Raw genomic sequence first — 249,589 nt, 5'->3', positions numbered from 1 at the left:
GAATCAGCTCCCAAAACAGGCAAAAAATCCAATCCTATTCAGTTCAATGGCCCCTGTTCCCATGTGAGCATTTTGACGGCATGAGGAAAACACCCAACGCTCACTGAGAAATAGCACAATGATTAGGGAGTCTGCCTTCCTGCTGTAGGTTTGTAAGTTCGAATCCGGAAGGTGCCCTCTGTATGGGCAACACTTGGATATCTCCAATCCTCCAAATGTTGACATCATTAATTTTGTTCATGTTTGAAAAAGGCATGTGTATCAGCAAACTTTTAATCCAAAGACATGAACAAAATACAAAAGATGCCCCATAAAGTCAATATGTAGCAATATTGTGAGCTAAAGCTCTATTTGTTTGTTGGGCATACTTTGCTAATTAGCCAAGTATAAGGGATATATATATATATACCTTCAGTTAAATGTGTAGTAAAATGGTAACACTTGGCCATACCCATATGGAAGAAAAGGTAGTATTTGCAATATATTTCTAAAAACATTCTTTGGAAACACATAAAATATTGTCAAAATTGTGACATTTCCTTGATATGTGTGAAATGCTAATAATCTTTCTTTGAAATATGTTTTACATCTATTTTTTTTCTATCTGACGACCAATTCCCCAATGTAATATTTTGTGGGTTTTTTCAGAGAATGTGGAGGTTCTATATAAACACTGTAGATTTGACTGCTATGATTTCGGAGTTAGCAGGAAAGGTGTATGGAATGTGATGGTGTTTACTAAAGGATCCCTTGTTGGAAGTGTGCATGTTTTTCCAATTCCGCCGGTTTTTGCCATTTTCTATGGGCGAGACAGCGGATTTGCAAGCGGTATTCAAAAAAAAATTGACCCAAAATCGCGCTGGCGAAATTTTTTGAGCCAATTTGACGTTGCGCATGCGCACATTCGCGAGTTCGCAGCTCGCGGCTGGAGGAGCTGTTTAACCTTTCCACACTTTCGCAGATATCTCTCTTTCTAAGTCAGTTTTTGAGATTTTTTAAACGCAAGTCATCTCCAAATTGACTTCCACACCTTCCACAGTGATTTGGGATTTTTGGGGGTACAGGGGAAAATTTGGCTAAACTTTAGTCGAGCTTTTAGCTGGCGTGGTTTTAAGTCGCGCTCTGACCATATTGCATCTTAATGAATCTCACACTAGGCGCTATTTTCCGCCCGCCGTTCTTTGAATGCCAATTTCAGACTTAAATAATCGCCGCTTCGCAAAATCACGCCGAAACGCCAATTCGCCGTACTATGAATCAGGCCCTTTGGGTCTAATTTGGCCATTTTCACTTAGGGGTGTACTCACTTTTGTTGCCAGCGGTTTAGACATTAATGGCTGTGAGTTGAGTAATTTTGAGGGGACAGCAAATTCACACTGTTATACAAGCTGTACACTCACTACTTTACATTGTAGCAAAGTGTCATTTCTTCAGTGTTGTCACATGAAAAGATAGAATAAAATATTTTCAAAAATGCAAGGAGTGTACTCACTTTTGTCAGATACTGTATATATTTATTTATTTTTTACATACTATCACCAGTCAGTATGCCTGATCACTGCCACACCAGTCATATGATGGCGATGTACTGCACTGATGACAGTATGTAAAAAAAAATATTTTTATTGAGTTTTTGTGACGAAAAATTACAACTTCAAAAAACTTTCCATGCCTTTTACTAAATACCTTGGACTGTCTAATATCAAAAAAAGGGATCATTTGAGGAAATTTTGTCCTGTCCTAGCAGTTTAGGCCTCAAGAATTTAAATAGACCATTAGTATATCAGGATTGATCAATTTTCAAATATACTGTACATACTATAGTTTGTAGATGTGTAGATGTTATACCTAGAGTTGAGCGGACACCTGGATGTTTGGGTTCGACGGGTTTGGCCGAACTTTGCAAAAAAGTTTAACTTAAGTTTAAGGTTAAGTTTAAGTTAACTTAACCCGAACTTGACCCCGAACCCGACCCCCATTGAAGTCAATGGGGACCCGAACTTTTGAGCACTAAAATGGCTCTAAAAAAGTAATGGAAAGGGCTAGAGGGCTGCAAATGGCAGCACAATGTTGTTAAGAGCATGGCAAGTGCTCTGCAAACAAATGTGGATAGGGAAAAAACTTAAAATAACATAAAATACATACAAATAAAAAATAATTCAGACGCTTCCCTGCCTGACCACCACAAGGACTGCCTCGACTCCTTCCCAGCCTGACCTGGAACCCTTTTTGTTTGCCACGATGGCCCTGGCCACTTCCCTTTCACAACTATTTGTGAACCATGTCAATTAAGCTCATGTCCATTAACGCGCGGAGCCTGAACCACCCCGCGAAGCGGAGATCACTCTCGGGGAATGCCAAGAAACATTCTGGATATTGTGGCCATGCAAGAAATCCACTTCCACAAGGACAAGACTCCCTTCTGTTCCCAGAGGGACTTTCCCCATCTTTTTCTTGCCTCCAGGACAGAAAAAAAGGGAGGGGTGTTGTTAACCATCAGTGTTAACGTCACCTTTGAGCTACTGGAATCGCATCTGGACCCCAATGGATGGTATATTATCTTAGTGTGTAAGCTTAACAATGTGTTATATACTATAATTAATGTCTATGCTCCCAACTCTCACCAATCGAGACTTATGAAACATCTTTTTCATCTAATCTCCAGGGTGCGACAGGGTAATGTGATTTTGTGGGGTGACCTAAACATGGTACTTGACCCCGTCCTGGACTTGTCTACTCATGACAGGAGGGAGCCCACAGTACTTCTTCTTGCGGAAGGCCTATACGATGTATGGCGGTGTCAACACGCCGAGGAACGCTCATACACCTTCTACTCCTCGAGGCACAATTCTTATTCTAGAATTGATTATGCACTGGTAGATAGACTATCACTACAAAGGGTAACATACTCCACCATCCATGACATTTCGTGGTCCGACCATGCAGCGATCACGGTGTCCCTCTCCGAGGGTCCCAGAGTTGGCTCCTCTCGCATTTGGAGATGTGACAACTCTGTCCTCCAAGATACGGAATGCAAGAAGAGGTTGACCCAGGAGCTGGAACACTATTTTGAACGAAACCGCCCCTCCGATATGAATCCTTTTAATAACTGGAATGCCCATAAGGCGTTTGTGAGGGGACTGCTGTTGCAGGCTGCAGCTCGCAAGAGGAAATCCCGTACCGCTAAATTTGACTCCCTTCTTGCGGAGATTAGAGAGATTGATAGAGGAAACCAGACCCATCCTACCCCAGCTTTAGCCTCCCAACTGTCCAAGCTACGATGCCGACTCAGGGAACTCTTCTGTATAGACCCCGACCTTTATATGCGACGCCTTAGACTAAAATACTACGCCAATCACAACAAAGCTGGAAAATCCTTAGCGCAGAAACTTAAAACACAAAGGACGAAATCCACCATACCTCATGTATTCCACCATGCCACGAAAGAAAAAGTAGAAAACCCTCAAACTATAGCAGACATGTTTGCGGAATACTAAGGGTCATTATACAACCTCCAAGATGACCCCCAAACCCCACAACCTATGGAAACTCTAATCAAAGAGTTTCTGGACTCTCTCAACCTCCCCCAACTGTTGCCGCAGAACTTAGAATTCCTCAATAGTGACTTCATGCCCGAGGAAATCCTACAGACGATTCAATCACTACCCTCAGACAAGTCCTCCGGTCCTGATGGCCTCACGAATGAATATTATAAATCATTTCACTCCATCCTCCTCCCCCACTTACTTTCCTTATTCACCTCAGCCGCTTCGACTGGAGAATTTCCCTCGGAAATGCTCGCTGCTCATGTAGTAACCTTGCCCAAACCGGGATAGCCCCCTGACTCACCGTCCAATTTCCGCTCATCTCGCTCTTAAATTTGGACATAAAGATATATGCAAAAATTTTAGCTAAACGCCTATTTGAAGTTATCCCCTGTATAGTCAAACCTGACCAGACAGGTTTCACCAAAGGCAGACAGACACCGGACGCCACCAGACGTATACTCAATGTTATCCATCATGTACGAAGCTACAAATCCCAAACCCTTTTACTATCAATCGACGCTGAAAAGGCATTTGATAGGATACATTGGGGATATATGAGAGCCACTCTAGCTAAATTTGGATTCTGAGGACCTATTGTCTCTGCAATATTAGCTCTATACTCTAGACCTGCGGCGAGCGTTTTCACATCTGGGTTTTTGTCTAAAGAGTTTGCTATTCAAAACATAACCAGACAGGGGTGCCCTCTGTCTCCTGCCATCTTTAATTTGACGATGGAACCCCTCGCCGAAGCGGTCAGATCCCACCCCCTCATTAAGGGTACGATGGCTATTCGCATATCCCATGTGATCAATCTATTTGCGGAGGACATTGTCCTAATTGTCAACAATCCCCTGGTTTCTCTCCCCATTATTCACGACCTTCTCACCCGCTTCAGTACGTTATCGTACTACAAAGTAAATTTCGACAAATCCTTGATATTGGACTTAGGACTCAATGCCCACACCAAACTCCACCTGCAGCAGCGGTTCCCTTACACTTGGGCGGCAGAATCGACCCCTTACCTGGGTATACACCTTGCGGCTGACTTGTCTAAAATCATTGACATCAATTTCAAACCCCTTATTGCAAAGATCCGTCAGAACCTACTCTGTATGTCTAAAGTAGAAATGTCATGGATTGGTAGGATCGCGTCATTCAAGATGATGGAACTACCCAAAATCTTATATATATTTAGAACTATCCCCCTCCCCATACACCAAAAGTATTTCAAAGAGCTGAAAACTATCTTCCAACAATATGTATGGCTGGGGAAGAGGCCCAGATGCTCACAGGCTCACAAATCTGTAAGTGGTGCATGCTGGCCAGTGCTGTAAGATTATTACACAGCACCCCTGCTGTCCCAAGCTAAACAGTGGTTCCATGAGTCCCCAGAGGCCCTCTGGGTGAAACTTGAGGCAGCATTGGCATGATCTCCCTCATTGCATTTGCTGATTTTGGCGAACTCATGGAGACCCCTATCTCTCCACTCGCTCCCTCCCACAGCACAAGCTATTCTTCTAGCATGGAGAAAAATTGTAGTACCTTCACCCCATAAACCAAAATCCGCAAGCCTACGCCTACTGTTTCAAACCCTAGAACTATTAATACTTTACCTAAAAACTAACAAGTGGCAAGACTGTGGTATCTATTGGGTAGACAAAATTATATCAGGTCACTCTCTTAAAACCTGGCAAGAATTGGTCGCTTCATACAACTTATCCCCCACTGCCCACCATACATATCTGCAATTTAGTAAGTTCCTCCGCAAATATCCTCCCCCGGATATTCTAGTGGCTTCCAGGGCATGGGATTTCTTCACAGAACCAGTTGCAAAAACGAAGGGTATATCATTGTTCTATAATTTACTGGGCGACAAATCCATGTTCACCAAAACCCCACCCATGCTATGCTGGGAAACTGACCTAGGTAAACCATTCCCACAAGACTCATGGACCAGGGCATTTAGAGCTGTAGCAGTAGCGACACATTGCACTAACCATTGGGATCTCTCCCAAAAAATAGTGGCAAGATGGTACAAAACCCCGGTCATATTGGCAAAATTTATTCCGTCATGCTCACCGTTATGCTGGAGGGGCTGCGGACAACCAGCTAACATCTTTCATGTCTTTTGGCCATGTGTGGGTATTTCTAGCTATTAGAAGAAAATTTTCCACATCATGGCTGAAATATCTGGAATACTGAAAAAGCCCGAAAAAGCCCCGACCCCGCCTTAGCTGTTCTCCATTCAGGTGTGCAGGACTATCCGTGGGAATATCGAACCATTATGGTCCAATTACTACTGGCCGCTAAGTTGTGTATAGCCAGGCATTGGAAGGATAGCTCGGCCCCTGGCCACAGTGAAGTATTAGTTCAAGTTAACCTGACTTACCACTATGAGAGTCTGCTGGCAGCCAGAACCAGGGATACTATTACTCACTTTGACAAACAATGGGCAGCATGGGTTAACTGGTACTCCTCCTCTTAATCTGCCTGTCATATTACTAGATCTGTTGTCAATATATGACTATTATGTAGAGTAGTACCCTGAATGTACCGTGGACAGTTATCACTTTGTTCCTTCTTCTCTGTTTTGATTGCACCTTGGTGATTGTATTCTGTCACTGATTGTATTTTTTCACTGATTACATTGATTACGCTCCGCCTCATCTTGAGCGAGAGCTTGTTTGTTATTTGTTTCTATGTATCTTAAAAATTTTCAATAAAAATTATTTGAAAAAAATAAAAATAAATAAATAAACAAAACAAACCAAAGATGCCAGAATGGTCATTATTTTCACTCTCACACTTGGGTATTCAGCTTAAATGGGCTGAAGATGTCACTGGTAACAATGGCAGACCCACATCAGGCCCAATGCCTGGAAAACCTGCTACAGTCCTATCAAGAAAATACCCTTTAAAATGAAGTCAACTTACCACTTAAAATGTGAACTTACTGAGAACATGCTCTCATGAACTTTAAATAATACTAAAAATGAGTTTAGAATACACCAACAAAATGAGTTTATTATTTTATACAGAATAATCTACATACAATATAAATAAAGTGACCCCGACACTAAAATAATGACATTACAATCAGCTTATAAAAGATCTTTCTGGAAGGTGGTGAGTGAAATCTTCCCTCTCTTCAAGAGTGAAGGGTGGCTCTGGTATCTGACAGTTTAGGATGATTTGAATACTTTGTCCACCTCTGGTCACTGTGGTTCCTCCTCACTAAGTGACTACATTGTTCTGTAGTGATGTATCTGTTGGTAAGAGGAACCACTACACCCAGCAGGGGACAAGATTTCCAACAAACCAAAAGTGTCTGATACCAGCAGTGTCCAGTGCAAAAATGAAACTCACATTCCAAAGGGGAGGTAAGTATTAAATGTCCAAATATAATAATATTAATTTTTAATACACTAGCAAAATATGAAAAATACCTATAATAGAGATAATGGTATACTTATTGATTTTCCACTGCTGCTCTATACATATTAGTGGATAACTATTTTTGTATTTAGGTCAGGTCTGAACAGAATTATGTAACATTTTGGGAAAAATACACAGCCAAGAAGTCCAATACTTGAGGTTATTATTGCAAAAACTTCCACAGCCACCATGTGTTTGCCTCTGGTGCTCAGAAAGGCCGGGATCATGGCAATCCAGACACTGCAGAACACCAGCATGCTGAAGGTGATGTACTTGGCCTCATTAAAACTGTCCGGTAATGTCCTGGCAAAAAAAGCTATAATGAAACTCACAGCTGCCAGAAGCCCCATATATCCCAGGACAGAGTAGAAGCCGATAACTGAACCCTCATTACACTGAATAATGATCTTCCCCTGATAAGAGTGAGTGTCCCGATCTTGGAAGGGGGGGGAAATAGACAACCAAGTGACACAGATTATTACTTGGACCAGTAAGAAGACACAAATGATAAAATTGGGCAGTTTGGCTCCCATCCATTTCCTCCATAGGCTCCCAGGTTTGGTGGCTTTAAAAGCAATACACACCATGATACTTTTGGCAAGTAGAGAAGAGACGGCAACTGAGAAGATGACACCAAAAGTGGTCACACGTAGCATGCAGGTCACATCTACTGGATGGCCGAGGAACAAGAAGACACAGAGAAAGCTCAGCATGATGGAGACCAGGAGAACATAGCTCAGGTGTCGGTTATTAGCTTTAACAATAGGGGTGTCCTGATAATGTATAAATATTCCCAATATTAAACCAGTCAGAAGACAACAGAGGATGGAGACAGATGAAAATGCTGCAACAATGGGATCATCAGTGTAGGAGAGAAATTCCACCAATTTTGGAACACACCGATCCTTCTTCTCATTTGGCCATTCATCATCAGGACATTTCATGCAGTTTTCACTGTCTGCAAGAAAAATACAAACACAATGAGCATCGGAGTCAGAGCTTCTGAGAAAATAAATTGTCTTGTATTGTATCACAGCTAGCAACTGAATTTCCATCAAAGCTGCATGAGAAAGCAAATATAATAAATAAAAAAATACAATATAAATATTATATTTATATATAAAGGGAGCGCGGATCACATACTTCAAAATTTTAGTTGCTTTTAACATCTGATTATGAGAACAGAAACCCCAATTACTGTTCACATTTAGTTTATTTCCATCTTGCTTCTTTGATTTTTTTTAATTGCTACAAACAAATGCAAACATTGATTTGAGCACGTTGATTACTACAACAATAAATTAACATTCTGAAATCTGATTTTTTATTTGTTTTTAACAAAAAAGACATTTGTGGCTCAGTGTTGCTGTTGTCTGTGTTAAAGGACACATTAATCTGGACATTGAAGCGACACACTAAATAGTTTAAGTTCAAAATCACATTTTTTTTAAATATTAAATAGCTAAAGCTTCTTTCAAGTGTCAAATATCAGCCTCTTAACCAAGACTTGGGTGAAACCTATGGGAATCTTGTGTGAAAACATTTCTAAAAAGATTTCTAAGAGACTTTACTCATATCTACTTCTACCATCAAGTAAACATGATTGTGTATTGAATTCAGGTTTAAAATTAAACATTAAAAACATTTTGGAAAACATATACAACTTAGAAGTACAGCACTGGAGGCCAATATGGAAAATATCTCCATAGCCACCATGTATTTCCTTTTAGTGCTCAGACAATCAGCGATCATGGTAATCCAGGTTTGACTGAACATGAGACTTCCTGATGACGCATTCATATGCGAAATGCATTGTGGTCTAAGCCGGAAATTGTGAACCAGCGACGTCACTTCCTGACGGACGGTGGAACGCACGCCGACCGCTGCCACGCTACCAGTTACTACAGGGAAAATGCTTCTGTATCCACAAAGCTCCCACATAGCAAACAAGCAATCTTACCTGTGCCAGGAGGGCACAGTTCCATGTAAGCACCTATTTTAAATATTTTTTCATTTTAAAGAAATAAACAGTATTACACTATATCTGACTTCCTGTCTTCCCATGCTGTATGCTATTGAGACCCATACTCAGTGAATCTATTATGGAGGAGAGAGGCGAAGAATTAACCCCTTGATGTTCCATTGTATGTGTGAATAAGAGAGTGACCCAGGGGATCCCAGTAATGGAGTGAGGCGAAGGAGTGCGCACATCAATTTAATCAGGAATATTATAAAGCGAGTGGGGTCTGTGTGACCCGCTTATCTCTGGTGAGCATATATAAATTACCATTTAGCTCACAAGATCATGAGGTGAAACACCTGGATTGAATATTCTCCTTGGAATTCACTACATGGACTTATATGTTACTGTATTCACAGAACACTTGCACTTGCAATTGCACAAATTATTTTGTATACCAATTCACAAATTGTGGCACCTATATATTGCATTTCACTAATTGTGGCACCTATATATATTGCATTTCACTAATTGTGGCACCTATATATGTTGCATTCCACACGTGTATGTAATATCACGTTTTTGTTTAAAAAATCACTTCAGCACAGTATTTTATACAGATTGGGCACACTGTATAGTACCCAGTTTCCCCGAAAGTAAGACATCCCCAAAAATAAGACCTACTTACAGTTTTGCCTCTCGCTGAAATATAAGACCTCCCCGATAATAAGGCCTCCCCCGAACATAAGGTCTCCCCAATAGCAAAACGCCCCCCAAAGCTACCAAAACTCTGGACCGTAGCGGCAGGCACCGCCACGCAGCTCACTGTTGGCCACAGCGCAGCAGGAGCAGACAGGAAGTGCAAGGTCTCTATTAATCAGAGAGCGGGCGCCGCCGCCAGGACAAGCTGCCACCTGCTGCTCGCTCTGCCCTGACGGAGTCTGGCTGACTCACAATTAGACAGTGAGTCGTGCAGGGCAGGAGTCGGGCACATTGTGTGGACACACAGGGGTGATTGAGGTAGGGGGGAAATGTCTGATAAAGGGGTGGGGTGGATGTCTGGTGAAGGTGTCCACTGGCACAGGGGTGGGGGGGAGTGGGATCAGAAAATGACACAGGAGGATCAGAGGGGGCAATCAAAATGACACAGAAGGATCAGAAAGGGGGGGGATCAAAATGACACAGTAGGATGTAATTTGCTGGTTTGTGATGACAACTACTACCGTACCATATACAGGTAATAAATTTCCTTTTTTTTTTTTTTTGTTCAACAATAAATGTGTACCGTATTGTTATTCATGGGAAAATAAGACATCCCCTGAAAATAAGACCTAGTGCATCTTTGGGAGCAAAAATTTATAAAAGACACTGTCTTATTTTCGGGGAAACAGGGTATATCCAGTACTTGGGCCTTGTCTAAGCACCATTCACAATTATTTGAATATTGATTTATTTTAAACTGTTGGAAATTTTAATATTTGATATACACAAGCACCAGCATCCACTTTACTTTTTTTTTTTTTTTGACCACCAGCATGCGGAAAGTGATGTACTTGGCATCATTAAAACTTGTCTGGTAATGTCCTCATCATGAAAACCAGGACAAAGCTCACCTATTGACTGCCAGAAAACCCATATATCTCTCAACACAGTAGAACCCAATAACTGACCCTTCATTACACTGAATGATGATCTTGTCCTGATAAGAGTGAGTGTCCATTTCCTTAAATGGGTGAGAAGAGGACAACCAAATAAGACATATTATTGTCATATTATTATTGAACAGATAAACATACTGATACCATGAAAGTGCAAAATATAGTGAGTGCACCCAGTAGTAGCAGCTGGCATGCAAGGTGACTGTACAAATGTTTTAAATAACAAAAACTGTATATAGTGCACTGCTTAATATATTAATCAAATATAGAAAATATTATAAAAGTCCAAAAACAACTAATATAGTGCAAAAAATGTGATCACAATATGTGACAAAAAGTCCTTCCAATGTGGATAATCCTAGAGTGCTAGATGCTCACCAGAATGTGAAAACATCTATTAGTGTATGACATCCATTAGAATCCACCAAAAATTGTGAAAGAGATCCAGTGCATGTGAGCCTCCACCCAAACTATGCACTCACAAGAATTCAGATATAAAGCAGCTTCAATCAATATCCCTTAGTAGGCATTTCTCATCATCTCATGGGAACACCGTGATCTCCTTCCAGAATTGAGATATAAACCAGCTCCAAAGAATATCCCTTAGCAGGCACTTCTCATCATTTCAAATGGATACTGTAATCTCCTCCCTCCCTCCCTCCCTCCTCCTCAGCATCATGTGTGTAAAAAGATCACCAAACAGGAGCCCAGAAGCTTTTGTATACTACTTGATGCTTGTAATCTACTTGATGCTGCAACATTAAAACAGAAATGGCCAAACTTACAATGGCGGCCGCCAATTCAAACATGTGGACGCAATGGCGTGATATCAGAACGTAGGCCACTCCCGACGCATTATGTGCCCAGGCATGTTATGAAGGGATACATCTCCTTGCTGACATTAATGTGTGGCCTCCTTAAACATCTAGCTCCACTACACGGATAACCCAGAAATGGCAGATGTGCAGTCTTTATAAGGGAACAGGTAACCAAAAGTACCCATTCTGCTATTTTCAAAAAAGGTAAACTACACCAATAGTCAATAGTCAAACGGAAATGATCAGTGACCAAAAATGTAAATTTTAACGGAGGTAAACTGTGTCAATAATAAAGTTGCTTAGACCATAAATGGACATACCATACTTATCTTGCTCATTTGTTTTAAAGGAAGGTCGGTTACTCTCTGTATTCATGGGTTACCAAAATAAATCCAAATATCAATAAAAAGTCTAGGTAGAGCTAGCTATTTAGAAGGCTAGTGCATAAAATCCAAAGAAATAGCTATGTAGTATCAATAAAAAAATTGATATCCAGATTGACATTCAATCCTAGAGGGACAAAAGTGTCCATTTCATAAATCCAGTGGGTTTCTAATTTGGACATTTCTCTTCTCCGGTTACATCCCCTCCAATGTGGGTTGACTACATCAATGAAACAAACAAAAGTAAAATTCCCAGTTCAATTTGCTAGCCAGTTTGCTTACCAACCAGATTAACCTGTCTAACAGTTTGCGTCAAAACAGGGGTTTGGTTAGCACACATTTGCAAACGCATGCTAACTAAACCCCTGTTTTGACGCAAACTGTTAGACAGGTTAATCTGGTTGGTAAGCAAACTGGCTAACAAATTGAACTGGGAATTTTAATTTTGTTTGTTTCATGTGCGTTGGCCTTCCATGTGTTCTTTGCTATGAAGGCCAGTAATAGGTGGGGGCAGAGGCCATTTTCTTTGACTACATCAATGCCTACAAATTTTAGCAGGCTGGCATCTCTGTGATGACATTTCCTAAAATGGACTGACAGGTTATGCTCCCTAAAGCCCCTTATAATATTGTATACATGTTTGCATAGGAGATCTCTTAGTCGCATAATAGTTCTACCAATATATATATTATTTTGACAAAGATATTCCAAAAGGTATACTACTTATTTAGTGGTACAAGTTATAAATAGTTTAATAGTATAATGCTTTCCTGTGGATCTGGAGAAATGATAGATTTTTACCTTCCATACACCATTCCCACTATAGGCAACACATTTATTGCATGAGAAAAAGCCTTGTAGGTCATTAAACAAGGATATTGTATTTGGAGGGTCAACCACATTTGGGGCTAATTTATCCCATAAATTAGGTGCTCTTCTGAACACCACTTGCAGTTGTCCTTCCTCATAGCATAGGACCAAGAATGGGGTAATCACATGAAATACTCCAGTGTTTTTTAATCACATTTTAATTTAAAAAGTGCTGGATCATAAAAATTGTGATGAAGGGATAACCTACATAGGGGACACTTTAGGTTGAGTATTAAGTAACTGTTTATGTTCCATATTAGCAACTAGAGTTGGGCAAACATTGTCTGTTCACCCTTATGGTGAACACCCGAATTTGCAGGGTGCCCCGCAAGATGTTTGCCCCACAATGCACTGTGCACTGCAACAAAGTTTTCATCTGTCATGAATGAGAGCTGATCTACTAGTGATCTGTGATTGGCTACAGCTAATTTCATGGTACAGGGTGCTGTGATTGGCTCAGGCACCATGTGATAGCTGTGGGCCAATTACAGTATAGGCATTACATCTGTTGTGAATGAATTCATTCATGACAGCTTTGTTGCCATTCTGATCATGTAATCGCATAGCGATAATGTGCATACATTCACTGGTGTTTTTCAGCTCTGGGTACTTGTGGGGAAACCAATTATGCTCATTGTACCATAGCAACCAATAATGCTCTGGGGCAGTAGGCATAGTGTCATTAGTTGCTATGATGTTGGAAGGCAGCCTGCCTGCAAAAATGGCAACTCATGATGCTAATCCAGAGCAGGTGGCATGCATGGCCACCTTATAATTCAGGCAAGGATGGGAATCTGGTTCTTCCAGACCTGCTCCACCTCCCACCTTCTACCACACTGCTGGAGGGCTTTGATGTGAATTGGTGGCTGTGTGACTGGGAGTACTGTGTTACAAGGGGCTGTATGATGGGGGGCTGTGTGATGGGGAGCTCTGTGATTTAAAGGGGCTCTGTGATAAGAAGGTTTGGTGATGGGGGAGAACCTGATATGATGAGAGGACTCTGACATGCTGGGAGATCTTTTATGTGAAGAGGGGCTTTTAATGGGAAGTTAATAAATCAAGGTGATTGAGCACATCATCAAAGATTCAGGTTTGCTATTGATAATAAACATTTACATTTTTTTAATTTTAAAAAGGGTACCTTTGGATTTTGCATACTTTTAAAGGGTCTAGAAAAATGTTGAGAAACACTAGTCTAAATATATTTTTCTGGGGCTATGCTGTTGTCCACCTACAAATGGAGAATCTCCATAGGACCCATAAGGGTAAACTGCATATACCTCCCCTTTCTTTAGTTTAGGTAGATACCTTTGGCTAGGTCACCACATCTGTAAATAGGTAGGTTATCTTGTTATTAATATAATATAACCCCCCCAACCACCCCAATGTGCCTATTTCCCTGACTTCTCTGTCAAGATCAATGTCACAACCATCAAACCATCCCTGAAAGCCAAGGTGCTAGGTGAAATCCTGTACTCTAAACTCTCCCTTTGGTCCCACATCCAATCACTGTCCAAAGCTGTGTTATGAGAACATTTTAGTCCCTGTGAAGTATTCACGCACCACTTTTGCTGAATAAGAAGAGATGAAAATGCTAGACCGGCTTGAGGACAGAGGCAAAAAAATCAAGTATAGGGTATTTAAAAAAAATCCTGAGAGGAACTTTGTTGGGAGGGGAGGGAAGCTACATTTCAACTTTAAAATATATTTTACATGTATGGACTTTACTGAAAGCTATAAATCTCAGTACTAGGATCTTAACCTGATAAGAACTCAATGAACTGTCTGTAGTTTGTCTGAACTCTCTGTATACATGAGGGTTTCCCTCAATAATCCAAAAACATGAAGTCTAGAAGTATATTACACACTCCCTCATGTTATTCCATGCACAACTACAGTATGATATACTCTGCTTTTGCACATCTCCGAATTTCAGTGTAAAGTTAAAAACCATTAATAAAGAAATCTGTATATAAATAAGATATACCTGTCTTATTAGATACATGCCCTTCTGAACATGGGACACAGTCATAGCAGCAAGAGTGGATTGAAGAGTGGTCTGAAGTTCCAGGCTTTTTTCTGTATCCGGGCAAACAGGAGTCCACACACTTAGATTCCAGCTTCTAAAAGAAGTGAAAAAAAAAATGAAGTCTCCTTGTGTGAAATAACATTGGAGATTCAACATTAGTATGTTGCAAAATGTTACTGTATCTCCTTATCCATTGCTTCCATTTCACTTTAAAGTACTGTACATGCAAACCCCAAATCTATTTTTCAGCAGGGCTGCCAACATGGCTTTCTGTGTACAGTCTGGAGATCCTGCAAGGAACAACACTTCTTATTTCAGGCTGACAACACTAAACCACTGCCCCACACTGGAGGAGGACTCATGGCGAGCTGACAATGCTGCTGCTAATATTGAGGCAATTTTTTAGCGTTGTCATCCTGCTACAGAAAGTGCTGCCTCCGGTGTGATCTCTGAGTAACAAACTGCAAAGGATTCATGAAGGATTAATTTTATAACATGGTTCTAAAGTCAGAAGGTTATTTTATCTTAATGCATTCTATGCATTAGGATAAAAACCCTTTGTGTGCAGTAGCCCTCCTCAGCCCCTCTATAGCTTTACCTGAGCCCCATCTTGATCCAGCGATGTTGCACGAGAGTCTCAACTGTCTGGGACTCTCCCTCCTCTTTGGTGCCATTGGCTCCCACTGCTGTCAATCAAAGTCAGTGAACCAATGAGGAGAGAGGGGGCGGGGGCTCTGTGTCTGAATGGAGACACTGAGAAGCCGCTCGGCTGGGGTTCCCCCATAGCAAGCTGCTTGCTGTGAGTATAGATAAATGCAACGCTCTAAGTATTGAAATGATCCCATACACATCAAATAGGCATTACATTTGTATAAATAAAAATAAATAGGAAAGTGAATAATAACAATCAATGATGTAATCAAAAACATCAGTGACATGGTGTTTACAAAAAGAAACTGTCCTTAAAAACATTAACGGATAATAAAGTTTATATGAAATAAAAAAAATGATGATCAATAGTGTGGGAACCTCCACCAAACATATAGAGTGCAAACTCACCAGAACCAATTGCTGTCTAACATATAGAACAGCAAAATCCAGGGGGTGCATGCAGCATTCACTGGAAATTAATATTCTTCCAATGTTGTACATGGACATCAAAAAGAAAACTCACATGTATCCATCCGGACAGTGAATCACCATTTCCAGAGAGAAAAAGGCTTATAGTGTAGTATTTTTTTCCAACAAGAAATTAAAAAATATATAAAAACCTATAAATGTCACAATAGAGATCCCAGTACTTTAAAATTCATAGGTATCTCCAAACTTCAACCACATTGGAGAGGATGTTACCGTATCAGAGAAATCTCAAAACTAGAAATTAAATGGCTATACCAACTAAAATCTTTCTCTCCCATGGGGTTGAACATTGTATGGGATGTCAATTTCTTTATCAATACTAGTTGAATATACAGTATATAGCTGGAGCCTGTACTATACTATATATTTTTTTCTGTATTTATATGCATTCTATGTTAAATATGCAACCCACATTGTATTTCAGATTTCTCCACACATATTTTTAGAAATGTTCATTTATCATATTTATTTTCTATTTTTATTTATATATTTTTTCTATTTCTTTATTTATATTTTTCCTAATTTTTCCTAATTAATAACGATTTTGATATTTTCTATATATATTACAAAAACAAAATAAATTCAAACAATTTCCATCAGCATATCCATTTTACTCTTGATTAAATTTCATTGATCATTACGATTTTCTGTATATTTTATTCATGTTTTTGTTTGTCTTTTCTATCATTGTATTTGCTGTTGTTACTTCCTGGTCTTCTTTAAAATGTCGCCTGCTTAGTTTCTAGCCCTTGGTCTATGGAACCATGGCACTGTCCATTAAACCCATCTTTATTTAATATCAATGACAGCTTGTCATTTATTGTTTTTTCTCTTATGAGTAATATTAATAAGGTTATTTACAGTATATTTCCTCTCAACATCCCTCAACATTTTTTTCACATTTTTATGAATGCTTATTTGAGACACTGCAAATGCAATTTTTTTTCTTCCTGCTCTCCTTTCAAAATAGGGCTGGTACTGTTTCCTGTTTTTGATCTATAAGAAAATGGCGCCGGACCCATTTAGACCACAAAAACATGGCGAAGACACCGGAAATAAATTTAAAAATATTATAGCGTGCACAAAAAAAAGTTGCTTTCAAATCTTGCAAGGCTGCTTAAAAACACCACCTCTTATTAAGTAAATATGGAAATTTAGTCACATCATATGGCTATATTGTGCTTAAGCCCACCACTACGTCAAAATACCCCATTTTCAGTGGGTCCTACACTACGCATAGAATAGTGTAGGACCCACTGGCCTAGGCTATAAGAAGATTACCAAGACCCTGAAACTGAGCTGCAGCATGGTGGACAAGACCATACAGTGGTTTAACAGGACGAGGAGTGGAAGAGGGTTAAGGTGCTTGAAAATAATGGTGGCCACACAAAATATTGACACTTTGGGCCCAATTTGGGCATTTTCGGGGTGTACTCACTTTTGTTGCCAGCGGTTTAAATATTAATGGCTGTGTGTTGAGTTATTTTGAGGGGACAGCAAATTTTCACTGTTATACAAGCTGTACACTCACTACTTTACATTGTAGCAAAGTATTTTTTCTTCAGTGTTGTCACATGAAAAGATAGAATAAAATATTTACAAAAATGTGAGGGAGTACTCACTTTTGTAAAATACAGTATGTTTGGTGGAGGTAAGAACAACAAGGTAGAAGTTCCCACACTGTTGATTATCTATGTTTTCATATGAACTTTACTATTTGTTTATGCTTTAACCATTTGCCGACCGACGCACGATTATTTACTGCGGCAGTCAGCTGCTCCTGGGCAAAGTGACGTAGTATTACGTTGCTCGCCCATGAGCCTGTAGGGGGAGAGCCCCCGCTCGTTCCCTGGGGAGCCAGCGCGTGTGACCGGCGGCTCCGATGTCCACCAGCCAGCTCTCGCAGGAGAGGGAGAAAGACAGACGGCTGATGTAAACACAGCCGTCTGTCATTCTCACTAAAGTAATCACAGAGGCTATGCGATCCTGTTATGTGAGATCGTATGTCTCTGTGATTACATCACAAGCCACGCCCCCCCCACAGTTAGAATCACACCCCTAGGGACATACTTAACCCCTTGATCACCAGTAAAGTTAACCTCTTCCCTGCCAGTGTAATTTTTACAGCAACAGTGCATATTTATAGCACTGATTACTGTAGTAATGTCACTGGTACCCCCAAAAGTGTCATAAATGTCAGTTAGGGGTCCGATCTGTCCGCCGCAATGTCGCAGTCCCGCAAAAAAAAAACGCAATTCGCCACCATTACTAGTTAAAAAAAACAATAAAAATTACATAAATCTTTCCCGTAGTTAGTAAGCGCAATAACTTTTGTGCAAACCAATCAAAATACGCTTATTTCAATTTTTACCAAAAATATGTATCAGAAAACAAATTGGCCTAAAATGTTAAAAAATTTGGAATTTTACATTTTTTTTTGAGAATTACATATAGAAAATAGGGGAAAAAATATTGTGATTTTTTCAAAATTGTCGCTCTTTTTTTCTTTATAGCGCAAAAAATAAATATCGCACAGGTGATCAAATACCACCAAAAGAAAGCTCTTTTTGTGGGAAAAAAAGGACGTCAATTTCATTTGGGTACAGGGTCACACGACCGCGCAATTGTCCGTTAAAGTCACGCAGTGCCGAATCTCGAAATAGGGCCTGGTCTTTGAGCAGCCAAATCCTCCGAGGCTTAGGTGGTTAAAGGACTATTTTTTTGGCACCATGTATGCGGTGTAATTACCACCTTTGATAATCAGCTTTGATTTCAAATGAACTTTATTATCCGCCAATGTTTCAAAGGACATTTTTTTTTGGCACAATATATATACTATATATATATCACATCACGGCAGTTTTTGATCACATTATTTATTGTTATTATTCACTTTATTTACACATTTAATGTTTATTTAATATATGTATGAGATCATTTTAATATTTAGAGCGCTGCATTTATCTACACTTATTTTTTTGTGCCTGTATATCTACACATATTGCACGCTGCCACACACTGACCAATTTAGCGCTGACACACAATCTTTTTGCTTGCTGTGGGGGCACACGGCAGGAGGGAGGGGCCAGGAGCGCTGATGAGGGACCCAAGGAGGATCTGGGCTACTCTGTGCAAAACAAACTGCACAGAGCAGGTAAATATAATGTTAATAATTAAAGGAAAAAAAAAACGAGAATTTAGTATCACTTTTAGAAAACTGAACACAAGATGCCTAACATACTGGAACAAAAAAAATAAGTTTATATGCCCTTTGAAGTGTAATGAAAAATATTTTTGTATCCGAATGGTGTCAGCCTTGGCCTGTTTATTCTGTTTCATTTGGAACAGGTATAACTAAATTATTTCAATTATATATTTAAGAGAGCAAACAGGAGGAATAAGAGAGTTTGGGTTACATACACTTGAAATCATTTTACCTTGAAGGACAGAAGTCATTCCTTATAGAGAACCCCATAGTCCCCCCATAGTAGAGTATGAGTAAGAAATGATCACTAAAAATATTTTACTTTCTTGTTTAATTTTTGTATTATTTATACTTATATGTGAAGGGCAGATAAGGCTAATATAATATTTGAAGCAATAACGTTCATGGGTGATGCTTAGAAATGTCACTGCTTGACTATAATATTTACATATCTGTTGTGAAAACTGTCCAATGGGTGGGCAATGTCATAAAAAGTAAGTGCCACATGTGTTCCTCCTCACCGTATTATTGTCATAATCCCATGTTATATTTTTGGGGTCAATATGAAGTTGGTCTTCTTCTTTAGCCCATGGTGTGTATAAACCAACATCAGTCTCACTTATTGTAGTCCTGCTGTTAGACTTCATCCAATTTAATATTTTGTAGTGGAATGGAAATTCACCATTTTCATCAAAGAAGGTCATTCTGTCTGCCGTCTTATATGGATTTTTTATTTGTTTCACATATTTATGCAACTGGAAGACAGAAAACCTCAAACAAGTTAAAGCTGAAATTGAGTTTCTTTATATCTTGCTTTTCCTTATTTCGTCATCTCCTTTTATCAGCACTTTTTTCAAAATAAAATATTTCTGTTTATATTATTTGCCTTATTTTAAATGCAATAGTGTTTATTTATTTTCTATAAAATATAACAATAACATATATATCTGTATGAAAAAACCCAAACTAAATGGGATAATATAGCGCTTGCTGGTATGAACAGGAGCAAGTAGGGATAAAATTACAATTAAAAAAGGCTAATATCATAAATATCTAAAATCTATACCCTTAAAAAATATGCACAGTGAGAAAATATATAAATATATAGCAATATAAATAATGTGCCAAGTGAAGTCCAAAATAGTTCATAAGTGACTCAGTGATAAATAGTCCAAAAAAGTGCCAGAAAAAGGTGCAAGTGCTTGGTGCTGGATCCTCCAATGGTCCAGAAAATCCAATCTTCAGAAGACGTTATACGCTCTGACGAAACGCGCGTCAGGTGGAATGCACACCATCAACCCGGAAGTCAGCCTGGAACGCAAACCGCTCTCCACGCTACAGACACTTTACCGGCGGGCAGTGAACAGAGTGTCTTATCCTTGTTTGCCTTTTATACTGAATAAAGTAATCTTTAAAACGGTACTGCACCATCCGGAGCCTGTTTATCTTTTTTCCCTAAACCGATCTGGAGGACCTTAAGGACTCTATTCGTTCAGCGTGGGGGATTCCGGTCTAGGGGGATCAGAGCCCAGCAGTCACCATTTCTCTGACCTGGAGGGTCATAAAGCATTATTGGTCTATTTGTCATAAGGCAGTTGAGACCCACCATATCTGGTGAGTTTACACCTTATCTTTTCTTGAAGTCACCTTTATGATTGGATTTCCTGGACCATTGGAGGATCCAGCACCAAGCACTTGCACCTTTTTCTGGCACTTTTTTGGACTATTTATCACTGTGTCACTTATGAACTATTTTGGACTTCACTTGGCACATTATTTATATTGCTATATATTTGCTGTATATATATTTTCTCACTGTGCATATTTTTTAAGGGTATAGATTTTAGATATTTATGATATTAGCCTTTTTTAATTGTAATTTTTTCTCTACTTGCTCCTGTTCATACCAGCAAGCGCTATATTATCCCTTTTAGTTTGGGGTTTTTCATACAATCACTTTGCACTTTATAGAAGCTGCTTTTATACTCATTATTATTTTATTAATATTTTATATTTAGTAGTGTAGCCACCCGTTTAACTAGGCACTCCTAGGCGTGAGGAATATATTCGTTTGAATATATATATTTTCAACATATATATCTGACACAAAACAATGTAATGTATACTCATATGGGACAATGCTCGTTTAATAGAAGCATTAGGTAGATAAGATAAACGTATCTAGTGCAGCACAGCACTATAGAATGTATGTCTACTCAACAATGGTGATGGGCGGAACATCCCTCGATTCAGTTCCCACCAGAACTCCCGAAGAGGGAAAAAGTTCAGCCCCAACCACGAACCCTATTAAAGTCTATGGGACCTGAACATGAAAAATCAAAAGTCCCCCTTTTGAAGGCTTATATGCAAGTTTTGGGCCATAAAAAAGGTATGGGGACCCTTGGTACTGCCCTGGGGGAAATGTATCAATGAATTTTTTTATTAAAAAAAAAAAAAAAGATTTTTTACACTGATTTTAATGATGCCTAAAGTGAAACAATAAAAATGGAAGATTTCTTAAAATATAGTGCCTATGGTCCCCTTCAAATCTGGTATGGATTTTAGGGGAACCTCACACCAAAATTTAAAATAAATAAATAAAAGGAGTGGGGTCCCCTGCAAAATCTATACCAGACTCCTATCCAAGCATGCAGCCTGGTACTACAAAATGAGGAGACTCAAGGTCCCCCTGGAGGAATCAACTATTGACACCAGGGTGGGTGAAAAAAAGAAAATTATCTTTATTATTGCAGGTTGGCTGAAATTCATCAAACATAGTGTGAGTAGGTGTAACAGCAAGCACAATAAAATATGGTTAAAAACAAGGCAACACACAATGGGACAAGGACATCAACCCGGGTTGAATGCTGACAGGGCTGGTTGGATGGAAGATGCAGTAGGGCTGGTATTGGTAGGCCAGTAAGATTGGCTATTAGCAGTATTGCACAGTCCCAACAGTAGCAGTCAGACACAGTATAGCATATGTAAAGGAGAGGGTCCTGGTGGGGACAGTCCCATATACTTTGATATGCATGTATAAGCATGCAGCCTGGCCTGGCAGGCCAGGAAATGGGGAAACAAGTGAGCACCTCCTCCTCCTGAACCATGCTAGGCCACCAGACCCCAACCCAAAGCAGCTTTGCCCCATGTTAATGGGGACAAAGACCTTTTCCTAACAACCCTGGGTGGTGCTTGTTAGGGCCTGTGAGCAGCAGGCTCATCAGAATCTGGAAAAGGGGGGCCCCCAGGTCCCACTCTCTCATGTGAATGAGCATGGGGTACAGGGTACCCCTACTCGATCACCAAAAAAAAGTGTCAATAAGAAAAAACTGTTTTTGACGATTCCTTTATCTAAGAAAATCAACATACAATATCCCCAATGTAGATCCATTATCAATCGCAATGCCCGCCACACCGTTGGACCAGAAAAAAGAAAAAAAATGCTTCACCTGCTAGGAAGGCTAACTGCCGAATGCCTGCTCCTCCGTTCCTAAATAGGTAAGGTGCAGGGCCACCAGGCGATGTCACCTGATGGCCCCGCCCCCTTGTTAGATCACCGACTGGTGCATGCTGGGTTGGTGATGTCACAATGGGACAGGGCCACCAGGTAATATCACCAGGTGGCTTCAAACAAAAGAAATGACCGCACTTCCGATAACTTCAAAGAAAAGGAGTGTCTTTATTCCACATCAATCGAGTTGGCAAATACAAATACACACTGTGAGTGCAGGACAATCGGTGGACGCGTTTCACGACTGGATATGTCGCTTATTCATCACCAAATTCACTCTGGATGTGCATCGGCCATATATACACCCCATACATACAGCTGGCAACAATTGGAGTCATCAAGCTAGTTGTTCCTCCCTTTGGTCAGCTGTTGGGAATCTACGGCTAGATTGCACAGACAGAGTGACCCCAACAAAATCCAAACTTAAAAAAACTTGTGAAAAAACATTTTACATATATATAGATATCAATCAAATGAATATCCTTAGTGGTAAGTGCTAAAGTGAAAAAATAATCAAGAATAAAAACATATATTCAATGTATATAATACATTAATTATATATATAAGAAAGATATATGCATGTATAAAATATAAATAAAAAGAATATGTGTTGAAAAAACCTTTGTGAGTGACTTGAAAATGATATTGATATACTATAAAATATTGATTGGTCATGTGCCATGTCACAAAAAATTCTTGATGTCTAAAAGAGCCGTTTAACCGGCCGCAAAAACGATGTATTGTATTCAGAAAAGGAGCAGTTTAAATATCCAATATGCAAAAATGTGGAAAAAGTAAAAAGCTCTAATCTGTGAATTTCTGCCCAACAATCATGTGCAAAATAATGCGGTGGTATATTTTTGAAAAAATAAGAAGAAAAAGTGAAAAAATAAAAAAATGAAAAATGAATAAAAAATTCACAGTGTATATGAATTACCGCATCGATGTCTCAAGGATATGTTTCCATGAAACATTTACAGATGGTGAAACACTAGTAAAATTATATAAGAGATAGTCACATGTGTGTGAATCGTATGTATAAAAAAATTATTATTATTATCTCCATATATTAATGGATATACCCGATTCAACATAATCAAATGTGACTAATCTAAAAATGCAATGCACAGTGACATAGTTTATATTTATCTTATTTTTCTTAAGTTGTATAAACAGCGATGGGTGCTAATCAATGTGGACACATTGTAGCAACCCATTGCTATATTGAAACATGTTACTAATGTCAGTGTGCAACTCCTTTCTCATGGCTGAATTTCTCATATAGTGTTAAAACCACAAAACCTCTTTTTAGAAGAAAATCCTTACAAAGAAAAGGCCGTCCAAAAAGAGGGGGAGAGGGGATTGTTTGGGAAGAAAAAGAAATACAAAAACAAGGAAGAATCGGGTACAGATCACTATATATTAATAGGGTAAATTTAGCCAAAATTAGCTCACGATTTAAATTAGTTAAACATGCTAATAGGATACCCGATGTGTTAAAATCGGCCAGTCTATGGGTATACATGGAAGTTTATCTTATCTAAATCAATCTAAACAATCTAAGATTTGATTATTGTATTGTTTTATTTTATTATAATCTATTTTATCACTATGAATACTGACTAGTGTTGAGCGAACACGGACTGTATTATTCGTGTTCGTACCGAATAATTGGATTTTTTGTACCCGAACACGGACACGGACACTTTACTGTATGTTCGGGTAAAAATCCGTGTTCGGTCGTTTTATTTCCGGGTTTTGCATGCTTTGGCGCTCTTTTCATGGCGGGCTTTCAACAGCCAATCAACAATCGTTTAACTGGTGTGCCTTAAGCCATCCCAGCCATGCCTGCAAATGTCTCAGTAGCTGTGATTGGCCGTCTGAAGCATGTGACCAAGTCTTTATAAGTTCGAGGCAGCCGCAGCGGCGTCATTATGCTGCTTAGATTCAGGGACAGAGCACACATCAACGTGCTGGCTGCTGATTAGGGAAAGATAGGCAGGAAAAAACCATTTGTGTCCGGATAGAATTGAGGGACAGGTCGGAGTGTTTAGGCAGGGCGAGTTGTAGGCATTTTAGGGATAGAGTCTGCTGAATTATAGGGTCAGTGTCTTCTACAAACTACAATCGATATTGCTGTGTGGGGGGTGGGGTGAATCTGCACTCAATCCTGATCTACGATCTCTTCTCAATCCTGTTAGGGACAGAGTCTGCTGAATTTTAGGGAAACTGTGTTCTACAAACTACAATCGATATTGCTGTGTGGTGTGGGATTGGAGATAGGCAGGTGTCAGTGATCCACATCCATTTTTCTGTGTGTGAGCTGCAGTGAACACAATCTTTTTGGGCTGCAGTGAACACAATCTTTTTGGGCTGCAGTGAACACAATCTTTTTGGGCTGCAGTGAACACAATCTTTTTGGGCTGCAGTGAACACAATCTTTTTGGGCTGCAGTGAACACAATCTTTTTGGGGTGCAGTGAACACAATCCTTTTTGGTGTGCAGTGAACACAATCTTTGTGGGGTGCAGTGAACAAAATCCTTTGTGGGGTGCAGTGAACACAATCTTTTTGGGGTGCAGTGAACAAAATCCTTTTTGGGGTGCAGTGAACAACATCCTTTTTGGGGTGCAGTGAACACAATCTTTTTGGGGTGCAGTGAACAAAATCCTTTGTGGGGTGCAGTGAACACAATCTTTTTGGGGTGGAGTGAACAACATCCTTTTTGGGGTGCAGTGAACAAAATCCTTTTTGGGGTGCAGTGAACAAAATCATTTTTGGGGTGCAGTGAACACAATCTTTTTGGGGTGCAGTGAACACAATCTTTGTGGGGTGCAGTGAACACAATCTTTTTGGGGTGGAGTGAACAACATCCTTTTTGGGGTGCAGTGAACAACATCCTTTTTGGGGTGCAGTGAACACAATCTTTTTGGGGTGCAGTGAACACAATCTTTGTGGGGTACAGTGAACAGAATCTTTGTGGGGTGCAGTGAACACAATCTTTGGGGGGTACAGTGAACACAATCTTTGTGAGGTGCAGTGAACACAATCTTTGTGGGGTGCAGTGAACACAATCATTGTGGGGTGCAGTGAACTCAATCTTTGTGGGGTACAGTGAACACAATCTCATACTTCTGAAGGTTTGAGGGTGCTGCCTGTTCCATACTCCCCCTACTCCTCATCTAGCCTTTTAGGGGTACAAACAATAGTAATTGGGGCCTAGTGTGGTTGTGTACGTGTGATATACATACACTTTTTTGGGATCATATTTTCTATTCCGCTATTTAATCAAAAACCTTTGGGGATCAGTTAAATTGGGGGATAGTCTGTGTTGGTACGTGTGAGAGAGATCCACCTTTCCAAGTTGTTGGGGTTCATCTCATACTTCTGAAGGTTTGAGGGTGCTGCCTGTTCCATACTCCCCCTACTCCTAGCCTTTTAGGGGTACAAACAATAGTAATTGGGGCCTAGTGTGGTTGTGTACGTGTGATATACATACACTTTTTTGGGATCATATTTTCTATTCCGCTATTTAATCAAAAACCTTTGGGGATCAGTTAAATTGGGGGATAGTCTGTGTTGGTACGTGTGAGAGAGATCCACCTTTCCAAGTTGTTGGGGTTCATCTCATACTTCTGAAGGTTTGAGGGTGCTGCCTGTTCCATACTCCCCCTACTCCTAGCCTTTTAGGGGTACAAACAATAGTAATTGGGGCCTAGTGTGGTTGTGTACGTGTGATATACATACACTTTTTTGGGATCATATTTTCTATTCCGCTATTTAATCAAAAACCTTTGGGGATCAGTTAAATTGGGGGATAGTCTGTGTTGGTACGTGTGAGAGAGATCCACCTTTCCAAGTTGTTGGGGTTCATCTCATACTTCTGAAGGTTTGAGGGTGCTGCCTGTTCCATACTCCCCCTACTCCTAGCCTTTTAGGGGTACAAACAATAGTAATTGGGGCCTAGTGTGGTTGTGTACGTGTGATATACATACACTTTTTTGGGATCATATTTTCTATTCCGCTATTTAATCAAAAACCTTTGGGGATCAGTTAAATTGGGGGATAGTCTGTGTTGGTACGTGTGAGAGAGATCCACCTTTCCAAGTTGTTGGGGTTCATCTCATACTTCTGAAGGTTTGAGGGTGCTGCCTGTTCCATACTCCCCCTACTCCTAGCCTTTTAGGGGTACAAACAATAGTAATTGGGGCCTAGTGTGGTTGTGTACGTGTGATATACATACACTTTTTTGGGATCATATTTTCTATTCCGCTATTTAATCAAAAACCTTTGGGGATCAGTTAAATTGGGGGATAGTCTGTGTTGGTACGTGTGAGAGAGATCCACCTTTCCAAGTTGTTGGGGTTCATCTCATACTTCTGAAGGTTTGAGGGTGCTGCCTGTTCCATACTCCCCCCTACTCCTAGCCTTTTAGGGGTACAAACAATAGTAATTGGGGCCTAGTGTGGTTGTGTACGTGTGATATACATACACTTTTTTGGGATCATATTTTCTATTCCGCTATTTAATCAAAAACCTTTGGGGATCAGTTAAATTGGGGGATAGTCTGTGTTGGTACGTGTGAGAGAGATCCACCTTTCCAAGTTGTTGGGGTTCATCTCATACTTCTGAAGGTTTGAGGGTGCTGCCTGTTCCATACTCCCCCTACTCCTAGCCTTTTAGGGGTACAAACAATAGTAATTGGGGCCTAGTGTGGTTGTGTACGTGTGATATACATACACTTTTTTGGGATCATATTTTCTATTCCGCTATTTAATCAAAAACCTTTGGGGATCAGTTAAATTGGGGGATAGTCTGTGTTGGTACGTGTGAGAGAGATCCACCTTTCCAAGTTGTTGGGGTTCATCTCATACTTCTGAAGGTTTGAGGGTGCTGCCTGTTCCATACTCCCCCTACTCCTAGCCTTTTAGGGGTACAAACAATAGTAATTGGGGCCTAGTGTGGTTGTGTACGTGTGATATACATACACTTTTTTGGGATCATATTTTCTATTCCGCTATTTAATCAAAAACCTTTGGGGATCAGTTAAATTGGGGGATAGTCTGTGTTGGTACGTGTGAGAGAGATCCACCTTTCCAAGTTGTTGGGGTTCATCTCATACTTCTGAAGGTTTGAGGGTGCTGCCTGTTCCATACTCCCCCTACTCCTAGCCTTTTAGGGGTACAAACAATAGTAATTGGGGCCTAGTGTGGTTGTGTACGTGTGATATACATACACTTTTTTTGGATCATATTTTCTATTCCGCTATTTAATCAAAAACCTTTGGGGATCAGTTAAATTGGGGGATAGTCTGTGTTGGTACGTGTGAGAGAGATCCACCTTTCCAAGTTGTTGGGGTTCATCTCATACTTCTGAAGGTTTGAGGGTGCTGCCTGTTCCATACTCCCCCTACTCCTCATCTAGCCTTTTAGGGGTACAAACAATAGTAATTGGGGCCCAGTGTGGTTGTGTACGTGTGATATACATACACTTTTTTGGGATCATATTTTCTATTCCGCTATTTAATCAAAAACCTTTGGGGATCAGTTAAATTGGGGGATAGTCTGTGTCGGTACGTGTGAGAGAGATCCACCTTTCCAAGTTGTTGGGGTTTATCTCATACTTCTGAAGGTTTGAGGGTGCTGCCTGTTCCATACCCCCCCTACTCCTCATCTAGCCTTTTAGGGGTACAAACAATAGTAATTGGGGCCTAGTGTGGTTGTGTACGTGCGAGATACATACACTTTTTTTGATCATATTTCCTATTCCGCTATTCAATAAAAACCTTTGAGGATCAATTGAATTGCGGGATAGTCTGTGTCGGTACGTGTGAGAGAGATCCACCTTTCCAAGTTGTTGGGGTTCATCTCATACTTCTGAAGGTTTGAGGGTGCTGCCTGTTCCATACTCCCCCTACTCCTCATCTAGCCTTTTAGGGGTACAAACAATAGTAATTGGGGCCTAGTGTGGTTGTGTACGTGTGATATACATACACTTTTTTTGGATCATATTTTCTATTCCGCTATTTAATCAAAAACCTTTGGGGATCAGTTAAATTGGGGGATAGTCTGTGTTGGTACGTGTGAGAGAGATCCACCTTTCCAAGTTGTTGGGGTTCATCTCATACTTCTGAAGGTTTGAGGGTGCTGCCTGTTCCATACTCCCCCTACTCCTCATCTAGCCTTTTAGGGGTACAAACAATAGTAATTGGGGCCCAGTGTGGTTGTGTACGTGTGATATACATACACTTTTTTGGGATCATATTTTCTATTCCGCTATTTAATCAAAAACCTTTGGGGATCAGTTAAATTGGGGGATAGTCTGTGTCGGTACGTGTGAGAGAGATCCACCTTTCCAAGTTGTTGGGGTTCATCTCATACTTCTGAAGGTTTGAGGGTGCTGCCTGTTCCATACCCCCCCTACTCCTCATCTAGCCTTTTAGGGGTACAAACAATAGTAATTGGGGCCTAGTGTGGTTGTGTACGTGCGAGATACATACACTTTTTTTGATCATATTTCCTATTCCGCTATTCAATAAAAACCTTTGAGGATCAATTGAATTGCGGGATAGTCTGTGTCGGTACGTGTGAGAGAGATCCACCTTTCCAAGTTGTTGGGGTTCATCTCATACTTCTGAAGGTTTGAGGGTGCTGCCTGTTCCATACTCCCCCTACTCCTCATCTAGCCTTTTAGGGGTACAAACAATAGTAATTGGGGCCCAGTGTGGTTGTGTACGTGTGATATACATACACTTTTTTTGGATCATATTTTCTATTCCGCTATTTAATCAAAAACCTTTGGGGATCAGTTAAATTGGGGGATAGTCTGTGTCGGTACGTGTGAGAGAGATCCACCTTTCCAAGTTGTTGGGGTTCATCTCATACTTCTGAAGGTTTGAGGGTGCTGCCTGTTCCATACCCCCCCTACTCCTCATCTAGCCTTTTAGGGGTACAAACAATAGTAATTGGGGCCTAGTGTGGTTGTGTACGTGCGAGATACATACACTTTTTTTGATCATATTTCCTATTCCGCTATTCAATAAAAACCTTTGAGGATCAATTGAATTGCGGGATAGTCTGTGTCGGTACGTGTGAGAGAGATCCACCTTTCCAAGTTGTTGGGGTTCATCTCATACTTCTGAAGGTTTGAGGGTGCTGCCTGTTCCATACTCCCCCTACTCCTCATCTAGCCTTTTAGGGGTACAAACAATAGTAATTGGGGCCTAGTGTGGTTGTGTACGTGTGATATACATACACTTTTTTTGGATCATATTTTCTATTCCGCTATTTAATCAAAAACCTTTGGGGATCAGTTAAATTGGGGGATAGTCTGTGTTGGTACGTGTGAGAGAGATCCACCTTTCCAAGTTGTTGGGGTTCATCTCATACTTCTGAAGGTTTGAGGGTGCTGCCTGTTCCATACTCCCCCTACTCCTCATCTAGCCTTTTAGGGGTACAAACAATAGTAATTGGGGCCCAGTGTGGTTGTGTACGTGTGATATACATACACTTTTTTGGGATCATATTTTCTATTCCGCTATTTAATCAAAAACCTTTGGGGATCAGTTAAATTGGGGGATAGTCTGTGTCGGTACGTGTGAGAGAGATCCACCTTTCCAAGTTGTTGGGGTTCATCTCATACTTCTGAAGGTTTGAGGGTGCTGCCTGTTCCATACCCCCCCTACTCCTCATCTAGCCTTTTAGGGGTACAAACAATAGTAATTGGGGCCTAGTGTGGTTGTGTACGTGCGAGATACATACACTTTTTTTGATCATATTTCCTATTCCGCTATTCAATAAAAACCTTTGAGGATCAATTGAATTGCGGGATAGTCTGTGTCGGTACGTGTGAGAGAGATCCACCTTTCCAAGTTGTTGGGGTTCATCTCATACTTCTGAAGGTTTGAGGGTGCTGCCTGTTCCATACTCCCCCTACTCCTCATCTAGCCTTTTAGGGGTACAAACAATAGTAATTGGGGCCTAGTGTGGTTGTGTACGTGTGATATACATACACTTTTTTTGGATCATATTTTCTATTCCGCTATTTAATCAAAAACCTTTGGGGATCAGTTAAATTGGGGGATAGTCTGTGTTGGTACGTGTGAGAGAGATCCACCTTTCCAAGTTGTTGGGGTTCATCTCATACTTCTGAAGGTTTGAGGGTGCTGCCTGTTCCATACTCCCCCTACTCCTCATCTAGCCTTTTAGGGGTACAAACAATAGTAATTGGGGCCCAGTGTGGTTGTGTACGTGTGATATACATACACTTTTTTGGGATCATATTTTCTATTCCGCTATTTAATCAAAAACCTTTGGGGATCAGTTAAATTGGGGGATAGTCTGTGTCGGTACGTGTGAGAGAGATCCACCTTTCCAAGTTGTTGGGGTTCATCTCATACTTCTGAAGGTTTGAGGGTGCTGCCTGTTCCATACCCCCCCTACTCCTCATCTAGCCTTTTAGGGGTACAAACAATAGTAATTGGGGCCTAGTGTGGTTGTGTACGTGTGATATACATACACTTTTTTTGGATCATATTTTCTATTCCGCTATTTAATCAAAAACCTTTGGGGATCAGTTAAATTGGGGGATAGTCTGTGTCGGTACGTGTGAGAGAGATCCACCTTTCCAAGTTGTTGGGGTTCATCTCATACTTCTGAAGGTTTGAGGGTGCTGCCTGTTCCATACCCCCCCTACTCCTCATCTAGCCTTTTAGGGGTACAAACAATAGTAATTGGGGCCTAGTGTGGTTGTGTACGTGCGAGATACATACACTTTTTTTGATCATATTTCCTATTCCGCTATTCAATAAAAACCTTTGAGGATCAATTGAATTGCGGGATAGTCTGTGTCGGTACGTGTGAGAGAGATCCACCTTTCCAAGTTGTTGGGGTTCATCTCATACTTCTGAAGGTTTGAGGGTGCTGCCTGTTCCATACTCCCCCTACTCCTCATCTAGCCTTTTAGGGGTACAAACAATAGTAATTGGGGCCCAGTGTGGTTGTGTACGTGTGATATACATACACTTTTTTTGGATCATATTTTCTATTCCGCTATTTAATTTAACTGGGCCTCCATGCGAGACCTGTGTGCCTTGTTGCGCTGTTTTGAGTACTCCACCAACATGGCCAGTGGCAATGACGCCGTTCTCAGCTTAACTATCCCACTTCTATGCCTCCTTGAAAAAACAATTCGGGCGATGATGGAAGAGGATGTGGCACAGGATGAGGAGGAGGAGGAGGATGAAGAGGTAACATTTCCAAGGCTTTCAGGGCAGTCATTCGCAAGGGGCTCCGAGGGTGGGTTCCTGCACACGCAAACGCCAGGGACGCAATTGTCCAGCAGGGGCACAGTTCTGGAGGATGAGGAGGATGAGGAGGAGGAGGAGCTGGAGGAGGAGATGGAACCATGTTCACAGCAGGGTGGCACCCAGGCCAGCTCATGGCCATCACTGGTGCGTGGCTGGGGGGATACAGAGGACACGGACGATACACCTCCCACAGAGGACAGCCTTTCGTTGCCTCTGGGCAGCCTGGCACACATGAGCGATTACATGCTGCAGTGTCTCCACAACGACCGCCGAGTTGCCCACATTCTAACTTGTGCTGATTACTGGGTGGCCACGCTGCTGGATCCCCGTTACAAGGACAACGTACCGTCCTTAATTCACTCACTGGAGCGCGATCGCAAGATGCGCGAGTACAAGCGCACGCTGGTAGACGCCATGCTGCTGGCATTCCCATCTGACAGCGGGGCCACAGTGGAAGCACAAGGCAGAGGAGGAGGAGGAGGAGGTCGCCAACGCAACCAGGGCACCGCCAGCACCTCAGAAGGCAGGGTTAGCATGGCCGAAATGTGGAAAAGCTTTGTCAGCACGCCACAACAAACAGCAGCACCAGCAGCTCAGATGGAACGTCTTAGCAGGAGGCAGCATTTTACCAACATGGTGGAGCAGTATGTGTGCACACGCCTACATGTAGTGAATGACGGGTCTGCCCCCTTCAACTTCTGGGTCTCCAAATTGGGCACATGGCTTGAGCTTGCCCTTTACGCCTTGGAGGTGCTGGCGTGCCCTGCAGCCAGTGTATTATCTGAACGGGTATTTAGCACGGCTGGGGGCGTTATAACAGACAAGCGCAGCCGCCTGTCCAGAGACAATGTGGACAAGCTCACGTTCATTAAAATGAACCAGGCATGGATCCCACGGGACTTTTCCGTACCTTATGCAGAATAGCAATGGATACCGACCTTACCCACCCATTGTTCCATTTTTGCTCTTTCTCACTCTTTTGGGGTGTACCCTCATTTAAAATTTTTGAAAAGAAGCAGTGTTGGCTACCTCGTCCTCCTCCTCAGGGCCAGATTAATGTAGGGGCTATTGGAGCTGCAGCTCCAGGCCCCTACCTTTTATATAGGCCCCGGGTTGGCCATATTCACTGTTACCGCTCTTCTGTCACTTGTAAACACAGAAGTCTGGCTTCTATGCTCGCTTCCCCAGGCAGCACCCTCAGAACCTCCCCACACAGCGTGAAGGCCGGACAAGGAGGGACAGTTGGCGATGCATGGATGTGTTTATGGGCTTCAGAGACAGCATCCCATGTTGAATTAGGCATGCATGGCTGCACCCTTCCTCCTCTGGGTGCATGGCAAGGCACGGCCCTTAAGGCCCTTCAAAATCCTCAGCACCAAGCCCATGATGCTGTTAATCCGGCCCTGGTCCTCCTCCACCGCCGCTTCCACCTACACCGCCCATAGGTGTGCGCAGCCTATTGCATTAAGGTGTGCACCCCAAAGTTGAAATACACATGCATGTGTTTGCCAGCAGGGAGAGTAATGTATCGGGCCATGTACCTGTAGGCAAGGAGAAATAGAGCAGAGCAGGTCCCAGGGAGATCTTTCCCATCTCCTCACTGGCAATGCTATGTGCCCTAGGTGATTAGGGTGTGCCCAGGCACACCCAGCACACCCTGTGCGCACGCCTATGTCACCGCCACATCCACCACCACCTCAACCTCCCTCCTACTCCATATGGGCCTCGTCCTTCAGAGATGAAGAAGAACATTGTTTTATTTTTCTGTTTTTTTTTTGTTGTTTTAAGTTATTTCCCTATCCACATTTGTTTGCAGAGCACTTGCCATGCTCTTAATTACGTTTTGCTGCCATTTGCAGCACTCTAGCCCTTTCCTTTGGTGTTTTAGAGCCATTTTAGTGCCTTAAAGTTCGGGTCCCCATTGACTTCAATGGGGTTCGGTGTCCGGGAAAAGTTCGGTAAAAGTCCGGGACACGGACCCGGACTTTTTTTTAAAGTTCGGCCGAACCCGTCGAACACGGACATCTAGGTGTTCGCTCAACCCTAATACTGACATCTTCCATGAATCCCAGAGGCAGGGGAGAAAAAATTGGGAATGAACCTCCAATATGTTGTTATAATTATGTATTTTAATATTGAAAATCTATGGTACTACAGATGACTCCAGGACTCTAACTAGAATGCATCCAATATTTTATCACATATATATGTACATCCTATACGAGCATGTGGAGTCCGGAGTCATCTCTATGATTCTCACAGATCTTGAGAAAAACTTAATAGGTGCCATTAAAGTGCTTATATATATACATTCTAGCTAGGATAAAATGGTCTCAGATATTCCTATATGAAAAATTATCACTGGATATCTTGTATGAATTTTATCAAAGCAGGGGAATGTTGGTAATGATCATTATTCTGGACAGATGTTGAACTGGTATGAATACTAGTGTAACTAGTGGACGTTAGGTATAAAAATGTGTCACGTCCCACTCAAAATTCATACCTTCGGGTATTCTTGTACGGAGTTTGAATATCCAGAAAACTTCACGTTTGCAAAGTATCTGAAAAATATCTCCTCCTCTTTTAGGTTTTGAGATTTTTTCAATGACCTGAACCATGACCAGGGAAATATCACCTTCATGTAGGCCGTTGAAATGACGAGCGACATTAGTTGATTTGAAACAACGAATGTCGCTTAAGTGTTCTCTAAATCTATCCTTGAGTCTCCTCGTTGTTCTGCCCACATATTGGGTTGAACACTTTTTGCAGGTGATCAAATATACGATGTAATCAGAGTTGCAGTTAAAAAACTTGTCTATTTTGTAGGTCCTGCCACTAATAGTGGATTGAAAATGAGGACTTTTTAAAATATGGGGACAAGTGACACAGTCTTGTGCCCCACATCTGTAGTTTCCTCTACAGTGTAGCCATGTTAATGATGGGGGAACCTTCTTAGTTTGATACATACTAGGGGACAATACATTTCCCAAAGTAACCGCCCTTTTTGCCACAATATTTAGTCCCTTTCCCAGAATTTCATTACATGCATGGTCTAGATATAAAATAGGTAGATGTTTATTTATTATAGATTTTATATGGTTAAATTCTAGACTATATGGTAATGCCAACGTGACCAAAGGTGTAGATTTATCTTTTTTAAATTTTCTTTTTTTTCTACTTATATTCTTGTCACTGGAGGGACCCTTTGTCCTTTGTATAACATTGGGGTCAAATTCCTGGTTTGTGGATGCAGTTTGATTGGATGCAGTGAGTTGCAGAAGATCAGTGCGATTTCTCTCAAGGGCTAATCGATAGGCTCTGTCCAACATCCACTTGGGATAGCCTCTCTGGAGAAAGCGTTGGTATAGGGAATATGATTCCTCTTTAAAAGTATCACTGTTACTGCAAATCCTTCTGAGCCTCAAAAACTGCCCCACAGGGATCCCTTTTATTGTGTGGAGAGGGTGTCCCGACTTTGCATGCAATAGGCTATTGCCTGCCTGGGGCTTTCTATATAGGGAGGAAACAACTCTATCTCCTACATGACTCAAGGTTATGTCCAGAAATGCAATTTTATCCAGACTGGAAACGCCCGTAAAGGAGAGGTTTAAGTCGTTATTGTTCAAAAACAAAGTAAATAATTCAAGATCGACAGATTTGTGACAGATAAATAGTAAATCGTCAATATAGCGACGGTACAAAAAAATGTTATCCCTATATGGGTTTCCACCTCCAAAGATGCGGGACCTCTCCCACCAACCCATGTAAAGGTTGGCTAGGGAAGGTGAGAACTTGGCTCCCATCGCTGCCCCGCATCTTTGGAGGTAGAACACACCATCAAAAGCAAAATAGTTATGTGTTAATAAATAATCAAGAATTTCTATCAAAAAAGCCTGTAAGGTAGATGACATCTCTGTATATGTTTCTAAGCTGTAACCAACCGCTTCCAAAGCTAATGTGTGTGGAATGGAGGAGTACAGACTGGACACGTCACACGTGATCCAGCTGTACTCCTCGGACCACACAAACGAATCCATAATTTTTAACAGATGGTTTGAATCTTTCAAATAGCTTGGAAGAACTTGCACTATATATTGGAGTTGTCCATCCAACCATTCTCCTAGTCGTTCGTTCAGGGAGCCAATGCCTGCTACAATTGGGCGTCCATGTACTGGATCCAATCCCTTGTGTATCTTTGGCAGGTGGTGAAAAATTGGTGTTATTGGGAACTCTGGGATCATATTTTCAGATTCCTTGATGGAAAAGGCACCTATGGCTGCCCCTTTCTTAACGAGCTGCTTTAGGACATTTTTGAACTTGTTGGTCGGATCACTTTTTAACGGTTGGTATGTATTTGTGTCAGTCAGTTGTCTCAAAGCTTCAGCTTTATAATGTATTTTATCGAGGACAACCACGGCTCCCCCCTTGTCCGCATTTTTGATGATGATGGAGTCATCTTCCTGTAATAATTTCAACGATTTCCTTTCATTTATGGACAAATTGTCTGCATTGGTATTTACATATGTGGACAGGTTGGAAGCCAGCTCAAAAATGTCATTTTCGACTAGTTTCTGGAACTTATCCATTTCAGCCGATCGGGATTGTATGGGATAAAAAGATGATGGTATATTCAAATTAACCCGTTGTGTTCCCTCATCTCTGTCGGGATATATTGAATGTGATTCATGGATTAGCTCCTCTAGCTCCGACACAGCACATTGTTCACGAAACGATAAAGTCGGAGAATGTATTTGGCTGTTATCAGGAGGATTAGAGTCCAGATCGATTCCCTCAATTATATTGTCCTCAGGGTCCACAAAAAAATGTCTCTTTAGGGTTAAATTTCGTACAAATTTGTTGATATGTAGTGTAGTATCAAAGGGGTCAAAATGAGTGTAGGGACAAAAATTAAGTCCTTTGGATAATAAAGATGTTTCATCTAAAGTGAGACTCCGCTGAGATAAATTTACTACATTGTTGAGCATTACTTGCGATGTGTCCTCAGATTGTATTGACCATTTGATGGATCGCTGGTTCTTCTTTCCTCCTCTCCTTGTTTTGGCCTTCTTGGTGTTTTTTTCTTTTTTGTTACATTTCTGCCCCTTCTTGGCTCGTTTTTTGACTCATTAAAGGAACCAGGATGTGGTCTGGGCGTCTGTGTATAGTCAATAGACGTATCGGACGATGTATATGCTACTGATGTGTCAGTGCCCGTGGCCTCCGGGTCTGAAAAGCTGACTTTTTTCTTTTGATAATGGCGGCTCCAGGTGTTTGTTTTTTTCCAGATATAGACATTGTTTGTTTCATAGTCAACTTTATCTCTTAGTAGCTTCTCTTTTTTGCCGCTAATCGTGTTAGTTTCCAATTTATTTATTTTATCATTTAATTTAAGATCCAAATCCGTAAACAAAGGGTTACTTTTTAATGGAGTAATTTCTTCCTGTAATTTAGAGATTTCATCCTGTAACCTCTTTAGTTCCAATGTTTTCGAGTCTACTATAAGCTTCATGAGTTTGAAGGAACAGGTGGAAAGTGTATCAGTCCACTGCTTTTTTAATTCTTCATTGAAGAGATCAAATGTGGGAAACTTTTTTATACGTAAACCTCTCGGGATACGCTCCAAATCCAGATATTCATTGATGGTAGTTTTTTCCCAATATGCTTTAATTTCTTTCACCATAAGTTTTTCTAATTTGTAGAACAGTGGTTTAATAGAGACTGAAATATCCTCCCTCGTTTGCTTTAAAATTGCATGTGCATTGCTTCTAAAGGGATTTGTATTCAAGTCTCTTAGAGTCCTACTTGTGGATGGTTCTTCCATGTCCATATGTGCAACTCACAGGTGTGGTGATATATCAAATTGCCTTTGTTCAAGTGAACAATGATGTATAGGAATATAAACTCCAAATAAATATATCATGAAAAACTCACCGAGCTGGTCTGAAATCACGGAAGAATAGGCAGAATCCAAACAAGGGAGACCGCTCTAGGTGAGGCTGGGATCAGGTGCTGGTCGGATCCGCAATCCAAGGTAGCTTCAAACAAAAGAAATGACCGCACTTCCGATAACTTCAAAGAAAAGGAGTGTCTTTATTCCACATCAATCGAGTTGGCAAATACAAATACACACTGTGAGTGCAGGACAATCGGTGGACGCGTTTCACGACTGGATATGTCGCTTATTCATCACCAAATTCACTCTGCCTAATTCTGCCTAATATCACCAGGTGGCCCTGCCCCTTACCTATTTAGGAACTGTCAAACAGGGGGGCAGGCATTCGGTGACCAGCCTTCCTCGTGGGTAGAGCACTTTTTTGTTGTTTATTTTTTCCGGTCTGGTTGTGAGGCGGGCATTGTGACTGACAAAGAATCTACATTGGGGGACATTGTTTTTTTATTTTTTTATAATAAAGGAATTGTCAAAAACTGTGTTTGTGTTTTTTTTCTTATTGACACTTTTTTTGGTGAATGAATAGGGGTACAATGCAACCTTACTTATTCACATAGGGGTGGGTGGGATCTAGGGGCCCCCTTGTTAAAGGGAACTTCCAGACTCCGATAAGCCCCCTGCCCGCAGACCCCCGAAACCACAGCCCAGGGTTGTTGAGAAAAAACTGGGGGGGGGGGGGCACACTATTTTATTACCTTTTTGCTATTGCCAGCAATTTCTTTTTCTCATTCAGCTGTCAGCGGGGAAGCCCGCTAACAGCTGATGACTCATCCAATGTTAAGGACATGGCGGCTGGCTTTCTGGCCCCGCTCCTTAACAACCAGCTATTCACTGTGCCCTGATTGTGTAAAGCTTTTTCCCAATCAGGGCTTAGAATGCACTGTGCACTAATAGTTTTATGTATTTAAAACAGTATAGTAATACTAATTGATCAGAATCATTATTGCTACATGTGTGTATGCTAAAAAAAATGGTCACTTCCCCACCTATAACTGATCTTAACAGCAAGGAGCACTGGACGGGCAAACACATGTCAAAAAAGCTGAAGAGTTTCCAGTCACAACTTACCAACCAGCCAACCAGCCTGCGACCAACCAAATTTTTGTATTGTTGTTATATTGGCCAGGCAATGTTCAGTGTGTTCCTGCGCCTTTAAGGAGGATTGACCTCCCTCCAGTCACCTGTCCTCCAGTGGCGGCTGGTGCTCAAAATTTTGGGGGGCGCAAAAAGAAAAATGTAATAGGTATTGTTTTGCGGCAAAAAACGCGGTAAAAAATTGTGTGACTTTGAGGTCATGGTACAGGCATGGCACAGGTGATGGTACAGGCATGGCACAGATGATGGTATAGGCATGGCACAGGTGATGGTACAGGTGATGGTACAGGCATGGCATAGGTGATGGTACAGGCATGTCACAGGTCATGGTACAGGAGATGGTATAGGCATGGCACAGGTCATGGTACAGGCATGGCACAGATGATGGTATAGGCATGGCACAGGTCATGGTATAGGCATGTCACAGGTGATGGTACAGGCATGCCACAGGTGATGGTACAGGCATGGCACAGGTGATGGTACAGGCATGTCACAGGTGATGGTACAGGCATGTCATAGGTCATAGTACAGGCATGTCATAGGTCATAGTACAGGCATGTCACAGGTGATGGTATAGGCAAGTCACAGGTCATGGTATAGGCATGTCACAGGTCATGGTACAGGCATGGCACAGGTGATGGTACAGGCATGGCACAGGTGATGGTACAGGCATGGAACAGGTGATGGTATAGGCATGGCACAGGTGATGGTACAGGCATGTCATAGGTCATGGTATAGGCATGGCACAGATGATGGTACAGGCATGTCACAGGTGATGGTATAGGCATGTCACAGGTCATGGTACAGGCATGGCACAGGTGATGGTATAAGCATGGCACGGGTGATGGTATAGGCATGGCACAGCTGATGGTATAGACATGGCACAGGTGATGGAATAGGCTTGGCACAGGTGATGGTATAGGCATGGCACAGGTGATGGTATAGGCATGGCACAGGTGATGGTATAGGCATGGCACTGGTGATGGAATAGGCATGGCACAGATGATGGTATAGGCATGGCACAGGTTATGGTACAAGCATGGCACAGGTGATGGTATAGGCATGGCACAGGTGATGATACAGGCATGGCACAGGTGATGGTATAGGCATGGCACAGGTGATGGTACAGGCATGGCACAGGTGATGGTATAGGCATGACACAGGTGATGGTACAGGCATGGCACCAGTGATGGTATAGGCATGGCACAGGTGATGGTACAGGCATGACACAGGTGATGGTACAGGCATGGCACAGGTGATGGCATAGGCATGGCACAGGTGATGGAATAGGCATGGCACAGGTGATGGAATAGGCATGGCACAGGTGATGGTATAGGCTTGGCACAGGTGATGGTACAGGCATGGCACAGGTGATGGTACAGGCATGGCACAGGTGATGGAATAGGCATGGCACAGGTGATGGTATAGGCATGGCACAGGTGATGGAATAGGCATGGCACAGGTGATGGTATAAGCATGGCACAGGCGATGGAATAGGCATGGCACAGGTGATGTATAGGCATGGCACAGGTGATGGAATAGGCATTGCACAGATGATGGTATAGGCATGGCACAGGTGATGGTACAGGCATGGCACAGGTGATGGTACAGGCATGGCACAGGTGATGGAATAGGCATGGCACCAATGGTATAGGCATGGCACAGGTTATGGAATAGGCATGGCACAGATGATGGTATAGGCATGGCAAAGGTGATGGTAAGGTCATGGCACAGGTGATGGAATACGCATGGCACAGATGGTACAGGCATGGCACAGGTGATGGAATAGGCATGGCACAGATGGTATAGGCATGGCACAGGTAATGGAATAGGCATGGCACAGATGATGGTATAGGCATGGCACAGGTGATGGTAAGGTCACAGCACAGGTCATTGTACACAGGTACAGGCATGTCACAGGCATGTAACACGGCCCCCCCATCAATGCAGAGAGAGACCAGCGTGCGTGCGTGCCCCCTTCAAAGCACCAGACTGTGACAGTGTGCAGGCCGGCCAGTTCCCCCCCCCATCCCCCCCCGAGGCATCACTCAGTCTCACTGCTGCTGCGGGTCTGTCTGCGGCCTGCGGGAGTAGCGTCTCTGGGCTGGCTCTGCGCCTGCGGAGTCTGCGGACTGAACGTTCTCTCACAGCGGCGTCAGAGTGTCACTCTACTCGTCGAGTCTGTCTGGTCAGGTGGTCACTCCTGTAAACTTCTTCTGCGGACTGCTAACGAGCTTTTCTTCCACGGAGTCGCCTCAGTCAGTAGTCGAGTCCTCACGCGCTCTCGCTCTCCTCTCTCTCAGCCGGGCGGTAGGTTCCGGGAACGGAAGGTGATCATTACATGACGCCGGGGCGGTGCACCGCCCCCACGCGTCACGTCCCGGGATGTCCTCCTGTGATTGGTCCAGGCTGGAGTCTGGACCAATCACAGCCAGGAGTCCAGGAAAGTGGGGAGTGTCGGGGCGCATTGCTCTGCGCCCCGATGACCCCCAGAAGGCCGCCAATCGGCGCCTCTGTCTGCCTCACGTGGGAGGAAAACCCCCCCCCCCCCCATAGCCAGCACTAAGTCCGGCGCCCCTAGTGGACGAAAAATAGACATTTTTTTTAATTTAATCTTTTTTTTTTCTTTTTCGTTTTTCTTGGGGGGGGGGGCGGCGCCCCATGCGCCCCCTATCGGCCAGCTGCCACTGCTGTCCTCCATCTGTCCATCAGAATACATGAGTTCTCACTGTGGAAACTCTTTAGAGGTAGAGTTAGGGTCTGCAGAAATCAGGGTGCCTTGCCGGAGCCTTGCCGGTGCCTGCAGCTTACGCATGTATTTGCAAATGTGCACACCTAAACCCCTGTTTTTAACACATACTGTTAGACAGGATAATTCAGTTGGTCGCAGGCTGGTTGGTAAGTTGTGGCTGGAAATTCTTTGGCTTTTTTGACATACATGTGTGTATGCTCTCTGACAGAGAGCATGTGCTATATCTTGTTTTGTTTTTTGTGATTAATTTTTTGTTTCTATTTTTAGTTCCTTTTTTCTTTTTTAAATACAACATTTATCTTTTTGAGAAACAAATCTTTCGCTGATTGGTATCTAGCTAATTAATATGGTCTAAAAATGAAAAAAGTCTGGTGCGCTAAAAGTGTATCATCTAAAACAGGTGGATGTGATAAAAAAAATACCTATTTTGATATGTCAATAAATACTGTTGACTAAAGACAAAAGTAAGCTTAGGGTTGAAAAATATTATCCCAATTGTGAATGTGCAAAAAGTCCCAAAATCAGCAAACACAAAGTCCAATGATAAATGGTGCAATAAATCACAAAAGTGTCCAACTCGAAATCCAATGGTGCTGAATGTTGTAAATGTGAAAAGTAATAAGTGGACTGGTGTTGAAGAAAACAGCAGTGATCCAACTTCGGTGTGACAGTTTCCCACCACTTCACCAGTTTGCTTCTTACCAGAGAATAGGATATAAAGGGCATATAGAAGGCAGAGAACTATTAGCCTCCCTCTTTCCTTGCTCCACATATATCAATATTGGACATCGAACTGAGCGTGTGCACTAGGAGACCTTCTCTGCACATTATCAACTGCCTTGAGAGAGACTGGAAAATATACCACAAGCTTTAAAATATCTGGGATCTTGTAAGCCCTTAACTCACCCGAACACCGGAAGCTGTGTTGAAGCTGGAAGCCGGAAGCTGTGTGGAGGAGGAGCAGGAGCAGGAGAAGCAAGGGAGCTGTGTGCGGAGGCGCTGCAGGTGACACGTGCGGGGGGAAGCCGCACAAGGAAGCCAGGTCCCGGGTTGCGAAGACCTCTGGGACTGATGACAGAGCAGTGAGAGTGGCAGTAGCGGTGGCGGCGGAGGATGGATAGGAGGACAGAGGGAGAAGCAACAGGGACGGACCGAGGCAGAGAGCAGCGGTGGAGGTCGGAAACCGCCGCACCGTACTTCACCGTACTGAGGAGAGGAGGAGAGTGAGGGTGTCAGGAGGTGGAGAGTGTCCAGGAAACAGATGAGGAGGAGGTGGAGACCATCCGTTCTCTGTGTGTGTGGCAGCAGCTGTGAGTAAGGCAGCAGCTGCAAACAAGGAGAGGGAGAAAGCTGTGTGACTGTGCTCTGTGAATCAATAGCTGTGTGACTGTGCTGTGACTTATTGCTGTGTAACTGTATCTGCGACTGAGTACCTGGGAAGACTGGTAAGTATCCTTGCGACTAGTGAGTATCTTTGCAACTGGTGAGTATCTTTGCGACTGGTGAGGATCTTTGCGACTGGTGAGTATCGTGCGACTGGTGAGTATCCTGCGACTGGTAAGTATCTTTGCGACTGGTGAGTATCTTTGCGACTGGTGAGTATCTTGCGACTGGTAAGTATCTTTGCGACTCCATCCATCACTCTTAAGCTGGTTTGTCACAGAGGTTCTCCCTGGATTGTTCTCTGCCTTCTATATGCCCTTTATATCCTATTCTCTGGTAAGAAGCAAATTGGTGAGGTGGTGGGGAACTGTGACACCGAAGTTGGATCACTGCTGTTTTCTTCAACACCAGTCCACTTATTACTCCACGGTCTCACGAACGTTCCGAGTTCCGGGTTGGTGATACGCAGGAACAGAGGGGCGTCCCGTACACCGAACCCATGCTGCATTTACCCCATGAAGGCATTCTGTTTATGATGTTTGAGTAAGTGCATTTCTATTAATAAACCCCAATATCAGAACATACTACACTATCGGAGTTTCCTTATCTTTTTCCCTATACCACCCTGGAAATACTTGGAGTTCCTTGTGCGAGCTGAGCCATATAAAGGGACCTGAAGGATAGCTTGGAGGCATTTGTGGACCATATATGCTGTTTTAGACCCCCTGTAATTAAGGGGTCCACCAGCTTCGGTAAGAAGTATTTACCCTGAGCACTGGGTGGAGAAAGTCCCTATGGTGGAGGTCCCTCACTTGAAGCTAGAGTGATTTTCAGTCATTGCTGAGAGATCCGTATTGCACTGGGCACTTTAAGGACTGTTGATTTATTTCACTAAGGACTTTTTCACATCATATTTATTTATTTATACATATATATTTACTAGCATATATATATTTATTTATTTATATGTTTATGCACACAAGCACTTTTTTGGTTGTGTTTTAAGTGTTTAAGCGCAATATATTCACTCTTTTTTCACAATTTATCATTGGACTTTGTGTTTGCTGATTATGGGACTTTTTGCACATTCATAATTGGGATAATATTTTCCAACCCTAACTTTACTTTTGTTTTTAGTCAACAGTATTTATTGACATATCAAAATAGGTAAGTTTTTTTATCACATCCATCTGTTTTAGATTGTCAGAATATTTATACTGCTCTGAATATAACAGTGTCTATTTATGTGAATAAGCAAAGATCTGTGAGGTAGGAGAATCTCAACTTATTTCCACAAATCAATATGTAGCGAATTCTTTTTAATTGATTAATTTATTTTTAAAAGCATATACCAATCTTAGTGAAAACAGTCTACAGTATGGAATATATATAAAAAATTTATTCACAAGACATGTATTCACAATAAATGATCAAACAGGAAGTGACACAAAAAGATAACTCTACATAAAATACAAACTTCAAACAATAAATGCAATGTGATATATAGCTCAACGATGAAAGCAAAAATAAAGCAAGATTACCTTTTCTCCAGGTATAGCATAAACCATAGGTAAGTGTTCTAAATAAACAGACCACAATTGTCTGCGAATTGCGTAGCCGAAGTCACTTCACTGCAGATGGAGCGAGAATAAGCTATGTAAAACGGAAGACTAAAATCGCAATAATGCGCTGAATCTGATATTAATAAAAAAGTGTATAAAAACAAAAATCAGCTTTTTAGAGAAAAATCTACTATGGTTTATACGGCTGGGATTGTAATCTTATTACCCTTAAATATGCAATATAAAACATATAAGGAAGGAAATAAACAATATTGAATAAAATCAAATAACACAGCAAGATTATATTTACCACACTTAAGATGGCTGCTAGCTTCAAATGGTCATTACCAGAGTCCTAAGATGGATGCCTTCCCAAGATGGTGGTCAGTGAGGGAGGAGTTTCGTTTGGAGTCCCTCAAAGTTTCAGATAAATGATGGAGTAAGATGGAGTATGTTCAGATGAGTATATAAATGGAGGTAGTAGTGTGTATGTTGCAAGTGTAAACGGTGTTGTCAGTATGTGTAATGTGTCCTATTACATCTGGGTTCTCCTTTTTATATGGTATTGAACAAAGGACTATTAAAATTACCATAAGTTAAACCCAGAGGGATGAAACATTATCCCCATTGGTTGGGACATTCTATCCATTAACTGTTGAGGTCATAGTCATACCTCTCCTAATAATTAACCCAATACTTTGGATAATAAAGTTAAATGATGGTTTCTTTAAATTCAAGATTAACGAGACTTCCGGTTCTGGCGCTGAATGCGGTAGTCGCACTCTCCCTCGGCTCCCGCGGTCGGACTACAAATCAGCATAAAATTCTGCCAGATTGCCTTTCCCGAGTCCATAGCCGGCCCCCACACCTCTGGGTGACCCCCAGGTACCTCTCATTTGCCGCGATGGACAAATTTTTGGAGAAAGGTGGCCCGCGCAATCCGCCGGGTCCGCCACAAATCGAGGCCCTGGTCTCGGCCCTCCCCGTGGCTGCGGCGGACGCCTCTCTAATGGACACGGCGGCTTCTCCACCTTCCACAGTGCCATCCTTGGGGGACCCCCAGTCAGACAGCATTGCCCAGACTATATCTGCAGCAGTGCAAACGGCTGTAGCTGCAGGCATGCAGGACATAAAAAAACAGCTCACAGCTCATTCCCACAGGCTGCTTGAAGTGGGAAATCGTGTGGCCAGCATGGAGGAGGAGATCTACAGTTCCCACAGTTTTGAACAAGCCCAGGACAGGACAAATCAATTTTTACTGCAAAAAGTGGAGGATCTGGAAAATAGAGCGCGCAGGAGTAACCTCCGCTTTATAGGGATAACGGAATCCATGCCACCATCATCCATCCCAGATCTTTGCTCCAAACGGATCCCGGAGGCTTTGGATCTGCAAGGAATTTGCGTCGTCGAAAGGGCTCACCGCATGGGGATTCACTCCTCTGAATGCTCCATGCCGCGTCCGATCATTGCCAAATATTTAAATTATGCCGATAAATCCGCGATCCTTCAAAAATTCAGGCAATCCAAGTCTCTCCAGATCGATGGCGCTAAAGACCTGATTTTTGCGGATTACTCAGTGGAAGTGGCCAAGAAAAGAAAGGCTTTTCAGACTGTATGCTCAAAGCTGCATCAAGCTCAAATCAAATTTACGTTGGCATACCCAGCGACACTTCGGCTGCGTGCACCTTCAGGCGAACAACTTTCCTTTCAGGACCCTTCGGAGGTGGAAGCTTTTGCTCGTTCTCTCCAGGCGGACGGGTCTGATCCCCTTTCATCTAAAGCCACTTCAGCCCAACGCCCCCTGGTCCCGAGGAGTCCACGTAAGGAGTCTCCCAAGAGGCAAAAATACTCTGACGTTGTCAGTGGCAATCGTTTCCTCCCTCATCGCTGAAGAGTCTTGGACCTTTGACTGCGGTTCTCTCCTCTTCCGAGGGTGCTATTGGGATCACGTAACGTATCATTCCCGCACTGTTTCTCTTTATAATTCTCTTTTGACTATTGTTCTCCCCAGGTTATAACTTGGGGGCAGCTCGGAGATCCTGCCCTCTGTTTTACTTTTTTTTGCACTGTTGTGATATAGGGCCGGATTTAAAGAAACTGCAGCTTCAAACATCTATGACGTGTTTCAGTTTCGCCGCGTTCAAATCAATTAACTGGCGCTGCGGCGAATTGGCGAGTAAAACAGCAATAATGAATTCCGCCGTCAGCGGGATTCACTTACGATCGCGGCTTCGCCAATTCGCAAACTTATGTCTTCGTGCTTATAGCAGTTTCACATAGCGATGTCGGCTAGTGGATTAGTGCACACATCACATGTCTGTAATTCATCTCCCTCTGCTGTAGGTTCGAGGCTTACCATCTCCACCTACTTTTTTTATTTTCTTTTTTTGTTTATATTGCTAAAATGTAACGGATTACATCATATATATTGCTAAATAATGTTACACTCAGAAGCGCTTGCAAGCTTACACCATTTTAAGTGTTTTTTTGATCTTGTCTGTGTGTCGAATCGATCTTATGAAGGAAAGTACCAAAGGCAAGTGACCAAACCCCTACCCTACTTCAGGGCAAGATGAAACCTCACAATTTTACCATGGTCTTCTTCCCACATTCCATACAATGTTTAGTTCTTTAGCTATATGTGCTTTTTAGCCTTAACACACTCCTTTTTTTCCACCATACAGCTTTATTCTGCACAATAGCTAAGTGCTTTGCAACTTCACTGCAGTTCACAACGTCATGGGTTCAAATCACATCACTACACTTGGGATCTCTTTTCACTCTCATTTTTTTAAACAGTTTTTTTAAACTATCTTGAATTTGGGGGGGGAGGGGGGTGTCCTACCCAAATTTCAAGCACATCAATGGAAACAACACAATTTTGATTTTATGAGTGTGGTCCTAGTTTTATCGAGATGCAATTCTTTACATATTTACCATGGTTCTTACAATTTCTTGACCAATAAACATAGGTGTCTGATATTGGACTCTCTCCATATTTCAACAACACAGACCCTCATAGTCCAACACTACATTTGCCTCACACCTCAACACAACACTGTCACATCCCTACTCTACATTACAACCCCTCACATCACCAGTACAAGCAGCATAAACAGACCACAAACACGTACATGTGAACGTAGCCCGTTTGGGGGCGTTTGAGGGGGATTTGTCCAGCTCAAGGATCAGCTCCCAAAACAGGCAAAAAATCCAATCCTATTCAGTTCAATGGCCCCTGTTCCCATGTGAGCATTTTGACGGCATGAGGAAAACACCCAACGCTCACTGAGAAATAGCACAATGATTAGGGAGTCTGCCTTCCTGCTGTAGGTTTGTAAGTTTGAATCCGGAAGGTGCCCTCTGTATGGGCAACACTTGGATATCTCCAATCCTCCAAATGTTGACATCATTAATTTTGTTCATGTTTGAAAAAGGCATGTGTATCAGCAAACTTTTAATCTAAAGACATGAACAAAATACAAAAGATGCCACATAAAGTCAATATGTAGCAATATTGTGAGCTAAAGCTCTATTTGTTTGTTGGGCATACTTTGCTAATTAGCCAAGTATAAGGGATATATATATATATACCTTCAGTTAAATGTGTAGTAAAATGGTAACACTTGGCCATACCCATATGGAAGAAAAGGTAGTATTTGCAATATATTTCTAAAAACATTCTTTGGAAACACATAAAATATTGTCAAAATTGTGACATTTCCTTGATATGTGTGAAATGCTAATAATCTTTCTTTGAAATATGTTTTACATCTATTTTTTTTCTATCTGACGACCAATTCCCCAATGTAATATTTTGTGGGTTTTTTCAGAGAATGTGGAGGTTCTATATAAACACTGTAGATTTGCCTGCTATGATTTCGGAGTTAGCAGGAAAGGTGTATGGAATGTGATGGTGTTTACTAAAGGATCCCTTGTTGGAAGTGTGCATATTTTTCCAATTCCGCCGGTTTTTGCCATTTTCTATGGGCGAGACAGCGGATTTGCAAGCGGTATTCAACAAAAAATTGACCCAAAATCGCGCTGGCGAAATTTTTTGAGCCAATTTGGCGTTGCGCATGCGCACATTCGCGAGTTCGCAGCTCGCGGCTGGAGGAGCTGTTTAACCTTTCCACACTTTCGCAGATATCTCTCTTTCTAAGTCAGTTTTTGAGATTTTTTAAACGCAAGTCATCTCCAAATTGACTTCCACACCTTCCACAGTGATTTGGGATTTTTGGGGGTACAGGGGAAAATTTGGCTAAACTTTAGTCGAGCTTTTAGCTGGCGTGGTTTTAAGTCGCGCTCTGACCATATTGCATCTTAATGAATCTCACACTAGGCGCTATTTTCCGCCCGCCGTTCTTTGAATGCCAATTTCAGACTTAAATAATCGCCGCTTCGCAAAATCACGCCGAAACGCCAATTCGCCGTACTATGAATCAGGCCCATACTGTGATATACTGGTGTTTTTTTTCAATGCAGTATGGGTTGAAATTTTATTTTATAACAAATCCAGCCTCATGCTTTGCCACTGTTAATGCTGTACTGTGTCTGCTTGGGCACTCTCTCCATTCCCCATGGGTCAGGTTTTGGGGGCCAGTCACTCCTTCCACCCCCACTCTGGTAAAGGTGATTTGGGATTGGTTGGTCGAAGGTCTGCTTGGGTCCACACCAAGGGACTTGCCGGGGGCCACAGTCACAGCATTCGGAAAAAAGTGAGGTCTCTGAGGTGTTTTTCTCAGTTTACCCTTCAGTTTCTCCTCCCCCTCATACCTAGATCCTTTCCCATTGCTCCTCTCCCTTCACCTTTGCTCAAGATTCCACGATTGGAATCGGCCACTACCAGGTGTAAATTGTCACCTAAATGTCGATGCTTACCTACAGCTTTCAGATTCTCTTCCGCTCATTTCCCTGCTATAACTAATTGTTATGCTATATCTTTTACAGTCCTTTATCCCTCCCCCCTGACCCTCCATGAGGATTCTCTCCTGGAATGTTAGGGGTCTACGATCCCCGAACAAGCGGATGAAGGTTTTAAGACACCTTAAGAGGCTTAAAGCTGACATTGCCCTGTTACAGGAGACCCATCTCTCCTCCGATGACTTCTTCCGGATGAAGAAGTTGTGGGTGGACTAGGTGGTGGGCTCAGCCACCTCAGGTCGTAAAGCAGGCGTGTTGATGTTAACCAGAAGCGACTCTCCTGTGATGTCCTTTCCCTCTCCTCAGACAGCTATGTCTCCGCGCATTTGAAGGTAAATGATAGGGAAATATTGTTGACGAATGTATATGCTCCCAATGTACCAGACCAGTCCTTCTATAGAGATCTTTCCACCCATCTTCTCAAATATCCCCATATCCCACATCTCATAGGTGGTGACTTTAATTCCCTCATGGACCCGCTCCTAGATAAATCTTTGACGAAACCTAAACGCACCCATGCTGCTCCCCATGTCCTAGGACCGTTAACACAAGTTGTGGAATACCTTCATCTTACAGACGTGTGGCGACTTCACATAGAAACATAGAATGTGTCGGTAGATAAGAACCATTTGGCCCATCTAGTCTGCCCAATATATCTGAATCCTATGAATAGTCCCTGGCCCTATCTTATATGAAGGATAGCCTTATGCCTATCCCATGCATGCTTAAACTCCTTCACTGTATTTGCAGCTACCACTTCTGCAGGAAGGTTATTCCATGCATCCACTACTCTCTCAGTAAAGTAATACTTCCTCATATTACTTTTAAACCTTTGCCCCTCTATATTAAAACTGTGTCCTCTTGTGGTAGTTTTTCTTCTTTTAAATATGCTCTCCTCCTTTACCGAGTTGATTCCCTTTATGTATTTAAAAGTTTCTATCATATCCCCTCTGTCTCTTCTTTCTTCCAAGCTATACATGTTAAGGTCCTTTAACCTTTCCTGGTAAGTTTTTTCCTGCAATCCATGTACTAGTTTAGTAGCTCTTCTCTGAACTCTCTCTAGAGTATCTATATCCTTCTGGAGATATGGCCTCCAGTACTGCGCACAATACTCCAAGTGAGGTCTCACCAGTGTTCTGTACAGCGGCATAAGCACTTCTCTCTTTCTACTGCTTATACCTCTCCCTATACATCCAAGCATTCTGCTGGCATTTCGTGCTGCTCTATTACATTGTCTTCCCACCTTTAAGTCTTCTGAAATAATTACTCCTGAATCCCTTTCCTCAGATACTGAGGTCAGGACTGTGTCAAATATTCTATATTCTGCCCTTGGGTTTTTACGCCCCAGGTGCATTATCTTGCACTTATCCACATTAAATTTCAGTTGCCAGAGTTCTGACCATTCTTCTAGTTTTCCTAAATCCTTTTCCATTTGGCGTTTCCCTCCACCATCCCACTGACAGAAAATTTACGTTTTACTCCCATCCGCATAATGTGTTCACCAGGATAGATTATTTATTTTCCTCGGCCAACGCTCTCCATAGAATTGAGGACCCGAACATTCATGAAATCGTTATCTCTGACCATGCCCCTATCTCCCTGACTCTAGATCCCCCTGATAAACAGGCAGACTCTAGTCTGTGGCGATTCTCGGGATACCTACATAACAACTCAGACTTTCAGGTTTACTTGGCTAGGGCATGGGGTGAATACGCAGAGGTCAATGCCTCGCACGTTTCGCAGCCCAATTTGTTCTGGTAAGCAGGCAAGGCATACCTACGAGGCAAGATTATATCCTATGCCTCGGCTTTTAGGAAAAATACTTCTGAAAGTTATCTATGGGCCAGTGAATGGCTCTGGCTGGCTCAACGTATGGTACTGACCACAGATTCTCCCGGGCACCGCCAGGAATGGACCTTAGCCAAGCAGGCCTTTGATACCTGGGCAGATAATTTAGAAAACATTAAATGTGCTCGCTTCTCAGCCATGATGCACAAATTTGGGAATAAGGTGGGTAAACTTTTGGCAAGACTTTGCGGGGCGCCCTACAAACCCACACATATTGCTTCCCTCCGTAACTCCTCGGGCACTACTGTATCCACCCTCCCGGAGGTAAAAAAGACCATGAGAGACTTCTATGCTTCCCTGTACTCCCCAGACCCTTTTGATGACCGACAAGCCCGCTTTTTCCTAGACAATGTCACTCTTCCTAAACTTTCTCCATCACAATTAGACGCATTAAATGCGCCAGTGACCCTTCTGGAGATCCAGGACACGGTAAAACTCCTCGCCCCAAACAAAGCCCCAGGTCCGGATGGACTTACCGGAGAATTTTATAAAAACGCTATAGAGGTTATTGACCCTACCCTACTAGAAGTATACTCAGCCTTGTGGACCGGGGGATTATACCCTCCCACGGGAAATCAAGCTATAATTAAATTATTGGCGATAAAAGGAAAAGACCCTTTGGAACCGGGTTCATACCGGCCGATTTCCTTGCTAAACTTGGATGTCAAAATCCTGTCTAAGATCCTGGCTTCCCGTCTAGCTCTAATCATGCCATCCTTGATACACCCGGCTTGATCCGGATTTACCAAGGGGAGGTCGGCTGCCTCTAATATCCGTAAGGTTCTTCTGGCTTTGGACCAGGCCGGGGTCTCCACGGGGGCGGACCTGGCTATCATCACCCTGGACGCGGAGAAGGCTTTTGACAATGTGAACTTTGATTGGTTATCTATGGTGTTGGCATCGTTTGGTTTTTCGGGACCGTTCACTCACATTGTCAAAGCTATGTATGCCTCTCCTGCGGCCAGGTTATGGGTGGCCGGATCTCTCACCGACGAGTTCCGTTTATTCAAGGGCACGAGACAGGGTTGCCCCCTGTCTCCTCTACTCTTCAATCTGGCTCTGGAACCCCTATCCAGGTTCCTTCTGGAAAAGGCACCACTCCATGGCATTTTAATTGGTTCGCACGAGCTAGGTATATCCCTTTTTGCGGATGACGTGTTAATTTTTACCAGAAACCCCTCCTCCGACATGCGCACCATCATTTCCATTTTTGACAAATTTAAATTATGCTCGGGCTTACGGATAAACTACGCTAAAAGTGGAATCCTCCCCCTGGGCAGCAGGCCCCATCCCGCTTGGGCCTCTACCTCTCACTTCACTGTTGCCCCCTCGCACATAACGTATCTAGGTATCAAAATAGGCAAAATCCCATCTTCTATCTATACTTTGAACTATCCTCCTCTCTTCCAAAAGATTTCTCGTGAGCTAGATAGTTGGATGGATCTGCCTCTTTCACTCTTGGGGAGATGTCACTTAGTGAAAATGGTGAGCTTCGCACGGTTGCTCTACCCGTTGCAAACGCTTCCTTTGCTGCTAAAACATAAAGATATCAAGTTGCTGACCACTAGCATCTCCAGATTTATATGGTGAGGCAAAAGACCCCGCATTTCTTTTGACAAACTCTGTCTTCCCAGGAGCGAGGGTGGTGCTAGTCTTCCTAATATTAGATTATACAATTTGTCATGCCTTCTTAGGATATCTCTGGACTGGATCTCGATGTCTTCTCATTATTTCAATTTTATCTCAAATGGAAAAGTATGCCCCCACAACTCCAACATCCTCTCCTCTTGCGGGACACAGTGATTGCCTGGAGGGAATCCAGGAAACGTTTGAAGCTCCCCCCTTCTATGTCTAAGTACTTGACCATACAGGACAACCCCGCCTTTATCCCAGGAATGCACTCGGACTACTTTACTTTGTGGAAACGGAAAGGCCTGTTAAAGTTCTCTGATCTTTGTGATCACGCCACGGGTAAGCCCCGACTGATACAAGACATTTTGGATACTTATCAATTGCCTGCTACACACATTTTTCCTATCCTGCAATGTCAAAGTTTTCTCCGTTCCTCTGGTGCCTCGTCTGCCAACAGGTTTCTTGATCCCCTGCTGGACCCTCTGCTACAATCAGGGACTTACAGTATATTGGACATTTATAAACCTTTCCAAAAACTCACGTCCACTCACCTCGCTGGTTCCTCGGCGGCCAATTGGGCCAGGGACTTTCCTCTGGAGGATCTGGTCACAAAGTTGTTTCAGGGGTACAAACGTACACTTCGCCTGACACCCAACGAAACGTGGAGGGAAACTCTAACAAGTCTGTGCCCCCACTGTAAAATTAACTGTTCAAACCTTCACCACAGATTTTGGTCATGTTCTTTCATTTCAACTTTCTGGGACCAGGTGCTGGCGCTAATTCAACGAGTCACGCTTCTACAGCTACCTAAGGACCCCCTACTGCTTATCTTTGGATATTGGGACAAGCATCTACAGATATGGACTAGCCACCCCCCACCGCACCCTAGCGATTGGATCCTTACCTGCCTACTAATAGCTCGCAGAGTTATTCTCGCTAATTGGATTACAACTGTGGGCCCCTCTATATCCCAAGTTCATCACAAACTTCTAAGCCTTATGACTAAAGATCGACTCAACACGGACTCCAACCTTCCATCCTCCGCTGAACGCTTCTCATGCAAATGGCAGGACTTTCTAGACTCGCTACCCAAAAATGTTGGTTCCGCCCTGGTAGCGGACACTTTCGTCTATGCTGCTCCTGGGTAGGGAAATCCTTGCTGTAGCTTAGGGGTCTTCTCTTACATTCATCTAACTCACCCTCTCCCTTCTCCACACCCCCCTTCCTTCACCTTGCTCCACCTCGTCCTTCCCTTTTATTACTGTTTACCCCTCTTGGCGCTAAAGCCATTAAAATATATAAGATCCATCCAACTAGGGTTCTAGTGTGATTGTTTTTGTTGATTCTGGATTGTCTCCTATGTTCTCCCCCCCCCCCTTGGTTCAGCTATAAGCTCTTTCCCTTGCTCAGCTTCTGACCCTGATAAATGCTAAAATGTATTGTTCATTGTTATCTCTTGTTTTACCTGTATCGCACATTGGTTTCAATAAAGTTTCTTTAAAAAAAAAAAAAAGAAATTCAAGATTAACCATAAAACACAACATAAAAACTTGTCCATACTCTCAGTACATACATAAATGTCCATCTAATCTCCATCATGTACCCTCGCAAGTAATGCCATTTCAATAATTATATTTTTAATACAATATAATATTTTTATATTGGAAAATACTGAATTACCACAAGACTGCATTTGGTATTATCTCCACAGGAGGCAACATTGTACTGCTCATTAGATTCAGTATTTAAAATAATTAGCCCACACAATAAGACCACTATTCAAAGATAACCTTTGATCTCTTGGCTAGTGAAGATCGATTAATTATTTGAATTCTGCCATTACTGTCAGACATAGTGTCTGGAATATAGTATTTATATCACTTAGTCCAGTCTAAAGCAATTCTTATATAAACACTCCTTCCAAATGCCTTAAAATGAAGTAATTTAAATGGAATTAGTTTACCTAAGTAAGATTTGTTATTTAGCAAGAATATAAACCCAACATATGGTATACAGATCATTTCTAAATATGTATATGCCTTACATAATATAATGACATAATTATTGCTAATATCTTCTCACACATAATAATGTATCTTTAAAAATATATAGTTCAAATGAACCTAATGAATACACTATTGTCCATTGTTGCAATACTTACAGACAGACTAACGTCTGGCACTACCATTATGTCTTATCTGATGAGATGTCAATGTATCACTTATTTATGACAAAAGGAATACAAAGATCTCTGTTGAAATTCTACTCTCTCTTGTAAGAGACATTTTGCAAAAGAACATATATGAACTTTCATTCACCTCCAAACAACATGGAAGCTGCACTGTTCAAGATCCCTATGCATAAAATGGAATATACATGGCTTTTTAAATCCATTTTTTAAAATTATTTAATCACCCCAATACACCTGACAAGATGATACACTTTTAGCGCACCAGACTATTTTAATTTTTACTTTATTCCAATATTTGGATCTTTGGTTGCAGCTCACATACACATATCAGCGCACTTTCTCACATTCACAATTAATATGGTCTGTTTTTTACCTTAACCACTTGCTGACCGCCGCACGACTATTTACTGCGGCAGTCAGCCGCTTACAGGCAAAGTGACGTAGGGGTACGTCGCTCGCCCACGAGCCTGTAGGGGGCCCCCTCCTGCCCCCTCTCGTTCCCTGGAGAGCCAGCGCGTGTGACCGGTGGCTCTGATGGCCGCCGGCCAAACGCAATCTCCCGCAGGAGAGGGAAAAAGACAGACGACTGATGTAAACACAGCCGTCTGTTATTCTCACTAAAGTAATCACAGAGGCTATGTGATCCTGCTATGTAGGATCGTATGTCTCTGTGATTACATCACAAGCCACGCCCCCCCCCCCCACAGTTAGAATCACGCCCCTAGGGACATACTTAACCCCTCGATCACCAGTAAAGTTAACCCCTTCCCTGCCAGTGTCATTATTACAGTAACAGTGCATATTTATAGCACTGAATACTGTAGTAATGTCACTGGTACCCTCAAAAGTGTCAAAAATTGCAGTTAGGGGTCCAATCAGTCTGCCGCAAAGTCGCAGTCCCGCAAAAAAAATTGCAGATCGTCGCCATTACTAGTTAAAAAAAAAAACAATAAAAATGACAAAATCTTTCCCTTAGTTAGTAAACGCAATAACTTTCGCGCAAACCAATCAAAATACGCTTATTGCCATTTTTTACCAAAAATATGTAGCAGAAAACAAATTGGCCTAAATTGTAAAAAAATTTTGATTTTTACATTTTTTTTGAGAATTTCCTATTAAAAAAAATGTGAAAAATATTGTTATTTTTTCAAAATTGTCGCTCTTTTTCTGTTTATAATGCAAAAAATAAAAATTGCACAGGTGATCAAATACCACCAAAAGAAAGCTCTGTTTGTGGGAAAAAAGGACATCAATTTCATTTAGGTATAGCGTCGCACGACCGCGCAATTGTCCATTAAAGTCACGCAGTGCCGATTCGCAAAATAGGGCCTGGTCTTTAAACAGCCAAATCCTCCGGGGCCTAAGTGATTAAATGGGAACACATTTTGGAAGGTTAGATTCAATCACCTATTGAATTAAACCTGTATATTCATGTGAGACCTGCTTAAAGTGCAACAATAAAAATGAAAAATTCCTTTAAATATAGTGCCTGGGGGTCCCCTTAGTCTGCCTGTAAAGTGGAACATCTTTAGCATGCATTAAACATGCCAGACTCCTATCTGGACACGCAGCCTGGTAGGACAGGAAAATGGAGGGGGATAAGCGAGTGCCCCCCTCCTGAACCATGCCAGGCCACATTCCCTCAACATGGGGGATGCTCTGGGGCAGGGGAGCTCCATTTATGCTTCTATTTTTGAATAAAGGACTTGTCAAAAACTGTGTGAGTGTGTTTATTTTTTGGGTGAATGGGCAGGGGTACTATATACCTGATACCCATTTACTTGGAGGGGCGGGATCTTGTTAAAGGGGGCTTTCTGATACCGATAAGCCCCGCACCCACAGACCCCGGCAACCACTGGCCAGGGTTGTTGGGAAAAGGCCCTTGTTACATCAACATGGGGACAAGGTGCTCTGAGACAGGAGGGAAAGAGCACCCCCCCCCTTGTTGAGGGTTACTCGCTCATCGCCCCCCCTTTCCTGACCTGCTAGGCTGTGTGCTCAAATGAGGGCCTGTTTTTTCCTTTAAAGTTTTAATAGCCAGGTGCCGACAATTACAACTGTGAGTCATTTCAAATGTGATTTGAATTGTTTTTCTTTTTTTTTTTAGAAATGTTGTTTTTTTGCTGCAGCATGTTTAATGCATGCTAAAGATGCACCACTCTACAGGCAAACTAAGGGGAGCCCCCAAGGCACTATATTTTAAAGAATTTATTATTTTTTCTTAACTGACACTTTTTTTGTTCAGCAGTCAGTGGGGAAACCCATTGGCGGCTGATTACTCATTGGTTGGTAAGGACGCCACGACCAGCTTCCTGGTCCCACTCCTGAACAACCAGCGTATACTGCGCCCTGATTGGGAAAAGCTTTGCAGGGTGTTCGGCGGGGCGAACACCCAGCAAACACCCTGCAAATTCGGGTGTTTGGCGAACGGCTGAACGGGCAAATGTTCGGCTCAAACTCATGTTTGGGACAAACCGTTCACCCATCCCTTTGTGTCTAGTGGTTGTATCTTGTACTGGTTTTGACAAAGCATCATGTGAAATACATCAATCTATTCCTGCCCTGCCTATATGTCATTGTGCTATGCTTTTATTGATTTTATTGATTTTCCTAATAAATATAATTACATCGTTTTTCTTGGTTCTTAACCACTTCTCGCCCGCCCTATAGGGAATTGACAGAGGGAAGGTGGTTGTATTATCCTGACAACGCCATCATATGACGGAACCAGGATAATGCGCTCTGCGGGCCCCCCTGAGTGGCGATCGTTGTTGAGGCGTGTCACTCTGACACACCGCATCTCTGATCTTGGTACTGGCATAGGCTCTTTACCATGTGACCAGATGTGTCCAATCACAGCTGGTCACATAGTAAATAGGATTGCCATTGATTGGCTTTCCTCAGTTCGTGCCTGACAGGCACGAGTAGAGGAGAGCCGATCTGCGGCTCTCCTGACAGGGGGGGTCTGCACTGGTAATCAGAGCATTGATTACCAGTGCGGACCCTTGGGGGGGGTGCCACTAGAACCACCAGGGATGCCCACCCATGACCCCAGGGATGCCAACCATGGCCACCAGGGATGGCAATCAGATTCAGGGAGCCCCCCAGTGCCCTCCCCATTAGTGCTGCCCGCCAGTGCCCTCCCCATCAGTGCTGTCCACCAGTGCCAATCATTTCCATCTATCAGTGCCGCCCACCAGTGCCCATTATTGCCCACCAGTGCCACCTATCAGTGCCCATCAGTGCCGCCTACCAGTGCCCATCAGTGCTGCCTATCAGTGCCCATCAATGCTGTCTATCAGTGCCCATCAGTGCTGCCTATCAGTGCCCACCAATGCTGCATAGCAGTGCTACTCATCAGTGCCACATATTAGTGCCCATCAGTGCTGCATATCATTGCTGCCTATCAGTGCTGCATATTAGTGCCACCCCATCAGTGCCTCCTCATCAGTGCCTGTCAGTGTGGCTTCATCAGTGCTCATCAGTATCTATTTACAAAATTTTATAACATAAACAAAAAAACTTTTTTTTTTTTCACATTTTTCAGTCTTTTTTTATTTGTTTAGCAAAAAAGAAAAAACCTTGCAGTGATCAAATACCACCAAAAGAAAGCTCTATTTGTGGGAAAAAAATGGCATAAATTTGGTTTAGGTACAGTGTTGCATGACCGCGCAATTGTCATTCAAAATGCAACTTCGCTAGAAATTGGCCTGGGCGGGATGGGGGAAAAGTGCCCGGTATTGAAGTGGTTAATGTACGCTTGATGCCTAAATAACTCAGTTGCGCTAACAAGTGCACTTTTGGATATTAATATATGCCAAGCGCAATCAATCCCATTGTGCTAAAAAGCACAGTTCTCAGCTCTTTTGTATAAGGTAATGGAGTGCGCTAAGCAGTACCCAGTAATACAGACACACAAGCTGTTATCACATTGGATGCTCGATAGAATGTCCTGCCTAAAGCCATGAGCTCTGTTTATTTATGAGACAACACAGGGATAACAGCAGGAAGTGATGGCTATACAACATCAGCCAATCAGTTCCAAATGTACCGTCACATGACATAAGTTACTCACATAGAATTAGCCAATGACACACCTGTATACACTCAAATGTACAATAGAAAGGGGGAGTACATGAACATGAATGAGCAGAACAGCGTGCACGGCTTCCCACTGTTGGTGTGTGGGAATCCGCGCACCACAGTTAACAATGAAACCCACATGTAGCGGAATTCGCGCCTAACACTACACAATGAAACCAAAGTGTAGAACCGTGAACGCTGCTCTGATCAAATTCTTGCATGCACTCCCGCCACTACTACTGGCGTGAATCCCACTCAGCAAGACTTAGAGAGCAATGTTTAATAGAATTATACTACTGTTCCCATAGACATGAGGCTATCTGCAGGGAAAGAGCCATGCTGTTTCCACTATGGTGATCAGGCACAGTAGAATGACATGAGCATGTATCCCTTCATAAAGGCAGATAGATATCAAAATGATATTGACTTCACAGAGCAAACATGTCCCCTTCCGAGTGAAAAAATCTGCACATTATACAGGGCCCCCCGCTGGTTGTCATATCCTTGCTGCTTGATTCTTGAAATCCGCACCGCAATACACATAGATCTCTACCGGCAAACAGACCAGCGCATTGCGCATAGAGTGTCCGCCAGCGGAGATGTCTATGTAGAGCGAATGCATCTACACATCTAAAGGAAGGGTTTTAATGCCAGTAGTCTTTCCTCAATGCCGGTTCACCCGTACATGTTCAAATGAGCGTATTGCAAGCAAATAGATAACAGGAGCCATAATGACAAGCTAATAGTGTTGAGCGAACACGGACTGTATTATTCCTGTTTGTACCGAATAATTGTTTTTTTGTTACCCAAACACGGACCCGAAAACTTTACTGTATGTTCGGGTTTAAAATCCGTGTTCGGTCAATTTATTTCCTGTTTTGTATGTAATGGCGCGCTTTTAATGGTGGGCTTTCAACAGCCAATCAACAAGCGTTTAACTGGTGTGCCATAGAAGCCATCACAGCCATGCCTACTAATGGCATGGCTGTGATTGGCCAGCTGAAGCATGTGAAGCAAGGTCTTTATAAGCTCGAGAGACACAGCGCGGTGTGTCAGTCTGCTGTAGTGTAGGGAGAGAGCACACACAACGGTGCTGGCTGCTGCTGATTAGGGACAGACAGGGAAAAACAACATTGTGCCCGAAAAGAATGCAGGGACAGGTCAGAGTGTAGGCAGGGAAAGATATTTGAGCATTTTAGGGACAGGCTGGAGAGAGTAGGCAGGGACAGATAGGAGACACAGGACAGAACAATCGTCCGTTAGCGATCTACATCAATTTTGCTGTGTGGGGGGTGGTGCAGTGAACAATCTTTTTGCCCTCACTTGAGCCCACTGAGGAGGAGGAGGAGGGAGAAAAAAAATATTTTTATCAGCCTGTTGTGTGCAGCGTTCAGCTATATTTTACTACAGATTGCTGTTCTAATCTGCTATTTAAAAATGACAAAGTTAAAGGGGAATTTATTTTTTCCCCTTCATAGCCTGCTGCTGACCGTGACATAAAACATAAGATACTGCTGTGTTCACATGTGCTATTGAAAAATCACCAATTTTAAATACTTTTTTTCTATTCTGCTATTCAATATACACCCTTTTGGGGTGAAAAAAATTAAATTGCGGCATAGTCTGTATCGGTACGTGTGAGATACACCTTTCAAATTTTTTGGGCGCATCTTCCACCATCCATCTGGTGGAGACGCACAGTTTAAAAAGCCTTATGTCGGTGGCTGTCCCACAGTACGTCGTGCCCAGCCGTCACTACTTTTCCAGGCAAGCCATCCCTTCCCTGCACAACCAAGTGGGGGAAAAAATCAGGTGTGCACTGCGCAACGCCATCTGTGGCAAGGTCCACCTAACTACCGATACATGGACCAGTAAGCATGGTCAGGGGCGTTATATCTCCCTAAAGGCACACTGGGTAAATGCAGTGGCAGCTGGGCCTGAGGCGGATAGCAATTTGGCGCATGTCCTTCCACCACCGAGGATTGCAGGGCACTTCAGTTTGCCTCCTGTTCCTAACTCCTCCTACTACGCTTCCTCATCCTCTACCGCCTCCTCATCCGGTCAGTGTAACACCTTCACCCCCAACTTCAGCACAGCCAGGGGTAAACAACAGCAGGCAGTTTTAAAACTTGCCTGTTTGGGGGAAAACCACACACCGCGCAGGAGTTGTGGAGGAGCATGGAACAGCAGACAAATGAGTGGTTGCTGCCAGCGAGCCTCAAGCCCGGCCTGGTGGTGTGCGATAACGGGCAAAATCTCATAGCAGCTCTGGGCCTAGCCGGTTTGACGCACATCCCTTGCCTGGCGCATGTGCTGAATTTGGTGGTGCAGAGGTTCCTTAAAAATTACCCCAATTTGTCATAGCTGCTGCAGAAAGTGTGGGCCATCTGTGCGCACTTTCCGTGTTCTCACCCTGCTGCTGCTCGCCTGTCAGCGCTGCAGCGTAACTTCGGCCTTCCCGCTCACCGCCTCATATGTGACATGCCCACAAGGTGGAACTCCACCTTGCACATGCTGGAAAGACTGTGCGAGCAGCAGCAGGCCATAGTGGAGTTTCAGCTGCAGCACGCACGCGTGAGTCGCTCTGCGGAACAGCACCACTTCACCACCAATAACTGGGCCTCCATGCGAGACCTGTGTGCCTTGTTGCGCTGTTTTGAGTACTCCACCAACATGGCCAGTGCCGATGACGCCGTTGTCAGCTTAACTATCCCACTTATATGCCTCCTTCAAAAAATGATTCGGGCGATGATGGAAGAGGATGTGGCACAGGAGGAGGAGGAGGAGGAAGAGGGATCATTTCCAAGGCTTTCAGGGCAGTCATTCACAAGTGGCTCCGAGGGTGGGTTCCTGCACCCACAAACGCCAGGTACACAATTGTCAAGCAGGGGCACAGTTCTGGAGGATGAGGAGGAGGAGGAGGAGGAGGAAGAGGAGGAGGAGGAGATGGAGGAGGAGATGGAACCATGTTCACAGCAGGGTGGCACCCAGGCCAACTCATGGCCATCACTGGTGCGTGGCTGGGGGGATACAGAGGACACAGACGATACACCTCCCACAGAGGACAGCCTTTCGTTGCCTCTGGGCAGCCTGGCACACATGAGCGATTACATGCTGCAGTGTCTCCACAACGACTGCCGAGTTGCCCACATTATAACTTGTGCTGATTACTGGGTGGCCACGCTGCTGGATCCCCGTTACAAGGACAACGTCCCGTCCTTAATTCACTCACTGGAACGTGATCGCAAGATGCGGGAGTACAAGCGCACACTGGTGGACGCAATGCTGCTGGCATTCCCACCTGACAGCGGGGCCACATTGGAAGCACAAGGCCAAGGCAGAGGAGGAGGAGAAAGAGGTCGCCAACGCAACCAGGGCACCGCCAGCACCTCAGAAGGCAGGGTTAGCATGGCCGAAATGTGGAAAAGCTTTGTCAGCACGCCACAACAAACAGCAGCACCAGCAGCTTATATGGAACGTCTTAGCAGGAGGCAGCATTTCACCAACATGGTGGAGCAGTATGTGTGCACACGCCTACATGTAGTGAATGACGGGTCTGCCCCCTTCAACTTCTGGGTCTCCAAATTGGGCTCATGGCCTGAGCTTGCCCTTTACGCCTTGGAGGTGCTGGCGTGCCCTGCAGCCAGTGTATTATCTGAACGTGTATTTAGAACGGCTGGGGGCGTTATCACAGACAAGCGCAGCCGCCTGTCCAGAGACAATGTGGACAAGCTCACGTTCATTAAAATGAACCAGGCATGGATCCCACAGGACTTTTCCGTACCTTGTGCAAAATAGAGATGGATACCGACCTTACCCAGCCATTGTTATATTTTTGATCTTTCTCACTGTTTTGGGGTGTATCCATTTAAAATATATATAACATATATCAATCTGTGAAGCCAATTAATAATACAAATCAATTGGTGCATAAACATAAAAGTTCATAAGTGTCCATAAATATTGTGCAGGTGAGTAGAATTGTATTTTATCCAAATAATACGTGTATCCACCACCGAGTGAAATTCATCCTTACGAAACGGAAATAAATAAGTTGCAACTATATTTTCTTGTGCTGAAAAAATATCTAATCTCGTCGCCTCACGTCACACACAACTTGCGGTCCGTGCTGCAGCTGGCCGCAAGCCTTTGCAGGAATTCGTATGCCTATGTTTATGCTGAATACAAGACATCTAATTGTAAGTGCAATATCAACTGTTTTTTGAATAAATCTCAAGGGTAATACACTATTAGTCCTCCTTTTTCCTTTAATACACGGTGGTTTTGTGAGCTTGTGAAGAAGGAGGAGGCTGTGTTTCTTGCTGGTACTCGTTGCCATCTAGTGGAGAAAGAAAGGTAGAGCGGTTCTACATCCCACTTCAGGATTTTAAAGAGGAAGCAAGGCGGTGGTTTCACTGAACAAGTGCATACCTATTACCATCTGGTAAGAGGCTAATTCTTGGTGATTTACACGTGGTGTTTGTTCACAAGGAGATTAGATATTTTTTCAGCACAAGAAAATATAGTTGCACCTTATTTATTTCTGTTTGGTAAGGATGAATTTCACTCGGTGGTGGATACACGTATTATTTGGATAGAATACAATTCTACTCACCTGCACAATATTTATGGACACTTATGAACTTTTATCTTTATGCACCAATTGATTTGTATTATTAATTGGCTTCACAGATTGATATATGTTATATATATTTACGTTTGTTGATTTGGTTCACATATAGATATATGTTATATATTCATTATTTATTTGTTGTTTAGCGCACCCCACACTACATATACATTTATCCATATTCAAAAGCACTGAATACCGGGAGCAGCCTCAACACACTATCAGCGCACCCATCCCCCCTTACAATATCCTCATTTAAAATGACTGAAAAAAAAGCAGTGTTGGTTACCTACACCGCCACATCCACCACCACCTCAACCTCCCTCCTACTCCATATGGGCCTCATCCTTCACAGATGAAGAAAATTGTTTTATTTTTCTGTTTTTTTTTGTTGTTTTAAGTTGTTTCCCTATCCACATTTGTTTGCAGAGCACTTGCCATGCTCTTAACTACGTTTTGCTGCCATTTGCAGCACTCTAGCCCTTTCCATTGGTGTTTTAGAGCCACTTTAGTGCCTGAATGTTCGGGTCCCCATTGACTTCAATGGGTTTCAGTGTCCGGGTAAAGTTCGGAAAAAGTCCGGGACACGGACCCGGACTTTTTTTTCAAGTTCGGCCGAACCTGCCGAACACTGACATCCAGGTGTCCGCTCAACTCTACAAGCTAAATAAAACACAAATGTCCACACTGGTCCTAATAAAATTTCCACAACAGAATGGGGCCATCCATTTTCTTCTTTCAATAAGCTCCCTGCAGCAGTGACAGGTAGTGATGGTCGAACATCTGATGGGACGGTTCGCGATCGAGCAAATTCGTTCAAATGTTCACAAACCACAGGTTCGCGGCGGGTCCCATTCATTTTAATGGCAGGCGAACATGAAAAAACTCCAGGTTATATTTGCAGCCACAAAATACTTGCTAGCTGTGCACACATTGTCCCACAACATGGACACTGACATATCAGAAGTATTGAGCAAATCTGCGATCGACAAGTATTCTTTTTTTATCTGTGAAATTTTGTCAATTCAGAAGTGCATGAAGGCCATGGAAGAGAGGCAACGCCAGGCTATCAAGGGGGTGCAGGAGATGATCCTGCTATTGGAAAAGTTGCCATAAATTATTTTTTTATAAGTTATATTAATCGTTTATACAGTTATAACGTGTAATTTGTTTTTTGTAATATTGCTCGGTTTTAGTGTAATAGCTCTGCCTAAATCAGCCAGAACTGACAGCAGCCGGTAAATACATGTCAAATACATATAGGGTCCATTCACACGTCTGTAAAATGGGTCCACTAAAAACGACAAACAAACACAAGGGAGCACCGGTCTAGTGCATTATCCTTAAAAAGTTAAATTAAAGTAATGGAATAAAAATACTCACAAACGAGTTCTTGATAAAGGCATATCAGACAAAAGCTGTATGGGCTTACGCGTTTTCGAGAAGAAGAGGCAATGCCTCAAAATGCGTAAGCCTATACAGCTTAGTGGGACGATCCAATCTTGATCTCGATGCGGAGGACTTTATATTTTGTCTGATATGCCTTTATCAATAACTCGTTTGTGAGTATTTTTATTCCATTATTTTAATAAACTTTTAGGGATAATGCACTAGACCGGTGCGCCCTTGTGTTTGTTTGTCTTTTTTAGTGGTCCCAGACTACCCTGGTCTTGAAAGGGGCTGCAAGGCAGAAGCTTTCCAGATTTGCCGTGTCAATAGTTCTCAAATATCTGCAAGTTTGTAGCCGAGGTGGATAGAGGATTGCACCACTCCGAGCGCAGGGTACAGGTGCATTGCACCAAAGTTTTACTTGTTTGTAAAATGGGTCTGCATCCGTTCCACAATTTAGCGGAATGTTTACAGACCCATTGATTTTCAATTCCAGTCTGAAAAATTAGGCATTCACAGGATAAAGAAGTAAGTGTCGGCCATTCCAGGCCCCAAAAATTAGCCAACGGGCATTCACCTGACAGCTAAGAACTTTGCTTGACAATGAAGGGAAGGTTGAACCTCCTGTGCATCCACCTTCCTGTGAGGAAACTCTGCAAAAGAAAATACCCCAAAAGATCCACAGAAGGGGTTCCCAGTCTTATCAGCGCTGTTAGCGGCCCAAGAGCAGGGACTGCGCACGGAACCCGGCGGATGCTGCCTAAGGCGGAGGTAGGGACATGCTGCTGCTTTTTTGAATAGTATTTTTTATTGAAGATTCAACAGGGTACAATAAGGACAATATAAACACATCAGTAATCACAGATGAAAGAAAAAAAAAACTTGTAGCAAACAATAGTGTCCAATAAGGGGAGGGGGGCAAGGGGGGAAGGACGGGGAGTGGGGAAGGGGGGGGGGGGAGCTGTTCCAGAACAGTGTAGCCTTGTTTACAAATCACATCACAACAATATCAATACATTATATTATATTAACATGCTGAACAACACATCTCAAATATATCACCAGAGACCAAGAGGTGCATGGGAATGAAGGGTATCAGAGCGAACGGGAAGCGGAAGGGGATAGTGCCCCCCCTACTGTGGCCCCCAATTGGGAACATAGTCGCCACACGAGGGGACTCCATCCCACCCCCGCCCTCCCAAATTCACAATTCAAGGGAGATATTTCCAGTATTGCCAGGCTTCTTCAAATTTAGAGAGTGTGAGGGCATTGACCGCCAATGCCCGTTCACAGAGGTAATTCTCGTTCACTATTTTTACTACTTCAGTGAAACTCGGGATCTCCAGGGACCTCCATTTACGGAGTATCAACGTCCTAGAAGCCAGTAGGATATGTGTGAGCATTTGCCTAAAGCACGTAGGATAGTCATCAATCCCAATATTCAGTAATGCCATAGCTTTCCTAGGAGGGTGGAGAATACCTGTATATTCCGCTATGCAACGGAAAATCCTAGACCAATAACTAGTCAGTGACGGACACTCCCAAAGCACATGTGCTAACGTACCTGCGCTACCATACTCCCTCCAGCACTGGTCAGAGACTCCGGGGAATATTCTCGGGAGCCTGAGGGGAGTATAGTACCACCTATTGGTAATCTTGAGCATTTGTTCCCAATGCGAGGTACAGTGGGAGTATCGGTACGTGGACATGAGGGCACTGGACCACTGTTCAGAAGTATATGTGAAGCCAAGATCTCTCTCCCAACGCAACATGGGGTTTTGTTTTAGGAGGATGGGGTCCCCCCAGCAGGGACTCATAGAAGAGAGAGATGCCTTTGCCCTTTTTGTTAGTGCTGTGCAGGTAGTCCCACGCTCTCTGGGGATAGGATCTAGATGTCATAGGATGTTTTGATAGTAAGCTATGTGCACGAAGTACAGTGAACGTCAAGGAGGGAGGAATCTTAAAGGTCTGTATCAAGGAGATTGGGGAGCGGAGGTTGCCATTCAAATAGAAGTGAGATAGCCTAGTCAGGCCTCTCTGTGTCAGATGGGACAAATTGAGGGATGGTAGGTGTGCTTCTAGGATTTCCAGCGGTAGGGAAGTTCAGTCATAGGAAAAATTCCCTGCCTGATCCCCCTGTGCCACCCCCAGTCTGCGCCACACCAGAAGGGAGGCCTGCATTGGAGGAGAGATTCCGGAGAGATTCCAGGGGATCCAGAGGTCGCCCAGGAGGAGCAGGCGTAGGCTCAGAGTAGGCGACAAATGTCTCTCGATCTGCGTCCAGGGGAAGTCAAAAGAGTCAGAGAACCAGGGCCTGAGTTGGTCCAGTCTGGTAGACCAGTAGTATAGGGAGAGGTCGGGCAGTTTTGCCCCGCCAGGACACTTAGGTTGTGTCAAGACGGAGGTGGCCACCCGAGCCCTCTTTCCGCACCAGATGAACTGACGCATACCCCTTGTCAAAGCGTTCAGGTATTTCATAGTGATAGGCAACGGCACTGCTCTAAAAACGTAAAGGATTTTGGGCAGAACCATCATTTTGTACGCCGCCATCCTACCACTCCAGGATAGTTCAACCTTGGCAATGGAGGCCATTTCCTTGGTGGTTTTTTTGAGGAGAGTATCTATGTTCGCCGAGAGGAGAGACAAGACTCGGGAGGTGATATTAATCCCTAGGTATGGAATGTGGTCATCAGTCCAGGGATATGGGGGTAGGAAGATTGGAGAGACGCCAGTGTACGATTGTCGATACCCAGATTGAGTGCCAGGGACTTGGACGTATTGACTTTGTGGTATGAGACCGCACCAAAGTCCACACGTATATTAGTGAGAATCACCATGATATTGTCTGCGAATAGGCTCACGGTGTGTGACACATCGCCAACCCAAAGACCCACCACCTCCCCGTGTGACCTAATGGCCTCCCACAGGGGCTCAATCATTAAATTGAAGATTGAGGGGGAAAGAGGACACCCCTGGCGGGTGCCATTAGTAATACTAAACGGAACCGAGGTCGTACCGGAGGTAAGTACTTGGGCAAAGGGGCAGGAGTATTACGCTAGTATGGAGGAAAGAGGTGCGCCAGAGAATCCAAACTTCTCCAGCGTCATCCGCATGAACAGCCAGTTAACTCAATCGAACGCCTTCTCCGCATCCAAGGTGAGGAGCAGAGAAGGCGTTCGAGTCGTCTCAACCAAGTGGACAAGGTTGATGATCCTCCTGGTGGCATCAGAGGTCTGACGCCCGGGCATAAATCCCATCTGGTCATGGTGAATCAAGTGAGGAAGGATAGGTTGGAGGCGGGCAGACAGTATCCTAGCATATATTTTAATGTCACTATTGAGGAGGGAGATTGGTCGGTAACTGACAGGCAAGCTGGGGTCCTTGCCCGGCTTAGGGATGGTGGATATATATGCAGACAACATTTCTGGGGGAAAGCGCGCCATCAGTGCCGCCTTGTTAAAGACATCTGCAAGGGTAGGGCTAAGAAGAGAGACATGGAGTCTGTAATATTCATTACAAAGACCATCGGGTCCGGGAGATTTCCCGGTGGGGAGCGTACGGATGGCTTTAGAGATTTCTTCCGACATGAAAGGGGAGGATAAGGAGGATATGTGGGAGTCAGTCAGCGTGGGCAGTTGAAGCTTGTCCAAGAACTGATGGACAAGCTCCGGGGTGGGATGAACAGTGTCGGGGTCTTGGGCCAAATTATATAGAGAGCCGTAAAAATCCGCAAACTCATTTGCTATGTCACGAGGATGTGACAGTCTGGCACCAGTTGACCTGTGGGAAAGGTAAGAAATACGCAAGGTGACCCAGCGTTGTTTAATTCTAAGGGCCAGGGTTTTACCCGCCCTATTGGCGTGGGCGTAAAATTTAAGTTTGAGATTTTTAAGGTGACAGTCATAGCGGGACATTAGATGAGTCTTTAGAGCTTCCCTCTTTTGGGAGAGTCGCGAAAACACAGTCTGCGTGGGTGAGGTCTTGTGTACAGCTGCAAGATTCCTGATGTCCATCAGAAGAGTAGCGAGTGTCCTATTGTAAGCCTTCCTCATCCTTGCAGACTGCTGGATGCAGACACTGTGAATAAATGCCTTGTGTGCACCCCACAGAATCCAAGGATCCGAGACTGAAGGAGTATTCAGATTTTATTTTTATTAATATATTTACCGGACGATGGATCTTGCAGTATCTTGACATCGCACCTCCAAACCGATGTCCGTTCCCTGGGGCCAGTCTCCTCCAACACCATTTCAATCGCTGCGTGATCCGACCAGGTGATGTTCCTAATAACGGAGGAGGAGACTTTACCCAGTAAAGGTTGGTCAGTCAGAAACATATCGATTCGCAAATAGGAACAATGTCTGGGGGAGTAGTAGGAGTAGTCCCTTCCGGAACCGTTTTGGCAACGCCAGACATTATAGAGTTGTTCCCTTAGCAAAAGAGAATGTAGGGAGAGTTGTCGGCCCCGGGCGGGCGCCAAATCATCAAGCCCAGGGTCGACCACCATGTTCATATCACCACATATCACTAGATTACCATAAACACTTGAGTTGACTGTCTGCAGGAGCCTGTGGAGAAAACGCTTTTGGTGGCAGTTTGGAGCGTAGACAGCAACAAGGGTCAGGGGAGTGGAGTTAAAGTCACCTTGCAGGATAAGGAACCGTCCATCGGGGTCCTGGGTGAGGGAGCGAAGCTGGAATGCCACAGTGTCCCTTATCGCAATCATCACTCCCCTCTTCTTCTCAGGAGCACTAGAAAAGAACAGAGTAGGAAAGTTCTTTTGTGAGAAGTTCGGTTGACTTCCAAGTTTGAAATGAGTCTCCTGAATAGAGACAACATCAGCTTTGCTGTTACACAGTTCAGTCCACAAGGAGAACCTCTTGGCCGGATGGTTGAGACCATTAACATTCAGAGACAAAAACTTGATGGTCATGGCGGTTTCTTAAGGCAAACTTGAGGCATCTTGATGTGCGAAATAGGAGACAGAGATGCAGGGAACAGTTGGTCAGCATGACTGGGCGGTAAAAACCCAAAGGGAACTCCGGAGCAACGGGATGGGGGAAAGGACAGGTCAAAAATTGCGCAAAGCGCCGGGTGCAACATAAGAAAGAGTCCAAGGGCGGTGTACAGGACGCCAAGGTTGGGTCCTGGACGGGTGCTATATAGCACCAATTTTTGGGTTATGGTCCCTTTAAGGGAAGTGTGGAGGTACTCAGAGGGTCACCCCAAGATGGGTGAGGAATCCCCGGGAATAGTCTGAAACAGGAGAGGACTGACTCGCAGTTCTCTCTGGTTTATTTGAGGAATATTTGGGACCCGGGATTTCGGAGACCCTGAAGCGATATTTGGGTGGGAAGGGGTCTCCACCTCTGACTGAGGATTCCAGCACACACAGGGTTAAGAACCTCCAGGAAGCAGCTCTTAATAGAAGACAGGAAGTAGTGATAGAGGTGTGGAGAGGAGGAGTTGGTGTATGCACCTGTCTTGGAGAGAGCTGTGAGTTTGGCTGGAGGCTGCAAGAAGCAGGACTTAACAAGGACTGTTAAACCTTGGGGCAAAGACCCAACTACAAACCGTATGTGTTTTCCTTTTACTTTGTGCTGAAGATAAGCGGACTTTATTTTGTATTTTTGTGTGCTGCTGGAAGCTTGATTTTGTGTTACCTGCTGAATAAAAGCCTTTTTGTTTGAAGTTTAACGGTTTTGCACTCGGTCCTGTGCTGCTACAATCCCCCAAACATTACAACTGGTGTTTCGGATGCGGGCAGAGTGCATTTGCAGCCGCAAAAGCCGTTTAAAACTTAAAACTGACATTTAAAGAGACAGTGTACTTATGGCATGTCTTGGGTGAAATCAGCTCAGACACTGCAAACAGCAGGAAAAAGCATGGAGGAGGTCATCAAAGCTTTGGCGCAAGCCACCGTGACCCAGCAGCAAGCCTCAGCAGAGGCAAACCGTCGCCATGAGGAAGCGATGGCCCAGCAGCAGCAAGCCCTGGCACAGGCTATAGCTGCACAACAGGAAAGCACACGGTTGCTAGCTGCTCAGTTTACTACCCAGCAGGAGTCCACTCAAGCACAGGTGGCTGCCTTGCAGGAGGCAGTACAGCGTTTGGCTCAGGGACGAGAGCAAGCGGTCATTGCCGCTAGCAACCCGGTATCCGTGAGAGCCAGCCATTTTTTGCAAAAACTGACACCCAGCGATGATGTGGAGGCTTTTCTCACCACCTTTGAGAGGATAGCAGAGAGAGAGGGGTGGCCCCGTGACCAATGGGCTGGCATTATCTCCCCTTTCCTCACTGGTGACCCGCAAAAGGCCTACTTTGACCTCCCATCAGAGCACATCAGAGACTATGAGCGGCTAAAGGCAGAGATCCTGGCCCGTCTGGGAGTGACCACGGCTGTTCGGGCTCAGCGGGTGCACCGCTGGAGGTACAAACCTAGCCAACCACCCCGTTCCCAAATGCACGAACTGGTACAGCTGGTCAAAAAATGGCTGCAACCAGAAAAGTTAACAGGCCCACAAATGGTAGAACGGGTGGTGATGGACTGGTATCTGCGGTCCCTGCCAGAGGACCTACAGCGCTGGGTAAGCCATGGAGACCCTGCAAGCGCTGACCAGCTGGTAGAGTTGGTCGAAAGGTACACCGTGGTGGAGGACCTGCTCGGACCTGCCAAGCGTCGGGAACCCACGTCAAGGGCAACCAGGTCAGCCACAGCACCCAGGAGAGAAGCCCTGCCAGATGGTGGAACCTACAAACCTGCATCACCTTCTGCAGAACCACGAAAGTTGGTTCCTGTCCCAAGGATGGGGGACATACAGTGTTGGCGATGTCGGTCCTGGGGGCATACCCGGGCCCACTGCCCACTTCAGGAGGAGTTAATGGATTGCGGGACTGGTCGGAGAAGCTCCTTCTATGTGTAAAGGGCATGTGCCACTCATCTGGATCTGGCTGCAGGACGGTTTGAGTGTGAAGTGTGGGTGAACCACCTTCCGGCCAAGGCGCTACTGGATTCCGGTAGCATGGTGACACTGGTACATGCCAGAGTGATTGGGAGACTCGGCCCAGTCAGCAAAACTCTACGGGTAGTATGTATCCATGGGGACACCAGGGAGTACCCACTTGTGCCGGTGACTGTTGCCTATGGCCATACCTCAGTGACACAAGAAGTTGGGGTGGTAAGAAGCCTGATCCATGACATCATTGTGGGGCGGGACTGTCCACTGTTTTTTAAACTGTGGAATCAGGTACAATGTGAGCTGCCTGGACAGCTAAGAGGACTGGGGACACGGGGCCTCGAAAGGACAGAGTCAGAGGGGACTGGGCCTGAAATCCCCTCAACAAACTTCCCTAATGTGGAAATGCCTGTCCCTGACCGGGACTTCATAGAGAATGGTGATAATGCTCCGGGGGGCAACACCGAGCTGGCCTTTGAGGAGGGGGAAGTCTCCCCATTACAGGTTATGTTGGGGGAGGATGACGAGGAACTCTCCCCGTTGCAGTTCCCGGTTGAGGAGGTTGAAGCGGAAACATCCTCAAGGCCGGTGCACCCAGGCCTGGATGTATCCCGGGGTGCGTTTGGCACCGCCCAGTTACGGGACCCTACCTTGGTCAATGCTCGAGAGCAGGTTTCCGTTATTGATGGGGTGCCACAACTGCCAGGTGCAGACCAAAGGTTTCCTCATTTTGCGTTGAAGGGGGACTTGGTTTATCGAGTGGCCGAAAGCCGAGGGGAAACTGTAGAGCAGTTGCTGGTTCCCCAGCCCTATAGGCGGATGCTCCTCGACCTAGCCCACAACGACGCACTGGGAGGACACCTGGGGGCGGAAAAAACAGAAGCCAGGATAACCGATAGGTTCTTCTGGCCAGGGGTGAAGGCTGAGGTTAAAAGATATTGTGCATCTTGTCCCACTTGCCAGTTAACTGCCCCATTATCCCACTACAGAAATCCCCTGGTACCCTTACCAATCATTGAGGTGCCATTTGAGCGGATTGCCATGGATCTCGTAGGTCCCCTGGTGAAGTCAGCAAGGGGGCACCAATATATATTGGTCATCCTAGATTACGCAACTAGGTATCCAGAAGCAGTCCCTTTAAGGAAAACTTCCTCCAAGGCCATTGCTCGAGAATTATTCCAAATGTTTTCACGAACAGGGTTTCCTAAAGAGATATTGACGGACCAGGGCACCCCTTTCATGTCAAAGGTGATGACGGACTTGTGCAAGCTATTTCAAATTAAGCAGTTGCGGACGTCCGTCTATCACCCACAGACTGATGGCCTAGTTGAAAGGTTTAATAAAACTCTAAAGTCAATGTTAAAAAGAGTGGTCCAGAAAGACGGGAGGGATTGGGATATGTTACTCCCTGCCCTGTTATTTGCCATCCGGGAGGTTCCACAAGCATCCACTGGCTTCTCGCCATTTGAGCTAGTGTATGGGCGAAGGCCCCGGGGGTTGCTCGATCTGGTAAAGGAAACCTGGGAAAGTGAATCCTCACCACACAAAACTGTGGTAGAACATATCTCCCAAATGCGGGAGAGGGTGGCTAAGGTGATGCCACTAGTAAGGGAGCACCTGCAGAAGGCTCAGGAGGCCCAAAAAAGGGTATACAACCGGTCGACGAAAGTCAGACAGTTTCAAATAGGGGACCGGGTGGCTGTTCTCATACCCACGGTGGAGAGCAAGTTCTTGGCCAAATGGCAGGGTCCGTATGAGGTAGTAGAAAAAGTGGGGGAGGTGAACTACAAGGTACACCAGCCCGGGAAAAGAAAACCATACCAGATCTACCACATAAACTTGTTAAAACCGTGGAGAGACAGAGAACAGGTATCTGCCATGGTAGGTGTCCAGTCAGGGGACCCTGCAGGGATTGACCTGGTGCAGGGTGCTGCTACCCTGTCGAGGTCCCAATCCCAACAAGCAAAAGAGTTTCTGCAAAGAAATAGGGACATGTTTTCAGGGTTGCCTGGTCTCACCAACGTCATCGAGCAAGACATTGTAACCGAGCCCAAGGTAAAAATCCGGTTAAAACCTTATCGTATTCCAGAAGCTCACAGAGTGGCAGTATCAGAGGAGGTGAAAAGGATGCTTGAACTTGGGGTTTATTGAGGAGTCGCAGAGCGAGTGGTCGAGTCCAATCGTGTTGGTACCTAAACCCAACGGCACGCTTCGCTTCTGTAATGACTTTAGGAAACTTAATGAAGTCTCCAAGTTTGATGCTTATCCCATGCCCCGGGTGGACGAGCTAATTGAGCGATTGGGCCCAGCCAGGTATATTACCACGCTGGACCTCACAAAAGGGTACTGGCAGATTCCCCTAACCAAGGAGGCCAGGGAGAAAACAGCCTTTTCTACCCCAGAAGGCCACTTCCAATACAAGAGGATGCCATTTGGTCTTCACTCAGCCCCCGCTACATTCCAACGGGCTATGGATAAAACTTTGCGCCCACATCTACGATATGCTTCCGTCTATCTAGATGACATAGTCATCTTCAGTACGGATTGGGAGTCTCATCTTCCCCGGGTTCAGGCAGTGGTAGACTCCTTGAGAAGAGCAGGGTTCACCATCAACCCAGAGAAGTGTGCAGTCGGGATGGAGGAAGCCAAGTACCTAGGGTACATTGTGGGGAGAGGGCTGGTGAAGCCTCAAAGGAGCAAGGTAGAAGCCATACAGGACTGGCCCCGTCCCTTAACCAAAAAACAAGTCAGAGCATTTTTGGGCATAGTTGGCTACTACCGGAGGTTTGTGCCCAACTTTGCCACCGTGGCTGCACCGTTGACTGACTTGACCAAAGGCAAAAAGTCAGTCATGATAAAATGGAACTCCGAGGCCGAAGAAGCCTTTCGGAAGCTTAAGACTGCGTTGTGCCAACATCCGGTACTCGTAGCTCCGGACTTTGCTAGGGATTTCATAGTGCAGACAGATGCTTCAAGTGAAGGGTTGGGGGCAGTCCAGTCTCAAGTGATCAATGGGGAAGAGCACCCCGTAGTTTTCCTGAGTAGGAAGCTGACGTCAGCGGAGAAAAACTACGCTGTGGTGGAGCGGGAGTGTCTGGCCATTAAGTGGGCCTTGGACTCTCTAAGGTATTTTCTCCTGGGCAGAAAGTTCCGCTTGGTGTCAGACCATGCTCCGCTAACCTGGATGAGGCAGAACAAACACACCAATGCCAGGGTGACAAGATGGTTTCTTTCTCTCCAGGAGTTCAATTTTGTAGTAGAGCACAGACCCGGGAGACAACATCAAAATGCTGATGCCCTCTCCCGTGTCCATTGCATAGTGTCAAATGGTGCCTCCAACACCTCCGCGTTGAGGCAGAGGGGGGGGATGTGTACAGGACGCCAAGGTTGGGTCCTGGACGGGTGCTATGTAGCACCAATTTTTGGGTTATGGTCCCTTTTAAGGGAAGTGTGGAGGTACCCAGAGGGTCACCCAAGATGGGTGAGGAATCCCCGGGAATAGTCTGAAACAGGAGAGGACTGACTCGCAGTTCTCTCTGGTTTATTTGAGGAATATTTGGGACCCGGGATTTCGGAGACCCTGAAGCGATATTCGGGTGGGAAGGGGTCTCCACCTCTGACTGAGGATTCCAGCACACACAGGGTTAAGAACCTCCAGGAAGCAGCTCTTAATAGAAGACAGGAAGTAGTGATAGAGGTGTGGAGAGGAGGAGTTGGTGTATGCCCCTGTCTTGGAGAGAGCTGTGAGTTTGGCTGGAGGCTGCAAGAAGCAGGACTTAACAAGGACTGTTAAACCTTGGGGCAAAGACCCAACTACAAACCGTATGTGTTTTCCTTTTACTTTGTGCTGAAGATAAGCGGACTTTATTTTGTATTTTTGTGTGCTGCTGGAAGCTTGATTTTGTGTTACCTGCTGAATAAAAGCCTTTTTGTTTGAAGTTTAACGGTTTTGCACTCGGTCCTGTGCTGCTACAATCCCCCAAACATTACAGCAGGTAACGCCTGCAACAAGAAGACAGGGGCCATATAGGTCAGAGACTCTAACTAGGCCTGGGACAGAGGCAATGCAAGCGGGGTTTCTTTCTCACCTCCAGGAGAGAAGTTCCTAGCGTTGGACCTCTTGCGGGATACGACATGCCAGTCCCCAGAGGTTGACGACAGGGGCAAGGGAGCCACAGGAGGGGCATGATGTTCCGGTACAATTCCCCATCTGGTTAGCAGAGACATACCCTCCTCCAATGAAGAGATAGTAACAGTAGAGTTCTGGTGCGTTATGGTGAGCAGGGCTGTATGCTTCCATTTATGGGGTATACGGTGGTTACGCAGAGCTTTGGTGATTGTAGATAGGTTTCTGCGTTTCTGGAGCGTGTGCCGAGACAAATCCGGAAGGATTTGAACGTTGGGGAAGTCACCGGGCATAGCATGCAACTGTTGGGCAGCTTGGAGGACCTTATCCTTCGCCTGAAAAAATGTACCCGGAGGAGGACATCCCTGGGTAGGTCAGGGGCTGTGAAGCCTGGCTTGGGGATCCTATGGATCCGGTCTATCTCCAGGTCAGAAGATGAGAGAGAAGGAACCAGAGCAGAGAAAAGGTCAGTCGCTACTTGCCTCAGTTGTTGTGGCTGGATCGACTCCGGGATCCACCTCAGCTTCAGGTTGTTCCGACGTGACCTATCCTCAAGGTCAGCCTCTTTGTCCTTCAGCCAAGCGATGTCCTCAGAGTGATCGTTATGTGCAGTGACCATAGTATTGAGTGACAGAATACATTTCTCCGTAGAGGATTCAACAACATCCACCCTAGTTTCCAGTTGCTTCACCTCCTGTTTAGTCTGGGTGAGGCCTTGAACCACATCAGAGTGGATGGAGGACCACAGGGAATGGAGCATGTCCTTAAGTAAAGAAACTGATACAGGCTGGTCTCCAGCAGGGTACGCTGCAAAAGGATCCCTTGAGGGCTGTGCAGGGATCCCACTATGCAGGGAAGAGGCCACAGATTGATCCATCCCACAGATATGATCAGAGTCCAGTGGAGGGGAACTCCATCTGGGCTTCTTCTTGGCAGGACTCCTGGCTGAAGGCGAGGGAGGAGTGGAGGAGCCAGAGGAGTTGCCACTGTCCGGATTAGCTACCTGGCGCTGTAGCAGGTTACTGTTCTCCCGTCCATTGGAGGCATAGGATGCCTGCTGCTGCGGCCTTCCGGCGCCATGATGGCGGAGGCCAGCGGCGGAGGAGATGAGGAATCCGTCCATCCTGTTAGCCTGAGAGGAGCCCTTCTTCCCCTTCATGCTTCCTGGAGGCTAGAGGACTGCAGTGAGGGTGAGTAAACCCGCTGTGTGGGCTGTTGAATGCTGGAGTCCCGGGTGAACGAGCGGAGCTGCCGGTCTGAGCGTCCATCTTGCAGCGCCGTTGACATGCTGCTGCTTCGTCTTCACTAATCAGAGGTATGAGGAAAAAAGGAGAATGTTGGGGGAGGCGCTATGTCTTTAATTTAAGCTATTCACTGTTCCTGAGGGAGGAGTCGAGACGGAGCTCTATCATTGGTATGCTGCCATGGAGGCACCAGGAAAGTGTTTTTTTTTTTTTTTTTTTTAAATCATGTTTGAAAAATTGCTGCGCAAATACCCTGTGACAAAAAACATTGCAATGACCGCCATTTTATTCCCTAAGTTTTCTGCTAAAAAAAAAAAAATATATATATATATATATATATATATATATATAAAATGTTTGGGGGTTTCCGAGTATTTTTCTAGCAAAAAAAAAAAAAATTATGATCTTTTACATGTAGGAGAGGAGTGCTAGAATACTGTAGGCCTGGGTTATAAGTGGTTAAAAGAATCAAGGAGATCCCAGATGACAGCGGTTTGCAGAATATGGTCTTCTGGTCTAACATGGAGGCTTTTCTTCTCCAGTTCTGGCAGTTCCACTTCCTTGAAGGACCCTCCAAAATATAAACATTTTTCACATTAAAGCATACACTTAAGAATTTGCACAAGTAACGCATCGTTAATTACAAGAGATGTTAATTTCTTTTAGGATGCAGTCACTGTTCGGCCTACAATTTTCCACCCACTTCCTTTGATTTTTCAGTCAAAGTTTGTTGAGCTGGGTGGTGATAACAGGGCCATCCATACCTCAAATTTCAGCCTATTCCTGCTCTGGCTCTCTTCTACTAAAAATATTTGTTTGGTTGGTGTCCCTCAGTGGAGCTACTATTCAGGATTCGGCTAGAGTGGGACCTGTACTTAGTGACATATGATGAAAATTATACAATTTCCCTGTTCAGACACAAAGTCTAGCAGAGAGAAGTCTCAGAACCAATTCCCTTTGCAGCCCTGAGATATCAAATGCAAAAATCTGCAAAAATGTATATTCCCTTTCCCCATGTCCCCTCCCCTGACTTTTCATTTGAGATAAATAACACGATCATTAATCCATCCCATCAAGTCAGCATGCTAGGTGTAATCCTGGACTCTGACCTCTCCTTTTGACCCCACAACCAATCACTGTCCACATTTTGCTGCCTCAACCTCCCTAAGATCTCCAGAATACACCCCTTCTTACCAATGTCACCACCAAGCTACTAATTCACTTGTTGTTCTTCGCCTCGACTATAGCGACCTCCCCCCTCATTTGCCTACTTCTACACAGGTTATCCCATCTATAGGGCTACTACTAGACTCATCTACCTTACCAATGGCTCAATAAACACCAACTCTCTTTGCCAATTCCTCTACTGGCCTGCGCTCATCCAACAAATAACATTCAAATTGCCTTTACCTGCTTAAATCTGTTAATATTAAAACTATGATTAAGCTTGTTGAAAAAATGCATAGCTTCAGCCATGGCTTGTACTGCAATATACACTCGTACAGATTCTTTGGCAAGCACACTTTTGTCAATTATAGAAACTAAGATTTTAAAAACATTCTCACTAAAAACAGGAACATTTTGGAAATACATGTTTTTTCCATTTTGAGTAGATGTTGTATTGTGAAATGTAATGATCAGATCATCCAGCAGCAGCCCAGCTTGTGAATGTCTTGACGATAGATTGTCATCAAACTGACTTTCGCCTCTATGGATTGGTGGATCAAACAACACTATAGACAAACTTCTTATAAAATCTATGACAATAGTTAATTTCCTGAATTCACTTGAAGTCCAGCTCAAGGGAAGGATAAACATATTGTTTCTATTGATCTTAGTGTATAGTGAAAGAAATATCCGAGCATTGTTTGCAAGGGAACCACAAAGTATTAAAATTTTACAGTTTAGTGTATGAAGTGTGTCCTTCCACTGATCCATTGTAACAGAATCTGCAGTCATTCTTTTTTCAAAAGCAACACAAATCTCCTGGGAAGCCAAATATCTCTTCAGAATTTGTGCTTCATTCTCTCCGGTATCATCGTCTGATAAAAGTATTCCAACCCAATTCCAGCCAAAATATTTCACTAGTTTGGCAATTGCTAAATAATGGACATGATCATTCTGAACAGTCCGGAAAACATGCGGGTAAAGATGTCTGTCAGTTAATGAGTAATCGGTTGCTCCATAGCTGATCTGAAAAGAGGAGGAATAACTATTATTTATGATGTTACTATAGTTTCTGATTATATTCATATCCAGCTGCCAATTAAATTACCATTAGAGACGTGTGCATCAAAACAAAAATGTTCAAAGTCCTACACAGTCTTTCCAGTTACCCCAGTGACAAAGTTTTCTAGGATGAAACATAAGTCGGGAGGTAGTAGTAGAGGTGACATCAGCACACCCAGCCCCCAGGGGCACCAGACTCTGTTAGATACTCTGAATCCCTGTTTTAATCTTCCTTTTGTAAGTATATTTCTTATTAAAAAAAAATTGGATTTTATGGATGTTGCGCAATGAGAAGTTCCTTCCTCATTCTGTGTGCATTATACCTCATTCGTGGAATTGGGGAGTGTATACATGGTGCTGGAGTAGAGATCGACCGATTATCAGCATAGCCGTTATATCGAGGGCCAATATGAACTTTCCCCGATATATCGAAATCGGCTTTTGATTTACCGATATTGCTGATATTTTCGTGACGTCATCGCGTATGTTGCGCCACACGCCTCCGCGCACTGTACAGCTCTTAGGTCGCCTCCCTCTGCCTCCTACAGTGTCTTACCCGCCGCTGCCCCAATGGAGTCTGCATGGTCGGTCGGGAGAGTCGGGACAAGAAGAATTCTGCTACATCTAGTGAGTGCAGTGCCAGTGACCAACAGTCTGACACACATTCTGTATTCTATCTGTTCTGTGATAAATGATAACAGTAACCAACAAACACTCTGACACATTTTCTGTATCTCTCTGTTCTGTTCTGTAACACAGCCGCCGCGGCCACCCACTCACCACCCCCAGCTTCCCAGTGCCAGCCAGCAACCTAGTCTCACACAGTCCAACCAGCCAGCCAGCCTCAAGCCCTGCCTGAGTCCTCCTCCGTCCTGACTGTACCAGCTCTCCAGCCACAGGCTCTGGGCCTGTATGTGCCAGGCCAGCCACCACACAGGGTGCCAGCCAGACAGCCACCACAGGGTGTCAGCCAGCCAGCCACCACATGGTGCCTGCCAGCCAGAGAGCCACCACCACAACAGGGTGCCAGCCACCACAGGGTGCCAGCCAGCCCCCCACCCACCCACCACATGGTGCCTGCCAGCCAGACAGCCACCCACCACAACAGGGTGCCAGCCACCACAGGGTGCCAGGCAGAAAGCCAGCCACCGCAGGGTGCCAGCCAGCCATTTTGTGTAAGTCAAAATAAGTGTCTGACTCTGACTGACTCTTTCTTGTTTCAATGGAGATGGATGGAGATAGAAAAATGAAAAGTGTGGTCTGGGAGTATTTCTCTTCTCCATCGCCAGGAAAATCAGTAGCACTGTGCAAAACATGCAAAAACAATGTGAGCATGGGATCAATAACTGCAAAAACCAAAAATACATCTAATCTTTTGGCCCATCTAAGAGTTCATCATCTTGAATTGTATCATGCAGGGCAGAAAAAAACAAAATTAATCACAAGGTGAATCATCCCTATCCCTGGCAACAATAACAGATATGTTTCAGAAAAAAAAACAGGTGGCAAAAATCTGATGGAGGATCACAACTGCTGGACAGAGTAATCACAGAGATGATGGTCACTGATAACCAGCCATTTACAATAGTGTCTGACTCTGGATTTAAGCGGTTGATGACCATTGTTGAGCCAAGATACACACTGAAGAGTGACACGTTTTATTGAACTGAAATGCTGCAAAAGGTTCACCAAAAGGTCGTTGACAAAGTTAAGATTATGCTGAAACCAGAGAATGCTGGCAACTCTCTCTCATTCACGACGGACTGCTGGTCAGGACAAACAGAATCACTAATGAGTCTTACATGCCACTACATTGACGGTGGATGGACAAGAAGGCATTTGGTGCTGAATAGAAAAGTGATGCAAGGATCCCACACTGGGGAGTACATTAAAGAAATGTTTCTAGGCATGCTAGGAGAATGGTAAATCAGCAAAGACCGAGTGATACTTGTGCTGCGACACAGTGGAGTGAACATGGTTAAAGGTATGAGACTTGCTGAAGTGTCAGACCTCAGTTGCATGGCACACACCCTCCAACTTGTGGTAAATGATGGTCTGTCACACCAGAAAGCTTTGCTGGACATTATTACCATGCTAATGAAGTGTGCAGACCATTTTCACCATTCTGTTCTTGCCAAGCAGTGACTGGAGTGCATTCAGGAAGACCTTGGCCTACCAAAAAACAACCTGATACAGGCTGTTCCAACACGATGGAACTCAACGCTACACATGTTACAGAGGATGCTGGAGCAGAAGCGAGCTCTCACTATATATTCTGGTGAGTATGGACTTGGAGGACATTCTTGCCCTACTGCAGATCAGTGGGACATAGTAGGCAACATTATGGAGACGCTCATACCCATTGAGGAAGTGACACTGGAGGTGAGTCATTACGACTCATCTGTTTCCTCTGTGATCCCATGTGTGAGAGTCTTGAAGATGCTTCTTCAACAGAAGGAAGGACCCAACACGCATGTCATCAAAGCATGTAGGCAGGCCATGAGGGACAGCCTCACCTAAAGTTTTGAGAAGCATGAGGAGAAGAAAACTGTTGTGCTTTAATTTTTTTTTGGATCCTCAATACAAGAACCATCCTTTCTCCTCTGATGATGTATTGGCCAAGGCAAAGCAATGACTGACAGAAGATATTCAACAGAAGCTGCAGGAGATTCCTCTTGACGAAAAGAAAAGTCAAGGACAAGAAGAGAAGGTTTCTAATGTGGAAGAGCAGGATGCAGGAGAAAAATGTCCCAAAAGACAATGGACAGAAGAGAAAATTCATTGTGGTCAAATAGATGCAATGTTCAGCGTTTTATTGGGGCCTCATGCGGAGGATTCATCAGAATTAGCAATAATGCCTGGATGATGAACTTCATCTCTATTTGAAGGAACCAGTAGTTGACAGAAGAAGTGATCCTCTTCAGTGGTGGAAAGAAAATAAGGCATGCTACAAAAGACTTGCTTCTCATGCTAGAAGATACCTTTCTGCTCCTCCTTCCTCAGTACCAAGTAAACGTGTTTTTAGTGAAGTGGCAGAAATTTATGAAAAGAAAAGAAGCCGTTTAACTGGTGAACATGCTGAAATGTTATGCTTTCTGCACTATGATATTGTTCTACTTAACTGGGAGTATTGATTTGAAAGTGTAGCTAGTATATAGTGTAGTGTCTGTCCACCAGTCCACTGAGTCTGTCCAATCCACTATCTAGCTTGTGTCTATCTATTTTTTTCTAACAGTTTTGCACTGACTGCGCTGCGCTGCAGTCAGTGCAAAAGTGATAGAAAGAGAAAATAGACATAGACAGTGGATTGGAGTCAGTGCCAGTGGACTACTGCTGCAGTAGAATGCCACTCACTGCTGCAATAATTTTAAATCACTACTGCAGTAGTGCAGTAGTGATTTAAAATTATTCCAATGAGTGAGTGCCCTACTGCAGCAGTAGTACACACAGTCCAATCCACTGTGTAGCTGTTGCCTTGCTTTTCTTCTAGCAGTATTGCACTGACTGCATTAGTTGCAGTGAGTGCCATACTGCAGTGCAGGATAGTCCTCCACTGACTCCAGTCCAATCCACTGTGACATGTGTAGCTGTTGCCTACTTGCCTTGCTTTTCTTCTAGCAGTATTGCACTGACTGCAGTAGTTGCAGTGAGTGCCATACTGCAGTGCAGATAGTCCTCCACTGACTCAGAGTCCAGTCCAATCCACTGTGACATGTGTAGCTGTTGCCTTGCTCTTTTTATAGCAGTTGTGCAGTGTGTATGTGTATTTTATTGTGTAGCTGTTGTTGCCTAGTTTTTTTCCTAGCAGTTTTGCACTGACTGCACTGCAGTAGTGACTTAAAATTTTTATATTGCAGTGAGTGAGTCCACTACTGTAGCACTTTATTATACATTAATGCACAATCAGATGATGTGAAATGCTAATTAGGGATGATCAAACTTTTCAAAAAGTTCAGTTCGACCAGAACACCCGAATTTTCCAAAAGTTTGGCTCGGATTCCAGAACCCCATTGAAATCAATGGGACCCGAAATTCTGGAATCAAAAAACACCATTTTGAAGCCCTAAAACCCAATAAATGCCCCTAAAAAGTGCCTAGGGTTCTGGGTCATGCCCCAGGGACTATGAATCAGGCAAAAAAAAAGTTCTTAAAAATTGTCGTTTTTGATATATATATATATATATATATAACCCAGAATCTGCATAGTGGGGTGACCCTGACATGGCAGAGTTCGGTCACCCGGACATGGCAGAGTCAGTTCACCCTAAACTACACTACGGTCACCCTGACAAGGCAGAGTCAGGTCACCTAAACTACACTACGGTCACCCTGACACTTAAAGCTATCCCTACAAAAACTAGATTTTTGAATCTAACTACAGTGGTATATAGTACCCTAACTACACTAGATATCCCTTTCCTCACACTAATAATTGCAAAATGACACTGGAGCTTTACAAGCAGCAGGAGAAACACAAATGCTTCCACTCTCTTCCACAGCCTCTGTATTACAGTGCTAGAGTTTTGACGGGGCTATGTTATATACTGGGGGGCGTATTCACTCCTGATTGGGCTCTCGACCCAGTAGTCACTCCAATCACATTTTACTGATGTTTCTGGGCCAATCATGGGCTTTTAAAGCCCAGTTCCTGTCCCATTGCATTTTGGGCGGTTGTGTTGGCCGAATTCCGAACTTTTACCGCAAAAAGTTCGGAATTCGGCAGCATTTTGAACACCAAATGTTCGGGTCGAACCGATGGTCGACCCGAACTGTTTGATCATCCCTAATGCTAATGTCCATCTCCTTGCAATTGAAGTTTTCCTATCAGTTTTTATGCAGTTAAGGTGTGAAGAACAAGCACTTAATGTTAAAAATGTTAATAAATAAAGATTAACATGTTTGTTAAGAGATTTGTGTCAAAATGTGTGTTTTTTTGGGTAATTTTTACATGTGTGAAAATATCGGCCAATATCGGCCAATACCGATATGCGATCGGCAAAATATCGGTATCGGCAACAAAAAAACTATATTGACCGATCACTATTGAGGAGACGGGGAAAGTACATCCATACTAGTGCTTAGAACTGCCAGTGAAGTGTCATCTTTTGCCCATGGGAGGCTTGCTTGCTAAAATGCTTGTAAGGGTCAAACCTTCTGGTAGGAGGTGAACCCCCTTTGTTTGAAGTGGAGCACATTGTGGTGACCATTCACAATACAATCCAGTTTGGAATACATCTGTAGAATAGACATGGGTTCTAGCCTGAATGGTGAACCACACTGAAGTCTATGGGAGCCGAACAGGAAAAATCAAAAATGCCCATTTTGAAGGCTTATATGTAAGTAATTGGCCATACAAGAGGTATGGGGGTCTGGGTACTACCCTGGGTGACATATATCAATCCAATTTAAAAAAAAAAAATGTTTTTTCAGGAACAGTCATTTTATTTATGCTTAAAGTGCAACAATAAAAATGAAAAATTCCTTTAAATATAGTGCCTGAGGGTCCCCTTTGTGAGCCTGAAAAGTGACACATCTGCAGCATTCATAAGACATGCTACAGCAAAAATACAATTTTCTAAAGAAAAAAAACAAAAACAAGTCAAATGAATCCAGCTTTTGAGAAAATAAAGTCTGGTATGGATTTTGGATGGGCCCCATGCCAAAATAAAAACAAAATGGTGTGGGGTCCCTCAAAAATATATACCAGACCCTTATCTGAGCATGCATCTTGGCAGGTCAGGAAAGAGGTGGATGAGCGAGAGCCCCCCCTCCTGTACCATACCAGGCCACGTGCCCTCCACATGGGGGGTGGGTCCTTTGGGGCAGAGGGGCTCTGCCCCTCCCACCCCAAAGCACCTTTACCCCATGTTGATGGGGACAAGAGCCTTATCCCCACAACCGTTTGGCCGGTGGTTGGGGGAGTCTGCAGGTGGGGGGTTTTTCGGAATCTGGAGCCCCCCTTTAAGAAGGGGGCCCAAAGATCCTGCCCCCATGTGAATGAATATCCCTTACGTAGTACCCCTACCCCAATTAAGTGTACAAAACTTAATGAAAAAAAAGAGACAAGTTTTTGACAAATCCTTTATTAAAAAAAGTGTCCCCCAATGTAAATCCATTGTCCATTATGCTGCCCAGACCTAAAGGGCCTGATATGGATTGGGGGGACCCCCACTCTGGTTTTTTTTTTTGTTTGTTTTTTTGTTTCTATTAGGGATGGGCTGAACACACAAACAAATGGGGCGCTCGGCAGGAAGTTCGCCCACTGATGAGGACCCCATATTGCACTGCACTGGTGAAGTGAATAAATTACTGATGACTGGCCTAAGCATGCACATGACCAGTATGCTTTGGCCAATCACAGCACAGTGTCCTGTCAGAGCCATGATTGGTCAAAGGCAGGCTGCCTTTAGCTAATCATAGCTCAGGGGCTAAGTCCACACCCCACACTATATAAGGCTGCTGCTTACACGGCAGCCGTGTATAGTGTTTGATAATAGAGGTTAGGCAGGTAGTAGTGGATAGTGTGTTGAGTTAGTTAGTGCAGTCAGTGTAGTGAACAGGCATACCCCACTTTTATAATGTATAGATATGTTGTAGTCCTGGGTCCCCCTCTCAGTGCTCCCCACGTTTTGTATCCCTGTCACTTATAGTTTGTGAGCAGTGCCATGCCAAGCAGACCGAGATTTCCCATAGACACCAATGTAAAGACAGCGAGCAGTACCATGTCAAGCTGACCGAGATTGCCTATAGACACCTATGAGCACTGAAAGCTGAAAATTGGTCTAGGCAGGAAGGGGGTGAAAGTGCCCTATATTTAAGTTGTTACGTGAATCCCTATGATTGAATTGATTGAATTGATTGATTGATTGAATTGAAAAAAAATGGCATGCCTCCCCCCCCAATCTATACCAGGCCCTTTGGGTCGGGTACAGATTTTAAGGGGTACCCCACGCCAAAATTTAAAGAAAAAGCGCTGTGGGCTACCCCCCAAATCCATATCAGACCCTTATCCGAGCAAGAAGCCTGGCTGGCCAGGTTGAGGGGGTTGAGCAAGCGCCCCCCCCCCTGAACATACCAGAACGCTTGCCCTCAACATGGGGAAGGGTGCTTTGGGGTGCCCCCAAAGCACCTTGTCCCCATGTTGATGAGGACAAGGTCCTCTTCTGGACAACCCTAGGCTGTGGTTGTCGGGGTCTGTGGGTGGGGGGCTTATCGGAATCTGGAAGCTCCCTTTAACAAGGGGGCCTCCAGATCCCGCCCCCCCCCCATGTGAATGGATAATGGGTACATCTTACCCCTAACATTCACCAAAAAAGTGTACAAAAAAAAAAAAAAACATAAAAGCCAGTTTTTGACATGTCCAAAAATAAAATAAATAAATAGTGTCCATGTAAATCCATCATCAATCACGCTGCCCGCGCACCCAAAAAATAGAAAAAAAAAAGTCGATCCCGCATCTTCACATGCCTCCCGGCTAATGAGCCGCCTGAGCCATGACAGCTCTTTTATAGGAAAGGGGTGGGGACTCCCGGTTACATCACTCGGTGGCACAGCCCCTTCTGAAGTCACGTCCTATAAAAGAGCTGCCCCACACCGTTTTTTTTTTTTTATCATTTTTTTATCTGTATTGCCAGGACCCGACAATACATTACAGCAGGGGTGGGGAACCTTTTTTCTGCCGAGGGCCATTTGGGTATTTATAAATTCAGGGGAAGTACAACATTATCAACTTAAAAATGTGCCTGTTATATTTGGTCAAACATTTAATTAACTCACCACTAATGTGATGGCTGCAACTGCTTCTCTTTGGTGAGGTGTGTGATGTTAGCTGGTATTGATGATGTTGCTACTGGCAACTAGTTTTCCAGGTTTGCCCCCCTTAATGCAGAGTGATTAGTGCCCCCATCAATGCAGATTGATTAGTGCCTCCATCAATGCAGAGTGATTAGTGCCCCCCTTAGTGCAGAGTCATTAGTGCCCCCATAAATGCAGAGTGATTAGTGCCCCCCTTAATGCAGAGTGATAAGTGTCCCAATCAATGCAGAGTAATTAGTGCCCCCTTTAATTCAGAGTGATTAGTGTCCCAATCAATGCAGAGTGATTAGTGTCCTAATCAATGCAGAGTGATTAGTGCCCCCATCAATGCAGAGTGATTAGTGCCCCCATCAATGCAGACTGATTAGTGCCCCAATCAATACAGAGTGATTAGTGCCCCAATCAATTTGGAGTGATTAGTGCCCCCCTTAATGCAGAGTGATTAGTGCCCCCCTTAATGCAGAGTGATTAGTGCCCCTCCTTAATGCAGATTGATTAGTGCCCCCAATCAATGCAGAGTGATTAGCGCCCCCAATCAATGCAGAGTGATTAGCACCCCCAATCAATGCAGAGTGATTAGTGCCCCCCCTTAATGCAGATTGATTAGTGCCCCCAATCAATGCAGAGTGATTAGCACCCCCAATCAATGCAGAGTGATTAGTGCCCCCATCAATGCAGAGTGATTAGTGCCCCCATCAATGCAGACTGATTAGTGCCCCAATCAATACAGAGTGATTAGTGCCCCAATCAATTTGGAGTGATTAGTGCCCCCCTTAATGCAGAGTGATTAGTGCCCCCCTTAATGCAGAGTGATTAGTGCCCCTCCTTAATGCAGATTGATTAGTGCCCCCAATCAATGCAGAGTGATTAGCGCCCCCAATCAATGCAGAGTGATTAGCACCCCCAATCAATGCAGAGTGATTAGTGCCCCCCCTTAATGCAGATTGATTAGTGCCCCCAATCAATGCAGAGTGATTAGCACCCCCAATCAATGCAGAGTGATTAGTGCCCCATCAATGCAGAGTGATTAGTGTCCCCATCAATCCAGAGTGATTAGTGCCCCCATCAATGCAGAGTGATTAGCGCCCCCAATCAATACAGAGTGATTAGTGCCCCCCTTAATGCAGAGTGATTAGTGTCCCAATCAATGCAGAGTGATTAGTGCCCTGATCAATGCAGAGTGATTAGCACCCCCAATCAATGCAGAGTGATTAGTGCCCCCCTTAATGCAGAGTGTTTAGCGCCCCCCATCAATGCAGAGTGATTAGTGCCCCCCTTAATGCAGAGTGATTTGCGCCCCCAATCAATGCAGAGTGATTAGCGCCTCCAATCAATGCAGAGCGAATAGGGATAAGAGCGCCTCCTTATTACACACAAAGCGGGTTCTTCTACATACCCTGCGTGGGCGCTCTCATATGAAGTCACGCCTCCTGGACCGACTCCTATGATAGACATCACCACTATGCTGTCTATCATAGGTAGGAGGCGTGACTTCGTACAACAGCGGCCGCGCAGGGTAAGCAGAGGAACCCGCTTTGTGTGTAATCAGGAGGCGCTCCCCCTCCCCTATCCCTCTGGAGGCAGCCCAATGGCAGGGCTGGATCAGATGGCTTCGCGGGCGGCATACGGCCCGCAGGCCGTAGGTTCCCCACCCCTGCATTACAGCAAGTTTAAATTACATTTTCTCCTTTAGAAATGTCAGTATTGCTGCAGCAGGCTACATACATCGCACAAATGCGCCACTTTACATGCACATTAAGGAGACCCCCCAGGCATGGTATTTAAAGGAATTTTTCATTTTTATTGTTTCACTTTAAGCATTGTTAAAATTACTGCTCCTGTAACAACACTCGTTTCAAAATGTCCCCCAGGGCAGTATCCGGGTCCCCATACGCTTGTTATGGCAATAACTTGCATATAAGCTTTTAAAATGAGGACTTTTGATTTTTCATATTCGTGTCCCACAGACTTTAATAGAGTCTGCATGTTCACTAGAACTTTTTCCCTGTCCAAGGTGTTCTGGTGCGAACCGAACAAAAGGGTGTTCGGCCCATCACTAGTTTCTATTGCCAGCAATTTTTTTTTTTTTTGCAGCCAGAAAATGTAATTTAAATGTCAATTTTTTTCTTTATAAATGTTAGTTTTGCTGCAGCAGGTTCTATACATGGTACAGATGGGCCCCTTTACAGGCAGATTAAGGGGACCCCCCAAGCACTAAATTTAAAGGAGTGTTTCATTTTTTCACTTGAAGCTTCATTGAAATCACTGCTTCTTTAAAAACAAATTGCATTGATACATGTCCCCCAAGGCAGTGTCCGGCCCCCCATAATCTTTTTCTTGCCAATAACTTGCATATAAGCATTCAAAATGGGAACTTTTGATTTTTCATGTTCAGGTCCCCTAGACTTTAACCTCTTCCCATCTGTGCTATAGCCAAAAGGCGACTACAGTGCAAACCTTAATTGCCAGGAGGGCTTTCATTTATGTTCTCCCGTGTAAGAGCTGCCTGCGCACTCCCTGCACGCAGTCCATGAGACTTGGCTGATCACAGATCAGAGTAAAGGCCGGTCCAGCCATTTACCACGTGATCAGCTGTCAGCCAATGACAGCTGATTACATGATGTAAACATGTCTCGAAGAGTAGAGGAGCATCTGTGCCCACCAGTGCCACCTTCCAGTGCCCACCAGCGCCACCTATCAGTGCCTGCCAGTGCCACCTATTAGTGCCCACCAGTGCCACCTATTAGTGCCCACCAGAGCCACCTATCAATGCCCATCAATGCCACCTATCAGTGCCAATCAGTGCCCCATCATCAGTGCTCCAGTGTCACCTGTAGTGTATATAAATATAACCGCGCTGATAACCCAAAAACAAAGCTGCAGCTTAAAGTGGGATCACACCTAAAACCAAAATAAATAAAGTAAAGCTGCGCTATATGTGACCAAATATAAATAAATATATAAAAACATATAATCAACTGATGTATAAATTTGCACACTGGTAATAAAACCATTATAAGTGACAAAGAAAAATAAATAAATAAACATAAACCCACAAAATCAAAAGGTAGTTAAGTCCCAAAAGCAATTGGTGCAACAAAAAATGTATACAGTAATCCCCCGCTACATCGCGGTTCAGTTTTTGCGGTCCCGGTAATTCGCGTTTTTTTTTTTTTTTTTTGTAATGTTATTTTACTATATAAATCATTAAAAATGAAAGATTTTTGTGTTTTTCATAGCTCTTGCTCTGTCTCTAAGTATCTTTTATGTGTTTAAATGAGTTTCTATTGTTTTAAAAGTGTGTTTAAAGACCTTAAAATGCTTCTACATGTACAGTGACAGTAAAAAAATCATGCCTACAATGCATTTTAATAGGGTTTTTCTATTTCGCGGAATTTCACTTTTCGCGGCTGGGTCCGGAACGTAACCCCCGCAATGGAGGGGGGTTTACTGTAAAGGAATATGCAGTCCTCCACCACAACATAAAATTGTTCTCCTCCATGGTGCATCTGTCAATATGGCATGCCTGTGAGCTTACCAGATAATGGTAATCAATAAGCCAACCAAATCAATCCCTGATGGATCCAGATGGAGATGCCGACAGTGGATGTGGGTTACAAGAGACCGTCAGTATGGTAGATGTCCCACTGTATAGCAGACTCAGAGCACATAAGTCATATGCGGCATCCGTCCAGAGATCACCATAAAGAAAATACAGAGAGCTCCATAGTGTAATATGTTAAAAACTCAACACTTTATTATAAAGAAAGGAACTCACATTTGGTGGAAAAGTACAGTATAGCGTTAAAAATCAATGCAGCCAGCCGGCTACACTATCGTCCATCCTGTCAGCTGTGACGAAACGCGCCAGGACCGGCGTGCTGACATCACCATGCAAACCCAGAAGGATGGGCGACAGTGTAGCCAGCAGGCTGTATTGATTTTTAACGCTATACTTTTCTACCAAATGTGGGTTCCTTTCTTTATAATAAAGTGTTGAGTTTTTAACCACTTTAGCCCCGGAGGATTTGGCTGCTCAATGACCAGGCCCTATTTTGCGATTCGGCACTGCGTGACTTTAACGGACAATTGAACGGTCGTGCCACGCTGTACCCAAACAAAATCGATGTCCTTTTTTTCCCACAAATAGAGTTTTCTTTTGGTGATAATTGATCACCTGTGCAATTTTTATTTTTTGCGCTATAAACAAAAAAGAGCAGCAATTTTGAAAAAAATAACAATATTTTTCACATTCTTTTATATGAAATTTTTTTTTAAAAAAGTAAAAATCTAATTTATTTTAACATTTTAGGCCAATTTATTTCTGCTACATATTTTTGGTAAAAAACAATAGCGATAAGTGTATTTTGATTGGTTTTTGCAAAAGTTATTGCGTTTACTAACTACAGGAAAGATTTATGTCATTTTTATTGTTTTTTTTTTTTTTTTACTAGTTATGGCGGCAATATGCGATTTCTTGCGGGACTGTGACATTACGGCGTACAGGTCAGACTCCTAACTGACATTTTTAAAACTTTTGGGGGTACCAGTGACATTACTACAGTAATCAATGCTAAAAATATGCACTGTTACTGTAAAAATGACATTGGCAGGGAAGGGGTTAACAGTATGGGTGATCAAAGGGATAAATGTGTCACTAGGGGCGTGATTCTAACTGTTGGGGGGGGGGCGTGGCTTGTGAAGTCATCACAGAGACATGCAATCCTATATAGCAGGATCACATAGCCTCTGTGATCACTTCAGGGAGAATGGCAGACGGCTGTGTGTACCATCGGAGCCACCTGTCACATGCACTGGCTCACTGGCTGACAAACGGGGGCAGGAGAGCGCTGCCGGCCCCACTTTCCATCATTTGTAATGATGGAAAGTGGGGCAAAATCCTTAGTGATGGCACCAGGTGTGTTTTCATTTGTTTGACTGACTTTGTATTTACAAACACTTCACACTACTTTTTACCGCGACTTTACCACGACTTTACCGCGATTTCAGTGCAACTTGTGAATTATTTAAAGCGAATTATATGATTGACGACTTTGTATTTGGGCAATCAGAATATGATGTGTTGTGACCTAATTCCCCTTTTCTGTTTTTTTTTACTCATTTACTCATTGCCCACCAGTGCCTCGTATCAGTATCCACCAGTGCCACGTATGTGTTCACCAGTGCCACTGCCCACCAGTGCCACGTATCAGTGTCCACCAGTGCCACTGCCCACCAGTGCCACATACTTGTCCACCAGTGCCACTGCCCACCAGTGCCACGTATCAGTGTCCACCAGTGCCACTGCCCACCAGTGACACCTATGTGTCCACCAGTGCCACTGCCCACCAGTGCCACGTATCAGTGTCCACCAGTGCCAATGCCCACCAGTGCCACGTATCAGTGCCACGAATCAGTGTCCACCAGTGCCACGAATCAGTGTCCACCAGTGCCACGTATCAGTGCCACGTAAAAGTGCCACAAATCAGTGTCTACCAGTGCCACATATCAGTGCCACAAATCAGTGTCCACCAGTGCCACATATCAGTTCTATGTATCAGTGCCACGAATCAGTGTCCACCAGTGCCACGTATCAGTGTCCACCAGTGCCACGTATCAGTGCCATGTATCAGTGTCCACCAGTGCCACCTATCAGTGCCACATATCAGTGTCCACCATTGCAACTGCCCACCAGTGCCACTTATCTGTGTCCACCAGTGCCACAGACCAGGCAGAGATAATGGTATATAGGAACTATAGGCATGGCTGCAATGTGGGGAATGCCTGGCTGATCTCTTTCTTCTTCCTGGAAAGTCTGATAACAAGTCGCTTAACAAAAGATAAGGATCCGACTTGGAGGCGACTCCCATTGAAGTCTATTGGCACAAGTCGGATACAAGTCGCCTTGAAGTAGTACAGGACACTTTTCTGAAGTCGGAGTGACTTCCGTAGTGCATGTTAAGACGGCTCTCATTCATTTACTTTGCATTTGTTATGACAAGCGATTTGGGGCGACTTGAGGGCACACAAGTCGCCTGACAAGTCGTACTAGTGTGAATGGAGCCTTAGAGTTTATATACACATAAATTTCTCAGACTGGAATGTTTTTGTAAAATGTATATTGTTGTCTCTTTTGACTTAGAATAGTATATATATAAAGTAGTTTTCACTCACCTGTGTGTATCTGTACAGTGAGAGGATTTGGGCGATTGGGAATGTAGTGGATGAAAAATGATCTCCAATAACACCAGCCAGCTTGCCTTGTCCTTTACAGGAATAATTAGGAACTGTCCCATTTGGTCCAGATAAGATCTGCAGAACACTCTGTACAGCCTTCCTGGGTTCCAGCCATGAGTCATATAGATGGAAACCGAGAGTGATATTGGGTAATATGTCTGGATCCTGGTTAATATTATCAATTGCGGAAAGGAAAGCCAGGAGGTTCATGTAATAACGTAAAGATGGGCTACAAAAGTTTTTTTTTTTTTTCAAAACAGTAAGTTAACGATTTCTATATATCTGTAAAATATTTTTTTTAAATATTCATCATTGTGATCAGCTTAACATTAACCACCTCAGCCCCGGAAGGTTTTACCCCCTTAATGACCGGCCATTTTTTGAGATTCGGCACTGCGTTGCTTTAACTGACAATCGCGCTGTCGTACGATGCTGTACCCAAATACAATTGATGTCCTTTTTTTCCCACAAATAGAGCTTTCTTTTGGTGGTATTCGATCACCTCTGCGGTTTAAACAAAAAAAGAGCGTCAATTTTGAAAAAACACCAATATTTTTTACTTTCTGCTATAAAACATTCCCAATAAAAAAAAAAAAAAAAAATCTATTTTTCTTTATCAGTTTAGGCCAATTTGCATTCTGCTACAAATTTTTGTACAAAAAATCCTAAAAAGCGCATAATAATTGGTTTGCGCAAAAGTTATAGTGTTTACAAACTACTTAACACCTGTGGCAAGGTTAATGGCGCTAGTCATCTTATTTTCAAATAGTATAGAACCCTCAAAAGGAATTCTGCACCTTGCCTGTTTAAAGGCGGGGTCGGCCAACCAGGGGCGCAGCCACAGGGCACGCTTGGCCGCTACTGATGACAGCATGACCCTAGCCACTAGGCGGATTATATCAAAGGACGCCTCGCCCAGAAAAGCCGAAGCCAGTCTCAGTTCCTGAATCGTGAAACCTCTGCCCACTTCTTCGGAAATGCTTCTCAACATAGCATCCACATTGTCTGTCCATGCCCCCATGGCTTTGGACATTGCTTCTAGGGCCAAAGCAGGTTTACAGGTCATACAGGCCGACATGTAAATCTTCTTAAGGTCCATGTCGATTCGCCTATCCAGGCTGTCTTTAAATGATATGGAGTCTTCCAGCGGAAAGGTGACGTGCTTAACTAGTCTCATCAAGGCCGCATCAACCATAGTAGCCGACTCAAGATGCTTAACCTTCTCGCTCTTGAAGGAATACATCCTAGAGATTTTGGACGAAAGGGAGTTCTTTCTTTCCACTCCGCCCCATTTGTCTGTGATTATTTCCTCCAATTGCATCAAGAACGGGAAGTATGGACGCTCCTTTTTCAGGTGCTTGAAATATTTCCTCTGCTTTGCCGGCGATTCTACTGGGTCCTCCCATTTCAACACCTCCTTCACCACTTTGACTAGCGGAGGCACCATGGCAAGGTCAAAACCTGTGCCTTGATCATCAGAATTATCCTCGCTATCTGAGGAGTCCTCTGAATAGCGGCTCAGTTGGGAAGAACCTGCCTGCGATTCTTCCCTTGGAAGGGTGCCTGGAGCCTCGGGCAATTTGCCAGACACACGACTAAGGTCCCAGTCCCTGAGGGACTCCTGGACTATCCGCCTGACCATGGTCTTCGCATCGTCTCTCTTTGACAGCCCGGGAATAGCAGATGTCGCACAGAGACCTGCCATCTGTAACACGGGACCCACAGCCCCAGCAGGAATTTTCCCTGGCATGGTCGGAGTGTCTGGCTGGTTGAGGTCCACGTGACGCCTGGACCTTGATCTGGATCTATGGCATTGGTACCTTGAGGAGTGACTATGTTTAGGTGGTGACTGATAGGGATGGCCTTGCGGTTCATCCAGTGGTCGGTTCACAGCGAACTTTGCTCGTTCGCAGACCACGGATTTTGCAAACATATGGCGTTGGCCATATTAGTTTACATTGGGGAGAACTTTGACCCATGACACAGCCATCAGGTGGAACAGGACAGCCAACTGAGACATTTCAGCACATGGACATACCCCCTACCTTATAAATAGACCTGACCTGGCGGCCATTTCACATTCTGCTTTTTGTCAGTGTATGGAGAGGTTTGCTGTGTGCACCAGGGACAGATTGTCAGTGACACAAATCGCTCTGTTAAGGTCCACAAAAGTCCTTTTAAGGGCTGGTAATTGGTATAGGTGTACTGTCTCTTTTGTCAGTGAAGGGAGAGGTTTGCTGTGTGCACTAGGGACAGATTGTCAGTGACACAAATAGCTCTGTTAAGGACTGGTATTTGGTATAGGTGTACTATTCTTTGGTGTGCAGTGCACTATATAGGGGTGTAATACACTTATAATATTCTTTCTAATATAGAAAGCATATTATAATGGATTTGTATTGTGCACTGTGCAGCATTGTGACTGGTGTGGTGAGCGTTTCTGCAGCAATACTACAAACAGTGATAAAAGCACTTTTAAAAAAGTATTATAACTGGTGTGATAGACCAGTGCCCCCCCCCCCCCCCTAGATGACAGATTGAAGCGGTTGTTATCTAAGAGTATACTTTTATCAGTGTATTTTTTTCCTGTAAAAATATTGCCTCTTTTGCTGCGTTAACTCTGCTACACACAGTGCCAAACTTACTGGCCAATTGTTTGTACAACTGGTGTGATAGACCAGTGGCCCCCCAATACCGCAGATTGAAGCGGCATGTTATATACCTTGTTCCACATATACTGCGCTTCTCTAGAGACTTTTTTCACAGGGTGATTTAAAAAAATTACAGGCAGAGGAAGAGGCAGGCCCTTACACAGGGGTGGTAGGGGTAGGGCAGGAGCAGTAGGCCGGAGCCAAAGTGTGAAGTTTCAGAAGGTGCATTCGATTATGTCAAAGGAAGTACCAGACTTGGTTGAGTGGCTCACTCAGCCTGCCTCTTCTTCACCTTCCTCATCCTCTCTATCTTCACCCTCTTCACTCTCTGTTGTGTACACCCCCAAAGACACCAACACCAACACCACCACCATATACCCTCCGCTTGAGTCACTGGAATTATTTTCCTATCCATCACAAGACATTTGCAATGCGCAGCCATTCTTGGCATCGGATCAGGAAGAGGAGGTAGCAACATCCGCCACTCTGGAGTCTGACGACAGTACTCAGATCAGCCCAAGGAGGTTGGTCCCCGCTGTTGCTGCCTACTCCGAGATCTCTAATGTTAGTGGTGGGGAAGGTGAAGTCGATGATGACGTGTCTATGGACATCATGGGGTGGCCACAAGAGAGGAAGAGGAGGGGAGTTCAGAGGGAGACACGGACCAGCAGATAGGGAGGAGAAGCAGGCGGAAGTTACATTGCACAGGAGGGACAAAGCAGACTGCTAATGTATCAGGAGCGAGCCATCAACCATGTACGTGGCTCCGCAGTGTGGGCTTTTTTTAATATGTCTGCTGCTGACAATAGTGTTGCTATCTGCAGCCATTGCAGTCAACGCATAAGTCGCAATAAGCCCAACACTCACCTAGGGACGACCGCCTTAAGAAGGCACCTGGACTCCCATCACTGAGCCCAGTGGGAGCAACGCTGTCAGAACCCACAAAGCCACATTCCAGGCTCTCACCATCCAGCCTCTTCTCCTTCTCCTCTCTCCTCACAATTGTCCTCCACTCCACCTTCCATCATGCCGTCCTCACGTTGTTCTGGAAAAAAGGCAGGCTTCCGTGGCCCAAATATTGGAGCGTAAAAAAAATTATGACGCCGGATATAACCATCTTGCCCAACGGTTGACTGCTGGCTTGTCGGAACTGATAGCCCGCCAACTACTGCCATATCAACTGGTGGACTCGGAGGCCTTTCGGAAATTTGTGGCCATTCGAACACCACAATGGAAGGTCCCAGGCAGGAAATATTATTACGGCTCATTTATAATAAATTTTAATATTTTTATAGCATTGTTAGTGTATGTATTACCTTTTGTGTGTGTAATATTGAGGTTTGGAGTATCTCTGCCACCTAGTGGCTGCTTTTCAGATGACTGGGTTCATTGTTGGCTAATTATTTATCCATATTATCATAGATATAGGATAATTCAATATAATATTTTTATATAGACAGCTCTTTTGGTCATGTTGATCTATTTTATAAACAACTTTATTAGGTCTTTATATGCTGTCATTTAAGCGTTAAATGTATGTGAACCTTCCCAGTGAGTGTAGAGTTTTTCCCATATATTTATCGTAGAATCGCCTTTTCATCTGTGCTAACTCCCCTGTGGGAGGAGGAGAGCTGTCTCAAGCAACCGGGGATGCTGTCCTAGCATGGTGGGCGGAGTAGAGGCGCATAAAGCCGGGTCCGTGTTATGCTTCCCTATCCCCGCTGACAAAGTTCCGCCTACTGCAAGGACGTAACGGGTACGGGGGAAGTCACGTGACACATTCCGGAAGGCAGAGAGAGGTGGCAGGGAGACACCGACCTCATCGCTTGTACCACTATGCTGTTGTTTTTACCTTATAATATGTAAGTGCAATACTTTTTATTCAAATAAATGCCCAGTTTAAACAGAGAGCACTTAGATCCTGTCCTTCCTTTTATATATAATACTGCGGAGGAAGTTCAGGTGGAACACTTTGGGAAAGAAGGAGGATTCAGTACTAGTGTCTATATACATGCTTGGGTTTTGCTTGGAGATCTTGCCCTTCCTTGTATGTTATTGTGGAGGAAGTTTGTGTGGAACGCTCTGAGAGAGGAGGAGGATCTAGGCCTGGTGTCTATATACATGCTGGGTGACCCTGTGGGGTCTCTTTTTGGAGGTGAGAGGCAGAGAGAGCTGTGGTGGGGGGAGATGAGCACTTGGAATTGATTTGCATGCTACTACTACCAGCACTTGGGTTTCTTATCAAGATAAGAGAGACTGTCCACACTGTTTTGCACCCTGCTATTCATTTATTTAACATATTTATGTGAAATTATACTGGACTCATGTGAAGTGTTTTTGCACTACTATTTTTATCTCTAGATTATTAAGATTGCGCTGCACTGTGTTTTATATTGTCTTATTTGTGACTGCCCGACGCAATGGAACTCAACGTTGCATATGCTTGATAGGCTGCTCCAGCAGAAACGTGCAGTTAACGACTACCTGTACGAACTCTGCGGCAGCACAGGTTCTGGGGAGCTAGGATTTTTTTCACCTCGCAAGTGGCTGCTAATGCTCGACACATGCAGACTTCTGCGACCATTTGATGAGGTCACCAAACTGGTCAGTCACGGCCAGGGCGCCATCAGTGACTTTGTACCTTACGCCTTCTTTCTGGAGCGTGCATTGCGTCGTGTCATTGATCAAGCCGTCGAGGAGCAGGAGTAGGAAGATGAGGAAGTCGCAATGTTGGATGAATTCCAAGTGGGTGCTACTCCATCTTAGACAAGTCAACAACAGGAGTCTGAAGAGGAGTCAGAGGATGGTGCCGGGGTGGATGAGGAGGAGCAAGAAGAGCATGCTTTAAACTTTTCTGGTATCCCTGGTGTTGTCCGTGGTTGGGGGGAGGAGAACGAGGATGACATTATCCTGGATGATGATCTGGAGCCAGGCCACTACACTGCTTCCAGTTTAGTGCGAATGGGGGCCTTCATGCTACAGTGATTTAAGGGGGACCCCCGTATAAAAAGCATAAAGGACAAGGACCAGTACTGGGTGGCAACGTACTTAGATCCCCGGTACAAACAAAAAATGGCGGAAATGTTACCACCATCACAGAGGGCGGTCAGAATTCAGCACTTGCAGGCCTTGCTTCGAGAAATGCTGCATTCTGCTTTTGCGTGCGCTGGCAGAGGATTTTCCATTCACAGAGAAACAGTTGTGGGTAGCAATCCAACAGCGCCTGCAAGAAGAGGGTGGTTTGAAGATATGCTGGTCACTTCAGATATGAAATCATTCTTTCAGCCGACCCATCGACAGCTGTACTCCAGATCCAGCATCAGGTAACGCCTAGACCGTCAGGTGTCCGACTACATCGGGTTAACGGCCGATGTGGATGCTCTGAGGAGTGATGAACCCCTGGACTACTGGGTGGGCTGGCTTGACCACAATTTGCAATGGAAATGTTGGCTTGCCCCCCGTCCAGTGTCCTGTCGAAAGGATGTTCAGTGCAGCAGGGGGGATTGTGACCTAAGCGCACTCGCCTAGCTCATGACAGTGTTGACTACCTCACATTTATAAAAATAAATGAGGCATGGATCTCTGAGGAATTCAACACATGTGACCAGTAGACCATGTTTGATTACAATTTCTCATGATAGGCCACAAATATCCGCCAGACCGCCAGACCGCCAGACCGCCAGACCGCCATCCACCCACAACAATTCATGGTCCTTGTCTTCAGTAAATACAGCGGCATAAAAGGCATTTCATGTCCATTGAATGCCTACATTTTGGGACCTTTCATGGCCGACAATTATTTTTCCTGTCAAAGCCTAATGTACCTTAAGCCACAGAATACCACTTTCATAGCTGTCAGGTAAACCCATGTGGGCTAATTTTTGGGGCCTGTACTGGCCGACACTTACTTCTGTATCCTGTGAATGTCTAATGTTCCTTCAGCCACAGAATGCAACGTTCTTAGCTGTCAGGTAAACCCATGTGGGCTAATTTTTGGGACTGTTACTGGCCGACACTTATTTCTGTATCCTGTGAATGGCTAATGTACCTTCAGCCACAAAATACTAAGTTCTTAGCTGTCAGGTAAACCCATGTGGGCTACTTTTTGGGGCCTGTACTGGCCGACATTTACTTCTGTATCCTGTGAATGCCTAATGTACCTTCAGCCACAGAATACAACCTTCTTAGCTGTCAGGTAAACCAATAAGGGCTAATTTTCGGGGCCTGGAATGGCCAACACTTACTTATTTATCCTGTGAATGCCTAATGTACCTTCAGCCACAGAATACAATGTTTTTAGCTGTCAGGTAAACGCATGTGGGCTAATTTTTTGGGCCTGTACTGGCTGACACTAACTTCTTTATCCTGTGAATTCCTAATTTTTTAGACTGGAATTGAAAATCAATGGGTCTGTAAACATTCCGCCAAATTGTGGAAGGGATGTGGACCCATTTTACAGACGTGTGAATGGACCCTATATATATTTGACATGTATTTACCGGCTGCTGTCAGTTCTGGCTGATTTAGGGGAAAAAAAATACATTTTTTTGCTGTAAAAAAAATTATAGGGCAACTTTTCCAATAGCAATACTTCTGTTATGACAGTGTCCATGTGGTGGGACTATGTGTGCACAGCTAGTAAGTATTTTGTGGCTGCAAATATGACCTAAAGGTTTTTAATACTTCCCATCAAAGTCATTGGGGCCCGCCGCGAACTTGCGGTTCGCGAACATCTGAGAAAGTTTGCGGCTAACGTTCTCAAACCGCCACGGCCGATGTTCGTCCATCACTAGTGACTGATCCCTGCCTCCATGTGCCGAAGAACGACATCCAGACCTAGAAAGGCTTTTTGGGAAAAAAGACAGGGAAAGGAAAAAAAACACATTCAAGAAAAAATACAGTCAGGGCTAAGGTAGACCATTCAGCAGACAGGCAAGGGTTAAAATAAACAATCTTACTGGCCACCAGAGGGTGGTGAAGGATCCATTGTGGCTTCAGTGAACAGCCTGCAATGGGGAGAGAGTGAGACCTGATAAATACAGTTCACCCCCCCTCTCCTCTTCACTGCCCCCTCCCCCCCTCCACCTATAGTAAGGTGATGAGGACTTACTGATCCATCCGCTTAGCAGAGCATGGGGTAGCCACTGCTGAGCCTGCAGACATCCCAGTGTTATACAGCTTGACAGCTGTTTAAATTTCCCAGGAATTGTGCTGGCTACACCCCCCCCCCTCCCCACGAGCAGCCTGTCGTACGGATCGCCCATGTGTGAACCACTATGCGCTCCAAGCTTAATTCTCGTCCACCATTTGGAAACAGTCAGACAAGCGGAGGGAGGATCCCAGAGCGGCGGTCTGGAACGCAGGAGTGTTCTAGCCACCAATAAGGATCCAGACAGCGGGGAAAAAATAAGGTAAAACAAAGCACAATATACATAAAGGGCACAGTGAAAGAAACCAGATACATTACCACTTCCTGTAGATGCGACCTGAGCTCTCCCCACCACTAGGGAATCGGCGTGCGGGCTGGGCAACAGCCCACCTCTATTTCAGGTTTTACAGCTTCTTCTTTGCACCAAAAATACTGCCCGTGTCCCCCCGCTCAATAGCTGGGATTCCTGGACTGCGATCATTCTGCAACACTGTCACATCCTCACGCTGACACGCCATCAGGCTGACAGGAATTTGTCCCATAGGGAAAAGCATGTAAACTTGTAGGAGGAGGATAAAAAAGGAAGACGTCTCCTGTCTTAGAGCAAAGATTTATGGGAGTGGGGTCCTATGGGGTAGGAGAGGAAGCGGAGCTACCCAAACGTATGCTGCCATGGAGTCTGTTAGGAAAATATTTTTTCATGTAAACAATAAGTCACAGAAAAGGCTTGGTCTTCAAGTGGTTAGAAGAGTAGGTGATGTGTGGCTAAGATTGAGCATAACATGCCAGGACAGTTCAAACATCCCCCAAATGACCCTTTTTGGAAAGTAGACACTCCAAGCTATTTGCTGAGAGGCATGTTGAGTCCATGGAGTATTTTTAAGTTTTTGGAAAATGACATTTTGTTTTTTGTTTTTTTACACAAAGTTTGTCACTAAATGATATATTGCTCACACATTCCATGAATATATTTGAAATGACACCCCAAAATACATTCTGCTGCTTCTTCACATGTGTGAGACTTTTTGGCAGTCAGCCACATATAGGACCCCCAAAACCAATCACTGCCTTCTGGCTTTCTAAGGGCGTAAATTGTTGAATTCACTCCTCACCTACCTATCACAGTTTTGGAGGCCATGAAATGCCAAGAAAGAACCCCCCCCCCCCCCATAACCCCTTTTCGAAAAGTAGACAGCCCAAGGTATTTGCTAAGATGCATGGGGAGTATTTTGCAGCTCTCATTTATTTTGGAAAATGAAGGGAAAAAAAGGAAAATGCATTTTTTTTTCTCTTTTTTCAATATTCAAAACTTTGTGACAAAAAGTGAGATCTGCAAAACACTCAACATGCCTCTCAGCAAATAGCTTAGGGTGTCTACTTTCTGAAAAGGGGTCATTTGGGGGGGGGGGGGGGCTTGTGCTGTCTTGGCATTTCATGGCCCCCGAAACTGTGATAGGTAGTGAAGAGTGAAATCAACAACTTATGCCCTTGGAAAGTCTGAAAGCGGTGATTGGTTTTGGGGGTCCTGTACATGGCTAGACTGCCAAAAAGTCTCACACAGAATGTATTTTGGGGTGTCATCTCACATATATTCATGGCATGTGTGAAACTTGTGGCAAAATATAAAATATTCCATGGACTCCCCATGCCTCTCAGAAAATATACTTTGCAAAATGGGGTCATTTGGGGGGGGGGAGTGCTATCTTGGAATTTCAGGGCCTCTGAAACTGTGATAGGTAGTGAGGAAGTAAAATAAGCAATTTACGCCCTTAGAAAACCTGAAGGTGATGATTGGTTTTTGGGGTCCCGTACAAAAGTCTCACACATGTGGTATCCCTGTACTCAGGAGAAGCAGCAGAATCTATTTTGGGTTGTAATTAAACATACATCCATGGCATTCGTGAGAAATTTATCATTTCAATGACAACTTTGTTTAATTAAAAAAAAATGTAGTCATTTTTCAAACACCTGTGACAAAAAAAATGTTCTTGGGATTTGGGAAATTTCTTGGGATGTCTACTTTCCAAAAAGAGGCAATTTTGTGGGGGGGGTTGTACTGCCCTGACATTTTAGCACTTCAATAAATGAAATAGGAAGTCAGAAAGTAAAAGCTGCGTAAATTGCAGTATATACACCATAGTTTATAGACGCTATAACTTTTGCACAAACCAATAAAAATACACTTATTGAGATTTTTTTTGTCAAAGACATGTAGCTAAATACATTTTGGCCTAAATGTATGAAAATAATTGAGTTTATTGGATATTTTTATAAGAAAAATTAGAAAATGTAATTTTTTCTAAAAAATGGCACTATTTTTTTATTAATACTGCAAAAAACGAAAAGCACAGAGGTGATCAAATACCACCAAAGAAAGCTCTATTTGTGGGGAAAAAAAGAAAATACATTTTGTTTGGGTACAGCATTGCATGACCACGCAATTGTCCGTTAAAATCAATCAGTGCAAATTGAAAAAAAAAATGGCTTGGTCATTAGGGGGCTAATCCTTCCGGTCCAGAAGTGGTTAAAGAGGACCTGCCCTGCTTATTTCTATTACAAGGGATGTTTACATTCCTTGTAATAGGAATAAAAGTAATAAAACTTTTTTCTTAAAGAGACAATGTAAAAAAAAAAAAAAGGTAAAAAAAAACTTAAAGCACCCCGTCTCTCCAAGGTTGCGCACAGAAGCGAACGCATACGCAAGTCGCGCCCACATATGTAAATGGTGTTCAAACCACACTCCTCTGTCTCTTTAAACTGGTAACCTGTAGAAATTTTTAAAGCGCCGCCTATGGAGATTTTTAAGTACCAGTGTTTGTCACCATTCCATGAGCGTGCGGAATTTTACTTTCAATACATTTTTATTAGTTTTAAGACATATCAGTATTAGGGATGATCGAACGGTTCGGGTCCACCATCGGTTCGGCCCGAACATTGGGTGTTCGAGGTTCGGCCGAATTTAGAACTTTTTGCCCAAAAAGTTCGGAATTCGGCAACCAGAACCGCCCAAAATGCAATTCTTCAGGAAATGGGCTTTAAAAGCCCGTGATTGGACCAGAACCATTAGCAAAAGCCAATTGAGGGGGCAGAAGAATGCTAGGAATGTGATTGGAGTGACTAGGGGGTCCCTAGACCAATCATTAGTGAATACGCCCCCCAGTATATAAGATCGCCCCCGCCATATTCCCAGCATTGTTATACTGGACATGGAAGAGAGTGGAAGCAGTTCTGTTAATTTTACTTTAAAAGTGTCATTTAGCTATTTTTAGTGTGAGGAAAGGGATATCTAGTGTAGTTAGAGTGCTCCTTTACACTTAAGTTAGCTTCAAAAATTTAGTTTCTGTAGGGAAAGTGTTAAGTGTCAGGGGACCGTAGTGTAGTGTAGGGTTAACTGACAGTGACTGCTATGGCAGGGTGACAAAACCCTTCCATAGCAGGGTGACCGCTATAGAGAAATTATCATTTCTCTGCTTCGGGACAGGTATGTGGCTTCTCACCAGCAAGCATTTTTTAATGCTGCAGGGGCTGCCACTGCCAGTGCTTTTTTGAGGACATGTTTGATGTCAGACATGACATCTGAATATGTGTATAGGGGGAATATATAGACATATATGTCTGAATATATACCCCTAGACATATATAGGTGTGATAGTAGCAGAAATAAATGCTTGCGCTAATAAAATCATTTACAGTAATATATTTCTGCTACTATCACACCTATATATGTCTAGGGGTATATATTCAGACATATATGCCTATATATACCCCCTATACACATGTTCAGATGTTTTGCCTGCCTCAAAAGAACCCCAAAAAATGCCAAAAAAACGCTAGTGTCAAAAAAAAAAATGCCCAGGTGTGTTTTTGCTGGCATTTTTTGGGGGGTTTTGGAGGCAGGCAAAACATCAGAACTTGTGCACAGTACCACTATACACAAGTTCAGATGTTTTGCCTGCCTCAAAAGAACCCCAAAAAATGCCAAAAAAAACGCTAGCGTCAAAAAAAAAAATGCCCAGGTGTGTTTTTGCTGGCATTTTTTGGGGGGTTTTGGAGGCAGGCAAAACATCAGAACTTGTGCACAGTACCACTATACACAAGTTCAGATGTTTTGCCTGCCTCAAAAGAACCCCAAAAAATGCCAAAAAAAACGCTAGCGTCAAAAAAAAAATGCCCAGGTGTGTTTTTGCTGGCATTTTTTGGGGGGTTTTGGAGGCAGGCAAAACATCAGAACTTGTGCACAGTACCACTATACACAAGTTCAGATGTTTTTCCTGACTGCAAAGAACCCAAAAAAATGCCTGCTATTAAACCGGCAAGGTGTTACAGCAGAGAAGCCATATTCCTGTGCTTAAAGTTTTCTAATACAAACGATCTTTTTTTTTTATGGTTCTGGACATGCTACAGAGCTGAAACTTCACAGGTACACCTTTTAGACCCCCCAGACACAAAATCACACAAAAAAAAGTTCTTAAAAATTGTCATTTTTGATAAAAAAGCCAATTATTGAAAAATTAAAAAAAAAAAAGAGATTTTTTGATTTTTACTTTGGATTTAGTATCTGGGGGGTCTAAAAAGTGTATATGTGAAGTTTCAGCTCTGTAGCATGTCCAGAACCCCCCAAAAATTAGCATTTTCTTATAATTTTTATTAGAACAGGAATACGGCTTCTCTACGGCGCTTTTTCTTGCATTTATCGGGCATTTTTGGAGGCAGGCATGACTTTTTTTGGATTTAGTGTCTGGGGGGTCTAAAAAGTGTACCTGTGAAGTTTCAGCTCTGTAGCATGTCCAGAACCAGAAAAAAAGATAATTTTTCAGTAGAGCAGGGATGGTGGGACCCCTCTTTTACAGTTATATGATCTTTTTTTGGGGTTCTGGACATGCTACAGAGCTGAAACTTCACAGGTACACCTTTTAGACCCCCCAGACACAAAATCACACAAAAAAAAGTAGTTCTTAAAAATTGTCATTTTTGATAAAAAAGCCAATTATTGAAAAATTAAAAAAAAAAAAAAAAAAAAAAAAAAAAGAGATTTTTTGATTTTTACTTTGGATTTAGTATCTGGGGGGTCTAAAAGGTGTGCATGTGAAGTTTCAGGTCTGTAGCATGTATATATTCAGACATATATGTCTATATATCCCCCCTATACACATGTTCAGATGTTTTGCCTGCCTCAAAAGAACCCCAAAAAATGCCAAAAAAAACCGCTAGCGTCAAAAAAAAAAATGCCCAGGTGTGTTTTTGCTGGCATTTTTTGGGGAATTTTGGAGGCAGGCAAAACATCAGAACTTGTGCACAGTACTACTATACACAAGTTCAGATGTTTTTCCTGACTGCAAAGAACCCAAAAAAATGCCTTCTATTAAACCGGCAAGGTGTTACAGCAGAGAAGCCATATTCCTGTGCTTAAAGTTTTCTAATACAAACGATCTTTTTTTTTCTGGTTCTGGACATGCTACAGACCTGAAACTTCACATGTACACCTTTTAGACCCCCCAGATACTAAATCCAAAGTAAAAATCAAAAAATCTTTTTTTTTTTTTTTTTTTTAATTTTTCAATAATTGGCTTTTTTATCAAAAATGACAATTTTTAAGAACTTTTTTTGTGTGATTTTGTGTCTGGGGGGTCTAAAAGGTGTACCTGTGAAGTTTCAGCTCTGTAGCATGTCCAGAACCAGAAAAAAAGATCATATAAGTGTTAAAGTTAAAGGAGGCTCCCGAACCACATCCCTGTTCTACTGAAAAATTATCTTTTTTTTTTTCATGGTTCTGGACATGCTACAGAGCTGAAACTTCACATGCACACCTTTTAGACCCCCCCAGATACTATTCTCTTTTTTTTTTTTTTTAATTTTTCAATAATTGGCTTTTTTATCAAAAATGACAATTTTTAAGAACTTTTTTTTGTGTGATTAATAGTTAATGGGGCATGACCCAGAACCCTAGGCACTTTTTAGGGGCATTTATTGGGTTTTAGGGCTTAAAAATGGTGTTTTTTGATTACAGAAGTTCGGGTCCCATTGATTTCAATGGGGTTCTGAAATCCGGGCCGAACTTTCGTGAAGTTCGGGTGTTCTGGTCGAACCGAACTTTTCAAAAGTTCGATCATCCCTAATCAGTATAAGAAATTACAGGAAACAAAATCAAGGAACGTTGCAAGTGACATGTCAGATAACAAATGCAAAGCATGAACAGGTAATGTAATACTCATTTTCAGAAGAATTAGTTATAAACAACAACATTTCCAGATATCAAGCGGTGCTGGACATGGCATAACATTAACAGGACAGAAGGAACGCGGAAACACATGGGTATTTAGACCGAGATAATCTGCGTGCACGTAATCATCAGGTAGTAGAAGTGATAGTGGCTTTGAGTCCAGATGAACCAGTCTTTGTGGAACCTGACTCCGCGGGAAACAGAGTAAGCTTAGGCTCTTTCCAGGGAGTATTGGAGGTTAACCAGCCGTACCACCTCCAGGTGGAATGGTGCTACTGGTTATTTCCAGTGTTTCGCTATCAATGTTCTGGCAGCTATTAACACATGACAGTAGACTGTTCTCATATTGGGGGGTATGTTTTCCAATCCCAGTGAGAGAAGAGCCATGGCTGGATTGAGTTTAATCAGTACACCGGTAATGTTAGAAAGAATTTCAAATACTCTCCTCCAAAAACGAATCAATCCCATACAGGTCCAGAAAATGTATGAAATTGTGCCTGGTTGGTCGCAGTTGCGCCAGCAATGAGGGCTGTGAGTAGAGTAAATTTTAGAGAGGCGGTACGGCATGAGGTACCATCGAGTAATGATCTTTTGCGTCTGTTCCCAGTGATTTACGCATTGGGTGGTGCTATAGGATGAACGAATAGCTAGTTTCCATTGTAGTTCAGAGAATGATAGTTGAAACTCTCCCTCCCATTTGATCATGTGTGAGGTTTTCACAAACTGAGTTTTCTGTCCAAAGAGGTTGTAAAAGAGAGATATTCCCTTAATCGAGGAAGAAGGATTGGTAAGGAACTTCCACATTGACTCAGGGAGGTGAATTTCGGGTGAGGTCTGGCAGAGGAGAGTAGGCCCAAGTGGTGCTGGGTGGACTACTGGTATTGCTCACCTCCATGGAAGACATTGCGGGTATCTGAGGACCATCCTCCCTCTTAGGGGGCGATGACTAATACTGTTTCTTACAATATATTATAGATAATAAAGGACCTTCTCTACTATAATCTGCCCCTGAAGAAGCATATAGCGAAACATGTCGGGCATGGTTCTAGGTGCTCGCCCAAATGGCCCACCTAGTACTATGTATTTATGAGAAGTTCCAACCTTTGTCAATTTTGTTATCTGTCATTTTCTTTTTTCTTGACGGCCTGGAATGAAGCCTACCTGGTCCTTGTGAACATATAGAGAGATGAAGGAGGCAATGCGGTTGGACAAGATTTTGGTTAAAAGTTTAAGGTCATTGTTAATCAAGGAGATGGGTATGTAGTTATTCACTATACTGGGATCCTTGCCAGGCTTGGGGAGGACTGTTATAAAAGCTGAGTTCATAGACACCTCAAGGGGCTTACCGTGCTGCAGCGCATTAAAGAAACGGGTCAGGAAAGGGGAAAGGATCGCAGAGAAGGTCTTATAATAGATGGCCGAGAAGCCATCGGGGCCAGGAGCCTAACGAGTCTTGGCCGTTTTGAGAACTTCTTCTTCCGAGATTGCTTGCTCCCTAAGGGAGTGGTGTTTAGTCGATAGGGCAGGGAGGGGGATGGAATCGAGAAATTTCCCTAGTTCGTGTGGGGAGGAGGAGGGTGAGGGCTGGTATAGTTTAGAGTAAAATTTGTGGAATACTTCCAGGATTCTAGTTGGATTTTGAGAAAGTGTCCCCCCGGAGAATTTAATCTTAGGGAGGGTATGTTGTCTAGGTCTAGGGGAAATCCTATGTGCAAGCATGGTTCCCTGTTTATCAGATTGAGTGCAAAAGTGCGCATTCGTCCAGCGTAGTTGCTTTTCAGCCGTAGGAGCTAGAGCCAAGTTCAACTCGAGCCTAGCTTTATCTAAAGCAGCCATAAAGTCCCTGGTGGGGTTACACTTATGAGATTTGCTCAAGGCCTGGAATGCAGATTCCAGGCGTGCCCTTTCGGAAACCGTGACCTTCTTTAGCCTTGAATCAATTTGAATAAGTTTACCTTGTATGGTAGCTTTATGCACTGCCCATAAGGTTTCAGCAGAGATCTCTGGGGAGTCATTAGTGGAGAAGTACTTTTGCATAGCCAATTTGAGTTCCCAGATGTGGCACGGGTTATACAATACAGTTTTGTTCAACTTCCATCTAAATTCCCCCGGTCTACCACCTAAGTTAAGTAAAGTCAAAAACAAGGCTGAGTAATCAGACCAGACAGAGTCTCGGATGTAGGATTTATGGGCAGAGGGGACATGGGGAGAGGAAATCAAAATGTGATCAATTCTGGAGAAGGATTGATGCGGGCTGGAGAAATTGGTATAATCCCGTAAGGAGGGATTATTCTCTCTCCAGATGTACACCAGGCTCTGTTGGGACAACAGTCGAGCAACCTGGAAACTCTGTCTGGTGGGTCGAGTCAATTGCCTACCTGGATGACATTTTTTGTCTAGTTCCTGATCAAGTGCTACATTTGAGTCACCGCCAAATATAATAAATCCCTCAAGGAGGGGGTATACAGTAATTGTGATCAATTCTGGAGAAATTGTGGAGTTTCTGGAGAAATTGTGGAGTTTCTGGAGAAATTGTGGAGAAATTCTGGAGTAATTGTGATCAATTCTGGAGAAGGATTGTTGCGGGCTGGAGAAATTGGTATAATCCCGTAAGGAGGGATTATTCTCTCTCCAGATGTCCACCAGTCCCTGTTGGGACAACAAACAAGCAACCTGGAAACTCTGTCTGGTGGGTCGAGTCAATTGCCTACCTGGAGGACGTTTTTTGTCTAGTTCCTGATCAAATGCCACATTTGAGTCACCGCCAAATATAATAAATCCCTCAAGGAGGGGGTTTAGAGAAAGGAACATAGCTTGGAAGAAGGATTTTTGTTTGTGATTAGGGGCATAATAGGAGACGAACAAGAACAAGGTTCCATCTATCGTACCTTTAAGTATTAGATACCTACTGAGAGGGTCCCTGTATTCGGATACAAATGAAAAATGACATCTAAGAGAGAATAGTATGGCAACACCCTTGGTCTTATTATCAGCGTTAGATAAATAGTGAATAGGATACTTGGAGTGAAGGAAGTTGGGTCTATAGGAGGAGGTGAAATGGGTCTCCTGCAGAAAAATCACATCTGCTTTATGAGAGTGGAAATAGTTAAGGATTTTCCTTTGTTTCACCAGTGAGTTGAAACCCTGGACATTCTGGCTAACTAGCCACAACGGCGGCCTGGGTTCAGGAGATGCCATAAGGAGAGGGAGGGCAGCTAACCAACTCAAATGCTTACCTGGCAGCAGATCAGTCCACCACCAAACGAGAGCCTGGAACAGTGGGTAACCATCTGGTCAACAATAAGAGCCTCTGTAAAAAGTGTAAGAGAGTAGAACATTAGAAAAAAAGAAGAAAAGAAAGAGAGAGAGAGGTGAGGGAGAGGGAGAGAGAGTTGTCTTCTCGCAGACATGCCAAAAGGCACAAAGTGGGATGGAGACTAAGCCATCCAAAAAGCAAAAGACAGCCTTCCCAATACATGAGAAGGTGGGTCCAGTCGGAAGAGAGTACAATGACATATCTCCAGAGCGGAAGGAGGGGCAAGAGTACTGCCCCGGTCATGGTGGCCCCAAAAAGATTCAGCAATAACAGTATATGAATTCCAGAAAAAGGAGGGATGAACCCTTAAATGCAGGAAGAGCAGTAGTAACAATATTAAAAGCCAAAGGAGGGGGACCAAAAAAAAAAGGGGGGGGGGGTTTGCAAGGTATCACCAGAGCGTCCAATGAAATTGAAAAAAAAAATAGCGATATATCACCAGAGCGTCTAATGAAAGTGAAGACTACCGTCTACATGGGAAAAAAGAGGTACCAGGCAGTAATGATCAAAATAAATGAGTTGCAAGGAACATAGTTGGACTTGACTGAAATCTGAATCCAAAGAGTTGAAATCACAAGGTTCTTGATAGGAGGTCATCGGGGGTTTCCCCAATCATCAGGAAAGACTTCCAAAGAGAAGTAAGTGGAGGCCAAGCATTCTTGGAGCCGGATCATCAAGTGGTCGGGTCATTCCTGGATTTGACTTTGTGTCAGAGAGAAGATAGAGGACTGGCAGGATGAGCTCATTGAGAAGAGGTGGAAGCTGCTTCCGGAGGAGAGGGAGAAATATCCTGGGAAATAAGATGACATTTCAGCAAGAGGCGTTTACCCTCCTGGAAGGAGGAAAAGGAGTAGAATTTTTGTTGAAGTTCAAATTTCAGCCCAAAGGGGAATAGCCACCAATATTTGATAGCTTTGCCCGAAAGAATGTTGAGCAATGGTTTGAGAGCCCTGCGTTTTTGTATTGTAGCAGGGGAGAGATCAGTGAAGATTTGTATAGGCGTACCCTGAAAACTAATCTGATTAACAGCTCTGGCCCTTCTCATGATTTCCTCTTTAATGCTGTAATAGTGAGGCTTAACAATAACATCCCTGGGTAGGCCATCCTTCCTGGGGGGTTGCAGAGCTCTATGAGCACGATCCAGTTCCAATTTGTCTTGTGGAATGTCAGGATTAAATCCTTAATCAAGTGTTGGACTCTGATATTGGTGACTGATTCTGGAATGCCTCTAATCCTGAAGTTATATTGGCGACTGCGATTTTCCAAATCATCAATTTTATTGAGAGCAGCTTCCAATTGGGTGTGAAGTTCCTGAAGCCTGTCAATATTTAGATTAGTTCTAGTTATTGTGAGATCAAGCTTCTGCTCAATGGCCTCAATGCATGATCCTATGTTAACCAGATCCGCCTTGATGTCCCCTGTAATCATAGCAGCAGTCACTGTAAGACCTCTGTCTCATAAATCTGCAAACTTAGCAAATAAAGCATCAACTTGTGAGGCTGGGGATGAGGAAAGTCCATCTAAATGAGATATGGCATGTAAATGGTGGGGGGAGGCTTCCTGCGGCATAGTTGTGGCCTGGTCCAGCAGGGATTCTGTGGAAGCTGGGGAAAACGGATTAAAAGCCAGGGATTCTGAGCCAAGTAGGGGGGATATGCCCCACACATTGATGTGGTTTGTATGGTGTAGTGGCGTGGCCGCGAGAGGTGCGGGAGAGGAGAGCTGAGAGCCGTCCGCTATCATGGCACGTCCGGGCCTATCTGGCTCAGCTGCGAAGGAGTCTGCAAGATGCCAAGAGACCATCCCCGAGGACATGGAGGGGTGCTGTTGGGGTTCCCCTGTTGATAGAGGCTCTTCCTGGCATTAGTGATAGCTGGATGCAGGCGATGGGGCCGGATTCTGGCCGGAGCGGGACGGAGCTCCCGAGCTAGGCGTCCATCTCAGGGAGACTGAGAATCTTGTGATCTGTGGTCTTCTCTCGGTTCTTGGTCTTAGAGGCAGTGGGGGAAAGATGAAGCATTCAACCAATGCTGCATCCACCTATGTAAGTTTATATTTTATTTCCCATGCTTTTCTTTTAAGTGTATTTTTTACTGAGTATATAGGTTTGATAAAAAGTTGCACAAATATGGTGCAAAACAATATAAAACAAAATGCAGCGCTCCAAGCAAGATTCAGTAAATTACAAATGAGAAAACATTCCCAAAGATAAAATTCATGCCAGATTCCTCCACCACAGTGTATGATTCATATAAGGTGCCAAACATAATCCTTCACTGTCACCGATGAACACACTGACTCTTACCGCGTGGTGTGGATCACTTTTTCCATAATGGTCTAATGCACATTGGGTGGCTTAATGAGGATCACACAGCCTCAGATCCAGATAGATCCAGATCACCAACCGTTCATTCACATCCACAGATGAAGCATATGAGAGTCAGGGAAAAACAGTAGAAGAGTCTCATGGTGTAGTAAGTTTGACTCCAAGCTTATTAAAATAAAAAAATAACACTTACCAAACAGAAGATAAAATAGAGCCTGTATCTGCGGTATGGTGACTATGTTTCAAACCAGCAAAATCGCCGACCTCCGTATGTAACAATGTTTGTGCGGAACCGGACTCCACCAAATACGTCATATAGATGTCATCAGGGGCGTTGATGCCCTGATGATGTCTATATGTCACCCCTGATGATGTCTATATATGACACCACTGATGACGTCTATATGTTACGATGTTTGCATGGAACCGACTCTTCCTAACGCGTTTCATCTAATAGACGTCATCAGGGGCGTTTAAACTCCTGATGACGTCTATATGACAAAACGCGTTGGGAGGAGTCGGTTCCGCGCAAATGTTTTTACATTACTGAGGTTGACCATTTTGCTGATTTGAAACATAGTCACCATACTGCAGTTAAAGGCTATTTATCTTCTGTTTGGTGAATGTTATTTTTATTTAAATAAACTTGGAGTCAAACTTACTACACCATGACGCTCTTCTGATGTTTTTCCCCCGACTCTTATATGCTTTATCTATGGATGTGAATGATCAGTTGGCGATCTGGATCTATCTAGATCTGAGGCTGCGTGATCCTCATTAAATCACCAAATGTGCAATAGACCATTATGGAAATAGTGCTCCAGACCATGCGGTAAGATTCAGTGTGTTCATCGTTGATGGTGAAGGATTATGTTTGGCACCTTATATGAATCATACACTGTGGTTGAAGAATCTGGCATGAATTTTATCTTTTTGAATTGTTTTCTCATTTGTTATTTACTGAATCTTGTTGGAGCGCTGCATTTTGTTTTATATTTTTTTTACCTAACCAGTGTATTGTGCTAGCTGCTGTCCTTATTTACCTAGAAGCTCGGGTTATTGGAGTTTTTTACAAATATGGTGCAACATAAAGATTAACAATTTCCATCATTTTTTTTTCTACCGGTTCTCTGCTTTCAGAAATATATTGTATATTGTTTGGGGAGCTAAAATAATTTTAGGGAATAAAATGTGCAATTTAACATATGTGCAAAAACTGGTAAAAAAAACCTGCTATGGCAGAGAAAGTGTTAAAGTTGAATTCCAAGCAAATAATAAAATACACAATTGAAAAGCATACATCTGCCAAAGGATTTGTATTCCCATCCATGCAGTTCTGATATTTGTACAGCTCTGCCACACCACTCTGTCTGACAGGACAGCAGACCTGATTTTTCTCTGCTGCAGTTCAGGAAAAATGTATAGGTCTTACCCCTCTCCCAGTCTGTGGGGGAACAAAAATCATTATAATATGACAATGGAGAGTCCTGCTGCCAGAATACAATGTGTGGCAGTATTCCTGGGGGGTATTCCTCTATCTACCGGGCTGGATAAAAAAAAAATTGTCTATGAACAGATTTAAAGTGATCACTTTTACAACAAAAAGTAACAGATCGCTCCAACGACACAAACAGAGCGGATTGAGGAATCCCCCCACTTTTCAGAAAAAAATTTTTGCAGCAACTTCACCAACTCCCTTAGGGTCCTTTCACACGGGCGCTCCGTATGTCCGTATTTCATCCCATCCGTTTGCAGATGATAAACGGAGATAATGTATGTCAATGGGATTGCAGATGTCAGCGGATGGTCATCCGCTGACATTCGATTTGCGTCCTTTCTGATCAGTTCAGTTTTTTTGAACGGAAGAGAACCCTATTTTTCTCGTTTAACCACTTGCTGACCGCCGCCCGGCTATATACGGCGGCGGTCAGCCCCTCCCAGGCAAAGTGACGTACCGGTACGTCACTAGCCTGGGGGCGAATAGAGGGCGAGCGCATGCCGCCGGTGGCGTGCTCCTGTGCTCGTACCTGAAGAAGCCGGGGCGTGTGACTGGCGGACCCAATGTCCGCCGGTCACTTGCGATCGTAGGGTAGAGAAGGAGAAAGGCAGGCGGCTAATGTAAACAAAGCCGCCTGTCATTCTCCCCTGTGTAAAAGCCCAGATCACTCGGTCCTGATATGTAGGACTGTTAATCTGTGCTGTTACACACACACAGCAACATCCAATGACAGCTAGAAACACACCCCTAGGGACACACTTAAAGCCTCCCCTCCCAGTGTCATTTTTACAGTAACAATGCATATGTATAGCACTGATTACTGTAGTAATGTCACTGGTACCCCCAAAAGTGTAAAAAATGTCAGTCAAGGGTCCGATCTGTCTGCCGCAATGTCGTAGTCCCACAAAAAAAATTGTAGATCGCCGCCATTACTCGTTAAAAAAAAAAAAACAATAAAATGGCAAAAATCTTTCCTTTAGTTAGTAAACGCAATAACTTTTGCGCAGACCAATCAAAATACGCTTTTTGCAATTTTTTTACCAAATATATGTAACGGAAAACAAATTGGCCTAAAATGTTAAAAAATTTGATTTTTTAATTTTTTTGGGGTTAATTTCATATAAAAAAATGTGAAAAATATTGTTATTTTTGCAAAATTGTCTTTTTTTTTGTTTATAGCGCATGATCAAATCGCACAAGGATATCAAATACCACCAAGAGAAATCTCTGTTTGTGGGAAAAAAAGGACGTCAAATTCGTTTAGGTACAGCATTGCACGACCGCGCAATTGTCCGTTAAAGTCACGCAGTGCCAAATCGTAAAATAGGCCCTGGTCGGGAAGGGGGTAAAATCTTCCGGGGCTTAAGTGGTTAAAAAAACGGAAAGGACGCAAAAACGGATGTCAGCGGTGTCATCCGCTGACATCCACAATCCCATTGACATGCATTATCTCCGTTTATCATCCGCAAACGGATGGCATGATAAACAGACATGCGGACCGATTGACACAGGTGTCATCCGTGTCCGTAAAAAAAAAAGTGCTGGAGCGAATCAAAAAAACGCTCCATGTGAAAGGACCCTTACACTGTTATAGTTTGTGTTGTGTCACCATCACCCACCCCCTGCCACTTTCTGGACAGCTTGGTTTGCATGGAATAGAGGAGACATTTTATATCCATTCTATACATTCGTATAATATTTCCATCACATGGATTTATTCCAAACATTTTGCAAAGTCCTATTTGTTTTTCTTTGTCATCCTGATCACTTTTTTTTCTCTTCCTGTTAAGTAAGTTACATACATGTATATCTTTTTTTCAGGTGAATCTATATATTCTTCTTTTGACCTCACAGTGAACACTCCTCCAATGATCAGATCTCCATCCTGAAAATATTGGAATTCATCAAATACATCAGTAACATGAAGGGTACAGGCCGGACTCTGAATTCCTGATCTCCAGAGTGTCGTACATTGCAGGATCACACAGAACTGGAAGATGTAGGCAAATGATAGAACCATGGCTCCGATCACTGGATTCTTCTGTAATTAGCGTGAAGGCTATTGTGACACAGACCCCCACAGCATGTGTATCACAATGACGATACAAAGAGCTGGCTCCTCTCCTCTCTTTTTATACAGTTTGGTGCCATACATCTCTCATTGTTCTCAATATACTGACATATCTATATACTTTTAGTTGTTTGTGCAGGTAGTTTCTTTGTGCGTGGTTAAGCTTAGTCTTCTAATATTGATTTTATTTTAACAACTCTAAACCAAGACAATTAATTTCTTTAAAACAACTCTATTCTGCAAGGATCAGTGCTAAATATTCTTTATGCCAAATAAATCATACAATTGAAATACACAGATAGTACCAGATAATATTATGATGATTCTTCCACTTACAATAACAATGCACATAACTGTTCTATGTGACTGTTTTATTAAAAAAAGTGACCCTGTAAACTAAGCTCGGCCTGCAAAAGAAGCACATTGTTACTTCCCTTCTTGTTGGCCATCGCCTTCAAACGTGTCAAAGTGTGTGAATACTAGTGATAGTAGAGATGGCCTTGCGGTTGGCCCGGCAGTCGGTTCGCGGCAAATTTTGCTTGTTCGCTACCCACCAATTTTACGGCGTTGTTCATGGAGGCCATATTAGTTTACATTGGGGAGAACTTTGACCCACGACACAGCCGTCAGGTGGAATGGGACAGCCAAATGAAACATTTCAGCACATGGACATGCCCCCTACCTTATAAATAGACCTGATCTGTCGGCCATTTCACATTCTGCTTTTTGTCAGCGTAGGGAAAGGTCTGCTGTATGCATCAGGGAGAGATTGCCAGACACAAATAGCTCTGTTAAGATCAACAAAAGTCCTTTTCAGGGCTGGTATTTCGGTATAGGTGTACTACAGTCTCTTTTCAGTTTAGGGACAGGCATCCAGTCTGTGCTTTAGGGACAGATAGAGATTAGCAGTGACACAAATCGCTCTGTTGATGTCCACAAAAGTCATTTAAAGGGCCGCTATTTATTTGGTATAGGTGTGCAGTGCACTATATAGGGGTGTAATCCACGGTATAATATACTTTGCAATATAGAAATCATATTATAGTGGATTTGTATTGTGCACTGTGCAGCATTGTGACTGGTGTGGTGAGCGTTGTTGCAGCAATACTACAAACCGTGACAAAAGCACTTTTAATGTATTATAACTGGTGTGATAGACCAGTGGCCCCCCAATACCACATATTGAAGTGGGGTGTTATCTGAGTATACTTTTACAAGTGTATTTGTGTGCAACAATATTGTCTCTTTTGCTTTGTTAAGTCTGATACACACAGTGCCAAACTCCCTGGCCAATTTTTTGAACAACTGGTTTGATAGACCATTGGCCCCCCAATACCACATATTGAAGTGGGTGTTATTTAACAGTATACTTTTCTAAAAGTGTATTTTAGTCATGCAAAAATTTGGCCTCTTTTGCTGTGTTAACTGTGCTACACACAGTGACAACAGTTACTGGCCAATTATTTATACAACTGGTGTAATAAACGTGTGGCTCCCATATTCCACAGATTGAAGTGGGGTGTTATCTGAGTATACTTTTACAAGTGTATTTGTGTCCTGCATCAATCTTGCCTTTTTTGCTGTGTTAAGTCTGGTACACACAGTGCCAAACTCCCTGGCCAATTTTTTGAAAAACTGGTGTGATACACCAGTGGCCCCCCAATACCACATATTGAAGTGGGGTGTTATTTAACAGTATACTTTTCTAAAAGTGTATTGTAGTCCTGCAAAAATGTGGCCTCTTTTGCTGTGTTAACTGTGCTACACACAGTGACAAGAGTTACTGGCCAATTTTTTGTAGAACTGGTGTAATAAACCTGTGGCTCCCCAATACCACAGATTGAAGCGGGGTGTTATCTGAGTATACTTTTATAAGTGTATTTGTGTCCTGCAACAATATTGCCTCTTTTGCTGTGTTAACTCTGATACACACAGCGCCAAACTCACTGGCCAATTTTTTGAACAACTGGTGTGATAAACCAGTGGCCCCACAACACCACATATTGAAGTGGGGTGTTATTTAACATTATAAATTTCTAAGAGTTTATTATAGTCCTGCAAAAAATTGGCATTTTTTGCTGTGTTAACTGTGCTACACACAGTGACAACAGTTACTGGGCAATTATTTGTAGAACTGGTGTGATAAAACTGTGGCCCCCCCAATATCACATATTGGAATGGGGTGATATTTAACAGTATACTTTGCTAAGATTGTATTTTAGTCCTGCAAAAATGTGGCCTCTTTTGCTGTGTTAACTGTGCTACACACAGTGACAACAGTTACTGGCCAATTATTTGTAGAACTGGTGTGATAAACATGTGGCCCCCCAATACCATAGATTGAAGCGGGGTGTTATATACCTTTTTCCAGATATTCTGCGATTCTCTAGAGACTTTTGTCACAGGGTAATTTAAAAACATGACAGGCAGAGGAAGAGGCAGACACTTACACAGGGGTGGTAGGGGTAGGGCAGGAGCAGTAGGCCGGAGCCAAAGTGTGAAGTTTCAGATGGCGCGTTCGATTACGTCAAAGGACGCACCAGACTTGGTTGAGTGGCTCACTCAGCCTTCCTCTTCTGCACCCTCCTCATCCTCTCTATCTGCACCCTCTTCACTCTCTGCTGTGTGCACCTCCAAAGACACCACCAAAAACACCACCACATACCCTCCGCTGGAGGCACTGGAATTATTTTCCGATCCATCACAAGACATTTGCAATGCGCAGCCATTGTTGGCATCGGATCTGTAAGAGGAGGTAGCAACAGCCGCCACTCAGCAGTCCGGCGACAGTACCCAGATCAGCTCAAGGAGGTTGGTCCCCGCTGTTGCTCCCTACTCCGAGATCTCGAAATGTTAGTGGTGGGGAAGGTGACGTGGATGATGACGTGTCTATGGATGTCACATGGGTGCCCACAAGAGAGGAAGAGGAGGTGAGTTCAGAGGGTGAGACAGACCGGCAGATAGGGAGGAGAGGCAGGCAGAACTTGCATTGCACAAGAGATACAAAGCAGACTGCAAATGTATCAGGAGCGAGCCATCAACCATGTACAGTCATATCTGGCGCTTCCAGGACGCCGGCACATGGCTCCGCAGTGTGGGTTTTTTTTAATGTGTCCGTTGCTGACAACAGTGTTGCCATCTGCAGCCTTTGCAGTCAACACATAAGTCGCGGTAAGCCCAACACTCACCTAGGGACAACCGCCTTAAGAAGCCACCTGAACTCCCATCACCAAGCCCAGTGGGAGCATCACCATCGGAACACACAAAGCCACACTCCAGGCTCACCGTCCAGCCTCTTCTCCTTCTCCTCTCTCCTCACATTTGTCCTCCACTCCACCTTCCATGATGTCGTCGTCACGTTGTTCTGGAAAAAGGCAGACTTCTGTGGCCCAAATGTTGGAGCGGAAAAAAATGATGACGCCGGATAACCCTCTTGCCCAATTGTTGACTGCTGGCTTGTCGGAACTGATAGCCCGCCAACTACTGCCATATCAACTGGTGGACTCGGAGGCCTTTCGGAAATTTGTGGCCATTGGAACACCACAATGGAAGGTCCCAGGCAGGAAATATTTCTCACAGAAGGGCATTCCAGAGCTGTATGGCAATGTTCAGTGGCAAGCGAATATATCTCTGGCACATAGTGTTGGTGCCAAGATCCATGTGACCACAGACACATGGTCTAGCAAACATGGGCAGGGAAGGTATATCACTTTTACTGCCCACTGGGTGAACCTTCTGACGGCCATCAAGAATGTAACCCGTGGCACCTGTGTAGATTTGGTTGTACCGCCATGGATTGCATGCAGGCCTGCCTCTTCTTCTCCTCCTCCTCCTCCTTCATCCTCCCTCTCCTCCTCGGCTGACTCCTCCTTTTCCTCTGCTACCCTCTCTTCCACTGCGCCGCCCAAGATGAGACGTTGCCATGCTGTGCTGCGTCTGTTGTGCCTCAAAGTCAAGAGCCACACTGGTCCTGCACTCCTTTCAGCTTTGCATTCACAGGCAGATCAGTGGCTGACACCGCTCAAATTGACAGTTGGTAAAGTGGTGTGCGACAACGGCGCTGAAACAGGGCAAAATAACACACGTGCCTTGCATGGCACACGTCCTGAACTTGGTGGTGCAGCGATTCATTGCCAAATACCCTGGGGACCAGGACGTCTTGCGGCAGGCCAGGAAAATCTCGGGCCATTTCAGAAGATCTTACACAGCCATGGCTCGCCTTGCTGACATTCAGCGGCGACACAACCTGCCCATCAGGCGTCTTATTTGTGACTGCCCAACACGAAGGAACTCAATGTTGCATATGCTATATAGGCTGCTCCAGCAGAAACGTGCAGTTAACGACTACCCGTATGAACTCTGCGGCAGGACAGGTTCTGGGGAGCTTGGGTTTTTTTCACCTCGCCAGTGGCTGCTCATGCGGGATGCATGCAGACTTCTGAGGCCATTCGATGAGATCACCAAACTGGTCAGTCACGTCCAGGGCGCCATCAGTGACATCGTACCTTACGCCTTCTTTCTGGAGCGTGCATTGCGTCGTGTCATTGATCAAGCCATCGATGACAAGGAGCAGGAAGATGAGGAATTCGCAATGTTGGATGAATTCCCAGTGGGTGCTACTCCATCTGAGACAAGTCAACAGCAGGAGTCTGAAGAGGAGTCAGAGGAGGATGATGCTGGGGGTGATGAGGATGAGCAAGAAGAGCATGCTTTAAACCTGTCTGGGATCCCTGATGTTATCCGTGAATGGGGGGAGGAGAACGAGGACGACATTATCCTGGATGATGAGCTGGAAGCAGGCCACTACATTGCTTCCAGTTTAGAGCGAATGGGGGTCTTCATGCTCCAGTGTTTTAAGGGGGACCCCCGTGTAAAAAGCATAAAGGCCAAGGACCAGTACTGGGTGGCAACGTACTTAGACCCCCGGTACAAACAAAAAATGGTGGAAATGTTACCACAATCACAGAGGGCGGTAAGAATGCAGCACTTCCAGGCCTTGCTGCAGGAAATGCTGCATTCTGCTTTTGCGTGCACTGGTAGAGGAATTTCCAGTCACAGAGAGACAGTTGCGGGTAGAAATCCAACAGCGCCTGCAAGAAGAGGGCGGTTTGAAGATGTCTTGGTCACTTCAGATATGAGATCCTTCTTTCAGCCAAACCATCGACAGCTGTACTTCGGATCCAGCATCAGGGAACGCCTAGACAGACAGGTGTCCGACTACATCAGGTTAACGGTCGATGTGGATGCTCTGAGGAGTGATGAACCCCTGGACTACTGGGTGGGCAGGCTTGACGTCTGGCCAGAGCTTGCACAATTTGCAATGGAAATGTTGGCTTGCCCCCCATCCAGTGTCCTGTCCGAAAGGACGTTCAGCACATCAGAGTGGATCGTGGCTGATAAGCGCACTCACCTAGCTCATGCTCACATTTATAAAAATGAATGAGGCATGGATCTCTGAGGAATTCAACACATGTGACCAGTAGACCATGTTTCATTAAAATTCTTCATGCCAGGCCACAAATATCTGCCAGACCGCCATCAACCCACAACAATTCCTGGTACTTGTCTTCGCTAAATACAGCGGCATAAAAGGCATTTCATGTCCATGGAATGCCAAATTTTTGGGGCCTTTCAGGGTCGACAATTCTTTTTTCTGTAAATGCCTAATGCACTTCCAGCAACATAATACAACTTTCTTTGCTGTCAGGTAAACCAATGTGGGCTAATTTTTGGGGCCTATACTGGCCGACACTTTTCTTCTGTTACCTGTAAATGCCTAATGTACCTCCAGCCATCAAATACTACATTCTTAGCTGTCAGGTAAACCCATGTGGGCTAATTTTTGGGGCCAATAATGGCCGACACTTACTTCTGTATCCTGTGAATGCCTAATGTACCTTCAGCCACAGAATACAACATTCTTAGCTGTCAGGTAAACCCATGTGGGCTAATTTTTGGGGCCTATACTGGCCGACACTTACTTCTGTATCCTGTGAATGCCTAATGTACCTTCAGCCACAGAATACAACATTCTTAGCTGTCAGGTAAACCCATGTGGGCTAATTTTTGGGGCCTTTCATGGCCGACACTTACTTCTCTATCCTGTGAATGCCTAATGTACCTTCAGCCACAGAATACAACATTTTTAGCTGTCAGGTAAACCCATGTGGGCTAATTTTTGGGGCCTATACTGGCCGACACTTACTTCTGTATCCTGTGAATGCCTAATGTACCTTCAGCCACAGAATACAACATTCTTAGCTGTCAGGTAAACCCATGTGGGCTAATTTTTGGGGCCTTTCATGGCCGACACTTACTTCTCTATCCTGTGAATGCCTTATGTACCTTCAGCCACAGAATACAACATTCTTAGCTGTCAGGTAAACTCATGTGGGCTAATTTTTGGGGCCTACACTGGCCGACACTTACTTCTGTTTTCTGTGAATGCCTAATGTACCTTCAGCCACAGAATACAACGTTCTTAGCTGTCAGGTAAACCCATGTGGGCTAATTTTTGGGGCCAGGAATGGCCGACACTTACTTCTGTATCCTGTGAATGCCTATTTTTTCAGACTGGAATTAAAAATCAATGGGTCTGTAAAGGTTCCGCCAAATTGATGAATGGATGCGGACCCATTTTACAGATGTGTGAATGGACCCTATATGTATTTGACATGTATTTTCTGGCTGCTGTCAGTTCTGGCTGATTTATGCAAAAAAAAAATGTTTGCTGTAAAAAAAATAAAATAAAGTTAGGGCAACTTTTCCAAATGCAATACTTCTGTTATGACGTTGTCCATGTGCTGGGACTATTTGTGCACGGCTAGTACGTCTTTTGTGGCTGCAAATATGACCTAAAGGTTTTTAAAGTTCGCCTCCCATTAAAGTCAATGGGGTCCGCCGCGAACTTGCGGTTCGCGGACTTTTGAGAAAATTTGCCAAATACCCCCCAGTTCGGTTCGTACCAGAACACCGCGAACAGAGGAAAAGTTTGTTCAAATAAACAAACCCCATTGAAGTCTATGGGTCTCGAACCTCAAAAATCAAACAGCCTCATTTTTAAGGCTTAAATGCAAGTAATTGCCCCAAAAAAGTGCATGGGGGTCCGGGTCCTGACCTGGGGAACATGTAGCAATGAAAAAAAAAGGTTTTTAAAAACAATCCTTTTTAAAGGAGCACCGATTTACTGATTTTAATGAGGCTTAAAGTGAAAGTATAAAAATGAAAAATTCCTTTAAATATTGTGCCTGGGGGGTCCCCTGAATGTGCCTGTAAAGTAGTGCATCTCTATGATGTATGTAGCCTGCTGCGGCAATACTGACATTTCTAAAGCAAAAAATGTCATATACAAATATACATACAAATTTCAAATCACATGTGCTTGCCATTACACCTGCGGAATATAATCGCGGAATCGATGCATTGCGATGCGACCCTTCGTGATTCTGCATCGATTTGGGGTGACTGCAAAATCGATTTCTAATGACGTCAGTTCCAGGGGTGGGGCTTGATGAGAGTGGCGGCGGCGGCGGCTGGCTTGTGGAACATGGAGCTCCTTGCGGGAGAGGAGGAGAGCAGAGCTATCAGCGCTCTGTCCCCGGGAGGGTTTGGAGCGGCCACGGCCTTCCCAGCCGGAGATGGGACGGTGGAGGATGAGGAGGCCTCGTCCGAGGAGAAGCGGCAGAGCCAGGTGAGGGGGCGGACAGGGGGAGCCGGACTATCCGGCATGGTCACAGCACAATGTCACTGTATAGTATACATATCCTCAATATACTGTGATACATATATATTCCTCTGCATTTACCCTTCACTGTATACATATCTTCTAATCTCCTCAGTATACTAATCTATATACATTTTCTCCATATACACTGATCTATAAACATATCCTCTATATACTGTTCTGTATATACCCTTCACTGTATACATATACTCCCATATACCGTCACCTCCTGTATCCACCACCATACCTGTCCCCATCCCTGTATACTGTACCCCGCCACCATACCTGTCCCCATCCCTGTATACTGTACCCCGCCACCATACCTGTCCCCATCCCTGTATACTGTACCCCGCCACCATACCTGTCCCCATCCCTGTATACTGTACCTCCCTGTCTATACTCCATCCCGTTTTACTGTACCCCTTCCATATCCTTTCTCATCACTGTTGTGTACTGTACAGGGAAAGCACAAAGACTCAATAAAAGTACGCTGGATTCCCTTTAAAAGCACACAATACTTCTTACAAAAAAAATGCATTATTTTTAATTTCTTGTGCTTTCCTTGCAAACGGATAAACAGTAAAATATTAGTACTAGACCAAATGTAACCAATAAAGATGATTTCTAGGAATAATCTTCCTGCTTCCCAGCACAATGTGTACAAGGAGAATTTATCAAGAAAATATTGTGACTGTGTCTAGAGTTAGAACACATAAAAGTGCCATGTATGACAATTTTCAGAGTTTTATGGATCCATAATCCCTATTTGAAGGAGCCTCATCAGTCTATCCCTGAGGAGACCCCCATCCAAAGCCATGTATATAATATATATAACATCCCTGATATCCCTGAGGAGACCTCCATACACCAGTGGTGAAGCGAGGTCTCCTCAGGGATATCCAGGATGTGATATATAAATGGGGGTCTCCTCAGGGATGTGATATATATATATATATATATATATATATTTATAGATATATAAATATATATATGGCGGTGTATGGGGGGTCTCCTCAGGGATGTGATATATACATGGCGGTGTATGGGGGTCTCCTCAGGGATGTGATATAATACATGGTGGTGTTACACCACCATGTATTATATCACATGCCTGAGGAGACCCCCATATACCGCGATGTATATATCACATCCTGGATATCCCTGAGGAGACCTCCATATACCGCCATGTACCGTATTTATCGGCGTATAACACACACTTTTTCCTCCTAAAAATGGAGGAAAAAGCAGCAGTGCGTGTTATACGCCGATATGAAAAAAAAAAGTCCAGGAAGCAGCGCCGTGAGGTAGAAGGGGGCGGGCGGGGCCGAGGAGAAGGAAGGACGCACTGTCATCGGAAGTCCCGCCTCCTATGCCGACGTCTATCATAGGCGCCGGGACTTCCGATGAACGCGCGTGCGTCCTTCCGTCTCCTCGGCCCCGCCCGCCCCTTCTACCTCACAGCGCTGCTTCCTGGACTTTCAAAAAAGTGATTCACATAGTGTAATTGGCGCTGGCGAGGATGCAATTACGGGCATAGCGCTGGCGGGGCTGCAATTATGGGCATAGCGCTGGCGAGGCTGCAACTATGGGCATAGCGCTGGCGAGGCTGCAATTACGGGCATAGCGCTGGCGAGGCTGCAACTATGGGCATAGCGCTGGCGAGGCTGCAACTATGGGCACAGCGATGGCGAGGCTGCAAGTATGGGCACAGCTATGGCGAGGTTGCAAGTATGGGCACAGCGCTGGCGAGGCTGCACGTATGGGCACTGCGCTGGTGAGGCTGCAAGAATGGGCACTGCGCTGGCAAGGCTACAATGATGGATACTGCGCTGGCGAGGCTGCAATGATGGACACTGCGCTGGCAAGGCTGCATTTGTGGGCACTGCGCTGATGAGAAGGCTGAATTCGTGGGCACTGCACTGATGAGGAGGCTGCATTTGTGGGCACTGTGCTGATGAGAAGGCTGAATTTGTGGGCACTGGTGAGACTGCATTTGATTTAAAAAAATGTTCTGAGTTCAAAGCTGTTTATTTTAAATTTCAGCTTTTTTCCTGAAAGTTCTCTCCTAAAATTTAGGTGCGTGTTATACGCGGATAAATACGGTATTTATCACATCCCTGAGGAGACCTCCTATAAGTTTGCAGTGCACTGTGCAGGGCTTGCAGGCCATGCCAGGGTCCAAGGAAGTGTCTTTTAAAAGCAAATGAAAATAAAAATGATTCTCTAATTTGTGACTGCTTGATTGTTTTTTTTTTTTTTTTTATAAAGTTTTGAAAACCATTGGGCAGTGGGCTGGGCATGGGCAGTGGGCAGTAATTATGATGCATCGTGATGCATCGCAGAATCGAATCGTATCGAATCGTGACCCTAATAATCGTAATCGAATTGAATTGTGAGGTAGGTGAAGATGCACAGCCCTATTTGCCATACAGGTGCAGAAAAATTGGGCCTTGCTTGTTGGTGGTGCCTGAACACCGCAACCCATCACAGTTACTCTTGCTGGGCGCAGGAATGGGACCTGCTGGTAAGAATTCCATACAAATTTGAAATCGTATGTATTTGTCACTTGTCATAGAGGTGCAGAAAAATTGGGCCTTGGGTGTTGGTGGAGTCTGAACAATGCAACTCCTCGCAGTTACTCTTGCTGGGCGAAGGAACAGGCCCTGCTGGTAAAAACTCCATACTAATTTAAAATTGGCAAAGATCAAGTGTTGTATGTGTTCTTATCAGTGATCTAGTGGGGGCACTGTGCTGTCACCTGACCTGGCCAATGTTGGGTGGCGGCTTTCCAAACTGGTTGGAATGATGGGGACCTGGAAGATTAGTATCGTCAGGAACTGAAACTGAAATTCGGCCTAGGTTGTTGGTGGTGCCTGAGCACCTCAACCCCTCACAGTTACTCTTGCTGGGTGCAGGAACGGGACCTGCTGGTAAGAATTACATACAAATTTGAAATCGCATGTACTTGTCATTCAGGTGTCAAAAATTGGGCCTTTGCTGTTGGTGGTGCCTGAACACCGTAACCAAGCCCTCGCAGTTAATCTTGCTGGGTGCAGGAATGGGACCTGCTGGTAAGAATTCCATGCAAATTTGAAATTGCATGTGCTATACAGGTGCCAAAAATTGGGCCTTTGCTGTTGGCGGTGCCTGAACACCATAACCAAGCCCTCGCAGTTACTCTTGCTTGGTGCAGGAATGGGATTTGCTGGTAAGAATTCCATACAAACTTGCAATTGCATGAGCTATACAGGTGCCAAAAATTGGGCTTTTGCTGCTGGTGGTGCCTGAACACCGTAACCAAGGCCTCGCAGTTACTCTTGCTGGGTGCAGGAACGGGACCTGCTGGTAAGAATTCCATACAAATTTGAAATTGCATGAGCTATACAGGTGCCAAAAATTGGGTCTTTGCTGTAGGTGGTCCCTGAACCAAATCCTCGCAGATACTCTTGCTCAAGACCGGATCGCTTATATCCCCTGAGGGGAACTGCTAGTTCTGACCTGCTGGTAACACAGGCGTCAGAGTGGGAGGTGAGTGGCCATTTCTTCAGGTGGAGGAGAGCACCAGCACTTTATTCATTCAGCACTGAATGTCATTTTTTCACTTTTCTGCACTTTAACCACTTAAGCCCCGGAGGATTTGGCTGCTAAACGACCAAGGGGTATTTTGCGATTCGGCACTGCGTGACTTTAACAGACAATTGCGCGGTCATGCGACACTGTACCTAAACGAATTTGACGTCCTTTTTTCCCCACAAATAGAGCTTTCTTTTGGTGGTATTTGATCACCTGTGCAATTTTTTGATCACGCGCTATAAACAAAAAAAGAGCGTAAATTTTGCAAAAATAACAATATTTTTCACATTTTTTATATGAATTTCCCCAAAAAAAAAAGTAAAAATCAAAATTTTTTAAAATTTTTGGCCAATTTGTTTTATGCTACCTATGTTTGGTAAAAAAAAAAAATCGCAAAAAGCGTATTTTGATTTGATTGCGCAAAAGTTATTGCGTTTACTAACAAAGGGAAAGATTTTTGTCATTTTTGTTGTTTTTTTTTTAACGCGTAATGGCGGCGATCTGCAATTTTTTTTTTGCGGTACTGCGACATTGCGGCGGACAGATCGGACCCTTGACTGACATTTTTGACACTTTTGGGGTTACCAGTGACATTTCTACAGTAATTAGTGCTATATATATGCACTGTTACTGTGAAAATACACTGGCAGTGAAGGGGTTAACTTTATTTGAGAGGGAGGGGCTGTGTGTGTCCCTAGGGGCGTGATTCTAACTGTGATTGGCTGTCTGTTGAGCTGTAGTTACACTGATCAACGGTCCTACATAGTAGAACCGTATGATCGGTGTCTCTACACAGGGGAGAATGACAGGCAGCTTGTTTACACAAGCTGCCTGACTTTCTCCCTCTCCCCCGCCGATCGCAGAGTGAGCGGCGGACATCGGGTCCGCCGGTCACACGCGCGGGGGGGCCCGTGACCGCGGGGGGGCCCGTGACCGCGCGGGAGCGGGAGCGCGCCGGCGGCGGCGCGCGCTCGCTCCCCAGAGCCTCGCAGTCTAGTGATGTTTATTTACGTCACTTTGCCTGTGAGGGGCTGACCACCGCAGTAAATCTACTTGCGGCGGTCGGCAAGTGGTTAAGGACATTTTAAACAGTTTTTATCGCAATGTTATTTTAGTTGATTTTTATGGTATTTGCACCTCGTAATATTAGCACAATTATATTTATCAACTTTTTTACAATATATATATATATATATATATATATATATATATATATATATATATATATATATATACTGTATATATATATATATATATTTTTTTTTTTATTATTATCAGTGATTTCATTGTTTGCACTAGATTCACTTTGGCATAGTATTGTTGTGGTATTATTTAATTTTTACACGTATTTATTTTTATTCATGCATTAGTTTCACTTTGGCGCAGCAATGTTGTATTATCTCTGTTGATTTATTTATGCAGTGGAACCTTTAGGCCCGTTGCCATAGCAGCGACGCTACTTCCCGGGGCGACCTCGGAGCGGCCGGCACGGACTTCATAACATTGAAGTCTATGACGGTTGCTCCGGGTCGCCCCAAAGAAGCTCCGGACCCTTTTTCTAAGTTGGAGCGACTTGTGTCGCTCCGACTTAGAACGGGTCCGCAGCTTCCCTATGGAAGGCGACCTACGGCAACCTGTGAGGCGACCAGGTCGCCTCACAGGTCGCCCCAGTGTGAACGGGGACTTATTAGTGGTTGCAGCCTCAGTTTTCCCTCAGGAGATTTTTACTTCGTGTTCTTTCAGGATTTTATTTCTATTTAACTGTTGGTTACACTGATTTTTTACAGTTTGAGATTGTTTAACCACTTAAGCCGCGGAGGATTTAGCTGCTGAAAGACCTATTTTGTGATTCGGCATTGCGTGACTTTAACGGACAATTGCACGGTCGTGCGACACTGTACACAAATGAAATTGAAGTTCTTTTTTTCCCACAAACAGAGCTTTCTTTTGATGGTATTTGATCACCTATGCGATTTTTACTTTTTGCGCTATAAACAAAAAAAGAGCGACAATTTTGAAAAAATAACAATATTTTTCACATTTTTTATATGAAATCCCCCCCCCCCCCCAAAAAAAAAATGTAAACATCAAAACTTTTTAAAATTTTAGGCCAATTTGTTTTCTGCTACATATTTTTGGTAAAAAAAAAAATTGCAATTAGCATATTTTGATTGGTTTGCGCAAACGTTTTTGCGTTTCCTAACTAGGGAAAGATTTATGTCATTTTTATTGTTTTTTTTTAAACTAGTAATGGCGGCGATCTGCAATTTTTTTTTTGCGGGACTGCGACATTGCAGCAGACAGATCAGACCCCTGACTGACATTTTTGACATTTTTGGGGGTACCAGTGACATTACTACAGTAATCAGTGCTAAAAATATGCACTGTTACTGTAAAAATTACACTGGCAGGGAAAGGGTTAACTTTATTAGTGATCAAGGGGTTAAGTGTGTCCCTAGGAGCGTGATTCTAACTGTCAAAGGGCGTGGCTTGTGATGTAACCACAGAGACATACGATCCTACATAGCAGGATCGTGTAGTCTCTGCAGTTACACCAGGGAGAATGACAGGCGGCTTTGTTTACATTAGCCGCTTGCCTTTCTCCCTCTCCAGCGGGAGATCGTGAGTGGCTGGTGGACATCGGAGCCGCCGGTCACTCGCACGGGGATGTCAGGGAACGAGCGGCGGTGTGCGCTCACCCCCTAGAGGCTCGTGGGCGAGCGACGTACCGGTACGTCGCTTTGCCCAGGAGCGCCAGACTGCCGCAGTATATGTACTTGCGGTGGTCGGCAAGTGGTTAACATTTTACCATTTAAATTAGTGGCAACCATGGATATTTTCCAATTTTTGGAAACTAGAGAAGTTAAGATAGATGAAATTTTTTCTGGTGATAAAAATAAGGGAAGGAGTGATGAAATTGCCCATAATTTTAAAAAATTGGGATTTTTAATGGATAAGAAAATTAGAGCGTAGTGGGATGTAGTGTCCCTTGAGCATTATATAGCCAATGGCCTAATTCCCAGGCATTTGAGATGGGATGTTCCACCCAATGATGGTATGGATGATGTAGACTCACTGAGTGAATGGTACATCTTTTTTAATAGCAAAGGAAATTAGCTCTTCTTTTTCTTACTCACACGGAAACAGAGGAAACTCAAATTAATAGAGAATCAGATTAAAGAAATTAGGGACAAGATTGAATCACAAAAGAATTCACTGGAATTTATAAAAATATCAGGAAAACTCAAAAACAAATTTAAATACTTGATAAAGAAATTCAGGAAAAGAAAAAGAAAAAATGTGTTAGGGATAGTGTTGAGCGAACACGGACTGTATTATTCGGGTTCGTACCGGATAATTGGATTTTTGCTACCCGGACACGGACCCGAAAACTTTACTGTATGTTCGGGTTTAAAATCCGTGTTCGGTAATTTTATTTCCTGTTTTGTATGTAATGGCGCGCTTTTAATGGCGGGCTTTCAACAGCCAATCAACAAGCGTTTAACTGGTGTGCCATAGAAGCCATCACAGCCATGCCTACTAATGGCATGGCTGTGATTGGCCAGCTGAAGCATGTGACCCAGATCTTTATAAGCTCGAGAGACACAGCGCGGTGCGTCAGTCTGCTGTAGTGTAGGGAAAGAGCACACATAACGGTGCTGGCTGCTGCTACAGACAGGGAAAAACAACATTGTGCCCGAAAAGAATGCAGGGACAGGTCTGAGTGTAGGCAGGGAAAGATATTTGAGCATTTTAGGGACAGGCTTGAGAGAGTAGGCAGGGACAGATAGGAGACACAGGACAGAACAATCGTCCGTTAGCGATCTACATAGATTTTGCTGTGTGGGGGGTGGTGGAGTGAACAATCTTTTTGCCCTCACTTGAGCCCACTGAGGAGGAGGAGGAGGAGGGAGAAAAAAATATATTTTTATCAGTCTGTTGTGTGCAGCGTTCAGCTATATTTTACTACAGATTGCTGTTCTAATCTGCTATTTAAAAATTACAAAGTTAAAGGGGATTTTTTTTTTTCCCCTTCATAGCCTGCTTCTGACCGGGACATAAAACATAAGACTCTGCTGTGTTCACATGTGCTATTGAAAAGTCACCAATTTTATATACTTTTTTTCTATTCCGCTATTCAATATACACCCTTTTGGGGTAAAAATAAATAAATTGCGGTATGGTCTGTACTAATCTGCTATTCAAAAATTACAAATTTAAAGGGGAATTTTTTTTTCCCCTTCATAGCCTGCTTCTGACTGTGACATAAAACATAAGACACTGCTGTGTTCACATATGCTATTAAAAAATCACCAATTTTATATACTTTTTTCTATTCCGCTATTCAATATACACCCTTTTGGGGTGAAAAAAATGTAATTGCAGCATAGTCTGTATCGGTACGTGTGAGATACACCTTTCAAATTTTTTGGGCGCATCTTCCATCTGTCTAAAGTGAAGACAAATAAGTCACAGGGTCCTGATGAGATACACCCAAAATTATTAAAAGAGCTTAGTGGTGAGCTGGCAAAACCATTAACAGATTTATTTAACCAATCATTAGTAACAGGAGTTGTCCCGGAAGATTGGAAATTGGCAAATGTCGTGCCCATTCACAAGAAAGGTAGTAGGGAGGAATCGAGCAACTATAGACCAGTGAGTCTGACATCAATAGTAGGCAAATTAATGGAAACCCTATTAAATGATAGGATTGTGGAACATCTTAAATCCCATGGATTGCAAGATGAAAAACAACATGGGTTTACTTCAGGGAGATCATGTCAAACAAATCTTATAGATTTTTTTGACTGGGTGACTAAAATAATAGATGGGGGAGGTGCAGTAGACATTGCATATCTAGATTTTAGTAAGGCTTTTGACACTGTCCCACATAGAAGACTTATCAATAAACTGCAGTCATTGAGCATGGACTGCCATATTGTTGAGTGGATTAGGCAGTGGCTGAGTGACAGACAACAGAGGGTTGTAGTCAATGGAGAACATTCAGAACAAGGTCATGTTACCAGTGGGGTACCTCAGGGATCTGTACTGGGACCAATTTTGTTTCATATCTTCATAAGTGATATTGCAAAAGGCCTCGATGGTAAGGTTTGTCTTTTTGCTGATGACACAAAGATATGTAACAGGGTTGATGTTCCTGGAGGGAAACGCCAAATGGAAAAGGATTTAGGAAAACTAGAATAATGGTCAGAACTCTGGCAACTGAAATTTAATGTGGATAAGTGCAAGATAATGCACCTGGGGCGTAAAAACCCAAGGGCAGAATATAGAATATTTGACACAGTCCTGACCTCAGTATCTGAGGAAAGGGATTTAGGAGTAATTATTTCAGAAGACTTAAAGGTGGGAAGACAATGGAATAGAGCAGCACGAAATGCCGGCAGAATGCTTGGATGTATAGGGAGAGGTATAAGCAGTAGAAAGAGAGAAGTGCTTATGCCGCTGTACAGAACACTGGTGAGACCTCACTTGGAGTATTGTGCGCAGTACTGGAGGCCATATCTCCAGAAGGATATAGATACTCTAGAGAGAGTTCAGAGAAGAGCTACTAAACTAGTACATGGATTGCAGGAAAAAACTTACCAGGAAAGGTTAAAGGACCTTAACATGTATAGCTTGGAAGAAAGAAGAGACAGAGGGGATATGATAGAAACTTTTAAATACATAAAGGGAATCAAATCGGTAAAGGAGGAAAGCATATTTAAAAGAAGAAAAACTACCACAAGAGGACACAGTTTTAAATTAGAGGGGCAAAGGTTTAAAAGTAATATGAGAAAGTATTACTTTACTGAGAGAGTAGTGGATGCATGGAATAACCTTCCTGCAGAAGCGGTAGCTGCAAATACAGTGAAGGAGTTTAAGCATGCATGGGATAGGCATAAGGCTATCCTTCATATAAGATAGGGCCAGGGACTAGTCATAGGATTCAGATATATTGGGCAGTCTAGATGGGCCAAATGGTTCTTATCTGCCGACACATTCTATGTTTCTATGTTTCCACCGCTGAGGATTGCAGGGTGCTTCAGTTTGCCTCCTGTTCTGAACTCCTCCTACTCCTCATCCTACCTTTAGGGTACAAAAAATTGTAATCGTGGCCTAGTCTGGGTTTGTACGTGTGAGATACATCTTTTTATATACTATTTTATATTCCGCTATTCAATCTACACCCTTTTGGGGTAAAAAAAATTAAATTGCAGCATAGTCTGTAGTAATCTGCTATTTAAAAATTACAAATTTAAAGGGGGATTTTTTTTCCCCTTCATAGCCTGCTGCTGACCGTGACATAAAACATAAGACACTGCTGTGTTCACATGTGCTATTAAAAAATCACCAATTTTATATACTATTTTCTATTCCGCTATTCAATATACACCCTTTTGGGGTAAAAAAAAATTAAATTATGGCATAGTCTGTATCGGTACGTGTGAGATACACCTTTCAAATATTTTGGGCGCATCTTCCACCACCGAGGATTGCAGGGCACTTCAGTTTGCCTCCTGTTCCGAACTCCTCCTACTCCTCATCCTCACCCTGCCTTTAGGGTACAAAAAATTGTAATCGGGGCCTAGTCTGTGTTTGTACGTGTGAGATACACCGTTTTATACATTTTTTTCTATTCCGCTATTCAATATACACCCTTTTGGGGTAAAAAAAATTTAATTGCGGCATAGTCTGTGTTTGTACGTCTGAGATACACCTTTTTATAGACTTTTTTCTATTCCTCTATTCAATATACACCCTTTTGGGGTAAAAAAAATTAAATTGCGGCATAGTCTGTATCGGTACGTGTGAGATACACCTTTTAAATTTTTTGGGCGCATCTTCCACCGCCGAGGATTGCAGGGTGCTTCAGTTTGCCTCCTGTTCCGAACTCCTCCTACTCCTCATCCGCATCCTGCCTTTAGGGTACAAAAAATTGTAATCGGGGCCTAGTCTGGGTTTGTACGTGTGAGATACACCATTTTATATACAGTACTATTTTCTATTCCGCTATTCAATCTACACCCTTTTGGGGTAAAAAAAAATTAAATTGCGGCATAGTCTGTATCGGTACGTGTGAGATACACCTTTCAAATTTTTTGGGCGCATCTTCCACCGCCGAGGATTGCAGGGTGCTTCACTTTGCCTCCTGTTCCGAATTCCTCCTACTCCTCATCCTCATCCTCATCCTGCCTTTAGGGTACAAAAAATTGTAATCGGGGCCTAGTCTGTGTTTGTACGTGTGAGATACACAGTTTTATATACTTTTTTCTATTCCGCTATTCAATCTACACCCTTTTGGGGTAAAAAAAAAATTAAATTGCAGCATAGTCTGTATCGGTACGTGTGAGATACACCTTTCAAATTTTTTTGGCACATCTTCCACCGCCGAGGATTGCAGGGCGCTTCACTTTGCCTCCTGTTCCAAACTCCTCCTACTCCTCTTCCTCATCCTGCCTTTAGGTTACATAAAATTGTAATCGGGGCCTAGTCTGTATTTGTACGTGTGAGATACACCATTTTATACACTTTTTTTCTATTCCGCTATTCAATATACACCCTTTTGGGGTGAAAAAAATTAAACTGCGGCATAGTCTGTATCGGTATGTGTGAGATACACCCTTCAAATTTTTTTGGCGCATCTTCCACCGCCGAGGATTGCAGGGCGCTTCAGTTTGCCTCCTGTTCCGAACTCCTCCTACTCCTCTTCCTCATCCTCATCCTGCCTTTAGGGTACAAAAAATTGTAATCGGGGCCTAGTCTGTGTTTGTACGTGTGATATACACCGTTTTATATACTTTTTTCTATTCCTCTATTCAATATACACCCTTTTGGGGTGAAAAAAATTAAATTGCGGCATACTTTGCATATTTGACTGTGAGATACACCCGTTGTATTTGTATACTGTTTTTTATTATTCCGCTATTCAATATACACCCTTTTGGAGTAAAAAAAAATAAATTGCGGCATAGTTTGCATATTTGACTGTGAGATACACCCGTGCGATACTGTTGTTGTTTTGTTCCGCTATTCAATAAACACCTTTCTAGGGCAAGATCATAAATTACAGAAATATGAGGAGAACGTCAAATAGGGGCCATGGCCTGGGTCGTGGTGCTGCTGGTAGAGCTCCTGTTGCAAGGAGAGGACATGGTCGATCTGTGCCAGCTACACGCACAAGTGAAACACCTTCCTCAAGTGTAAGTAGTCGACAGAACCTGCAGCAGTATTTGGTAGGGCATCATGCGCCTCTAAAATTGTTGAGGCAAGAACAAGTACAGGCGATAGTAGATTGGGTTGCTGACAGTGCCTCCAATTCCTTCACATTGTCTCCCACCCAGTCTACTGCAGAAAGGTCAGAGTTGGCACCTGCAGCCGATGTCCAACCGTCTTTCACCTCACCCCCTTGCAAATCAGGCAAGCAGTCTGAGCCCCAAGTCATGCAGCAGTCTCTTCTTCTTTTTGATGACTCTGTCAGCAGGGTTTCCCAGGGCCATCCACCTAGCCCTGCCCAAGAAGTGGAAGAGATTGAGTGCAGTGATGCCCAACCACTTATTTCTCAAGATGAGTAAATGGAAGGACCATCGCAGCAAGTCTCTGATGATGACGGAACGCAGGTGCCAACCGACAAGGAGGGCAGGGGTGAAGACTGGGTGGAAGATGATGTGGAGGACGATGAGGTCCTCGACCCCACATGGAATGAAGGTCACGCAGGTGACCTGAATAGTTTGGAGGAAGAGGCGGTGGTTGCACAGCAAAAGAGGGAGCAGGGTGCAGAAGCGGAGCGGCCGTGCCCTAGACACTACTCTAGCGTTGAAGTTCTTCAGACAATGTGTTGATGACAGGACATGAGTGGTTTGCACCCTGTGCAATCAGAGCCTGAAGCGAGGCATAAACCTTCTCAACCTGAGCACAACCTGCATGATCAGGCATCTAAGTGCAAAGCACGAGCTGCAGTGGAGTAGACACCTTCGAAACCAAGAAAGGTCTCTGGCTCCTCCTGCTTTCTCTTCTGCTGCAGTCTCGGCCTATTCATCCACCTCTGTAGTGATACCGGCACCTGCCACCCCACAAACAGAGGATCTGTCAGCAACACCACCATCTGGGTCACCAACCATCTCCACAATGTCCCGTGGAAGTGTTCAGCTTTCCATCTCCCAAACACTTCAGAGGAAGAGGAAGTACCCCCCTACCCACCCGCGATCCCTGGCCCTGAATGCCAGCATTTTTAAAATTCTTGGCCTTTGAAATGCTGTCATTCCGTCTGGTGGAGACGCACAGTTTAAAGAGCCTTATGTCGGTGGCTGTCCCACAGTATGTCGTGCCCAGCCGCCACTACATTTGCAGGCAAGCCATTCCTTCCCTGCACAACCAAGTGGGGGAAAAAATCAGGTGAGCACTGCGCAACGCCATCTGTGGCATGGTCCACCTAACTACTGATACATGGACCAGTAAGCACGGTCAGGGGCGTTATATCTCCCTAACGGCACGCTGGGTAAATGCAGTGGCAGCTGGGCCTGAGGCGGATAGCAATTTGGCGCATGTCCTTTCACCACCGAGGATTGCAGGGCACTTCAGTTTGCCTCCTGTTCCTAACTCCTCCTACTCCGCTTCCTCATCCTCTACCGCCTCCTCATCTAGTCAGCGTAACACCTTCACCACCAACTTCAGCACAGCCAGGGGAAAACGACAGCAGGCAGTTTTAAAACTTGCCTGTTTGGGGGAAAACCACACACCGCACAAGAGTTGTGGAGGAGCATGGAACAGCAGACAAATGAGTGGTTGCTGCCAGCGAGCCTCAAGCCCGGCCTGGTGGTGTGCGATAACGGGCAAAATCTCATAGCAGCTCTGGGCCTAGCCGGTTTCACGCACATCCCTTGCCTGGCGCAGGTGCTGAATTTGGTGGTGCAGAGGTTCCTTAAAAATTACCCCGATATGTCAGAGCTGCTGCAGAAAGTGCGGGCCGTCTGTGCGCACTTTCGGCGTTCTCACCCTGCTGCTGCTCGCCTGTCAGCGCTGCAGTGTAACTTCAGCCTTCCCGCTCACCGCCTCATATGTGACGTGCCCACAAGGTGGAACTCCACCTTGCACATGCTGGAAAGACTGTGCAAACAGCAGCAGGCCATAGTGGAGTTTCAGCTGCAGCACGCGCGCGTGAGTTGCTCTGCGGAACAGCACCACTTCACCACCAATAACTGGGCCTCCATGCGATACCTGTGTGCCTTGTTGCGCTGATTTGAGTACTCCACCAACATGGCCAGTGCCGATGACGCCATTGTCAGCTTAACTATCCCACTTTTATGCCTCCTTCAAAAAACGATTCGGGAAATGATGGAAGAGGATGTGGCACAGGAGGAGGAGGAGGAAGAGGGATCATTTCCAAGGCTTTCAGGGCAGTCATTCACAAGTGGCTCCGAGGGTGGGTTCCTGCACCCACAAATGCCAGGTACACAATTGTCAAGCAGGGGCACAGTTCTGGAGGATGAGGAGGATGAGGAGGAGGAGATGGAGGAGGAGACGGAACCATGTTCACAGCAGGGTGGCACCCAGGCCAGCTCATGGCCATCACTGGTGTGTGGCTGGGGGGATACAGAGGACACAGACGATACACCTCCCACAGAGGACAGCCTTTCGTTGCCTCTGGGCAGCCTGGCACACATGAGCGATTACATGCTGCAGTGTCTCCACAACGACCGCCGAGTTGCCCACATTCTAACTTGTACTGATTACTGGGTGGCCACACTGCTGGATCCCCGTTACAAGGACAATGTCCCGTCCTTAATTCACTCACTGGAGCATGATCGCAAGATGCGGGAGTACAAGCGCGCGCTGGTAGACGCAATGCTGCTGGCATTCCCACCTGACAGCGGGGCCACATTGGAAGCACAAGGCCAAGGCAGAGGAGGAGGAGGAAGAGGTCGCCAACGCAACCAGGGCACCGCCAGCACCTCAGAAGGCAGGGTTAGCATGGCCGAAATGTGGAAAAGCTTTGTCAGCACGCCACAACAAACAGCAGCACCAGCAGCTCATATGGAACGTCTTAGCAGGAGGCAGCATTTCACCAACATGGTGGAGCAGTATGTGTGCACACGCCTACATGTAGTGAATGACGGGTCTGCCCCCTTCAACTTCTGGGTCTCCAAATTGGGCTCATGGCCTGAGCTTGCCCTTTACGCCTTGGAGGTGCTGGCGTGCCCTGCAGCCAGTGTATTATCTGAACGTGTATTTAGCACGGCTGGGGGCGTTATCACAGACAAGCGCAGCCGCCTGTCCAGAGATAATGTGGACAAGCTCACGTTCATTAAAATGAACCAGGCATGGATCCCACAGGACTTTTCTGTACCTTGTGCAGAATAGAGATGGATACCGACCTTTCCCAGCCATTGTTATATTTTTGATCTTTCTCACTATTTTGGGGTGTACCCTAATTTAAAATAACTAAAAAAAAGCAGTGTTGGCTACCTCGTCCCCCTCCACCGCCGCTTCCACCTACACCGCCACATCCACCGCCACCTCAACCTCCCTCCTACTCCATATGGGCCTAGTCCTTCACAGATGAAGAAAATTGTTTTATTTTTCTGTATTTTTGTTGTTATAAGTTATTTCCTTATCCACATTTGTTTGCAGAGCACTTGCCATGATCTTTCTTAACTACATTTTGCTGCCATTTGCAGCACTCTAGCCCTTTCCATTGGTTTTTTAGAGCCATTTTAGTGCCTGAAAGTTCGGGTCCCCATTGACTTCAATGGGGTTCGGTGTCCGGGTAAAGTTCGGAAAAAGTCCGGGACACGGACCCGGACATTTTTTTTCAAGTTCAGCCGAACCCGCCGAACACGGACATCCAGGTGTCCGCTCAACTCTAGTTAGGGACAGATTAGGATAAAAAAGGGACATGATCTTATGGTGTAATAATGACTAGACCTCCATCCCTGATATACATATGAAAAAAAGGAGGAATTGGGGGGAGCAATAGGGGGCGTTGGGACTTTAAGTGAGGTCAGTCATGTTAGTGAATATCGAAAACGAAGTCATGTTAGTGATCACAATTTTATTCAGCTCCTGATGAGTGGCCGTGAGCCACGAAACGCGTAGAGCCTAGAAGATATGAAGCCAGATCAATTGAAGACTGATTACATGTTGTTTATATATATAATATGCTGACCCAAATGTTATTAATTTATTGAATTTATGGAAAATGTATTTATATGAATTTATGTATTGCATGTACAGTTCTTGATCTGTGTATGTCTATTTATATTTTTGTACCCTTTATGAAATACTCATTAAATAATATACCAATATTTTTGATATTCTATATCGTTTTCGATATTCACTAACATGACTGACCTCACTTAAAGTCCCAACGCCCCCTATTGCTCCCCCCAATTCCTCCTTTTTTTCTAGTTAGGGACAGTAATGATTTCAAGAGCAATGAGGTGTATAAATGGAAAAAATGGTAAAGAAGAAATTCAGATACCCTCTAGGGAAAGTTTGCCACCCAGAGATAATTCTTTTGACACACCCACTCCTTTGGTCCGGGGACCCCAACCCCCTTAAAAATGAACCAACAGTTGTTAATGGTAGATTCCCCCACCCTCCTCTCCCCTTTCCACCTCGGAGTAATTGGAGAGGAAGAAGACCGGGCAGGGGTGGACCTTTCAGGGGCACACCAAGAGGGAGGGGGAACTATCAATGGGAACATCAGCCATTTACTCCCGCTTGGAACGATCACCAGAGAAATCAGAGAGGGAGTTATCAGAGAGACATTTACACAGAAACCCATCCTGCCCCGGAGAGCAATTTTTATGATCGCAATCAAGGACAGGATGTGTATAACATCCCCACTCACAATATATTTATTCCTTTAACACAATTATCCCATCAACACAAGGTTTTTTAGAGAATCCACCCATTATGAGGATGAATCAGGGATTAGATGGAAGTCCTTTTGGGGCAAAAAGAAGAGAAAGAGAGGGAGGAGAGCAGGGAGAAGGGAACAAAAAAAGAAAATACCAATAGGTAAGGGTATCTACGATATTAGTGGAAAGGTATTGGACAAAGAGGAACTAAAAATTTTAGATAAGGGATTCAAGTACTCAAAAATCTAAACAAGTCTGACAGCTATGTGCATGTTCAGAAGTTCATGTGCACATTCAATCAGAAAAAGTACTTCTTGTCCAAACCTGACACCAGACCCCCAGTAACCTCTAACCACTCTAGCCCCAGAAACAAATCAGTGTTTAATCTATTAAACACTTGCCAACCGCCCGCCACAGATATACTGCGGCAGGGTGGCTCGGCTGCGCTCAGTCATGTAGTACTACGTGACTGAGTGCAAGTGGTTTTGACGCCGCGCACGCCGCCGGAGCCGCAAACCCTCTGTATTTAGACACAGTGGGAGGCGGGCCATAGGAGGAGCAGCGGTGATTGCCGCTGCCCTCCCACGATCGTCGAAGAAACCGAGAGAAGACCCGCCTGCTTATGTAAACAAAGCAGGCGGATCTTCTGTCAGACAGGCAGGGAGAGATCAGAGGTTTCAACTAAGCTGAAACTGCGATCTCTCTGTGCCTGTCACAGAACCATTCCCCTCCCACAGTGAGTAAGCACTTTAGGCATACATTTAACCCCTTTGATTACCCCCAGTATTAACCCCTTCCCTGCCATTGTCATTTATACAGTAACAGTGCATATTATTTAGCACCGATTACTGTATTAATGTCACTGGTCCCCAAAAAGTGTCAAAAATGTCAGTTAGGTGTCCGATCTATCTGCCGCAATGTCGCAGTCCCACTAAAAATCGCTGATCGCTGCCATTACTAATAAATAAATAAAAAGTCCAAAAATCTATCCAGTAGTTTGTAAATGCTATAACATTTGCGCAAACCAAATAAAATACGCTTTTTGGGATTTTTTTTTTTTTACCAAAGATAATTGGCCTAAACTGATAAAAAAAATTCAATTTTAAAATGTTTTTTATTGGGAATGTTTTATAGCAGAAAGTAAAAAAAATGGCGTTTTTTTCAAAATTGTCGCTCTTCTTTTGTTTATAGCGCAAAATCTAAAAATCGTACAGGTGATCAAATACCACCAAAAGAAAGCTCTATTTGTGGGGGAAAAATGGACATCAATTCAATTTGGGTACAGCGTTGCACAACAGTGCAGATTTCCATTAAATTTAGGCAGTGCCGAATTGCAAAAAATGGCCTGGTCAATAAGGGGGTAAAACCTTACGGGGCTGAAGTTGTTAAATATTGATAACAAGTATTTGAAAGTTTTTAGGAATTTGAAAATTGATGATTTAGAGAAGTTGAAGATCAAAAAAGTGCCCCATCCCCATTGAATTAAAAAAGGATTTGAAAAAATTGAACATAGAAAAGATGTTATCATTAGGCCAGCCGACAAGGGAGGGGGATTAGTTATGATGAGTAGTGATGAGCAGAACACCCCCCAGTTCGGTTCGCACATGAACACCGCGAACAGAGGAAAAGTTTGTTCGAACAAACGAACCCCATTGAAGTCTATGGGACTCGATCCTCAAACAACCTAATTTTGAAGGCTTAAATGCAAGTTATTGCCCCAAAAAAGTGTATTGGGTTCCGGGTACTGACCTGGGGAACATGTAGCAATGAAAAAAATGTTTTTAAAAATGATCGTTTTTATTTATTTTATTTTTTTTCAAATGTAATTTTTATTGAAGTTTTCGGGTGGGATAACAAATTTCATCATAACAAAAAGACATAAGGACATCATAACAGTTTGATCAATATTCCCCTCTCACTTCTAATTCTTGCGTCTTCTAATCATCCTACTACTAATTTACAATTCACCTCCCTCCCTGCTTTTATATCACAAATCAACCCCCAGCAACGAACAAACAAACAAAAAAAAAAATTTAATCCTTTCCTTCAAATTTTCCTCTCTCCCCATCCTAAGCTTCCTCCTCCTTTATCCTCCATATTGGCATTCTCCCGTCGGGTGTGTCCTGTTCCGACCTTTCAATCCCCTGATTCAATACTAAGAACCTATTCCAGGCTCCCCATGTTTCTAAGTATTTTTCCCTCTTATGTTGGCCTGTCAGAACCAGATCCTCCATTCTATTTATTTCTTCTATTTTGCCTATCCATCATTTGATTGTTGAGGGTTCCTGTTTTTTCCACCCAAGAGGGATACAGGCTCTGGCTGCATTTGCCATATGGCATAGTAAAGATCCCCTATATTTCTTTCCTGGTATCCCACTCAGTTGTAAAAGAAAGAACCCCGGGTTTTCTGGGATCTCAAATTCTGAAAATTTTTGCATTATTTCTCTCACCTTCCCCCAATAATCTATTAATTTAGGGCATGACCAAAAAATATGTAATAATGTGCCCTCTTCCACTGAGCATCTCCAACATCTGTCCGAGTTAGATCTTGCTATTTTATGTAATATATATGGTGTATAATACCACCTTGTCAGGATTTTAAAATTCAATTCCTGAAATTTAGTACATATAGATGACTTAAAAGCAAGATTAATCATCTGTTGTCTTTGCTCAGTGGTGAAGGCACAAGATAGCTCCCTTTCCCATCTATCAATATAAGCTAGTTGATATCCTGCTTTAGGAGTATTTATCAAGGAATATATTTTTGCCAACATATGGGATATATTCTCTGATACACTACAGTATTCCTCCAACATTGTAAGCTGACGATTGTATTTCTGTGGGTTGGGAATCGATCCCAAAAAATGAGAAAGTTAAAGGGCATTCCAGAAGGGGAGTCTAAATTCCCCTTCCTCCTCCATTAATATCTCCATTGTCGGCCATTTATTATTTCTCACGAAATGGGATGCTTGATAATATCCCGATTTGTCTAAATTCCTGAATGGTTGTGCTTCCATTCCCATCATAAATTTCGGGTTCCCTATTATGGGGTATAGTGGTGAGTCATACGAGGTAAGGTCGTTTTGAAAGCATATTTGTGAGCATATTCTTAAAGTTGTCCCGATTAATTGGTGTGTTTTTAATTCTGCCGGTAAACTCTCAAAGCACCAAAGTGCCCTAGATAATGGTACATTTGTGTTAGTTTGTTCTATTTTCACCCATAACTTTGTATCCCCATGGCGACACCAGTCTATTTGCCTCCTAACATGTGAGGCATAGTAATATTTACGGATGTCTGGTATCGCTGCTCCTCCATATTTTTTTGGCAAAATAAGTAACTGTCTTGCTATCCTCGGCTTCTTATTTGCCCATATAAATTTTATGAACATTGAATTTATCTGTTTAAAGTACCCTATTGGAATCTTTACTGGCAATGTCTGAAGTAAGTATAAGAATCTGGGTAGTATAGACATCTTAATAAGATTACATCTCCCTAACCAAGAGAATAAGCCCGTCTTCCATTTTTCCAATTTAGAGCGAATTATAGTCAAGAGAGGTTTAAAATTCAATTCATATACCAAATCCGGTTTGGCCGGTATATATGTACCCAGATATTTTATTGCTTTATCTGCCCATTTAAATTTAAAGTTTTGTTTCAATATTTGGAGAGCCTTACTAGGCAATCTTATCCCCATCGCTTCTGACTTTATCTTTAAATTTGATATGGCCTCATATTGTTCAAATTCCCTTATTAAATTGGGTAGTGATATTAGCGGATTTGTTAATGTAAATATCAAATCGTCTGCGTACGCCGAGATTTTATACTGTTCCTTTCCCATCCGAACCCCTTGAATATTCAAATTTTGTCTTATTCTACATAAGAATGGTTCCAGGGACAGTATAAAAAGGATAGGGGATAGGGGACATCCCTGTCTCGTACCATTTTTAATATTGAAAGGGTCCCATAGAATCCCATTTACCTTCACTTGAGCTGTTGGGTCCGTATATATAGATAGGATTCTCTGTATCATTATCTCGCCCAGCCCAATCTGTTTAAGTGTTACTCTCATAAATTCCCAGTTCACTCGGTCAAATGCTTTTTCTGCGTCGGTGCCTAAAAACACACACGGTATTTGAGATCTATCTATTTCCATCAATAAGTCCAATACTTTAGTGGTATTATCTCTCCCCTCTCTATTATTTATAAAACCCACCTGGTCCAAGTGTATCAATGATTGTATGTGTTGGTTCAGACGGGCTGCTAATATCTTCGTAAAAAGTTTTAAGTCTGTGTTGAGGAGGGATATTGGCCTGTAACTCCCACATAACATTAAGTCTTTATCTTCTTTAGGAAGTACCGTAATATGTGCTCTCAGCGTGTCTCTGCAAAACATTGAGTCTCGCCCTACTCCATTAAATAATTTTAATAAATACGGGCCTACTATCGGGAAAAATACCTTATAATACTGGAGGGTAAAGCCGTCAGGCCCCGGCGCCCCTCCAGTCTTCATCATGTTCAAAGCTTGTTGTATTTCCATCAATTCTATAGGTGAGTCCAATTCCCTGCAGGCTTCCTCTGATAATTTTGGTATGTCAGCTGAGGCCACATATTCTTCCATTTCTGTTAAAGTTGTTGAGTTAACTGTTAAGTTATATAGGCTGGAATAATAATCTCCAAATTCCTGGGCAATCTGTCTGGGTAACGATATCTTATTACCTTTAGATGAGAGTATTTGGGGGATATATGTGGTCAGTTTCATCTCTTTTACCAAGTTAGCTAGTAATTTCCCACATTTGTCTCCTGATTCGTATCCTATTTTACGGCTTTTTTGTAATGAGGCTTTTGCTCTGTACCCTAACAGGTCAGTGATCTCTTTTCTTATGTCCGCCATTTCTGTCTCACTTTTTGGTGTCTGATTTTTTTTATGTACACCCTCCAACTCATATAGAGATGTAAATAATGTTTCTAGTCTTTTCTTCCTCTCCTTTTTTACTCTCAAACCATGTTTAATTAATACACCCCTAATCACAACTTTGTGCGCCTCCCAGAGAACGCCTATGTCTCCCCCCGGATTTTCATTTGTTTTGGAAATAGAATTTTAATTCCTCGGTTACGTCCCTGAGGATCTCCGGTGTCTGCAAGAGGCTCTCATTCAATCTCCAAAACCTCCCCCCAAGGGTCAGGTATTCAGAGATTGAATACTCTAAAATCACTGGTGCATGATCTGACCATGTAATATTCCCAATCTCAATTTTTTTAATTGATTGTATCTGTCTATGAGGAATAAAAAAGTAATCTATTCTCGTGTATACTTTATGTACCGGCGAGTAATAAGTGTAATCTTTTTCCCTGGGGTGGATAAGGCGCCATGCGTCCACCAGTTGATGTTTGTACAGTTCATGTCTTATTTATTTACCACTACCCAAGGAAGTTGATGAACGGCCTACTGAGTTATCCCTCCAAGGCTTTAAGGGTATATTTATATCTCCTCCTAATATCAATTGTCCCTCTGTAAAATCTGACAATTTATTTAACACCTTCTTAAGGAAACTCACCTGTTTATGTTTGGGGGCATATATATTTGCCAATGTTACCTTCACCTCTCCTATTGTTCCCTTAATAAAGATGTACCTCCCCTCCTCATCTGTCTGTATTTCTTGTAGAGACCATGGCATTCTCTTGGCTATGAGAATCGATACCCCTTTTGATTTTGCCTCTTTATTTGTCGAATGATATCCCCATGGGAAATTTTTATTTCTAAGTATGGGGACTTTGGTTTCTTTAAAATGTGTCTCCTGTACTAATGCTATGTCTATTTGGGACCTTTTTAAGTCATTTAATAACATATGTCTTTTCTCGGGTGTGTTCAGCCCTCTTACATTCAATGTTATGCTTTTTATAACTGCCATTTAAGTTTATGTTAAATTAGGAGGCGGAGGCAAAAACCAGGAGGGGAGAAAAGGAAAAGACGGAAAAAAAAAAAAAAAAAAACCCAAATCCCCCCCGAACACCCACCCATCCCACCCTCCCTACTCACCCTACTAATAACACCTTGTTGATTCGCACGCTTCTTACGCTCTACCGCGCGTCGTGCGTACACCTACTAAGGTCCGTGATTGGAGTAATCTACGGAACGAGGTTTCGCTTACTACCTCCCTATGTCTGGCCGGATCTAGTATTCCACTATTGTTTATTTATTAATTACCCGTATCCCATATAACGATACTCCTTTAACATACCAAATAATATAATATAATATTACCTCCACATTATCAAGCATCTTCCTACCCCAAACATTCCCTGAAGGGTATTCCTTTCCCCCTCCCTCTCTCCATCCCCCCCCACACCACAATAATCAATTATCTTCCACATGTGGAACCCATTTAATATATAAAAAGCATATAAGTCGAGAGGAGAAAAGAAGAAAAAAAAGAAAAAGAAAATTAACACACCCCCATCAACCATACCTCAGTAGTGCCAAAAATATAAACTCCCCACCACTCCAATATTGTTGTGCATGTACAAATAATAATAATAAAAAAAAAAAAAAATTAACACCTATCTCCCAAAAAAAAAAAAGGGTAGGCAAGAATAGAAAAAGAGAAATAAGGTTTATTATTAAACCTCCGTGTAAGAGGGTGCTCTTTCCTCCCACTCATAAGGAGAGAGGTAAGCATCCATACCCAATTCTTAAGTGTTTGTGAATATATTCTCATGAAGGAAAAAAAAAAAAATCAAGAAAAAAGGATAAACAACCAGGGCTAATCGGCCTGGAAATATTCCACACAGTGTGTATTTTAAAGTGTATTTGTGTATTTTATAACTCCTCTCTCCTTCTACTTAATCAGTCTCCCACCTTTACAAAGGTGGTGGGTGGGAAGTCTGGAGAGATTAGTAATTAATAAAGGATGTAGCTAGATCTAACTCGATCCAGAAAGGTCCAAAAAAAAAAAAAAAAAAAGGATTCGCTATATTTCTGCTCATCACGAAAAAAGGAAAAAGGGTAGGAGGAATCTTCTCTCCTTCTTTCCTACCGAATGATCATTTTTAAAGGAGCACTGATTTACTGATTTTAATGAGGCTTAAAGTAGTGCATCTCTACGATGTATGTATCCTGCTGCAGGTATATTGACATTAGTGATGGACGAACATCGGACGGGGCGGTTCGCAAACGTCAGCCGCAAATTTTCTCAAAGGTCTGACTTTAATGGGAGGCGAACTTTAAAAACTTTTAGGTCATATTTGCGCCACAAAAGACATACTAGCTGTGCACAAATAGTCCCAGCACATGGACAATGTCATAACAGAAGTATTGCAATTGGAAAAGTTGCCCTAACATTTTTTTTTTTACAGCAAAAATGTTTATTTTTTTCATAAATCAGCCAGAACTGAAAGCAGCCGGTAAATACATGTCAAATACATATATGGTCCATTCACACATCTGTAAAATGGGTCCGCATCCATTCCACAATTTGGCAGAACCTTTACAGACCCATTGATTTTCAATTCCAGTCTGAAACATTAGACATTCACAGGATAAACAAGTAAGTGTCGGCTATTCCAGGCCCCAAAAATTAGGCCACATGGGTTTACCTGACAGCTAAGAATGTTGTATTCTGTAGCTGAAGGTACATTAGGAATTCACAGGATACAGAAGTAAGTGTCGGCCAGTATAGGCCTCAAAAATTAGCCCACATGGGTTACCTTACAGCTAAGAACGTAATATTTGGTGGCTGGAGGTACATTAGGCATTCACAGGATACAGAAGTAAGTGTCGGCCAGTATAGGCCCCAAAAAAATAGCCCACATGGATTTACTTGACAGCTAAGAACGTAGTATTTGGTGGCTGGAGGTACATTAGGCATTCACAGCATACAGAAGTAAGTGTCGGCCAGTATAGTCCCCAAAAATTATCCCACATGGGTTTATCTGACAGCTAAGAACGTTGTATTCTGTGGCTGAAGGTACATTAGGAATTCACAGGATACATAAGTAAGAGTCGGCCAGTATTGGCCCCAAAATTTAGCCCATATGGGATTACCTGACATCTAAGAACGTAATATTTGATGACAGGAGGTAGATTAGGCATTCACAGGTAACAGAAGTGTCGGCCAGTATAGGCCCCAAAAATTAGCCCACATGGGTTTACCTGACAGCAAAGAAAGTTGTATTCTGCTACTGGAAGTACATTAGGCATTCACAGAAAAAATAATTGTCGGCCCTGGAAGGCCCCAAAAATGTGTCATTCCATGGACATGAAATGCCTTTTATGCCGCTGTATTTAGCGAAGACAAGGACCAGGAATTGTTGTGGGTGGATGGCGATCTAGCAGATATTTGTGGCCTGGCATGAGGAATTTCAATGAAACATGGTCTACTGGTCACATGTGTTGAATTCCTCAGAGATCCATGCCTCATTAATTTTTATAAATGTGAGGTAGTCTACACTGTCATGAGCTAGGCGCGTGCGCTTATCGGTCACGATCCCCCCTGCTGCGCTGAACGTCCTTTCGGACAGGACACTGGACAGGGGAAAGCCAACATTTTCATTGCAAATTGTGCAAGCTCTGGCCAGAGGTCAAGCCTGCCCACCCAGTAGTCCAGAGATTCATCACTCCTCAGAGCATCCACATCGGCCGTTAACCCAATGTAGTCAGACACCTGTTGGTCTAGGCATTCCCTGATGCTGGATCTGGAGTACAGCTGTCGATGGTTCGGCTGAAAGAAGGATCTCATATCTGAAGTGACCACGACATCTTCAAACCGCCCTCTTCTTGCAGGCGCTGTTGGATTGCTACCCGCAACTGTCTCTCTGTGAATGGAAATTCCTCTGCCAGCGCACACAAAAGCAGAATGCAGCATTTCCCGTAGCAAGGCCTGGAAGTGCTGCATTCTGACCGCCCTCTGTGATTGTGGTAACATTTCCGCCATTTTTTGTTTGTACCGGGGATCTAAGTATGTTGCCACCCAGTACTGGTCCTTGGCCTTTATGCTTTTTATACAGGGGTCCCCCTTAAAACACTGGAGCATGAAGGCCCACATTCGCACTAAACTGGAAGCAGTGTAGTGGCCTGCTTCCAGTTCATCATCCAGGATAATGTCATCCTCGTTCTCCTCCCCCCATCCACAGATAACACCAGGGATCCCAGAAAGGTTTAAAGCATGCTCTTTTTGCACCATCCTCCTCTGACTCCTCTTCAGACTCCTGCTGTTGACTTGTCTCAGATGGAGTAGCACCCACTGGGAATTCATCCAACATTGCGACTTCCTCATCTTCCTGCTCCTGCTCCTCGACGGCTTGATCAATGACATGACGCAATGCACGCTCCAGAAAGAAGGCGTAAGGTACGATGTCACTGATGGCACCCTGGCTGTGACTGACCAGTTTGGTGATCTCATCAAATGGCCGCAGAAATCTGCATGCGTCCCGCATGAGCAGCCACTGGCGAGGTGAAAAAAAAATGGATTTTTGTAAGATCTTACCGTAAAATCCTTTTCTCTTAAGCTCATTGACAAACGTAGTCCTCCTTGATTAATATCAACTCGGGTTATACTGCCCTCTACAGGAGTAGGACTAGACAGGAAAGAAAACATTCTGACCACACCTTAGGGGCAGTCCCAGAGGGTATATCCTCTCTCTCTCTGCTACAGCAAGTCAGTTATGTCACAAAGCAGTGTTTAGAAAATTTAACCCAACCCAACTCAAAAACAGAGGGGCGGGTACTACGTCTGTCAATGAGCTTAAGAGAAAAGGATTTTACGGTAAGATCTTACAAAAATCAATTTTTCTCTGTCGCTCATTGACAGACGTAGTCCTCCTTGATTAATATCAACTCGTGACGTCCCAAAGCAGTGCCACAAATGAGGGGTGGGATAAAACATCAAAATCCAATCTAGAAGGCCCAACCGGTGCCAACTAGAAGTCTTAAAGGCTCATCAAATCAAAAGGTGAGACTCTACTGAAATTCCAACGGAAAAAAACCCTCGAGGTAGACCACCGGTCTCCTCAAATTGCGGCCTGCAAAACCTTGCGGCCAAAAGAGGCATCTGACGATGCCATCACATCAACTTTATAAAATTTTGTAAAGGTATGCACCGACGACCAGGTAGCCGCCTTGCAAACCTGGACCACTGACGCCTGATGGCGGTAGGCCCAGGAAGTACTGAGCGCTCGAGTGGAGTGTGCCTTAACAGGGAACGGAGGATTCCGACTCTTAATAGAATAAGCCTGTACCACCGTCTGTCTAATCCATTTGGAGATAGTCGCGGCAGATGCAGGCAACCCCTTTCTGGGGCCATCCGTGATCACAAAAAGTGAATCCGTTTTACGGAACGATTCCGTAGTCTTCAGGTATACCCTGATTGCCCGAACTATATCCAAGGAATGCAACGCACATTCCCGAGGATGATTGGGCTTAGGACACAAGGAAGGTAGCACAATATCTTCATTCAGATGAAAATCTGAAACCACCTTAGGAAGAAAGGATGGCTTCGGATGAAGAACTACCTTATCCCTATGAACCACTAGATATGGGGAATGGCATGATAATGCAGCCAGTTCTGACACCCTGCATGCAGAAGTGATAGCCACCAAGAAGGCCACCTTCAGGGATAATGTAAGCAAGGGAATCTCCCTGATATTTTCAAAGGGAGGTTTCTGCAGAACCGACAAAACCAAATTAAGATCCCAGGGCGGTAAGGGCGCGCGCACTTGCGGAGCCAAGTGCCACACCCCCTGGATGAAATTCCGCACCAAGGAATGAGTAGCCAGCGGCTTCTGAAAGAAGATTGCTAACGCTGAAACCTGACCCTTGATGGTGCTCAAGGATAGTTTCTGCTCAACCCCCTTTTGCAGAAAAGCCAAAATTCGGGTCACCAAATAGGTACGTGGGGGAAATCCCAGAGATTCACACCACGCAATATAAGTCTTCCATGTGCGATAATAGACCTTGCTGGAAGTCGCTTTCCTTGCTTTAATTAGAGTAGGAATAACTGAAGCTGACAATCCTCTGTCCTTCAGTACCTGGGTCTCAATGGCCAGGCCGTTAAAACCAGCGACTGTAAAGCACGATGGAAGATTGGTCCTTGAGACCGCAGATCTTCCCTGAGAGGAAGTCTCCACGGAGCGTCCGCGACTAGCCTGCCCAAGTCGGCGTACCCGGCTTGACGAGGCCAGCCCGGAATTTCCAGGATAACTGGAGTTCCCTCCACCTCTATCCTGCGGAGAAATCTCAGCAGCAACTTGAGAGGGGGGAAGACATATAATAGCTGATACTGCCCCTACGGGGCGGTCAGCGCGTCTGCTGCGTCCGCTAGAGGATCGCGGGCGCGAGTTACCAACCTCCGCGCCTTCCTGTTGAGCCGATATGCCAACAGATCCACCTCCGGGATGCCCTAATGAGGACACAGATGGTGAAATCCTTGGTGATCGACCTAAGTCCTCACCATGACATTGTCTGACTGGATCCGAACCAGGCTGCCCTAGAGCTGCTTGGTCCATGCAATCAGACCAAGTCTGATCACTCTCAGTTCCCACACATTTATCAGAAACTTGATTCCTATCGGAAGTGATGACTTCTCCTGGCTGAGCTTTAGAGACCGGAGTCACCGGACCAGAGACTCCCTGGTCCACTCGCTCAACCGGATCCGATTCCTGGAGGGAATTGGGAATGATCTTTGGAAAAGGTAAAGAAAACGTTCTGCTCAAGGAACGGAAACTACCGCTCCCTGTAGCATATGAATGTTGGAAGGGAAGAATTGCACCGGTAGAAGTGATCGACACTCGATCTTGTATCCCGATCGTATGATCTCCTGAACCCCTTAGTCCGGGATTCAGGAAAGCCCTGGATCTGAACACCGATGAAGACGTCCCCCCACCTCTGAGCTGGGTGGGGGCGCACCTTCAGGCTGTATTAGTTTTATCTTCAGGTTTGGCTGAGTCGGCCCTTTGTTTACCCGACCAGCGCCCTTTGAAACCTCCTGAAGGGGCTTTGCCCTTCATGCTCGCCCCAGCGGAGCGAACAAACCTTTTATGAGCGGAAAAGGAAGGTCCTCGCCTGTTACGAGGTCCTTTAGCTTTAGCAGTCTGCAGCAAAAAAGTGCTCTAGCCCCCAGTGACATCCTTTATGATCTCATCTAGGGTGGCCCCAAATAGGTGATCCCCCTGAAAAGGGAGATTAGCCAAAGCTTTCTTGGAACCTTGATCCGGCGACCAACACTTTAACCACAGCACACGTCTGAGGACTACAGCTGACATTGATGCATGCCCTAACAAGGGAGTGGCATCCAGGGCTGCATCACAGACGAACTGTAGTCCTTGTATAATTTGCTCCATCAAATCAGACGATGCCTGGGGGATACTTCTCCCCTTTAAGTCATGGCGTAACAATTTTGCCCATTCTGTCAATGTTTGTGAAACTAAACCAATGGCAACCACTGGTCTAAAGGTTGACCCTATCAGGGAAAAAACAGTGCGGGATTCCGCTTCCACTTTTCGATCCAACGGATCCTTAAAGGACGGAGCGTCCTCCAACGGGATAACAGTGGCTTTATTTAGTCTGGAAATCGGTGGATCCACCACTGGTGGTACCGTCCATTTTTTAATGAGGGATTCCTCAAACGGATAGCGTCTAGCAATGCGTTTGGAAATAGTAAGGATTTGTTTCGGATGATCCCATTCCTCTTTAATCTTATTACCAAAACATTTGGGTAAGGGAAAAACCTTTGCCGTCTTGGTAGGCTTACTAGTACCAAAGGGAATTTCCATCTCGGTTACCTCCGCCGGTGTAACCTCAAGTCTTAAGGTTTCCCGGACAGACACAACTAGTGCGTCCACTAATGCTTCTTCTTGTGCTATGGCGGAGGTAGTACCGTCCTCCTCACTATCTGAGGGAACGTTACCCGAGACAACAGCCCCTGCAGAGGGGCCTGCAGCTGCAATGACCATCTCAGAATCTGAATCTGAAGTATCAGATGAAATAGGGGTAGGCGGGGGTCACTTTCTTGACCCCCGTCCCTGACAGGCTACCTCCACCCGGGATACCAAAGACTCCAAAACTTCTGATAATGCATCAATACTCTGTGAGGAACTAGAGGGTCCTGCAGCCACCTCGAGGGGATCAGGTGGGGATACATGTGTGGCAGGGTCCATGATTATACAAGACACTTGCCAGAAAAAATTAATTGAAATCAAAAAATAAAACTTTTTTTTTTCTTTTTAGTCCCCCAGCGCAGCAGCGCCTCTCAGTGTTACCTGCTTTAGGACACCTACAGAGAGAGAGAGAGAGACCCCAAGGCTCACCACCTGATGCTCAGAAGTTTCTACACAACCTGCTTCCAGCACTGTCTGTTACAGACAGGAAGTCTTTTGGCTTGCTTTCCCGGGTAAAGGAGGTGGCTCCGCCCCTTTACACGCCTCCCGGCGCCTCCCAATTGCTCCTCGAGGTGTTTGGCCACCTCAAACATGGCCGCCCCCATGCTAGAGACACGCGGCTACACCAAAATGGCGGCCCCATGCGATCTGCGGGAAAATGGCGGCGGCCTGTGGAGGATAGCGGCGGCTTGTAAGGTAGCAGCGGCCTGCGGGAGGTGTGCGCTCGGCCTGTGCGGCCTGCGGGAGGTAGTCCTCGGCCTGTGCGGCCTGTGGGTAAGCTGTGCGGCCTGTGGAGGTGACCGGCTTTATGGAAGGATGGCGACCTGCGGATGCGGTAATCCAGGCATAGGCATCGGCCTGTATACACATTATGTCAGGTAAGATACCTCTATACCTTAATAGTAATGCCTTTTAGCAGTCTGCCACTGACTTCAGTCATCTCCCTTATAGTGTCATATAGTGACTATAGATAGTCAGCTCCCAAACCAAGCTTTTAAGAGGGGGATTAATGACACCTGTTAGGATCACGTGCATCCATCCCAGAGAGGGGCCCGTGTCCACCAACAAACCCGACTGGGGGAGAGGGGGAACATTTACTCACCATACCGGAACCAGGCGGGCGCCAACTCCTGACAGAACCCCTCTCCACCGGAGTGGGGGGGCTGTCGACCAATCTGGACGCCGTGACTCCGCTGGTCATTGGCGTCCAGGCGAGACGTTTAACTCGCAGGGTCAGTCCCCGTCCAGTGGCACTATGTCGCGGCCGACCCAGCGCGGAGCTAGGGCCTGCACGCGCTCGCAGGCTGAACTGGGGTGACCACTGAATCTCAACATCCAGCCCGTCGCCCAGTTTCAGTGTACTTGCTTGAAGATCTCACAGGAACACTGGAGAAGAAAAGCTGCCTAAAAATGTATTTCTAAAAAATCTTGCCAGGACCAAAGATCCCAGCAAGGAACTTAGGTCCTTACTCCTAACTAGACAGAAAAAAACTGACTTGTTGTAGCAGAGAGAGAGAGGATATACCCCCTGGGATTGCCCCTAAGGTGTGGCCAGAATGTTTTCTTTCCTGTCTAGTCCTACTCCTGTAGAGGGCAGTATAACCCGAGTTGATATTAATCAAGGAGGACTACGTCTGTCAATGAGCGACAGAGAAAACAAAATTACCAGAACCTGTCCTGCTGCAGAGTTCGTACAGGTAGTCGTTAACTGCACGTTTCTGCTGGAGCAGCCTATCAAGCATATGCAATGTTCCATCGCATCGGGCGGTCACAAATAAGACGCTGAATGTCAGCAAGGAAAGCCATGGCTGTGTAAGTTCTTCTGAAATGGCCTGAGATTTTCCTGGCCTCCTGCAAGACGTCGTGGACCCCAGGATATTTGGCAACGAATCCCTGCACCACCAAGTTCAGGACATGTGCCAGGCATGGCATGTGTGTTATTTTGCCGTTTCAGCAAGCTCAGCAGATTGGCACCGTTGCGGCACACCACTTTACCAACTGTCAAATTCAGCTGTGTCAGCCACTGATCTGCCTGTGAACGCAAAGCTGAAAGGAGTGCGGACCAGTGTGGCTCTTTGCTTCCAGGCACAACAGACGAAGCACAGCATGGCAACATCTCACCTGGCATGTGGAATAGGTTCTGGGGATCTTGGGTGGCACAGCGGAAGAGACGGTAGCAGCAGAAAAGGAGGAGTCAGTTTAGGAGGAGAGGGAGGATGGAGGAGGAGAAGAAGAGGCAGGCCTGCATGCAATCCGTGGCGGTACAACCAAATCTACACAGGTGCCATGGGTTACATGCTTGATGGCCGTCAGAAGGTTCACCCAGTGGGCAGTAAAAGTGATATACCTTCCCTGCCCGTGTTTGCTAGAACATGTGTCTGTGGTCAGATGTATCTTGGCACCAACACTGTGTGCCAGAGATATATTCACTTGCCGCTGAACATGGCCATACAGCTCTGGAATGCCCTTCTGCGAGAAATATTTCCTGCATGGGACCTTCCATTGTGGTGTTCCAATAGCCACAAATTTCCGAAAGGCCTCCAAGTTCACCAGTTGATATGGCAGTAGTTGGCTGGCTATCAGTTCCGACAAGCCAGCAGTGAAACGTTGGGCAAGAGGGTTATCCGGCGTCATTATTTTTTTCCGCTCCAACATTTGGGCCACAGAAGTCTGCCTTTTTCCAGAACAACGTGACGATGGCATCATGGAAGGTGGAGTGGAGGACAAATGTGAGCAGAGAGGAGAAGGAGAAGAGGCTGGACGGTGAGAGCCTGGAGTGTGACTTTGTGGGTTCTGACAGTGATGCTTCCACTGGGCTCGGTGATGGGAGTTCAGGTGCCTTCTTAAGGCAGTCGTCCCTAGGTGAGTGTTGGGCATACCGCGACGTATGCATTGACTGCAAAGGCTGCAGATGGAAACACTGTTGTCAGCAACGGACACATTAAAAAAAGCCCTCACTGCGGAGCCATTTGCCGGCATCCTGGGAGTGCCAGATGTGACTGTACATGGTTGATGGCTTGCTCCTGATACATTTGCAGTCTGCTTTGTACCTCTTGTGCATTGCAAGTTCTGCCCGCCTCTCCTCCCTATCTGCCGGTCCGTCAGTCCGACAGTTCTACAAATAATTGGCCAGTAACTGTTGTCACTTGTGTGTAGCACAGTTAACACAGCAAAAGAGGCCAAATTTTTGCAGGACTAAAATACAATCTTAGAAAAGTATACTGTTAAATAACACCTCACTTCAGTCTGTGGTATTGGGGGGCCACAGGTTTATCACACCAGTTCTACAAATAATTGGCCAGTAACTGTTGTCACTGTGTGTAGCACAGTTAACACAGAAAAAGAGGCCAACTTTTTGCAGGACTAAAATACAATCTTAGAAAAGTATACTGTTAAATAACACCTCACTTCAATCTGTGGTTTTGGGGGGCCACAGGTTTATCACACCAGTTCTACAAATAATTGGCCAGTACCTGTTGTCACTGTGTGTATCACAGTTATCACAGCAAAAGAGGCCACATTTTTGCAGGACTAAAATACACTCTTAGAAAATTATACTGTTAAATAACACACCACTTCAATATGTGGTATTGGGGGGCCATTGGTGTATCACACCAGTTCAAAATATTGGCCAGTGAGTTTGGCACTGTGTGTACCAGACTTCACTCAGCAAACGAGGCAATACTGTTGCAGGACACAAATACACTTGTAAAAGTTTACTCAGATAACACCCCACTTCAATATGTGGTATTGGGGAGCCACAGGTATATTACACCAGTTCTACAAATAATTGGCCAGTAACTGTTGTCACTGTGTGTAGCACTGTTTACACAGCAAGAGACAGAATTTTTGCAGGACTAAAATACACTCTTAGAAAATGATACTGTTAAATAACACCCCACTTCAATATGTGGTATTAGGGGACCATTGGTGTATCACACCAGTTCAAAAAATTGGCCAGTGAGTTTGGCACTGTGTGTACCAGACTTCACTCAGCAAACAAGGCAATATTGTTGCAGGACACAAATACACTTGTAAAAGTATACTCAGATAACACCCCACTTCAATGTGTGGTATTGGGCGGCCACAGGTTTAATACACCAGTTGTACAAATAATTGGCCAGTAACAGTTGTCCTTGTGTGTAGCACTGTTTACACAGCAAGAGGCCAAATTTTTGCAGGACTAAAATACACTCTTAGAAAATTATACTGTTAAATAACACCCCACTTCAATATGTGGTATTGGGCAGCCACTGGTCTATTACAGCCAGTGAGCACTGTGTGTATCAGACTTAACCTAGCAAAAGAGGCAATATTGTTGCAGGACACAAATAAACATGTAAAAGTATGCTCAGATAACACCCCGCTTCAATCTGTGGTATTGGGGGGAAATTGGTCTATCACACCAGTTATAATACATTATTATAAGTGCTTTTGTCACTGTGTGTAGTATTGCTGCAGAAAAGCTCAGTCTCACCACCACACCTGTCACAACGCTGCACAGTGCACAATAATACTACTAATCCACTATAATATGCTTTCTACCAAGTATATTATACTGTGGATTACTCCACTCCCCCTTTTTAGTGCACTGCACAGCAATACCAAAACATTTGCAGCCCTTTAAATGACTTTTGTGGACATTAACAGAGCGATTTGTGTCACTGCTGATGATCTCTAACTGCCCCTACAGCACAGACTGGATACCTGTCCCTATACTGAAGAGACTGTAATACACCCTATATTGACATTGCAGCCCTTTAAATGACTTTTGTGGACATTAACAGAGCGATTTGTGTCACTGCTGACAGTCTCTAACTGCCCCTACAGCACAGACTGGATACCTGTCCCTATACTGAAGAGGGACTGGACCTATACCGAAATACCAGCCCTGAAAAGGACTTTTGTGGACATTAACAGAGCGATTTGTTTGACTGCAGCCGATCTCTAACTGCCCCTGAAGCAACGACTGGATACCTGTCCCTAAACTCAAAAGATACTAGTAGACCTATACCAAAATATCAGCCCTGAAAAGGACTTTTGTGGATCTTCACAGAGCTATTTGTGTCCAGCAAACTCTCCCTCATGAGCAGAGCAGACCTCTCCCTACACTGGCAGAAAGCGGAATGTGAAATGGCCGACAGCTCAGGTCTATTTATAGGGTAGGGGGCATGTCTATGTGCTGAAATGTTTCAATGGCTGTCCTGTTCCACCTGACGGCTGTGTCATGGGTCAAAGTTCTCCCCAATGTAAACTAATATGACCGCCGCGAACGACGCAAATTTGGCGGGTAGCGAACAAGCAAAATTTGCCGCGAACCGACCACCGGGCGAACCGCAAGGCCATCTCTAGTTGTAATATTGTCATTTAGATTATGTTAGGTTTGTAAAGGCAGGTGCTAGGTAGATTTTCGGATGTCATAAGCTCAATTTTTTACAAAGTTTTTATTTTTCATTTTTAGGTGTTCCGTTTTTGTGTCCCCATTACTTTAGAAGCTGTCTTTGACCCTTCCGGTTCACACTGATTCCGAGAGTGTGAGCTCATTTTAGTTATGAGAGATGCAGGTGTGGCTGAGTGATTGACAGCTACCGAGGTCTATTTCTACAATGGGAGACAAGGCTAACTCCACCCCTACTAAAGAAGTCAAGCATATGACGTAACGCATATAGGGAAGCAGAGCCGTACATCCGATGCATCTGATGGACACCTAGCCTATATTTGTTTGCTGTCCCAGCCCGCACAGCTGATGTGCTGTAAGTTTTTTACTATTTTTATAGCCATTAAACTTTTAAATGAACAGCACTAGATTTTCCCATTCGTTTTATACATTCACATCGAGGATTTTTGGGTGAGCAGGAGGACTGATCGAGTCCTGATGCCCCCTGGTTCTCAAGACAGGATCGCTTATATCCCCTGAGGGAAACTGCTAGCTCTGACCCGCTGGTAAAATAGGGGTCGGAGCGGGAGGTAAGTGGCCATTTCTTCAGGTGGAGGAAAGCACCAGCACATAATTCATTCAGCACTGAATGTTATTTTTCACCTCAGCACTTTTCTGCACTAGCGCAATTATATTTATCATTTTTTTACACCTCCTATATATATATATATATATATATATATATATATATATATATATATATATATATATATATATATTATCAGTGATTTCATTGTTTGCACTGGATTCACTGTAGCGTAGTAATGTTGTGGTATTATTTAATTTTTACAAGTCATCTATTTTTCATGATTTATTTTTATTTATGCACTAGTTTTACTTTGGCGCAGCACTATTGTTGTATTATCTGTGTTGATTTATGTATGCAGTGGAACCTTTATTAGTGGTTGCAGCCTCAGTTTTCCCTCAGGAGATTTTTTCTTAAGGTTCTTTTAGGATTTTAAGTCTATTTGACCGTTGGTTGCGCTGATTTTTTACAAGTTTGAGCTTGTATACAATCTGACCATATATCTGTAGCACTGTCCCCGTACGGCTTGCTGTGTGTTGACTTCTTGGGTCTCCCTCTGATTACCTGCAGACAGTTACTAGGGGATTTTTCACACATCCATCCTTACTCCCATTTGCTCATTACTCAATAAACAGTCCAGGGTATTTGGTTTTGTATTTATTGTGGAACTTGGATGGGAGAAGAGAATAGTGGGATACTCCAATTTTAACTATTCACAGTAGATAAGGACAACTCTCAATTGACCTCACCAGGTTATTTGTGGAAGAAGACATGCTGCTTTAACTATACTGCCACTTGTATGGATTAATTTAAGTCCTTTTGTTCTCTCTAGCAGCAGACTTGATGCAAACTACTTTATCTTCGGGACCCTCTCTAGCATTCCCTTGAATGACACCTGTCCAGTGACTCTTCCTCTGAAGAGATGGCTCTCAAATGACAGGCCCTATGACACAGATCTGTACTCATTGTAGGCAGAATCAGACCGTTTCCAGTGTCTCCCTTCCAGTCAACTCTGCAGGACCTCTGGGTTCAGCTCCTCTCTATCATTCTGTCCCTCAGGTTGACCACCCAAGGTTGCATGGTGTCTTCTACAGAGGAGGGGCAGCTACCTTCTCCCTCCGAGACCCCGCTCTCCAGCCAAAGACCCCAAGCACATGTGCCCTTGGCATTTATACAGTCACCCAGCATGCACCAAGGCACTTTCCTCTGCCCAATCACCAGGGCTGTGACAATGCCTGCCCCCTCACTTTTCAGGTTTCCTCCCACTGTCCAATACGCCTCCATTTTGGACCAGTGTGAAACATTACAGACAAGCTGAGCTGCACCTGAGCACCATTAGAAGACTCTACCAATGTATCCTGTTCTCTGGTAGGCAGAGAGCAATATAAATATACCTGGTGATCTCTCTGGTACGCAGAAATACTCAAAAACAATCTCTCTCTTCTAGCACCTACCTAGGAGGGTGCTACATATCACTAAGCACTCATTGTCTGATCTCCAAAGGACACATATCTGTCTGCATCAATACCTTAACCCATTATGACAGAACAAGGAGGACTGCAGTGAGCCCGTTTTACCTCATCACTCACCTCCACAAACTTGGAACATCATGATGAATTTTCACATGACAGTGAAACTATTTTTTTTTAACTGCTGTCTAAATTATATGGATAAGAAAGAGGTTTTTAAAACACTTCTACTTTACTTTGATTAAAAAAAAAAAAATTGTACCCCTCTAGAAATCTAGTGAAGGGCTCCTTGCAAACATCACCTCAAATACCAACAGCAAAAAAGAACTAGAATAATGTGTGAGTGGCCTGGTCTGCTCACAACCCACAATAAAACAGAAACCCAAGGAACTTCTCATCTTTTCCATGAATTAAAAATTGGAGGACTTGAAAAACTGCAACCACTGATCCAATCTGGGCTTCATAAGCACTCCAGGATCTTATAAAGGTGAAGACCTCCTACATTATTTCATGGTGGACCAGATGACCTCCCTGAACCTTGACACTTGACACATCCATTCTCTGATCTCCACTGCAGCAGTGTGAGCTGGAAGCACTCAGCTTTGAGTACTTCAGGTTCATAGGTGTCAAAATCCCAGATAAATAGCCAGGCACACCGCTAACCAAGCAAACTCTTGTGCTCAGGTGGCTCGAGCAAAGGTTAGGGGAGACATTGAGAGTCTAGTAGACTCTACTAGTGTGATCACATAGGGGCAGTATCTTAATTATGAACAGCAAGCTATTTCCAGGACAGGTCACCTTTAGACTACTTAACTGGCATTGATAAATGGACTTACTCCTTTCCCAATATTTCCATACACACTTTTGAATTTATTGTGACTGTTCTGGGGAACAGTGAAAGCCATCGTATTTCGAGAAATGGTGCTTATGTCTTCATCATCATCACACATACAGTATCTCACAAAAGTGATTACACCCCTCATATTTTTGTAAATTTTTTATTACATCTTTTCATGTGACAACACTGAAGAAATTACACATTGCTACAATTTAAAGTAGTGAGTGTACAGCTTGGATAACAGTGTAAATTTGCTGTCCCCTCAAAATAACTCAACACACAGCCATTAATGTCTAAAGCACTGGCAACAAAAGTGAGTACACTACTAAGTGAAAATGTCCAAATTGGGCCCAAATTGTCAATATTTTGTGTGGCCACCATTATTTTCCAGCACTGCCTTAACCCTCTTGGGCATGGAGTTCACCAGAGCTTCACAGGTTGCCACTGGAGTCCTCTTCTACTTCTCCAAGATGACATCATGGAGCTGGTAGATGTTAGAGACCTTGCGCTCCTCCACCTTCTGTTTGAAGATGCCCCACAGATGCTCAATAGGGTTTAGGTCTGGAGACATGCTTGTCCAGTCCATCACCCCCTCGGCTTCTTAAGCAAGGCAGTGGTCATCTTGGAGGTGAGCCTGGGGTCGTTATCATGTTGGAATACTGCCTTGCGGCCCAGTCTCCGAAGGAAGGGAATCATGCTCTGCTTTAGTATGTCACAGTACATGTTGGCATTCATGTTTCCCTCAATGAACTGTAGCTCTCCAGTGCCAGAAGCACTCATGCAGCCCTAAACAATGACACTCCGATCACCATGCTTGACTGTAGGCAAGACACACTTGTCTTTGTACTCTTCACCTGGTTGCTGCCACACATGCTTGACACCATCTGAACCATATACGTTTATCTTGGTCTCATCAGACCACAGGACATGGTTCCAGTAAGTCATGTCCTTAGTTTGCTTGTCTTCAGCAAACTGTTTGCAGGCTTTCTTGTGCATCATCTTTGGAAGAGGCTAGGACGACAGCCATACAGACCAATTTGATGCAAAGCACGGCGTACGGTCTGAGCACTGACAGGGTGACCCCCCCACCCCTTCAACCTTTGCAGCAATGCTAGCAACACTCTACTATATACATCTATTTTCCAAAGACAACCTCTGGATATTACGCTGGGCACGCGCACTCAACTTTTTTGTTCGACCATGGCAAGGCCTGTTCTGAGTGAAACCTGTGACTGTTAAACCGCTTTATGGTCTTTGCAACCGTGCTGCAGCTCAGTTTCAGGGTCTTGGCAATCTTCTTATAACCTAGGCCATCTTCATGTAAAGCAACAATTCTTTTTTTCAGATCCTCAGAGTTCTTTGCCATGAGGTGCCATGTTGAACTTCCAGTGACCAGTATAAGAGAGTGAGATTTAACACACCTGCTTCCCATTCACGCCTGAGACCTGACACTGACACTAACGAGTCACATGACACCTGGGAGGGAAAATTGCTAATTTGGCACAATTTAGGCATTTTTACTTAGGGGTGTACTCACTTTTGTTGCCAGCGGTTTAGACATTAATAGCTGTGTGTTAAGTTATTTTGAAGGGGACAGCAAATTTACACTGTTGTACAAGCTGTACACTCACTACTTTACATTGTAGCAAAGTGTAATTTCTTCAGTGTTGTCAACATGAAAAGATAAAATAAAATATTTACAAAAATGTGAGGGGGTGTACTCACTTTTGTGAGATACTCTACATCTCCACATTCTTCTTACCTGGTTGATTTAAACCCTTCTTTTTCCTGTTTGAAATGTGGACATCAAGATGCAGATTTGTATCATGCAGTCTGGGTCTGTGCCAAGATCAAGTAATTCAGGACTGCTCTGGTAGTATATATCATTCTACACCTAGTTAGGGACTTTCCTTTTACTTTGGAGCTGACACTCTTTGGTATAGTAGACATCCTAGCACTCAAATTTCCAGGGACTGTAAGCAGCTTCTTACAATCGTTTTCCTGGTGGCCAATAGGGATGAGCTTCGAGTTTGAGTCGAACATAAAGTTTGACACAAACATTGGCTGTTTGCTTGTTCATAGAATGATGAACAAATGTGCTTCTTTATCATTCTGACCTCTGATTCCAATAAATCACCTGCTGGCCAGGGGATTTGAACTCACAACCATCTCAATTACAAGCCTGGTATTCTACCACCTACACCACTGTCAAGCCTGCTTAGGCTAAACACACTCTCCCTAACTTATATCTCATCCACTGTGTGTAGAGTGAGATAGAAGTTAGTTAGGCAGGGAGATTGAGTTCAGCCTAAGTGTGCTTGATGGTGGCGTAGGTGGTAGAGGTTGTGGGATTGAATCCCATGGCCAGTGGATGATTTATAAGTGGAATTCTATAGTTAATAATACATTGCTGGCAGGGAGAGAAATCTTTGATTTTTACAGTTTTTTGAGATCAGATAGTGCATGTATACCACAAAGATAGATAGATATTTATATAAATATATATGTAGGCACTTCAGATTATATCAGTTTATGTCAGCATTGCAGAAAAAAATGGCATGGGATGCCCCCCCAGTCCATACCAGGCCCCGAGCCAAACTTTTAAAAATTAAATGGCATGGAGTTCCTCCTAAAATCCATACCAGATCCTTATCCAGGCACACAGCCTGGCTGGCCAGGATGGGGCGGGGGCGAGCGAGCGCCCCCTCTCCTGCACCATACCAGGCCACATGCTCTCAGCATGGGGGGTGGGTGCTTTGGGCCAGGGGGGCTCTGCCCCCCCACCCCAAAGCACCTTGCCCTCATGTTGATGGGGACAGGGGTCAACCCTGGGCTGTGGTTGTGGGGGTCTGCTGTGGGGAGGCTTATTGGAATCTGGAAGCCCCCTTTAACAAGATTAAAAAATAAAAATAAAAAAATTGTGTCCACCGATGATTAGTTGCCCGCCCACCCGAAAAATAGAAAAAAAAAGAAGCTCCTGCTTCTTCGTACGCTTCCCGCACTATGAGCTGTTTTGAGTTTGACAGCTCTTTTATAGGGATCTAATGTCACAAGCCGCCCCACAATGCACTGCTCAGGTGCAGTGAATAAATTAAATGACATCAGTAATTTATTCACTGCACCTGAGCAGTGCATTGTGGGGCGGCTTGTGATGTCAGATCCCTATAAAAGAGCTGTCAAACTCAAAACCGCTCAAAGCGGGAAGCGTCCGAAGAAGCAGGAGCTTCTTTTTTTTCCTATTTTTCGGGCGGGCGGGTGGACAGTATTTTTTAAATTTTAATTATTTAATAAAGGACTTGTCCAAAACTGGCTTCTGTCTTTATTTCTTTTGTACATTTTTTTGGTGAATGGGTAGGGGTATGATGTACCCGATATCCATTCACATAGGGGGGCGGGGTCTGGGGGCCCCTTTGTTAAAAGGGGCTTCCAGATTCCGATAAGCCTCTCCCCCCCACAGACCCCCACAACCACAGCCCAGGGTTGTGGGGAAGAGACCCCTGTCCCCATCAAAATGGAGGCAAGGTTCTTTGGGGGTGGGGGGCAGAACCCCCCGCCCCAAAGTACCCAACCCTGCCCTATGTTGAGAGAATGTGGCCTGGTATGGTTCAGGGGGGATCGCTCACTCGCCCCCACCCCCATCCTGGCCAGCCAGGCTGTGTGCTTGGGTAAGGGTCTGGTACGGATTCTATGGGGAACCCCACACCGTTTTTTTAATTTTTTCTTTAATTTTGGCGTTTATTTTTTTAAATCTGTATTGCCGGGAGCCGACAATACATTACAGCCGCGAGCAAGTTTACAAGTCTACAAGCACATTAATGGGGCCCCCCAGGCACGATATTTAAAGGAATTTTTCATTTTTATTGTTTCACTTTAAGCATTATTAAAATCACTGCTCCTGTAAAAATGATAATTAAAAAAAAAATAAAATGTTGCATTGATTCATGTCCCCCAGGGCAGTATACATTTTTTGGACCAATAACTTGCATTTAAGCCTTTAAAATTAGGGCTTTTGATTTTTCATGTTCGTGTCCCATAGACTTTAATAGAGTTTGCATGTTCGCTAGAACTTTTCCCCTGTGCGGGATGTTCTGGTGCGAACCGAACAGGAGGGTGTTCGGCTCATCACTAGTGGCACTGGCAAATAGAAAAGCTTTGCAGAAAAGTTGATGTACGTATTCTGTATGGAATAGTTAGAAGCATCTTTGAACAAAGAATTCCTGGTCCAAATGTTTTGAGTAACCACATTTCTTCAGCGAATACCAGCTTGGAATGTTAAGGAGTTTTGAATGTTTTGTAACTATTGTTTTTCCTTTTGTTATGGGCATATGTCTGTTTTTTAATCATGAATAAAACTTTATATTTTTATACAACTTGATTGTTATCCCTGGGTACAGAGATAGTCCATTTTTCCTTCAGTTAGGGGCACACGGGGGACGTTCCTAACTCCCTCTCTAGATCTATCCAAGTTACTTACTAATGATTCCCTAATTATTGTCTCATTTTCTGCATTTGTCATGTATAAGAATTGTTCTACCTGAGGCCATTCAATCTCCTGGAAAACAAATTTAATAACTGACCACCCCCCATTGTAACATTTTTAATTTATTGAGCTAGTAATTTATTTATTTTTTTTTTTTTTCTGTTTATTTGACTACTTGATGAAGCACATGATTTATTTATTTGTGATTCTTATCCTATGTTACTATCTGAAAAAAAAATCTATATTTCATTTTACCTCATCCTTTGGCTTGGTGGTGGCTAACTTGCACCTTGTTTTCCCCACAAGTCAGGCATTCATCCATCACCCTCCCTCCTTCTTTTTCCCAGTCAAACAGAAAGTCAGTTGTGAGCATACCCTTTGCCAGGCCCCAGGCAGTGTAGAGAAAACCTTGCAGTGTGCAGGCTCAAACTCAACAGCTGCACTAACAAAGTGTCAGTCCAAATTGATACTCGTGACCAGATTGATGCACATGTGGCTCTGTCACCACTGGTTTGTCCTGATGCATCAGGCATTGAATCCCATGACCATAAAAAGAGCTCTGCAGTTCGGGTATTTGTTAATGTATTTTCTGCTAACATGTGACCTGCAGCTTATGCCTGCAGAATATCAACCTGGTTAAAAGTACCAGGCATGACTCTGGATAACAAAGCTTGGTGGGAACAGTATCTCAATGAGACACATTGCCAGCAAAAGGCATGCACACTCCCTCCTCAAAAAGCAGCCATTTTCCTTTCTTTATTAGTTCTGCTAATGTTCCTTTTTTCTTCCCTCTTCAATTCTTGAAGAGTGCATAGCCAAACTTTCCTTTAAAGTACTGTTAATGCAGCCATTTCCTTTTCTTCCTCAAGGCAACAAAGCAGTCTTTTGCAGGACTGCTGATGTGCCCTTTTACTCCTTCCCATCCCTTATACTGCCATAAGAGGATGGGGATTGAAATGCTATCAGTGAGAGGCTTGTGTTGCTGGTGTTGAGGAGGAGTGTTCTTATAGTGGTTAGGAGTAGGAGAATACGGGTTCACCACATACCAAACTTTAAATAGGCTGCTGGCCCTTCCACAATGCAGTGGGAAGAGCAGCAGGAGCATTTGAAGGGGAGCCTGTCTTCATAGCCAGGGAAATGGGTAGACAGCAGCCTGTAAATGAGCATTTTTTTTCACCCCACCAATGGTAAATCATGCAACTAGTGAGGTAGTAAAGTGGCTGACAAAGTCTTTCTCTTCTTACACCTCCATGGTGCATACTCCTGCAAGTTCTGCTAATGCATTCTTTTTCTGTTCCTCAAGGGCAAAAACCATACAATTTTTGCTTGGGCCGGCTTATACACCCTTTTCTCCTCCTCAATGGCCCATAGCAGTCATATATTTGGACCTTCTAATTTACCCTTTTTCTCTTCCTCAAGGGAATCAAGAATGCATCGCAGCCATTTACATTTTGGCTTGCTTGTGGGTGGAACATTTATTGTCAAAAGGGTCTGGGACCAAAGGCTCTGACTTAACAAGAGGCAGTTACAATTCCATAAGGACCTTTGGAAAAAAGAGGATAGGTCTGTGCCATAGGAGTCCATTCTTCAATCCAGGGGATGGACAGAACAATCTCCGCCCAAGCCTCAATAGATTTCAGTGGAGGTGTTTTCTGACACCACATCATACACAGGAGATGATGGGAACAGTTGTTTTTTTTTTTTTTTTTTTTTTTTATACAGGGTGTTTTTTTACTAAGGCTCCAACTTACTCCCCCTTTTGTATTTTACATTTTTTACCAACACTCGGTCTAGATACTGAATGTGGTCTTCAAAAGTGCTGGCAGAGATGATATTATAAAACAGATAGATCATTACAGATTCAAAGTTAAAGTCTCCTAAGTACCAATCCATCAGTCTTTGAAAAGTACTGAGGGCGTTGGTTGGCCCAGATGGCATGTATATAAACTCATATAGTCTTGTTGGGGTGACCAATGCTTTTTTTCCTAGTATTGCTCTCACAGTGGGACCTGCTAGTACCTACTAGCCAGGTCCAGGGTGCAGAAATAGTAAGCCTGACTCAATGCCATAAGCGACTCCATAAGCCATAAGCAACTCCTCTATCCAAGGTAGTGGATAAGTATCCTGGTGGATGCAGGCACTAAGTTTGCAATTCTTTTGACCCAAGATAACAGGTGCAGTCCAAGGACTGTGACTTCCCTTGATTATTTCACTTTGCAGCATGTTGAAGATCAAATCCTTAACCTCATGGCACAGGGCAGGCGGTATGTGCCGGTATCCTTTCTGAATAAGGGAAGTGCTTCCCCTGTTTATAAGGTGGCCTAGAGCTATCCATAGTTTTTGGGCCCAGCTACAAAGGCTAACCATTCTTCACTAATAGCTGATTGTGTAGACGGTGTTGGGACAACGGGTGTTCATAGAAGGGGATGGCCACATGGTCGAGAAACTGTTGGTACTGCTTGCTATCCAAGGATGATATAGTGACTTGCAGTGGCACACAGATGGCTTTGCCCAGCAAGTTGGGATTCCAAGATGCAATCTGGACACCACATAGAGGTCCACAATGATCATACGATTTGGTAACAGAATGGGAGATGTCCCTAGGTTGATTAGCTCTACCAGTACCTTACCATAGTTAACCTTGGACAGGTATGACCCATTAGCCATTCTCCCATTACCCTCACATCCCTGTGATGATGACAGTACTCCCCTGAAGTTGCTTTTGAGCCCTGACAGGTAATGATAAAACAACCTCTTGGTGGGAGGGCTAGTAGCAGCCTTTTGCTTAGGGGGTATATGAACAACCCCAACTCTCTGTCTGGTGCTTGCTGTCCTTGTGGTAGGCCTACTAGGCTCACATTGGCTTGAGTCAGACAGCTCGTAAGCCACAGCCTCACTTGGTTCTACAAAATGCTTCCACCTCTGTCATCAAATGGGATAAGTCCAAGTCTTTCAAATCATTCATTCCCAGAACAATAGGTACCAAGAGAATTTAAAGACTGTGAGTGTCTATGACCCTCACTCATTTCACCACTTTGTCAAACGTCTGAATTTCCACTCAGAAAAACTTCTTACGCACTGATGGGTACATTTTTGGCCTCTCTGTGAAGTTCCAGGAAGAAGTCCCGGGGACCTCTAGTTTAATCGAGGTACCCTTATTTTCCGGGTGACCACAGCTTTTACCTAGATGACCATATTGTCCACACCACCAGCACCTACAGTCTTCATCTGGGTCCCTCCGCCAAGGGATTTAAACCTTTGGAGAGCTAGACTAGCTCTTGCTTGAAGGATGTCATCTTTTGCCATATGGAGGCCATGTTTATGTCAGATTTTATATGGCTGTTTGTAGGGCTGACAATAGTGAGGGGTTAAGGCCTCCTCTATGGCTGTTTGTAGGGCTGACAATAGTGAGGGGTTAAGGCCTCCTCTCTCAAGTAGAAAGGCTTAATCTTTTTAATCACTGTGACATTGGCTTCCATGTCCTCCTGTTCATGTGTCACTGTTTCCACCACTACATTATTGAAACCAAGAGACAGTTAATAGATCACTTGTTCTTGTAGGGTTCTTTGGATGGGGCCAGAACTCACCCCTCCAATGAACCCATCCTGTATCAACTTGCAGTGTGTCAGCACACCCTCGCTGGTCTTTCTTCTCCAGCCATTTCAATAGTTTTTGGAGGGCCATTGCGAAGTGAGTGAGGCTCCCACCCTCTTGTTACCGGTGAATGAAGAACCTACGGCTTAACTCCATTATGGCCTCATTTTCCCAAAAAAGGCCTTCTAGCTGTGCCCACGATCTGCTCTAAGTTGGCACGTTCATCTTCTATTAACACCATAATAGCTTGGCAGGCATAATGTTTCAAGGAGTCAGTAGCTAATTCTGCAATCAGATGGGCATGTACCTGGTAGAGCTGGATGGCACTTTGCAGTCTCTTTTGCCACTCCATTACTGAAATAATAGACCCATTACATTTTAGGACCAGACCTAAAGCCGCTCCCTATGGAGCCATGGTGGCCCCCACTTCCCCGTCTATGCTAACCACTGCAAGGTGCATATCCTGCTGACTTACGCCAAGTGTAGGTCGGTCCCACTACTGGTACCCACTAGAGAGCAATCATAGGCAGGTGAGATACTCGGTTGTATTGGAGTAAACACAGGCAACAGTTACATGTGGTATAGGGAGCAGCTAGGGACATCCTGCGATCCCAGCAGTATAACAGTAAGTACTGGCAAAACAACAATTAAATAGGTAACAAGACTAGTGTCTTATAACTCAGAAGTTGGAAACTCACTTCACAGTGTATACCTGGCTGGTGGCAGCATCTGATGGAAAAGGGTCGCCGACTCGCCGTAACTGAAACCATGGTGCGATGTACTGGCAGTGTGAAATGTTCTTCAGTCTCTGATCTAAGCCTCACAGTGCTGAATAGCTGAGGATAGCATGTCCTGTCCGGTCCCTCCTCACCAGGAGCCTGTCCCAGTCTCTACCACACTGTCCAAGCAAGCAGGCACCATATGCCTACACTGCCTTATTCACAAAATGCACATCATTTTGTGTCACAAAAAATGGCCATAGAGGTGGACAGCTGCTCTCCTGAAGACACTGACAGAAGCTCCAGAGGGGCAAAGTTCCTCCTGGCTTTCATTCCTCCCTCCTGTACAGTGGCCACGATACAGCGCCGCCTACTGATAGGAGGCCACACTGTACCTGCCAACATGCTTATGCACTATATGGCATTTTTGCATAGTTTGAACCAATCTAACTATGCATATGTGGTACCAGTGGGATCCTTCTAGAATCTGGAATTCCCTTTAGTAGAAAGCACTACTACAGTGATCTCCACTAGCTTGTGTGTCCTTTGCCAAGTACTTGCCCTGCTGCATTGAGGTTATGACGCCAGTGTTACACCTCTCCATCTTATCCAATCAGAGAATGCTTTGCAAATTAAATGCAAAGCATTCTCTGAGTAAGATCCATGCTGAGCTTCTGACCACCTGTATTAGAATACTGATAGGCAGCTGTTCAGCACAGGACCCAGAAGCTAGTGGAGATTAAAGTGGTATACACTGCTACTACACTGATCTCTACTAGAATTTGTGAAATGACTTTAGGGAAATAAAAAACACAAAGCCGGGGAGTCGCCATGGGAAGCAAGATGGCGGCGGCCAGCAGGGTCGTCCAGGTGATTAAGCCGCATGTTCCAGCAATACGATTTCCAGACAGGAAAAATAGTCCAAAACCTAATGTGCAAGAAGCCTTGAAGTCTATGATTTATCCCTTCACTACTCCCTCAATCGCAGCACAACAAGCTACGAGTGAAAATCCTCCCGGAATTTCCAATCCTGCACCTGTCCGCCGAGTAGTGACATCCCCAGACACTAATGACTTATTGAAATCACTTCCTCAGAAGTACAGGAGAAAACCTGTGTCCAGTGAAGAAATGGAGTATATACAACGTGGAGGTCCTGAATGAATACCTGAAGTGTTCCTCTTCCGCTGCCAGAATACGATTGTTACCAAGTGTTTCTCAAACTGTAAAAATTTTACATAATTGTAAACTAGATTAATAAAGAAAAACAAATCCCCACATTGTGGAAGTTTGCAACCTCTGCCTTCACTTTTAACTCTTCGCATAACCTTTTTTTTTTTAGGTAAGAAGCAATGAAGAAGAGTGTGTATTTACAATTTGTAATGTAATAATTATTCAATTAAATCTCGCTATTTGTAAAAAAAAAAAAAAAAAAAAGCACAAAGCCATTGTTATTTCATAAGTGTACTGTATATACAGAAGACATAGAGAAGTAGGTATTCACACACTTGGACACATTTGAAGGCAATAGTCAACAAAAAGGTAAGCAACAATGTGCTTATTGTACAGACCAAGCTTAATTTACAGGGTCACTTTAACCACTTAAGGGCCAGGCCTATTTTTGACACTTGTTGTTTACAAGTTAAAATCAGTATTTTTTGCTAGAAAATTACTTGGAACCTCCAAACATTATATATATATATATATATATATATATATATATATATATAGATATATATATATATATATATATATATTTAGCAGAGACCCTAGAGAATAAAGTGGAGATTGTTGCAATACTTTGTCACATCATATTTGAGCAGTGGTCTTACAAACTTAAAAAATAGTAAAACAGTAAAATTAGCCCAATTTTGTTCTATAGTGTAAAATGTAATGTTATGCCGCGTAAATAGATACCCAACATGTCATGATTTAAAATTGCCCACGCTCGTGGAATGGCAAGAAACATTGGTACTTGTCTCCATAGGTGATTCTTTAAAAATTTCTACAAGTTACCAATTTAGAGTTAAAGAAGAGGTCTAGGGCTAGCATTATTGCTCTCTCTCTAACAATCGTGGTGATACCACACATGTGTGGTTTGAACGCCATTTACATATGAGGGCGTGACTTGCGTATGCGTTTGCTTCTGGGCACGAGGGACAAGGCGCTTTACATTTTTTTTTTTCTTATTTATTTATTTATTTATTTTTTAACTTTCAATGGTTTTTATTGAGAGATTTTGCAGTAGTAACAAACAGAGTACAACAAAAAGAAAGGGCATGGTATGGCAACAGAGAAAACTTAAAAGCAAGAGAACTAGTACATAAACAGTCATGTTAATGTGATGCTGCTAAGGGAAAACAAAAGTAAATATGCAATATCCAGCAGCACAGCAGTGTAATAAATGTGATAACATAGAGACATTGTCCCCAAAAGGGGAATGTAGAACTGGATCTAGTTCAAAGGAGGGTAGGCCCATCAGGTGTCGCCGCCCGCGGAGAACCAGAGACTGGACACCATGCCCCCTGGAAGGGTGGCGAAACACATGGGTCCAGGCTGATCCCCCCCTAGCGGGTCTCACCGGAAATGGGAAGATAGACCTGGAGAGAGGGGAGAAAGCTTGGAAGTGGTAGGAAGGGTGAAGAGTCAGGAAAGTACAGTAATTCAAGAGAAAAGGAGGAGACGGATGATCAGGGTGAAATGGTCTGGACAGCAGGATTTGATAGAAACCTGAACATAATCAGCCCAAGGTTGCCAAATAACCTCAAATTTAGCAACTTTATCAGCAAGGATGATGGGTATTTTTTCTTGGGTCATGATCCAAGAAATTTTCAATTTAGTCTCTCCAATGGAGACTTTGGGTTTTTCCAAGCCCTAGCGACAGTTTTTCCAAGCCCTAGCGACGGTGAGTTTAGCTCCCAATAGCATAAAGTGGAGTGACACTTCTGGGTATGTTTAGGAATGTCATGGACTTTGCCATTGAGAAAAGCAATTTGAGGAGTTTGGGGAATTGGGCGGTCGGTAACATTGCAGATGATATGGAAGTGTTTTTTCCAGTAGATACAAATCCTGGGGCACGGCCACCAGGTATGAAGAAGATCACCCAAGGTCTCGCAGCCCCAGAAAAAGAGTAGGGAGGAGTTTGGGAACATAACAGTAATACAGGTGGGGACCAAGTACCATCTGGTAAGAAGTTTGACATTCGCTTCAATAAGAGAAATATTTAAAATACATGAAAAGGAGCGTTGAAAGCGTGAATACCATTCGTCCGGGTCCCACTCCATCCCCAGGTCCCTCTCCCATGCGCGGGCATATGTGGGTTTGTCTTCGCTGTTGGCCAGCGATGAATAGATGAGGGAGATGCCTCCCCACAGGTCCCTGGCCCCCGAGCACCAACGTTCATAGCATATGATCCGTGGGGGTTCTGGTTTGTCATGCCATAATGAGTGAAGGAAATTGGAAATCAGTGAATGGCGATATCTTTCTGTAAGGGGCATTTGGAGGGTGCTCACACAGTACGAGAACGAAAGAGGACCCATGGAATTGAAGAATTGACCTATTCAAAAAAGACCCTTATTCAACCACCAGTGAAGGCCCTAATGTTCTGTACTGGGGGAAATTGGGGATTGTGAAAGTTATGTGTCAGGGGCCTGATGGCGGAGACCAACACTGTTTTTTTAAGGAGGGCATCATTGAGGGAGAAAGAGTGAGACAGTGTCGGAAAAAGTATTAAGGGGTCTAGTTTTGGGGGGGCACCAAGCTAAGAAATCAAGAGTGTGGTGGGGGACAGCTTGCCTTTCTATGTGAATCCAATCAAGTTTAGCACCTCTTCTGTAAATAGTAGAGAATTGAGCCAATTGGGCTGACTGGTAGTACCATCTTAGATTAGGGAGAGCAAGGCCTCCATTACGTCTGGATCGATATAGTATGGTTTTGGAGAAAAGATGGCCTTTCGAGAACCAGACAAACTTAACAATCCTATTCTGGAGGTCATCCAGAGGAGCCATTTTAACCAGGATTGGGTGTGAACGGAACAAATAAAGAATACAGGGAAGAAGTGTCATTTTTATTGTGTTGACCCTGCCCAGCCAAGAGAGGGACTGGGTCGACCATGATGACAAATCTTCCTTAAGCTTCTTAAACAGGGGGGGGATAGTTAGCATTATAGAGGGAGCCGATGTTCGAAGTTAAATGCATGCCTAGATAAGGAATGGGGTCGGTACTCCAGCTAAAAGGGAAATGGGACTGCAAAGTGGGGAGTAGGGCGGGATCCACCGAGATATTCAAGGCACAAGATTTAGCCATATTGACCTGAAGGCCCGAAAACCAGCTGAAATCAGTCAAAACCTTGAGGAGGTTAGGGGATTGGTAATGAAAAGTAGCAAGTCATCGACAAAGAGGGCACATTTATGTTCCACATCCCCGCAGTGAACGCCCTGGATATCTGGGCTGTGTCTGATCGCTATCGCTAAAGATTCTATCGCAATTGCGAAGATCAGTGGCGATAAGGGACATCCCTGCCGCGTACCTCTGGCAGTGTTAAAGGGATCAGAGTATCAACCCTGTAGGAGTATTCGGGCCGAAGGGCTAGAGTACAGCGCCTTTAAGGTGTCTATGAAGTGGGGGCTGAATCCCCACTCCTCAAGTACAGCAAAAAATATATGGCCAAGATATTGCATCAAAAGCTTTTTGCAGGTCAAGGGAGAGGAGAATACCACTTCGGGGGGTACCCCCGTCCCAAGCTGAGCCCAGGAGGGAGATTAGATCAACAGCCCTACATATTTTGTCTGTCCCCTGCCTCCCTGGAATGAATCCGGACTGGTCCTCATGGATGTATAGAGCAACAAAGGTGGATAGTCTGTTCGTCAGGAGTTTCATAGGAATTTTGATATCATTATTGATGAGTGAAATGGGGCGATAATTGGAAATGTCACTAGCATCCTTGTTGGGTTTGGGAATAACAGATAAGAGTGCTGACTTGAGGTCCCTGTCAACTGCAGTACCTAATCTTAGGAAGTTAAAGAACTTAACAAAGTGCGGTGTAAGGGTCTCAGAGAACATTTTATAATAAATGGCTGAGAATCCGTCAGGGCCAGGGGCAGTTCTAGTCTTAAGATGTTTAATTACCACCTGTACTTCTGCCTCTGTAAAAGGGGCTTCCATTTCAGCTTGATGTTGAGCTGAGATGGTGGGAAGAGGGAGAGTATGAAGGAAGTTTGGTATTTTGGAAGGAGTAGAGGGGTCATCAGATTTGTATAGGTTAGCATAGTAGCCTCGGAAGGCATCCAAAACAGAGAGTGGGTTTTGGGATAGAGCTCCAGATGGAAGTCTGAATTTGGGGAAAGTAAGAACCCGTGGTTTGAGTGATAATTTGGAGGCTAAATGCGGGCCAATTTTGTCTTGTTGAGAGTAGAACTTAGCATTCATCCAGCGGATATGTTTTTCGGCTTCAGTGGTGAGTGCTAGGTTCAGGGCCAATCTGGCCGCATCTAATTGGCTTAGTGTATCCCTGGTGGGGTTTTGCTTGTGAAGTGTGTGGAGGGACAGAAAAGATTTTTCCAAGTTAGCTATATCTGCCATCCTTTCCCGTTTACGCTTAGATGAGAGTTAAATAAGTTTGCCTCTGATAACAGTTTTATCAGTGACCCAGAGGGACTCAGGAGAGATATCAGCTGTGTCATTCAAAAGGAAATATTCTTTTATGTCCCTGTCAATGAGGGTACAACGCACCAGATCTGACAGTAAAGCTTTGTTGAGGGGAAGGCGCCATCAGGGAAAGAAGCGCCATGGCGTGGTCAGATAAAGGCATATCTCTAATGCTAGCTTTGAAGGCGTTAGGAAAGATTGAGGTGGGTAAAAAGAGGTGGTCAATACGTGCATAAGTCTGATGGGGGGCGGAAAAATTAATGTAGTCTTTTGATTTTGGGTTGAGTTCCCTCCAGATATCTATTAGGCCTAAGGAGGAGAGAGTTTTGGCGACACGCAGGCTCTGTTTGGAAGGTTGTCTATACTGGGAGGAGCATAGTCTGGATTTTTCCAGGCTAAGGTAAAGGCCAGGTTAGAATCTCCACCCATAATCAAAGTACCAACTGTATTATTCAAGATCAATTGGGCGAGTTCGGAAAAGATATGTGCCTTCCCTTTATTAGGGGCATAGTATGATAGGAAGGTGTAGGTTTGACCTCCGATCTCACCCGTGAGGAAAATGTACCTGCCCCCAGGGTCCTTCAAAACCTTCATAGGAGTGAATATCAGTTTCCTAGAGAGAAAAATAGCTACCCCTCTAGTCTTAGTTTACACATTTGCCAAATAAAACAGTGGGTACTTTTGGAGGACAAATGAGGGATTATATTTGTCGGGGAAGAGCAATATGTCAATGTGCATAGTGTGGTAAGATCGAAATAACTTACGTTTCTTGGTTTGAAAGTTGAGGCCTTGGACATTATGCGAAGCTACGCGTAAAAGAGGAGATCGGGAGTCAGGGAGCACCATTCATTCTCTGGTAGTGCAATGCTGTGTAAAGAAGTTGAAAATATTTTCAGGAGAGGGAACCCAGGGATCGGAGCCGAACCAGGAGGAGCCAGACCATGACTGTGGAAGTGCTGCCGTCTCGAGGATGAGCAAAGAAAGTAAGAAGAGAAAAGAAGGGAAAAGAAAAGAAGCTGAAGGGGAGAAAGAGAACACAGTAGTTATCACAATGCATAAAACACCATGGTGCAAACAAAACATAAAAAACAACAGTAGTGGCATTGAGCCACACTTAGTCTCACTGCAGGGAAAAGTGAGCCCCGTATTAGGCCAGGGTGTGTAAATCAAATCCCCAAAAAGGGGTTTTGGAAATGCTCCAGAGGGGCACGAGGAGAACATCTCGCAGGAACCACGGGAGCAAATGGAGGCGCATGGCAACCGCTCCGGCAACTGCCCAGAACAACAAAATGAACAGCGCCAGAGGGGGAGGTAGACCTCTCCCATGCTGCAACCGTGCACAGCAAATAGAAAACAAAGGTATGAGTCCCTGGACCAAATTTAAGTGGAGAGGGAAGCAACCATTCCGCCACCCAAAGGTGTCGGTAAACACCGAGGGGTACCCTGAAGACTGAAGCAGTTCGGGAGAGGCTCAGACAGGCTTAGAGGAGGGTTGTGGACAATGGGACAAAAGTAAGGACACTTCAGGGTGCCCAAAGGATTCAAAGCGGGTACAAACAAAGAATGTCAATAGAGATGATAAGAAAAATATTAGGCAGTCCATATGAATCGTAGGAAACTCCAGGGGTCTGGAGAGGCCAGAACCAAACAAAACAGGTTGGTAAAAGCAGCCAAGGGGCGAGAGCAAAGAGTTTCATGGAGGACCAAATTCCTTGGATCTTTTGGACTGTTTGTTTCTGCCATAGTTGGACCAAGGGGCTTTTAAGAGTAGGCTGTTTAGAAGAAAGAGGTCGTTGAGAGGACATGGCCAAGGGATCTTGAGAGATGAGGCCGAGTTGAAGGAGCAGTATCTCTCCATCTGCAAGGGAAGAGAAGCCGAGGGTCTTCTATTGGTAAGAGAAGCTCAGGCGGAAGAGAAAAGACCACCAGTATTTAATGTTCTTCTGGGAAAGGACATTGAGAAGAGGTTTAAGGGATTGCCTCTGTTGAATCGTAGTGGGGGAGATGTCCGCAAAAAGTTGTATTTTGTGGCCCAACAGCGCGAGTTGTTGACCTAGAGTGTCTCATGACATCTTCTTTGACAGAGTAGTAATGCGTCTTAACCACAATATCTCTGGGTAAGCCATCCTTTCTTGGGGGTTGGAGAGATCTGTGGGCCCTGTCTAATTCCAGGAGATGAGCGGGGATGTCAGGAATGATGCCTGAGATAAAGGATTGCGCAGCAGCCTTAACATCCGTGATAGATTCTGGGAGGCCTCGGATTCTGAAATTATAGCGTCTGGACCTGTTCTCCAGGTCATCTATCTTAGAGAGTGCTGTTTCCAATTGATCCTAGAGATCTTGAATTCTAGCAGTATTTTGATTCATCCGGGCAATTGGCGTGGTCAGTTTTTTGCTCTATCACCTCTATACGTGCCCCCAAATTATGAAGATCACTCTGTATGGTGGAGGTGATCTGTGAGGCTGTGTGAGAAAGGCCTCTAGCGAGCATTTTAGAGATGGTGGTAAGCAGGCTGTTTGTTAGCAGGGGTGTTCAGGCCTTCAAGCAGTTGCTCACTGACCAAGCCTGGGCTTGTGGGAAAGTCTCCCATAGGGGATAGTAAAGCTCTTCCAGAGTTCTTCCTATGAACGATTCTGTGGAGGCAAGGGAGTGTTTGGGTAAAGCAGGGGTACTCGCGGGCTGCCCAGAGGGGTTTTTAGGGTGGTGTGGAGTGCCAGTGGGATCTGCAATGTCCTCAGCGTCTGTCCCCCTGCAGTGTTCTCCCGCGTGAGCGGCAGGCGTGGCCATCTTGGAGGATCCAGGCTTTGGCGGCTCTGAGTCCAAGGCTCGGGAGAGGTCCCTTCTAGTTGTGCCCCCTGGCATGGAGAGGTGCCCGGGGATTACCCGATGTGGGGGGGGGGTCCTAGGTGAGGCGATCGGTGGCGTGAGCGGACTCATAGGGGCTGAGAGATGATATGCCAGAGCGGGACAGAGTTCGCCGCTTACACATCCATGCAGGGAGCTGCCGCGCATGCACCTCCTTCTTATTTATTTTACCTTTCATTTTTTATTTTACACTGTCCCTTTACAAAAAAAAAAAAAAAAGATCACTTTTATTCCTATTACAAGGAATGTAAACATCCCTTGTAAAAGAAATAAGCAGGACACGTCCTCTTCAATGTGAGATCTGGGGCCAAAAAGACCTCAGATCTCACATCTTCTCCTAAAAGCAAAAAAAAAAAAAAATGTCATTTATTTTTCAGCATGAAAAAAATGGGCCCTTTGAGGCCATTGGGAGGAAGCGACGCATGATGTTGCTCCGGTCCTTCAAGGCAATAGAGTCAAGTGGAGGCCACCTTGCCCTCACTCGACTTCCTGCCTGGGACTCCATCAGACCGGATGATCGAATCCGCTGCTGGGACCACTTTTATGTGAAAGAGGACTGCCCGCCCTTTAAGAAAATACAGAGGTTATGGCAGCTATCTGCTGCCATAACACCGGTATTTAACATCAAAATTCAGATGTAAAGCTGCGGCAGGTGGTCCTGAAGTGGTTAAGATAATAAAACAGTCATATAGAACAGTTATATGCGTTTTTATTGTAAGTGGAAGAATCATTATGATATTATCTGGTACTACCTGTGTATTTCAATTGTATGATTTATTTGGCATACAGAATATTTTTTAGTTCATTTTAAAAAAAGTAATAAAGTGTCTTAGTTTAGAGGTTTTAAAATAATATGAATAATGGAGGACTAAACTTAACCACTCACAAATAAACTACCTGCACAAACAACTAAAAGTAGATAGAAGATGATGTTGGTATATTGAGAACAATGAGAGATGTATGGTACTGAACTGTATAAAAAGAGAGGAGAGGAGGCAGCTCATCGTATCATCATTGTGATACACATGCTGCAGAGGTCTGTGTCACAATGGAGAATTATAGGCTTTTATTAAATAGGAATCCAGTGATCGGAGCTATGGGTTTATCCTATGCCTTCCTCTTCCAGTTCTGTGTGATCCTGCAATGTACGACACTCTTGAGATCAGGAATTCAGAGTCCGGCCTGTACCCTTCATTTTACTGATGTATTTGAGGAATTCCAATATTTTCAGGATGGAGATTTGATCATTGGAGGAGTGTTCACTGTGAGGTCAAAAAAAAATCTAAATTCACCGGAAGAAAAGATATACAGGTATGTAACTTACTTACTAGGAAGAGAAAAAAAAGTGATCAGGGTGACAAAGAACAACAAATAGGACTTTACACAATGATTGGAAGAAATACACGTGATGGAAATATTATAAACATGTATATAAAATGTATATAAACTAATCTATTACTTTTTTGTTTTGTTTTTTGCTGTAAAAGTGATCACTTTAATACTGTCAATAATTTGGGCATGCTGCATGCAGAGCGGGAAACACAGGAGAATGGAGCAGGGAGCAGGAGGCACTAAGGCAGAACGAAAATGCAGCCCTGAATAGACAGTGTGAGATGCCGGAGTTAACTTTGCAAATTAACAGCAGGTGATTAGTTGTTAGGAGGTTCTAGCAACCAATCACCTGCTTGTTAACTTAGAAAGTTAACTCTGGCAGCTCCCGCTGTCTATTCAGCGCTGCTGTTTCTCTCTCCCCCGTTCTGCCTCAGTGCCTCTTGCTCCGCTCTCCTGTGTTAGTGAGCAGGGGAGGCAGTCCTGCAGCTGGCCCTGGGTGTTACTGCTCAGGTGGGACACGGCTGTGAGGACCAATGCTTGGCCAGGGCTGGGTCGCTGGGCAGATGGGGCCCCCCCGGGCAAGTGGGGCCCCCGGACAACTTCCCAGCGTGCCCATGCAGTTAAATGGCCCTGGAACACCCCTCTCATTCTTGTAAATATTTTAGGTCTTTAGGTGTGACAACACTGAAGAAATGACACTTTGCTACAATGTAAAGTAGTGAGTGTACAGCTTGTATAACAGTATAAATTTGCTGTCCTCTCAAAATAACTCAACACACAGCCAATAATGTCTAAACCGCTGGAAACAAAAGTGAGTACACCCCTAAGTGACAATGTCCAAATTGGGCCCAAAGTGTCCATATTTTGTGTGGCCACCATTATTTTTCAGTACTGCCTTAACCCTCTTGGGCATGGAGTTCACCAGAGCTTCACAGGTTGCCACTGGAGTCCTCTTCCACTCCTCCATGATGACGTCAGGGAGCTGTTGGGTGTTAGAGACCTTGCGCTCCCCCACCTTCCATTTGAGGATGCCCCACAGATGCTCAATAGGGTTTAGGTCTGGAGACATGCTTGGCCAGTCCATCACTTTACCCCTAGCTTCTTTAGCAAGGCAGTGGTCATCTTGGAGGTGTTTTGGGGGTCATTATCATGTTGGAATACTGCCCTGTGGCCCAGTCTCTGAAGGGAGGGGATCATGCTCTGCTTCAGTATGTCACAGTACATGTTGGCATTCGTGGTTCCCTCAATGAACTGTAGCTCCCCAGTGCTGGCAGCACTCATGCAGCCCCAGACCATGACACTCCCACCACCATGCTTGACTGTAGGCAAGACACACTTGTCTTTGTACTCCTCACCTGGTTGCCGCCACACACGCTTGACACCATCTGAACCAAATACGTTTATTTTGGTCTAATCAGACCACAGGACATGGTTCCAGTAATCCATGTCTTAGTCTGCTTGTCTTCAGCAAACTGTTTGCGGGCTTTCTTGTGCATCATCTTTAGAAAAGGCTTCCTTCCGGGACGACCATGCAGACCAGTTTGATGCTGTGTGCGGCGTATGGTCTAAGCAATGACAGGCTGACCCCCAACCCCTTCAACCTCTGCAGCAATGCTGGCAGCACTTATATGTCTATTTCCCAAAGATAACCTCTGGATAGGACGCTGAGCACGTGCACTCAACTTCTTTGGTCGACCATGGCGAGGCCTGTTCTGAGTGGAAGGTGTCCTGTTAAACCGCTGTATGGTCTTGGCCAATGTGCAGCAGCTCAGTTTCAGGGTCTTGGCAATCTTCTTATAGCCTAGGCCAGTGATCCTCAAACTACGGCCCTCCAGCTGTTGCGGATCTACACATCCCATGAGGCATTGTAAAACTCTGACATTCACAGACATGAGTAGGCATGATGGGAATTGTAGTTCCTGACTGGAGGGCCATAGTTTGAAGACCCCTGGCCTATGCCATCTTTATGTAGAGCAACAATTCCTTTTTTTTTCAGATCCTCAGAGAGTTCTTTGCAATGAGGTGCCATGTTGAACTTCCAGAGTGTGAGAGCAATAACACCAAATTTAACACACCTGCTCCCCATTCACGCCTGAGACCTTGTAACACTAACAAGTCACATGACACCAGGGAGGGAAAATTACTAATTGGGCCCAATTTGAAACATTTTCACTTAGGGGTGTACTCACTTTTGTTGCTAGCGGTTTAGATATTAATATCTGTGCGTTGAGTTATTTTGAGGGGACAGCAAATTTACACTGTTATACAAGCTGTACACTCACTACTTTACATTGTAGCAAAGTGTAATTTCTTCAGTGTTGTCACATGAAAAGATAGAATAAAATATTTGCAAAAATATGAGGGGTGTACTCACTTTTGTGAGATACTGTATTACATATAGATTCATTACACACAGAGTGATATATTTCAAGCATTTCTTTCTTGTAATTTTTTTAGATGATGGTTTACACCTAATGACAATCCGAAATTCAATATCTCAAAAAAATTGAACATTGCATAAGACCAATCAATAAAAGGTTTTTGAATACAGAAATATTGGCTTACTGAAAAGTCTGTCCATGTACAGTATAGCATGCCTTCAATACTTGGTCGGGGCTCCTTTTGCATGAATTACTGCATCAATGCAGCGTGGCATGGAGGCGATCAGAAGAGTGGAGAGGCACAGAATCCAAGTTACATGAGGTCCAGTGTGAAGTTTCCACAGTCAGTGATAATTTGGGGAGCCATGCCATGTGCTGGTGTTGGTCCACTGTGTTTTATCAAGTCCAAAGTAAGCTGCCCACATTGCCAAAAGTACCAATACCTGGTTTAATGATCATGTTATCACTCTGCTTGATTGGTCTGCAAACTCGCCTAACCTAAACCCCATAGAGAATCTATGGGGTATTGTTAAGAGGAAGATGGGAGACACCAGACCCAACAATGCAGATAAGCTAAAGGCCGCTATCAAAGCAACCTGGGCTTCCATAACACCTCAGCAGTGCCACAGGCTGATCGCCTCCATGCCACGCCGCATTGATGCAGTAATTCATGCTAAAGGAGCCCCCGACCAAATATTGAGTGCATTCTATACTGTACATGAACATGATTTTCACTAAGCCAACATTTCTGTATTAAAAAATATATATATTTTTTTTATTGGTCTTATGTAATATTCTAATTTTCTGAGATACTGAATATTGTGCTGTCACTAGCTGTAAGCCATAATCACCAAAATTAAAAGAAAGAAATGCTTGAAATACATAACTCTATATAAAATATGAGTTTCACTTTTTAAATTGATATACTGAAATAAATTAACTTTTTGATGATAATTGAATTTTTTGAGATGCACCTGTATATGCGTGTATATATATTTATATATTTCTCTCCTCCAATACGTGTTACACAGGTTACAGTTACCATTTCTAGCCGCACATAAGCTTTACATAAGTGCTTAAAAGTATCAACTGTGACTCTTTATATATTTTTTTTACTTTACTTATGTCTTTCTTTCAGTTTTATTATTTTTAACTTCACTTTTAGGCTGGGTTCACACTTGTGCAATGTGGGAACCAGCGAAATTGCAGTGCAGGTTCCCCCATCACATGCCACTTGGAGCCAGCTCACAATGCCCTCTGCGAACCGCTGCGGGTATCAATGTAAAGTTAATGAAACCCCCAGTTTGGTTCGCAGAACGCAGTGCAAAATGTGAAATGGTGCAGGAATGGGATCGCATGGGTGTGAACACCCATGTTTTCCAATTCCAGCGCTAACCAAAAAAAGAGTACAATTTTTATTGAATTTTTATAATGAAGAATATAACAGAAATATGTGCGGACACAGCCGCTGGAGTTGCATGATATACAGGCTGGAAAAACCTCGATGTAAGAAGGATATAAGCACGGGCAGACTGGCAACCTTCAGACCAGGGGGCAAGTACAAACCAGAGGCCCATGGTGGAGCGACTCGGCCCCCCTCCTACTCTCCCTCTTCCCGTCCTCCTCCTGACCCCCATTCCAGGCTGAAGCCCTACTCCAGGTACTCTCTAATCACCGGCTGAATCTGGGTTCCCAACCTGGCCAGCAGGAGGTTGTTGGGGGGACCTTTAACAGCTTGGTTGGGGCTGGCCAGGGGAGGAGAGTCTCAAGTGGGGCATGGAACTGGCTCTGCTCAGACACAGTTTACACCATCCTGCACTTCTTCCTCCCACACTCAGTAGGTCAGTGGCAGAGACTTTTTACTTCTCTTCACCAGGAATCCTCTAGGCATGTCTGTGGCAGAAGTGGTGCAGCCTTTTTACAGGACATCAGAGTGGCCCAGGGGGCATTTTCCCCCCTGCCCCCTGGCCCAGTCCTCCCCTGGATATAAGATATAAGATAAGCAAACAAATAAACAAAAACAGGCAAAAATGTGCAACTATGGTGCAGGAAGGGGACTAATGAGATTAGTAAACAGTGAGATAGTATACAAAGGTAAGTGTACATTTATGTCAAGAAGGACTAAGAATCATAGTTCTCAATGTTTATACCCATCTGTCCATGGTTTCCAGGATTTATCAAAATTCAGCAGTGAACCAGAATACATGGCCAAGGTTCATTCATATTAGTAGTGTAGGTAAGTAGTACTCACAGCTTCTGAAGGATTGGGGGCAAGATCGCTTTTCCAGTTATGTTAGTCTTTCAGATATTAATAAGTTGGTTATGACTTTACGGTACTGAACTGGGAAGGCGCCGATCCCAATGTTCAAAATAGCAAGACCTGGGTTGGGGGAAGTAAAAATACCCGAGATTTCAGATATAAAACAAAAAAATGTTTTTCCAGAAGTTGTGTATATTTAGACATGACCATATAATGTGGAGAAAGGTTCCCATGCAGCCACAATCTCTCCAACAAAGTGTGAGGTACCATCTAACATTGATCTTTAGTGCAAGTTCCCACTAATTGACACTAATTCGCCAATACTGCCCGTTGCCATTGGGAGGCAGAAAATGTGTTCTGTAACTCCTCTTCCCATTTATTAAAGCGGAGTTCCACCCTGGAATTTTTTTTTTTTTTTTAAAAATACCCCCGGGACAGTCAGGGCTAGTGCATTCCACAATGGCTAGCCTCTGATCTGTCCCGGGTTGCACTTACCTGTTAGGACAAATACTTACCTTGAAAACGTCTTGTCCAGCGCTGCCATCTCAGATGTGGGCAGCTTGAAGCCAGCGAGATCCCCTTCGGCGTCCTCTTCCGCCTTCTTCGGTCCCACGATGCCCTGCGCCGGCCCCGCCGTCACTTCCGGGTCGCGCACGTCATCCCGCCACAGCTTCTGGGCATGCCCAGAAGCTGTTTAGAAGGGGATGACGCGCGCGACCCGGAACTGACGTCGGGGCCACTGCAGGCGCAATGATTCCTGGGAGCGATGACGTTCAGCTCCCAGGAATCATTGCAGAGCCAGGAAGTGACGACGGGCCGCGGCCGAGGAAGGAGGAAGAAGGAAGTAAGGTAAGTATATTTTCTTCGCTACGAGGTAAGTAAAAAAAAAAAAAAATGCCATTATCCATTTCTTTTTCAGGTGACCCGGAACGAGAAGATGGAGGTAAGTATAAAATTAGGGTGGAACTCCACTGTTTGCTAAATTAGATTTTGTCTTGCATTAAATTGTAGAAGGTAGATATACCCTTGCTAGGTTTTACAGACGGTCTCAAGAGAGGCTCACTGTTTTAGGGTGTTTTAATTTCTCTTTTTTAAGGGCTAATAAAGTCCCTGATCAGCTCAAGCACCTGCCATTAGTGACTGTTATTTGACAGTTACAAACTCAGAAGAGCTCAGAGCAGAGTGCTTCCGGGTTCACTGTATGGAGGAGAGATCAGGTATGTGATCTCTCCTCTGTTCACACTGCTAGTCATTCTGAAGATCGTTATTGTGGTCCTAAAACTTAGATAGAAAATCCACCAGGGGTTTTTGTAGCAGCAAGAAACCATATGTAGGACAATCACCAAACATTGTATTTTTAAAAAAATGAAAAATGTATTGTTGTTACAAATATCTTAAAAACAAACATAGGCTAAAATATGAGCTCTGATTGGAGATAAACCCACTGTGATGTACTGTGATGTAGAATGATAATCTTAAATGGAGGCAGGTATGCATTTTTAATATACAAATATTCCTCAAAATTGATCCTGCTGACAAATTTCCCAATTTGATCATTAGGGAAATTGTTGGTAGGATCAACACTTGCCATGTGGCCTGGTATGGTTCAGGAGGGGAGGTGCATGCTCGTCCCCCCTTCCCTATCCAGCCAGTCTGCATGAATGGATTAGGGGTCTGATGTGGATTTTAGGATGGACTTCATTCTTTTATTTTTTATGTGGAACCCCCTTAGAATCTGTACCAGAACCAAAGGGTATTTATTTTCCGGGGGACCTCATGCATTTTTTTTTTTTTTCATAAAGTACACTCTTAAAATCAGTACAAGACTCACATGATTTTTTTAGGCATTTAAAAAAATCACTGCTCCTGCCCAAATTAATTCTTGACATTTTTATTTTTTTACAATGGTGCATATTCCTCAGGGTAATGTCTATCCCCTTTTTGACCCCCTCTTGCCTAAAAAAAAACCAGAAATTGGCATATTTTAATGAAGTTCAACAAACTCCTGCTGAACCAAACCCAGGGCAGATTGGCTCATCACTACCTGCCAGGCCTGTGCAGAATATACCAAAACAGTCCCCAAGTAGGTGTTCTGGATCTACAAAGGCCCCATGATTGGTTTAAACACCTAGTAGTGAGACCTTAATTTATAGACCTGTATACAACTTAGCATTGCCACAACATTATTTCTGCTGTTTTATATATTCCCCAGGAAGCATTGCCTAAAAGTCTTTCCTTCTGAATTTAATATTAAACTGATTACATGTATGAATATTTTAAACATATTTTACATATATATAGAAATTGTTAACTTACTGTTTTGGAAAAAAAAACTTTTTGTAGCCCAGCTCTCCGGTCTTACTTGAACCTCCTGGCTTTCCTTTCTGCAATTGATAATATTAACCAGGATCCAGACATCTTACCCAATATCACTCTCGGCTTCCATCTATATGACTCATGGCTGGAACCCAGGAAGGCTGTACAGAGCGTTCTGCAGATCTTATCTGGACCAAACGGGACAGTTCCTAATTATTCCTGTAAAGGACAAGGCAAGCTGGCTGGTGTTATTGGAGATCACTATTCATCCACTACAATCCCAATCGCCCAAATCCTCGGACTGTACAGATACACACAGGTGAGTGAAAATTGCTTGTATATTTGTGATACAATTTTAAGCCAACGGAGACAACAATATACATTTTGTAACAGGAAGTCAGCTAAATCTGGGAATGTAGTCACAGGAAGGAGATACATTTCTACCTGATTTAGAAAGTCCATTAATTAATTTAGGGTGTTGGCTACAGAGCTAGCCAGCAGGAAGTTGAAAGGCCTTCACCTGTTCAGAATGAGGGAGTTAAGGCTCTATAATTTGTTCAGAGAAATTCCTATTGTTTGCTGCCTCCAGAAGCTGTGTCCTGAAGCCATGTGGGCTGGGAGCAGGAGGACAGTCAGCGTGTGCCTCCCGACAGGATGTGTGGGCCTGGGAGAAGACCCCCCGGAGTGATGTGTGCCCGGGACGGTAACCAAGGGTGAATACGTCTCAAAGGTGAGAAGACGAACTGTTGTTGTGAAAGAAACAAAGGACTGTGTTGCCCTGTGAAGCTATTATAAAAGGACTATTGAGTGTCCGCTGGAGGACAAGGAAGTCTGCCCGACGGTAGGTTGGAGACAGACACTTAGGCAGGTTCCAGTTGTGAGAAGGTAGCCGCCCACAGAGGCAAGGATTTATTTTCTGTTTTATTTTATTTTGGATGTTTTGCTGCATACAGCCTGGTGAAGAAAACACCATTTAATAAACCACACTGTTTGTTTGCAAGCACTTGTCGGCTACCTCTCTGGGAAAACGCACCCCCCCAAGGGGTCATCCACACCTGCCACCGAGCTAATCCCTCACATATGGTGGAGGTATGCAGTGGGCATAAGCAGAGATCCCTGCAAGGAAGTGCAAATGTTTGATGAACTTTATCTGGTGCATGAGATTGCACAATCTATGTGTGCAGGAGAGAAGATCCTGACAAAAAAAAAAAAAAAGAGTGTAAGGCTGAACTAGAAAGTGTTAAACAGCTGCGTACAGAAATGGAAGAATTGGTCAGCTCCAAGGATGATGTTGTGAAAAGCGTTCAGGAGCTAGAAAAGTCTAAGCGAGCCTTAGAACAGCAAGTAGAAGAGATGAAGATTCCGTTGCAGGAACTGGAAGAGGAATTCCAGGCAACAGAGGATCTGTCCCAAAGAGGGGATAGTGTGCCTGATGCAGTTTTTAAAAGGATCAGTGTTTTGGGGTCTGTCCTGAGTGAGCCTCAGAAATGTGACGACATGTGGCTTGAATCACCCCTTTGGAATAAACCGTTCCTTCAAAAACTTCAAGCATTGGAAAATGTATCATTAGAGCTTCAGCAAACAAAGGAGCTGAGTAAGAAATGTGGTGATTTCTCAGTTCAGGCTGAAAAAGGATGTTGCCGTCTGAACCAGCCCCATCCATGCCTAAAGAGAGTCTACTAAAGAGGAAGGTTGTTGTCCCTAGCAACACTGATGAAACCGCTATGGAGACGCAGTGTGCTCAGATGAAAAGTAAACTCAAAATGGAGGAGATGTTGAAACATCTGATTATATCAAATGCAGCTCAACAGCAAGCAAATGCAGCTCAACAGCAGGCAAATGCGGATTTTCAGCAGAGCTTTGCAGCTCAACAAAAGGCTCATCAAGAGAGCATGGCAGGCTGGAAACAGAGACGCCAGCAGCCAATGGAGGCCATCGGTTTGGAGGAAACCGAGTATGTGTGCAGGGCTGAGTTGGATGCCTTGCAACGGAAAATGGAAGAAAAGGAACAAGCCTTGGAATTGCTTAAAATGGAGCATAGAAACTTGCAGGAAATGAATGAACTACTCAAGTCTCATGTGTTACAGTGGGAAGAATCCACTGCTCTTCTTTTGGTCGAGTTGCAAAAACGCAGAGAGACTATAATGGAGAAAGATACCATCCTCATGGAAAAGGAAAGTGAAATTCAGACTTTGCAGAAGCAAAGTATGGCTGATATGTTGGAGTTGCGTAATCAGCTGGAAAAAAGTCTTCAGTCTTTGGAAGTTACAAAAATAGACCTGCAGGAGTCGCAGGAACAGAATGTCGCTCTGAAAACGACATTGTCTCTCAGCGACAACGAGAAAAGTGAAAGAGAGGCTAAATTACTGAGTACTGTGTATGAGCTCACCACTTTGAGCAATGTGGTAGATGAATTACGTGCAGACTGTGAAAGTTGGAAAGGTGAAGCCCAACGTTTCCAGCAGCAGTTAAAGGAGAAAGAAGCCTGTGTGGCAGAATTACAATCTCATTCCCAGAAACTAGCCAATGAGGTGAAGGCTCTTATGCAGGGAAAAGGAGATTGTGAACATAAGAGGGAAAAAGTAGAGGCACAGCTTCTGGAATCGCAAGTCAAGGTGTCAGAAGGTGACCGATTGTGTGCTAAGCTGTCAGAGAAGGCAAACCGACTGCAGGTTGAGTTGGACAATGTTACAAATCAGCTTTCTCAAGCAGACAGCAAATCTAGAGAAATTGCGGAAGATTTTTCTATCTTGGAATCGCAGCTGCAAGACACGCAGGAACTCTTACAGGAAGAGAGGTGTCAAAGGCTGAGTTTTAGCACAAAGCTCAAACAAATGGAAGATGAGAAAAATGGCTTCCTGGAACAATTAAAAGAGGAGGCGGAAGCAAAGAAAAACCTATCAGAGCAAGTCGCAACATTGCAAGCTCAGATAGCGGATATGAAAAAACGCATGGAAGAAAGCGTTGGTTCATTACAGTGTGTTGAAGATGTGAAAAAGAAGTTTGATCAGATGCTTGGTGAAGAGAAGACTGTGTCTGCAAAATATGCAGAAGAACGCGCACGTGCAGAAACGGAGGTGCGTGATAACGAGAGCAAAGCCCTGTTCTTGGCTCGCTCTTTGGAGGAAGCCCTAGAGTGTAAGGCTGAACTAGAAAGTGTTAAACAGCTGCGTACAGAAATGGAAGAATTGGTCAGCTCCAAGGATGATGTTGTGAAAAGCGTTCAGGAGCTAGAAAAGTCTAAGCGAGCCTTAGAACAGCAACTAGAAGAGATGAAGATTCCGTTGCAGGAACTGGAAGAGGAATTCCAGGCAACAGAGGATCTGTCCCAAAGAGGGGATAGTGTGCCTGATGCAGTTTTTAAAAGGATCAGTGTTTTGGGGTCTGTCCTGAGTGAGCCTCAGAAATGTGACGACATGTGGCTTGAATCACCCCTTTGGAATAAACCGTTCCTTCAAAAACTTCAAGCATTGGAAAATGTATCATTAGAGCTTCAGCAAACAAAGGAGCTGAGTAAGAAATGTGGTGATTTCTCAGTTCAGGCTGAAAACCTAGTGGAGAAAACTAAGGCTGTTGGTGAAAACGTGAAGCAAATGAATAAGTGCCTTTCAGGGAGTGTTTCCAAAATGGAACTGGTGAAAGACGGGTGGCAGAAGTTTGATCGTGATCTTGAGATGCATTCCATGTGGAATTCAGATAGAGAAAAAGAACTAGGTGACCTTGAGCGGTCAAATAGTTCAGCAGAAAGTGCATTGAAGAAACCTGTAAAAGAATGTGTTGCAGTTCCATGCTTCTTCACTGATGCAGAGAGGAGGTCTATAATGGATACCACCCAGATCGCTGGGTTCAACTGTGTTGTTGCCTTTAACCCCTATGTTGGTGGAAGGAAAGTTGATGATGTTCTGGTTGGCTACTTCTGTGAAGAGTTTGGCAAGAAATATAAACTGAATATCAAATCAAATAGTAGGCCTTTACTGCGACTCGCTCAGGAGGGCGAAAAGTTTAAGAAGTTGATGAGTGCAAATGCTTCAGATCTGCCTATGAATATGAAATGTTTGAATGATATTGATATCTCTGGGAAAAGGAACAGGGGTCACTTTGAAGAAATGTGTGACAGCCTGTTGTCTCAATTGGAAAATCCTCTGCACAGCATCTTAGAGCAAGCAAAGCTCAAGAAGGAAGATCATTCCCTTTTACAACAAAAAGTCAATGATTGTGTACAGCTGTATGGAGAGGCAACTCAAGTCACAGAGGGATGTCAAGAGTCCCTACTTGGAACAAAGCTTAGTGAAGCAAAGGTTCTCAAAGTTTTGTGGAAAACATTTATGGATTGCAGAGAGAGGCGTCTTAAGAATGTTGAAGACCTTAAGACTAGCCCAATTGAGTTGCCTATGGATCACGGTCCTCCATGGTGGATTGGACAGACGGTTATGAGGGACAAGCTGTCTGACATTTATGAGAAAGCTGTCAATGAAGATGACAGAAACGAGAAGGAGCAAAATGATGCCAAAAATGCAGTTGAAGAATGTGTATATGAGATGAGAGACAAACTGTGTGGCATTTATGAGAAATCCGTCAATGAAGATGACAAAACAGTTTCATCCGGAAGCTTGAGGATAATAGGAGGCTTATCAGTGAGTCAGCAGTGCTTGACACATGCGTGCCTGGAAATCTGTGTCCCAACCCTAGGGTTGAAACAAGAGGGGGGGGTATGTAACAGGAAGTCAGCTAAATCTGGGAATGTAGTCACAGGAAGGAGATACATTTCTACCTGATTTAGAAAGTCCATTAATTAATTTAGGGTGTTGGCTACAGAGCTAGCCAGCAGGAAGTTGAAAGGCCTTCACCTGTTCAGAATGAGGGAGTTAAGGCTCTATAATTTGTTCAGAGAAATTCCTATTGTTTGCTGCCTCCAGAAGCTGTGTCCTGAAGCCATGTGGGCTGGGAGCAGGAGGACAGTCAGCGTGTGCCTCCCGACAGGATGTGTGGGCCTGGGAGAAGACCCCCCGGAGTGATGTGTGCCCGGGACGGTAACCAAGGGTGAATACGTCTCAAAGGTGAGAAGACGAACTGTTGTTGTGAAAGAAACAAAGGACTGTGTTGCCCTGTGAAGCTATTATAAAAGGACTATTGAGTGTCCGCTGGAGGACAAGGAAGTCTGCCCGACGGTAGGTTGGAGACAGACACTTAGGCAGGTTCCAGTTGTGAGAAGGTAGCCGCCCACAGAGGCAAGGATTTATTTTCTGTTTTATTTTATTTTGGATGTTTTGCTGCATACAGCCTGGTGAAGAAAACACCATTTAATAAACCACACTGTTTGTTTGCAAGCACTTGTCGGCTACCTCTCTGGGAAAACGCACCCCCCAAGGGGTCATCCACACCCGCCACCGAGCTAATCCCTCACAATTTACAAAAATATGCCAGTCTGAAAGTTAACCACATGACCTCCGGAAGAGTTTACCCCCTTCATAACCAGAAAATTTCTTGCTATTCAGCACTGTCCGCCTTTAACTGACAATTGTGTGGTCATACAATAATGTGCGCAAATGAAATTTATATATTTTTTTTACACAAATAAAGTTTCCTTATTTATCTAAACAAAAAAGACCAACATTTACAAAAAAAAAAACAATATTTTCTACTTTCTGTAATAAAAATATCCAATAAATTCAAATGTCTTCATAGGTTTAGGTGTAAATGTAATTTGCTACATGTCTTTGGTAAAAAAAAAAAAAAAAAATCCCAATAAGTGTATAATAATTGGTTTGTGTTAAAGTTATAGTGTCTACAAACTATGGTAGTTATATTTGAAAATTTATCAATCCTGATGTACCGGCAGCTTATCTCATTTCTTCGGGCCCTAAAATGTCAGGACAGTACATATTCTCCCCATAAGACCCTTTTTTGGAAAGTAGGCAGTCTGCGGTATTTATCAGTAGGCATAGAGAGTTTTTTTAAAATTGCAATTTTTTTGGTCACAATTTTTTTGGAAAATGGAGAAATTTATTTTTTTTACTTTTTTTTTGACATACTGTCACCAGTGCTGTACATTGTCATCATATGACTGGGTTGGCGGTGATTAGGGATACTGAATGGTGACAGTATGTTAAAAAATAATAATAATAATAATAATAATAATAATACATTTTTTTATTTGATTTCTTAAGCATTTTTTCACATTTTATTTTCTTTTTTAACATTTTTTTTTTTTTACATACTCTCATTAGAGTAGTTCAATGTCACCATAGTAACACTGTACTATGTTTGTGTTTTACATTTTGATTGCAGTTACAATGATGATTACTGTTACAGAAATGTTTTGAACTGTCGTGAATGGGTTACAGTTATAACAGCTGTGATTACTAGTGATCTGTGATTGATTCCAGTTAATCACATGGTACAGGGTGCTGTGATTGGCCCAAGTACCATGTGATAGCTGTGGGCCAATCACAGCATCACTCTATAGGAAATACAGCTGTTAAGAATTACATTCATTCATACCAGCTTTGTTGACATTGTGATCATGTGATCCCCTGGCTGCCGAAACTGGCCAGTTACCAGAATCTACAATAAGTCACGGTAGCACCATACTGTGTGCCTCTGGGGTGTGCTGCATGCCCCTAACCCAGAACAGGCTGGATCACTTACATGTACATGATCCAGTCTGCCTGGGTCTGCACCTAAGGGTCTGGTAAGGATTATGGAGGGGCCCAGTTTTTTTTACATTTTGGCACGGGGTTTTCTTTAAAATCCATAACAGCCCAAAAGAGCCTGGTATAGATTGGGGGCGGGACAACACTTTTTTTAAACTTTTTTCTAATAACTGCAATGTTTTTTTTTTTTTTTTTTTTTTAATTCAGCTATCAGCGGGGAAGCCCGTTGACAGCTAATGATTCACCCATTGTTAGGGATGTTGCAGCCGGCTTCCTGGGCCACTCCTTAAAAACCAGCTAATCACTGTGCCCTGATTGGGCAAAGCTTTGTCCAATCAGAGCTTAAAATGTACTGTGCAGTATGGTCAGTATTTAGTGGGGGCAGTGAGCAGTATGTAGTGGGCCAGTATGTATTGGGGACAGTGAGAAGAATGTAGTGGAACAGTATGTAGTGGAGGCAGTAGGCAGTATGTAGTGGGGGCAGTAGCCAGTATGTAGTGGGGGCAGTAGGCAGTATGTAGTGGGGGCAGTAGCCAGTATGAAGTGGGGGCAGTAGGTAGTATGTAGTGGGGACAGTGAGCAGAATGCAATAGGGCAGTATGTAGTGGGGCAGGGAGCAGTATGTAGTGGGGGCAATGAGCAGTATGTAGTGGGGCAGGTAACAGAATGCAGTGGGGGAAGTGAGCAGTAAATAGTGGGGGCAGTATGTGGTGGGGCATTGAGAAGTATGTAGCGGGGGTAGTATGTGGTGGGGCTTTGAGCAGTATGTAATGGGAGCAATGAGCAGTATGCCATGGCAGTAGTATGCAGTGGGTGCAGTATGTAGTTGTGCCAGTATGCAGTGGGGGAAGTGAACAGTTTGTAGTGGGGACAGCATGTAGTGGGGGCAATGAGCAGTATGTAGTGGGGGCAGTACTTAGTGTGGGCAGTGAACAATTTGTAGTGGGGACACTATGTAGTGGGGGCAGTAAAAAGTATGTATCGGGGGCAGTGTATGGTGGGGGCAGTGTGTAGTGAGGTCAATATGTAGAGGGGGGCAGTGTGTAGAGGGGGGCAGTGTGTAGTGGGAACAGTGTGTAGGGGGGCAGTGTGTAGTGGGGGCAGTGTGAAGTTGGGACAGTATGAATTGGGGGCAGTGTGTAGTGGGGACAGTATGATATGGGGGCAGTGTGAAGAGGATGCAGTATGTAGTGGGGGCAGTGTGTAGTGGGGGCAGTATAAAGTGGGGGAAGTGTGTAGTGGGGACAGTGTATAGATGGGACAGTCTATAGAGAGGGAAGTATGAAGTGGGGGCAGTGTGTAGTGGGGCAGTATGAAGAAGTATGAAGAGGGGGCAGTGTGTAGTTGGCCAGTATGAGGAGCAATGTGTAGTGGGGCAGTGTGAAGTGGGAGAAGTGGGGGTACTGTGTAGTGGGAGCAGGGTGAAGTTGGGACAGTGTATAGTTGGAACAATGTCTAGTGGTGGCAGTGTGTAGTGGTGCAGTGTGTAGTGGGGACAGTGTTTAGTGGGGGCAGTGTGTAGGGGAGGCAGTACAATGTCAGGGGAAGTGTGTAGTAGGGACAGTATGAAGTGGGGGCAGGGTATAGAGGGGTCAGTGTATATAAGGGGGCAGTATGAAGTGAGGGCAGTGTGTAGTGGGGGCAGTATGAAGGGGAAAGTGTGTTGTAGGGGCATTTTGAAGTGGGAGCCATGTGAAGTAGGTAGTGTGTAGTAAGGGAAATGTGAAGTTGGGGTAATGTGAAGTGGGGGCAGTGTGAAGAGGGGGAGAAGTGAATTGGGGGCACTGTGCAGGGGGGCAGTGTGAAATGGGGCAGTATGACATGACGGCAGTATGACATGGGGGCAGTGTGTAGTGGGGGTAGTATGTACTGGGGACAGTCTGATGTTGGGGCCGTGTATAGTTGAGAGAGTGTGTAGTGGGGCAGTGTGAAGTGGAGGCAGTGTGTAGAGGGGGAAATGTGAAGTGGGAGCAATGTGTAGTGGGGCAGGGTGTAGTGGAGTCAGTATGTAGACGGGGAAGTGTGAAGTGGGGGCTGTGTGTGTGGGGCAGTGTGTAGTGGAGTCAGTATGTAGACGGGGAAGTGGGTAGTGGGGGCAGTGTGAACTGGATGGAGTATGTAGAGGGGGCAGTGTGTAGTGGAGTCAGTATGTAAACGGAGAAGTGTGAAGTGGGGGCAGTGTGTAGTGGGGCAGTGTGTAGTGGAGTCAGTATGTAGACGGGGAAGTGGGTAGTGGGGGCAGTGTGAACTGGATGGAGTATGTAGAGGGGGAAGTGTGTAGAGGGGGAAGTGGGTAGAGGGGGAAGTGTGTAGTGGGGACAGTGTGTAGTGGGGACAGTGTGTAGTGGGGGCAGTGTATAGTGGAGGCAATATGATGTTGGGGGCAGTGTATAGTGGGGGCAGTATGAAGTAGGGGCAGTGTGTAGTGGGGAAAGTGTTTAGTGGGGACAGTGAGCAGAATATAGTGGGGCAGTATGTAGTGGGGCAGTAAGCAGTATGTAGTGGGAGCAGTGGCCAGTATGTTGTGGGGGCAGTGGCCAGTATGTAGTGGGGCAGTATGTAGTGGGAGCAGTGGCCAGTATGTAGTGGGGCAGTGGCCAGTATGTAGTGGGGCAGTATGTAGTGGGGCAGTGAGCAGTATGTAGTCGGCCAGTATGTAGTGGGGGCAGTGAGCACTATGTAGTGGGCAAGTATGTAGTGGGGCAGGGAGCAGTGAGTAGTGGGGGCTGTATGTAGTGGGCAGAGTGAACACAATGTAGTGGGGCAGCATGCAGTGGGAGCAACAGGCAGTATGTAGTGAGGGCAGTGGCCAGAATGTCGTGGGGGCAGTATGTAGTTGGGGCAGTATGTAGTGGGGGCAGTGAGCAGTATGTAGTGGGCCAGTATGTAGTGGGCCAGTATGTAGTGGGGGCAGGGAGCAGTATGTAGTGGTGGCAATGAGTAGTATGTATTGGGGGCAGTATGTTGTGGGGAAGTAAGCAGTATGCAGTGAGGGTGGTATGCAGTGGGTGCAGTATGTGGTTGTGGAAGCATGCAGTGGGGGCAGTGAGCAGTATGTAGTGAGGGCAGTACATAGTGGGGGCAGTGAGCAGTATGTATAGGAGGGGCAGTATGAAGTGGGGACAGTGCGTATTGGGGGCAGTGGGGGCAGCCTGTAGTGGGGACAGTGTGTAAAAGGCGCAGTATGTAATGAGGACAGTGTGGGGGCAGTGTGTAGTGGGGCAGTGTGAAGTGGGGACAGTATGAAGGGGCAGTGTGTAGTGGGGGCTCTTTGAAGTGGTGGCCATGTGTAGCAGGATGTGTGTGTAGTGGGGGCAGTGTGAACTGGGAAACTGTGTAGTGGGGACAGTGCGAAGTGGGGGGCAGTATGTAGTGGAGGAAGTGTGCAGTGGGGACAGTGTGTAGTGTATAGAGGGGGCAGTGTGTAGTGGGTGTAGTGTATAGTGGGGAGAGTGTGTAGTGGGGCTAGCCTGTAGTGGGGGCAGTGTGTAGTGGAAGCAGTGTGTAGTAGGGTAGTGTGAAGTGGGGACAGTGTGTAGTGGGGGCAGTGTGAAGTTGGGACAGTATGAATTGAGGGCAGTGTGTAGTGGGGGCAGGGTTAAGTGGGGGTAGTGGGCTCAGTGTGAAGGGGGTAGTGTGTAGCAGAGGCAGTGTGCAGTGGGGAAAGTGTGTAGAGGGTGAAGTGTATAGTGGGACAGCATATAGTAAGGGCAGTATGTAGAGGGGGCAGTGTGTAGACAGAGCAGTGTGTAGTGGGGACGATGTGAAGTGGAGGCAGTATGAATTTGGGGGAAGTGTGTAGCGGGGGGCAGTATGAAGTGGATGCAGTATGTAGTGGCGGCAGTCTGTACTGTGGGGCAGTATTAAGTAGGGGCAGTGTATAGAAGGGCAGTATGAAGTGGGGGCAGTGTGTAGTGGGGCAGTATGAAGTGGTGGCAGAGTGTAGTGGGGGCTGTGTGTAGATGGGGCAGTATGAGGGAGGCAGTGGGTAGTGAGGGCAGTGTGAAGTGGAGGCCGTATAGAGTTGGGAGGGTGCGTAGTGGGGGCAGTGTAAAATGTGTGGGCAGTATGTGGTGGAGCACAGTGTGTAGTAGGGGGCAATGTGAAGTGGGGGCAGTGTGACGTTGGGACAGTGAGTAGTGGGGGCAGTGTGTAGTGGAGGCAGTATGAGGGGGCAGTGTGTAGTGTGTGCAGAGTGAATTGGGGGCCTTGTGTAGTTGAGAGAGTGTGTAGTGGGGGCAATGTATAGAGGGGGCAGTATAAAGTGGGAGGCATTTGTACTGGAGACATTGTGTAGTAAAGAGATTGTGTAGTGGGTCAGTATGAATTGGGGCAGTATGAATTGGGGCAGTGTGTACTGGGGGCAGTGTGAAGTGGGAACTGTGTGTAGTGGGGGCACTTTGAAGTGGGGGTCATGTGGGGAGAGTGTGTAGTGGGGGCAATGTGTAGTGGGGGCAGTGTGTAGTAAAGGCAGTGTGAAGTGGGAGCACAGTGTAGTGGGGCAGTATGAAGTGGGGGCAGAGTGTAGTGGGGCTGTGTGAATTGGGGGCAGTGTGTAGCTGGGGTAGTGTGAAGTGGGGGCAGTGTGAAGTGGAGACAGTGTAAAGTGGAGACAGTGTGAAGTGGAGACAGTGTGAATTGGGGGCAGTGTGAATTGGGGGCAGTGTGAAGTGGAGACAGTGTGAAGTGGGGGCAGTGTGTATTGGGGGCAGTGTGTATTTGGGCCATGTGTATTGGGGGCAATGTGTAGTGGGGACAGTTTGTATTTTGAACAGTGTGTAGTGGGGGCAGTGTGAATTGGGGGCAGTGTGTAATGAGGACAGTGTAAAGTGGGGGCTGTGACAGTACTAACCATCACTATGAGTGAAAGACAGATAATTGATGGTTTGGATTGCTTCAATATTTGTAAGCAATATAAAGATTTCATACCACCTTACACAGTGTATTCTATGCTTGTCTGTGAGAGAGACACACAGACTGTCATTCGCAGACTTCCCTATTGTTTGTGTATTGGGAGGAAATGTGTATTGTGTTAAAGTTTACCTGTCTCATTGTTAAATGTTAATAGACCCACATTGTTCTGTCCAGATGGCTAGATAATTTGTTTAGTTCCTGTATACACTTTCATCTGCATATGCTTCTGTCATCAGGCAGAGGGGAGGGATTGTGTACACTGTATGGAAGTGTAAAACTCTGTTTTCATTGGATTGTGAATGTCATGTCCAGTTCTCCACAAGGTCCACCTGGGTGGTAACCTTGACAGGGAAAACTGTATAAAAGTATGTTTCTTGTTCAATAAAGAGTTCTAGTTCACCCTCAATCTATAGTCCTGTCTCTTATTGGGGAAATATGCTACAAGAGATTGCTATGGTCTTCCATACTCCCTTGGATAATCACTAAGCTCTTGTAAGAGCTTGTGTAGAGCTTGTTCCTGCTGCCCTCTCTGGGGAAAGATATGTTCACTCACGGGAATCTGGAGCCTTGTCGTAGGTCCAGGGTGGGTAAGAGACGGCGAGACCCTAACCAAGCTGCGGCGGTTCGTGGGGTCTGAAGTGGTTACGGTGTCTGGTGGAGTGCTTGGAGCCCTCGGGAAACACTAGAAGCATTCGTCAACTGAGGTACCTGGTCGGGGTTCCGGTTGATATGTTACAGGGGCATTGTTAATTGGAGGCAGTGTATATTGGTGCAAGGTGTAGTGGGGGCAGTGTGTAGTGGGGGAAGTGTGAAGTGGAGGCAGTGTGTAGTGGGGCAGTGTGTATGGGGGCAGTGTGTAGTGGGGCAGTGTGTAGTTGTGCAGTGTGAAGTGGGGGCAGTGTGTGGTGGGGGTATTATGAAGTGGGGGCAGTGTTTAGTGGGAGCAGTGTGAAGTGGGGGCAGTGTGTGGTTGGGGTTGTGTGTAGTAGGGACAGTGTGAAGTAGAGTACAGTGTGCAGTGGAGCAGTGTGAAGTGGTGGGGGACAATATGAAGGGGCCAATGTGTAGTAGGGGCATTTTGAAGTGGAGGCCATGTGTATTGGGGAGAGTGTGTGTGGTAGGGGCAGTGTAAAGTGGGGGCAGTGTGTAATGGGACAGTTTTTAGGGGAGGCAATATGAAGTGGGGGCAGTATGAAGGAGTAAGTGTGTAGTAGGGGCATTTTGAAGTAGGGGCCAAGTGTAGTGGGGATAGTGTGTAGTAGGGGCAGTGTGTAGTGGGGGCAGTGTGTAGTGGGGGCAGTGTGCAGTAGATGCAGTGTGCATTGGGTTCAGTGTGTAGTGGGAGCAGTGTGAAGTAGGGACAGTGTGTATTGGGCAAAGTGTGTAGTGGGGGCAGTGTGTAGTGGGTCAGTGGGAAATGAGGGCAGTGTGTAGTGGGTCAGTGGGAAGTGGGGACAGTGAGAAATGGGGGCAGTGTGAAGTGTTGACAGTGTGTAGTGGGTGAAACATGAAGTGGGGGCAGTGTGCAGTGGGGGTATTATGAAGTAGGGGCAGTGTGTAGTAGGTGTAATATTAGGTGGGGGCAGTATGCAGTGGTGGTATTATGAAGTGGGAGCAGTGTGTAGTAGAGATGTCGCGGACATAAAATTTTCCGTTCGCGAATGGCGAACACGAACTTCCGCAAATGTTCGCGAACGGGTGAACCGCCATAGACTTCAATAGGCAGGCGAATTTTAAAACCCACAGGGACTCTTTCTAGCCACAATAGTGATGGAAAAGTTGTTTCAAGGGGACTAACACCTGGACTGTGGCATGCCGGAGGGGGATCCATGGCAAAACTCCCATGGAAAATTACATAGTTGACGCAGAGTCAGGTTTTAATCCATAAAGGGCATAAATCACCTAACATTCCTAAATTGTTTGGAATAACATGCTTTAAAACATCAAGTGTGTGAATACGATCAGGTATGATGTTGTATTGATCAGGTAGTGTAAGAGTTACGCCCGCTTCACGGTGACAGACCAAACTCTGACAGACCAAACTCCCCGTTTAACGCACCGCAAACAACCGCAAACAGTCCATTTGCAGTGGGCACAGTACAGTCTGTGGGCCTGACACTCACTGGCAGGCAACTGCAATTATATTACAGAGGAAAAATTAAATTAATATTTTATCTGCAAGGTGCTGTGCCACCCTATATGAGTGGTGGGCACTGGCAGTGGGAACAGTTCAGTCAGTGGGCCTGACACACACTGACAGGCAACTGCAATTATATGAAAGGGTAAAAATGTAATTACTTTTTTATCTGCAAGTTACTGTGCCACCCGATATGAGTGGTGTGCACACAGTACAGTCTGTATATATATAGAAAAAAATAAATAAAAGCAGACTGATATACCAGCCCTAAAAATGGCTTTTTGGGGTGCTGTCAGGACGCTGTCCTTACAGCAGGAGTGGACACAGAACACTGGCCTAGCTAATGATTTCCCTATTAATTCTGCAGCAGCAGCACTCTCCTTGCTCTAACTAACCCTGCAGCTTCAGAATGAATCTAAGATGGATGCTGTCATTGCTTTTTTATAGGAGGTGGGAGGGTCTGGGAGGGAGGGTATGCTGATTGGCTGGAATGTGTCTGCTGACTGTGAGGTACAGGATCAAAGTTTGCTCAATAATGATGTATAGGGGGCAGACTGAACATCGCATATGTTTGCCAGCCGTGGCAAACGCGAACAAGCGATGTTCGCCGGGAACTGTTCGCCGGCGAATAGTTCGGGACATCTCTAGTGTGTAGTGGTGCAGTGTGAAGTGGGGGTATTATGAAGTGGGGGCAGTGCGAAGTGGGGGGTAGTGTGTAGGGGGGCAGTGTATAGTGGGGCAGTGTGAAGTGGGAGCAGAGTGTGGTGGGGGTATTATGAAATGAGGGCAGTGTGCAGTGGCGGCAGTGTGTGATGGGGCAGTGTGAAGTGAGGCAGTTTTTAGTAGGGGGATTGTGAAGTGGGGGCAGTGTATGGTGTGGGTATTATGAAGTGGGGGCAATGTGTAATGGTGGCAGTGTGTAGTGGGGGCAGTGTGTGGTGGGGGCATTGTGTGGTGGGGCAGTGTGAAGTGGGGGGAGTGTGTAGAGGGGGCAGAGTGTAGTGGGACAATGGGAAGTTGGGGCAGTGGGACGGCTGGGGGCGTTATCACAGACAAGCGCAGCCGCCTGTCCAGAGACAATGTGGACAAGCTCACGTTCATTAAAATGAACCAGGCATGGATCCCACGGGACTTTTCCGTACCTTGTGCAGAATAGCGATGGATACCGACCTTACCCAGCCATTGTTCTATTTTTGCTCTTTCTCACTCTTTTGGGGTGTACCCTCATTTAAAATTTCTAAAAAAAAGCAGTGTTGGCTACCTCGTCCTCCTCAGGGCCAGATTAACATAGGGGCTATTGGAGCTGCAGTTCCAGGCCCCTACCTTAATATAGGCCCCGGGTTGGCCATATTCACTGTTACCGCTCTTCTGTCACTTGTAAACACAGAAGTCTGGCTTCTATGCTCGCTTCCCCAGGCAGCTCCCTCAGAACCTCCCCACACAGCACGAAGGCGGGACAAGGAGGGACAGTTGCCGATGCATGGATGTGTTTATGGGCTTCAGAGACAGCATCCCATGTTGAATTAGGCATGCATGGCTGCACCCTTCCTCCTCTGGGTGCATGCCAAGGCACGGCCCTTAAGGCCCTTCAAAATCCTCAGCACCAAGCCCATGATGCTCTTAATCCGGCCCTGGTCCTCCTCCACCGCCGCTTCCACCTACACCGCCCATAGGTGTGCACCCCAAAGTTTAAATACACATGCATGTGTTTGCCTACATGTACATGGCCCCGATACATTACTCTCCCTGCTGGCAAAGTGAAATAGAGCAGAGCAGGTCCACTTGCCATGCTCTTAACTACGTTTTGCTGCCATTTGCAGCACTCTAGTCCTTTCCATTGGTGTTTTAGAGCCATTTTAGTGCCTGAAAGTTCGGGTCCCCATTGACTTCAATGGGGTTCGTTGTCCGGGAAAAGTTTGGCAAAAGTCCGGGACGCGGACCCGGACTTTTTTTTCAAGTTCGGCCGAACCCGCCGAACACGGACATCCAGGTGTCCGCTCAACTCTAGCAAGGACAGTTAGAGCATAACGTACAGCGATGATGATGAGGGTCTTTGGAGTTGCGAAGGTGGGGGAAGTATGCTCTATGTAGTATCTTGAATTGCTGTTCTCGCCAAAATTCATTGATAATGGAGGTGCATGTGTATCGGAAACCCTGAAGAGCATAGTGCTGGGCCTTTGGTGAGTGAAGAACAACATTCCACAGCACAGCTATGCTCATGGCCACCGATCTGAGGGTATCAACATTGAGGGGTTGGTAGAGGTGGGAGATCTTGTGTCTGTTTGTATGGATCCACGTATCCAGTAAAGATTTCTTGATCCTCAAGCCTTTAGACGAGCAGAGACTGGAGGTAAAACTGAGACATTGTTGAACTAGCAAATGGTGATGGGGGGGTAACGCCATATAGGTGCCTCAAAACTGAAAGAGGCAGGGGAGTGCCGGTGACTGGATCAAATAGTCTGGAGAGCTTGGAAAGACCACAATGAAATAGCCATGTTGTGGGTTGCTTGAGGGAACAAAGGGTGGCCCCTGATAGGGAGATGTTCCGAGAACCGCATTGGAACTCCTAGCTGTTTGCGTACAGTCCTCCAGGTGGCAATAGTATCTCTTAGCAGGATATTAGTTCTCAGAGGGTGGTAAGTCCTTTTGGCTGCAGTGTAGAAGAGAGACCAGGTTGAACGGGGCTACCATGCTGGATTCCAGGTTGTAGTTAGTATATCTAGACTCCTGCCTAACCCAGTCCAGGCATCCTCGAAGTAGACAGGACAGATTATAAACACGAATATTTGGTAAACCTATTCCCCCGTCCTTCCTAGGAAGGAACAGTTTGGTGAGAGCTATTCATGGGCGGCGCCCCTGCCATAGAAAGGAGGTGAGAGCCTTCTGCAATTTCTTGACGTCAGCATGTTTCAATAGGAGAGGAATGGTTTGCAGTGGATACAATAGTTTCGGGAAGCCAGACATTCTGAATAGGTGACAACGGCCAAAGAATGAAATAGGCAAAGGCGTCCAATTGTGCAGGTCAGCGATCAGTCTATCTATGGCAGGGGATATATTAAGGCGATAGATAGAGGAGGGGTAGCCGCCTATTTTAATACCCAGATATGTTATGTGAGTGGTAGAGACTTTTAGAGGGGAGGAGGAGGCCCACGGAGGGGGTCGGTTGGTGTTCAGTGGGAGGATTTCGCTCTTGGAGAAATTGATGCGCAGGCCAGAGCATTCCCGAAAGGTCTCGAATAAAGATTTTATGATAGGTAAATCATGAGGAGGATCCGAAGTAAAGACAAGGACATCGTCTGCAAATAGTGCAGAGCGAAGCTCAGTGTCACCCACTCGGACACCCCTCAGGAGGAGGTGGAAGGTTAAGGCCCTGGAAAGTGGTTCTATCGCTAAATTAAAAAGGAGAGGAGAAAGGGGGCAACCTTGTCTGGTACCTTTGAATAGTCGGAAGGGCTGGGAGGACATCCCTGCGGCCATAATTTGAGTTGAGGGAGAGGTGTACATCGCCTGGACCAAATGTAGAAAAGGACCGGCGAACCCAAAGGATTCCAGGACCATCTCCAGCCACCGGAAACTAACATTATCAAATGCTTTCTCGGCAGTGATGATTGCTGAGTCCGAAGCGGAGATGGTCCTCGAAGCCTCCAGCGCAGCCACAACCTTACGAATATTAGAGGTAGCGAATCGACCCTGCGTGAAGCTGGATTGTGCCGGGTGTATAATGGAGGGTAAAAAAGAGGCCAAACGGTTAGCCATGATTTTAGAGAGCAGTTTGGAGTCAAGATTTAGGAGCGAGATGGGGCGAAATGAACCGGGGTCCAGAGGGTCTTTACCTTTCTTTGGGATAAGGGCTTGAAAGCCAGTGGGGAGATATGGGTTACCGTCGAGAATATGGTTAAAAACGTCCCTAAGGGTCGGCATCAGTGAGGGTGCCATAATCTTGTAGAAGTCTGACGTATAGCCATCCGGACCAGGGGCTTTGCCCGGAGGCAGCTGTTTGATTGCTGTCAAGACTTCTTCTGGGTCAATGGGTGCATTGAGAGAAGCTAACTGTTCACTTGTGACCATGGGTAATCGGACAGAGGACAAAAAAGCGGTGGCTGCGGCGTCATCTATGGGGTCGGGGCCATAGAGCACACTATAGAAGCGTTCAAGAACTTTCACAATGTCAGGGGGGGACTCAACAACCTTACCCTGAGCGTCTCTTAGAGCTGTTATGATGGTGGGGGTAAAGGGCGGCTTGCAAAGGGAGGCCAAAAGTTTCCCAGGCTTGTTCCCAAACCTATGAAACTGCCAATCTCTGAAGGAGGAGTGCAGCGTCTCCTGCACCTCGGCCCATTCTTCAAATTGTAACTTAGCCAATTTCCAACGTTCCCTATTCTGGGGGATATTAGACAGATTGAGGGCAGCTTGAGCCAGTCTAAGTTCCCGGCTGGCCGCTTGATGAGCTGCATTAACTTTCTTTTTGTACGCCGAGGCGTAGGAGATGACACGGCCTCGCAGAACGGCTTTCCCAGTCTCCCAGAGCAGGGTCGGTGAACAGTCAGGGGACTTGTTAGTGGCCAGGAAGTCCGCCCACGTGTCCGCAAGGACAGTGCTGATCCCTTTATCCCTAGATAAATAGGAGGGAAACCGCCAGGGCTTTTTCTCTGAAGTGGTGCAGTGATGTGCTAGGGCAATGGAAACCAGAGCATGGTCTGAAATAACAATATCATGAATGGTGGAGCGGGAAGTGAGTGGGAGCATATGGTCATTGGCAAAAATGTAGTCAATTCTGGTAAGGGAGTTATGTGGGTGGGAGAAGAAAGTAAATTCTTTGTCGATAGGATGCGACAGCCTCCATGTGTCCGTGAGAAAAAACTATTGGCAAAGGACGCTAGGTGAGAGGGGGGAGGTGGAGGGCTGGAATGTGGTGCCTTGGGGCTACCTGTTTTGTCTTCTATGGGGTCCATACATTGATTAAAGTCGCCCACTACCAATAAGGGGAGATGCAGAAACGGGGCCAAGAGTGGCTTAACAGTGAGGAAAAAGGATTTTGGGGGGGAATTCGGAGCATAAATCCCCGCCAAAGTCCATGCACGCTTTTGCGTTTCAAGATGTAGAACAGCTATGCGTCCCTGCTCGTCAAACGAGGAGGAGAGAAGCACGCTAGGATGACGCTTGTGGATAAGAATCAGGACCCCCGCTTTGCCCTTGACGGCGGGGGAGCCAAACACTTGACCCACCCATAGTTTTTTCATTCTGTGAAAGTCGGCAGCGACAAGATGTGACTCTTGTAGGACCGCTACATCGGCTTTCAGTCGCCTTAAATGCCGCAACACGGCCATCCATTTGTGGGGGGATCTAAGGCCCTTGACATTCCAAGTAATGACTGTCAGATGAGCAGCAAGGACTGGGTTAGACTAAAGTGCAGATACTGAAACCAACATAGGATGAATACACAGCCTTTGACCTGATACTATATAAGAGCAAAAATGTACAGAATACCTAACTCAGGAGGGGAGGATAGGCAGGACAAGGGATGGCAAGGAAGGAGGGGAAGGGGGACCTCGGCAGGGCCGAAGGTCAGGAGTCCCAAAGGACAAATACCAGGAAGCCTGTGCTTCACTTTTTTACACATGTACTGTATCTATAGACATCTTATGGAACAGTGTTACCGGATTCGGTGCTCGGAGCCCAGGATGACAGCCGACAACTCGTGATCCCCTGGAGAATAGACGAGAAAGAAGGAGTCACTGCAGGTCCGGGAAGCGATATCTGGTGAGACTGTGTCCCTAGAGCTGAGGGGAAAACCCTCGGACGATCTGTAGGCAAGGAGCAAAAGAACATGAGAAACAGAAGTACAAACATCAAATAATACAGTTCAAGGATATGCATGGTCCCTTCCCGGTCAGTCAATGAATGAAGACAATCAGAGTGGAACCTAGAAGGGAACAATAAAACTGAGGGATGGAGAGGGGGATCTGTGTATTGTCAGGTGGTTGGGGACACCTGGAAAAGGATTAAAGTGCCGCAGGAGACGGAAGGATGGAGTGGAAACCACAACAAATATGAGGAGACAACAGTCCTGAACTTAGCAAACTAGTGAGCCTTGCAGGCTAAAGAAGGGGGGGGGGGGCATCAGCGCGTGCGAGAACGGGATCTGTGTCTCGTGAGCCGTTGTTTTTTTTGCGGCGCCCCTTCCGGGCTGCGTTGATCCCTTGTATGAGGAGAGCGTTGGGAGAGATGGCCAGACGGTGAATCCAAAGAGATGTGCAGATACGACTGCAGGTAGTGGCTCGCTTCCTCGGGGTGGGTAAAATATTTCAACTCCCCCTTAGAGTCAGTGATGCGCAGGGTCGCCGGGTAAGCCAGTGTAAATTTAATTGACCTGCTATAGAGAACTTGACAAAGAGGTTGAAAGGCTTTCCTCTATTTTGAGACTTCCTGCGAATAATCCGCAAAGAGCAAAAGCTTACGGCCCTCAAGTTGCAGGCCCTTGGAGTTCCTGAAGGACTTGAGGACTTGTTGTCTGTCCGCATAGTTGAGGTAGCGCACTATTACAGGGTGGGGGGTCCGCCGTTCATTCGAGGGGGGTCCAATTCTGTGCGCCCTTTCCACTGGACAGGAGGAATTGATGCCCAATGCTGCGGGCAGGCGATTCATGCAGATATCAATTAAAGAGTCTGACTGATATGTCTCTGGCAGACCTATGACCCGCAGATTATTACACCTCGAACGATTTTCAAGATCGTCAAGTTTGTCCAAAATGTACCTCTGAGTTTGTTTGGCCTGCTGGTCTAAGGCGAAAGATCCTTGTATCTCATCCTCAACGTCTGACAACCTGTGCTCTAAAGTAGTGAGCCTGTGAGAATGTTCCCCCAGCTCCTTGCGGAGCTTCTCCATCCCCGCCCAGATGGCCTTGTCCACCGCCGCCATGATGGTCGGGCACAGAAGGGCTGCCACGGCCTGTGCCAGCGAGGCTACCTGTGCCTCAGGGAGAGAGGAGGGCTGGCACGGATGAGGAGATGCAGCGGCGGGCGGGATAGCGTCCGCCATTTCCACCGCGCCCGAGGCCTGGTCCGGAGCGGGAGCTTTGGCTGCTGAATGCGGCTGTGCGGGGCCGTGGAGGACAAACTTGTCCATGCCTACCGGGTCCTGAGTGTAGCGGGACCGTCTCCGGGGGATCCGCGGGCTCGGATGGGCTGAAGAAATGGGCTATAAGTGCAGGTAAAGCCAGAGCCGCCGTTCCTTGCTGCCAGTTACATGGGCGCCGGAACCGGAAGTGTAGGGGCATTGTTTAGTGGGAGCAGTGTGAAGTGGGGGCAGTGTGTAGTGGGGCAGTGTGTGGTTGGGGTTGTGTGAAGTGGGGACAGTGTGAAGTAGAGGACAGTATTGGGGCAGTGTGAAGTGGAGGGTAATGTGAAGGGGCCAATGCATAGTAGAAGCATTTTCAAGTGGGGGTCATGCGTAGTGTGGAGAATGTGTAGTAGGGGCATATTAAGTTGGTGCCGTGTGTAATGGGGCATTGTGTAGAGGAGGCAGTGTGTAGTGGGGCAGTGTGTAGTAGGGGCATTTTGAAGTAGGTGCAGTGTGTAGTAGGGGGAAATGTGTATTGGGGCCAGTGTGTAGTGGGGGCAGTATGCGGTGGGGTCAGTGGGAGTGGCAATGTGAAGAAGGGGCAGTGTGTAGTAAGGTCAATGTGTATTGGTTCAAAGAGTGTATTGGGGGCAGTGTGTAGTAAGGACAATGTGTATTGGGGCAGTGTGTATTGGGTTCAGTGTGTAGTGGGGGCAGTGTGCGGTGGGGTCAGTGGGAAGTGTTGGCAGTGTGTAGTGGGAGTTATATAAAGTGGAGGCAGTGTGCAGTGGGTGTAATATGAGGTGGGGGCAGTGTGCAGTGGGGGTATTTTTGAAGTGGGGCAGTGTGTAGGGGGCCCGAATGTAGTGTTGCAGTGTGAAGTGGGGGCAGTGTGATGTCTAGGTATTATGAAGTGGGGGTAGTGTGATGTGTGGGCACTTTGTAGTGGGGCAGTGTGAAGTGGGAGCAGTGTGTGATGGGGGTATTATGAAGTGGGAGCAGTGTGCAATGGAGGCAATGTGTGGCTAGGGCTGTGTGAAGTGGGGCAGTTTGTAGTAGGGATGAGCTTCGAGTTCGAGTTAAAGCTAACTTTGGCTCGAACATCGGTCGTTTCGATCATTCGTCGAATGACGAACAAATGTGCTTCTTCGCGGGAAATTTGAGATTCCCATAATGCAATGCACGCACGCCGCGTGTGCAGCACGTTATGTGATTGGCCAAAGCATGCACCCTGACCTCATGCTTTGGATAATCAAATGATCTCTTCCATGATTGGACTAAAGGCAGGCAGCATTTAGCCAATAATGGCTCAGGGGCCAAGTACACGCCCCACACTACAAAAATGCCTCAGCGTGTAGTGTCATTGTGCGGGCGAGGAGACAGGGAGAGGAACGCGTGTGAGGCAGGGCAAGAGCAGCTTTTTCTGGAGTTTGTCAGACAGTGCAGAGACATTCCTAGCAGAGTTGGGAGGGCCAGGAACATGTTTCAGGCAGGGAGAGATTTCTTTCTTTACATCAGATACCAGTGAGAGTATTTTTCATTGGTCAGTTGTGGAAAATTCTATAAGCATCACAGACCTATAGGATTATAGATCACTTCAGATATCAGTCAGAGTATTCATTGGTCAGTTGTGGAAAATTCTATAAGCATCACAGATCATCCATCTATAGGAATTATAGATTACATCAGATATCAGTGAGAGTATTGTTCATCGGTCACTTGGATACATCCTATAAGCAGCACAGATCATCTATAGGGCTATAGATTATGTCATATCAGGTCATTGAGTATCTATTGGTCAATTGCATATACCCTATATTGATCTGAATCAACATCATGTCTGAAAGGCGGACAAGGAGAGGCCGACGCTCACAGGCCACGAAAAGAGGGCAAGTAGCCTCTGTGTCCATTGTGAAAAGTGGTGGTCACAGTCAACATCCTCTGCTGGCGGGGCACCCCCATCCTTTATTACCAGTGCTGCCCGTTCTATTCAGCCACAACATGTGGAAGAGTTGGGGGAGTGGATCAATAAGCTGTCCTCATCCTCATCATCCTCTGACATCCACGCTCACAGTAGTTTGCCTTCCACCGTAGCTGCCAAAGCGGCCCTTTCCACAGGCTCCTTCTCCACAGCTACTCCTTCAGTCGCCCCACCATCATGCACAGAGGATTCACCTGAACTATTCGATCATAGTGTCAGTGACATGCTCCTGGAGGATGCGCAGCAATTGGAAAGCTGTGATGTTGGTTCCCAGGTTGATGAAGGGAATAACGTGAGCCTAGAGAGAGGGGTTGACAATGAAAGAAAGAAACCAGCAGTCATGTTGCCACAGCTGAAGCATATTGCCAAGTTTGCTCCAGTGAGAAGGAGGGAGGGGATGATGAGGTCACTGACTGTACTTGGGTGCCTGACAGGATAGAGGAGGAGGAGGGGGAGGATGAGGAGGACGCACAACTCCAACGAGGCAGGATGTGCTCCAGGGGCCGCCATAGCAGTAGCCACCCTATTGCGTCACAGCACAGAGCTCCACAGGTGCAGGGTGCTGCAAAATCCCCAAGGACTCCAAAAAGTTCATAAATGTGTCTTTTTTGAGCATCTGAGCAGTAGGCCGCAGCGTTGCTGTTTGCAACATCTGTCTAAAGCGGATCAAGAGTGGCCAGAACACCAGCCGCTTTGACACCACATGCTTGACAAGGCATATGACGACCTGCCATGCAGTCCATTGGCAAAAGCACATGGAAGAGGCACCAGATCAAAACAAGCATACATCGCCTTGCTCCTCACCTGTGATCTCTAATCCTACTATACCTCATGCCTTCTCAAATACCAGCATTGAGAGGGATGATGGTATAGCAATGAGTGGCACAAAAACTTGCACCCAATCTGCTGCTAGCAGTACACCACAGCTTGATTTGAGTACCAGGCAAATTTTACTACCCCAGTTTTTGAACCGTAGAAAGAAATAATGTCCCAGCCATCCACATGCTCAGCGTCTTAATGCTAGCTTGGTCAAATTGCTAGCATTACAGTTGCTGCCTTTTCATTTGGCAGACTCGGTGTCAAGGAAATGGCCGTAGGAGAATTGGCAACATTTCCAGTAATAGCAATGGATGCTCCTGGCTCAATCGACACAGCCCTCTGCTGGCCCGTCAGGGAAATGGCCATAGGAGAACTGGCAACATTGCCAGTAATAGCAATGGTTGCTCCTGCCTCAATTGACACTGCCCTCTGCTGGCCTATAAAAGGTGGCCATAGGTTTAGACTCATTGCTGGATTATCTCTCAGCTTCCTGTGCTTCCTGTTTCCTGTTTGGACTTCCTGTTGTGACCTCGGCTTGTTCCTGATTCCGTTTGATCTCCTGCTCCTGGTTTGACCCTTGACTTCTTCCACTGACCGTGCTTCTGTTACCTACCGTGTATGACCCCAGCTTGCTACAAGACCTCACCTATTCTGGTTGTCTCCTGTGCATGACCTCGGCTTGTACCACGGTTCCCGCCGCCTGTTCCAGTCCCAGACCTCGGCCAGTTCCTGTCTCCGCTACCAGAGACTATTCCTTGGCACAAGGTAGCCCATCTGCTCCAGAGCCCTTGAAGACTCCTACCCTGCTGTGGTTCCAGCCTGTTCCAGTTCACCCTCAGATTGCTTCTGGTTCTACCTACCTGCCTGCAGCTGGTAACCCGTGCCACTTGGGGCGCCACACCCTCTGTACCATCTCCAGGGGTGTGCCGCACTTAGCCACAAGGGGAGCCCTCTCAGCACCTCAGCTTTGGATCAGGTAACCCTGAAAGTATAATCCAGCCATGTCAGAGGCCGACAGAGGTGCTTCCCCACTTGAGGCTCTGGACTTGTCACCCAGGAAACTAAGCCCATCCTTACGATAACAGACTCTGGCCACCAGGAGTTCATTTGTTTTGACATCCTTTGCTCTCCCATGTTCCCCATCATCCTGGGAATTCCCTGGTTGCAGGCCCATAATCCACAGATCAACTGGGCCAAGAAGGAGATTTCCTTTCCCTCTTCCTACTGCCTGCAACACTGCTTCGTTACCGGGGTTAGCAGTCCGCCAGTTGTTCAACCATCCAATAAATTCCAGATGTCGGTCAGACTATACCTACAGTCTATCATGATTTTTTGGATGTTTTTGATGAGAAGAAGGCTAATGTTCTCCCACCTCATCGGCCTTACGACTGCCCCATTGAACTGCTTCCTGGTGCCGAGATACCCTTCGGGTGTATATTTCCATTATCCGAGGTTGAACTAGAGACTTTACGGCTGTATATTAATGAGAACCTTGAAAAGGGATTCATTCACCCTTCTTCCTCCCCTGCTGGAGCTGGAATTTTTTTTGTTGGGAAGAAGGATGGTTCACTAAGGCCATGTGTGGATTACAGGCAATTTAACAAAATCACTATTAAAAACCGATACCCACTTCCCCTCATCCCTGAACTTTTCCAAAGGTTCCGAACCGCCCAACTCTTTACTAAACTTTACCTACGGGGCGCTTACAATCTTGTTCGTATCCGGGAAGGGGACGCATGGAAAACAGCTTTCTGGACCCGGTTTGGACATTTTGAATATTTTGTTATGCCATTCGGATTATGTAACGCCCCAGCCACGTTCCAGCACTTCGTAAACTATATTTTCCGGGAATTTCTGGACTATTTCATAATCGTTTACCTGGATGACATCCTCATCTTCTCTGCTACCCTGGATCTCCACAGAGCCCATGTGAAAATAATAGAAAAGTGTGAATTCGAAAAGACTTCCTTCCAATTCCTGGGTCTTATCATCTCTACCGAAGGAATCGCAATGGATCCACAAAAGGTGAAAGCTATCCTTGAATGGCCAGCCCCTTCAGACAAGAAGGGTGTTCAACGATTCATAGGATGCAAATTGTTACCGAAAATTTGTAAAAGACTTTTCAGCTATCATTTCACTGATTACTCAGCTGACTCGTCAGCAGACCAGATTCAAATAGTCCCCGGAAGCTCAGGCAGCATTTGACAAACTCAAAGGACTGTTCACCTCTGCACCAGTCTTACAGCACCCAGATCCTGCTTTACCCTTCGTAATAGAGGTAGATGCCTCAGAAAAAGCCACAGGAGCCATATTGTCTCAGCGCCAAGGACCTAAGGCCCTACTCCACACTATTGCCCTTTTCTCTCAAAAGATGAGCCCCTCAGAGAGAAATTACGACATGGGTGACCAAGAACTGTTGGCCATTAAAACGGCCTTGGAGGAGTGGAGATATTTATTGGAAGGTGCTGCCCACCCAATTATGATCTTCACGGATCATAAAAATTTAGAATACCTGAGGGCCGCTAAACGTCTAAGACCACGACAGGTCCGGTGGGCTTTATTTTTCTCGAGATTTAATTTCCACATAACTTACTGACCAGGTTCCAAAAACGGGAAAGCAGACGCCCTCTCCCGAATGTTCCCTGATACCCCCAAGTCTGTGGAACCAAGTACCATTCTGTCAGCACAAATTTTTTTCCTATATGTATGGGTGGTTCCTGCGCTATCTGAGGATATGTATTTTTCCCTTCTTACTGCTGCACCACAGTACTGGTACCAGGAACCAGTTAATACAATGTATACAGTTTGGGTGGGTGATGCGCTTCAGAAGTGAATATAAAGTAAAAATATAATAAATGTATAAACTGGCGTGGTAAAAAGTGTTCTAGTGATAAAAAGTGTTGGTGTTGGTTAATAAAAGGTGATCCAATACTTCATTTATATCTCATATATATATATATCAATATAAGTAAACTATTCCAGTTATCTTCTATACAATAAAGTGCTGAGTGTTTATACTTTCCTAAAAGGTATCAAATAAATAAACCGTAGACAAGATAAAAATAAAGATACTTCAAAAAGAGATACAAAGTGCTGTGTGCTCATTTGCTTAGATCAAAAAATAAATAAATAAATAAAGTGCTGTGTTTATAGTGTCCATATATATAGAGATCCAAAATCAGGTGTCATTCCCTTCGATATCATTAAATAAAACAAGGTGCTCTCATGCAAAGTATGGGTGTTGTGACTTGTTGCCTCCACCAGGTGTCACATCTAGGTGCTCTATCTTCTCACCTCAATAAGGTGTATATTGCGCCTGTATACAAGCTTAGCCTCCGAATATCATATAGGCTTTACTTATTCCGGTATCTTGCTCCACTTCCAAGTGTTTCCTGTCCTGTCCTGTTTAGTATTTAGGGGTGCATACACTTTCCGTCCTTAATTCCATATCGTGGCCTCGGGCTCAGTAAAAACATAGGGCAATCATGGTGCAGTATGTCAAACAAGATATTTTATTAAAAACGTAGTTGCACTTACAATTTGTAGATCATTTGAATGCGGGTAAAATCTCAATACAGCGTGGGGAGCGTTATCGCTCCGATCTCTAACGTCACTTCCGGTAGTCTGGCGGCTCCTCCTACGCGTTACGTCACATCACGTGACTTCCTCAGGGCCCTGAGGAAGTCACGTGATGTGACGTAACGCGTAGGAGGAGCCGCCAGACTACCGGAAGTGACGTTAGAGATCGGAGCGATAACGCTCCCCACGCTGTATTGAGATTTTACCCGCATTCAAATGATCTACAAATTGTAAGTGCAACTACGTTTTTAATAAATTTTTTTCCTGATTCAGCCAGAATTAAAATCTTCAATTCAACAGGCATCCACCCAGTATTCGGACACAGGAATACCCCCCTTGGAGAGTCGAGACGGGTTTCTTTGGCATCAGGACAAAGTCTTCATTCCCCAACCAATCAGACTCCAAGTTCTAAAGACTTTCCATGACCATCAGCTGGCCGGACATTTTGGTGTACGAAAGACCCTTGAGCTTATCCAGCGCTCTTTCTAGTGGCCCAGTTTAAGGAAGGATTGCCAGTCTTATGTTAGCTCCTGCGTTGTCTGTCAGCGCAACAAGGGGTCCAACACCAAGTCCTGGGGTCTGTTAAGGCCTCTACCCATCCCTGAGCAACCCTGGAAGATGATCTCATTGGACTTTATTGTTGACTTACCTTCCTCTGGGGGTTTTACTACCATCTTGGTGGTAGTGGATCATCTGACCAAAATGGTTCACTTCCTGCCCATGACTGGCACCCCATCAGCCCCAGAAACAGCAAAAATTTTCATCAAGGAAGTAATCAGACTACATGGGCTTCCAGATAATATTGTTTCTGATAGAGGAGTACAGTTCACCTCCAGATTCTGGAAGGATCTTTGTAAGACTTTGTCCATTAAAATATGTCTTCTGCTTACCATCCCCAAAGCAATGGCCAGACAGAAAGAACAAACCAGACTCTAGAACAGTATCTTCGTTGTTTCTGTACTTTTTCCCAAAACTACTAAATAATTCTGTACATGCCGCCACTAACCAGTCCCCATTTAGGGCGAATTATGGGTTTCATCCCTCTTTTTTGCCCAATACCCTTCCTGAAGCATCTGTCCCTGCAGTCCAAGACCGGGTTGATTCTATCCAGACAAACTACTTATTCTTTCAGGAGGCCATCAAGAAAGCACAAACGGGTTACAAAAGGTTCTATGATAAAAAGAAAAGAAACAAACCTACCTTTAAAAAAGGGGACAAAGTGTGGCTCTCCTCAGCCAATCTTAAACTTTCCTGCCCATCCTGGAAACTGGGTCCAAGATTCATTGGACCGTTTGAGATCAAAAGGGAGGTCAATCCTGTGGCTTTTGAACTGGTTTTAGCCAACTCCTATAAAATTCACCCAGTATTTCACATATCTCTGCTAGACCCAGTTGTACCCAGCCCTTTTTCTGGTAGGGATGAATTGCCTCCTCCTCCAGTCCTGGTGGAAGGCGAAGTGAAGAATGAAGTGGAGGCCATAATGGACTGCAGAAAGAGGGGTAGACAAACCCAGTACCTCATCAAGTGGAAGGGGTATTCTGCAGATGAAAATTCCTGGGAGCCTGCAGATAACGTACACGCTCCTAGACGGGAGTTCCACAACAGACACTCAGAGAGACTGGCCTGTCTGGGCATCCGGAGGCTGCCCCTTGGGAGGGGCACTGTCGGGGAAATGGCCGTAGGAGAACTGGAAACATTGACAGTAATAGCAATGGTCGCTCCTGCCTCAATTGACACTGTCCTCTGCTGGCCCGTCAGGGAAATGGCCGTAGGAGAACTGGCAACATTGCCAGTAATAGCAATGGTCGCTCCTGCCTCAATTGACACTGTCCTCTGCTGGCCTATAAAAGGTGGCCATAGGATCAAACTCATTGCTGGATTATCTCTCAGCTTCCTGTGCTTCCTGTTTCCTGTTTGGACTTCCTGTTGTGACCTTGGCTTGTTCCTGATTCCGTTTGATCTCCTGCTCTGACCCTTGGCTTCTTCCACTGACCGTGCTTCTGTTACCTACCGTGTATGACCCCGGCTTGCTTCAAGACCTCAGCTATTCTGGTTGTCTCCTGTGCATGACCTTGACTTGTACCACGGTTCCTGCCGCCTGCTCCAGTCCCAGACCTCGGCCAGTTCCTGTCTTCGCTACCAGAGACTATTCCTTGGCACAAGGTAGCCCATCTGCTCCAGAGCCCTTGAAGACTCCTACCCTGCTGTGGTTCCAGCCTGTTCCAGTTCACCCTCGGATTGCTTCTGGTTCTACCTACCTGCCTGCAGCTGGTAACCTGTGCCACTTGGGGCACAACACCCTCTGTACCATCTCCAGGGGTGTGCCACACTGAGTCGCAAGGGGAGCCCTCTCAGCACCTCGGCCTCTGATCAGGTAACCCTGACAATCGGCTCCCTTTTGCAAATTTGTGGAATGTGCTGCACCACAGTGGCAGGTCCCAAAAATGCATTTCTTTTCACGTAAGGCCATTCCGGCTCTCATGTGTAAGGTAGTGTTTTGGCCTCGTTGGACAAAGCAGTCAGCAGGAAGGTGCACATTATTGCTGACTCTTGGTCCAGCAGGCATGGACAGATACGTTACATTTCTTTCACGGCGCACTGGGTAACTCTGCTGGCAGCTGGGAAGGATGCAGGATATGGTTTGGTGTTGCAGCTTGTTTTGCCACCACGCCTCCAAAAAGCTGTTGCTGGTTCTGCCACATCTGGCTACTCCACCACCTCCTCCTCCTCCATGTCCTTTTCTGCTCAATTGTCCTCTGAAGCAACAGTGTTCCCTAAGCGTTCAAGGGGCTATGCAAGCAGTCAGGCAAAAAGATGCCCTGCTGTGCTTCAGTTGGTCTGTCTAGGGGATAGGAGTCATACCGGGGCAGAGATTCTGTCAGCTCTGCAGGGGCAGGCTCAGAGATGGTTGAGGCCATGACAGCTGGAGCCAGGAATGGTTGTATGCAACAATGGCACCAACCTTCTCTCCGCCATCCGACAGGGACACTTGATACATTTTCCATGCTTGGCACATGTTCTGAATCTTGTGGTGCAGTGTTTCTTGAGCAGATACCCAGGCTTCCAAGATCTCCTGAGGCAGGCTGGAAAAGTCTGTGACCTTTTCCGCCGTTCATTCAATGCCAGTGCTCGCTTATCTAACATTCAATGGGAATTTAACCTGCCCACCAACCGCCTCATTTGTGACATGCCCACCAGGTTGAACTCAATGTTGGTAATGCTTCAGCGGCTGCACACGCAGCAGAGGGCCATCAATCAGTGCACAAGGCCAGGATCAGGGGAGCTTGGCTTTTTTTTGCCACACCAGTGGCTTTTGATGAAGGATGCATGCATCGTCCTGTCACCATTTGAGTAGGCTACAAGGATGGTGAGCCGGGACGATGCATGCATCAGTGACACTATCCCGCTAGTTACCTGCTGGAGCACAAGCTGCGTGGAATCATGGACAAGGCACTTGAGGCAGAACAGCGGCAGGAAAAGGAAGACTTCCTTTCTTTACATGGCCCCCTTTATGCAGATATCATTCCTGCAGGGCTACAAAACACACAGGAGGAAGAGGAGGAGGAGGATGAGGATTTTGGCAGCATGGATGTAGTAGATAGCTTACAGCAGTCTTCAAGGGATGGTTTTGATTCCCCATAAACCCCAGGAGTTTTACGTGGTTGGGGGAGAGGTTGCTCCTGCTGACAATGTCATCCTTAGTGACCCAGAGGACTCAGAAGCTCATGCCTCCTCCAACTTACGTTGCATGGGCTCCCTGATTCTGCAAAGCCTGCAAAAGGACCCAAGGATTCATGCTATAAAGGAGAGGGATAATTACTGGTTGGCAACCCTTCTTGATACACGTTACAAGGGTAAAGTTGCAGAGCTCATCCTGCCTTCACAGAGGGAGCAGAGGATGAAACATCTTGAGGAGGCCTTGAAAAAAAAATAGTGTACCCCTTTGCAGACACTGGGAGATCAACATTCTCTGGACGTGTTTCTGAGGCATCGATCAGCCAAAGGAGGAGCAGTGGAGAAGGCCGCCGGCTGACCGATGCCTTTAAACAGTTCTTTTATCCTCAGCAGCACCCAGGGCTGTTAGGTTTAAGCAACCATTGGCAGCATCTCCATCATATGGTGCATGATTATCTAGGCGCAAGATCAGACTTGGAGACCTTTCCAGCTGAGCATCCACTGGCTTACTGGGTCTTGAGGATGGACCGCTGGCCAGAACTTGCTCAATATGCAATGGAGCTACTGGCCTGTCCTGCTTCCAGCGTGCTTTCCGAACGGACGTTCAGTGCTGCTTGAGGTTTTGTGACAGGCAAAAGAGTGTGTCTGTCCATAGATTCTGTTGACCAGCTGACTTTTATCAAAATGAACCAGTCCTGTATCAACAAGAGCTATCAAGCCCCTAATGCTGATGTAACTGATTGAATTTGCTAGGGGTCTGCCATCCTTTAAAGACTGCATATGCTGCCTATCCTATTCCTCTACCTTGATTCTGCTAGGTTCCATCAATGTTTTTGGTTTAGGTCACTACCAACCCCCAAGCCCTAATTTTTTTGCACTTTTATGACAGGTGCATACAATTTAAATGTTGTATGTCATTTTTAACAGCAGGCCCTGTCCCTCTGCCCTGCTAATTTTGAGGGGTTACGTTGTTCAAGCACCACCAACAGCAAAGGGCCAATTTGTGGCACCTGTATAGCTCATGTAATTTCAAATTAGCATTACCAGCAAGTCCCATTCCTGCACCGAGCAAGAGTATCTGCGAGGGCTTGGTTACGGTGTTCAGGCACCACCTACAGCAAATGCCCAATTTTTGGCACCTGTGTAGGACATGCAATTTCAAATTTTGCATGGAATTCTTACCAGCAGGTCCCATTCCTGCTCCCAGCAAGAGTAACTGTGAGGGCTTGATTACAGTGTTCAGGCACCACCAACAGCAAAGGCCCAATTTTTGGCACCTATATAGCACATGCAATTTCAAATTTGTATGGAATTCTTATCAGCACGTGCCGTTCCTGCACCCAGCAAGAGTAAGTGCAAGGGCTTGGTTACAGTGTTCAGGCACTGCCTACAGCAAAGGCCCAATTTTTGGAACCTGTGTGACAAGTACATGCGATTTGAAATTTGTATGGATTTTTTAGCAGCAGTGCCCATTCCTGCACCCAGCAAGAGTGCAAGAGTAACTGTGAGGAGTTACGATGTTCAGGCATCACCAACAACCAAGGCCCAATTTTTCTGCTTTTGTATGACAAGTACATGCGATTTGAAATTTGTATGTATATTTGTATATGACATTTTTTACTTTAGAAATGTCAGTATTGCTGCAGCAGGCTATATACATCGTAGAAATGCACTACTTTAGAGGTACATTCAGGGGACCCCCCAAGCACGATGGCAGTGTGAAGTGGGGGCAATGTGTAGAGAAGAGAGAGTGTAGTGGGACAGTGGGATGTTGGGGCAGTGTAAAGTGTTGGCAATGTGTAGTGGGTGTAATATGAAGTGGGGGGAGTGTGCAGTGGAGGTATTATGAAGTGGGGGAAATGTGTAGGAGGCAGTGTGCAGTGGCACAGTGTGAAGTGGGGGCAGTGTGTGGTGGGGGTATTATGAAGTGGTGGCAGTGTGTAGTGGGAAAAGTGTCCTGGGACCAATCCTGTTTAATTTATTCATAAATGATCTAGAGGAGGGGATATCTAGTACAATCTCAGTATTTGCGGATGATACTAAACTAAGCATGCCAATATCTTCTATGCAAGATGTAGAAACCTTACAAGCGGACCTGAACAAAATAACGGAGTGGGCAACTACATGGCAGATGAGATTTAATGTTGAAAAATGTAAAGTAATGCACTTGGGGGCCAGAAACCAGAAAGCAAGCTACTCAATAGGGGGGGAACCTCTGGGGGAGTCTAGGATGGAAAAAGACTTGGGGGTAGACAACAGGCTTGGCAGTGGCATGCAATGCCAAGCAGCTGCAAGCAAAGCCAACAGAATACTGGGATGTATAAAAAAGGGGATTCACTCCAGAAATAAAGAGATTATTCTCCCGCTCTACAAGACTCTGGTCCGGCCACATTTGGAGTATGCTGTCCAGTTCTGGGCACCGGTCCTCAGGAAGGATGTGCTGGAATTGGAAAGAGTCCAGAGAAGGGCAACAAAAATAATTAGGGGAATGGAGGACATCAGCTATGAGGAAAGACTACAAGCACTGAACCGATTCTCTCTGGAGAAGAGACGATTGAGGGGGATATGATATCAATGTACAAATACTGTACTGGTGACTCTAGCATAAGGAACAAACTATTCAGAGTAAGGGAATACAATAAGACACGTGGCCACTCACTAAAACTAGAGGAAAGGCGTTTTAACCTTAACATGCGTAAGGGGTTCTTCACTGTAAGAGCGGTAAGGATGTGGAATTCTCTTCCACAAGCAGTCGTATCAGCAGGGAGCATTGATAGTTTCAAAAAACTATTACATGGGCACCTTAGAGATCACAACATACAGGGGTATACAATGTACGGTTAAAAGCAAACACACGCACACATCATAGGTTGAACTGGATGGACTGTTGTCTTTTTTCAACCTCACTAACTATGTAACTATGTAACTAATATGGGGGCAGTGTGTAGCGGGGCAGTGTGTAGTGGAAACATTGTGTTGTGGGGATATTATGAAGTTGGGGTAGTGTGTAGTGGGGCAGTGTGTAGTGGGAGCAGTGAGATGTTGGGGCAGTGTGAAGTGGGGGCAGTGTGTAGAGGGGGCAGAGTGTAGTGGGACAGTGGGAGCAGACTACAGCTGTGTGTGTACAGGTTGTGGAGCTGAATCATTAGGAAGGAGGGAATTCCTGTAGGTATAACTTTTCAGCAGTCCGTGACCTCATGGCTGCAGGCAAGGACACTCAGGCAGCCTATCTTCTCCTCCTCCCAGTCCAGTCCAGGGCATTTTCAGCCAGAGAGGGCACCGATGTGTGAGTCAGCTGCACCCTCACCTGCCCCGTCCTTCTTCTCGATCTGCCCGGGAGAATCTTCTTTCTACAGACATGGATACTGACTGAAGCCGGGGACAATGTCAGAGGCACCTCTTGCCGGTTCTCCTTGGAACCCAATGGAGTGGAGGACTGCCTATAGCTCATGGTCATGGTCATGGTCAAAGCGATGAGGGTGCTAGCAATATTTTTGGGGGAGCTATAGCACCCCCCAAGCACGCATCTGGCACCGCCCCTGATGCAAAATCAGTCAAACAGTTTCCTTTATTGAAACCCATTGCAATCACCTTTCTGATGGCTTCCATGGCTGTTCAGAGGGATAAGAATCTTAGACACCTGCAGCATGTACACAAGCAGAGGGGCTGCAGGGCGGAAGTCTCACCCTCTTCCCAGGACATTCAGATAACAGGGTAAGCAGTAGCCACCTGGAGCATGCTCTCAAAGAGGGGCAGAACTACAGAGGGTGAAGGACTGACAGGAATAATTTTAATTAAATGTATTTAATAACAAAGGAGGCACATACTGACAGGCATATTTATTCATTTATTTATTTTATTGGTTATTGACACTTCGACTTCTATTATTTGGTGAATTTTAGTTTGTTAAATCTACCACTAAAAGCATTTTATTATATATGTACAAAAAATACCAGTTGATCTTGTAAGGACGAATCTAATCACCACCTAGGGGCTCTTGCTGTTAAAAGGACTTAATTGCTTGTTTTAAAAAATCTCCTTTGAACCTTAATTGAAGGTCTATGTTTGTGAGTTTCTTTAACTCCTTTGGAGCCTTAAGCCCCGTACACACGTACCGATCGTCGGCATACAAATGTTCGTCTTTTCTCCCCGGGATGTCGGTGTCTGTTGAAAAGTGCAAAGACAGCACAAGGACAGCACAAGAATTTTGTCTGCAGACTTCAGCTGACTGCAGAAGTGATGTCATGTAATGGTTAACTTTCCCTGTGTTTTTAATTTTCTGAGCATGCCCAGTCTTGCAAATCTGCGGTCTGTCGGCCGAATTCTGTACTGACAGGCGAACAATCGTCCGTTCTGGTGTCCGCAGACAAAAATTTTCATGTTTGCACGAAAGACTTTTGTCCGCGGATTGTGCGCAGACATCTGTCGGAGGCACCATACTAACACGCGTACAATCGGCAGATCTTTCGTCCGCCGACGTTTGTATGCCGACGATCGGTACGTGTGTACGGGCCTTAAGCCTTTTTCTGACATGTGTTGCTTACAAGTTAAAATCAGTATTTCTTCCTAGAAAATTACTTAGAACCCCCAAACATTATATATACATTTTCTAGCAGAGACCCAAGAGAATAAAATGGGGATCGTTGCAATATTTTATGTCACACGGTATTGGCGCAGCGGTCTTTCAAAGGCAATTTTTTTAGGGAAGAAATACACTTTCAAGAATTAAAATAAAAAAAAAAAAAACAGTAAAGTTAACCCAATTTTTTGTATAATGTGAAAGATGATGTTACGGTGAGTAAATAAATACCTAACATGGCATGCTTTTAAATTGCGCACACTCGTGGAATGGCGACAAACTACGGTAGAATTATACTTACTCTAACGATCGTGGCGATACCTCACATGTGTGGTTTGAACACTGCCTACATATGAAGGCGCAACTTACGTATTAGTTTGCTTCTGCACGCGAGCACAGATGGACGGGGTGCTTTACTTTTTTTTTTTATTATTTTATTTATTTATTTCTACACATGTCCCTTTACAAAAAATGTTTTTTGATCACTTTTATTGCTGTCACAAAGAATGTAAACAGTAATAAGCAGTGACCGGTACTCTTTATGGAGGGATCTGGGGTCTTGAAGACCCCAAATCCCTCCTCTGCATGTAAAACCATTCAAAACACCAAGTTTGGCTGTTTTGAATGCTTTACTTTTTTTTTTTTAATCTGGCGCCTTTACGGCTCAGTAACAGGAAGTGATGTCATGACATCACTTCCGGGTTTTTACTTCGGAGTCCCGATCAGAGCCGAATCTGGCTTTGTCCAGGTCTTTGGCCAGCCGTTGGACATGCCGGCTGGTCGCTCGGGTCTCCCGGTGGAAGGCGGCGGAAGGGGGGGTGTCCTTTTCCTGTTTTTGTATTGACAACTGAGTGGCTGCTCTGCCACATGTTATTACAAGAAAGCCAATCGTTGGCTCTAAACAATGTACTGGGGAGATGCCTCTAGCTGTAGGCCACATATTTGCATTCCGTCAGCATGAAGGGTTTAATCTGTCCTTGCTGGTTGTCCTGGAATCCAGAAGCCTCTTAAGGTAATGAGACCCACCAAGTTTAAATGACATAGTGTCAAACACCTCATTGTGGGTCTTCAAACCTCATTATACCCCCCCCCCAATGTTTTAAAGATAAGTAGGAGTGTTCTATAGTCCTAACACACCTTGCATCCCAGGGAGGCAAAATCACACTACCATGGATTTGGTACAATTATAATTCTAGATGACACTAAAGATAATAGACTCAATGGCGTTTACGGTTTTTCAAATGACTGTAAAATATTTATTTTACCATTGTTCACCTCTGTGACTCTATTCCATACCCCCCTTTCCAGTTCTTCAATCAGCAAAGTTCACCATGCCTAAGAAGTGCTGTTGATTGGAGTACTGCCATGGGGGCGTTCCAGAGACTTGGACCACCGAATGGTGCATTGAGCAACAAAGGAGTCTTCAATTAGCTTTTAAGCAGAATGAATACAAAGTTGTATTAGAATAAAGGAGTATGGAGCGGCACTTTATCAATAGTACAATAGTGAAATCATGAAATAATGTTTAGAATAGCATAATATAAGTCTCGTACTTCAACACATATAACATGCATATAAAAAAAAAATATATATATATATATATATATATTGTCAGTGGTGTATTTAGGTTTTGTGCTGCCCTAGGCCGGACTAAACTCATGCATCCCCCAATTAAACTACGACCCGCCCCTTCCTGTCAAGACCCGCCCTGTCATCTGTAAACTGCCCCCCCCCCTCCTCTGTAGGCTCCACCTCTTCCTCTCTGTACATTAAAAGTGGGTACAAAGTGCCTACTTGTATATTTTGTTGTTTTGTATGGGTAAGTCTGTTTGCGAGAGCGCTCCTGGGGGCCCTCACTAGGCAGCGGGGATGCCAATCCACGGGGCTGGCGGCCGCAATTGCCACTCCCTGCTGAGAGAGAACGATGGTCTGCTGTTGTAAACACAGCTGCCCGTTGTTCTCTCTGAAATGATCACAGAGCGCCTGTGATCCTTCTATTTTGGATCACAGGTCTCTGTGTTCATTTCACAAGTCCCTCCCCCATACAGTTAGAAAACACACCCTAGGCTCACATTTAACCATTTGATCGCCCCCAGGTTAACCCTTACCCTGCCAGTGTCATTATTAAAGTAACAGTGCATATTTTTAGCACTGATTACTGTAGTAATGTCACTGGTCCCCCCAAAAGTGTCAAAAATGTCAGTTAGGGGTCTGATCTGTCCACCACAATGTCACAGTCCCCTAAAAATCGCAGATCGCCGGCAATGCTAGTAAAAAAAATAAAAATGACAAATCTTTCCCCTAGATTGTAGGTGCAATAACTTTTGAGCAAATCAATCAAAATACGCTTATTGGGATTTTTTAGATAAAAATATGTAGCAGAATACAAATTGGCCTGAGATGATGACAATTTTTTTGGGGGGGGGGGGTGTTATATAGCAGAATGTGAAAAACAATTTTTTTTTTCTTTTTTTCAGAATTGTCACTCTTTTTTGTTTATAGAGCAATAAATAAAAATTGCATAGGGGATCAAATACCACCAACAGAAAGCTCTATTTGTGGGGAAAAAAGGACATACATTTTATTTGGGTACAGCGTCGCACGATCAAGCAATTGTCCGTTAAAGTAATGCAGAGCCGAATCGCAAAAAATTGCCTGGTCATTAGGGGGTAAAACCTTTCGGGTCCAGAAGTGGTGAAAGCATGGAGCACTTTGTAGTACATGAGCTTTCAATGAATGTGAACTGCTTAATGAGTATGCATTGATTTCAGCATGAATGGAGCATTTTGTATATGCTGAAACCAATGCAAACTCATTAACCGGCTCCCAACTGGCCGCCGCCTTTATTTATACTGCTGCAATTTGGCTCTCCTGCACAAAACCGAGGTAGGGCTACGTTGATCACGAGCAGGGGGCGAGCGTGCGCCGCCAATCGGCAGCGGGGAAGCCGATGCATGGGTCAGGCGGCTCCGATTGCTGCCTGACACCCGTGATCGTTCCCCGCTGAGAGAGAAGAATTTTCAGCTGTTGTAAACACAGCTGACCGTTCTTCTCCCTGGAATGATCATAGAGCCCCTGTGATCCTTCTATAAAGTTTGAATCATTCCCCTAGGCTCACAGTTAACCCCTTGATCACCCACAATGTTAACCCATTCCCTGCCAGTGTCATTATTACAGTAACAGTGTATATTTTTAGCACTGATTACTGTAGTAATGTCACTGGTCCCCCCAAAAGTGTCAAAAATGTCAGTTAGGGGTCTGATCTGTCCGCCGCAATGTCGCAGTCCCGCTATAAATTGCAGATCATCGCCATTACTAGTAAAAAAATAAATTATAAAAATGACATAAATCTTTCCCGTAGTTAGTAGACGAAATAACTTTTGTGCAAACCAATCAAAATACGCTTATTAGGGTTGAGCGAACACCTAGATGTCCGTGTTCGACGGGTTCGGCCGAACTTTAAAAAAAAGTCCGGGTCCGTGTCCCGGACTTTTACCGAACTTTTCCCGGACACCGAACCCCATTGAAGTCAATGGGGACCCGAACTTTAAGGCACTAAAATGGCTCTAAAACACCAAAGGAAAGGGCTAGAGTGCTGCAAATGGCAGCAAAACGTAATTAAGAGCATGGCAAGTGCTCTGCAAACAAATGTGGATAGGGAAATAACTTAAAACAACAAAAAAAAAAACAGAAAAATAAAACAATGTTCTTCTTCATCTCTGAAGGACGAGGCCCATATGGAGTAGGAGGGAGGTTGAGGTGGTGGTGGATGTGGCGGTGACATAGGCGTGCGCACAGGGTGTGCTGGGTGTGCCTGGGCACACCCTAATCACCTAGGGCACATAGCATTGCCAGTGAGGAGATGGGAAAGATCTCCCTGGGACCTGCTCTGCTCTATTTCTCCTTGCCTACAGGTACATGGCCCCGATACATTACTCTCCCTGCTGGCAAACACATGCATGTGTATTTCAACTTTGGGGTGCACACCTTAATGCAATAGGCTGCGCACACCTATGGGCGGTGTAGGTGGAAGCGGCGGTGGAGGAGGACCAGGGCCGGATTAACAGCATCATGGGCTTGGTGCTGAGGATTTTGAAGGGCCTTAAGGGCCGTGCCTTGCCATGCACCCAGAGGAGGAAGGGTGCAGCCATGCATGCCTAATTCAACATGGGATGCTGTCTCTGAAGCCCATAAACACATCCATGCATCGCCAACTGTCCCTCCTTGTCCGGCCTTCACGCTGTGTGGGGAGGTTCTGAGGGTGCTGCCTGGGGAAGCGAGCATAGAAGCCAGACTTCTGTGTTTACAAGTGACAGAAGAGCGGTAACAGTGAATATGGCCAACCCGGGGCCTATATAAAAGGTAGGGGCCTGGAGCTGCAGCTCCAATAGCCCCTACATTAATCTGGCCCTGAGGAGGAGGACGAGGTAGCCAACACTGCTTCTTTTCAAAAATTTTAAATGAGGGTACACCCCAAAAGAGTGAGAAAGAGCAAAAATGGAACAATGGGTGGGTAAGGTCGGTATCCATTGCTATTCTGCATAAGGTACGGAAAAGTCCCGTGGGATCCATGCCTGGTTCATTTTAATGAACGTGAGCTTGTCCACATTGTCTCTGGACAGGCGGCTGCGCTTGTCTGTTATAACGCCCCCAGCCGTGCTAAATACCCGTTCAGATAATACACTGGCTGCAGGGCACGCCAGCACCTCCAAGGCGTAAAGGGCAAGCTCAGGCCATGTGCCCAATTTGGAGACCCAGAAGTTGAAGGGGGCAGACCCGTCATTCACTACATGTAGGCGTGTGCACACATACTGCTCCACCATGTTGGTAAAATGCTGCCTCCTGCTAAGACGTTCCATCTGAGCTGCTGGTGCTGCTGTTTGTTGTGGCGTGCTGACAAAGCTTTTCCACATTTCGGCCATGCTAACCCTGCCTTCTGAGGTGCTGGCGGTGCCCTGGTTGCGTTGGCGACCTCCTCCTCCTCCTCCTCTACCTTGTGCTTCCACTGTGGCCCCGCTGTCAGATGGGAATGCCAGCAGCATGGCGTCTACCAGCGTGCGCTTGTACTCGCGCATCTTGCGATCGCGCTCCAGTGAGTGAATTAAGGACGGTACGTTGTCCTTGTAACGGGGATCCAGCAGCGTGGCCACCCAGTAATCAGCACAAGTTAGAATGTGGGCAACTCGGCGGTCGTTGTGGAGACACTGCAGCATGTAATCGCTCATGTGTGCCAGGCTGCCCAGAGGCGACGAAAGGCTGTCCTCTGTGGGAGGTGTATCGTCCGTGTCCTCTGTATCCCCCCAGCCACGCACCAGTGATGGCCATGAGCTGGCCTGGGTGCCACCCTGCTGTGAACATGGTTCCATCTCCTCCTCCAGCTCCTCCTCCTCCTCATCCTCCTCATCCTCCAGAACTGTGCCCCTGCTGGACAATTGCGTCCCTGGCGTTTGCGTGTGCAGGAACCCACCCTCGGAGCCCCTTGCGAATGACTGCCCTGAAAGCCTTGGAAATGTTACCTCTTCATCCTCCTCCTCCTCCTCATCCTGTGCCACATCCTCTTCCATCATCGCCCGAATTGTTTTTTCAAGGAGGCATAGAAGTGGGATAGTTAAGCTGAGAACGGCGTCATTGCCACTGGCCATGTTGGTGGAGTACTCAAAACAGCGCAACAAGGCACACAGGTCTCGCATGGAGGCCCAGTTATTGGTGGTGAAGTGGTGCTGTTCCGCAGAGCGACTCACGCGTGCGTGCTGCAGCTGAAACTCCACTATGGCCTGCTGCTGCTCGCACAGTCTTTCCAGCATGTGCAAGGTGGAGTTCCACCTTGTGGGCACGTCACATATGAGGCGGTGAGCGGGAAGGCCGAAGTTACGCTGCAGCGCTGCCAGGCGAGCAGCAGCAGGGTGAGAACGCCGAAAGTGTGCACAAACGGCCCGCACTTTCTGCAGCAGCTCTGACATATCGGGGTAGTTTTTAAGGAACCTCTGCACCACCAAATTCAGCACATGCGCCAGGCAAGGGATGTGCGTCAAACCGGCTAGGCCCAGAGCTGCTATGAGATTTCGCCCGTTATCACACACCACCAGGCCGGGCTTGAGGCTCGCTGGCAGCAACCACTCATTTGTCTGCTGTTCCATGCTCCTCCACAACTCCTGCGCGGTGTGTGGTTTGTCCCCCAAACAGGCAAGTTGTAAAACTGCCTGCTGTCGTTTACCCCTGGCCGTGCTGAAGTTGGTGGTGAAGGTGTTACGCTGTCCGGATGAGGAGGCGGTAGAGGATGAGGAAGCGGAGTAGGAGGAGTTACGAACAGGAGGCAAACTGAAGCGCCCTGCAATCCTCGGTGGTGGAAGGACATGCGCCAAATTGCTATCCGCCTCAGGCCCATCCGCCACTGCATTTACCCAGTGTGCCGTTAGGGAGATATAACGCCCCTGACCGTGCTTACTGGTCCACGTATCCGTAGTTAGGTGGACCTTGGCACAGATGGCGTTGCGCAGTGCACACCTGATATTTTCCCCCACTTGGTTGTGCAGGGAAGGGATGGCTTGCCTGGAAAAGTAGTGGCGGCTGGGCACGACGTACTGTGGGACAGCCACCGACATAAGGTTTTTAAAACTGTGTGTCTCCACCAGACGGAATGACAGCATTTCAAAGGCCAATAATTTTGAAATGCTGGCATTCAGGGCCAGGGATCGCGGGTGGGTAGGGGGGTACTTCCTCTTCCTCTCAAGTGTTTGGGAGATGGAAAGCTGAACGCTTCCACGGGACATTGTGGAGATGGTTGTTGGTGACCCAGGTGGTGGTGTTGCTGACAGATCGTCTGTTTGCGGGGTGGCAGGTGCCGGTATCACTACAGATGTGGCTGGAGCGGCCGAGACTGCAGCAGAAGAGGAAGCAGGATGAGCCAGAGACGTTTCTTGGTTTTGAAGGTGTGTACTCCACTGCAGCTCGTGCTTTGCACTTAGATGCCTGATCATGCAGGTTGTGCTCAGGTTGAGAAGGTTCATGCCTCGCTTCAAGCTCTGATTGCACAGGGTGCAAACCACTCGTGTCCTGTCATCAGCACATTTTCTAAAGAACTTCCACGCTAGAGAACTCCTTTGAGCTGACTTTGGTGCGCTCGTTCCCTTGCTGCGTTGGGCAGTAGCGGGCGTAGTGTCTAGGGCACGGCCGCTCCGCTTCTGCACCCTGCTCCCTCTTCTGCTGTGCTGGTGGCTCTGTGCGACCACCGCCTCTTCCTCCAAACTACTCAGGTCACCTGCATGACGTTCATTCCATGTGGGGTCGAGGACCTCATCGTCCTCCACATCATCTTCCACCCAGTCTTCACCCCTGCCCTCCTTGTCGGTCTCCACAATGCTGAACGCCGCAGCAGTTGGCACCTGCGTTTCGTCATCATCGGAGACGTGCTGCGATGATCCTTGCATGTACTCATCTTGAGAAATAAGTGGTTGGGCATCGCTGCACTCAATCTCTTCCACTTCTGGGGCAGGGCTAGGTGGATGGCCCTGGGAAACCCTGCTGACAGAGTCCTCAAAAAGAATAAGAGACTGCTGTATGGCTTGGGGCTCAGACTGCTGGCCTGATTTGCAAGGGGGTGAGGTGAAAGACGGTTGGACATTGGCTGCAGGTGCCAACTCTGACCTTTCTGCAGTAGACTGGGTGGGAGACAATGTGAAGGAACTGGAGGCACTGTCAGCAGCAAACCAATCTACTATCGCCTCAACTTGTTCTGGCCTCATCACTTCTAGGGGCGTTTGATGCCCTACCAAATACTGATGCAGGTTCTGTCGCCTACTCACACTTGAGGAAGGTGTTTCACTTGTGCGTGTAGCTGGCACAGATCGACCATGTCCTCTCCTTGCAACAGGAGCTCTACCAGCAGCACCATGACCCAGGCCACGGCCCTTATTTGACGGTCTCCTCATATTTCTGTAATTTAAGATCTTGCCCTAGAAAGGTTTTTATTGAATAGCGGAATAGAAAATATGATCCAAAAAAAGTGTATGTATATCACACGTACACAACCACACTAGGCCCCAATTACTATTGTTTGTACCCCTAAAAGGCTAGATGAGGAGTAGGGGGAGTATGGAACAGGCAGCACCCTCAAACCTTCAGAAGTATGAGATGAACCCCAACAACTTGGAAAGGTGGATCTCTCTCACACGTACCGACACAGACTATCCCGCAATTCAATTGATCCTCAAAGGTTTTTATTGAATAGCGGAATAGGAAATATGATCAAAAAAAGTTTATGTATCTCGCACGTACACAACCACACTAGGCCCCAATTACTATTGTTTGTACCCCTAAAAGGCTAGATGAGGAGTAGGGGGGGTATGGAACAGGCAGCACCCTCAAACCTTCAGAAGTATGAGATGAACCCCAACAACTTGGAAAGGTGGATCTCTCTCACACGTACCGACACAGACTATCCCGCAATTCAATTGATCCTCAAAGGTTTTTATTGAATAGCGGAATAGGAAATATGATCAAAAAAAGTGTATGTATCTCGCACGTACACAACCACACTAGGCCCCAATTACTATTGTTTGTACCCCTAAAAGGCTAGATGAGGAGTAGGGGGAGTATGGAACAGGCAGCACCCTCAAACCTTCAGAAGTATGAGATGAACCCCAACAACTTGGAAAGGTGGATCTCTCTCACACGTACCAACACAGACTATCCCCCAATTTAACTGATCCCCAAAGGTTTTTGATTAAATAGCGGAATAGAAAATATGATCCAAAAAAAGTGTATGTATATCACACGTACACAACCACACTAGGCCCCAATTACTATTGTTTGTACCCCTAAAAGGCTAGATGAGGAGTAGGGGGAGTATGGAACAGGCAGCACCCTCAAACCTTCAGAAGTATGAGATGAACCCCAACAACTTGGAAAGGTGGATCTCTCTCACACGTACCGACACAGACTATCCCGCAATTCAATTGATCCTCAAAGGTTTTTATTGAATAGCGGAATAGGAAATATGATCAAAAAAAGTGTATGTATCTCGCACGTACACAACCACACTAGGCCCCAATTACTATTGTTTGTACCCCTAAAAGGCTAGATGAGGAGTAGGGGGAGTATGGAACAGGCAGCACCCTCAAACCTTCAGAAGTATGAGATGAACCCCAACAACTTGGAAAGGTGGATCTCTCTCACACGTACCAACACAGACTATCCCCCAATTTAACTGATCCCCAAAGGTTTTTGATTAAATAGCGGAATAGAAAATATGATCCCAAAAAAGTGTATGTATATCACACGTACACAACCACACTAGGCCCCAATTACTATTGTTTGTACCCCTAAAAGGCTAGGAGTAGGGGGAGTATGGAACAGGCAGCACCCTCAAACCTTCAGAAGTATGAGATGAACCCCAACAACTTGGAAAGGTGGATCTCTCTCACACGTACCAACACAGACTATCCCCCAATTTAACTGATCCCCAGAGGTTTTTGATTAAATAGCGGAATAGAAAATATGATCCCAAAAAAGTGTATGTATATCACACGTACACAACCACACTAGGCCCCAATTACTATTGTTTGTACCCCTAAAAGGCTAGGAGTAGGGGGAGTATGGAACAGGCAGCACCCTCAAACCTTCAGAAGTATGAGATGAACCCCAACAACTTGGAAAGGTGGATCTCTCTCACACGTACCAACACAGACTATCCCCCAATTTAACTGATCCCCAAAGGTTTTTGATTAAATAGCGGAATAGAAAATATGATCCCAAAAAAGTGTATGTATATCACACGTACACAACCACACTAGGCCCCAATTACTATTGTTTGTACCCCTAAAAGGCTAGGAGTAGGGGGAGTATGGAACAGGCAGCACCCTCAAACCTTCAGAAGTATGAGATGAACCCCAACAACTTGGAAAGGTGGATCTCTCTCACACGTACCAACACAGACTATCCCCCAATTTAACTGATCCCCAAAGGTTTTTGATTAAATAGCGGAATAGAAAATATGATCCCAAAAAAGTGTATGTATATCACACGTACACAACCACACTAGGCCCCAATTACTATTGTTTGTACCCCTAAAAGGCTAGGAGTAGGGGGAGTATGGAACAGGCAGCACCCTCAAACCTTCAGAAGTATGAGATGAACCCCAACAACTTGGAAAGGTGGATCTCTCTCACACGTACCGACACAGACTATCCCGCAATTCAATTGATCCTCAAAGGTTTTTATTGAATAGCGGAATAGGAAATATGATCAAAAAAAGTGTATGTATCTCGCACGTACACAACCACACTAGGCCCCAATTACTATTGTTTGTACCCCTAAAAGGCTAGATGAGGAGTAGGGGGAGTATGGAACAGGCAGCACCCTCAAACCTTCAGAAGTATGAGATGAACCCCAACAACTTGGAAAGGTGGATCTCTCTCACACGTACCAACACAGACTATCCCCCAATTTAACTGATCCCCAAAGGTTTTTGATTAAATAGCGGAATAGAAAATATGATCCCAAAAAAGTGTATGTATATCACACGTACACAACCACACTAGGCCCCAATTACTATTGTTTGTACCCCTAAAAGGCTAGGAGTAGGGGGAGTATGGAACAGGCAGCACCCTCAAACCTTCAGAAGTATGAGATGAACCCCAACAACTTGGAAAGGTGGATCTCTCTCACACGTACCAACACAGACTATCCCCCAATTTAACTGATCCCCAGAGGTTTTTGATTAAATAGCGGAATAGAAAATATGATCCCAAAAAAGTGTATGTATATCACACGTACACAACCACACTAGGCCCCAATTACTATTGTTTGTACCCCTAAAAGGCTAGGAGTAGGGGGAGTATGGAACAGGCAGCACCCTCAAACCTTCAGAAGTATGAGATGAACCCCAACAACTTGGAAAGGTGGATCTCTCTCACACGTACCAACACAGACTATCCCCCAATTTAACTGATCCCCAAAGGTTTTTGATTAAATAGCGGAATAGAAAATATGATCCCAAAAAAGTGTATGTATATCACACGTACACAACCACACTAGGCCCCAATTACTATTGTTTGTACCCCTAAAAGGCTAGGAGTAGGGGGAGTATGGAACAGGCAGCACCCTCAAACCTTCAGAAGTATGAGATGAACCCCAACAACTTGGAAAGGTGGATCTCTCTCACACGTACCAACACAGACTATCCCCCAATTTAACTGATCCCCAAAGGTTTTTGATTAAATAGCGGAATAGAAAATATGATCCAAAAAAAGTGTATGTATATCACACGTACACAACCACACTAGGCCCCAATTACTATTGTTTGTACCCCTAAAAGGCTAGGAGTAGGGGGAGTATGGAACAGGCAGCACCCTCAAACCTTCAGAAGTATGAGATGAACCCCAACAACTTGGAAAGGTGGATCTCTCTCACACGTACCAACACAGACTATCCCCCAATTTAACTGATCCCCAGAGGTTTTTGATTAAATAGCGGAATAGAAAATATGATCCCAAAAAAGTGTATGTATATCACACGTACACAACCACACTAGGCCCCAATTACTATTGTTTGTACCCCTAAAAGGCTAGGAGTAGGGGGAGTATGGAACAGGCAGCACCCTCAAACCTTCAGAAGTATGAGATGAACCCCAACAACTTGGAAAGGTGGATCTCTCTCACACGTACCAACACAGACTATCCCCCAATTTAACTGATCCCCAAAGGTTTTTGATTAAATAGCGGAATAGAAAATATGATCCCAAAAAAGTGTATGTATATCACACGTACACAACCACACTAGGCCCCAATTACTATTGTTTGTACCCCTAAAAGGCTAGGAGTAGGGGGAGTATGGAACAGGCAGCACCCTCAAACCTTCAGAAGTATGAGATGAACCCCAACAACTTGGAAAGGTGGATCTCTCTCACACGTACCAACACAGACTATCCCCCAATTTAACTGATCCCCAAAGGTTTTTGATTAAATAGCGGAATAGAAAATATGATCCAAAAAAAGTGTATGTATATCACACGTACACAACCACACTAGGCCCCAATTACTATTGTTTGTACCCCTAAAAGGCTAGGAGTAGGGGGAGTATGGAACAGGCAGCACCCTAAAACCTTCAGAAGTATGAGATGAACCCCAACAACTTGGAAAGGTGGATCTCTCTCACACGTACCAACACAGACTATCCCCCAATTTAACTGATCCCCAAAGGTTTTTGATTAAATAGCGGAATAGAAAATATGATCCCAAAAAAGTGTATGTATATCACACGTACACAACCACACTAGGCCCCAATTACTATTGTTTGTACCCCTAAAAGGCTAGGAGTAGGGGGAGTATGGAACAGGCAGCACCCTCAAACCTTCAGAAGTATGAGATGAACCCCAACAACTTGGAAAGGTGGATCTCTCTCACACGTACCAACACAGACTATCCCCCAATTTAACTGATCCCCAAAGGTTTTTGATTAAATAGCGGAATAGAAAATATGATCCCAAAAAAGTGTATGTATATCACACGTACACAACCACACTAGGCCCCAATTACTATTGTTTGTACCCCTAAAAGGCTAGGAGTAGGGGGAGTATGGAACAGGCAGCACCCTCAAACCTTCAGAAGTATGAGATGAACCCCAACAACTTGGAAAGGTGGATCTCTCTCACACGTACCAACACAGACTATCCCCCAATTTAACTGATCCCCAGAGGTTTTTGATTAAATAGCGGAATAGAAAATATGATCCCAAAAAAGTGTATGTATATCACACGTACACAACCACACTAGGCCCCAATTACTATTGTTTGTACCCCTAAAAGGCTAGGAGTAGGGGGAGTATGGAACAGGCAGCACCCTCAAACCTTCAGAAGTATGAGATGAACCCCAACAACTTGGAAAGGTGGATCTCTCTCACACGTACCAACACAGACTATCCCCCAATTTAACTGATCCCCAAAGGTTTTTGATTAAATAGCGGAATAGAAAATATGATCCCAAAAAAGTGTATGTATATCACACGTACACAACCACACTAGGCCCCAATTACTATTGTTTGTACCCCTAAAAGGCTAGGAGTAGGGGGAGTATGGAACAGGCAGCACCCTCAAACCTTCAGAAGTATGAGATGAACCCCAACAACTTGGAAAGGTGGATCTCTCTCACACGTACCAACACAGACTATCCCCCAATTTAACTGATCCCCAAAGGTTTTTGATTAAATAGCGGAATAGAAAATATGATCCCAAAAAAGTGTATGTATATCACACGTACACAACCACACTAGGCCCCAATTACTATTGTTTGTACCCCTAAAAGGCTAGGAGTAGGGGGAGTATGGAACAGGCAGCACCCTCAAACCTTCAGAAGTATGAGATGAACCCCAACAACTTGGAAAGGTGGATCTCTCTCACACGTACCGACACAGACTATCCCGCAATTCAATTGATCCTCAAAGGTTTTTATTGAATAGCGGAATAGGAAATATGATCAAAAAAAGTGTATGTATCTCGCACGTACACAACCACACTAGGCCCCAATTACTATTGTTTGTACCCCTAAAAGGCTAGATGAGGAGTAGGGGGAGTATGGAACAGGCAGCACCCTCAAACCTTCAGAAGTATGAGATGAACCCCAACAACTTGGAAAGGTGGATCTCTCTCACACGTACCAACACAGACTATCCCCCAATTTAACTGATCCCCAAAGGTTTTTGATTAAATAGCGGAATAGAAAATATGATCCCAAAAAAGTGTATGTATATCACACGTACACAACCACACTAGGCCCCAATTACTATTGTTTGTACCCCTAAAAGGCTAGGAGTAGGGGGAGTATGGAACAGGCAGCACCCTCAAACCTTCAGAAGTATGAGATGAACCCCAACAACTTGGAAAGGTGGATCTCTCTCACATGTAACCAACACAGACTATCCCCCAATTTAACTGATCCCCAGAGGTTTTTGATTAAATAGCGGAATAGAAAATATGATCCCAAAAAAGTGTATGTATATCACACGTACACAACCACACTAGGCCCCAATTACTATTGTTTGTACCCCTAAAAGGCTAGGAGTAGGGGGAGTATGGAACAGGCAGCACCCTCAAACCTTCAGAAGTATGAGATGAACCCCAACAACTTGGAAAGGTGGATCTCTCTCACACGTACCAACACAGACTATCCCCCAATTTAACTGATCCCCAAAGGTTTTTGATTAAATAGCGGAATAGAAAATATGATCCCAAAAAAGTGTATGTATATCACACGTACACAACCACACTAGGCCCCAATTACTATTGTTTGTACCCCTAAAAGGCTAGGAGTAGGGGGAGTATGGAACAGGCAGCACCCTCAAACCTTCAGAAGTATGAGATGAACCCCAACAACTTGGAAAGGTGGATCTCTCTCACACGTACCAACACAGACTATCCCCCAATTTAACTGATCCCCAAAGGTTTTTGATTAAATAGCGGAATAGAAAATATGATCCAAAAAAAGTGTATGTATATCACACGTACACAACCACACTAGGCCCCAATTACTATTGTTTGTACCCCTAAAAGGCTAGGAGTAGGGGGAGTATGGAACAGGCAGCACCCTAAAACCTTCAGAAGTATGAGATGAACCCCAACAACTTGGAAAGGTGGATCTCTCTCACACGTACCAACACAGACTATCCCCCAATTTAACTGATCCCCAAAGGTTTTTGATTAAATAGCGGAATAGAAAATATGATCCCAAAAAAGTGTATGTATATCACACGTACACAACCACACTAGGCCCCAATTACTATTGTTTGTACCCCTAAAAGGCTAGGAGTAGGGGGAGTATGGAACAGGCAGCACCCTCAAACCTTCAGAAGTATGAGATGAACCCCAACAACTTGGAAAGGTGGATCTCTCTCACACGTACCAACACAGACTATCCCCCAATTTAACTGATCCCCAAAGGTTTTTGATTAAATAGCGGAATAGAAAATATGATCCCAAAAAAGTGTATGTATATCACACGTACACAACCACACTAGGCCCCAATTACTATTGTTTGTACCCCTAAAAGGCTAGGAGTAGGGGGAGTATGGAACAGGCAGCACCCTCAAACCTTCAGAAGTATGAGATGAACCCCAACAACTTGGAAAGGTGGATCTCTCTCACACGTACCAACACAGACTATCCCCCAATTTAACTGATCCCCAGAGGTTTTTGATTAAATAGCGGAATAGAAAATATGATCCCAAAAAAGTGTATGTATATCACACGTACACAACCACACTAGGCCCCAATTACTATTGTTTGTACCCCTAAAAGGCTAGGAGTAGGGGGAGTATGGAACAGGCAGCACCCTCAAACCTTCAGAAGTATGAGATGAACCCCAACAACTTGGAAAGGTGGATCTCTCTCACACGTACCAACACAGACTATCCCCCAATTTAACTGATCCCCAAAGGTTTTTGATTAAATAGCGGAATAGAAAATATGATCCCAAAAAAGTGTATGTATATCACACGTACACAACCACACTAGGCCCCAATTACTATTGTTTGTACCCCTAAAAGGCTAGGAGTAAGGGGAGTATGGAACAGGCAGCACCCTCAAACCTTCAGAAGTATGAGATGAACCCCAACAACTTGGAAAGGTGGATCTCTCTCACACGTACCAACACAGACTATCCCCCAATTTAACTGATCCCCAAAGGTTTTTGATTAAATAGCGGAATAGAAAATATGATCCCAAAAAAGTGTATGTATATCACACGTACACAACCACACTAGGCCCCAATTACTATTGTTTGTACCCCTAAAAGGCTAGGAGTAGGGGGAGTATGGAACAGGCAGCACCCTCAAACCTTCAGAAGTATGAGATGAACCCCAACAACTTGGAAAGGTGGATCTCTCTCACACGTACCAACACAGACTATCCCCCAATTTAACTGATCCCCAAAGGTTTTTGATTAAATAGCGGAATAGAAAATATGATCCCAAAAAAGTGTATGTATATCACACGTACACAACCACACTAGGCCCCAATTACTATTGTTTGTACCCCTAAAAGGCTAGGAGTAGGGGGAGTATGGAACAGGCAGCACCCTCAAACCTTCAGAAGTATGAGATGAACCCCAACAACTTGGAAAGGTGGATCTCTCTCACACGTACCAACACAGACTATCCCCCAATTTAACTGATCCCCAAAGGTTTTTGATTAAATAGCGGAATAGAAAATATGATCCCAAAAAAGTGTATGTATATCACACGTACACAACCACACTAGGCCCCAATTACTATTGTTTGTACCCCTAAAAGGCTAGATGAGGAGTAGGGGGAGTATGGAACAGGCAGCACCCTCAAACCTTCAGAAGTATGAGATTGTGTTCACTGTACCCCACAAAGATTGAGTTCACTGCACCCCACAATGATTGTGTTCACTGCACCCCACAAAGATTGTGTTCACTGCACCTCACAAAGATTGTGTTCACTGTACCCCCCAAAGATTGTGTTCACTGCACCCCACAAAGATTCTGTTCACTGTACCCCACAAAGATTGTGTTCACTGCACCCCAAAAAGATTGTGTTCACTGCACCCCAAAAAGGATGTTGTTCACTGCACCCCAAAAAGGATGTTGTTCACTCCACCCCAAAAAGATTGTGTTCACTGCACCCCACAAAGATTGTGTTCACTGCACCCCAAAAAGATTGTGTTCACTGCACCCCAAAAATGATTTTGTTCACTGCACCCCAAAAAGGATTTTGTTCACTGCACCCCAAAAAGGATGTTGTTCACTCCACCCCAAAAAGATTGTGTTCACTGCACCCCAAAAAGATTGTGTTCACTGCACCCCACAAAGGATTTTGTTCACTGCACCCCAAAAAGATTGTGTTCACTGCACCCCAAAAAGGATGTTGTTCACTGCACCCCAAAAAGGATTTTGTTCACTGCACCCCAAAAAGATTGTGTTCACTGCACCCCACAAAGGATTTTGTTCACTGCACCCCACAAAGATTGTGTTCACTGCACACCAAAAAGGATTGTGTTCACTGCACCCCAAAAAGATTTTGTTCACTGCACCCCAAAAAGATTGTGTTCACTGCAGCCCAAAAAGATTGTGTTCACTGCAGCCCAAAAAGATTGTGTTCACTGCAGCCCAAAAAGATTGTGTTCACTGCAGCCCAAAAAGATTGTGTTCACTGCAGCTCACACACAGAAAAATGGATGTGGATCACTGACACCTGCCTATCTCCAATCCCACACCACACAGCAATATCGATTGTAGTTTGTAGAACACAGTTTCCCTAAAATTCAGCAGACTCTGTCCCTAACAGGATTGAGAAGAGATCGTAGATCAGGATTGAGTGCAGACCCCACCCCCCACACAGCAATATCGATTGTAGTTTGTAGAAGACACTGACCCTATAATTCAGCAGACTCTATCCCTAAAATGCCTACAACTCGCCCTGCCTAAACACTCCGACCTGTCCCTCAATTCTATCCGGACACAAATGGTTTTTTCCTGCCTATCTTTCCCTAATCAGCAGCCAGCACGTTGATGTGTGCTCTGTCCCTTAGCTAAGCAGCAGAATGACGCCGCTGCGGCTGCCTCGAACTTATAAAGACTTGGTCACATGCTTCAGACGGCCAATCACAGCTACTGAGACATTTGCAGGCATGGCTGGGATGGCTTAAGGCACACCAGTTAAACGATTGTTGATTGGCTGTTGAAAGCCCGCCATGAAAAGAGCGCCAAAGCATGCAAAACCCGGAAATAAAACGACCGAACGCGGATTTTTACCCGAACATACAGTAAAGTGTCCGTGTCCGTGTTCGGGTACAAAAAATCCAATTATTCGGTACGAACACGAATAATACAGTCCGTGTTCGCTCAACACTAACGCTTATTGCAATTTTTTTTTTTTTTTTACCAAAAATATGTAGCAGAAAACAAATTGGCCTAAAATGTGCAAAAATTTTGATTTTTTTTTGAGAATGCCCAATTGTCCGTTAAAGTAACGCAGTGCCGAATCGCAAAATATGGCCTGGTCATTAAGGGGGAAAATCTTCCGGTCCAGAAGTGGTTAAACAGTTTACATTCAGTGAAAGTTCATGCACTGCAAAGTGCTCCATGCATGCTGAAATCAATGAAAAGGCATTAAACAGTCCATATTAGTTGAAAATGTATCTACTGCAAAATTTAAATGTGATTATTAGAGAGATTAATAGTAATGGTAACCTAAAATCGTGATTCCTACCTGCCTACTGGCCTCGGGGGTTCCCTTGTCCTCCTCTCTCTCCTCCTACTCAACATAGACAGACCCCGCCCCGGGGAGAAGTTAGTGTGTAAGGATGCTGTGCAGAGGAGGGTAGGTGGAGCATTAGGCTACACCCCCACCCATTAAATACGTGCAATTTGGCCAGTCACCGGCCGCTCTATGGGGGCGCCAGTCCCTCCCTCCCTGGCAAAGTACACCCTTACTCACTGCAGAAGTGCCACTGTATAGCAAGTCACCAGGGGCTGTATGTGTGCAGGAGGCAGACACGGGAGCTGGGACTCAGAGGACGGATGTTTTTTTTTTTTTCATGCGGGGGGTGGCTTGTTGGCCTAGGTCAAAATACAGCACTGCTGCTGCATAAAAAGATCACTGTTTTCTGTACAAAAGCAGTGGTCTCTTTTAGAGATCAACCAATATATCGGGGGCTGATATGCACTTTCCCCAATATATCTGAATCGGCCTCTGAAGTTACCGATATTGCCGATATTTTTGTGACATCATTGCGTATGTTGCCTTAAGACCGCTTCCCACGCCTTGGACAGCCTCGTGTGCAGCCAGCTGCAGTCCGGTCCAGTCACAGTGCTCATGGTGCCAGCCATCCATCCACAGGCCCTGGCCTCAGTCACCCACCACAGGGTGCCAGCCACCAACCATCCGACCCACAACAGAACATGGTGCCAGGCCAGCATCTAGCCACCCACCCCACAACAGGGTGCCAGCAGCGAGCCACCCACCCCACAACAGCGTTCCAGCGAGCAAACCACCAGTCACCCAGATGACATCAAGCCAGCCACCTGCCACTGTAACCAGTGTTCCAGCAAGCCAGCCACCCACAACAGGCCAGGGGGAGTGACACCAAGCCAGCCAACCACACAACAGGCTGACCCCAAGCCAGCCACCCACCACAGTGTTCCAGCAAGCCATCCACCACAGTTTTCCAGCAAGCCACCCACCCACCACAGTGTTCCAGCAAGCCAGCCCCCCACAACAGTGTTCCAGCAAGCAAGCCACCCACAACAGAGTGACACCAAGCCAGCCACCCACCACAGTGTTTCAGCAAGCCATCCACCCACCAGTGTTCCAGCAAGCCAGCCACCCACAACAGGGTGACACCAAGCCAGCCACCCACCACAGTGTTCCATCAAGCCAGCCACCCACCACAGTGTTCCAGAAAGCCAGCCACCCACAACAGGGTGACACCAAGCCAGCCACCCACCACAGTGTTCCAGCAAGCCAGCCACCCACAACAGGGTGACACCAAGCCAGCCACCCACCACAGTGTTCCAGCAAGCCATCCACCCACAACAGGGTGACACCAAGCCAGCCACAATGCCAGGCGTCAGCCACCGACCCACAACAGGGTGCCAGCCAGCCACCCAAACTGCCAGGCATCAGCCACGACCTGCAACAGGGTGAATGCAGCCAGCCACAAGACAACAGGGTGCCAGCAAGCAAGCCACCCACACTGCCAGGCATCAGGCACAACTCACAACAGGGTGACAGCAACTCAGCAAGCCACCCACACTGTCAGGCATCAGCCACCAACCCACAACAGGGTGACAGCAGCCAGCCACCCCACAACAGGGTGCCAGCAAGCAAGCCAACCACACTGCCAGGCATCAGCCACTGACCCACAAGGGTGCCAGCAACTCTGCAAACCACCCACACTGCCAGGCATCAGCCACTAACCCGCAACAGGGTGACAGCAGCCAGCCACCCCACAACAGGGTGCCAGCAAGCAAGCCACCCACACTGCCAAGCATCAGCCGCCAACTCACAACAGGGTGCCAGCAAGCCATCCACACTGCCAGGCATCAGCCACCAACCCACACTGCCAGGCATCAGCAACCAACCCACAACAGGGTGCCAGCAAGCCACCCACACTGCCAGGTGTCAGCCACCAACCCACAACAGGGTACCAGCAAACCACCCACACTGCCAGGCGTCAGCCACCGACTGACCCACAACAGGGTGCCAGCAAGCCATGTTTCACTAAAAGGTCGTTGACAAAGTAAAGGCTATGCTGCAACTAGAGAATGCTGGCAACTCACTCTCATTCATGAATGACTGCTGGTCAGGACAAACAGAGTCAGAGTCACTAATGATTCTTACATGCCACTTCATTGACAGCGGATGGACAAAAAGGCAATTGGTGTTGAATACAAAAGTGATACAAGGATCCCACACTATATACAGTATAGTATTGTTTCTAGGCATGCTTGAAGACTGGGGAATCAACAAAGACCGAGTGATGCTTGTGCTACTTCGAGACAGTGGAGCAAACATGCGGAAAGGAATGAGGCTTGCTGATATGTCATACCTCAGTGTTATAGCACACAACACCCTCCAACTTTCAAATGATGGTCTGGCAAGCCAAAGAGCTTAGATTGATATATGTTTTGAGAAGCATGAAGAGATTAAGACCCCGTTCACACTGGGGCGAGCCGACTTTGCCGGGCGACCTGTGAAGTCATATAATTGAATTCAATGCAGGTCGCTCCGGGTCGCCCCAAAGAAGCTCCGGACCCTTTTTCTAAGTCAGAGCGACTTGTGTCACTCCTATTAGAACGGGTCCACAGCTTCTCTATGGCAGGCGACCTGCGGCGACCTGTCAGGCGACCAGGTCGCCTGACAGGTCACCCCAGTGTGAACCGGCTCTTAAAATGTTGTGCTTGCAAGTCTTTTGAATCCATACAAGAACCATGCTTTCTCTTCTGATGATGTATTGGGAAAGGCAAAACAATGGTTGACAGAAGATATTCAACAGGAGGTTCAGGAGGTTCCTGCTGAAAAGACAAGTCCAGGACACTATTTTTATCAAGAGCAGCATGCTGCAACAATAGAAAAATGTACAAAAATACATCAATGAACAGAAGAGAATCTCATTCATCATGGTTGAATTGATCAGGACATTTTCAGTGTTTTATTGGGGCCTCATAAGGAGGATTCAATTTCTTCTGAATCTGCAACTATGAGCCTGGATGATGAACTTCATCTCTGTTTGAAGGAACCAGTAATTGACAGAAGAAGTCATCCTCTTCAGGGGTGGAAAGAAAATGAGGCACGTTAAAAAAGACTTGCTTCGCATGCTAGAAGATACAGTGGGGATCGAAAGTTTGGGCACCCCAGGTAAAAATTTATATTAATGTGCAAAAAGAAGCCAAGGAAAGATGGAAAAATCTCCAAAAGGCATCAAATTACAGATTAGACATTCTTATAATATGTCAACAAAAGTTAGATTTTATTTCCATCATTGACACTTTCAAAATTACAGAAAACAAAAAAATGGAGTCTGCAAAAGTTTTGGCACCCTGCAGAATTTATAGCATGCACTGCCCCCTTTGCAAGGCTGAGACCAGCCAGTGTCATGGATTGTTCTCAATCATCGTCTGGGAAGACCAGGTGATGTCAATCTCAAAAGTTTTAAATGCCCAGACTCATCTGACCTTGTCCCAACAATCAGCACCATGGGATCTTCTAAGCAGTTGTCTAGAAAACTGAAACTGAAAATAGTTGACGCTCACAAAGCTGGAGAAGGCTATAAGAAGATAGCAAAGCGTTTTCAGATATGAATATCCTCTGTTCGGAATGTAATTAAGAAATGGCAGTCATCAGGAACAGTGGAAGTTAAAGCAAGATCTGGAAGACCAAGAAAAATATCAGACAGAACGGCTTGCAGGATTGTGAGAAAAACAATTCAAAACCCACGTTTGACTGTACGATCCCTCCAGAAAGATCTGGTAAACACTGGAGTTGTGGTACACTATTCCACTATAAAGAGATACTTGTACAAATATGGTCTTCATGGAAGAGTCATCAGAAGAAAACCTCTTCTACGTCCTCACCATAAAAATCAGCGTTTGAACTTTGCAAATTAACATATAGACAAGCCTGATGCATTTTGGAAACAAGTTCTGTGGACCGATGAGGTTAAAATTGAACTTTTTGGCTGGAATGAGCAAAGGTACGTTTGGAGAAGAAGGGGCACAGAATTTAATGAAACGGACCTCTGTCCAACTGTTAACCACTTAAGCCCCGGAAGATTTTACCCCCTTCCTGACCAGGCCCTATTTTGCGATTCGGCACTGCGTGACTTTAACGGACAATTGTGCGGTCATGCGACACTGTACCTAAACAAATTTGACATCCTTTTTTGCCCACAAACAGAGTTTTCTTTTGGTGGTATTAGATCACCTGTGCGATTTTTTGATCATGCGCTATAAACAAAAAAAGTGCTACAATTTTCCAAAAATAACAATATTTTTCATATTTTTTTATATGAAATTCCCCCCCCCAAAAAAAATTTAAAAATCAAAATGTTTTAACATTTTTGGCCAATTAGTTTTCTGCTACATATGTTTGGTAAAAAAAATCGCAATAAGCGTATTTTGATTGGTTTGCGCAAAAGTTATTGCGTTTACTAAGGGAAAGATTTTTGCCATTTTTGTTTTTTTTTTTTAACGAGTAATGGCGGCGATCTGCGATTTTTTTGCGGGACTGCAACATTGCGGCAGACATATCGGACCCTTGACTGACATTTTTTACACTTTTGGGGGTACCACTGACATTACTATGCACTGTTACTGTAAAAATGACACTGGCAGGGAAGGGGTTAACTTTATTAGTGATGCAGTGGCTAAGTGTGTCCCTAGGGGTGTGCTTCTTACTGTGCAGGGATGTGGCTTTTCATGTAACAGCAGAGATTTACGATCCTACATAGCAGGACCGTATGATCTCTGCTGTTACAAAAGGGAGAATGACAGGCGGCTTTGTTTACATTAGCCGCCTGCCTTTCTCCCTCTGTAACTGACGATCGCGAGTGACCGGCGGACATCGGGTCAGACGGTCACTCGCGCGGAGGTGTCTGTGAACGAGCGGGGGCGGGAGCGCGCCTCCGGCGGTGCGCGCTCGCCCCCTATTGGCTCTCAGGCGAGTGACGTACCCATACGTCACTTTGCCTGCACTGGGCTGACCGCCGCAGTATATGTACTTGCGGCGGTCGCCAAGCGGTTAAGCATCGTGGTGGATCAATCATGCTTTGGGGTTGTATTGATGCAAGTGGCACAGGGAACATCTCACGAGTAGAAGGAAAAATGGATTCAATAAAATTTCAGCAAATTTTAGATGGTAACTTGATGCCATCTGTGAAAAAGCTGAAGTTAAAGAGAGGATGGCTTCTACAAATGGATAATGATCCTAAACACACCTCGAAATCCACGGGGGATTACATCAAGAGGGTAAACTGAAGGTTTTGCCATGGCCTTCACAATCTCCTGACCTCAACATAATTGAAAATCTATGGATAGACCTTAAAAGAGCAGTGCGTGACTGACAGCCCAGAAATCTCAAAGAACTGGAAGACTTTTGTAAGGAAGAATGGGCAAAGATATCTCAAACAAGAATTGAAAGACTCTTGGCTGGCTACAAAAAGTGTTTACAAGCTGTGATACTTGCCAAAGGGGGCAGTACAAGATATTAACTCTGCACTGTACCCAAACTTTTGCAGACCCCATTTTTTTGTTTTCTGTTATTTCGAAAGTATAAATGATGTAAATAAAATCTAACTTTTGTTGACATATTATAAGAATGTCTAATCTGTAATTTGATGCCTTTTGGAGATTTTTCCATCTTTCCTTGGCTTCTTTATGCACATTAATACTAATTTTTACCTGGGGTGCCCAAACCTTTGATCCCCACTGTACCTCTCTCTCTCTGCTCCTCTGTCCTCCTCTCCTCCTGAGCATGTTTATGAAGTGGCAGCATTATATGAACAAAACAGAAGCCCTTTAACAGGTGATCATGGACACACTGAAATTTTCTGCTTTCTGCAGTATAATATTGTTCTACTTAACTGGGAGTATTGAAAGGAATAGTGTCCACTCCAATCCACTGTCTAGCTTTTGTCTAGCTTTTTTCTAGCAGTTTTGCACTGACTGTTGCAGTGAGTGCCCTATTGCAGCGATAGTCCACATTGACTCCAGTCCAATCCACTATGTAGCTGTTGCCTAGCTTTTTTTCTAGCAGTTTTGCACTGACTGCAGTAGTGGCAGTGAGTGCCCTACTGCAGAGGTAGTCCACTGACTCCAATCCAATCCACTGTCTAGCTGTTGCCTAGCTTTTTATTCTAGCAGTTTTGCACTGACTGCAGTAGTTGCAGTGAGTGCCCTACTGCAGAGGTAGTCCACTGACTCCAATCCAATCCACTGTCTAGCTGTTGCCTAGCTTTTTTTTCTAGCAGTTTTGCACTGACTGCAGTAGTTGCAGTGAGTGCCCTACTGCAGAGGTAGTCCACTGACTCCAATCCAATCCACTGTCTAGCTGTTGCCCAGCTTTTTTTTCTAGCAGTTTTGCACTGACTGCAGTAGTTGCAGTGAGTGCCCTACTGCAGAGGTAGTCCACTGACTCCAATCCAATCCACTGTCTAGCTGTTGCCTAGCTTTTTTTCTAGCAGTTTTGCACTGACTGCAGTAGTTGCAGTGAGTGCCCTACAGCACAGGTATTTCACTGACTCCATTCCAATCCACTGTCTAGCTGTTGCCTAGCTTTTTTTCTAGCAGTTTTGCACTGCCTGCAGAAATAGCAGTGAGTGCCCTACTGCAGAGGTAGTTCACTGACTCTTCCTATCTGTTTTCATGCAGTTAAAGTGTGAAGAACGAGTCCTTAATGTTAAAAATGTTAATAAATAAAGATTTGTGTAAAAATTTGTGTTTATTTTGCAAAATTTTAAATGTGTAAAAATATCGACCAATGTCGGCTGATACCAATATGCAAACGCCAAAATATCGGTATCGGCAAGGAAAAACCAATATCGGTCGATCGCTAGTCTGTTTGCAGAAGTCCAACATGCCCACTGATAAATTCAAACTTTGGTGTATAATCCTTTTCACCCTTGCTGTTTGGAGAGCTTTAGATCTTCAATGCAGAGACCATTGATTCTTCTCTATAGCATGATAGCAGGGGCATGCTTTTCTACTCAGGCTCTGGCTGCACCCTATATAGGAAAAAATGTAAGACTGAACATCTTCAATTTAATGCACCTGGATTGTTTTTACTGATTTAGGCCCCTTTCACACAGGCGGACTGTTCAGATCCGCCTGTCCATTTTGAACGGTCCTCCCATGCATCCCTATGGGGAATCGGATGTCAGCGGAGACATCCGATCTGACGGTCCATTCCCATCCTATTTCCCCCATAGAGATGCATGGGGAACTGACAGCTGTGTCTCCGCACACAGCACGGAGACACAGCTGTCATCTATCGATCCCCCGCTGACAAAAACGGACTACGTCCGACGGACGGAGTGTGTGAAAGGGGCCTTAATCTGGAAAATCAATTGTGTTTTTAAATATTTGTACAGTGCAGTCTCCAATGATAATTTCAGTGGCAGCTGGATATGAATGTAATCTGAAAATGTAGTCACATTATAGTTAATAGGTAATCCTCCTCTTTTCAGATCAGCTATGGAGCCACCGATTACTCATTAGGTGACAGACGCCTTTACCCGCATGTTTTCAGGACCGTTCAGAATGATTATGTTCATTATTTAGCAATTGCCAAACTAGTGAAATATTTTGGCTGGAATTGGGTTGGAATACTTTTATCAGACGATGATACTGGAGAGAATGAGGCAAAAGTTCTTAAGAGACATTTGGCTTCCCGGGAGATTTGTGTTGCTTTTGAAATAAGAATGACCATGAATTCTGCTACAATGGATCAGTGGGAATACACACTTAGTAAAATACATTGTAACGTTTTAATATTCTGTGGTTCCTTCACAAGCAATGCTCAGAGATACCTTTCTGAATACTTTATGAATACAAGAAAAAATATGCTTATCCTTCCCCCAGGCTGGATGTCAGGTGAAATCAAGATAATAACTCTTCTCATAGGTTTTATAACAAGTTTGTCTTTAGATTTTTTTGA

General features: G+C 44.7%; 2 protein-coding genes across 2 annotated transcripts; one reads left to right on the top strand and one right to left on the bottom strand.

The window, feature by feature from the left end:
• Positions 1-7,048: 7,048 nt before the first annotated feature.
• On the bottom strand, positions 7,049-146,190 carry LOC309567266 (vomeronasal type-2 receptor 26-like; the record flags this gene model as incomplete). The annotated part of the gene is made up of 7 exons (XM_082272647.1): positions 7,049-7,941; positions 14,660-14,795; positions 19,568-19,801; positions 79,041-79,823; positions 93,849-94,140; positions 116,874-117,112; positions 145,756-146,190. 7 exons carry the CDS (start codon positions 146,188-146,190, stop codon positions 7,049-7,051), a joined length of 3,012 nt encoding a protein of 1,003 aa, XP_082128773.1.
• A 25,862-nt stretch (positions 146,191-172,052) lies between these two features.
• LOC309566152 (alpha-ketoglutarate dehydrogenase component 4-like) lies at positions 172,053-172,525 on the top strand. The gene has a single exon (XM_082271213.1). The coding sequence runs from the start codon at positions 172,064-172,066 to the stop codon at positions 172,391-172,393; it is 330 nt and encodes a 109-aa protein (XP_082127339.1). The 5' UTR covers positions 172,053-172,063; the 3' UTR covers positions 172,394-172,525.
• Positions 172,526-249,589: the final 77,064 nt, after the last annotated feature.

Source organism: Pelophylax lessonae (genome assembly GCF_965119305.1).
Source record: "Pelophylax lessonae genome assembly, chromosome: 1".
Lineage (NCBI taxonomy): Eukaryota > Metazoa > Chordata > Amphibia > Anura > Ranidae > Pelophylax > Pelophylax lessonae.
This window is presented reverse-complemented; position numbering and strand designations above follow the sequence as displayed.

Excerpts from the sequence above, each read along its gene's own strand:
- LOC309566152 (XM_082271213.1), top strand. The coding sequence starts at position 172,064 with ATGGGAAGCAAGATGGCGGCGGCCAGCAGGGTCGTCCAGGTGATTAAG.